Source organism: Urocitellus parryii, chromosome 1 (assembly GCF_045843805.1).
Source record: "Urocitellus parryii isolate mUroPar1 chromosome 1, mUroPar1.hap1, whole genome shotgun sequence".
In the NCBI taxonomy this organism is placed as follows: domain Eukaryota; kingdom Metazoa; phylum Chordata; class Mammalia; order Rodentia; family Sciuridae; genus Urocitellus; species Urocitellus parryii.
The window spans coordinates 92,314,026-92,562,905 of NC_135531.1; the positions used below are offsets into that span (position 1 = coordinate 92,314,026).

Below are 248,880 nucleotides of genomic sequence, written 5' to 3' on the forward strand. Positions count from 1 at the left end.
ACAAACAGTTCTTAGTATTTATGATGAATTGTAAAAAGATGAGTAAGTATTCTATTATAATTATGAGAGGTGTAACAAACAGTTCCTTCTCTAGGAAATCTTCCCTGGTTTAGATATACCTCATCTGTCCCTGCAAAGTATTTTATTCCTTCCACTTCTTGGCCTCTTTGGGAAGCACTTGTTCACTTCAGGAGCTAGAACTATGTCTTTTTATATTGGTATATGTAGTGCTCAGCATTGCACCTAATACGTAATAATAATAAAATATTCCACAAATATGTTAAGTGATTGAATTAATTAATGAATTATTGATTTCTTGCCTCCTATTGCTCCTCCTTCTAACTTGGTACTATAGTATCCTTCCTATTTGAACAGGTATCTTGTATCTTCCCTACCCAAACACCACAGACATTTCTTCCTGGTTAACAAAAGTCAGCCTCTTCAATTAGGAATCTAAGATCCTCAGCAAACTGACCCTTACTCTTTGCACAACCAGTTCTACTGGCTGTTTGTGTGAGTTTCTCCTATGCTTTCCAAGCCCTAGTTATTGATTTCAACCAGAATACTCAACCTGGGGTTACCTAGCTTTGTTCCCCCTTCTATCTCACTATCAATATCCAATCAATGATGCCAAGCCTCAGCTCAAATCCCATCTCCTCTATAAAGATATTCCCAGACTTACCTTCTGCTTTAGTGATAATTAATTTCTCCATCCTCTACTTTCATAGAATTTTGATGTGATAGTTTTCATTATTGTTTGTTTTACATTAGGTGTGTGTGTGTGTAGTTGTGTGCTTGTATGAGTATGTGAATGTGTATTAGAGAGAGGTCCCCTCTAGAATGAGAGTTCCTAGATGATAAGGCTCCCAGAGCACATATAACATTGCAGTTCATCTTTAATAAATGCACTAAACCGAAAATCTTTTGTTAGACAAAGCTCCAAGTTCCAGCCTGGCTTCTATTCCAGGCTTGGCTGTTTATAACCTTGAGCAGGTCCCTTAACTTCTGTCAGCCTCCATTGCCTCATCTCTAAAATAAGATAATTATATTAGGGATGCTTGAAAATAAATTATTTATCATTTTGAAAGCGCCTCAAGATCTTTAGAGATTGGCATTTCTATTTTTGTGGCATATTTCTTGCTAGAGCTTGCAGATTTTTTTAAAGAAACTTGCAAAGGAAAGGCATGGTCTGTTCAAAGAACAGTTTTTCTCAGAACCTGAAATAATTACATCCTGTATTTCAGACAAGGTCATCTTTTACCCTTTATAGCACATAGTGGAGTCTTGAAGAAATCTGCTTTGCCTACCCATGACATTAAAGTGATTACAGTATTTATGTTGAATTATAAAAAGATGAGTAAGTATTCTATCACACAGAAAGCAGGGATTTCCCTGAAGGGAGAAAAAAATGAAGAAAATGTTTGAAGCATACCTAAATGTAAATGACCTTTACAGAAACAAGTCTGCTTCTATGTCCTGGTCAAGGTCAATGGTTCATTTCAAGATGCTCAAGCACATTCAAAGTCAAGAATAAAGACAGCAAAGTCGCTAACAATAAAAAAAATCCTGTTTTATGTACGTTAACTCACTCAGTCCTCCCTGTTCTCCCAGGAGATACTCAGGGCAGGTATTACTAAATCTGTTTTATGGTTGAGGAAATTGCAACCCAGTGTGGTTATGCAACTTGTCAGAGGCCACTATGTAAGTGGTAGAGTCAGGACTCAAACTGATCATCTGATGCAAATCCAGGGCTCCTCCCACTCACCTCACCACTTCTCTTAGCCCTAGTGCCCTGAGCATTGTTAATGGAATATGAAGGTTGCCTGAGAAACATAAGACAGTAGGGCAAAGAGGTCAGGGACCTCAGAGAACTATCTTATACAGCTTCAAGTTCTTCCTCCCAATGAGGCCTCTGAGTCCCTCTACTTAAGAGGTCCTTGATCCCCCTCTCCCAGGGCCTAAGTGAGCTCTATTTACCTGCCCCCTTTCCCTTAGTGAGGGTTCTCCTCTCTTCCAAGACTTTCATCAAGTGGCTGCTGCATGGCAGGAACGTGAAAGGGAGAAGGGAGAGTGTTAATGGGGTCAGAACCAACACACCAGCACATGTAGGGGATGCCATCTGAGGGGATCTGGAGTTTGCATTCACAGCAGCATCCCCTGTGATGCTCCAAAAAGAAGGCTCAGCAACAAGAGATTGCAGCTCCTACTGTCAGAGGGGAGGATCTTAAAACACCGTTGATGGTCAAAGGCACAGACCTCCTGCTTTTACATCTTCTCTCTCTCCAAGCACCGCCAACACCCCACTCCTGTGCACCCACAACACCTTTAGGTGTCTTACATCATTTGTCACCTTGGTCCTTGGGTTATATTCTCTGTGGACATTTCAGATGTCTCCTGTCTCTTCTACTGGATCATAAGCTTACTGAGAGCATGTTTGTTACTGTGATCACAATAAAAGGAAGCACTATGTATTGAATACTTATTGAGTGTAAGGTAGGGTGCTAGGTATTCACACCTGACAGTGTAATAATCTTCACAACAGCCTTAAGAGACAGATATCTTTATATTCATCATGATTTATAGATGAGGGAATGGAGAAGTAGAAACATTATTTGCTCAGGATGTCACATCTAATAAACATCAAAGCCAGGACAAGAGTGAGATCTGCCATTAACCCTCTCTATAACCCTGCATAACCAAGCAGGGACAGCATATGATCATGAATTACAGTAAGACCTAGAAGTACACTTATTGGGATGTCATGAACATTTATTTGATTTAAGTAAACTGTTGGATAGTCTCATTTGGAAGGCATATAATAATAATGATATGCAATTTTTACTGCTAGGTCCTATACTAAATGTATTGTCTACTCAGTCTCTTTCTTACTCTCTCCCCTACTCCTCCAGGGCAAAACATCCTTATTTTCCTTCAGTTTATTCACTGAAGAAACTGGGACACTCATTTTGTAGTTTCCTCTACTCTGGATTTTGTAGGCTGTATAATCCTCATAGCAATCAGATGCTTAATCTCATGATCCCATTTTGCAAGTCAGAAAAACATGACTCCAAATGGTGAAAATTTTGCTTAAGGTGACATCAGAAGTAGTAAATGAGGACACAAACCCAGCTTTTGCTGACTTCAAGGCCCGTGGTCCCGACTGAGCAGACAGCCTACCATACAGACACACCCAACAGACATCTGCTAAATGGACATCAATTATTTTGCCATAATTCATTTTACTGTTTGCCACAGAGACACAAAAATTGAAGTAAAATAGCACTTAGATGTTTTATGTTCATTTGCAAGATTTATGAGGATCATTACTAATATTCAATGTTGGACTAAAAACAATCTAGTATATACAATTCTCTAAAAAGAAAAGCTTAGACATTCGTCTCTAATTTCTCATAGGTAGTCAATTTACAATGCTTTTAAACTTATAGTTTAAAAGATAAAATATTTTCAAAAAGTATTTATATAAAGTAATAAAAGGATTCCAATGGTGTTTATTATAAATATCCATCTTCTCGAATTCTAAATAAAAGTACTAAATTTTTGTTATTGAACATTTGGGGAAAAGTATAGAGCAAAAAGAATAAAAGTTACCTATTATGGTCTTACCCTCAATCCCTCATCTTTTGAGGTTGACATATTAGAAGCTGTCAGTCTCTTCCACCAAATGTGACTTCAGGGACGGAGTTTGTCCTACCAATAGTAAATGTCTGACTGAGTATAAAATCTCTAGAGAATTTTTGAAAAAAGATAGAGAGTATGCCCACAGACACGGGAGTGGGAAGAATTTTAGGTAAGAAGTAGAATATCTAATGGGGATGGAGTGAGGGTCACAAGACCCAAAGTTGAGAAAGGCACAAACAAAAAACACAGATACTCGTAAGAAAGAAATGAAAAAATGAATAGTGAATGATAAAGAGAAATGTAGATTTATGTTTCAGGCACGTTCTAGAAGTTTTAACACTAAAATCACTTAAAGAAATCACCTGCATTTTTAAGACTTTACAAATTACTCAGTCTCTGATATTCTGTATTGGTTAAAAAAAAAAAAAAGACAGAGACGCCCATGTTGTATGAGGTCAGGTCATAGGACGAAATGGGACATTTTGAGGGCTGGGGTTATGGCTCAGTGGTAGAGTGCTTGCCTAACACATGTTAGGCACTGGGTCTGATCCTCAGCACCACATAAAAATAAATAAATAAAATTAAGGTATGGTGTCCATCTACAACTAAAAATGTTTTTAAAAAAGAAATGGAACATTTTGAAAAACACATTTCCCTAAGATGCCAACCCAGGGATTGATAATGCCACAGAAAAACTGCACAAGAATCCCTGAGTTTGCCATTGTATACTACACAGGTCTTTACTCTTGTCTCCTTATTCATTATAATGAATGCAGGTTCCTGAATGCACCCCCTGGCCTCCTACAAGGTCACCTCCACCAAAACACTAGAGTCCTTTCTGTAAAGATCTGCCTTGGCCTTATGTGTACCTCCACTCCTCTCTCTGCTTGCCAAGAGTGGGGGAAAGAATACATAAGAACAGGCATAAGTGATCCCTGTTCAACCAGCCACAGGGCAGATAGAAACAGTTTGACATGGCAATGCAACTTGCCCTTCTCCAAGTGCAATTCCTTCTGGAGATGCCATGTTTTTAAAGTTAACCACAGCACATCTGTAATGTAACCTGTGGTGCTTATTATGTTATTTAATGAACAGGGAATAACAGATCATAATTAGTTTTATGGAGAGACGTAAATCGCAGGCCTACTTAGTTTTCAAGTTGTAGGACTGCTCCACAGTCTTCTTTGCTGTCCTCCCTTAGATAATCTCCATACTCAGAAAGCTGCAAACATAGGAGACTGAGGAAGGTGGTCTTTTCTCAAGAACTCAAGGAGAGTTCTTGACACACCACCTTGTTGGTCTGCTTTTAAAATTAGAACTTCCGGCACTTCTGTTTTTGGAAATTTATTATCATTACTTTTGCTCAGGCAAAATAAGCTACCATAAACTAATTTTCTACAAGAGAGAAGAAAAGCAGAGTACAATAAAATGGGGACCAGCAGGAAAGGAAAAGAAACCTAAGAAAACTTCTCAGCCAATACAAGCAAACTCTTAGCTCAGAAGCCTCACTTCAGCCAGAAGAACATTTTTTTCTCTCTCCCTAATAACCCCAGCCCAATCTACTTTAAAAAATTCTGCCGCTTGATATGTTTACAGAAATCCACTCAGGCATAGGTAGCTATGTTTCTTTCTTCCAGAAAGGTTTTGAATTTATGGTTTCAAAAGTGTATCTGTGATATCTAGGCCTAAATGAAATAACTATTTGCATTCTTTAGTTCTCCACATATTCTTAACATAGAGTATGTGAGATTCTTGTTCTACAGTTTTAAAATTAAGAACTTTTATTTATGTATTTATTTATTTATTTTTGCAGCATCGAGGATGAAGCTCACTCCCAGCAAACCCCTCGCCCCGCCTTTTTTGTGCCAGGTCTTGCTAAGTTGCCCAAGTTGACCTTGAACTTGTGAGCCTCCTACCTCCTAAGTCTCTGGAATTATAGGTGTGCATCAACACTACCCAACTGTGTTCTACGATTTAAACTTGTTTCTGCTGGAGACTTTTTTCTCCAAGTCATCAAGTATGGATGGAAATCCTGTTCTCTAATGCTTACATTTCAAAATAGAAGATTTTTACTTTACAGTGGTTTTAGTTACTATAAAAACTGAGTTGTAAGAGTTGCTATAAGTAGAATGTCTGCTTTAATCTAATTTCTAGGTTATAGACTCTAACTTCATGAGGTCATAATCTACTCAGCCATTTGATTCTTCCCTTTGTTCTATTTTATTCATGCAATATTTCTAAAGATGAAATGCCGATGAACTTTATAGAAGAAAAGCATTACTTAAGGGATTTCAAAAAGAGAATATTGAAATTATGAACCTATGAAAGTGTGAATATCTGGTGATATGGAGGCACAACCACTTCTGATCCATATCAACCAGGGGAGAACTGAGGTGGTGATGGTGACTGAGGGCATTGACAAGCCCGAGAATTCCAGAGGATTTTTAGAAGTAGGTGGGACAAAACTATGTAAGATAAAGAGGTTCTTGAGGGGAGCACTAAAGCCTTTTTTGGCCTAGACTATGTTAAAGTATCTCTACTAATTAAAAATATTCACCACCCCATAGTATTCTCTTTATAGTAAAATGTAAGGGGGAAGAACATACTGAGGTTGTTCTAGAAATAAAATGACAAAAAATGCCATAAGTCCCCAATGGCTGTGTATATCAACAGAAAGGAGTGAAAAGCAAAGGTTGACCAATTATACCATGTTCAAGAGTTAATATCAAATTTCTTGTTTAATTTGGTGAGTTAAACTACAAATTTTTACAAACTGAAATCAAATATAGCTTAAAAACTGGCCTCAAATTTACTAAAAAGAGCAAAGCTAGAAAATGGAACAAGTTATGCAATTTTTAATCCTACTGGAGTTTAACAAATTCCCCCAGATTCGTAACTTAAAAGAACGAACATGGGCTGGGATGTAGCTCAGTGGTAGAGCATTTACCCAGCATTCTTGAGGCCCTGGGTTTGATCCCCAGTGCCACATGAAAAAAACATCTATTTTCACAGCTTTTATGAGGCAAGAATCTGAGCAAAGCTTATCTGGGTTGTTCTAGCTCAATGTTTTTCATTTAAAGACCTAACAGGTGCTTCAGGGTATTTTTCCAAACTCACCCATGTGGCCCTTGTCTGGAGGTTGTAACTGTTTTGGGACAGCTCACAAACTCTCATGGATCTCTCCGCGGACCAGTGAGTGTCCTCACAATAGGGTAGATGGCTTCCCTCACAGTGATCCAACAGCAAGAGAGCTGGGGGAGTCAAGATACCTTTTATGACCTGATCACATCTCTTCACCTCCACCATCTTAAAGCCAGTAGAAGACAACCACCAAGTCCAGTCCACACTGAAGAGGAGGGAATCAGCCTCTGCCCTTTAGAAGGAAGATGCCAAAGAATTTGTGGACACATTTTTAAACCACCATACAATAAACTTTAAAAACTTTAAAGGGCATGGCATAGAGGGGAAATGGGGGGCACCAGCTTCTAGAACAGAGCAGAGGGTTTCAATGTACAAGAACGTTAAGCTCCTAATATCACTACCACCCCAGAAACTGTGCAAGACAGTAGACAAAATCCTGAGGATTCTCACCAATACCTCCAAATATATTGCATACTAGGTATAACTTCTTCATCTTCTGACTCAGGAATAATGGAAATGGAACCTGGAGAGAACAGAAAAGAGGAACAAGCCATGGCATTGACTCTTCTCAAAGTGTGTTATGCTCCAGGGTTCCAGGATGGCTGCAGAAACAATTCAAAGCCCAAGGGTAATACCAACATTTTGGGAGCTCTCCCATACTCCTCAGCATCCACAATTCCTTCATATGCTTCTTGAGCTTCCAGTTGCCACCATCTACAATTTGTTGAGGGTTCTTTTGACCCTAGGAGAGACCAAGTAGGTTCTTTTGACCAGCAGAACCCATTTCGTCTCTCCTAGGGCAAGTAGGAAGAACTGGAGAGTTAAAGCCTCCTTCCAGCAAGCTTCGCCCACAACTGGGTTGACTACTCAATTCCTCCACCCTCAAGCATGGTAAACTCTGGTGTGTCTTCTATACTGCCTACCCCCACCCCACCCCCAAGTTCTCTGATGGGATTGAGCTCTTATTGCCCACAAAAATAACCTAGTCCTGAAAACGTGGTGTGTGTGTGTATATATATATATAAATTTTATTCAGCCATAAAGAAAGATGAAATTATGTCATTTGCAGGAAAATGGATGGAACTTGAGACCATCATGTTAAGCAAAATAAGTCAAATTCAGAAGGTCAAGGGTCATATGTTTTATTTCATATTTGGAAGCTGTAAGGAAAAAGAAGCTATGGGGGTGGGTCTCCTAAAAATAAAAGGGAGATCAGCAGAGGACAGGGACCAAGGGGTTGGGGTAAAGAGGGAGAGGTAATGCTTGGGAGTGATATTAGCCAAATTATATTTTTATATATTGTGTGCGTGTATAAATATGTAACAACAAAACCCATCAATATATACAACTATAATCACCAATACAAAATATGAAAAAATAAAAAGAATAATGTAGTTTGTAGCACAACCTAACAATCAATGAAAAGAATGTAACACACACCTAAAAAAAGATGCTGAATCCTGGGATAGAACAGTTAACAAAATTCCAAAATAAAGAGGAGATTCCAGACAGGGTCCAAGATAGCAAACCCATCATTATCTATGGTACAGTTGCATTTTTCTCGAAGTATTCCTCTCTTATTCTCCAACCAGTCTATCCATCCATCTCTCATTCATCAATAGACAAGTATAGAAAGATGTCTAAAGTCACTCCCAATGTTAGGCCTAATTATGTCTACATCTTACAATCTGGGGGCATTTTTAGCCTTCATATTTGTCCTTATCTACTATATATTCTTTATAACAAGTATGTGCCACTTTAAAAAAAAAACAGTAGTGAACCAAGTACATGCTTGTAATCTCAACTACTAGGGAGGCTGAAGCAGAAGGGTAGAAAATTTGAGGCAAGCCTCAGCAACTGAGACTTTATCTCAAAAAAAAAAAAAAAGATCTGGGGATGTCCCTCTGTGGTAAAGCATATATCAAATCATCACATTGTATACCTTGAATATTTAAAATATTTATCAATTATATCTTAATGAAGCAGGTAAAAATAAACAGTAAACAAACAAAAATTAAAGATAAAGATGAGGAACAACTATGTCAAGAAGTGAACAAGAGAACTTTGTTCTAGATGATGAGAATATAGGTGAATATGATTTTCTATTATAACTTTTTGCATTTTAATGAAAAACTTTTTTTCTTATTCCTATTAAATCAGTAATAATTTTTAAAGTTAATAATATATAGTGTTGATGAAAGACAGCAAAATAGGCAGTTTTACATAATTCAAGGTGGAGAGGAGAACACTTTAAAAGAGAAACTTGGCAAAATCTTTCAGGAGGGTAAATTAATGATATAAATCAGAGGCCTTCAGAATCTCTATATGTTTGATCCAGTAATTCTGCTTCTATATATTTAGCCTAAGGCATGTTTCCCAGAGCTTGGTCCCAGCATCAGAATCACCTAGGCCCTCCAAAGACATCTCTGAATCAATATCAATATCTGGGAAGTGTGCATTAACAAGTTCTCCTGACAATCCTTACATGCACCAAAAGTTAAGCCCTACTGGCCCTACTGGGAAATGAGAGATACGTTCATTAATGTTTATTCCCTACCAAGAGTCAGGCTCTGTTCCCTGAACTAGGGATACATCCATAAAAAATAGAAAAAGTCTTTGTGCTTGTGTAGCCTTTTTTTAAAACTTGAACATTTTATATAAATAAGTTTGTTACTGCATTATTTGTGATAAAATTTAAAAGTAATGGAAAATTGCGATGATCTTTCAAAGCATGACATGGGAAGCTGCTCACCATGTGTTGTCAGATGAAAATAGCTATTATTCCTCTTTTTAAAATATACATATGCTTTGATAAAAAAGACTAAAGGGAAACACAGTCACAAAAATATTAAATTAGTTTATCTCTGGAAAGCATAATCATAGATTATTTCTATTTTCTTCTTTGTTCTTTTTGGTATTTTCTAAATTCCTAGAAAAATATAAATTACTGACATAAGTCAGGAAAAAAAAAACATACTGTTTGAAAAGGTTGATTTAAACACCAGGGAAATGAGATTTCCAATGCTATGTCTATCTTTTAAAATATGTTTTGATTTAATATTAGCATGTGATTACTTTTATTTCTGAAATAAACCTTAGAGCTCTAATCCATTTTGGTAACTATTCATGTGTCATTTCAGTCTCAAGTAGGTAAGCTTTCAAATTCTCTATGAAAGGAAAGCTCGAGAGTCTTAGTATTTTTCCCTCAGATTTTTATTTTTTATTGCTTTTGTGGATTTCAAATATAAAACATAATTGTCATGTACAAATATTAGAGAAACATAGAATATAGAAAGTAAAAAGTAGTCATAAGTCTAGCTTTTCCTCCTTCCTAAGAAAACAACTTTAAAGGGTTTGGTTATGGTCTTCCAGATGATTTTTTCTTTACAAATAATAAATAAATAAATTTTATATCATACATATGTACTATACATCTGATTTTTTATATATATGCATATACATATAATTTTATTTATTTTAATACTTTACATTACTGTTTTGGACCTTGCTATTTCTTCTTAACAATATCTTAGTTACCTTTCCATGTCATTTTACAGAGATTCACCTCATCTTTATAATGACATTAGATTGAAATACCTCTATTTATTTAAAGAATTCTCATTTACATAGCATATTTTATAACTGATTATTCTTATTTGTAAGAAACTTATTGATTTTGGCATGTTTATAATTATTCCTGACTTCCTTATTGATATCTCTCATTTGACCTCATTGTTCTTAGCTTTGTCTTAAATTTTCAAGGGACAATCACATCATTTAGATACCATGACTTTTTTACTCTTTCTTCACTGTATTTTCCATCCTGATTCCTTGTGCTGACTTCAGTCTTAGCTAAGACCTCCATAAAAGAGTAATATACATTACTTTTCATGGCCATCTGTATAATTTAGATAAAAGTTGATTTGGGGAGTTCCAGAATGATTGAGAGAAGTGTTATCTAATTAGCTTGTGCAGACCTAGCCTGAGTGCTTGTTTTCAAACGCCACCTCCTCTTTACTTAACAATACAATACACACCACAGATAGGGTTTTCAGGGTGCACATATTTAATTGCAGACAGTAAAGTCAGAATGAAAAGGTTGTAGCTGTACTGTTATAAAATCTACTAATTTGCAGTTTCTCATCTCAGTCATAATCCTGTTCTGTCTCTAATTTCCTGTTTCTGGCACTTTCTATCACAGGAAAAGAAAAATAATTAAGCACCCTCAGATTCTGCTATTTTCATACCTCATACATCCCCAGACAAACTTCAGAAAGTCGAGGTGATTCATCAGCTTAGTTGGATAGCCAGTATCTCACCATGTCTTGGTGGCAGAGATAACTAAACATAGAGACTTTGATAGAATTACTGATAGTATTAAGCCAACCTAGGAAGTTGCTTTGAATTGAGTGAGGGGAAGGCTAACTTAAAAAATTATTTCTGCTTGATCTAAAAATCAGGAAGAAAACTGGAATTATTATGGCTTTGCGGGTAGGAGTAGCCTGTTTGAGGTCAGCACAACACTGTCAATACCCAAGCTGAAAAAGTTGAAGAGTTAGGCTGTTTTTACTTAGCCTCATCTTGTTCTCCGTAATTGCTTCCTTTCAACCATAAAGTTGTTTAGTGTAGGAGAGATATTCCAAGGCTTCTCTTTATATTCACTGCTGCAAGATCCCATTTTAGCATAATTACAGTCTTAGAGTTGAAGAGACAGGCTCACTCTATCTAGCTCTGCAGCTGGCTTTCTCAAATGACAATAGGATGCTCACCAGCTTAACAACATCCAAGGCTGTGAGCCAGGGGGAGGCCCTCATGCTGAAATTTTGCCCTTGCTTTGTCTGTATTTCCTCCATGAAAAATGGGGAAATAGCTTAGAAATTTTACAGAAGGAAGTCTTTTATTCTCTTAGGGCTTTTAAAGGGACATGCTGTGTTCCAAATGCAGATTTCAGAATCTCAAATCAGAGATTATTCATTTTTAGATCTCAAATGGATGTTAGTTACTGAGTGAGCAAAAAAAAAAATGTGCATGCTTTTCTCTTCTTATATTCTTTTTCCTTTTCGTGAGAAGACTAAAGAAAATCTAAATTTTGTTACTTCCTTTACCTACAAGTGATTCCATGTTCAACTTGACTACTTGCTATACAACCTTTTCATAATTTGGAAAAAAAATAAATGTTGAGAAGGTTTATTTCTGAGTACTCTATTCTATACCATTGGTTTATATGTAGGTACTTATGCCAGTATCACATTGATATTTTTTACTGTTTTTTTTTTTTTGTAGTAAGTTTTGAAAACAAGAAGTGAGAGATCTCCAACTTTTTCTTGTTCAAGGTTGGCTTGGCTATTTGGACTCCTTTGAGATTCTACATGAATTATTAGATGAATATTTCTGCTCCTAAAAAAAAAAAGTTAGAAGTTAATCAAATAGAGATTTGATTGCATCTATGGAACACATTGGATAATACTGACAACAATTAACTCTTCCAATTTGTGAAAACTGGATATTTTCCTATTCATTTTGCCTTCTTTCATTTCTTTCAGCAAAATTTTATGATTTCACAGTAAAAAACCTCCCAAAGATTTTTTTTTTTTTTTCCCGGCACTGGGGATTGAAGGCCAGGGGTACTTTACCACCTAGCTATGTTCCCAGCTCCCCAACTCTTTTTTTTTTCTTTTATTTTCTTTTTTCTCATTTTGAGATAGGATCTTGCTAAATTGACCACGCTGGCCTCAAACTAGTGCTCCTTCTGCTACAGCCCCCCTAGTCTCTGGGATTACAGATGTTCACCACAGGTCCTAGCTCCACTAGATTCTTTTTTAAAAGAATCTTATTTATTGCAAACAATATAGTAACAATAATATTGGAAATTATGAAATAAAAAATTATTCATCTCAAATCTTTTTTCAATAACTTATTTGACCTCATTTTCTATATGTCTCTCTCCTTTGAGTCTTATCTACATGTCTATTTCCATCCTAGAGAAAAGAATCCAAACCTTTCTTTCTGTCCGATGAAACTTGGTACCCAAATATGAAGTTAATCTTTCAAGTGCTTTGTTTTTGCACCACCAAAGATTCTGAAATAAAGAGGAAACTCTGGATGTGTGGAATCTCATATATAATTTTAACATAATTGTGTAACAATTTTATGAACCCAATTTTGAACCTGGGCTTCTTTACTACTACTTCTTATTCTTCTTATTATTATTCTTATTCTTCTTCTTATTATTATTATTATATCCTACTGATTTTTATTCATGTTGTCACATAGTCACATTAACAGATTTTTAGTCCAATAGTGGGACATCCCAGGAGGGGAAAAGATAGCCCTGGTCTAGGCTTATGGATGGGGGCATAGCAGGGGAATAAAGATGGAAATCAATCTCTCTCTCTCTCCCTCTCCATTTCTCTCTCTCTCTCTCTCTCTCTCTCTCTCTCTCTCTCTCTCTCTCTCTCCCTCTCTCTCCTAAGTAGTGGAAATAAATACTTTCTAAGCAAAAATGAAAACAAGAGACTTAAAGATTGGGAAGCCTGTTTTGGCACTTGGATGAGAACAGACACTATTCAAGTATATTATACATACTTACTGGTTTGACCTCTGCCACTTTGGAATCTTCTCTAACCCTAACTCTAAAATGTATCATTTAACATTTGAAATCCATCTTGAAAGACAAGAGTCCCAAGGTATCCAGAACATTTATCTGCTTTGCTTTTCACAGTGAATGACTGGTATATTTCTATCTATCTGTAACTTTCAGTTGCTCAGCATTTTCAATTGCTGGTCAGAAATGCTATGAAACTTGATTAAATGTAAATAGTTTATATATGAAGAACCATCTTAGAAATATTTTTATCACCTATCCCAAAATGAAAAGCTAAGCTGACAGTGTTAGGTGTTGAACTGGGAGGATGGGTTGGTATAGACAGGTTTGGGAAGATGTGCCACCCCAAGATTTAGAGCCACACTAGTGCACATGCCCCGTATAGTGACAGCAGTCTGTCTCTTAGGATTCTCTTTCTCTAATAGTTACAAGGAACTTACACATACTTAACCCACAGCTTCACCCTTCCTTTACAAGAGCTTGTCATTCCTTGTATGAATTTATAGAGAGATGAAATGTAAGCACCAGTCTTAGATTCCTTCTCTGGCTACCCTCCCTGCTTTTTCTTAACTTGGAGACCAGGTTTTTCTGCAGAAATTTTTAAGATATTATAGACAAAAAAATTCCCACAAGTCTCCTTCTTCTTCTTTGTGGTCGTCGTCATCATCATCATCATCTTCATCATCATCATCATCCTATGATATTATTCTAATTTTAAAGTATTTATACAACTGTCTCAATAAGCCATATTTTCCTACTGTCATCACTTTCTTAGGATTCAGGAATTGAAATATGGGTAAAGTATTCACAATATTCCTTTTAATTAACTTCCGTTTGTTTCCCACTCAGTTTAAACTGTTTTTAAATGGAATATATTTGACAGGCTTGATAAAAACTTTTCTTAACTTCCTGAGTCCAGCCCTAAAAGATCTGAGACCTTACTCAGCTATCAAAGGTTAAAATAACACAAACACCCTGCTAAACAGCTACTGGAGAACTTGTTAGTTTAGCTTTTCAGGCTGGGTGCCCATGGTGGTGGCTTTCATCTGTGGGACACACACACACCTTATTGTAAAGTGCAGAATGTACACATTTTAGCCAGTCATATTCTACATACTCCAGGAAAGTAGATAGCACCATTAGGCAGTGTCAGAGAAGATAAATGTGCCCAAATTACTTGCCAAAAATGCTTAGTGAGCATCAGAGAAATGCATTCTGCTTTCCAAATTATTAAGCAGACTATTCAGAAATACTGAAACATTCATTTTGTCATTGCAGATTGTTGACTAGAAGCCAGGGACAGCTGTTTTCCTCTGATGCCCCATGGTGACGCCCATAGGAACTTTCTCCCTCCAGGGTTCAACATACTAAAATGTGTGAAAGGATAGGCATCATTGCAGTCCTGGCATCCAGTATTTGACTGAAGGATTTTATGCACAGAAAACAGAATACCAGGGATCCTGGAAAGTCCATCATCTGCCTTTAGGAGCAATCTTCTCAGTAATATCAACTTGTCTGGCTCTCCTGCAATAAATAATAAAACTCTGAAATAAAATATCACAGGCTTTTGTCTATGTACATATAAATGTACCAGAGTTGGTATGTGCACATCTTTTGGAGAGGCAAGACCTGAGTCTAAGCAATGGTGCATTTTAAAACAAGTCATTTTGCTTAATGTGTTCAAATGATACAGTGAAGAATTTATCTCTAAGGAACCATTTTTGAAAGTGAGGTCTGCAAGCAGGGCCTGGGAACCTCTCTTTTAGCAAATACTCCAGGAGGTGGCCCCTTTTTTAGACATCTTTTGTCTAAAAAGTACACACTCATCTCACTCCAGTCAGAATGGCAGCTATTACGAAGACAAACAATAAGTGTTAGGGAGGATGTGGGGGAAAAGGTACACTCATACATTGCTGGCAGGACTGCAAATTGGTGCAGCCAATATGGAAAGCAGTATAGAGATTCTTTGGAAATCTGGGAATGGAACCCCCATTTGACCCAGCTATTCATCTCCTTGGACTATACCCAAAGGACTTAAAAACAGCATATTACAGGGACACAGCCACATAAATGTTTATAGCAGCACAATTCACAATAGCTAAACTGTGGAACCAACCTAGATGCCCTTCAGTAGATGAATGGATAAAGAAAATGTGGTATATAGACACAATGGAATATTACTCAGCAATAAAAGAGAATAAAATCATGGCATTTGCAGGTAAATGGGTGCAGTTGGAGAAGATAATGCTAAGTGAAGTTAGCCAATCCCCAAAAAACAAATGTCCAATGTTTTTTCTGATATAAGGAGGCTGACTCATAGTGGGGTAGGGAGGGAGAGCATGGGAGGATTCGATAAATTCTAGATAGGGAAGAGGGGTGGGAGGGAAAGGGAAGGGGCAGGGGATTAGCAAGGATGGTGGAATGTGATGGACATTATTATACAAAGTACATGTATGAAGACGAATTGGGTGTCAACATACTTTATATACAAACAGAGATATGAAAATTGTGGTATATATATTAAGAAAAAACAAGTACATGTATAAGGGCATGAATTTTTGTGAACACACTTTATATACAGAGATATGGAAAATTGTGCTCTATATGTGTAATAAGAATTGTAGGGCTAGGGTTGTGGCTCAGTGGTAGAGTGTGCACCCTGGGTTCAATCCTCAGCACCACATAAAAACAAAGGTATTGGGTCCAACTACAACTAAAAAATAAAATATTTTTAAAAAAAGAATTCTAATGCATTCCACTGCTGTTGTATATTTAAAAAAATAAAATCAATAAAAGACAAAAAAAATTAAAAGTACACACTCAAAGTCCTCCTCAGGACAGTTCTCTTCTCCTTGGTGGGAAAAAAGGAAATGAACACATATCCTGCTAATTTATTTTAGGCAGAGCTACTCACAAAAAGTAACTAAAAACAATTAAGAGCATTATTTTGACTGTCAACTTAGTCATCTTCTTGTCTCATTCTGGTTTTTCTTCCATTTTTCTCCACAATGAAATGAATGCTTGTTCTCCAGCTATGAGTTCTCAGTTATTTTCATGAATTTTTAATCTAGCTCACTAGCGACCAGAGACTACCCACCATGGCCACTCTATTTAGGGAATGATTCATTTATCATATGATTATTCCTTTGTTAGTATCTAGTAGTGAATGACTAGAATTCTATCTAGATTTTTCCTTCTGACTAGTGGCTACTTAGACTGCTTTAACAAAATGCCACAGAGTAGGTGGCTTAAACAACAGTAATTTATTTCCTCACAGTTCTGGAACGCAGAAGTCCAAAATTAGAGTGCTAACCAGTTCAATAACTCTCTTCCTGACTTACAGACAACCACTTTCTCACAGCGTGCTCATATAAATTTTCCTCAGTGTGTACCTGGAAAAAGAAAACTCAACCCCATCAGATTAGGGTCCCACTCTTATAACCTCATTTAACATTCATTACCTTCTTCTGGCTTTATGCAAAAACAATTATATTGTGTTTAGGTTTTCATCATATGAACTTAGAGGGACACAATTCAGTCCATAGCAGTCCCTCAGCTATAAAATGGATAAACAAACTCTGGTACACCCCTACTGTGTGGCACACAGCTCAGCAGTAAAAAGAAACAAGCTGTTGATACACAAAACAACATAAATGAATCTCAAAGGTATTATATCAAGTGACAAAATGCCAGATTAAAAGGGCTACCATATGAACCTATTTACATGGCATTGCCTGGAAAAGGAACAAAACACAGATCAGTGATTGCTGGGGCTTGGGAAAAGAAGGGTTTGACCAATAAAGATATGGATACTATCTGACATTATCTTGATATGATGCAGAAAAAATTTTAATGCATTGAAACCTCACCATGTCTTGGCTGTAGTGATATTCACATGACTACAATGTGTTTAACAACATTTGAAAAAGTATACACTAAGGGAGGTAAAATTTAGTATACCCAAGTTATATTTAATTTTAAAAATTAAAAAATCTATTCTGTAGCCTATGCTATTATCAGATAGTCATCATATTAAAAGGTAATAATATCTGGCAATAATACCTCTACCAAGGGTTTTTTTTTCATTTTTTTGCTTTTTAAAGTTAACAGAACCCACCAGGAAAAGATAATGACTTAATGAAGAAGCAGTGAATCACATTGAAAAGTTTAAAGAAAGATTTTTTTTCCCTTCAGTTGGGATGTCCTTTGTGTAATCCCACAAACCAAAAATCACTGACTAAGCCTCTAAACCCACAAACTAATAATATTACTAGCAAGGGTAAAGTAGAAACCTTAGGAAACACAGCCCTGAGCTTCCTTCCTTCAAGTAGCTTTTTAAAAGAATGGACAAAGGCATCAAAGGGACCCAGAGAACATGAACCCTACCTGCTGTGGTCTACAGTAACACACCTGCTCAGGGGAGGAGAGCTAAGTTTCCTCTCTTCAGCTGACATTCCCCTCCACCTCTCCTCCCCTCTCTCCATTTTCCTGTCATTTTCTCAGTCCCTGCTCTCATTTTCCTGTTATCTGCCCAGTGTCCACCCAGCAATCTATTATCATTTCTATCATATTTTACCATTGACCAAAAGAAAAATAAACTGGTGAGCAAAGCCCTTTGTTATAGCAACACACACACACACAAAAAAAATTGTTAACTCCATCAAGCAGGCTATGACAGATGAAAGCCATAATCTCTAATGGAGCCTCTCTCAGAGGAAACAACGAACATGCCATTGATAGGCTATCAGGTAGATAGTGTGGCAAATGTGCAGGCAAATTTTCCAACATATTATTCCCTGCAGAGTTTCTCTATTTGTTTGATAAGCAGTGAACTCTTCTTAAAATATTTTCAGGGAATCATCATACTAAAAAGTTCCATAGAAGTCAAACTTGTCCAGGATGAAAACAAAAACAGCTCTGCTCCAAATTAGAATCACCTGCCCCTCCCTCATCATTTAGATTTCTATTTGCACACTGTGACATGATGGGTGGGAGTCTTAGGCACTTAGACTGAAAAGTAGGAGGGAAGTGGGAGCAGAAATGTGCACATGGGCACATTTGCTGGAGATACTGGGGACCTATATTCTGTCCATTAGGAACCTAGGCTTGAGCCTTTACTGTGAATCTGGAGGGCTGTTATCTTGAGGCTGGCCTGCACTGAAAAAAAAATGCTAGGCTGTTGTTAAGAATAACTCTGCAAGATGGTTGGGATTCAGACTTGGCTGCCCAAGCTTGTTTCGGCTCTGCAGCTGTGAAAGCAGCTCTGCACTGCCTTTGTCAGGTTTGGGCTACCTAATAAAAACCACGGAACCATCCACTCCTCTCGCCCCTCGTCCCTCTCAGTCATTCATTCATACCCTATTTTTAGGATTCCTTAGCAACGCAGCAACCAGTTATTCTGTAACTAATATTTTGCATTCCTGATTCCATTACTATACTCACCACCCCACCCCACCCTCAAATGTATGCCACATCGTCCGTCATCTGTAAGTTCTCCAGGGACAGGAAATGCACATCCATCAAGACCTGCTTTGTGCTCCATAACTCCTAGATGCAGGAAATCCTTTCTGTGTCCATCCTGACTTCTGACAAAGATGAATACCATTCCTAGCTCTCCATCTTCACTAGACATGGGAAAAAACTAAAGCAACATTCTTTTTACAATAGCTTTTATTTTGCATTATTAGAAATAAGAATGTGACTGGACTGGGGCTGGGACTGGAGCTCAGTGGTAGAGCACTCACCCAGCATGCTGGGGCACTCGGTTCAATCCTCAGCACTGCATAAAAATAAAATAAAGATATTGTATCCACCTAAAACCAATAAATAAGTATTTTTAAAAAAGGAAATAAGAATATGACAATTTAAAAAATCAATTGTCTGCTTTTGAAAAAGCTACAAGGCAAGAGAGCTGTATCTGCCTTACAATGGCCCTAGTACAGGATGTGGGAAGAGAATTTATACTTTATGTCCCCATGTGTAAGGAATCTTCCATTTTTGTTGTAAATTACAGAAGCTTTTGTGCTACTGTTGTAAAACGTTGTAGCATATGGGTGCGGGGGTGTGTGGATCTCTGCTTTTTTCAACTTGGGATCATTTTTAATCATTCAGTCTTGGAAGGTCTACTTCTCACCCATCTCTCCTTTTACTAACAGTTTGTTCCTATTCTTAGCTTGGTGGGAATGTTTGACTATGTGACATATTTTGGGAAAATCAGCTACAGTCATTGAATGTACTAATGAAGAGGCTTGTTTTATAGACATATAAATTAATTTAATATAATGCTATACTTTTTAATATTTATTTTTTAGTTTTCGGTTTTAAAGTCTATTTTCCACATGTCATATTTATTGTGAACATTTTTTTCTGACAAAAAAAAATTAAACTGTGAAAACTTGATCATAGCCAGTTCTACAATGAGGTTTTCTTTCTTTCTTTCTTTCTTTCTTTCTTTCTTTCTTTCTTTCTTTCTTTCTTTCTTCCTTCCTTCCTTCCTTCCTTCCTTCCTTCCTTCCTTCCTTCCTTTCTTTCTTTCAAGGCAATGACTGCATCTTTTTTCTTTTACCTTTATTTATTTATTTATTTATTTTTATGTGGTGCTTAGGATTGAATCCAGTGCCTCATACACACTATCCAAGCACTCTACCACTGAGCCACAACTCCAGCCCTACTGTGAGGTTTTCAACAAATACCCGTGCATAGAAGTACAGGTTCTAGGCTCACTCACATAGACTCTTTGCTTCTGCTTTCCTATGGCAACTGATAAACTCCACTGAAGAGTTTGTCCTTGGTGGAGCCAGAAGCACAGCATCCTTTGGTCAGGCCCTTCATTTTCTTGCCAGTTATCTGGAAGCTTTGACTGCCCCAGTGCAAAAGCTAGTACTTCATGGAATAAGAGAAGAATGTGGGTAACTTTCATTAGCATAAGCTCTAAACCCCTCAGTTTATACTCTTTTGAAATAAGTTGGATTATAATATATATCTAATATCTAATATTTAAGTTGCCCCTCAATAACTGTGAAAAATTTGTTCCAGGAGCCCCTGCAAGATACCAAAATTTGCAGATACTCAAGTCCCTTATATAAAATGGCATTTGCATAAAGTCTACACACATCCTCTCCGTATATTTTAAATCATCTCTAGATTTCTTATAATATCTATGTAAATAGTTGTTACACTGTACTGTTCAGGGAATGATAATAAGGAAGAAGAGACTGCATAGTCAGTATAGACATAATCTTTTTTTTCCATAATATTTTTAACCTCCAACTGGTTGAATCACAAATGCAGAGGGAGGACTATATCTTATTTCAACATTAATTTCAGCCCAATAAACCAAGAAAGAAAATTAAAGAAAGATATTGTGGGATTCTGAGAAAGTTAGACATCTGATTGGTAATAAGAGGCTCCTTTTATCCAGAATACTGTGTTTCTCCTAACAACCCCAAGAAGTAGATTCCTAATATAACTATTACCCCTGAAGTTAAGGTGTATGTAGTTTTCACACTTGATTCTATAATTTTTTCATAAGAATTTTTAGTCAGGCCTGGTGACACACACCTGTAATCCCAGCAACTCCAGAGGCTAAGGTAGGAAGATCACGAATTCAAATACAGCCTCAGCAGTTTAGCAAGAACCTAAGCAACTTAGTGAGACCTTAACTCTAAATAAAATATAAATAGGGCTGGGGACGTCACTCAGTGGTTAAGTGCCTCTGAGTTCAATCCCTGGTACCACAAACAAAATGAAACAAAAAATAATTTTTTTAAACATTATTATCTGTCCCTAGTAAATGCTGTGGGAGAATGTATTCCAATAGTTTCATCTACATTAATATACTTTTTCATATATATACCCACATGTATATAAATATATGCATATAGACTGTCATCTATATTTACAAAAATGATGTAAATAACTTTTATTGTTATCCAAAAAGACTAAAAATCCAAAAGACAATTTTTGCATCAGCTATAGGTGTATTTGAACAAAAGCTCACTTTGCTAGAATTACTTAGACCTTTTACTTCAATATTCATAATCAGTTTGATCTAGTTAAGGCTCTGTTGTAGCCAAATGCTGCTCTGGGTGGCGAGCTATGTGGGTCCCTATCTAAATGCTTAAGGTTCCCAGAGGTTTTTAGTCCTATAAGTCCAAAAGAAAAGTACTCAGCTGAGGAGCTAAAGGAAGAACTGAGCTACTCAACACTCAGTATCTTTCTGCTACCCTTTCATTCTACAAGCTTTTCACTCCAGAACCAGTATCCTTCCAAGATCTAGCTTTTTGTGTTTGTTTCAGAAAGCTCAGAGAGTGAGAAACTCTGTACTCAGTGTGGTTGCATCTCCTAAATTCCCATTATCAAGATTTGCTGTTTATTCTTCCCCTTCCCTGGTCTTTTCTGTTCCCTGTCAGCATGATTGCTAGGCATCACATATCTCTAAACACAACCACAAACAGATTAAATTCTGGTTCCAAAGGGATCATTTTGTCCTCTCACTAAAGACAAATGCAGGGTCATCTTTGTTTAGCACCTAAAAAGCAGGTACCTGTTGGGATTCTTGAGCAATGCACCTAGAAACAATGTATCAGACACATCCTTATGGTGAGATGTTGCCAAAACCTTCTGCTTTATTCTATGTAACTTCTGTGAACTAATTTTTGAAATAAAAATTTGTCCCTAAGCACATTTCTTAGAAGTAAGCAATTGGATAAATATTATACAAGTTACTTTGAAACTATCACTCTGTAGTCCTTTCAATCTCTATTTTAATAACTGTTTTTAAAATACCATGTTTAAAGAAAGCTTTGTTTTTCTTATCTCTGTCTCCCATCTGCTACATTTTGTAACAAAACCATAGTCTTGATGTTTATGATACAAGTTACTATGGAAATTAATTTAATGCTATGGTATCAATGTTTTACTAACATAGTATGGGTCAGTAAAGGGATTTGAAACACCAGTAGTAAGTCACAATAAACTTTTATTATTATTATTTTAGGTGTAGATAAACAAAATGCCTTTATTTTATTTATTTATTTATTTTTTAGGTGGTGCCGAGGATCTAACCCAGTGCCTCACACACGCTAGGCAAGCACTCTACCACTGAGCCACAACCCCAGCCCTACAATAAACATTTTTTTTAACAGTACCAGGGATTGAATCCATGGCTTCCCCCATGCTAGGAAAGCACTCTACCACTGAACTGTATCTCCAGGCCACAATGAGGATTTTTTAAAGTAAAACATCTAAGAAATAGATTTTAAAAAGTAAATGGAATCAATTTCAGAATTAGTACACACTTAACTTTGTATCTACCTATTGCTCAGCTGCAGGTGCATATTAAAATATGAGGCCAAATTCTATTTGAAAACATCTATTACTTGGAAATGAAATGATGTACAAATGAAGAGAACATACTTTCATATTTTAAAGTAACCTCCATTGCATGTTCCAGCATAAAGAATTCTTATGAAGATAAATGACATCTTTCCCTCCTTGGAATACTAGATTGGTAACATAATGTCTCTCTCTCTCTCTCTCTCTCTCTCTCTCTCTCTCTCTCTCTCTCTGTGTGTGTGTGTGTGTGTGTGTGTTTTGGGAGTGGGGAATTAATATGGAAGGAAAGAAAGTTTCCTGTAATAGAACACTCTTCTACCTAAAATAATAATTTTCTTAAAACCTATCTTCCTGCCAGTAGAGTAAATAAGGTCTTTCTCCCTGACTTCCAGATCCATCAAGTAGCAGCTCACAACTCCCTCTTCTTCTGGATAGATACTAACACCACCACCTCCTTATGCCAGAGAACAACCCTCTCCCACAATAACACCAGGGCTTTTGCCCCATTGCACTTCCCCACAAGTCAAATGAGAAGGTTTCAGAGGAGACTTCCCATTGGCAATAATGTGAAACTTCACTAAGGGTAAAAGAAGAAACTGGATGGAGAAGGGAAGTCTCCAACAACAAGCTTCCCTCAGACAGTAAGCTAATGTTTGCACAACTTCTGTTCTATCATCCTGATCTCATTCTGCTTTGATACCATCAACTCTACTCATTTCCTTGCTCTTGCCCCAACCTTCCATACCGCCTCTTTGCTACCCTTTGTCATTTGGCCCTCTCAGTCATCAAAGGTGCGGGGGAGAAAGAATCTATTATTTGAGAGATTTGGCCTAAATTATTTGGCAAATGCTTTTATCAGAATGCATTTGTCAGTTTCTTATCTCGTTTCCCTCAGTGAGCTCCTGGAAATAAGGTCTTATTTTCCAATCCAACATGTTATTTACAGGATAGCACTTAGCATATCATAAGCACTAAATAATTTTTTTTTGCATGTGTGTGTGTGTGTGTGTGTGTCATATGAAGATAATTAATGGAATGCATGATGTGTCCTGGTCTCTGAAAAGGCTGTGTCATCACTGGGCTGTTGTCAGCCATTGAAGTTAGAAAGTACCACTGGTGAAGAAATCCACCTGTGGGGGGGGCACAAATTGTGGGCTCCAGAACCCCACAGTCACTGCCCATACTGTACTGTTGAACTTACTCCCGCCCAAGTTGCACTGCTATGCACACCACTCAAATGATTTAAGACTTCAATGGGAGAATAGGATAGTGTAATGAAGTTTAAATTCACAATCTACAACTCAAGTGGAAAGAAATGTGTTTTAGTTTATTTCTCTATAATGGAATCCAACTTAACTCTAAAATCTCTATTTTCAATGACAGGAGGAAACTCAAGTCTTGTCATTCACAAGGTAACCATACCATTGCAGTTTCAAACTTCTCTTAAATAGTCAGTCAAATTAGGGATTTAAATTCAGCCCACTTGGAGCTCCAATTCAATACAAGAGCTGTCCTTTACTCTTGAGAATTCTCCTCTTCTCTTCCCCGCCTCAAGATATTTTGGATGCAAGGGAAAAACATAAGGAGCATGTCTGGCAGTGCCCCAAGGGCCTCTGTTGTTGCTTTAACTAAAGTTAATACAGATGAATAACTTACAGACTCCTGCCTTAATGTGATAAAGACCCACCACCTCCAACCCCCTTTACCCCCATCCTGGGTCAAGTGAAACTTGAAGATTCAACCTCCCACTGACCCTTTGTGCTGCTCACGCTAGAGCCTGGGCTATAGCCACTATGCCCCAATCTGAGATGGTTCCTGTCTTGCCAGCTGCTGGACCTACTGGAAAGCACAGTGTCCTTCCTTCATGTTCAGGTTGTGAGCATGTCTCCAGCCTTCTCTCTACTTAATTTTCCATTTCTACTCAGTGTTGGCAAGGAGCACTCTGATGGGTGCTTTCCTCCCAGAGCTCCAGAGAAGAGGGTCAGAAGTCCCCTTGCCTCTGGGAGTCTCAATCTGCTACAGAGAAAAGGGTGAGGTGTTTTTAAATTGCATTGAGAGGTGGACCCAGAAGTAATACAAATATTCTCAGCTAAATTTTTGCTTTCTTCATTCTCTTGCAAAGTCCTTTTTCCTGACTTTCACCTCTTATCTAGGATTTGGAAAGATACTAAAAAGTAGCTTTGTACTCTTTATTTCAAAACCAAGCAGCAGAGCCTAGGGATGTAGATCTGTGGTAGAACACATCATGCTTAGCATTCCTGAGGTTCTGGCTTCAAACCTCAGCACCAGAAAACAACAACAAAAACCAAGTAACTTTTTAAAGACTCCTTCAAACACTGGCAACAAATAGATTTTAGAGGATTCTTACAAAGAAAACAAAGACCTAGTGTGGTCAGTGCTTTATTTTAAAGTACTATTATTCTTCCTCATAATAATAACTTAATTTTAAATTTTAACATTATCCCTAGAAAAATTTAGTATTTTCTTATAGATTACTTTAAGCCTTCAAATTCTATCGCTTTTTTGTTTGTTGTTGTTGTTGTTTTCCTAGGATTTTATGATACATGTCCTTTATTCTTGCTGCTCTCATTTCCTCGCTATGCAACATACACCTCTCTGATACTGATAATTTCACCACTCTAACCTATCAGTCTGAAGCAAATGGGAGGTATCCCTCAAGAAGAAAATCAATATTGGAAACTAGGCCAGGATGTTTTCAACATGGAGTTGCTGGGGTTGAGGACAGGGGATATTGAGGCCAAGAAGATCCCCTTTCCTCAACAGTGAATAAATTGCTTATACTGGAGGAATACAGCCCTTGGTCTGGAAGAACCTCAGGTGTCACCAGGAACTGTGTTTCTTGCAAGTGATGACCTGGGGCAACCAGCTTTAGTCACCTTGGACTTCTGTGGAGACTCAATGAAGTATCTCTGTTCTCCACAGTCAGAGACACCATTCGCTGTGAGTGCCCCTTCTTTTGAGTGCCCACCCTCCTATTCAGTGCTGTGTGATGTTATGCAGATAACTGGCCATAGCACTGACAGCCTGATTTACCACTCACATGCTACTAGGATTTCACTATCATATTTGTGGCATTTGGCAACATAGAACAGGCCTTAGAGAGATTAGTACTGCAAGGACAGTTAGAGGCTGTTAAATGTACCCTGAATAACTCTCACTGAGCAGCTCAGGGATGAAATCATCAACATCCATCTGGCTGAATGGGTTCATTACACACAAAGAAGAGCTGGAGGATGGTCTCCTACCTCTACCCAGATACAAGAATCTTTGGTCTCATATGGCAATGGGATCCACGCCAGTATCTAACCTCCACCCAGAACCTGAACAGCATCTAGTGAAGCTACTGCTGCTTTCTCTTTTAGCAGGGGGACTTTTGTTATCCCTAGCCCCATGCCACAGTTCTCTTTTGGCTTGGAGTATGGATTCCCCTCCCCCATGTGTACTGAAAAAAAAAATCTCCATCTCCATGCATATTGACCTCAGATGTGAATGAGAAGGAAGCTTGAACATTTCAGTCAGGAAATGCTGTGCCAGTTATCAATTCATCACCTCTCAGCTCTAAATTCACCTTTCATTGTCTACTCTGTGATAATGGACTTAGACTTAGTATTTCTCCTCTGCCAGCTAGCATGATGCCAAGTTTGTCAGTAGAGGAGGATGCTAGAGGAGATCTGGGGGGAGAAGGGACTTCTTCTCTTGTACTGGTATGCTCCTCTTATCAGGCTACTGTAGAGTGTGTCACTGGGTTCTCCAACACTGGGCTCCTGTGGAGTGTGGCTCCCTTGGCACCTGGCTCCAGCAGAGGAAAGAGGATAGCAGCGTTCAGTATCCAGAAGTAAAGGGCACCACTCCACGGACAAATATTTCCCATCACCTCTTTGGCTGAATTGCAATAACTGCTTCCCCACCCAGTTAGCCATGTCTGCACCCTCTCCAACAAGGTGTAGATCTGGATCTTAGCCCAGAGCAAAGGGGTCTCTCCCTTGAGTGCCCTGTCTCAGCCCTTGAATAACATCTGTTCTTTATATGAACTCTATTCTTGAGTTACTTTTACCTTTGAGTAGCCAATCTTCTGTTATTGCAACCTCTTATTATAGTTAATGATTCTTTATTTCAACTTTTGCTCTGCAAATTATCATGTGGTATCTGTCTCCTGATTGGATTCTAATTCATATGTCCAAATGCAAACATTCACACCAGCTCCGTATCCATCTCAATACACACACACACACACACACACACACACACACACACACACACTTTGTACAAAACACAGGCAGTGGAATAGGGCAGAGAGACTCAGAGGAGCCCATAACAATTGAGCTATCCGCAAAAGGAAATCTTCCAAACAAAAGTAAAAAGGACCTCAGAAAGCAAAGTGTAATTTAGTCTACAAAGAAGACTTCCTGACCAGGAATATTAAGAGAGGTAATAACTTGCCTTTCATACAGACATAAGAAAGAGGAAACACTCACTACTTTGAATGTCAAAAAATTATTAGAAGGTCTCCAGAAGGCAGGAATAAAGCCAGAGATTTACAGATGATCAAGTAAAATATTGTATAGACCCAATTCAAGGGGAAACAGGAATATTGGTGAAATATCTAATTCAACTCTATCTCATTAAGAAAAAAAATTCTGGGGGTTTTGGGGACTAGGATCTCAGACTGTGGTAACCAGGTAGCCAATCATGATTTAGTCATCCTCCAGGGCTCACTATCCTGTCCTAAGAAGGCATTCCTGGGAGTAGACTCTATCCCATTTTTCAATCCTTATTTTTCTTTTATTTTTACTCCTTAATTTTTAAAATTTGTTCTAATTAGTTATACATGACAGTAGAATGCATTTTGACATATCATACATAAATGGAGTATAACTTCTAATTCTTCTGGTTGTACATGTTGTAGAATCACACTGATCGTGCAATCATATGCATACATAGGCTAATAATGTCTGATTCATTCTACTATTCTTCCTCTCCCCATACCCCCCCCTTTATTCCTCTCTGCCTAATCCAAACTACTTCTATCAATCCTTATCTTTCAATTCCCTTTTGCACAATCTCCTGCACTTTGAGGCTTAGGGTTTTTTCTTTTAATACTTTTTAGTTGTAGATGGACACAATACCTTTATTTTATTTATTTTTATATGGTACTGAGGATCGAACCCAGTGCCTCACACATGCTAGGTGAACACTCTACTGCTTGAGCCACAACCCCAGCCCCAAGTCTTAGGATTTTTATAGCCTTACGTTCCTCTCTTTTCTCCTCCCATCCCCCTTGATGGAGCGATTGAAAGAGGCACAGAATAATTCCAAAGTATGTTTGATTTTAAAACAACAGCAACAACATTGTAAATAATTATGATGTAGAAGTCACAAATGCATGGGTTCACAATGAATAAAAATGCCAACTACTTTAATATGTGAAATAGGTACTTGTGGGTTGTGATAAAATTGCTGAAGATAGCTTCATTCAAATATTTCAAATAACATGCATTGGACGCAGCAAAGCTGATGTGTTCTGAAAAAACTGGGATAAATGATACAGAAGTGGTCCTAGTGCTAGCAAAGATTCTACTGTCAAAGATGCATGTGAGGAATTTGCATCAGGATATGCATAAAAAAACCAACTCTGCAACATTCTTAAATATATGTATCATTTTATATAATGAGGTTTTTGATAAATAATTACCAATCATAACAAAAAATTTAAAAAGAGACAATTTGACTGTTATCTGTATCTTTTGATGTGTACATTATGTTCAAAATGGCCTTAAAACTTTTTTCAAATCAGTTTATTGAAGAAAAAAATGAAGGGTGTCCTTATATTCAATATTGTCTTGTTTTCAGGCATATGAGGATTAGAATGAGCAGAGTAGCTAGTGATCAGACAAGAGTTTGTCTCCTCCAGTTCAAAGTAGAATAAGCCTAATCTTAAGCATTCCTCCAGGGTTCTTGTGTGAGAATTTACTCATCCCTGGGAACTAGGGAGTTAGGTATCTGTGGCCCCTGGGATACCCTTTACCTCCCCAGAGAAGTATAGTTGGGAGCCCCTGGCATAGAAAGTCTCATTTTAAAATTCAAACACAACCCATATACATCCATATGGTCCACTGATTTTCAGCAAAGGTGCAAAGGCAAGTCAATGGAGAAAGATAAGTCTTTTCAAAATGATCATGGGCTATCTATATGCAAAGAAAAGGAAATTCGACCCTTGTACTATACACAAAATTAATTTAAATGTAGATGACAGGCATAAATGTATACCCTGTAATTGTAAAAATTATCAAAGAAATCATAGAAGAAAATTTTGTGACCTTGAGTTAGGCAAAGAACCTTATATAGGACACCAAAAACATGAACCGTTAAAAAAAAAAGGCATTGTTAAAATAAAAATACAAAGTATAGACTAGGAGAAAAGATTTTTAAAATGCATATCCATTGAAAGACATATCCAGAATACATAAAGAGATCTCTAAACTCAAAATTCCATTTAAAAACAGGCAAAATAATTTGAACAGAAATCTCAACAAAAAAATACATTAGTGGCGAAGAAGCACATGAAAAGATGCTCAGCATTATTTTATTAATTTGTATTAATAATAATTTATTATAAAATCAAACATATACTTACCATTAACCCCATAAGCTCACTCTTGGAAGTTTTTACTCAAAAGAAACAAAATCCTATACACAAATGTTTATAGTGGATTTATTTATTATTACCTCACACTGAAAATAATCCGAATGTTTTTCAATCAGTGAAAGGCTAACAAACTGTGGTATATTCATATAATGCAGTAAAAAGAACCAAACTATCAATGCAGGCAATAGTGTGTGGGCAGTTCTAATGCCTTATGATATGTCAAAGAAACTAGATTCAAAAGACTACCTACTACATAATTCATTTTATATGACATTCTGGGGTAAAAAAAAATAAGTGGTTGTCAGCAGCTGGAGATGGGGAGGGGAATTAAACCCCAGGCACATGTGAACCTTTGGGGATGGTGCAATTGTTTTTTTTATCTTGACTGTGGTGATAGTTACATAACTAGATACATCTGTCAAAGCTCATAGAACTATACTATAACATGGCAAATTTTACTGTATGTAAGTTATATCTTAATTTTTTAATGTTCAATACAAAAAACAAATACTCCCCCTCCCCCCCCAAAAAAAAACCTGACCAAAAGTCAGCATGGTCATTGTTGGTGGAGAGTCCTGGCTTCTAATACCAGCTAATCTCTGATACATTTGTGACCCCTGCTCCTAGTCCTAAAATGTTGGGCAATGATCTTCTGCCTCAGAGGTTAAATGTTTATTGATAGTAAAAGATGGTAAGTTGATGATAAAAAAAATGATAAAAGACAGAAGGGAAATAGGATACACAAGATGGGCCTGGACAACTTTCTTTTCCTTTTCCTTTCCTTCTATATTCTTTTGCCTTTCCCCCAAATTTCTTGTTTTTCTATCAGTTCTTTTCCTTATTTATTCATCTGCAGATGCTTAGCTGAAAAGGATTAGCTAGGAGCTATGGCAAGTGGGGCAAAAAGAAGCATTTGCTCCTAATCAATAGTGTACTGACAAATGATTAACAGCCAGCTCTTTGAAATGTGTGCGCGCGCGCGCGCACACACACACACACACACACACACACACATACACACACAGTTTCTTTCAAATTTTACAGCTACCATCAGTGGAAAAGCATGAGATTAGTGTGTGTTAGCCCCTGAGTTCAATCTGTGGCACACACACCAAAAAAAAAAAAAAAAAAAGAAAAGAAAAGAAAAAAATCTATAGTACATAGTTTATAAATAGTAAAATATACAATATTCTTTCGTGTGGATTTCATATAGTCAATTGATTCTCTTAGAATGTTTCATTGATTTTTGCTAAGCTTTCATAACTATGACCAACCTATCATTGTAAATCCCAAGTATAGTTTCAACAAGAATCTTGTATGATATTTTCACTGACATTAATGAGTAAAATAAAAATGAAACAACAAAGATATGTACTGGAACTTCACTCATTTGTCAATGATGGGAGTGATTTGAATGAATTTGATAATGTTTGAATACCAGAAGAATATTGCCTCAATCTTTGTATTATTCATAGCGTAACAGTTACAGATATGACACACTTTTAAGTTTAATCTATAGTATTAACATTTTATCCATAACTAGATAATTAAGAAAATAATAAGTCAAGCCCAAATTTGGAGCATTTGTTGATTTCTCTGGTGTAAATAATTTCACCCTGGCCAGTTTCAAACTCTCATATCACTGAACCAAGTTATGAAAAGATGAGCCCCAACACACTTCACAATATTTCTACCATACAGATACAATAGATGGAGAAACATCAGGAGCATGGGAAATAGCAAAATGCAATAAAAATTTTTAAAATGATAGGTTTTGAGTAATTATTATCATTTTTATATCCCATTGGATTAATTTTATATCACTTGATTTTTAGTAATGGTTTAATAGTCAACTCATAAAATTTCTGATATTTCACAATAGACTCTCACTTCTTTGAGATGGCTTCAGCCCACTAAAGATCCTAGTACAATTGCCAGGAGGGACTGCAAATTGGTGCAACCAATTTGGGAAGCAGTATGGAGATTCCTTAGAAAACTGGAATGGACATTCTACAAGGCCAACATCACCCTGATTCCTAAACCAGACAAAGACACTTCAAAGAAAGAAAACTACAGACCAATATCTCTAATGAACCTAGATGCAAAAATCCTCAATAAAATTCTGGTGAATCGGATACAAAAACATATCAAAAAAATTGTGCACCATGATCAAGTAGGATTCATCCCTGGGATGCAAGGCTGGTTCAATATACGGAAATCAATAAATGTTATTCACCACATCAATAGACTGAAAAATAAGAACCATATGATCATCTCGATAGATGCAGAAAAAGCATTGGACAAAGTACAGCATCCCTTTATGTTCAAAACTCTAGAAAAACTAGGGATAACAGGAACATACCTCAATATTGTAAAAGCAATCTATGTTAAGCCTCAGGCTAGCATCATTCTGAATGGAGAAAAATTGAAGGCATTCCCTCTAAAATCTGGAACAAGACAGGGATGCCCTCTCTCACCACTTCTGTTCAACATAGTTCTCGAAACACTGGCCAGAGCAATTAGACAGACGAAAGAAATCAAAGGCATAAAAATAGGAAAAGAAGAACTTAAATTATCACTATTTGCAGATGACATGATTCTATACCTAGCAGACCCAAAAGAGTCTACAAAGAAACTATTAGAGCTAATAAATGAATTCCGCAAAGTGGCAGGTTATAAAATCAACACGCATAAATCAAAGGCATTCCTGTATATCAGCGACAAATCCTCTGAAATGGAAATGAGGACAACCACTCCATTCACAATATCCTCAAAAAAAATAAAATACTTGGGAATCAACCTAACAAAAGAGGTGAAAGTCTTATACAATGAAAACTACAGAAACCTAAAGAGAGAAATAGAAGAAGATCTTAGAAGATGGAAAAATATACCCTGTTCATGGATAGGCAGAACTAACATCATCAAAATGGCGATATTACCAAAAGTTCTCTATAGGTTTAATGCAATGCCAATCAAAATCCCATCGGCATTTCTTGTAGAAATAGATAAAGCAATTATGAAATTCATATGGAAAAATAAAAGACCCAGAATAGCAAAAACAACTCTAAGCAGGAAGTGTGAATCAGGCGGTATAGCGATACCAGACCTCAAACTATACTACAGAGCAATAGTAACAAAAACAGCATGGTACTGGTACCAAAACAGGCGGGTGGACCAATGGTACAGAATAGAGGACACAGAAACCAATCCACAAAACTACAACTATCTTATATTTGATAAAGGGGCTAAAAGCATGAAATAGAGGAAGGATAGCATCTTCAACAAATGGTGCTGGGAAAACTGGAAATCCATATGCAACAAAATGAAACTGAATCCCTTTCTCTCGCCATGCACAAAAGTTAACTCAAAATGGATCAAGGAGCTTGATATCAAATCAGAGACTCTGCGTCTGATACAAGAAAAAGTTGGCTACAATCTACATACTGTGGGGTCGGCTCCAAATTCCTCAATAGGACACCCATAGCACAAGAGTTAATAACTAGAATCAACAAATGGGACTTACCCAAACTAAAAAGTTTTTTCTCAGCAAAAGAAACAATAAGAGAGGTAAATAGGGAGCCTACATCCTGGGAACAAATCTTTACTCCTCACACTTCAGATAGAGCCCTAATATCCAGAGTATACAAAGAATTCAAAAAATTAGACAATAAGAAAACGAATAACCCAATCAACAAATGGGCCAAGGACCTGAACAGACACTTCTCAGAGGAGGACATACAATCAATCAATAAGTACATGAAAAAATGCTCACCATCTCTAGCAGTCAGAGAAATGCAAATCAAAATCACTCTAAGATACCATCTCACTCCAGTAAGATTGGCAGCCACTATGAAGTCAAACAACAACAAGTGCTGGTGAGGATGTGGGGAAAAGGGTACACTTGTACATTGCTGGTGGGACTGCAAATTGGTGCGGCCAATTTGGAAAGCAGTATGGAGATTTCTTGGAAAGCTGGGAATGGAACCACCATTTGACCCAGCTATTCTCCTTCTTAGTCTATTCCCTAAAGACCTAAAAAGAGCATGCTACAGGGACACAGCTACATCGATGTTCATAGCAGCACAATTCACAATAGCAAGACTGTGGAACCAACCTAGATGCCCTTCAATAGATGAATGGATAAAAAAAATGTGGCAGTTATACACATGGAGTATTACTCTGTATTAAAAAATGACAAAATCATAGAATTTGCAGGGAAATGGATGGCATTAGAACAGATTATGCTAAGTGAAGCTAGCCAATCCCTAAAAAACAAATGCCAAATGTTTTCATTGATATAAGGAGAGTAACTAAGAACAGAGTTGGGAGGAAGAGCATGAGAAGAAGATTAACATTAAACAGGGGTGAGAGGTGGGAGGGAAAAGGAAAGAGAAGGGAAATTGCATGGAAATGGAAGGAGACCCTCATGGTTATACAAAATGACATACAAGAGGAAGTGAGGGGAAAGGGGGGAAAAACAAGGGGGAGAAATGAATTACAGTAGATGGGGTAGAGAGAGACGATGGGAGGGGAGGGGATGGGGGATAGTAGAGGATAGGAAAGGCAGCAGAATACAAAGACACTAGTATAGCAATATGTAAAACAGTGGATGTGTAACCGATGTGATGCTGCAATCTGTATACAGGGTAAAAATGGGAGTTCATAACCCACTTGAATCAAAGTGTGAAATATGATTTGTCAAGAACTATGTAATGTTTTGAATAACCAACAATAAAAATTAAAAAAAAAAAGAAAACTGGAATGGAACCACCATTTGACCCAGCTATTCCACTCCTTTGTCTATACCCAAAGATCTTAAAAACAGCATACTACAGTGACGCAACCACTTTCGTATTTATAGCAGCACGATTCACAATTATTAACTGTGGAACCAACCTAGATGCCCTTCAGTAGATGAATGGATAAAGAAACTGGTACATATATACAATGTAATATTACTCAGCATTAAAAGAGAATAAAATCATGGCATTTGCACGTAAATGGATGGAATTGGAGATCATCATGCTAAGCGAAATAAGCTAATCCCCAATAAACAGGGACCTAATGTTTTTTCTGATAAGTGGATGCTAATCCATAAGCGGGGGAGGGCATGAGATGAGTGGAGGAATTTTGGATGGAGCAAAGGGGAGGGGGGCGGATAAGGGGGTAGGAAAGATGGTGGAATGAGATGAACATCTTTACATGTATGATTCCATGAATGGTGTGATTCATGCACAACCAGTGAAGTGAAAAATTCTGTTCCATTTGTGTACAATAAATCAAAAAGCTTTCTACTGTCATGTATAACTGATTAGAACTAATAATAATAAAAAAGATCCTGGTACAAATCTATGAATCACTCCTTTACCACAAATTCTAGGGCAGCACGGCAGCATAAAGGGAGAGGGGGTGCAAACATATGCTGTTTCCCTTGAACCTCATTATTCTCAACATGCTGCTGGGACGTTTTGGTCTTGTGGGGTGTTCCTCTGAGTTATTCAGACTGGTTGTTAGGGCTTAATTGTTGATGTTATCAGCCAAACCATAAACTGTACAAGGAAATACAAGTAAATTTTAATAAAAGTTTGATTTTCTTCATTAAATTTCATTCATTAAGATTCTATTTTAAAAAATATATTTATTGTAAAATTACTTTAATGTAAATCTGGAATGGCATTAATCAAAATGTTAACAGTTATCTTAAATGGTGAGGGATTTTTTTGTTTTTAATATTTTTTTAGTTGTTGATAGACCTTTATTTTATTTATGTATTTATATGTGGTGCTGAGAATCGAACCCAGTGCCTCACACATGCCAGGCAAGTGCACTACCGTTTAGCCCCAGCCCTAGGCCCTGGTGAGTTATTTTCTTCTTGGTATTTTCTGGAATTTCTAAATTTGTTACTAAATATACACCACACTTTGGTAATAGAAAATAAAATTGAAACAAACCTTCAGTAACTTAATATTCAAATTGTATTGGTGTCATCCTTTTAATACTAGAAGGATAAATAGCATTTTCAGTAAAAGAAAGTCAAGGAAAATAAATATCACTATGCTCAATTTCACTTAAAGCCAGATATCCAGGAATTGGATGTGGCTAATTATCAAATTCTATACAGATGGAGTTTTGTCTTGTTCTCTCTCTCTCTCTCTCTCTCTCTCTCTCTCTCTCTCTCTCTCTCTCTCTCTTTTCTATCATTAAATAGAAAAGCACAGCATCTCTGGCTGCTTACTTTATTATATTCAGTTGCTTTAGTTGTAAAACTTTAAGAAATAGGTAGTTTTTAAAAGGACAATTTGCCATGTGCAGTGGTACATGTCTATAATTCCAGTGACTCAGGAGGCTGAGGCAGGAGGATTGGAAGTTCAAACCCAGCCTCAGCAACTTAGTGAAGCCATAGGTAACTTAGCAAGACCCTGTCTCAAAATAAAACATAAAAAGTGCTGGAGGTGTAGCTCATTGGTTAAGCATCCCTGGGTTCAGTCCCCAGTACCAAAAAATAATCAAACAAATAAAAGCAATTCATTGTATTATGAATGAAAAGCTGATATGGGATGGGGGGGTGGCTCAGTGATACAGCACATGCTTGACATGCATGAAGTCCTGGGTTTTATCTCCAACACACACACACACACACACACACACACACACACACACACACACACACACAGTTGATACAGGCTAAAGAGAAAAAAGAAAAGGAATAAAAATGTATAACGGACTTCATGATAGAAGATCTTCAAGCCTTTTCTATGACCAGAAATGGAATTGATTAGAAATGGAATTCATACCTCCTCGTAACTGCCTTCGAATATTAATTTATTTCTCTAAAATTATGCCAAAATGTAGCTGCCTAAAGTTCTGACACGAAACAGAGATATGATAAATTATGGTATAAAGGTGTATTAAGAATTGTAATGCAAAAAAAGAGCTCATGTATAATGACATAATTTGGTGTGAACATACTTTATATACAAAGTCATGAAAAATTGTGCTGTGAATGGATAATTATGAATGTAATGCATTCCACTATTGTCATGTAAGAAATAAAAAAATTTTAAAAATACAGAAATGCCGGGGTCCGGCTGCAGCAAAATAACCGGGGGGTGACGAATAACTTGTGCACGTTGATACAGCAGGAATGGGAGCCGTTTATTGTAGGGCAACAGAGCTATTTATACATTTTGCACAGCTTATCTTAATTAGCATAAACTAGATACATCAATCAACCAATAAGGAATCTCCACACTTAATGGCTCACTTTTGTTACTTCTCAAACCACTCCCTCTGACATTTTGCCAGGCACCATCCAGACTTGTTTACCAACTCTAACATTTCTCTGGCAAAATACCAGGTGTTATTTTTGACTTATTTACAGACCTTAACACAGAAACACAATTTTAAGAAATAAAATTGTAAATGTAAAACAAAATAAATAAATAAAGTTCTGACATGAAGTTGCTGGCTGAGACTGTGATATCATCTGAAGGCTTGACAGGGGAAATCCACTTCTCAGTTCTCTCATGACATTATTGGCAGGATTCAGATCCTGATAATAGCTGGCGTCCCACAGAGTAAAAGAGTGAGAGAAACTCAATATATTTGTACCTGTCTTTGTCACTATTCTTCATTGCCAGTTGTCCACTTCTTCAAAAACATTGTTTGACATATTTTGTCAAGTTTTTTTTTTAATTGTTTAAAGCATTAGGGTGTATCTGGTATTTATCTACTCCATGTTGTCAGGAAATGGAACTATCTGAAAGTCTTTTAACAATAGTTGTACCATATTTCTGTAAAAACAAATCAAATTTATTTTATTTTTGTGAAAATAAGGCAATAAGTATTAGACATTACTCTTATTTATCAAATTAATACAAAATTATGTTTCTCTTTTAGAAACAAATTAAAACTATCTAGCAGGGTTGTGGTGAGAATTAAGTATCTAGCACGGGGCTGGGTTGTGGCTCAGCAGTAGAGCACTCACCTAGCACATGCAAGTCCCTGGGTTCGATCCTCAGCACCACATAAAAATCAATAAATAAAATAAAAGTATAAAAAATTTTTTAAAAGTATCTAGCACAGTACATAGCACATGTGATGGATGTATCCATTAATTTAAAGCTTTCTTTCTCCCATACCTACAAACATATGCAATATAATCTCTGCCCACTGCCTTACCCACCCTTCTCTATCCCATTCTTTTTCTCTTTCATGTTTCTATTTAAAATGTAATTGAGAAGACATATGAATAGAAAGTGACTTACATTTAATTTTAAAAAAACAAGACGAACCAACGTAGCACACCTCTACTTAGATATTGACAAACTTTAAAAAATGTTTGTTAAATTTTTTATTCTAATTTGTTATATTTGATAGCAGAATGCATTACAATTCTTATTTCATATAGAGAGCACAATTTTTCATATCTCTGCTTGTATACAATGTACATTCACACCATTCATGTCTTCATCATACATGTACTTAGGGTAGTGATGCCCATCTCATTCCACCATCTTGTTTTTACCCCCTTACTGCCTCCCCACCTCCCTCTCCTTTGCCCTATCTAGAGTTTGTCTAATCTTCCCATGTGACTCTTCCCAACCCCACTATCAATTAGCCTCCTTAAATCAGAGAAAACATTCAGCATTTGGTTTTTGGGGATTGGCTAACTTCACTTAGCATTATCTTCTCCAACTCTATCCATTTACCTGCAAATGCCATGATTTTATTCTCTTTTACTGCTGAATAATATTCCATTGTGTATTTTCTTTATCCATTCATCTACTGAAGGGCATCTAGGTAGGTTGGTTCCACAGTTTACCTGTTGTGAATTGTGCTGCTATAAACATTGATGTGACTGTGTCCCTATAGTATGCTGTTTTTAAGTTCTTTGGGTACAGGCCAAGGAGTGGGATAGCTGGGTCAAAAGATACTGACAAACTTTTACATTCATTAATTCAACAGACATTTACTAACTGACCCAATGCCAGGCATGGTGCTAGGCATTGGGTATTCACTGGTAAACAAAGCATCTTCCCCTCTTAATGAGTTAACTGTTTAGTGGATAGACAGTAAAGAAACAAAAAGTACATAATTTTAAAACATCCTGAGTGCCATGGAAGAAATAAGGTATAATGAAAGAGAATAACAGGGAAGGTAGGAGGGATATTTACTTAGGAATGCTGGTGTTTCTGAAGTGACATTGAAACAGTACTCTAGAAGATAACACATTTAACATAAAAATAACAACAAGAAAAAATTGTCTTCTAAAAAGTCAAATCAACGTGTACAAAGCAGAGGAAGTTAGGAACTAGAAATGATTGAAAAGGAGTAGCAGGTTGCAGCAGCAACAAGTTAGAGGGCACACTTGTAATTAATCCCAACTTCTTACCAGGCCTCAAGCCCCTGCTTGATTTGGTCCCCACTTCCTCCTGACCATACCTCCTAGCAATGTCCACAAGGTCTACCTTTTTTGTCTCTTACCTACTAGACTCATTCCCAATTGCCTGTTTTGTTGTTCCCTCTGTCTTAAAGACTCTGCCCTAGTATATCCCCAATACTTATGGGTCCCATTCATTTATATTCCTTATTGCTGTAAACCTAGAGCCTGGAACAGATATTTAGTATGTAACAGAAACCCTAGTGACATTGTTAATGCCGAATGAAATTAAGCTGGAAGGGTAAAGCAAGGTAGAACACTGATCAAACAGAGACAAGCTGGGAGGACTTCCTGAAGAGGTATGTTTTGAAACAGAACTAGGGAGGGAGTTAGGGGGGGCAGTTACAAAACAAGAACTTGTTCATCTCAGTCTTCTCCACTAGAATAGGTGCTCCTTTGGCACGCTAGAGCCATGCTTTACCAATCTATCATCAGGGGCTAACCAGGGCTTGGTATATGGTGGGAGGTCTGTAGATGACTGCAGAATAACTGAGTGCAGTGTGCGCAGAATATTCTATTCATTTGGTTGCAATACACTTCAGGAAAGGTGAACAGGTCTGTCAACTCATGAGTCCGCTCTCCCAGCAGCCAAAGAGCACAAGCCAACTACGAGAAACTGGACGTCGCAGAAGGAACGCAGTGGCCCACACGGCTGCGCACTAAGGCTCCTGGGCCCGGGGACAGCGGGACGCCCGCCAGCATTCGCGCGTGCGCATTGCATTCTTCCCGCCTCTAACAAGATGGCGGAAGCCAAGTAGCGAGGGGGCGGAGTGTGGCCGCCGGAAACCCCGCCGCTGTTTGGGGGAAGCTTCGGGCGAAGGCCCGGGAGCAGCGGACTGAGGCTGGCGCGATGCTGTTCCCGGGAAGCGCTGTTGGCTGCCGGTGAGGAAGGTGAAGCACGGAGTTGCCTTCCCGGGCCCCCAGCTCCCCCTATGTACGTCTCCCTGGGCTTCGGTCCCGTAGCCGCTTTGCCTGCTTCTGTACCATCCTCGACTCTCGGTCCTGGAGCTCCGGCGGCGGCAGGGACTGTGACCGGCAGAAGAGCCCAGGCTTCTGGCCGCCGGGCGAACGTCTGGCAGGTGAGTGAGGCTGTGAGCTTTGGCGTCTCCCGCCCTGGCAAAGCTCCCTCTACTTTGCCCCGCAGCGATACGGACCCTGTGGGGCTCGGCGGGCTCTGCGGCTCCCTTGTCTCCACGTCCCACCCCCTTCCCTCCCGCGCCCCCTTTTAGGCCTCCTCTTGGCCTCTGGCTTCACAGGTTCTTCATTCTCATACGGTGGGCCACGGTTGTGACGCCCTCTGCCCTCCTCACCTTTCCTGACTGCTGAGCAAGCTTCGTCCCTGAGAACTGTGCCCGGTTCGCGTTAGGTGGATGGGTCGCCCTCCCCTCCAGTTTCAGTCGCTTCCCGATCTTCCTCGTTTCGACCTTATCGCTTCTTTTCAAAGTTTTTAGCTCCCTATCTAGGAAGATTATTGGAAAGCCCGGCATTTGGAGTCACAAAGAAAAAAGCTTGTATTCCAGAGGCCGGCGAATTCTGTTCACCGTAGGGAAATCAAGTCTACCGGAGACTGGGATGGTTTAGGAAAGACTGACTCCTAGAACTCATGCAGAGTAGGGAAATGGAGCTGTGGTTGTTCATCTAAATAATTAATCTTTTTCGGCGTAGTAAATTTTGGGGTCTCTGGACTTTTGAGGCTGGGTTTTGTAGATCCAGTGAAAGAATTGGTACTTGTTATGTTCCCTTTAAAAAAGAAGACCTTATAAATGTAAGATATCACATAACGACCCGAGAAAAGATATGTGATTCATTCTTTTATTCACTGTTGGCTTAGATGGCACACTGAAGCTTTAGAATCCTGTTTTGTACAGACCCTTTGTTACATTTAGAAGGACTAAAATAGAAAAAAAAACTTTTTTTAAGCTCAAAACTACTCAAATTGCTTGTATTCTCAATTGTTGCTACTGCTTGACAATTCCTATAATGCTTAATATTTTCTGTAAAATTTAGGTTTGTGCCAGTCTCTTCTCTCCCTTCTTTATTACTATGGCAAGGCTCATCGCAATTTATTGATATAAGAAACTGTCCTAAATAAATTATGTGGTACCTTGCCAGGGTTTATAAGTACAAACTGTAGAATCAAAGTGATAGTAGATGAAGTTGCTGTGACTGATTATTTCATCTTTTCCTGTAATTGGGTTAGGTATTGAGCCCGGAAAACATAGACATAGACGGGTGCTTAAAAATATAAATAATGCTGGGTACCGTGGTGCATACCTGTAATACCAGTGGCTTGGGAGGCTGAAGCAGGAGGATCAGGAGTTCAAAGCCAGTCTCAGCAAAAGCAAAGCACTAAGCAACTCAGTGAGACTCTATCTCTAATGAAATACAAAATAGGGCTGGGAATGTGGCTCAGTGGTTAAGTGCCCTTGAGTTCAAACCCTGGTACCAAAAAAACCAACATATATATATGTATAATATGTACATATATATGAGATATAGTATGCCCTTTAAGATTGCAAATGTGTGGGCTTTTATAATTTTAGAGATAGAATTGTTCCATTTCTAATATGAAATATTTTTGTTTGATTCTTGTAGTTCATTTGTTTATTGGCAACCTTCACTTTTCCACATCCAAAGACTGCATTTTAGACCTTGTTTTGTTCTTTCATTTGAAGGGACAATAGGGAAGTTGAAACTGCTGTGCTCCAATCAATGGCTGGCTGCTTCTGGAAAAATGATTTGAAGCTCCGTGTCAAAACTTCTCTGACCACAAATTTTCATTAAAACTTCTCACTATTCCACTCTTAAAGAAGCTGTTTTCCCTTTCATTCTCTTTATGAAACCTCTTTATCTGTTCATCCAATCCATTTGCCTACTGATGATGCCATTTGCTTCCCTATATAACCAGGATAATCAGTTTTTACCAAGTTTTTATTGATGGCGTGGAATTCTTCACTTTCTGTAGTTTTAACCTTTCTAGTCCCCAGTCCTGAATAAGTCTCATCATCTTTATCAGTTTGATCCCTGAAATCCTGAGGGTTTCCAAAAAGCAGTTACATAAAGAATACTGATTAGTTTTCATACCAACTTGGGTACTCTGCTGGGTCTTTAGTCTTGTGTTCCATTTTGTCTCATTTATAGCAAATAACTTGATCTCTTCCTGCATTAAGAAAAAACCATCTTCTACTACCCAGTTTTCTTCTTAATATTATCCCCTTGTTTATTCATGTCTTAGAAGAGGAAATGTCTTTTCTTCTTTTCAACAGCAACCCCCTTCAGATGTATTCATGATCATCCCTTCCCATCTCTCTAGAACTGCCTTTATATCACTTCTTATCCACCTTCAGTTTCTCCCTCTCTAAACTACATACATGCTTATGCCTTTTCCAGGGCTACCAGATGCAAGTGCTGTATGCTTCTCAACTCTAGCAGATCATTATGAATTTTGAATCTGCTATGCCACTAAATTTTTATTTTTTTCCCTAACGACTCATTTTTTTTCATTCCAGAAGCCTGATATAGTGGGACGAAGATTGACTTTGAGCCAGATAAATCTTTTAATCTTGTGTTTGAAGTCTGTTAAAACCACTTAGTAGTTTGTGGCTGTCGTCATATTGCTACTCAAACTATTCTGTGTTTATAAAGTACCTAAGTTCACCCAGTGAGTATGGAAGAAGTTAATACCTGTTAAATGTCCAACCAATTATTTAGTACATTGTGGAGTTCTTAATAAATTCATCCTTCCTTTTCATCATGACTTCCATTACTCTTGAAATTGGTGTATTTAAAAGTCACCTGTGGCCTTCTAATTACCAAATCCAACAGCTTTTCTTCCGTTATCTTTGATTTCTTTAGACCATTTGTGAAATACATTCTATGGTAGTAAGATGATTTAATTTCTTGGTTCTTCTACATTGTACAATTTTTTTTGGTGGGGACTACTGGGGTTTGAACTCGACCACTGAGCCATATCCCCAGCCCTGTTTTGTATTTTATTTAAGACAGGGTGTCACTGAGTTGCTTAGGGCTTCACTGTTGCTGAGGCTGGCTTTGAATTCACGATCCTCCTGCTTCAGCCTCCCAAGCCACTTGTATTACAGGCATGTACCACCACACCTGGCTACATTGTACTTCTTGATTCCCTATTTCTCTGAAAGCTTCTTCACATTTCCTACACTCTCTTGACTTTGTTCTTACCCCTAAACACAGCTGTTCCCTCTATCAATTAGGCTGCAAACAGGATTTAAGAGCAGAAGTAATATATTGGCTCATGTAATTGTAAGTACGTAGATAGAAATGACTTGAAGTGTTGTTTGTTCAGAGATCATGTCATTGGAGCTAAAGTCCCATGTCTTGTCTACTCTCTCAATTTTGTTCTCTCATTTTGGCTTTATGCTCACATTGGCTTCAAAAAGATGGCCACCAGCAATGTTCACGTTATAGCTTTTTCCATTTACTTTCAAAGGGAGAGAGGCTGCTTCTCTCCTAACCTTTCCTCAAAATCCTTAGCTCTACTCTGAACAAACAGAAGATCATGCCGCCAAGCCTGTAACAATATCTTTGTTAAGAGGGACGGAATTCTAACTGGCCTTGCCAATGGAATGAATCCTTTCTAAAAATAAGGAGTGCAGCATAGTGCAGAGAGGTGGAATGGATCCTACAAAGGTAATAAGTGTCTTCAAGAATCTGTATACTTTTCACTGTATTTTCTTGGTGATCATATCCTTTTTGTCTTTATGATTATAAATTATGTCTGTGTGGTTGTTTTTCGCTTCTGTAACTCTACTTCCCATTTTTACTATTTGGCATGTGTCTCTTAAGATTACTGCCATAAGTCTAACTCGGCCAAACTGGATCAGTTTTATCTATATCCTACACTTACCCTCACTTCCTGTGTTTATACGTGTGTGTGTGTGTGTGTGTGTGTGTGTATTCCTCCTCTTCCTGTCTTCTCTTTTGTAACCACCTGTCTCTCAGCCACCTTGTTTAAAAACCTTGTAGTCATCTTAGTGGTTCTTCCATTGTCAATCAGTGGTCAGATCTTGCATATGTCTTATATTATGCCACAAGTTATAGAATACTCAGTTAACTATGATTTAAACAGTGTCTCACATAAAAAGAAGTTTAGAGTTGAAGGAGTCCGTGGTTAGTCAACTGAACAGTGATGTTATCAAGGATCCAGATGTTTTCCATCTTTAAATTTGACTATCCTTATAGTGTGCTGACCTTTGTACTTGTCCCATCATAGTTGCCGATGGCTCTTTCTACTCAGGCATCATAGTTGTCAGACAGCTAACAAAGACAAATGGGAGTTTGCCCTCTCATCTCTTGATTAGGCAAGAAAACCTACAACAGAAAGTCTGTATCTGACGTCCATCCTGGCATGTCTATCACCTGGTTGCAGAGAAGCTAGGAAAATCAATATGTGGCATTTCAGTCTAGGAAAAAGGCAAATGACTGAAGAGAAGGTAACAGTATCAGTGACATACTTTTTATAGTATTGTATTGAGAAGTAAGTTTTAATAAGAATTTTCAGACAGCAATAGTAAACTTTTGCCCAAGAGTTGATGTAAGCTAAACAACGAATTTTGAACGAATATTCATATAATCATAACTGACTGTTTAAAATGGATTAATATGTAAAATTATAATAAATTTGAATGATACATTAGAATATCTGGGTTCTTTAAAGATCGATGTTAAGTACATTAAGCATACCCAGTAAAGCCACTATGAGAAACAGTGATATGTAACAACTATTATTTGTGGTTCCCTTTAGGAATGAGAGACATGTAGGGAACATTTTTGGTTGTCATAGTAACCGTCAGGTCCACTGACAATTAGTGAGTGAAAGCCAAACACAGTAAGTGTCCTGTGATATTTGGAATGGTCCATAAAAAAACAAAGAATTGTCCCTTCAAAAATGCCACCACACACTGAAATAGTGTGCCTTTTGAAAGAATTCACTGGGATTCATCTGTATTATATTCTTAGTTGCAGAAAACCAAATTCAAACTGGCTTAAACAAAAAAGGAAGTGTTACTTCCTTGTAGTTAAACTTTAGCTAAGATATAATCCAGTGGCTCACGTGAAATGAAGGACTTGGCCCAATTTCTCTAATTGGTCTGCTCTGTCATTTCCCTTGTTTTGGTTTTATTCTCAGGCCACCCTGTCTCATGATAGCAAATTACTGTAGTACTTTCAGACAGCACCCTTATTTCACATACAAAGTAAAATTAAAAATATATTTTTCCCCCCAAGTCCTGGGAATTAAACCCATGCTCTCAAGCATTCTAGGAAAGTACTTTACCCCTAAGCTATATCCCTAGCTCTTTTTTATTTGATTTTGTGATAGGTCCTGCAAAGTTGCCCAGACTGGCCTTGCATTTGCTGTCTTCTTGCCCAGCCTCCCAAGTTAGCTGGGATTATGGGTATATGCCACCACACCCAGAAAAATGAAGAATTTTTTTGTATTTGATTTTTCAAGTATTTGTTCAATATCACCACTCTTGAAATCATTTCTAAACACCTATTTTCCTCTATTATGCCATATTTTATATTCTATGTCTCTATTATATATAACAGACTGTATTGTTCCTTATCTCATGCATTAATTCACCTTGTCTTAATTATCTTTATGTTCTTAAAGTCTAAATGTGTAGAATACTCTGACTTATGGTACAATCATATATAGAAAGAATTATGAATGATTTTGTGCCTAATACAACAGTTGTTGTTGAACCCTGAATTATGTACAATAGGTACCCCTACCACCAAAGCCTATATGTAATGTTCTGATAATTAATAGAGTATGAATTCATTTGAAAGCCTTTCTGAATTTTAGGAGTGTTTTTGCCATTAGAGTCATCCCTTGGCACCCTCAGGAGATTGGTTCCAGGGTCCACTGTGAATGCTCAAATCTCTTGTATAATGTGGCATAGTATTTGCATATAACCTATCATATTCTCCCATATACTTTAAATCACCTCTAGATTGCTTATAATTCAGGTTCAGCATCACTAATGCAAACATTTAAAATCTGAAATGCTCCAAAGTCCAAAGCTTTTTGAGCACTGACAAGACACTGCAAGTGGAATTTTTACATCTGACCTCATGTGATAGATTGTACTAAAGAGGTGCACTAAAAATATTGCATAAAATTACCTTTAGACTGTGTTTAAGGTGTATATAAGACATAAGTTATTTCATTTTTAGACTTAGGTCTCATCCTTGTGCACATGCAAATATTAAAAAATTCAAAATCCCAAACATTTCTGGTCCCAAGCATTTTGGATAAGGGATACTCAGCATGTACCAAATACAATGTAAATGCTATGTAAATAGTAAACTATATTGTTTAGGGAATAATGACAAGAGGGGGAATAAGACTGCAAGTTAAATTTAGACACATTTTTCCCCAAATATTTATTATATACTGTTGGTTGAACTCAAGAGCCCATGGATATGGAGGATTGTCTGTTTTTCTCAGTAATAAAGCTGAACACAGGTGTCATTTATTTAACAAAGATTTTTAGAGGCTGGTGTTACAGTTCAGTGGTAGAGTGCTTGCCTAGTATATGCAAGACCCTGGATAGTATAAAACTAACTGAGCAAACAAACAAATCCCAGATTTTTTGAGTCTGCTATGTGCAGGTAGTGTGGCAAGAATAGTGAACAAAACAGAGTCTGTACTCTCTTTGAGCTTAAATCTCAGTGGGAAGCATATAGTCAAAAAACATTATACATGGACCCCCCCCCCGACACACATACATACGCACAAATAATATCAGGTAGTATGTAAGCTTTGAAATTAATAGGCTCAGGGGAGAAAGTCTAATGGGATGCTAGTTTAGATGGGCTGGTAAGCAAAGGGCTTTTTGAGAAGCTTTTGAGCTAAGAGATCTGAATGAATGAAGTAATGGGCTAAGTCATGAAATGATGTACATGTGAAAGAGCCTACATTATCCTTGTCAGGATTTGAAATCAACATTGTGCTAGCCTTAAAAAATGAAATGATACTCATTTTTGTTGTGGAAGAATTTATGTATGATTGGAATTATTTCTTTATAAATATTTGTTAATAATTCAGCAGAGAAACCATCTGGAATGGGAGTTTTCTTAGTGGAAAGTTTTTATAATTTGATACCCCCTTCTTTTATTCTTTTATTTTTATTTTTTGCAATACTAGAGATTGAACCCAGTGCTTCACATGTGCTAAGCAATCTGTCTACCGCTGAGCTATATCCCCAGCCCACAGTTTCTCATTTTTTAAAATTTGTTCTATTTATACACAACAGAAGAATGCATTTTGACATATCATACATAAATGGAGTATAACTTCTCATTTGTCTTGTTGTACATGACATAGAATTACACAGTTCATGTAATCATATATGCACATAGGGTAATAATGTATGATTCATTCTACTATCATTCTGACCCACATGCCTCCTCCCTTCCCTTCACTACCCTCTGTCCAGTTCAAAATACTTCTATTCTTCCCCTCCCCACTTATTATGAATTAGTATCCATATATCAGAGAGAACATTTGGCCTTTGGTTCTTTGGGATTGGCTTATTTCGCTTAGCATAATATTCTCTAGCTCCATCCATTTACTTGCAAATGCCATAATTTCATTCTCCTTTAAGACACATTCTCCTTTAACATGCACAACCTCTGTATACATTAAATCATCTATAGATTACTTAGAATACATAATACAATGTAATTTTTATGTCAATAGTTATACTGAATTGTTTAGGGAATAATGACAAGGGAAATAATTCTGTACATGTTCAGTACAGTTGTTTATATATATTTTTGATTGATGGGATGCAGACTCCATGGATAACAAAAGGCCAATTATTTATTGTCTTTTCTTCTCTGTAGTTAGTGTGTGTAGTGTTGTTTTTTCAGTAAGTCATGTTTGTTAACCCTGTATTTCAGCTCTTAATATTATTAGTGATCTTTTGTTTGCTCCTATTAATTACAGAAGAGTATGTGAAAATATTTCATTAAGATTTGATTTTCCCTTGTAGTTTCTGTCAACTTATACAGTTGAGGCTGTGCTAGTGGTTGCATGGAAATGCATAATAATGATGTCTTCTCGGTGAATTTATATTATGAAGCATTCCTCTTTTATTTAAGTAGTACTTTTTGCATTAGAATCTAGTTTGGGATTAGTGTATAACTCCAGCTTTCTCTTTATTACTGTTTGCAGGAGCATGTCTTTTTCCATTCTTTTACCTCCAGACTTCCTATATTCTTTTGTTTTAGATGTCTTTTATGTGACATATTTGGATTTAAATCATATTATATACTTTACATTTGTGATATCTGCTAATTCTTTCTTTTTTTAAATTTTTAAATTTATTTGTTCTAATCAGTTATATATGACAGCAAAATGCTCTTTGGGGTATTGTACGCAAATGGAGCACAATTTTTCACTTCTGGTTGTACACAAAGTAGGGTCACAGCATTCATGTAATCGAACATGTACCTAGGGTAATGATGTCTGTCTCACACCACCATCTTTCCTATCCCCATGCCCCCACCCCTCCCTAATTCTTTCATATATATATATATATAGTTATTTAGATTAACTGGCCATTTCATCATTCAGATTTTTCCCGTCATTATTTGGAGGTTATGACCTTTTTTTTCCTCTTCTCTTACTAGTGACTCTAGAAATCACAATATATACTTCTTATAAAGTCTAATTTTTTTTAAAGAGAGAGAGAGAGAGAATTTTTTAATATTTTTCAGTTTTCAGTGGACACAACATCTTTATTTTTTATTATTTTTATGTGGTGCTGAGGATTGAACCCAGAGCCCCCTGCATGCCAGGCAAGCGCGTTAGCGGTTGAGCCACATCCCCAGCCCCATAAAGTTTAATATTAACCAATAACTTTATTTTCTTCCAAGATGATGCAAGTGAATTCTATTTACTTGCAACACTGCTCATATAATATTGTTGTTGTGCATTTTAGTTCATTCCTATTTTCCTTTTCCCTCACTATTCTTTTACACTATCAGTATTCTGTGTCAGTTAACTCATGTATTACCATATTTTACATTTCCTGTACTCTTCCACTTAGAATCATTTTCATTTAAAATTTTATTTAGTCTGCCTGAAAATGTCTATTTTACCTCCTTTGATTTTGTTCACTTGTTTGTTTTTGCCTCCTGCTTGCTTGGCAAACACTTCTTCCGTTGAGCTACCCACACTTTTTTTTTTTTTTTTTAAGACAAGGTCTCACTAAAATGCTCAAGTTGAATTTGTCATCCTGCCTGAGCCTTTCAAGTAGCTGGGATTACAGGTGTGTGCCACTGAGCCCAGCTATTTTATCTCATTCTTGAAGGATTTTTTTTCTAGATATAGATTTCTAGGATAACAGTTTATATTCTTTCAGCACATTCTAGGTTGATGCTTACTTCATTCTATCCCATTCCCTAATTATTAGCTCTTTGTGTTTCTCCATTTAAATTATATTTCCCCTTTTAAAGTACCTATCATTTTGGTTTCAAGATTTTTAACTTTATCTTTCTTTTCTGTTGTTTTCACCATGCTGTACATACACATTTAATCTTTGGACTTCAGGAATGTGTGAATTGGTGTCTTATCAGTCCTGGAAATTCTTTAGCCATAGTTTCTTCAGATAGTACCTTTACCTCCTGGGCTCAGTGGTGCATGCCTGTAATTCCAGCAACTGCAGAGGCTGAGGCAGGAGAGTTCCAAATTTGAGACTAGCTTTGGCAACTTAGCAAGACAAGACACTGTCTCAAAATAAAAAATAAAATGATCTGGCAATGTAGCTCAGTAAAGCAACCCTGGGTTCAATCTCCAATGCTACAAAATAAATAAATAAAAAGAAAAAAGATATTACCTTTGCCTCATTTTCTCTCTCATACTTTTGGGATTCCAAGTTATATGTTAAGACCATCTTATCTGTCTTTAACCCTCTTTTATGATTTTTTTTCCCTTTGTTTTTTCCTCGAGGCTTTATTTTGAATTTTTTTATTTTCAAAGTTCATTTTTCACCTGTTTTACCTATTGCTTATTCATCTAGTAAGTACTTGATTTAGGTTATTTTATTTTACAGTACTAGAATTTTTATTTTTTATCTATATTATAGTTTTATATGTATGTTTTATAGTTTTCAGTCCAAGCAATAGTAAAAAATAAAAATTTAAGAAAGTTTGACTTTTATCTTCTTGAGTATAATAACATAGTTATTTTGCTGTTTCTTAATGCCAGTGTTTCCCAGTCTCTGTGAATCTGATTACTTGTCTGTTGTAGAACTAATCTGATATATGATAAAGTTAATGTTTCTCTAAAGAAGATATTTACTTGCTATTGTCAAGTGCCTGAGGGTATAAAACCATCTTAATCAAATTTCATATCTTAACTTTACTGGGCCACCTAGAAACTTAAATATGACCTAACTGCATAGTTTTTGTTATGGTTAGAATAGGGTAGCCTCCTCAGAGGTCCATGTGTTAAGCACTTAGTCCCAGCGTTGTGCTGTGGGAGGTAGTAGAACCTTTAGAAGGTGCGTCCTGGTGGGAGATCGTTAGCATTGTTAGTGTCCCATAGAAGTTAATTTTGGGGTCCAAGTTTTCTCCTTTTTTGCTTTACCTCCTGGTTTCTGAGGTGAAAGTTTGCTCTGCCATGCATTGCTGCTGTTATGTGCTACCTTGCCAGAGATCCAAAGCAATGAAGCCTCTAGATTATGGATTAGAAACTTTTTACAACTGCAAGCCAAAACAAAACTTTTCTCTTTGTAGGTTGATTATCGCATGTGTTTTATTATACTAGTGGAAAACACTGTTTAGTCTCTTGGTTCCTTTTTATTCTAGGAGTGTAGCCCTTGAGAATCTCAGCCTACAGCCAACAGTGTTTTCACCCTTCATCTCCCCTGTTCTGTATTGCAGGCAACAAACATCAAAGCTTAAATGCTTGTTTGCAAACTCAAAAGACTAAAGCTGAGATCACCTTTCTGGGTTCCTGACTTCTAATGGATTTGAGCTGGTTAGTCATTTCTCACTACATTAGTAGTTATTTGTTGCTTTTAAGAAGATTGATATCTTATCAATCTTTAAATTGCTTTTGAAGGGATAGTAGGTCCAAATTGCCTGATATGCTGTTTCTACAAGAGGAATAAATGAAGTATTCCTTTTGTTAATGCCCTTTTATAGTATAAATAGGAATACCTGGGAAAGCTGTGGTTTAACTTTTTTTTTTTTTTTTTTTTTAGATCAGACTAGTTCTTATTATTTGCAAAACTCCCAAGGGAAAGAGGCAGAAGATATTTTATTTCATTAGAGAAATCAAAATATTTGATATTGTGAATAGCACATTGGGGCAGGAATTGTCCTTTTTGTAAGCAAACAGAACATAATATAAACATTTTGGAGTAGGATTATGTGGGGTTAGAGGGAGAATACACTGAGCTGAGAAGGAACTATAAACAAGTTTGTCCTGTAGTATTTTTTTTTGGAAGTTGGAGTTTATTTTATTTTTTATTTTTTAATATTTATTTTTTAGTTTTTGGCGGACACAACATCTTTGTTTGTGTTTGTATGTGGTGCTGAGGATCGAACCTAGGCCACACGCATGCTAGGCGAGTGCGCTACTGCTTGAGCCACATCCCCAGCCCCTGGAGTTTATTTTTCATAATTAAGATTAGCATTCTTTTTGTGCTATGTGGATGTCCTGATTTTTATTTTGTATTCTTTCACATTTCAGGGACAAAATATGATTTTTTTACTCTTACCCATATATCTTTAAAATATTACCTGTGTAATTTAAATTTAAATTTAGAATTAAATCCGTTAAATATGGATGTCAAATATATATATTAGAAATTCTAGGCAAACTAAGCTATAGTAGTCTTTACATTAATGTAAATTGAATGCTATTGAAACACTAAAAATGATATCAGAAGAAATGAAAAGAATGACAAGAAAGAGATGGGTAGAATGCCATAGACTCAATTAAATAAAGAACTATTAAAATATTACATATGTAATTTAAATTTTAATTCAGCGTTAAATCCATTAAAAATGGAAGTCAGTTAAAAACAGCATACTACAGGGACACAGCCACATCAATGTTTATAGCAGCACAATTCACAATAGGTAAATTGTAGAACCAACCTAGATGCCCTTCAATAGATGAATGGATAAAAAAATGTGGCATATATAACACAATGGAATATTACTCAGCAATAAAAAAGAATAAAATCATAGCATTTGCAGGTAAATGGATGGAGTTAGAGAAGATAATGCTAAGTGAAGTTAGCCAATCCCAAAAAACAAAATGCCAAATGTTTTCTTTGATATAAGGAAGCTGATTCTCAGTGGAATAGGGAGAGGGAGCATGGGAGGAATAGATGAACTCTAGATAGGGCAGAAGGGTTAGAGGGGAAGTGAGGAGGTATGGAGTAATTAATGATGATTGAATATGATGATCATTATTATCCAAGATACATGTATGAAGACACGAATTGGTGTGAATATACTATGTATACAGAGATATGAAAAATTGTGCTCTATATATGTAATAAGAATTGTAATGCATTCTGCTATTATATATAAATAAAAAAATAAAAATGGAAGTCAAACATAGAGATTAGAAATTCTAGGCAAACTAAACTATAGTGGTCTTTACATTAATGGGCATTCATTTGAGGGCAGTTCTTGAGTGGGACGATGGTGATGAAAATTTAATAACGATTTGACTTATTATAAGTCATAGCTATTAGTATGAAATACCATCTCTCTTTGCGTTTAAATTGATACATCAACAAAATGCAAAACACCTCTTATAAGGAAGCCTAGAACTTCTGAATTTGTTTACTTGTTTGTTTTTTCTCTGCTAAAAGAAGACACTAAGTTGATGATTCGTGTTAATTATAGTTTCTTTACTTCCCTGCTTTGTTAGATTGAAATAACTCTTTGTTTTAGATTTGCTCACTTGGCTTTAGAAAACTGAGGGATGAAATGAGGAGGAGAGAGAATTTTAGAATTAAAACTAACTCTAGATTTGGTAAAATCTCTCTTGTGCCTTCCAATCCCACTCATCTTGTCTTAGGAATGTGAAATCAGAAACCTGAGGGAGGTGGGTAACTTGCTTAAGTTATAGTAGACTAAAAATTCAGACTTTCCCCTTATTAGTAATTCCTTAAAGTTTTTTCAGCTGTATCATTCTACTAGGTATAGCTGATGATTTATCAATAACAATATACTGAGATTTATTAATGCTGATTAATTAATTTATTAATATACTGAGATTTATTAATGCATCTTGATTAATCATATATTCATTACAAACAATTAAGTTTAGACTTCCTAAGTTAAATTCATTAGTCTAGTATTTTAATTTCTTTAAGTTTGCTATCTGTGACTAAATTCAGATGTAAAACTGTTTTGGCCTTCAGTCTCAGCATTTATTAATGTCTGTGCTATTCCTGAGTAGACTGTCATATGGGTTGAGTATCCTTTACCAAAAAATACTTGAGACTAAAAGTATTTAGGATTTTGAATTTTTTAAAATTTGGAATATATATGTGTGCATGTCTTGGGTAATCTTATATAGTTTTTTAAAATTCTTTTTATGGTGCTAGGGATCAAACTCTGGGATTTGCATATGTTAAGCACACACTTTACCACTGACTACATATTCTGCTTCTATGTGGTATTTTTAGTGTGTCTGCATTTTGACTGTGAGCTGTCATATGAGGTCAAGTGTGGAATTTGCCATTTATAACATCATGTCAACACTCCAAAAGTTTTGAATTTTGGAGTATTTGGGATTTTTCAGATTAGGACTACACAACTCGTATGCATTTTCTGAAGATTTTTACTTCAATAATACCCTCTGTAAAGCAGTAATTATTCTAGAGTAAGTACCTCAGACAGTGTATGAATGATACTGTGCTGCTGCTATAATAGCATTTTACATATTTAGCCAATGTTCTTATTATCTCGTTTCCAAAATTTTGTCATTGTTGCCTTACTACTATAACACACCATTTTCCCTGTTGTGTTCTTTGGTTTTTATTAGATCTTGATAATTGGTATCTTTAATTAGGTTTTATGATATTCTACCCATGTTTTCTAAGTCATCTTTTATCTTGTCTTTGCCATAGTTTAATTTCAGAGACTGATATAATTTAAAGTATTTCAATAGCACTTCTTCAAGAGTTTCTTAGTTTTAACACAAGAGTTTTTCCTTTGCCTTCTCTAACATACATCAGTTTATATATCAACAGCACTTGAAGATGTGTCAGCCATAAGTAAACTTACAGATTGGAAAAGTGTCACTATGGACAAAATCTACAAATTTATTTTAATTATTGTACTAATTTGGTTGAATATTCACTGAGAACACATGAATTCTAACTAACTATTAAGTTCGGTCTCAGTTGAAACTAGTAGGAATTTTCACAGAAATGTAATACTTACTCAAAAAACCAAGTGATATGGTAGAAAAATCAGGTGTGTTTTATCAATATAACATATCATGGTAGCTTCAAAATTCAGTTATTCCTTCACTGTCGTACTTTCTGGAATTATATATTGTTAAAAAAATTTCCCACAACTTAATAATATTTGATGATAAGTTATTAAGTGTTTTGTTTTCCTATTAGTTTATATTGGACTGATGAGATTCTTGACTTAGCATAGAATTAGATCTTTGACAGAAAATTTACATCTCAATTCAGGTGACAGCCTGTTAATTAAATATTATTATTCTTAAGACCTTAAGAACTAGACTTAAACCATGAAAATTCTCTTGACAAAATGTTAGATGTAAGGAATTGATAAGAATAGCTAGATGGGAAAAGGGTCCCTTTCATCTATGTTTGATATATATTACTTATATATGCCTGGTAAATAGATTGTGTGTGTGTGTGTGTGTGTGTGTGTGTGTGTGTGTGTGTGTGTGTGTGTTTTATTTGTACCAGGGATTTAACCCAGGGGTGCTTTACTACTGAGCTACATCTCTAGCCCTTTTTTATTTTTTATTTTTATTTGTCTCACTAAGTTGTTTAAGGCCTCACTAAATTACTGTTATCCTTCTGTCTCAGCTTCCTGAATCACTGAGATTATAGGTGTGCCCGACTATAATGGTTTTTTGTTTTTTTAAAAATTTATTTCAGTTTTACTGAGTTGCAGATTAAAATCTTTTACTTGGCTTTTTAATCTATTTTTAATGAAGTTGTTGAAGGCCCTATGTAAACCTAGTAGTTGTGGCTTCTCCTTCATTATTTATGTTATCCATAATCATCATTTACTTTAATTAAGGCATGCAAATTTTTTCATACTTAATACATTTATACTCATTTGTTATTTGTCCAGAGTAGACTATTTTTATTGAAATTAAGGACCAATCACTGCTATCATGGTTGATATCTTTCTGTTAATGGTAAATATATTCAGATTTGTATGTAGGAATTAGTTGATTGGCCCTGAATCAAGGCCAGAAGTTTGTTGAAGCTGTTGGTTTCAAGCAGGAGCCTAAAGTAATGTCTTTTTATGGTCTGTTGCTACTTCAGAACTTTAGAAGTGTAATAGTCAATTCAATAGAAAGAAACATCTGAAGGGGGGAAAAAAAGAATTGTTGACCATGGATCAATAGAAAAAGAAAACTGGATTCAAGTTTTTGGCTCTGTCTTTAAATTAGGACAAATCATTTAATCTTCTTGTGATTTAGTTTTTATGTTTACAGAATGAAAACAAACTGTTTTAACAATGTATTTTTAAAATATATTTTCTGAAGTGATACAGGGAGCTTCTATCAGGTAACTTTTCTAAAACTCACCTGTACACAAAATTTAGAAAACCATATTCTACTTTTATGTTACCAAAGCCAGTTTGTTTCTTGTCATGTCATCTTGGTTGTTACTAGAGTTGTAACACTTAATTTGCTTCTTGGCCTTAAATTTAAGAGTAGGTATTAATAAAATATCAGGATAGCGTCTTATTTGGTAGGCTAAAAAATGTAATAAGGTAAAGATACAGCTCAGTGGTAGAGCACTTACTAATAGACATGGGTTCAGTTCCCAGCACTGGGGATTGACCTCAAGTTTGAGTCCAGTCTGGGCAACTTAGTGAGATCTCATCTCAAAATAAAAAATAAAAAGGATTGGGGATGTTGCTCAGTGGTAGAGCACCCCTGGGTTAAATCCCCAATACTATACCCCGCCCCCATCAAAGAGAAAGCTAGTATTAGTATCTTTACGTAATATGTTTTCTCATCAGAGAGTAAACATAGTTTTAAAAATTACTGCAAAAAGCTTGATAATCAAACAAGCATTTTCCTAAGTAGGGCATAAATAATAAAAAGGTTGTATAGCATTGTAAAAGCCATAGACCTTTTTGTACAAACTCACCTTGAGATTACCAGGACACTAAAAACAAGAATGCTGCTTTAATCCTTACTTAAATGGGGGAGTTCTGTTTTTTCATGGCTTTCCTAGTTCTCGCCTATGTTGAATAGAGCCTATGTGGGTGACCAGTAAGATATTACAGGACAGTAATAGAATACTACTTATAAGGATAGATCATAAAAGACATAGTAGCTTCTACCTTGGTCTCTATATATTGCTCACTCTCGAACCAGCTAGTACATTGTCATGAGAATACTTAAATTACCCTGTGGAGAGACCAACTTGGGGTCTGAACCACTGCCAGCTTGCCAGCCAGCCATGTGAGTGAGCAAGTGAACGTGAAAGTGAATCCTCTAGCCCCAGTAAAGTCAATAAAAGTTGCTTATGTAAACAGAGAATTAGTAAAATATCTAGATTCTCTCACCTTACGCTGGTAATCCATAATGGAAATTCCATACAACCCATCTGCTTATATGGCTGTAATCTGACACACCTAACCTGCTCGTTCCTAATTACCTCTTACTATAGGCTCACTTCTGTTAGATTTCCACACTGAAGTATTATTATATGATCAGATTTAAATAGAAGGCTGTTTATCCTCATCTAGTATCCGCTTTATAATAAAGTTTTGAAATTAGAAATATAGCTTAAATATCATTCAAAATTCCTAAGTATGTCATGTTCTATAATACTAATATTTAATGAAAGCACAAATTAGATTCTACTATAATAATATACATTTTTTGTCCAGACTGTCTATAGCATTGTTTTTAAAATTTGGGGTTTCTGAGGACTAGAGTTTGAAAAGACAGAAAAGAAACTGGTAATAGTGACTACCTCTGCCTCTATAGATGGTTGAGGAACAGGTATAGATTTACTTTAGTTTCATACATGTTTATTTGTACTTTTAAAAATGTGTACCATATTCATGTAATATCTGCTGCAAGATATGGTATTTTAAAAGTCTGTTTTCCTGACAAAGCTGAATTTTATGTTTAAAATGGATGTGACCTAAAACAACTTAAGTATTTGAATGTTAGTCTTGCTTCCTTCCTTCCTTCTTTCCTTCCTTCCTTTTCTTTTTCTGGAATTGAGCCCCCATCCCTTATTTTATTTTGAGACAGTGTCTTCCTAAGCCTCAAACTTTTAATTCCTCCTGCCTCAGCCCCTGGAATTGCTGGGATTACAGTCATGCACCACCACACCCAGCTTCTCTTAGATACTGCAATACACATTTTCTAGCTTTAACCCTTTATTAGACTGTTCTTCAGAGAAACAGAACCCATAGGAAGGAGGGGGGAATGCATGAGAGGCATTTAGAGAAGAGATTATTGTGAGAATGAGTTTATGGGGTTATGGAAGCCCAGAAGTCCCTCATAAGTGCTGTCTGGCAAGGCACAGTGGCTCATGCCTATAATATCAGGGGCTCAGGAGACTGAAACAGAAAAATCACAAGTTCAAGGCTAGCCTCAGCAATTTAGAAAGACCCTAAGCAAAGGGCTGTGGATGAAGCTTAGACAAATTGCTCCTAGGTTAAATCCCCAGTAACTCCCCCTTACCCCCACAAAAAGTACTATCTGTAAGCTGAAGACCCAGGAAAATGCAGGTGTAATTCATGAGTCTGAAAGCCTGAGAATGAAGTGGGGAGTAATGAGAGGGCTGATGAATGTCCTGGAATTGGAAGCCCTGAGAACCAGTTCTTACTGTCCTAGAGTAGAAGATAGATGTCCCCGCCCAAGGGAAAAAATAGAATTCACCCTTCCTCTTCCTTTTTTCTTTGGGTCTGCACTTTCAGTAGGTTGGATAATGCATGCCCACATTGCTTAGGACAAGTCTTGTTTAACTCATTCTTCTAATTCATATGCTAATCTTTTCTGGAAACACCCTCATAGATACATCCAGAAATAATGCTTACCAACTATTTGGATATCCTTTAACCCAGTCAGGTTGATTCAGAAAATTAGCCATCACAAATACACAAAAATCTTAGTTCCCTCTACTGTAGATATTATTACTTCAGTCTAGCCATTGGATCCAAGTGTCATCCACTATATCTTAGTGGATATAGGGTATCTTTCATTCACAAAGTTGTGAATTCTGATTATAAGTTTAAGAATAGAATATTTGTGTTGCTAGAATAGTGTGAATGGTAAGATGGAACTGAGAAAAAAATTAACCATTTGTTACGTATGATGGTAATCTTCAGAGGAGTAAGAATTTGAAAAATTTAATTCTTTTTTTTTGTTTTTTTTGGGTTTTTTTTGTTTTTTTTTTTCTTTTTTTTATTGGTTGTTCAAAACATTACAAAGCTCTTGACATATCATATTTCATACATTAGATTCAAGTGGGTTATGAACTCCCATTTTTACCCCAAATACAGATTGCAGAATCACATCGGTTACACATCCACATTTTTACATAATGCCCTATTAGTAACTTTTGTATTCTGCTACCTTTCCTATCCTCTACTATCCTCCCTCCCCTCCCCTCCCACCATCTTCTCTCTCTACCCTATCTACTGTAATTCATTTCTCTCCTTGTTTATTTTCCCATTCCCCTCACAACCTCTTATATGTAATTTTGTATAACAATGAGGGTCTCCCTCCATTTCCATGCAATTTCCCTTTTCTCTCCCTTTCTCTCCCACCTCATGTCTCTGTTTAATGTTAATCTTTTCTTCCTGCTCTTCCTCCCTGCTCTGTTCTTAGTTGCTCTCATTATATCAAAGAAGACATTTGGTGTTTGTTTTTTAGGGATTGGCTAGCTTCACTAAGCATAATCTGCTCTAGTGCCATCCATTTCTCTGCAAAAGAATTTGAAAAATTTAGTTCTATAAGGTGTTTGTGTGAAGTGATACGGGAGCATGGAGATGTGTGGATTGAATGTATGTTTAGATTAAAGGTCTCATTTAGACTTCAACATAAAATATCAGAGAGATAGTTGCATATCCAGATGAGAGTATGAGAAAGAAGATATAAATTTGAGATTTAGCACCATCTAGTTGACATTTAAATCCATGAGATTAGGTGAGAAAACAATGAAGAGAGAAGGCAATCCTAGAACAAGTTCTGGGGTACTCCCATCTATTAGACTAGTGAAGAAACAGAGCCATTAAATGAAAATGGAGGAAGGAGGAAAACCAGGAGAATGTGTAATGGAAGCCAAAATAAAAAATATATTTAAGGAAGAAGAGAATAATTAGGTTTATCAAATTTTACTAAGAATATTAAGATAATGGAATTTGGTCATGTTGGTGATTATTGGTGTCCCTCACAGTTGCACATAAGGAAATTGTTTAGGCTTAGGATAACTAAAGAGAGAAAATGAAAGCCACTAAATGAAGAAATATTGGTGTGATATTGAAGCAAAAAAAAAAATGGGATCCTATCTAGTGAAGAGTTTAAGGTCAAGGAAGAATTTGTAAAGATGAGTAATACTAGATCATGTTTGTGTGTTCATAAGAATAATACAGTAAAAAGAAGAAAATTATTATATAGCAGAGAGAGGGACTTAATAAAAGTTGATTTCTTAAAGAAGACAAGAGTAGTTGAAATCCACAAATGGAGGTATTAACCATTGATGGGAGCAGGGAACTTAAACAGTAAAGAAGTACATATACGTATACAGTAAGGAAGTAAGTATATAGGAGAAATGTAAGGGAATTTCTCTTCAATGCTTTTGTATTCTCAGTGTAGTAGTCCTTTAACTTAGAAAGGAATAGGTAGTAAAATAGGTCTGTTACAGGTTTGAGGAGACAAAGAAGACATGAAGAATTTATTTAGAGTGTGGGAAAGAAAACTTTCTTGGAACTAGAGTACTCCTCTAAGCAGTGTTGACTGTCCTTTCTAGTTTATAACTCTGAAACAGCCAGCCCTGTTATCCCTCTTGCTGTGTAATAAGTTGCTGTAGTGAAGACATGCAAAAGTGAATTAGCTCAGTTCAACCAAAGTTGTGATTTTACCAGGTAAATATAATAAAGTGAAAGAGGAATAAGAGATTAGGAAGTTTGAAAGGAGTGGTTATTGTTGACTTTAAAGAGGAAAGTAAAGATGGAGGTAATGAATAGTGGAAAATTATAAGAACATATTTTATTGGATTGGAGAACTCAATAAGGTAAAAGAATGTAGAATTTGGAAATAGTAGAATGAACTAGATAGAGGGCAAGAAAAGGATATTTCAAAGATGGGAGATTTAGTTATTGAGATTTTGTTTAAGATTTTGGAGTTGATGCCATTATTGATGATGACAGGAGTCTTTGAGTGGATCAACGCAGTAAGTATTGGGAAGTAATTAATGAACTGTGAATCCAGAGAAGTAGATACAGACTTTGAAATTACTGAGATTGATAATGCAGATAAGAATGGAGAATACAGCCTGTGGCGCACACCTGTAATCCCAGAGCTCAGGAGGCTGAAGTAGGAGGATCACAAGTTCACAGCCTCAGAAATTTAGTGAGGGCCTAAATGACTTAGTGAGACCCTAAATGACTTAGTGAGACCTGTCTCAAAATAAAATATAAAAAGGCCTGGGAATGTGGCTCTGTGGTTAAGAGTCCTTGGGTTCAATCCCTCGTACCAAGGGGGAAAAAAGGAGAATTCTTGTTACAATAGAGGATACAGACTTGAGTAATATAGTAGAAGATCTTGGGTGTTTAATAAAGTAAAAGAAATGGTTTGGAGGTGGTAACTGGACTCAGGAAGCACATCTTTTGCTTTCTTGGACCTTTTCAGTATCTTACTCTTCCTGCCTCCTGACTTAAAGTGTAGGAGATGTAAGTGAAAAAAAAAATCTCCCCTTGAGAAAGCTGAAAAGAAAGTGATGTCATCAGGTTTTAATCAAATTGAAGAGCTTGAAGTTACAGAAAAGTTGATTATTTTATTGGTACATTAATCTTGCGTTTTTAATATGTAGTACTAAAGTATACAGTTCGATTTTGTGAGTTACATAAATTTGTGTTATTTTAGTAAATATATTAAGCACCATGTCAAGCCTGTTGTGAAATTTGGGTTTTCTTTTGTGGGAGCGGGAAAACATGGAGGAGAAGGAATTGGAGTTCAAAACTCCAAACATCTGGCATGGTCCCATAAGAATAACATCGTTGATCATGATGATTATATCCCAAGCTCTTCCCATAAAAGGCTATTTAATTCATGTGCGGTATTAACTGCCATAAGAGCCCCATATAAGATTGGATAACACTATTTCTAGAGGAAAATTCTTTCACCTTTTGAATTTGGGATCTCAAAAACATTTCATCTCTCCTTATTGTTCTAGAGTAGGTTTTCCTTCTTACCATTACAGCCCCTCCTCTATTTTGCCAGGCAATTAAAGTAGTACCTCCCTGTTTTTAAGGTACTGGCAATTTTGTGGGAACCAAGAGCTTAATGGTTAGAAATAAGTATCAAATGCAGATGAGAATAAACAGCATTTCAGGAATTGAGGTGATAAGGACCTGTCTCGGGAGTATTTGATTGACTGATTGACCAATTTATTGATGTATGGTGTGGGTACTAGGGTTTGAACCCAGAGGTGCTTTAAGTGCTGAGACACATGCTCAGCACATTTTATTTTGGACAGAGTCTCATTAAATTGCTTAGAGCCTCACTAAATTGCTGAGGCTGGCCTTAAACTCATGATCCTTCCTGCCTCAGCCTCCCAAGTTGCAGTATTTGATCTTTTAATGGCTCCCTCCCTATCCCTAATCCTAAAGCATGTACAAAATGTTTCTAGAGTTTTATGGTCCCATTATTAGTAAATATGGAAAAATAAAAAAGAAACTAGCAGTTTGTCCTATGCTTGTTCTTTTTTTACCTGTATTTTTTAAGGTGTGCTCTTTATTCATTCAACAAATATTTAATTTCTACTAGGTTCCTGGGACAATGCTGTTACAAGTTGTGAAGATGAACACAGAGCTCCTTGTTCAGAATTTCACAGTCTAATGGGGGAAATAGGTATAAGTTGGGTCCATCACTGATTTCAGAGAATAAAAGGAGAAGTACTGGACTGCTTGGGATAGAGACAGCTTCACAGGTTTGGGTCTCAAAGTAGGAGAGAGGTAGTTCATTGGAAATTTATAAGTATTTGAGGATCTACTCTGGACCAGGCAGAATACTAAAATACTATTGAGAATATAATGATTACTTACAAGACAAAAAGAGTCTTGACCTTAAACAGGCTACTGAGAAAGACCAATAAGTAGATAATCCTAAGTGTGAGGTAAGTGGTAAACTGTCTGGAAGCATATTGGGGCTTATAGGAGAAGATCTAAACTCAGGCAGGAGGTGTTAGGGAAGGCTTTGGGGCGATGACATCTACACTGGATCTTAAAAACTGGGTCAGCATTAGCCTGGTGAAGAGCAGGAAAAATATCTTCCAGTAGATGAAATACTGAGTAAATTGTTGATAAATGCATAGGAGTCCAAATGGTTGAAATATAGCTGGAGTAGTAAGGAAGAAGAGGTATGAAGGGCCAGATCAGAAAGGACCTTACATGCAGTGCTAATGAGTTTGGATTTCTATTTTGTCAGCATTTGAATACTGCAAAAGAGAGAAAATACTAATTTTTTAACTGCTTTTTTTGTTTGTTTGTTTTTATGTGGTAATGAAGAACAAACCCAATGCCTCACATGTGCTAGGCAAACGTTCTACCACTTAGCTACAACCACAGTCCAGAGAATACTAATTTTTGAGGGGTCTTTCTAGTAGTAGATAATTATGTATTATTTTTGTGTAAGGGTAGTTTATATTTTTGTTGTTGTTATTGTTGATCATGGTGACACCCTAAAAATAGTGCTGTCTATGCAACAGTTAAAGATTTAAACAGTAAAAGAAAATGCCACTCATTTCTATTTCTCAGTGGAAATCAGGTTTCCTGAGTATTAAAAAAAAAAAAATTTTTTAACAACATATGTTGTTCTTAATGCCAGAAAAGTGTTGGGAAAAAAATATTTCAAGAGGAGGAGGAACCCTTCTAGCTTTTAGGCAAGTAAGATTTTATATAGACTGTTTCTGTAAAATAGTTAGCAAATCCTACCGAATTGTCTTATCAATGCGTAGGAGACCTTTAAAAAAAGAAGAACTTTGATCACTATTGTAAGAGAACATGTATCCAACCTTTTCTGTGAGAGTCCCAAGTGTTTTATTGAGCAGATCTATTGGTTTAAATTAAATAACAGATCTTTGAAAAAAAAGAGAAAAAGCTTTTTATTCTAATTTTATGAACTGTAGAATAGTATAAGATAAAGACGTTTATTCATGGTTGGTGTCAATTGAGAAAGGTATTTGTGAAATGAAATTTAGTCCAATTCTTTAATCTTTTTGCATCTATAAAAGCTATGTGACCCATCGGATAATTCTACCCTTACCTTGGAGTACTTGGCAAAAAAAAAGCTTAAAAAGACTTATAAAAGTAAATATGAAGTTTGGGTTTTAAAAATGTTAATCTGGGCTGGGGGTGTGACTCAGTGGCACAACATATAGTTAGCATTTGAAGGGCCCTGGGTTAAATCAACAGCACCAAAAAAGAAGGGAAAAAAAGATAATCTATATCTAAAAAGGAAATTGTATTTATTAGGGTTGCCTATTCACGGCAAGAATTTGGGGATATTGGTATGAAAATAACCCAAGGATTTGGTTTAATAAATAATACTATTGTTTAGTTTTAATAAATAAACACTCTTATTAGGCCCTATGGTTTTTTTTTAACATTTATTTTTTAGTTGTAGGTGAACACAATACCTTTATTTTATTTTTATGTGGTACTGAGGATCAAACCCAGTGCTTCACGCATGCCAGGCAAGGGCTCTACCACTGAGCCACAACCCCAGTCCTATGTTTGTTTTAACATCAGTTAAAATTGGGGTTTCCCTTATCAGTTCTGATTGATTTATCTATTTATTGAATGAATAATAAGGAGATAATTTATGTGTTATAAACTGATATGTGGTTCCTCAAATAATATAGGCATTTTATATATTAAATGTTAAAGTAATTTTAATACTGTTTTCCCAGAAGGAAAGTTTTCTTAAAAAAAGCACTTATTCTCTCAAATTCATAGTATACCATAACCTCCCATTTAAGGTTGATTTGGTGACCTTAAGTCACTGGTATCTTTGAATGCATTTTATAGGTTTATATTGTAAACTTGTAGTTCTGGGAATAATTTTGTAACTGTTTTAAGTTTAAAGTTTGAAAATATTATACAAGATATACCTTTTAATAAAAACCAGCAAAGTCTTTTTTAAACTTTTAATTTAAAAAACTTAATGAGGATTTGCATGCCATGAAACTGGAGCTTTATCAGATTAGGATATGTTAAGAATTTAGAGAAAAATTTTCCTTGCTTATTCACAAATATTTGAGTATTTTATTTATTGGGTAAATGGTTTCTAAAGGTGGCCTTTTATGGTTTTATTAACAATATAGAATTAATAAATAACTCAAAATTTCTAGAATGACATGAAGTAAAATTCCTTATAAACTATGCATCTGTTGGTTTTTCCCCCGCAAACATATTTTCCAGTTATAAACACTTTTACCACTAAATTTAGCTGTAAATTACTAATAATAGGCATTTAATTTCTAATCATTTCTTCTTTGAGGAACTAGATACTAGTACTGTTAATTTTTATAGATCTTGCTCTAATCATGTATCCTTTTTTGAAACATTTTTCTGTTGCCTATAGGATGAAGTTTGAGGTTTTAAACCTAAGATTCAATTTCTGACCTGAAAATTCCTAAATGTCATTCTAAGTATTTTCTTGATTACCTAGCTAGAAATGATCTAGTCTCTCATCCTTTAGCAGTATATTACCTTGTATTGAAACTTTTGTTGTACATATCTTACTTCCCTATTTATAAATTGAATTGTATTATTATATCATCTACATTTATATATTGATCAAAATGAACTAAATGCTAGAATCAAGAAAGACAATAGTGCAGGTGAATCTAGGTTACTGTCCTCCTGGAATTTATATTGCAGTTGTTAAACAGTGATGACAGAGAAAGAAAAATGAATACATAGGCAGACAGAACTTTTCAGATTTCAAGTGTTTTGAATACACATTTGTATTTGGGATGATATCAGCCTTGATAAAGTGATCATGAAAGGTTTCTTTGAAAATGTAACAGTTATGCCAAAACCTGAAGGATATGAAGGAGTAGTCATACGATTTGGGAGCAGAGTTTATGAGTTGAAGGAAAGTGCTGAGGCATAAGAAAGAGGCATAAATCCAGAAAAGGAGATAAGACAAATAGAAACAAAGACACCCTCTCACACAGTGTATACACATTCTTGTCTTCTACTAAATCTGACTGCCTTTGACCATAGGTTGGGAAATAAACATTAATCTCTTTCTCTCCTTCAAATGTTATGACTTGGATTTGTATCCAACCTAGAAATATTTAGGATTTGAAAAAAAATAGAGAAATTATGTGTGTTAGGTTGTGGGAATTTTATAAAATTCAGAAAAAAAAACTAAAATTCTTGTAATCAAGCACCAGGGAAGAACACTTGATATTTTGTTTATCTCTTTCTGGTGTTCTCTGTGTACATGTATAATTTGTTTAAAAATCAACAACAAAAGCAGAAGATTAGGGTGTATTTCTGTGGTAGAGTACTAGGAGCCCTAGTTTCAATTCCCAGGACTCTTTCCCCCAAAGTTACTTGGTATCATGTATAAAACAAAATATTCTACATTTACACCTTATATCATGAATTATATAATTATGTCACATATTTGTGAATGTACCAAAAGTATAGTTAATCAAGTAGTTGTTAGCAATTATTGAGGTTCTTTGTTTGTTCTTTTAATTAATTAATTATTTAATTAGGTATATATGACAGTAGAATTCATATTGATTCTTTGTATACAACTGCAGCACAACTTTTCATTTCTCTGGTTGTACACAATGTAGCATCGCACCTATGTGCAGTCACACATGTACTTAGGGTAATGATATCCATCTCATTCCACCATCTTTCCTGCCCCCATGCCCCCTCCCCATCCCTCCTTCCCTTTTGTCCCATCAAAGTTCCTCCATTTTCTCCATCCCCATCTGCACCCCCATTATAGATCAGTATCCACTTATCATAGAAAACATTTGGCCTTTGTTTTTTTTAGGATTGGCTTACCTCACTTAGCATAATCTTCTCCAACTCCATCCATTTGCAGTTTTACTTGCAAATGCCATAGTTTTATTCTCTTTTAATGCTGAGTAATATTCCATTGTGTATATGTATCAGTTTCTTTATCCATGCATCTATTGAAGGGTGTCTAGATTGCTTCCACAGTTTAGCTATTGTGAATTGAGCCACTATAAATATTGATGTGGCTGTGTTACTATAGTATGCTGATTTTAAGTCCTTTGGGTATAGATAGACCAAGGAGTGGGATAGCTGGGTCAAATGTTCCATTCCAAGTTTTCTAAGGACTCTCCATACTGCTTTCCAGATTGGTTGCATCAATTTGCAGTCCCACCAGCAAAGTACGAGTGTGCTTTTTCCCCCACATCCTCACCAACATTTATTGTTGTCTGTATTCTTGATAACTGCCATTTTAACTGGCATGAGATAAAACTTAGAGTAGTTTTGTTTTGCATTTCTCTAATTATTAGAGTTGTTGAACATTTTTTTCATTTATTTGTTGATTGAATATATATCTTCTGAGAAGTATCTGTTCAGCTCCTTAGCCCATGTATTGATTAGGTTGTTTGTTTTGTTTTGGGGTATTAAGAATGTTGGTTCTTTATATATCCTGGAGATTAGTACTCTGTCTGATGTGCGTGTGGCAAAAATTTGCTTCCAAAATGTGGGCTCTCTCTTCACCTCATTGTTTCTTTTGCTGAGAAGAAGCTTTGAGTTCATCCCATGTATTAATTCTTGATTTTATTTCTTACACTTTCTTCTTTAGGAAGTCAGGGCCCAATCCAACGTGATAAAGATTTAGGCCTACTTTTTCCTCTATTAGGCATAGGGTCTCTGGTCTAAATCCTAGGTCCTTGATCCACATTAAGTTGAGTTTTGTGCATGGTGAGAGATAGGGGTTTATTTTCATTTTGCTGCATATGGATTTCCAGTGTCTGGGACGTTATAAAGGCAGTGCTAAGAGGAAAGCTTATTGCATTAAGTTCATTGATTAAAAGAAGAAAAAGTCAACAAATAAATGACCTAACATTACACGTCAAAGCCCTAGAAAAAGAAAAACAAACCAACACCAAAAGTAGTAGAAGACAGTAAATAATTAAAATCAGGATGGAAATCAGTGAAACAAAAGAAACAATTCAAAAAATTGACAAAACAGAAAGCTGGTTCTTTGAAAAAAAATGAATAAATTTGACAAACCTTAGCTACCCTAATGAAAAGAAGGAGGGAGAAAACTCAAATTACTATAATTTGTGATAAAAAAGGAAATATCACGACAGACACTAGTGAAACACAGAAGACAATTAGAAACTATTTTGAAAATTTATACTCCAGTAAAATAGAAAACCTCAAAAACACCAACAAATTTCTAGAGGCATATGATCAACCCAAACTGAGTCAAGAAGACATACACAATTTAAACAGATCAATTTCAAGCAAGCAAATAGAAGACGCCATCAAAAGCCTACTAACCAAGAAAAGCCTGGGACCAAATGGATTCACAGCTGAGTTCTACAAGACCTACAAAGAAGAATTAATACCAACACTCCTCAAATTATTCCATGAAACAGAAAAGGAAGTAACCCTTCCAAACTCATTCTATGAAGCTAATATCATCCTGATACCAAAACCAGGAAGAGACACATCAAGGAAAGAAAATTTCACACCAATATCCCTGATGAACATTGATGCAAAAATTCTCAATAAAATTCTGGCAAATCACATACAAAAGCATATTAAAAATATACCATGATCAAATGGGGTTCATTCCAGGGATGCCAGGTTGGTTCAGAAATCAATGAATATAATTCATCACATCAATAGACTTAAAAATAAAAATCATATGATTATATCAATTGAGGCAGACAAAATACAGAACCCTTTCATGTTCAAAACACTAGGAAAAACTCGGGATAGTAAGAACATGCCTCAACATTGTAAAAGCAATCTATGCTAAGCCTCAGGCCAACATCATTCTAAATGACGAAAAATTAGAAGCATTCCCTCTAAAAACTGGAACAAGACAGGGATGCCCTCTTTTACCACTTCTATTCAACACAGTCCTTGACACTATAGCTACAGCAATTAGACAAAAGAAATTAAAGGGATACAAATAGGAAAAGAAGAACTCAAACTATCATTATTTGCTGACAACATGATTTTGGGGGGTTTTTTTGATATGTGGTCTCAGTATTTATTGTCCAGGCTGTCCTGGAACTTCTGATTCTTCTGCCTCAGCCTCCCAAATAACTGGGATTGGAGGTATGTGCTACTCATTGAGGTTCTTTCAAACATTTCATAGTATAAATAATGCTGACTGTCTTTGTGCATGTATCGAATTGTACATAGGATCATTTCTTTTAACTGATCTTGTTTGGGTATAAGCATTTTAAGAAAACTTTTGAAAGATAGATACTGCTTATTTTCATGTATTCTCCCTGATCATATAATATTATTTTAAAATATTATTGCCCATTTAATAGATGAAAATGGTACTTTTTATTGCTATTTCTTTGATTTCTTAATGTGATAAAAGCATTTTTAATGTCTATTTCTCTGCATGTTTTTGTCATGTTAATTGCCAGTATATTTACAAGGTGCCTAGAAAGCTTTGTTACAGGAAGAAGTCCCTGTCCCCTTCCCGTCCCCACCCCTCGTCCCCCCCCCACGTTTCCCATCCCCCCCACGTTTCCCATCCCCCCCACACACACATCTAAGCAAGGCCTGTGTAGTGCTCTAAATTTCCAGATGGTCTCCCTCTATATTGGGGTGAGGAGCTTTGACAGCACAATCTAGAGAGTACTTATGCTTTTCACCCCTGGCAGCACATACCACTGCCTCCACCTTAAGTTCAGAGATAGTGACCTACTGGTTTTTCAAATCTCTTCACAAGGAGGTAGAAGGAGGGAAGTGAGGGGAGAATTTCTGGGAAGGGATATTGACCAAATAATATTGTTACATTACATGCACATACTAATATGTAACAACAAATCCCACCATTATGTACAACTGAAATCACAGTTTGGGGGAAACTAGATTCTTTGCTTCTGGTAGGTGGGGTCTGCATAAGCTATAGAAGCTCATAAGTTGAGAAAGCCCATTGTAGTGTTAGCTGTTAATCACAGGAGAGGATGCGTGCCAGCTCAGGGGATCACAGCCATCAAAGCTTTGTTCTTTTCCACTACTATCAAGTGGCTGTTGCAGCTCTTAATGGTAGACTCTAGGAGGTCATCACCAATTTCTTTCTGGGTCCTAGTCTAATAAATTCAAAGAAGAAATCCATAGATGAGGAAGAGTGAGCATAAAAGAATAGGATTTATTTAAGTGAGAAGAAAAGATAGAACTCCCATAAGGCAAGAGGGGACCTCATAGCAGTTACCTTTTAAATGTACTAGTCTAGGGGCTTATGGCTTCTGGGTAGGCAGGATCAAAATCCATGCTAAGCAAGCATTGGAAAAATGCCAAGACTATTGGTCAAATGTATGTTAAACAAGTATTGGGAAAGTGTTAAGAGCTATTGATTAGGACTAGGGTTATGGCTTAGTGGTAGAGCACTCACCTCCCATGTGCAAGGCCCTGGGTTCGATCCTCAGCACCACATAAATAAATAAGTAAAATAAAATTATTATGTCCAATTACAACTACAAAAGATAAAGATTTTAAAATTTTTTTTAAAAATAAAAATAAAATAAAGATATTGTGTCCAACTACAACTTAAATAAATAAATAAATAGCTATTGATTAGTTCTTAGTGTGTAGCTTTTATTCAGGTCTGTCCTGCCTCCCTATTTTCATGACCCTGGAGCAAAGGCGTTGGTTGAACTGTAATGCACAAATTTTAAAATGTGGAGAAAAAAATAAAAATATTTTTTAAAAAAATCTCACACTACTACAGAGATTCTGTAGTGCAGCTCCCTGAGCTCATAAACTTAGTTGCATGGCTGTGTCACAACAAATATTTTTCACCTACAAGGGCCAGAGTTTTAACCTAAATTATTTCATTTTCTCTGTAGAAAGTTGTATTTTGATTCATAACCCACTTGAATCTAATGTATGAAATATGATATGTCAAGAGCTTTGTAATGTTTTGAACAACCAATAAAAAAAAAGAAAAAGAAAAAGAAAGTTGTATTTTGTGGTAATATTATTTATCAGTTGCTCTAATGTTATTATGAAGGCATCTTCATTAGATGTCCTTTAGATATTAATTTTAAACCAGTATTTAATAAATACCTACTATGCACAAAATATTGTGATATTTTGGGTTTTTTCCTTGAGTTCATTTTTGTTTTGGTACCAGTGGTTGAGCCCAGGTGCATTTAACTGCAGAGCCACATCTCTAGCCTTTTTGTATTTTATTTTGAGACAGGATCTCGCTAAGTTGCTTAAGGTCTCACTAAATTGCTGAGGCTGACTTTGAGTTTGTGATTCTCCTGCCTCAGCCTCCCGAGCCACTGGGATTGCAGGCGTGCACCACTATGCCCAGCTTTTCCCTTGAGATTTTTAGTCAGGAATAGGATAATATTGTACACATAGGATAAGATTATAAAAAAGTGTATGTGCCATAAAAAAAGGTACAAACATTCGAGGTTTTGAAAAGGAGGGTAAATTGATTCTGGCCAGGATTGTAGATCATTTCATGCAAATATGTTTGAGGTGAACCTTGATTTGCACCAGCAGAGCAATTAAGAATCCTTTATTTTAAGAAAGCATTTCACAGTTTATAAAGCTTGCTCACAATAGCATATTTGATCCTAATAACAGTTCTGCAAAATAAGTCAAACAGATATTTATTCCCATTTTACAGATGAAGTAATGAAATCTTAGAAAAATTAAGTGACTTTTAGCGTTATAGAACTACAAAATGAAAGATTCAGACTGTGAACCTAATCTTCAGTCTCCACATGGAACCTTCTGATGTATCAATAAGAGAAGCAAATATCTGTAAGAAGCTATAAATTTTAGAAATGGCTAATTGTTTAGATAACTTAATTATTATAAGGATGCAAGTCCTGAAATAGAAATAAAGTTGTAATGAGGTCAGCAGAATAATGGCTTCTCAAAGATGTCCACTTTCTTTCTAATTCCCAGACTCTAAATTTACTAGATTATGTAGCATAGGGGAATTAAGGTGATCTGAAAACTGGTAGATTTTTGTGGATTACTGAGGAAGACTCAACACAAGGTCCTTAAAAGTGTTTCCTTAAGGGTTGAATAAAACTATAAGGTTTTAAATTTATATTGTTTTAAACCACTAAATTTGTGGTAATTTGTTGTGGCAGCCATAGGAAACCTGATGCACGTTGGAAGCATTTAGTGTGGGAAGACTAATTAACATCCCTTCAGGCACTCCATGACTAAACTTCTTAAATCCATTGTCAGCAGTGGAAAGCCTAGGGAGCTGGAGTATAAACTATTTTGATGTCTGCTGATAAGAAGAAAAACTGAAGAATCTATTATTGGGGCTAGGAATACTTCTTTTGAGACTTTTATCCTTCAAAAACAAATAAGTAAATCTAGCTCATTAAAAGACTGTGACTGGGCTGGGATTGTAGCTTAATGGTTGAGTGCTTGCCTAGCACCTGTGAGGCACTGGTTTTGATCCTCAGCACCACATAAAAATAAATTAAAAAAAAAAAAGATATTGTGTCCATCCACAACTTTAAAAAATATTTTAATTTTTTTAAATACGACTATGACTGTATTTCCCACATATCTTATACATCACTAAAAATCTCATTGACATTACATTTCACTTCCCTCCTATATCCCATGAAAAATATTGAAAGGATTTCCCAACCATTTTGACCCTAAAAATCTATTTTCTGATGTTTTCCCATCAAACCACAGTTATAAATCCAAAGACTGAAGAGTTTCTAAATGAACCGGAGTTTTAGTTATAGAAGTTATATTTACACTACAATGACTTTTTAAATTTTAAAAAAATTATCTTTTTATAGGCAGAAATCTATTCTGTCTGAGGCCTCCAATAAACAGAAAGACTTGAGTTTATTAATAAAAGCACAGGAGTCAACTAAGGCATCAGAAAGGAGCACTATTTTTAACTTATTTTACACTAGTTAATATTGTTACCAATACTATTCTTGTCAGTTTTTTAAACCACAGTATTTAAATTAGGCCAAATGTGTATGTAAAAATAGAATACAAAATTTAAGACATTAAGACTCTGGTTAATCTTGTTGCAGTGGCACAGTTTCACAGACTGTAATCCAAGCTACTCAGGAGGCTGAGGCAGGAGAAACACAAACTTGAGCCAGCCCCGGCAATTTAGTGAGACCCGGCCCCAAAACAAAAAAAAAAAAAAAATGAATAAAAGGGTTGGGGCTGTAGCTCAGTGGTACAGCACTTCTGTGTTTAATCACCCACCAATACTGCCAAAAAAAAAAAGTGAATTACGTGTTCATATTTATAACCTTTACTTATGAAACCTTTTACTAAAAACAATGATTGGTCATTTTTTAAAATTACTATGTTTGACCAAAGGTCCAATATTCTCTGATATGCGAATGCTAACACATAATAGGGTGGGGCATGGGGAGGAAAGAATAGAAGTGCATTGGATTAGAAAAAGGGGAAAGAAGGGAAGGGATGGGGAATGGGAATAGGAGAGACAGAAAGAATTGCCCATAACTTTCCTGTGTTCATATACACGATCAGTGTAACTCCAAATTATGTACAACCACAAGAATGGGAAGTTATACTCCATGTATTTATATGTCAAAATACATTCTATTGTTGTGTATAACTAAAACGAACAAATAAAGAATACGTTTAAAAGTATAGAAAACAGTCTTAACGTAAAATTTATTTCTGTTTTACATTTTGATCAGAAGTTATTTTAACATAGCATATGGGTAATATAACTAATTCAATTAAGTAGTGATGGCAGGAGCTTTATTCCTACATATAACCTGGTAAATAATTAGTGCTTCATTGATCTCCTTTGGCCTAATATATTTTGATTGTCTATGTAAAAATTATAGTTTCAAAAATAGTAGAATATATTTTTAAAATGAAATTTAATTCAGTTTTAGAATCCCTGGGGAAACTATTTTGAAAAGTCTTTTACTAAATAATTATTTGGCAACATTGCAAAATGTGAAATTTTTGGACGGGCTTGTTTTTTTTAAAGCATAGTATATAATGAACATGTAATGGTCACAACTTTGTTTAAAACTATCATTTGATGGGATTTGAGGTGTAACTCAGTGATAGAGTGCTTGCTTAGAATGAATATGCAAGGCCCTGGGTTCAGTCTCCAGCACTCCAAAAACTATTTAAAGTAAAAGTAATAAAACTTTTGTCATTTGTCATTTCTACAATACTTGTGGTAAAAATTTAGACAAATTTTGGCTACAAACTGGTTTACTAAGTAAAAGCTTGAATTATTCTTGACTCATAGTCTGAATCAAAAGTAAGAGACTTAAAATTGTTTCCTAAGGTACTAAGAAGTTATTTTGGGGAGCTTTTGAAGTATGTTCTTTATTTCAAAAGATACTTTTTCTTTCTGGAAGTTCTAGTAGGCCTCATGAAAAATTCCGAATTTGTCACAAATGATGACTATGGAAGTCCTGGGCAATTAATCATGCACTTTCAGTAATAGCATCTTGAAAGCCTTTTGTAAAATGAAGTCATTTTCATAAAAGAGATATTTAGGCTAGAATCAAATTGATTTACATATTTCCTTTATTTCAAATATGAAGGGAAACTTTTTCTGAATATATTTAAACTTTTAATATGTAATCCTAATTAGAGTAATAATGTGGTAGTGTAGAAGTCATTGATTTATTTGTTCAACATATACATAGGGCATTTTAGATATATATCAGACATTATAATAGAATGAAGAAATTCAGAAGCACAAAGGAAACATAAAAATCACCCTATAATTTCTGTCTTCTAAAGGATATTCTCTCAGTCTATATGTATGTATGTTTATATGTAGTGTGTATATGTGTGTAACAGAGAGTGTCCCTTTAAATTGGTGGAGGCTGGCCTCAAACTTTGAATCTTCCTGCCTCACTTCCCCAATATTTGGGATTACATCGTGAGTGTGCCCCCCTTTTGATATATATAACTGTGTTAATAAAATGGTGTACTCTTCATATATTTTAAAAGCTAAAAAAATACTATAGTAAAAATACTTCACTTAGAAACCTGAAGTATAGAATCCTGTTAAATTTAAATAGACAATGGAACACATACACCCTTCCACGCTTCAAATCAGAACTTAAATCGAACTTTAAATTCTTGGCAGTTTTTGAACCTGCCTTTCTCACTAATAAAGTTAGTGATTTAAGCTCCACGTGGTTAGATTTAAATGGAATGTAGAATTTGCATTAAAATATTACATATGCACCTCAGTAGTAGCTAAGCACTTACCCTGTTTCAGGGACTGCTATAAATACTACTCTGTATTTATTAACTTCTCTATATTTCTATTTTCGTTTTGTAGAGGAAAAAAAAAATTGAAGCACTGAGATTAAGGGACTAAAATTACAGAGGTAGAATGACAAGGGCAAAAAGATAAAACCCGGGCACTGTGACTCTTAGGTTCTGGTCTCAACCACTGTGCTGTGCTGCATCATAGCTTTTCTGTTAATTGTTTTAAATTCAAATGTAATGGAGTGATTTACCTAACAAGTCCTTGATTTGTAATATAAAATTATTTGTGGTGATACATTTAATAGAATTAGTTATGTCTTTGCTGTAAGCATGTGAATCATAGCCAATGAGATGTAATTTATTACTCCCCCACCCATCTCTAGCATCTCACGCTAATCTCTGCCCTGTGGACCTTCCCACCTCACCCTGTTCCGCATGTCAGCCACCATCAGCTTCCCTGGATTGCCTGGGTAGGGGCAGTGAGGGCATACCCTGGAGGCTCACAAGGCTCAGTGCAGGCTAGGGCCCATACTGGCTGTGCTGCGGGGCGGGTCCCTGTGTGCTGCTGCAGAGTGCGGGATCGGAAGCCGAGCGTGAAGCAGCTGTGTAATCCACTGGATGCGGACCAGGGCGCTCCCCTGCTCAGTCCGGTACCCGCGGATTGGCTGGGCCTGGGGACACGTGACCGACATGTGGCTGTATTGGCGCAGCCCGCTGGGGTGTCACTGGAGACGGAATGGAGGTGCTGCCGGGCTCGGAAATGGGGTAGGTGCTGGAGCCCCGATGGCCAGGCTGCCTGCGGGGGAAGGGAGGACGCGATTTTTCCCTTTGAGGGTCTTAACCCTGTGGCCTTTCCTTGGCACCGGGTCCGCTGCCATATGCCAAAAGAGGAGGCAGGGGCGTCGGCCCCCTTCTCTCCCCCACCCCCCACTGCAGCACCAGAGATGGATTTCCTGTGCTTTTGATCCAGGGTTTTTGACAGAAGAGGAAGAAGGGGGAGGGGTAGAAGTGTTAAGGGGAGTCTGGTGAGAGAGCTGTTTTTGAAGCTAGAAGGGGGTTTTGTTTTTATAATGCCTGTTGACAGAGTGGAGTGGAATAACAGTATCTAAGGAAACGGGTAGAGGACAACAAAGAATGGAGCATATTCATGGCGAGGAGCAAAAGCTCTAACCCATTGAAAGGCTTTTTCCTCCTTGGCCACAAGGACACAGGCAGCGGTAGCCAAAAGAGGGAATACAGAACTGGCTGATGTGGAATCTAGTATAGAGGGGTAACGGGAATGGGAGGAAGAGGAAGAGGCAGGTAATGCAGAGATTTAGTGATGTTTTTGGTTGACTGGTGAAATATTGAGCAATAGTAAAATGCCTGCTTTTATATAGCTTCTAACTTAACTCTCTGTGAATAGAGTGGTAAAAAGATACCAGTGTCTTTGTTAGTTACAAAATGCAGTGGTAGAGGCTTTTTGTGGATGACTGCAGCACTGCTTTTCTCTCTGTTAGGCTGAAAGGACAACTGCAGAGGAATAAGAAACCTTGCAGCAAATGCCAGGGGTAGAATCCATTTATTAGAAACCAACTGTGGTTTCTTATAAATGGAGCCTAAATAGGAGAAAAAAATATTGTTCGTTAAAGTAAGAAAAATATTAGGTTATTAATGTTTTGACATTTATCAGATACTTAGATCCTACATCACAAAAGAGATGCTCAAATTCTTTGATTTAACAGAAATCCTGCAGGAAATCTTAATAAATTATGTATGAAACAGTGGATCTTTTGTTAGTGTAGCTTTTATGTCATTAATTAGGTCATTCAAGAGCAAGTTACTTTTTAATGTAAATTGTGATAATTTTTTCATAGGCCTAAATTTAAGATCTGTATTTATTAAGTAATCTCATATTTCTCTTTGGTCACTTTTAGATATCATTGAATAAAGTCTACAGGCAAATATTTAAAGTTAAAGCACCATGGCTTTTTTTAAAGATATATTTAGTGAATATTCATAATATACTCTTGATACAAAGTGTTTTTAGTTGTTTTTATTTTTTCCATTACTTTAATGTCTAAAATTATGTTTTCAGATTGAATAATTTTAAATGCCTTATCTTTATGCATATTTAAGGTAACCTGCCTGCCACACCTCCTCACTCCCTGGACAAGAATGGCAGCGGCTTTGTAATGCCCTCCAGATCAGTAACTGTGGCTCTTAGATAGGTTTATGTAATAGAAAGTCTTAACAGAACTTATAATTTGATTTATAATTTTTTCTAAGATAATAAGAAATTAGACTTAAAAAATTATATGCTTTTCATCAATAAATTAAAACTATTCTTTAAAAATCATTTTTTGCTTTAAAAAGTACTTGATCAGGCCAGTACTAAGGGAATCTTTAAATTTGATGGAAAGTGACTAGAATTTAAAATGTCACATTGAAATTGCAAATGAAATGTAATAGCTAATATTATTCAATTCTTTGAATCTCAATTTATGTATTCCTTGAAAGTTTATAACATTTTTACATGAATTTTCTCATTTTATTGTTTGATTGACTCAGTGTAGTATTATTTTCACTTAAAATGTTAGAGTACTCTTAATCAAGGTATGTTGTGACTTTAACCAAGGTCATGAATTGTATGAGGACTTAAAGAACTTGAATCTTCTCTTTTATCAAGTTCTATAAAACTATTTAATAGTGTACGTTAATATATAACACAAAATAATACATAACAGAAATTATTTGAAAAGCATATATCACTGACAAATCATTGATCAGTGAAAAGGAATCCCACATGATTGTGGGGTTTTAACCACAATATAAGAATACCTTATAAAATACTTAGTAGGTCTTTGAAATTATTCATTGTTAATATAAGAATTGTGCTATTAAGAAATAGCACAATTAATTAGGCAAATATTTAAAGTAAATATTCATGTTTTATGAACTGAAAACTATCATTTTTATTTGCACTAATTATCATATAGATTTTTATTTTACCATTTTTATATTTTATACTGTTATGTCACATAATTTAACCAATCTTTTTTGAAAGGGTTGGGGATACCAGTGATTGAACTTGGGCACTCAAGTACTGAGCAACATCCCCAATCCTTTTTTGTATTTTTTATTTAGAGACAGGGTCTCACTGCGTTGTTTAGCTCCTCAGCCTCCTGAACTGCTGGGATCACAGGCATGTGCCACCCTGCCCACCAATTTAACCAGTCTTTTATAGTTTTATATGTTTAAATGTTTTCTTCAGTTTTTTTTTTAATAATTTCATTGATTTTTTTATACACTTATTTATTTGTATGTGGTGCTGAGGATCGAACTCGGGGCCTTGCACATGCAAAGTGAGCGCTCTACCACTGAGCCACAACCTCAGCCCCCTGTTTTCTTCAATTTTGATCTCACCTTCCTTTTTTTGAATTAGAGTCCAAACACATAGGATGGAGTAGAGCTTGTAAAAAGATGAGTAACACTTGGGTAAATATATTCACTACATATTTATTAAGTGTACCTACTAAATGCCAAACCTATGAAAGATGTTGAAGAATGATACAAGGCATGAGAACTAACCTGTAAGGAACTCATAACAGAAGTATGTGAAATTTTATTGTCATTCCTAGGATCTTTTTTAATTCTAATTTGTTATATATGACAGCGGAATGCATTACAATTCATATTACACAAATTGAGCACAATTTTTCATATCTCTGGTTGTATACAAAGTATATTCACACCATTTGTGTCTTCATACATGTACTTAGGGTAATGATGTCCATCTCATTCACCACCTTTTCTACCCCCATGCCACTTCCCTTCCCCTCCCATCCCTTTGCCCTATCTAGAGATATTCCTAGGATCTTTAAAGGTTCATATAATCCGAAATATCTTCTAATTTAAAGGAAAGGGTAGGATCACTCATTGAAACACTCCATTTTTGTAAAATCTGCTTGGAATCCTAGATAATTTTGAAAATTAAATTATTTTTGAAGTACTAAGTATCTTGGATATCCAATGAGAAGGTTAGATGAAGGAATTTCTTGATCTTTTAGTACTAACTATCATAATATATGTGATTTTTGATCTCTGTAGTGTTAATGAGGAAAGGAATACCAATGCTCATTTTGGCACAGATGACATTTCAATGTTATATAATAGGTATGTTCCCAAAATTGCCTTTGTAAAAATCAGACCATGGCACTATCAATATTTACAAGGTCAGCCTCTCCCCTTTATTCATACCTATTCATACCGGTATCCCACTCCTCTTATAGGCACTCATTCAAATGTGTTCTTGTTCGTTTTGTTTTGTTCCAGGGCTTTGGGCAGGCTAAGCAGGTGCACTAGCACTGTGCTATACCCCCCAACAAAACAACACAAAATTTACTATCCTAATTTTTCTTTTTATTTTTTATTTTTTGAGACAGTGGTCTTACTCAGTTGTTCTGTCTGGCCTCAAATTTGCAGTCTTTCTGCTTCAGCCTTCTGAGTAGCTGTGGTTTCAGGCATGCACCATGGCACTTAGCCATCTTAGCCATTTTTAAGTGTATAGTTCTGTGACATTAAGTACATTTATATTGTAGTATAGCCATAATCAACATAGATGTCCAGAACTTTTTCATCTTCTCCAGTTGAAACTCTGAGAACCCCAACTCCCAGTTTTCCCCTCCTTTCAAACCTTGGCAATCACCATTCCACTTTATGTCTCTGAATTTGACTAGTACAGGAACTTCATATAAGTAGAATCATAATATTTGTCCTTTTGGGACTAGTTTATTTTACTTAGCATAATGTCTTCAAAGTTCATTTATGCTGTAGCATGAATTAGAATTCCTTCTTTTTGTTTGGTACTGAGGATTGAACCCAGGGGTGCTTAACCTCTGAACCACCTCCCCAACCCTTTCTAGTTTGAAACAGAGTCTTGGTAAATTGCTAAGGCTGGCTTTAAACTCGCTCTGAATCCTCCTACCTCAGCCTTCCAAGTTGCTGGTATTACACGTGTGTGCTTCTGTGCCTGGCCAGAATTCCCTCATTTGTAAAACCGGATAATTTTTTTTTATATATGTATACCACATTTTGTTCATTGATTTGTCAGTGTACACTTGGGTTGCTTTCATCTTTTGTCTATTAAGAATGATGCTGCTATGGTATACAAATTATTGTTTGAGTCCCTGCTTTCAATTCTCTTGTACATATGCCGATTAATGTTTTTAATTTATATAATTTTTGAATTTTTTTTTTAAAGAGAGAGAGATAATCTTCTTTCTTTTTTTCTTTCTTTTTTTTTTTTGGTAGATGGACACAACACAATGCCTTTATTTTCATATGGTGCTGAGAATCGAACTTGGGTCCACCCGTGCTAGGCGAGCGCTCAACCGCTGAACCACAATCCCAGCTCTTGAATAGTTTTTAACTCAATACCATTTTTAATATCTACTCATTTTACTTTATGTCAAGCAAGCATGTGGTGCCAACTCTGCTGCAGAGAATCCATAATATTTGTTTTTACCTCTAGTGAAAGCTCTAGATTTTTTCCAAAATTTCTTTTATTATTATTATTATTAAAGTTTTCTAATTCTTTTTTTTAATTATTATTAGAACTTTGTGATTATACCTAGTAGTTAGATTCATCCTGACAAACTTACACATGCATGGAAATCTATTTCAGTTTGTAATCCCCTGCTTTTCCCTCCTGTCCTCTCTTCCACCTCTCCTTCCGCTATTCTATTAGACTTTTCAAATTTCCTTACACAGACAATGCTATGGTATATGCCCTTATAAATGAGTCTTTATGAACTATGTTAGTTACATATCATTACATAACATATCAGAGAAACTTAGTGGCTTAAACAACATAGTGTCTTAAATAATAAGCATTTTTTATTTCAGAGTTTCTGTGAGGCAGGAATTTAGGAATGTCTTATTTGGGTGGTCTGACACATGGTCAAGACATCAGCCAAGGCCACAGTCATTTGAGAGTTGACTAAACTAGAGAATCTAATTCCAAGATGGCTCACTCATGTAGTCTGTTTCTCTTAGGCTATTTATTAGCAAGAGGCCTCAGTTTCTTCAGTTGGGCTTCTCAAGAGTCTGTCTTGTCTTTATGACATGGCAACTGGCATCCCCAAAGAAACACAGCAAGAAAGAGCAAGAAGAAAGCCATTCGTGACCAACATGTTCTCAGAAGCTGCATAACCATCATTTCTACCATATTATTTTTATTAGTAGTCAGTAAGTCTAGCCCATACAAGAGACCCTACCCCTTCAAAGAATAGAGTCAAAGAATTTGTTGATATATTTGAAGATCATATGGATTTCACTGGAATTTAGCCCTAAGAGAAGGATCACTGTATTTAGAACATTATTTCCTATTGCTATTGTAAGAGATTACTGCAAATGTAGTGGTTTAAAATAACACAAATTTATTATCTCACACAGTACTGAAAGTAAGGAGTCTAAAATGGTTTTCACTGAACTATAATCAAGGTATCAGTAACACTTTGCTTTCTCCAGAGTATCTAAAGAAGAAGCATTTCCGTGCTTTTTTTTTTTTTTTTTTCCTTCTCCCCACTTTCTAGAAGCTGCTTGTTTTCCCCAGGTTAGGGTCAGTTTCTCCATCTTCAGTACCAGCAGTGTACTAAATCTCTTTCTGAATCTGAACCTCTGCCTTTGTTGTTACACATTCTTCCCCGACTGACCCTTCGGCCTCCTTCTTATAAAAACCTTGTGATAACATTGGGTCCACCCACATAATCCAGGGGAATCTGCCTAAAGGTTTAATCATATCTGCAAAGCCCCTTTAGCCATGTAAGGTAATACATTCATAGGTTAGAGAGATTAGGATGTGGGCACCTTTGTGGGACCATTATTCTGTCTACCACAGGATATGTACATAGTTCTTTATTTTATTTTAAAAAATTACTTTTTAAACAAGCTTTTTTAAAAAAATATTTTTCATTATAGATGGACACAATATCTTTATTTTGTTTACTTAGTTTTTTTATGTGGTGCTGGGGATTGAACCTAGTGCCTCTCACGGGCTGGGCAAGTGCTCTACCACTGAACCACAACCCCAGCCCTTAAAACTATTTTCTAAAATTATATTTCACGGGGTTGGGGTTGTGGCTCAGAGGTAGAACACTCTCCTAGCATGGGCAAGGCCCTGGGTTCAATCCTCAGCACCACATAAAAAAGGTAAATTAATTAATTAAAGATATTATATCCGGGCTGGAGTTGTGGCTCAGTGGTAGAGTGCTTGCCTAACATGTGTGAGGCCCTGGGTTTGATTCTCGGCACCACATACAAATAAATGAATAAAATAAAGGTCCATCAACATCTAAAAAAATTTTTTTAAAAATATTGTATCCAACTACAACTAAAAAATAAATATTAAAAAATATATTTCAGTGAGTGAGTGTTACTGGGGAGAGGAGGGAAAGTTCAGGTTTTCATTTACCAGATTTGTTTAAAGAATATAACAACCACTAATATGGTAAGCAGATAATAGTCAGTGAACAGTGTTAAAATATATTTTCTAGTATAACTTTTTAGATTCTTGCTTTTATCATCACTTATGTCAATGTATTAACTATTTTTGACAGAAAACTGAGACATGTTAAAGCAACATGTCCCTGCTAAGTGTCCCTTTGTATATTTTAAGCTTGTTACAATACCATTTCTCTAGGTACTCTATGCAAACCCCAAACCGCTTACACTTTCTAGTCACTTAGCCGCAGTGTTGTTCCAGTTCACATTTATGCCTTCACCTCCCTAATCCTGCCACAGTAAACTTCAAGTAAATTAGATGATCCTCTGTTCTCTTACATATATGTCATTTTTCCAGTCTCTGAGCTTTGATCATGCTATTCCTTTTCCTGGAATACTACCCTCTCACATTTATTTCATTAAAATTGTGTCATCTCTCAAGTCTCTTATAAAATTGCTTTTACGTCCTGAATATTTCCTTCACTTTTTGTTGTTGTTGTTGTTGTTGTTGAAGGTTATGACTCCTATAGCACTATAATTTGATGCTTTTGAACTGAAATCTGTCTTCAGATTGTAAGTAATTTCTGTCTTAGACTGAGTCCCTGGTCAACCAGACCTTGAGACAGGCCCTAGTGTGGATACTTTACATCAGAAAGTGATCCAAGGAATAGAAATATAGGTCTTGAAAGAATGAAACAGGAAAAGGACAGCTAGTTCTTAAGTTGATCATTACTTTGGACCACAGTGGCTTGATCTGCCAGGACTTTCTGGAGAACCATATAGAATATACCTCAGAATTATCTACAGAAGGGAAAGAACTACATACTATATCCTTTTCCCCTTTGCTCAGTGATTGTTCCATTAAACATTCACTTTTTTAAGGTTATATATTCATGAGTGTTGGGACCCCACACTGGGCGTGTTATCAAAGGTGCCCTAGGACAGAAAACAAAGATACCTTGTGCTTCTGATGTACCGGTACATCAGCTTACATCTGATCACAAGCTACTTGATAACAAGGAACATATCATCTTATCTTTTACCTGTTTATTATTTTCCCAGGGCTTTTATAACAAAGTACTACAAACTGTTGGATTAAATGAGAAATTTATTCTCTTACAATCCTGGAGGGTAAAAGTCCTTCTGGAAACTCTAGGAAAAATCCATTCCTTGCTTCTTTTCCTAGTTGTTTTTGTTTTTGTTTTTCTTCTCCTTGTTTTGATAGCTTGCAGTTGCATTTTTCCAGTCTCTGCTTCAGTTGTTACATGGCATTCCCATTGTGTCTCTGTGTCTGTATATTCCCATTGTATTCTTATAGGGGGTATCAGTCATGGAATTTAGGGTCCAGTCCAATCAAATTCATAAAAATAAGAGCATATATAAGAGTATTTAAACAATATTATGCTACAGTCAAACAAATATGGAAGTTTGGGGGTTTGTATACCTTTTCTTTTTTAAAAAGCTCAGTTGGATGTTTATGAAAATTTGTCATGTTCTTGACTACAAGACAAAGCTTAAATTTTTTTAAAATCCAAATAGTTGCAATTTTATAAACAACAATCTCTTATCTATCAATCCATATCTAACAATAAAAAGATTACTTAAAAAGCCTTATACACTTAGCAGTTGGGAAAGGCTCATTTTTCAATTATCACCAAGATAAAGGAGGAAATCAAAAGATAAATTATGGGTTGTGATTGTGACTCAGTTGTAGATTGCTTGCCTAGCATTTGTGAGGCACTGAGTTCAATCCTCAGCACCACGTAAAAGTAAATAAAGGTATTGTGTCTACAACTAAAATATATATACATTTTTTTAAAAAAGATAAATTATGAGTTATCCAAAAATTAGAGGAGAAAACTACACACTGAAACCTATGGAACATCTGTAAGACTAGATGCAAAAGAAAAATTTATATTCTTAACATTTATTTATTTGTTTTTTAAAGAGAGAGAACTTTTTTTAATATTTTTTAATTTTCGGTGGACACAACATCTTTATTTTTTTTATGTGGTGCTGAAGATCGAACCCAGCGCCCCGCGCATGCCAGGTGAGTGTGCTACTCTTGAGCCACATCCCAGCCCCAACTTTTATTTATTAAGGAAGAAAATAAATGAATGTTAGTAAAGTAAGTGAATAAATGAATTAAATCCACTTTAACAAAAAAAGAACAAAATCAATAGAAAATAAGAGGTTATAATTAATAAAGAAATGAATAAAATAGAAAATAATATACTGGAAAAAATAAATAACACCGAAAGTTGATTTTTTTCCCCAAACATCTACAAAGTAGATAAAACCCTATAAAGTTTAAAGGAACACAAGATAAAAAGAACATGAACGAGAAAAGAGATATCATCATATGAAGAATTTTTAAATGAAAAGGTATATACAACACTAAGACACACTTGTAAAGCTAGAGGAAATTAATAATTTACTGGTGAACTATTAATCAATAAGAGTGATACAAGATGAAGTAAACATGAAAATACTTAGCCACAGAAGACATTTTAAAATACATTAAAGAATCTTCTAAAAAGGTACCTTCTTATTTGAATAGCTTTCAAAAAATAGATATTCAGAATATTCCAGACCATATAAAAAGATGAGACACCTACCAACTCATTTTGTGAACTTAGCATAAGCTTATTTTAAAACTTTATTTTTAAATGTTATAAAAATTAAAAATTGTATACTAGGTTTTTTAAATAAAAATTCTCTGTGAAATACTGAAATTTGGTAGATTATGTTAAAGATTAAAATATGAGCATGAAGGTTTATTTCAGGAATAGACGGTGGACCAACATTAGAAAAACTTATAATGGAATGCATCAACAAATTAAAAGAAATAAACTATCTGATTATACCAAAAAAAGTGCTGTAAAAATATTCAGAAGCCACTCTATTAAAGATGAAAAAAATGCCTAAATATGTTTTAAAACTGTTTACTGAAATCTTAGAGCAAGAATATTAAATGGTGGGCAGGCTCGGTGGCCCATGCCTGTAATCCCAGTGGCTGAGAAGGCTGAGGCAGGAGGATTGTGAGTTCAAAGACAGCCTCAGCAAAAGCAAGGAAGGCACTAAGCAACTCAGTGAGACCCTATCTCTAAATAAAATACAAAATAGGGCTGGGGATGTGGCTCAGTGATTGATTACCTCTGAGTTCAATCCCTTGTACTCCCCCCACACACACACACAAAAAGAATATTAAGTGGTGAGATATTGGATCATTCCTATTAAAATAAAGAATAAGATAGATAGTTTTTTCAGCATTATATTGAATTTCAAGCTAATAATAAGAAAAAGAAATGAGGTATAAATATTGGAAAAGTAGAGGCAAAGTATCTATACTTGTAGATTATAAGATTCTTAGAGTTCATATAATATTTTTAAGTGGCCAAGTAAGGGATTTGTATTAACTAAAATCAGTAGTTTTTTTTTTCTGTACTACCAGGATTCAATCTTGTATGGTGGTGTTTATTTGTGGAGATTCAAACAAAAAAATAAAACCCAAACGTCCAGGGATAAATTTGATCTTAAAAGCATAGAACTTTTTCTTGCCATGGCAGGAGAGGGACTAGAAAATCTTATTGAAGAACCTGAATTATTCATTCCTGATACAGGGTAAGAATTTCATAGAAATGGGAATCTCTCTCAAATTAATAAAAAGGAATTGTAGTTACAGTTCTAAATATATAGGAGAATTAAGCATATGATAGATAACACATTTCTGTTTAGTGGAAAAGAAATGTTTTAATAAGACAAACATCGTTGGTTATCCATATGGAAGATAGTACAATTAGACCACTATACTCATGTCATACATAAAAATAAAAATTCAGTGAGTTAAAGGTTTTAATATAAAACCTGCCTCAAGCGGAAACACACTCGCCTGGCATGCGCGGGGCGCTGGGTTCGATCCTCAGCACCACATAAAAATAAAATAAAGATGTTGTGTCCACCAAAAACTAAAAAATAAATAGTAAAAAAAAAAAAAAAATCTCTCCTTTAAAATGATTCTTGAGAGGAGGCCAGATTGGAAAAGAAGTTATCATGACTGTAACACAGAAAGAACTATAATGGAAATGCTGTTCAGCTATCCTAAGATATCAGTTGGTTTATACGTCTCCCTCCAGTCTTCCCCAGGCCTATGCCATATGAAATTACTTAGTTTCCTAATTCCAGCATCAACTATCGTTTTGCTTGATGCTTTTTCTGCTTGTAAGTTCTTTATTCCTCTGAGTGCCTGTCAAACTCCTACTTATTTTTCAAGTCTCAGTTCAATTATGTTCTTTGCCATGAAACTATCCCTGACACCTTATAAAACTTTTTTATTCCACTAATTGAACTGTCAAAATTATTTGTTTATGTGCCTTCTCTTCTAGACTGTTCAAAACAGACAAAGACTGTCATAGTCCTCTTGGTACCTAATTCATAGTAAGAGTTAAGTACATTCTTGTTAAACAAATAAATGAATGTTGAATATTATGATTTGAGAAAAACATATGACTGTTTCTCATGATATAATTGTGAACAAAATAATGAACTCCAGTGTTAACAAAGTATTTATTAGTGGATTTATGATTAGCTATCTGTCTTTTTTTTTAATATTTATTTATTTATTTTTTATATTTATTTTTTAGGTGTAGATGGACACAACACAATGCTTTTATTTATTTATTTATTTTATGTGGTGCTGAGAATCGAACCTGGGTCCTGCCTGTGCTAGGCAAGCACACTACCACTGAGCCACAATCCCAGCCCCTTAATATTTATTTTTTAGTTTTCGGCGGACACAACATCTTTGTTGGTATGTGGTGCTGAGGATCGAACCCGGGCCGCACGCATGCCAGGCGAGCGCGCTACCGCTTGAGCTACATCCCCAGCCCCAGCTATCTGTCTTTACTCGTCTAGAAAGTCAATATGAGTCTAGGGGAATATCCAGTGACAACTTTAAGATTTTGTATTAAACTGAATCTGACAATGCATAATCAGTGACTTCAAAAAATAAATAAAAGAAGATTTTTAAAAATTCTCTCAAAAAAAAAAAAAAAAAAACCTGCTTCAAGCTAGTAAATCAATGAATCACATTTCCTACCTCTTTCTCCTAACACCCTATTAAAGTAATGGTAAAAAAAAAAAGAAAAATTGAAGTGTGAGCTTACCATGACAAAAAAATAAAAAGCAGACAAATTGAAATTTTAACAGACTTCTAGAAGATGAGGAAATAGAAAAAAATGATTATTGAAAAAAGGACCTTAAGACTTTAAGACTCTGGTTCTCTTTCCAACATAGTAGACTACCTCTTATTATTTAAAAGTAAAACACTAATTTTAGGAATTTCTCAATAACCTTTGAAATTATTTGGGTTGCCTTTGGATATTTAAAGACCAGAATTAGGAATTTATACACTAGGCCAGGGTTTGGCAAACTGCTACCTATTTTTATACGTTAAGATTTATTGGCACACAGACATGCCCATCCATTTATGTATCTTCTGGGCTGCTTTTGTATGTTAGCTACAAAGTCAAGTCATTGTGACACAGCCATATGGCCCACAAAACCTTATAATGTTTATTCTCCACACTTACAAAAAATGTTTGCCAACCCCTGCTCCTGATAATTGTGATGGCTGTCTTGGAGCCTGCCTATATTTGGTATGGTCTTCAGTGGGTCCAACCAATATATGTAGTCATTTACAGAATGTAAGGAGAAGTAAAAGAAGAATGTAGCAGACAGGAGGCTAGTCAAATATGGGGTCTTAGTAGAAAGAGAATGGAGGATAAAAACTTGCATTGTGTCAAGTGAAAAGAATTAAAGTGAATGTGGTGTATTCTGCTTAGAATTTAAAAAAACATCTATTAATATTGATTTTTAATCTAACAAAGTTGTTAGACTTTCATATTTCTCAAAATTTGTTCCCTTTTTTCCTTTTCTAACATTTAGTTTTTCAAAATTTATTGTGCTTTAGGGGACTTCAAGGATTATGATGAACAAAACTGGTAATAGACACGTTTTTCCTGATTTTTAACGAGAATACCTCTAACTTAATTTCAGTATTAAGAAAGGTGTTTATTGCAGGTTTGGCAGCTTCCCCTCCTGTTTCTAGTTTATTAAGAGTATTTTATAATGAATAGATTCTGGGGTTTTTTTTTCTTGTCTGGTGTGATGATTATGTAGGTTTTGAAAAATTAATTAATGTATTTAGCAGTTCTGCATATTGAACCCACTGCCTCACACATGCTAGACAAGCACTCTACCATTTAACTAAATCCCAAGCTGTTTTAATTTTTTTTTTCTCTCTCTCTTAGGGACGGGTGGTAACTGGGGACTGAGCCCAAGGTTACTCTTATCACTGAACTGCATCCTCAGCCCCATTTATGTTTTGAGACAGGGTCTCACTAAATTGCCCAGGCTGCCCTTGTGATCCTCTATTCTTAGCTTACTGAGTTGCTGGTATTGCAGGTATATGCCACCACACCCAGCTTTATTTTCTAGACAGTATCTCCCTAAATTGCCTGAACCTTGAATTTGTTTGTGTTCCTCCTGCCTCAGCCTCCTGGGTCACTGGGATTATAGACCTATAATACCACTACACCTTTTTTCTTTAATATTTTATTGCAGATAATGATACCAATGTTATCCTATAATTCTATTCTTGAAATAAACTCAACTTGATTCTGTTGTAGATTCTTTACTATGCACTGTGTAGCTTTTCTGATAATATTGTTTAGAACCAAAATATTATTTTGAATCGGTGTTCATAAATTTTTATAATTTTTTTCACATAATCTTTGAATTTTATATTATGGTTATATTGACTTATGAAATGCATTGAAGAATTGTTGCTATTCTTCTATTCCTGAAAGAGTTTGGGATAGGAATGACTTCTTTCTTAAAAGTTTGGTGAAAGTGTCTAGAAGCCTGGATCTCATATTTTTGAGGTTGGGAGAAAGAAGGGAGAAAATGTTTAATCACTAAACTATTAAAATTTTCTGTTTCTTCTTGAATCAGTTTCTCCTCCTTAGAATTTTGTTTGTTTTCTGTATGGGAGCTCCTTTCTCTTTCTAATCATATTTAAAGAACCACCTTTTTTGCTCTTCATACTCTATAAAAGGGTATACACAATGAAAAGGAAGACTTCTTCTCACAGTATCTTAGACATTCCTTCTAGGGGCAGCACTGAATTTTAGTGTATTCTTTCAGTGTTTTTTTTTTTTTTTTTTTTCTTGTGCAGTTCTTTCCTTTTTATTAGAGCAGGATAGATGCCATGTAAGACATTAGTGGTTGCACCCTATGCCCTTTTCTTTTTTGGCCATGTTGGGGAGCAAACCCAGGGCCCTTGTGCGTGCTACACAAGTATTCTATCATTGAGCTACATCTCCAGCCCTCACCTCATATTTTTAATGCCAATGTATACTCTACTGTATAGATCGATATCCTATTTAAAAGTAGTTGTGCTTTTATACAAAATATAAACTTTCTCATATGAAGTACCCTAAAAGCCAAGTCTACTACTTCTGATCTGATAACAGACATCCTCACTTCAGAGATCTTGAGTCTCTAAGGATTTTACATCCAGTTAACAAATTAATTAAAATAATGTCCCTCACCACCATTACTGTGTCCTTAGAAAAGAGTATATGCCATTTAAATGTCTTTAGTTTAAAAAAAAAATACTATTTTCATAATTTAAGTATAGTGAAATGTTTCAGAATGTTTAAATCTGGGGGCTGGAGCTCAGTGGTGGAGCATTTGCCTGACATGGGTGAGGCACTGGGTTCAATCCTCAGCACCAGATAAAAATAAATAAATAAAATAAAGTTATAAAAATGTATATATTTTAAAAATATTTAAATCGGTTCCTGGGGCTAAGGCTGTAGCTCAGTGGTAGTATGTAAATTCGGTCCTACTAAGTTTTAGATATGAGGTGCCCCCCCCCCCAGAAGCCCATGTGTGAGTCAATGCCAAAGGTATTTGACATCAGATCAATATTGGCATCAGATTCGCCATTTTAGGTCGGGAGCCATTTTATATAGCGGCTCCAAAGTTTGGATTCTGAGGCAATGCTGCTTAACTTCCCATAAGAATATTTGCATGCTAAACCATCTACCCCACCCCAGCTTATGATGCAGTTCCTAAGCAGCTTACAAAATTCCTCTTGCAGGCTATAAAGCTGCTCTGTGAGTGCCAACCCGCTGCTGCTCTTAGAGGGACAGCCTTGTGTTGGTTTATCTCGTCCTATTGACAATAAATCTCTTGTGCGAGATTCCTGTATGTGGCATGGTCTTTGGACTTTGCGTGGACTCTGTGAGTGTCCTTTCAAAGGAGTTTAGAGGTAAAATGATTGGGTAATGAGAGCCTTGACCTAATCTGTTGGTAGGGATTAATTATAAGGTAACCATAAGCAGATAGAGTGTAGCTGGAGGAGGTGGGTGATTGGATGCATGTTGTTGGGGTTTATATTTTGTCCTTGTTGAACAGAGCTTTCTCTGCTTTCTGATTATCATGATCTTAGCTGCTTTCTTTCACCATTCACTTCTGCCATGATGTTCTGCCTCATCTCAAGGCCCCAAGGAATAGAGTTGGCTATCTGTGGACTAAGACCTCTGAAGTTGTGAGCCTCCAAATGAACTTTTTCTCCTCCAGTTGTTCTTGTCAAGTCTTTTGGTCACAGCAACAAAAAAGCTGACTAAAACATATCACTAGCATCAAAGAAACAAACAAAAAACTGTTCTATTTGCAACTTATCCCAGTGGGCAGTATGAGGAAGAGATGCATTTTTGCTTTTTCCTCATGACTCCTATTTTTTGGTATCTATTATTTTAAAAGTCAGGATCTTTTCACAAGTATTTGAGACATCACCTTTATCATGTACCAAATTTGCATATTTACTTCTAGATTTTTAAATAGGTGTTCTAGTGGTTAATCTATTCATTTTGCATTTTACTTCTTCTTTAAAACTTTATTTTTAGGGCTGGGTGTGTGGCTCAGTGATAGAGTACTTACTCGCCTAGCATGTGCAAGGCCCCAGGTTCAATCCTTAGCATGGCAAACAAACAAACAAACAAAAAAGAACCCTTTACTTTTAAATAACTTTGGACTTACAGAAGAGGTAGAAAAATAGCACAGAGTTTGTTCCTATATGCCCTTCACTTAGCTTTTTCTGATATTAACATCTTACATATTCTTACTGTAATTTTCAAAACTGAGAAATTAACCCATTTGTACAATAAAGTTAGCTATATATACTACTTTAATTATAAAGGGTTTGTGCAGTATTTTAGTATATGGTAGGTTTATTCTGTTCTTTTTTTCATATTTCCCTATTTTTGCTAGTTTTATGAATGGAGTATTAAATTTATAAAATGTCTTTTTATCATCTTTAGTGTAATCATATAATTACAGTCTTTTTCCTTTCTTTTCCCCCACCCACACTTACAGGATGAGGGATCTCATTAGTGGACAACTTAACTGCAGAGAAATAAATTGAGATGTTTGCATGCTCTCAATAAAGTTAAAGATTAAGAGATTTTCCCTGTTTCACAGGACATGGCCGCTATAATGTGTTGGCACAAGTTTTTTGTTTTGTTTGTTTGTTTGTTTGTTTTTTGAGGTACTCCCTAGTACCTCAGACCCACAGCCTCCCTCATGCTAGGTCAAATACTCCACCACTGGGTCACTACCCTCATCCCCTAAATTTAAAAAAAAAAATGTTGCCAAATTATTTGTAGCTAAGATATATTTGGCACAAATTCTTACAACTGCATAAAAAGCATTCCAAAGTAAATTTATAATTTCACAAATTTTGTGTAAAGCAGTTTGGGGTTAGGGTGAGATAGCTGCTACATTCTTGAAGGGACTATAACGTAGGATATTCTCCCATGAAGTATCTATGTTTTCTGTAAAATTAGATGAAGCATCCTGCCTTCTGGAACAGAAAGAACTTTTAACGACTGAGATTCTGGAGATGATCAAAATTTTAATTGTCCTTTTGAAGAGCTGAATTTTTTTCTCTAATAAAGAGCACTTTTAGTAATTTCTGCTTATCTTGCCTTTTTGCTCTTATTGTGATTGTGTAAAGTTATGACCTGCCTCAACCTACCTGTGTGTACTTGTTTTTTCCCTTATTATTTTAATGTAAAATTGTCTGTAATATTGTTTGAAATAAACAATGTTAATGTTTACATTGTTAAAGTGTCAGATCTTTACCTCTGCCACAGTTTTTAATGTGCTGTATATTTCCAGACCTATTTATTAATAGTATAATGTTAAACAGAAAAATGAATGCACTTATGAATTTCTTCTTCATTTTTGAGATGTCTTCTCTGTCTTTAAGAAGCTGAATTACTTTTTTTTATCTCTTGTTTCTCAGTAGGGCAAGGGAGTTTTTTGTTTGTTTTTAACTGTAGATCAACATTAGGTCTTATAAGAAAATTAAATGTGTGTTTTCATATTATAACTTATATATTAACTTAGCACTTTTATTTTTCACCCTGCCATTTGTTACTTAATCCTAACAATGTCCCTATAAATTACATTAAAGCAGGTGGTAAATATCTATTTACAAATCAAAATGAATTTAAATAAAAGGTCAAAGGCTTTTCATTGACCTTGCCTGAAATTGAGACCCAAGTCTTCAGATACAAGTCTAGTGCTCATTTTTTGAAAACCATAAAGACTTTTGCAGATGATTCCTACCCACCAGGAGTCCCCTTCCTCCTCACGTGCCATCAGGTTGTTACCAGGGTTATCAGTGACTCTGACCATTGTAGAACTCTCTAGATCCAAGTGTTTTGACTTGTTATAGAACTCCAGTATTGTTGTGACTAACCAATGCCATAACCTGTCTGCCTTATCCTAAATAATGAATTTTCTTTTTCAGAATCATTTTTTATGTCAAGATCTTTAAACCTTGTAAAGATCTTTTAACTATCAGATAATTAAGACAGCAAGAATTTATTCCAAAATGAGTTTGACATTAAACTCTTGAGGAGCAGGTGGTACTGTGAATTAAATCTAGGGGCTACAGCCTCAGTCCCCTCCCCTTTTTAAGACAGTGTCTCACTAAATGCCCAGGCTATCCTCAATCTTGGAATCCTCCTGCCTTAGCCTCCTTAGTAGTGGGATTATAGGCACATGCCACCAAGCTGAGTGACATTAAACCTTTTTAAACGAGGAACTGGTGTCCTAAATCTTACTTGGTTAATCCTAACATAATTCCTAGCATTCTATAACTCTTCACTATTACCTGGCTATCTTTTCTATCTTCCTAGTCTCCGTCTTCTTTCACAGTCATATACTAACAGTCATACTGTGCCTCACTTCTCTTGGGCAGTCTATTACTAAGATCATCCATTTTCTTTGTCTTTTTGCCTCAGTTTGAGTACAGTGGGCCCCAAGACCACATATGCCGTAGGATAGCCTATTACCTTCATTCTTTTGAGTAAATTTAATATAAATTTATATTAGAAATTCTTATGTATCATCTTCCTATCAAAAAGATTTAAAGTCTCAATCTAATGCTTTCTTTTATAATTATTTTATAAATGACTGTGTTTAATGAGATCTTAAGAGAACCTCAGAACTACTTCACGAAGGGTGATGTTTATGACTAGCCTTTTTTTGAATGAAAGTGATAGAATGGAGTATATGATCTCATTAATTCATTCTGGCTCTAAAAATCTGTTACAAACAAAATCCAAAAATTAGCACTACTAATATAAATAAATCTCTTATCAGTGATTACGAACATTATTAAAAGTTCTTTCTTCTATTTTAATCCCATTTGTCTTCAGTTAAGACCCAGTGTTTCATCCTCCTAGAAAGATGCTACTGCTTGAACTACATTGTTTTGAGATCAAACCAGAACATTAACAATTCTTCTTTTACATGTCTCGAGAGTTTTATTTCTTTTATCCCTTTCTTTAAAAACACGCAGCCACTATATTTTTAGTAGTGAATTTCAAAATCCTTTTTAACCTTATAGGTCCAAGGGTAGCCAAGGATGGCTGCAGCTTCATATGATCAGTTGTTAAAGCAAGTTGAGGCACTGAAGATGGAGAACTCAAATCTTCGACAAGAGCTAGAAGATAATTCCAATCATCTTACAAAACTGGAAACTGAGGCATCTAATATGAAGGTATCAAGACTGTGACTTTTAATTTTAGTTTATCCCTTTTTATTCAATATTCTCTCTTGTAGGCTTGATGATAGGTAAGATACTTACCCCAAAAATGTATTTTAAGGTAAGCAATAATATGTAAACTCCTGTAAAATCTGACACTTACACTTTTAAATAAGATATACTGAATTCTTGGAATGAATCATATAATGTAGCTAAAAGAGACTAGTTAGTTCTTAGTTTTTTTTTTTTTTTTTTAATATTTATTTTATTTTTTTTAGTTCTCGGCGGACACAACATCTTTGTTGGTATGTGGTGCTGAGGATCGAACCCGGGTCGCACGCATGCCAGGCGAGCGTGCTATCGCTTGAGCCACATCCCCAGCCCCAGTTCTTAGTTATTTTTAAACTTAAAAATAAGAGACCAACTTCATCATCATTACAGTGAAGCAAGGTTTTCTGTGTAGTTCATAAAAACTAGCCTCAGGATTTTAGAATTTATCTCAAATATGAAAAATATTCTTCCTTCTCTACTTCCTCAGATCTTGTCAGCTCTTAAGTGCTGCAGTGATAGATGATCAGGATGCCCTAGTGGAAGGAGCCATTAACTGAAAGTCAGTACCTGTTCCTATTCCTGACTTTGCCACAAACTGAGCTATATAACCTCTGGTTACCCTTAAGGACTTAAATTGTCTTATTTGGAAAGTACAGGCATCATACAAGCATAGGTGATTTCCATGGCACCTTCAAGCATTGAAAAACTGAGAACCTCCAGAAAATGTTATATAAAGTATGCAGACTGTAATGAGGAAAACATTTTAATTTTAAAATAATCAAGGTTAAAACATTTTAATTTCCAGTTACTCAGGTAGAATCTCTTCTTACTGAATTTAATAACTTTATAGAATTGGAGATTATTAATAATTTTTTTTAAAAAATTAAATTCTTTAATTTTTTTTTAATTCTTCCTTCTTTGTATTGTTTCTGCTGCTTGGCTATTTTAACATCTGAATTCCTGACTATTCTTCCTGTCTGCTCACTACTTTTATTCCTTACTCATTTCTTAGTCTATCCAGTGCTTTTTCTACATACTTCAAAGTCTCCTTTGTTCTGTAGGCTTTTGTGTATCACTGAAGTAACTACTCTTGCTCCTCTTTTACCTTTTGTATTCAGTATCATAACAGTTCAATCTGTTGCTTTTGCATACTGTTCTTCCTGTCTACCTATCTTTCTATTGATTTTCTTCTATTCTAATTGCTTATTTATATGGTAATACTTCCCAACAATGACAGATCTCTAAAATATCTACTTTGCTTCTGTCCTTTTGGAAATGGATAGACTATAAACAAACATTTTTTTTTCCTTACCACAAATTATGTATCAGTCACTTTAAAAACACCGGAGTCAGTTACCTAATAGGATAAAAGAGCTATTTGGTATCTTAATCCTGATCAACACAGTGCAGAGTTTTAAAGATACAGAATTTCATCTACCTCAGTGTGGTGTATTTTGCAGAGAACTCCAAACCGACCTAGATGGATGGTAAATAATCTGTTTTTTAAAGTTTTTAACTACTTCAGCAAACAGAATTTATTTTTGGCCCTAGATTAAATATCCAAAACTGCCAAAAAGAAAGTAGGGAAGGGGGAATGGAGGGAAACATTTTAACCTACCCTTAGATCTATCTCCATGCTAAAATGGAAAGTCTCAGAGAGTGGCAATACAAGTCACACTCTTAAATTTCTATGGTGAAATATCATGTTGACCAGTTATCCCTGTGGTGTAGCTATCAAGCACTCGAAACAATGTCTGAATGCAGCCATGAGTTGATTCAAGCCTCTGCAGACATTCTTGCAAATCTATCCATATGTTTCATTAGGATTAGACATCTGGTATCAACAATTACCACTTTTACAGTGAAATTATTTATGCAATAAATAGGACCTATTTATTTGTCTTAGAGATATTGATACACACAGGGCTTTGCCTGTGCTAGGCAAGTACTTTACCACTGAGCCACATCCCAATTTGTAAAAAGATACTTTTGTAGTTGTGTTAAATTTAGTGAAACACAATGGTTATTTCCCTCCTCCACAAAAAAAATGCTTATTATACTTTGTAATACATTATATAACATTGAATCATGTTTTCTGATCATTATTAGCCTATTTACTACAAACCAAGGCAGAGTATGTCTCTTCCAAGCACGTGACCTGAGTCTAAAATTTATGCAGTAGTACCATCTGGTGGCAAAAGAGGTTATTGCCTTGCTGCTGATTACAAAACATTTATACAAACTATAAATGTTTTCATTGAGTGTGTGTGTGTGTCATCCAGGGGAATATTTGGGGAAATTAGAGCACTGACTATATATTTGAAGATATTAACAAGTGGTTGTTTTTTAGGCATAATGTTGGCATCATGACTTGCTAGGAAAGATCCCCATTTAAATATACATTGAAATATTTACAAATATTTCAAGTATGATGTCTAAGATTTGTTTTCAAAATAAATCTGGGGTGGAGAGGTAGAAATGGAAAAGGTTTGGTGTGGGAATAGATGAAACAAGATTGACCATGAATCAGTGATTATTGGAATGAGTTGTTACATAGGGGTTTGTTATAATATTTTATATACTTATGAATGTGCTTAAAATTCTCTGTAATAGAAACATAATAAATCACACAAATTGCATGGGATTTCAATGGCCTGGAATCAGCTACATGCAAATTTTTAATTACATTTTTTTAAAAGAAAAATTATTTGCTATATTCTTCTTTTGGGGGTGAGGGTTACCAGGGATTGAGCTCAGGGGCACTCGACCACTGAGCCACATCCCCAGCCCTATTTTGTATTTTATTTAGAGTACAGAGTGTCACTGAGTGGCTAAGCACCTCACTGTTGCTCAGACTGGCTTTGAACTCGTGATCCTCCTGCCTCAGCCTCCTGAGCCTCTGGGATTACAGGCATTCACTACCACACCGGGTCTATATTCTTCTTTTGAGTTGAGATCTTGTTATGATGCCCAGACTGGGCTCAAGTGATCCTCCTGCCTCAGCTTCCAAAAAAGCTGGGGCTACAGACATGAATCTCTGCATCCTGTATACTTCAGGACTAGAACTCAATTTGATTGATTTAAAAAATTTTAAGCATAACAACAGGGTAATTATGGTCATGTAGAGATGTGAAGCATTTAAACTGAGAGATGGCACAATATTAGAATTGTCTAATTGTAAGCAAATTATTAATGAAGTATTTGCATCTTTGTTGTGTTTTCACAAAACAATATATTTGTAAATTGCTGTATAAAGTGTAAAACAGTATACATATGAAGTATCTTTTCAGAGATAAAAGAATATGAAGTGTACTTTCAGAAAAAAACCTATAGCTATGATATACTGGGAAACAGAAATGGATCAAGTAGCATCTTCCCTGAAATGATATAGTTGCTCATTGATAAATGGTATTACTAATCAGACCACAGCATATTTTGTTTGAAATGATTAATTCTGCAACATTTCTAAAAGCTTAAAATACTTTAAAAATGAGTATATAATCTTATTAACTAATTTTTAAACTATTTTTCAGAATTTATAAATTCAAATAACTATATCCTTCTTCAAAATTACATGTATTTTATTTTTTTTTCAAAGGACGTTTATTTTATTCGTTTCTAATTTCTTCACGGTGGATTGATCACTTTGATACCCAAAAATGTTATATCAACTTAGTTACCCCGGTAGTGTATGATGTTACTCTATTTTAATTTTTGTGGGTCTCTTCACATATACAGCATTTTAAAAGCTACCATTTCTCAAATCTTTTTCAAACATTGTGTTTGGAATTGCTATATAGTTGCCACATTTCTTCTTTTTTTTTTAATCTATATATTTACTTTTTATTGAATTTGTTAATGTTACATAGTGTTTGCACTGCCCAACCATACCCTATGTTTTCTTCTAAAAATTCTTGGAAATTGAGTACCTCTTCAAGATTGTATGCAGTATGCAACCTCAGACAATCTTACTAGAAAACTCTGGATGAAATATAAAAACCATGCTTGAGCCTGATCAAGATGAGCTGAGATTATTGGTGATTGTCTTCTGCAGAGATGTTGATTCTGGGTACAGAGGGATGTTTATCATTGGCACAAGCAGAAAGTCTCGGCTAGGGGTAAAATATAAAAACTGTTGGAGATCTTGGTAAACATGACGGCAAGATATCAGTGTTGGCACTCAGGAGCTGCAAACACATGGTTGATTCTTACTGTGGGACGTTGGCTGAGTCTACTTGTAATGAAGAAGGCTGGGGATAGACTAGGAAGGAGGAATGCTAGGAGGCAAAGTCTTGCTGAAAGGAAAGACATTACTTTACACAACGGGTCTCCGCAAGACATTTGACAGATTTTGAACTTTGTGGAATAGGAGATTAAAGACCAAACATCTAAAATAATAGAAGCAAACCCAGAGATGAACCATATGTTCACATTAATAGTCAAGATTTTTAACATAAGTATTATGTCTTTGTCAGGGGAGGAGAAAGAAAGAAAAATGGACAAAATGGCTAAAAATGGAAAACTCTGTTGTGGGTTGGTTTTTTGTTTGTTTTGTACCAGGGATTGAACTTGGGGCACTTTTCCACTGAGTACATCCCAAGACTTTTTTTTTTTTTTTTTTTTTTTAATAGATTTAGAGACAAGGTCTCACTGAGTTGGTTAGGGCCTCGCTGAATTGCTAAAGCTGGCTTTGAACTCAAAACCCTCCTGCCTCAGCCTCCAGAGCTGCTGAGATTTCAGGCATGCATCACCCCAACCAGCCAATGAAACTTTGACAGAGAATTGGAATCTAATAAAGATCAAATAGATTTCTAAAACTGAAAAATATGTTTGATATTAACTTATTAAATTGGCTTGACGGCATGATGAACACAATGAGAAGACAGCATTAGTGAACTTAAAGATCAATAGAAAACATCCAACTGAACACGAAGCAAAAAAAAAAAAATGATGGGGTTAGAGTTGTAGCTCAGTTGTTGAGTGCTTGCCTAGCACCACATATAAATAAATAAAGTTCCATTAATAACTAAAACAAATTTAAAAAAATTTTTAAATTGTATTATGAGGCACATAAGCAAGTAGACAAATTATAGTTAGAGACTTCAAATGTAATTGAAGTCTCAGGAGAAAGAATGGAACAAAAGCAATATTTGAAGAGATAGTTGCTGAGAATTAATTGATGTAGGGTTATTAAGACAATGTGGTAAATGTAGGAGACTAAAAGACTAACAGGAATAGAGTTCATAAAAATATCTATACATATGGTAATCTGATTTATGACCAAGCATCCTTTATAAATCAGTGAGAAAAGCGTCCTTTTTGTTATGTGGTGCAGGAGTAATTGAATTATCTGTATGGGGAAAAAGGAAAAAAAAAACAACACAGAACCTGATCTCATCCTGTACTAAAAATCAGTCAAGACAGATTATATACCTATATGTTACAGTCAAAACAGTGGCTTTTAGAAGAGAATATAGGGAATAGCTTCATGTCTAGGAAGGAGGCAAAGATTTCTCAAACAGGATTATCAAAGCCTTAACAATAAAAGGGAAAAGATGATATCATCTGTAGACTCTTGTTATGCTTCTAATAGAAAACATAGAATAATAACTTGGAAGAGACAAGATTTCTTAGGACATGTAGCAGAGTAAACGTAAAAGAAAAAATTTAAAATTTGACTTCATCAAAATTAAAAATCTGTTTTCCAAAAGATTTCATTAAGAAATTGAAGAGGCAGGGCTGGGACGTAGCTCAGTATTAGACCACTTGCCTAGTGAGTATAAGTCCCTGGGTTCTATTCCCAGCACTACCAAAAGGAAGGAAGAGAAAGAAAGGAAGAAAATGAAAGGGTAAACCATAAGAGAAAATATTTGTTACACATTTATCAAATATTTACTGACATACATGACAGAAGGGCTTGGTTCAGAATATATTAAGAATTCTTATAAACAGTATCAAAAAAAAAAAAAGGAAACATGGTTTTTAAAATATGGTCCAAAAATTTGAAAAGACAATTCAGAAAGGATGATAAGTAGCCATTAAGCACATGAAAAGTGGTTCAACATCATCTGTCATCAGGAAATAAAAAGATTGTTTCACTCCTACTCAGATGACTTAAGACCAGTCACCCCAAATGTGGAGCATTGGAATGTTGAGACATTGCCATCAATGGTGTAAAAAACCACTTCAGCATATTCTTTTATAGTTAAGCCTTGTGACTCAACATTTGAACTCCTAGAAATGTCCACTAAAAGATAAGTGCAATAACATTTATAATAGCCTCCAAACTGATAACCACATATATGTCACATCAAGAGGAAAAATAATAAATAAACTGGAGGATATTCATATAGTAGACTACTATGCAGCATTTAAAAAATTATGAGCCAGCACTGTGGCACATGCTTGTAATCCCAGCAGCTGAGGAGACTAAGGCAAGAGGCCAAGTTCAAAGCCAGCCTCAAGAACTTAGGCCCTAAACAATTCAATGAGACCCTGTCTCTAAATAAAATATGAAAAGGGGCTAGGGATGTGGCTCAGTGGTAAAGTGCTCCTGGGCTCACTCAATCCCTGTCATCAAAAAAAAAAAAAAAAAAAAAAACTGATAATGCAACTGTATGGATGTATCTCACAGGTAACTATGTTAAGCAAAAAACAGAAGGCACAAAAGACCATATACTGTATGGTTCCATTTGAAATAATATTCTGAAGTCATAGTAGTTATTTCTGGAAATGAAGACGGATGGTAAGGCATTGAGGGAATCCTCTGGAGTGTTGAAAATGTTCTGTGTTTTCACATAGATGGTGATTATAGATGTGAAAATTCTTTGGGTACTTAAAATGAGTGTGTATTTTTACCTACATATGATATACCTCAATAAAAGCGGAAAAAGATCTTGAGGTTTCTTTTCTTTATCAGATCATACTGATGGTATCACATTAAAGGCAAAGTAACTGAACTATAAGTTTATGAGTTCAGCTTTTGTTGGTAAGGTTCATATGAAACTCAAAGCACTTAACAAAAATAATTTAAGGTACACATCATTGGGGTAAATTAGTAACTTTCCAAGATGGCTACCATGAAACTCTTTTTTTTTATTATTTTTTAATTTTAAATTTCAGTGATCTTATTTGCTTTTGCTTTTATTCATAATACCTTATCTTAGTAGATTTCTAATAATACAGAAAATTTTTAAAAATAACTTTATTTACAAGTTGTGCAGATTCACTATTTTTAAAACTTAGGAAATTGTTCAAGCAGAAGTATCAACGTCACCCATTTTTATGTGCTTTTTTTTTTTTTTTTTTTTTCTTTTGTGGTACTTGGGATCAAACCCAGGGCCTTACTTACACATGCTAGGCAAGCACTGTACCACTGAGCTACACAAGCACCATCTCCCCTTGCCTCCTTCCTTTTTTTCCCCCTCTTAATTCATAATCCCATCTCCAGAAACGGAGGTGACCTTTTTCTTTATTTTTGTACATTCTCTACAAACATATTTGATGGTATCTTTATTTTACATCATACTTTTTTTCTTACATTATAGATTATCATAATCTTGTCATTAAAGAGTTTGTGTTTTTTATAGTTGCATAGTTTTCCATCATGTAGCTAATGTTGTGGTTTCTTTGATCCTTATTATATTTTTTAATTTTTTAGATCTTCATACTTTTTCTAATATATAATGTTTAAGAATTGGGGAAAAAACAAGCAAAAAAAATTCACTTGCAGTCCTAACCTTCATAGAATAACATTGGCAATGTCTTGATGTTCTCTATTTAGCATCACCAGTAGTTGAGAACTTGTTCAAAATGCAGATTCTCAACCTCCATCCCAAATTATTGAATCAGCAATCTATGTTTTAATAAGATCTTTAGGTGATTCTGATCCATGTTGAGGATTGAGAACCACCTCTAGGCTTTGGAAAAGAATCTTGTAAAGAGAGGTCTGATCAGAGCTGTGCTTTAAGGGTTTATTCTAAGAGTGGATTTACCTAAGAAAGAAAATAATGGCATCAAAAGTCAGGAGGCAGAGCATTAGTCATTTGAATATCTACTAAGTGTAAATCAGTATTTTAGCAGATTGTACTTAAATGTGGCATATAAAAGCTTAAATATTAAATTGTTAAATAACAGATAATAACATTAATTTGGGTGGTGTTTTTTGTGGTCATGTTGATACAGGTTTAAGAGACATGGATTCTAAACAACTTTTTTTTAATCAGCTTCAAGTCTTATTTGGTCTATCTAAAAAATGATATTGTTTATTGTTTAAAAGTTAAGAGATAATGCCTTTTAATTGTCCGTACAGTATCTTCCACAGGGACTCCTCATAATCACCACTATCACAAATTATCACTTATTGTTATTGAGATATAATATATTAATGATAATGAATAATAAGTAATATACACAGAGTGATCCAAGATGACATTTTTCCCCTTGGCATACCTGAATGCCATGAAACACTTCATGTCTTTAAGAAGTTTTTAGAATTTCATCGTGTTAGGGCTGGAAATGTGGAAGAGTGCTGGGTTCAATCCCCAAAACCATAAGCAAAAACAATTTATCATGTTAATATTGTGTGTTCTTTTTTCACAGGAAGTCCTTAAACAACTACAAGGAAGTATTGAAGATGAAGCTATGGCTTCTTCTGGACAGATTGATTTTTTAGAGCGTCTTAAAGGTAGATTTTTTAAAAGATGTTTTAAAGTAATTTTTTTAAGCCCAAGTTGATAACATTTGGTATGTAAATACAAGTACACTTTCTTTTGACTTGGGTAGCGATATCAGTTTTCTTGGTTTATCAGACTTACCCATTACAATGTAATATTTAAAGTACAAAGTATTTGCTTGTCTTTCTTTAAACGTTTAACTGACTTTTAAAATAAACTATTTAAAATCTCTTCTTTGATACTTTCCAGCTCTTTTTAAAGCTCATTGCTATTATGCCAGTCACAAAATAGGATTTTAGTATGCTGTGTGCCACAGACTAAGTGGTAAATATATCTGAAGAAGTATTGTCTTTCTCTGTTCCATCCAGGATAGTGCTTTGTTTTCCTAATATGTAAGCTAATTCAATGCCATTTTTAGCAAAATTTGTTTTAAAAATGCTTTTTTATTTTGTTGCTGGAAAATTCCAGTGACAAAATAGGGAAAGGACTTAGTATTAATTGAAACTGGTCAGAGAAATTACTTTTAGATTTTGAATTATTATCTAAAGAGAATCTAAGGAGGGGCCCGGGTTGTAGCTCAGGGGTAAAGCACTTGCCTGGCACCAGTGAGGCCCTAGGCTTAAGCTTCAGCACCACATTAAAGAAATAAATAAAATAAAAATCTTTAAGGACATTTTGTCTGAAAATTCCAGTGACAAAATAGGGAAAGTGCTTAGTAATAACTGAAACTAGTTACAGAAATTACTTTTGGGTTTTGAAATATTATCTGAAGAGAACATAAGGAAGAACATTTTGTCTGATTTCCTTTTTAATTCTACCTGTTTTTCTCCGAAACTCAAGCTGATTTTTCAGGGAAAGTCGAGCCATTCTGAATCTAAATAATTGTTTATTCAGCCATGTATATTTGTAGCTAAAATATGAATGTAAGATTTTACTTTTAAAACAATATTAGGGCTGGGATTGTGGCTCAGTGGTAGAGCACTCGCCTAGCACTGGTGGGACCCGAGTTTGATTCTCAGCACCACATAAAAATAAAGGCATTGTGTTGTGTCCATCTACACCTAAAAAATAAATATTAAAAAAAATCAAATCCATGATAACATTAAAAAAAATCCTCTCTCAGCTATTGTTGGTTTAAAAAAAACAATATTAGGAATATTTTGCATGATATAAAGCAGTTGTTATGTAAAAACTTGTCTCTGTTTTATTTAGAACTTACCTTAGATAGCAGCAATTTTCCTGGAGTAAAACTACGGTCAAAAATGTCCCTCCGTTCTTATGGAAGCCGGGAAGGATCTGTATCAAGTCGTTCAGGAGAGTGCAGTCCAGTTCCTATGGGGTCATTTCCAAGAAGAGGGTTTGTAAATGGAAGCAGAGAAAGTACTGGATATTTAGAAGAACTTGAAAAAGAGAGGTAACTTTTATTCATTACACAGTACATATTAACTTATACAATCCAAGTTTATTATTGGTATTTTGTAATATAGAATATACATTATGGATTTATGGTGGGTGAAGAGCATTTACTTTTTTTTTTAGGTTTTTGGTTTTTTTTTAAGTTGTTGATGGACCTTTATTTTTATTTATCTATATATGGTACTGAGAATCGAACCCAGTGCCTCACACATGCAAGGCAAGTGCTCTACCATGGAGCTACAAGCCCTGCATTTACATTTTTTAACACAAAAATAACATTTTTCTGATTGCACTTACAGTAAGTCTAAAAATGTAAAGAATGCAGTTTCTTGGGATTCTAAAGACTTCTATTTTATCAATTAAATACTTTGAATATTCTGTACATTGAGTAATACACATCACAATATTTATAGCTGGATTATTTATTTATTTATTTATTTTGACATTTTGGTTATCTTTTAAACTAAATTCAATGACTGATAGATCCAGGGAATGATGTCTCTTTCCATTATAGAAGGCCTATTACACCTGATCACAAATAAAACTTTTCTTAATTTATCACTTTCCCCATCTAAAATACATTGCTTGTCATATAGAATGAGTACTGGTTTCTCACAGCTATCATATTAATTCTTTTCCTGAAGTTAAAATTATCTCACTATAGATATCAGAATATAGATCATTACCAAAAAATTTTTTCAAGTGTTTTATGTCACCTAAAATATTCTTTAATGTACAGATGGTACCATATTATCTTCGAATTCCTAAAAGTTTTGTTAGACATTCAAAATGGTAAAATATATATTACATGTTAGCTTTGTGACCTTGGTCAGGTGACTAAATTTTGGGGTCAAATTCTTCTGTAAAACAGGGAATGGTTCAATATTGTGAAGTTGTGAATATTAAGTATTCTTATACCATATATAGAAAATGTCCAGCATATCTCATCAAGGCAAAAGATCTTTCATTACTTTCTGATTTTAGGTATGCCTATCTATAAAAACAATGATAATCATCTGGACCAGAAGTGATGTTAAGCTTGGTTTCATCTTTAATTTTACATGGTGTTTTAGTCAGCTTTTTGACTACTGTGACTAAAAGGAACCAATCAGAACAATTGTAGGGGAGGAAAAGTTTATATTAGAGGGCTCACAGTTTCAGAAATGTGAGTCCATAGAAGGCCGGCCCCATTCCTTGGGGCTTGAGGTGAGGCAGAAGAGTGTGGTAGAGGGAATCAGCTCACATGATGATCAGAAAGCAGAGAGAAGTCTTCAATTGTCAGATACAAATATATACCCCAAAGCCACGCCTCCAATTCTCACCTCCTTCCGCCACACCCTACCACTTCAGTTAGCATCATTAATCCCTATCAGGAGATTAATTCACTGATTGGGTTTAAACTCTTCAGAACCCAATCATTTCTTCTTCAAACCTTCTTACACTATTTCACATGAGCTTTTGGAGGACACCTCACATCCAAACCATAACACATGGGTCTTTTTTTCGTACCCTGAACTTAAACTATCAAAACACTATTCTAAAAAATAAGCAGGAAAAGAGGGTTCATGGTCTTCCTTTTATTTGTGCCCTTTGAATCTGTTAAGGAGAAAGGATGTATGAATATGTATGAGTTTATTTTGCTTCATGTAGGTAATGTCTCAGTTTCATCAGCAGAAAGAATTTTGGAAAAAGATTAATTTTTAAAATAGATGTATACTGTGAATACTAGTACCTAACAAATGGAGCCATAAGTAGTGAGGAATACTGGTAATAAAAATGTTCCTTTGTCTCAACCTCTCTGATATGTTTTTTAAAAGTTCTTATTTTCTACCTTGCCATTATTTATTTCTTTCCAGTCTTCCAACATTCTTTAAATTTAAATCCATAAAAACTTTATTTCTCTGTTTAAAATCTTAAATTCAATGATTTGGTATCTTTTATTCTTATATAATACCACACTAAATAACTTCAAGCTAGTATTCTGACTTTTTTTTTTTTTTTTTTTTTTTTTTTTTTTTTTGGTGCTGGGGGTTGAACCGAGGGGCCTTGTGCTTGAGAGACAAGCACTCTACCAACTGAGCTATACCCCCAGCCCTGTATTCTGACTTTTTAAGTTCAAGTGAAGAATATATTTCTTGTTAAAATATTAGCCCTTTCTAATGTTACTATAGAAAAGACATCCTCTCACCAGCTTCTGATCCAGGCATTATTACACATTATATTATAAAGAGTTATTTTATCTGAGAAGAAAGAATTATTAGATGCTTTTGCTCAAAGGTTCTCAACCCAGACCAACTGATCATTAGCATCACTAAGTGTGCTTTAAAAAGCATCATCATTAAAAAAAAATTCATATTCCACTTCACCCTTTCCTAACCCCAGTCTTGCTTCCCATGAAAGAGTTACTTTTCATAATTCTAAATAATATATTTATATTACTAGTTCTTTATTTATTTTATTTTATTTATTTGGTACCAGTGATTGAACCCATGGAATGCTTTTCCACTGAAATACATTGCTAGTCTTTTTTACTATATATTTTCAGACACAGTCTTGCTAAGTTGCTACCACTGGCCTTGAACCTGCCATACTCCTACCCCAGCTTCCCCAGTTGCTGGGACTACAGGCATGTGCCACAGCACCTGGCATACTTATTACTTTATTAATTCTTATATTTTAAATTTAACATTCTTTTTTATTTTTTTTAGTTATCAATGGACCATTAATTAATTAATTAATTAGTAATATTCCATGATGAGAATCTAACTCAGTGCCTCACACATGCTAGGTGAGTGCTCTACCACTGAGCCACAACCCAGCCCTTAAGTAACATTCTTATTAATTTTTGTTCTATCTTGTGACTGTATGTTTTAAGCTACACTATATATGTCAACTGTATGTTTACTTTCATTTTGTTGACACTAGTAACAATTTGTTCTGTGTATTTGATTTTTTTTAAGTTAATTATAGATGTTGAAATCAAGTGTCTCATTATGGCTCTATAGTTTTTGGTCACTATGGAGTTAGTATGCCTGAATTAATTTTTTTCTCTCTATTAATAGAATATCATACACTCTCTGCTATTTGCAGAAGATGCTCCTATTTAGAGTGTGTCTTTCTCTATAATTTTGTTTTCTAGAATTTCAGATTGTCTTATGTTGTTAGAAGCAGAAATTTGTCTTTTACCATACTACTAGGATCTTCTGGTTTTGTTTTCTTCTTAAGAAAATTTTTATTGGTGCCCATTAACTTTTCTGTTCTGATTTGGACCGTTTGTTTTCTAAATGTGCCACAAAACTCTAATGGTAGAATTTCTTGTCATTACACTTCCCATGTAATCTTGATATAATTTATGTCTTCTTGATTATTTCTATGTTGGAAAGAAATAGATTGAGTTCTTGCTCATGGAACAAATCTTTATTTTGCTTTCATACTTGACTTGTAGTTTGGATAGATACAGGCTCAAACTCAGTTTTCTTCATTATCAAAGTAGCTGATGAGATGTTTGATAGCAATCAGATGATATGAATTGGGTTCTCATTCCTTTGTAGTAGCTATTTTTCCTCTTGAAGCTTTCAAATGCATTGGTATGCATGTTTTCTTCATCGTGCCGAATATTTATTGGACCCTTTTAATCTGACAATTTGTTTTTCTTCAGGTTTAAAAATTGTTATTTCTTTGATGATTTTCTTCCCCCCCCTTCCTTCCTTCCTTCCTTCCTTCCTTCCTTCCTTCCTTCCTTCCTTCCTTGTGATATACAGATGTGGAAGGAGTTTAGGCTTTTACACTGCCCCTGTTCTTGTTGTCAGAAATGTGAGAGCAGCTTCTCATTGGTCTGTGCTCCCCCAAGATTGCTATATCATAAACAGGGCTTCCTTCCTGTGTATTCTGTCACTATTAAAGTTGCTAATTTTTAAAATTGCTTCCCAATAAAGGAAAGGAAATTTTAGCAAGAACAGAACTTTCCTTACACTTACACTTATACTCACTACCAAGATTCATTTATTCCCATATTTCCTGAGAAAATATCAAACAAGACTTTTTTTAAATAACAGTAATATTGGAGTGAAGAACATTTCTGTGTATGACCAAATTCCAGAAATCATAGTAAAAAGTATCTACAAATAGGAATTCATGAAAATCAAAATTTCCCAAAATTTAGAGATTATAAATAAAGTTTGAAGACAAGTGTTATACTGATAAATATATATGCAGTCCAGTAACTGACAAAGTACTATCATTCTTAATATAGAAGAGGCCCTATAAATGATGAAGAAAAAGTCATAGAAAAGGACCCAGGTAGTTTTTAAACTTGAAAAAAAAAGCCTCATTCACATTAAGAGACATCAAATTAAAACCATAATGATACACTGTTTTTTTAAATTAGATATGCAAAAAATTAAAATGTTGGATTACACACATTGGTGAAAAATGGTAGGAGTTTAAATTGGTATACATCTAACAAGAACAGTAAGTTCTTAGTACTGTATGCTAGGAATTTATCTTGTATGAAATGAGGTATATATGAAGTCACTCAATGTAACAATATTTGTAATAACAAAAGATTTTGGAAAGGCCATAAGTGCCCACCAACCAAGAAGTGGTTATAGTATATCTTTTCATGTATGCATGAATATTGTGGGATATATTGGGTATTACACGGCTAGCAAAAAATATATAATACTTCTTTATGTTCTCTTGGAAACAATCTCCAAAATAAGATTTTTAAGTGAAAAATATTTATAGAACAACATGTATTATAATATGCTGCTATTTAAAATGTACATGTCATGCATACATACCTTTGTATCATTATAGTATATCTGTGGAAATATGCACATTATAGTATATCTGTGGAAATATGTGGGAAAGAACCACATAAAAAGAGATAGACCATGTACTTTTTGTACCTATTGAGTGTTAGCCCAGTAACATTCTTATTGGGCATTTATGTTTATAATGATCCAAGTATGCAGTATCTCAATGTAGATTACTATTGAAGACACCATTGATTGGGTTATTCAGGAATTGCATAAATTCATCTTCAAATTTCAAACCAAGACGTTTCTCTACCTCCAAATAATTTCTTCTATTACACAGAGACAATATATTTCTTATTATTTTGGCTGCTAAGAAGCTGAAACTACATTGTGTCCAAGGTAGTAGCTTCCTATATTCTAGCAAATTTGTTTTCTAGCAAAATTGCTACTTTTCTAAACTTTTTTAATGTACTTTTTATTCTTGTATTAATTTTGAATTTTGTTATCTGTACTTTTTACTCTCATCATATCCTTAGACTGTAAATAAATCAGAAGAAAGCCTTTGGAATGTAAGTATATTAGTAAAGATGAGTACCAACTTACTTAGGGGGAAAGTAGCAAACATTTTAGTATTCAAATTTTAATGATTACAATACTCTTTAAGACTGCCTTCAAGAATCCAAATAAGTAATTTTTTCATTGTTAATATTTTAATTAGAGAACTTTACAATAACAGCTGTTAAAGATTACTCTTTGCAGTCTGTATTAGCATTATGTAAACTTACCTTTCTTTAAAAAATAGATCATTACTCCTTGCTGATCTTGACAAAGAAGAAAAAGAAAAAGACTGGTATTATGCTCAACTTCAGAATCTCACTAAAAGAATAGATAGCCTTCCTTTAACTGAAAATGTAAGTAACATGGCAGTACAACTTATTTTAGACTTTAATAACTTGATCTTTAGAAGTACCTAGGTAATCTATTACAAATTCAGGATAACTGAAATTATAATAACTTGTAGAATGTAGTATGTTTTATCAACTTTAAACCTGAATATGTTGGAAGTAATAAATTTTTATTTATAAAGATAATTAAATTTAATCATGTTCCAACAAGTATTTATTTCAAGCCCTGAGTTGAGAAAATCTTTAACTCCTGAAGGACTCAGGATTCCACTTGACAACTGTTTTTTTAATTCTGTATATTGAATTTCCAAACATACTCTCTAGAAATGTTTGTTAACACCTGCCAATTTTTTGGTACCATATTGTAGAAATCATGCCAGATAGTTTTTAGAACAAAAATAGCTTTGAAGATTTTTTCTATTATTAATTTTTTATTTCTATATTACATTTGAAGATTATTTGAATCCTATTACAGGTATAAATGACAATAGCTATAGGCATAGATCTTAATATTTTTGCAAGTTCTACAGTTTATTTTGCAAATATAGCTATGTTTAAAAAAATCCTGTTAGCTGCCTATTCATCCTACCTCTCTGTTAACTGTTTTTATTCATGGAATGGCACATATTTTTAAGAAATCTTCTGAAGTACATTACTAATCTCAAAAGACTGTGTTTTAACTGTTGTCCATAAATACTTTATATAATTTTTAAAAGAAAAAAATAGACTAATTAAAATATAACTGGCTTTCATAGCTTAGCTTTTTCATTTTACAATAGCATTTTTAAGAACATGATAGGCAAAAAAGTAAAAGTAGAAATATGGAAAAACTTTTTTAGGATGTGTAGTTATTAGCAAGACTTCCTGAGTGGAGGTTGAGGGGCAGGAGCTAAAACTAGAGGCTTAAATGTTCACTTTCTTAGAAAAGTCATTCAGGGATCCCTCTTTCTGATAAATGCCCTTAAAATCTTCCTGGGAATCAAGTACACAAGTAGCAAAAGACAGTTACTGGAGAATTGTTACCAGATAAGGATTAGGAATTAGAAGGGTTTCTTGGGATTTTTTTTTAATGGACAAAAAAAAAAAAAAAAAAAAAACATAGTTTTGCTATTATCTTTGGTAATAAGAATACAAAACCCAGTGTATTTGAGACATGCAGTCAGATTCAGGAAAGGACTTAGATATATATATGAAACTCAAGAGCAACTGGTTACTATCTGAAATAAAGATCACCTGTCTAATTATTCCCTATTTATTAAATAATCATCTTTAATAGAATATCTAAGACATTATTATGGACCACTGACAACATAACACATTTAAACTTGCTTGTGTTTTATAACTATTTTTTTTAATTACCCAAGGTTTTTTTTTTTTTCATATTGGGGTACGAAACTAATAAATTTTCATGTGAAAATACTTACGTACTTTTCAAAGTATTAGACATTTCTTAAAACAACTTCAAACACATTGCAACATATTGTGTCATGTTCTGTATATATTTATTTGCATGAGGTGGTTAAAAGTGAAAGACAAATGAATGAAATGACAACTGGCTCAGTGGGAATAAGAAATAACATACAGGCTATTTCATCTATATTGTAGCCATAATTTGTGTCTGCCTATAGAACTACATTCTGCATGTAAATGTGTTGTATATGTTGCAAGGGAAGAGGGTGAGAACTTCTCTTAAAATGCAATTTGGAGTTCTTAGGCAGGAATGCTATTTTGAATCAGACATGGCATGTGCAGTTTTCTATAAGCACATAGAACATGAAAAATCCATAGCATTTCTTCATTCCCTTTGGTGGCCCATTATAACTATTACCTGTTATTTTATCTAATCATATTCTACCTTTTTCTTTGCATCTCTTTATATGCCTGGCAATTATCATAGTGTCTGGAATTTTAATTAGAGGGTTAGTAGATTTTTGAATGAGTTAATACCCACTCTGATAATTTTTCAACTTTGCTTCACTTTTAGATACTTACCAAAGTTTGTGTTGACTTTGTCTCATTTATTTATGACCATCTATGTTTTATTACATGTAGGGTTTTTATTACCTCATTTTCTTCATTTTACAAAAGGAAAAGTTCTATTTTGTCTATGTGTATAGTGGTAATCCTTACCTTAAATTGAGATCCAAACTTAAGAGGAATGAACCTGTTTCTTGATTTTTTTTTCATGTTAATATGCTAGTTTACAGTAATTAAAAGTAGTGCCTTTTCAGAGGAGAGAATCATAGGGGAACTAAAGTTAGGCTCACCCAACTGAACCAGTTACATATTTTAAATGAAACAATACAAATTAATTGTATTATACTCAAAGCCATTTGTGAATTCAAGGCAGTGCTTTAACTACATATCACCTCAGGGACCCAGATTGAGTGTAGTACCTATCATCAAGTTTTAGGACTCCTTGGAATAAAAAATAATTTTCCATGTACAAGGATTTACATTTATTTTATTGGTACTTATATGCTTTTGATTTATAAGTTGAAAATGCTAGATATTGATATTTTTATATTATTTGTGGTTTTAGTTTTCCTTACAAACAGATATGACCAGAAGGCAATTGGAATATGAAGCAAGGCAAATCAGAGTTGCAATGGAAGAACAACTGGGTACTTGCCAGGATATGGAAAAACGAGCACAGGTAACTTGTTTTTAAACTACTACAATTCTGTTAATATTGATTAAATTTTGTTTTTAGAGATATTTATGGGGCCAGGCATATATAGTTCATTGACAGTTCCCTTACCTAGCATATGGAAAGCCTTGGATCTGATCCCCAGCATCATAAAAAAAAAAAAAAAAGAGGGGGAAGAGAAATAAATTTATAAGTCTTATCTTTTTTTTTTGGCACTATTTTAAGAAAACAATATATCATGGCTGCTGGTTAATTTAAATACTATTCACATAATTCTGTCTACCATATTTTATTTTCCCCAGTATCATTCTGTTCTGCTTTATAAGGAAGAGCAAAAGATTCTGATTAGTATCTGATAGCTACCTTCAGCTCTCATATGAGATTTTTTCTTCTTATTATCTAAGTATGACATCCAGAATGTGTCATTGCTCTTCCAAGTTTTGCACTTAAAAATAAAGAAAATGCTCATTCAAGGATGGTAAGAAGGAAATATAAAGAAAACATTATAGGAGATGAGATGAGTTGGATAGAGAACATTCCCATATTTCTACCCTTAACTGATGTCAAGAAAGCATATTAAGCATTTTCACATACTATTCAGTATAGCTTTCTGTATTCATACAAACACAACTGACTAATGTTTTTAAACTCTATAGAGAGGTTTTCTTGACTGCCTTTTCTGTTCCATAATAAGCTTGGGAATATTTTTATTAGGACATTTTGTATTTCCCAAAACATAGGGTTTATCTTATGTGGTAACTTCCTAAACATAAAGTGTATTCTATTTTTGTTAGATGTAATTATAAACTAATATAGACTTCAGATTATCCTTAACACTAGTACTATCATGCATTTTGTAGTCCATGCCTGTTAGTTTCACAACTAGTTGGGGGTATAAATTGTGTGTGTGTGCGCGCGCGCATGCTGACACATGCATATATATGTGTTATAATGTTAGTTTTTTTCTTACCCCCTTTTTTGCTTCTTTCATTCAGATAGATTAAACTTTTTAGTTAAAAATATACATAATTATGTTTCTGAAACTGAGTAGGAATGAATTTCTTTTCTTTTTAACTTTTTTGTTTTAGTTATAGACGGACATAATATCTTTTTTAATTAAATTATTTATTCTAATATGTAATTACATGATGGCAGAATACAATTCATTTTATATTACACATATAGAGCACAGTTTTTCAAGTCACTAATTGTACACAAAGTATTTTCACACCATTGTGTCTTCATAGATGTACTTAGGGTAGTAATGTCTAACTCATTCCACCTTCTTTTCTACCCCATTACCCCCTCCCTTCCCCTCCCTCCCCTTTGCTCTATCTAGAGTTCCTCCATTCTTCCCATGCTCCCCCCCACCATCACCATTATGAGTCATCATCCTCATATCAAAGAAAACATTTGGCCTTTGGTATGGAGGATTAGCTTACTTCACTTAGCATTATATTCTCCAGCTCCATCCATTTACCTGCAAACGCCATGATTTTATTCTCTTTTATTACTGAGAAATATTCCATTGTGTATATGTACCAGTTTCTTTATCCACTCATCTACTGAAGGGCATCTAGGTAGGTTGGTTCCACAGTTTACCTGTTGTGAATTGTGCTGCTATAAACATTGATGTGGCTGTGTCCCTGTAGTATGCTGATTTTAAGTCCTTTGAGTATAACCCAAGGAGTGGGATAACTGGGTCAAATGGTGGTTCCATTCCAAATTTTCCAAGGAATCTCCATACTGCTTTCCATCTTGGTTGTACCAATTTGCAGTCCCACCAGCAATGTATGAGTGTGCCTTTCCCCCGACATCCTTGCTAACACTTATTGTTGTTTGTTTTCTTAATAGCTGCCATTCTGACTGGAATGAGATGAAATCTTAGTGTAGTTTTGATTTGCATTTCTCTATTTCTTAGAAATGTTGAACATTTTTTCATATGTTAGTTGATTGATTTTATATCTTCTTCTGAAAAGTGTCATTAGTTGCTTGGCCCATTTATTGATTGGGTTATTTGTGGGGTTTTTTGGTGTTAAGATTTTTTAGTTCTTTCTATACCCTAGAGATTAATGCTTTATCTGATATGCAGGTAGTAAAAATTTGTTCTCAATTAGTAGGCTCTCTATTCACCTCACTGATTGTTTCTTTTGCTGAGAAGAAACTTTTTAGTTTGAATCCATCCCTTTTATTGATTCTTGGTTTTAATTCTTGCACTATAGGAATCTTTTTTTTTTTTTTTTTTTTACAGGGCTGAGGACCGAACCCAGGGCCTTACGCATGCTAGGCAAGCGCTCTGCCACTGGGCTAAATCCCCAACCCCCAGGAATCTTATTAAGGAAGTTGGGGCCTACTCCGACGTGATGGAGATTTGGGCCTACTTTTTCTTCCATTAGGCACAGGGTCTCTGGTTTAATTCCTAGATCCTTGATCCATTTTGAATTGAATTTTGTGCATGGTGTGAGAGAGAGGTTTAATTTCATTTTATTACATGTGGATTTCCAGTTTTCCCAGCACCATATGATGAAGAGGCTGTCTTTTCTCCAATATACGGTTTTGGTGCCTTTGTCTAATATAAGATAACTGTAGTTATATGGGTTAGTCTTTGTGTCCTCTATTCTGTACTATTGGTCTCCAGGTCTATTTTGATGCCAATTTAACTTAATTTTTTTTTTTTAATGTGGTGCCTCACACATGCTAGGCAAATGTTTCTTAAATAAGATATGAAACTCATTATAAAAATAAAAGACTGATAAAGTTTACTATATTAAAATTAAGACACAACATAAAATAAACAAATAAATAAAGGTATTGTGTCCATCTACAACTAAAAAAATATTAAAAAGAAAATGCAATCATGTCATTTTACAAAAAAATGGGTGAATTGGATATCATGTTAAGTGAAATAAGACAGACTCAGAAAGTCAAGTATTGCATGTTTTCTCTCATGTGGAATCCAGGGGAAAAACAAAACATAATATGAAAGTAGAAAGATTGTAGAGGGCTGGGGATGTTGCTCAGTGATAGAGTACTTGCCTAGCATGTACAAATAATAATAATTATTTTTTTTTTGTCCTTTCTAGTCCTTGAGGCTTTTTATTTTTTCCATTTGTTGTGCAAGGTCCAGAGTTCAAATTTTAGCACTACACAAAAAAAGAAAAGAAAAGAAAGATTTTGGAGAAGAGGGAAGTGGGTGGGGGAGGGGGGAAAGGTTGACTGAGGGTGAGGGAGTAGGTTATAATTTTAAGTATGTTATGTGCATGTACAATTATGCCACAATAACATTCATTATTCTATATAATTAAAATGTACTAGTAAATATGGTATTAGAGAGGAATTTAGATATAATTTCCTGTTTTCATCCTTTATTAAAATTTTTGATCTAGGACTTTATTGATGGAGAAGAGCTGATTACTTATAGAAAGGAGAGAAACAATCAAATTTAGAATAGTTTGGTAGTTTCTAAAAACAGAAGATATTCACTATCTGGTTTTAGAAGTATTCACTTATCCGTACAGTACCTTTAGAATGCTTACCAAAAGTACAAGCATTTCTTCTTCAGTCTGTTTTCATGGTATGCATTAGTCATGATAAAATTTGTTAATTAGAGGATGTTATTTAATAAGTTTACTACTTGCAGAATCATGACAGAGAATCAGCAGTTATATTAAAAAGGAAGGAAGGAAGGAAAATAGATGGTTGTTTGAAGCAGGGGATTGGGTAACTAGCATAGCTACTTGGAGTTTTTCTGTTCTTTGTATATCATAACATTGGATAATTGCTGCAATACGCATTTTTAAATTTATCTATTAGAGATATATGCTCAGAAATGTTTCATTGATGGGGCAAGTAACCAAAAAGTATAGAAACTATTTAGCTTCTAATATTGTTTTTCCTTATTGAAACAATTACTTTTAGCCAGGCATGGTGGTGCATGTCTATAATCCCGGCTCCCCAGGAGGCTGAGTCAGGAGGATTTCAAATTCAAGGCCCAACCTGATAACTTAGCATGACCTGTCTCAAAATAAAGGGGCTGGGGATGTTGCTCATTGTTTGCCTGGTATGTGTGAGGCCCTGGGTTCCATCTCCAGAATCCTACCAAAAAAGAAAAAGGTTACTTTTATAACACAGATTTTAATACTTCAGTATTAAGATGTTAGCTATCATATTATTACAGAAAATGAATGGTACAAAATTATCAGTATTTATTTTTAAAACCTATGTATTGTCTCTATTGTAATGTAGATTTTTAAAAATAACTTGAATTTGCAAGGTCATTATATTTAAGTAATTTGGTTTTTCTCACTTCTACTAGTACTCATAAAAATTAAAAGAAGCTGAGTACAGTGGTACACATCAGTAAATCCAACTACTCAGGAGGCCAAGATAGGAAGATTATAAGTTTGAGAGCGACCTAGCACCTTAGCACCTTTTCAGAATAAAAAAAATGAAAAGAGATGAAGCTCAGTAGTAGAGTACCACTGGATTAAATCCCCAGTACCCCAGATACATAAATGAATGAATGGATGAATAAAACAAAACCAAGGGGGAGAGGGTATAGCTCAGTGGTAGAACACTTTCCTATCATGATTGAGGCCTAGGTTTGATCCCCAGCACTGAAGAAAATAATAATAAAACAAAATAACTACAGTTCCATGTAGTTCAATATGTAGTTACTGCTTTGTGGTCACTGGGTAGTCTCATCATGGTAGGTAGCAAAGCTATGCCATCTTTGTGGTCCTTTTATTATTTATTTTTTTAACAACACCTTTGTTTTATTTATTTATTTTTATGTGGTGCTGAGGATTGAACCCAGGGCCTTGCACACACTAGGCGAGCACTCTACTCCTGAGCCACAACCCCAACCCTATGTGGTCCTTTTATTGGAAATAAAAATAATGTTTAGCTGTGGTAGGTATTTTGGAAGTCTGAAAAATACTATTGACATGGAACAGGGGTAACTTTAGGAGAGTTAGTTCTATTGTTTTACCCCAATGTTTATGAAAATAAATCAGATATTATTTTCCTTTATAGATATACTATGCTTTATATACATCCATTACATAATATTAATGCCTAGATTAATATAAATTATTAAATCCAGGTGTAATTTTCTTTCTTGAAATTTTTTGAAAATAACTTTTTGGGGGGAGAATGGTGTTTGAAATTAAATAAGAAGAGCCTTGAATAAGCTTAGCATGTTTTCTACCTCTAAGCTCCACTCCCATTCAACACCAAGTTGCACAATACATAAACCATGCAATTTGATATGTGATTTGTATTTATACAGTTTTACTAAACAAATCTGTAGATCTGTTGCATAAATTTCAGTGTATTAAAAAAACTGAATTAACCGAATTTGTCATTAATGTGAAAATATATACATTTCTAACTGCTTGTATAAAAATGGTTTGACATAATCCTGATCTGTTCATTGATAGCCACAGTAATACTGTTTGCACTAATGTTTTTTAATAAAATCATGTTTAATTTGGTCTCATTTTAGCGAAGAATAGCTAGAATTCAGCAAATAGAAAAGGACATACTGCGTATACGACAGCTTTTACAGTCCCAAGCAACAGAAGCAGAGGTTAGTAAATTGTCTTTTTTGTTTGCATATTAAAAAATAGGTAGGTTTTCTAAGAAAATATGTGTAATTAATGTAGTATCATTGAAATATGGATATTCTTCTAAAGAATTGACTTTTTTTTCATGAAATTGAATTTTCAAAAACCTTTGACTATTTTGATTTCTTTATAACTTTTAGGCACTTAAGATTTATAGAAACATCAATATAGATATTTTACATCAGCTGTCCATTTACATATAATCAGATAATTAACTTAGCTATTATCCTGTAAGTAAACTTTTTCCTTATTTGTAATCCATAGTATAAACTGATTTTATACATTTTCCTATGTCTACTCCACAAACCCCATTAAACTGATGGTCAAAGGATAAAATGAAAGACACGAAGACCAGGGGAGTTGATGACAATAAACTTTGGGGAGCTGGAAAACAAATAAACAAATTGTAACCATGTTGTGGAGAAGTGACCCCCTAAGTAAGTGTTAAGAAAAGCCATGAAGCAACCCAGTGTATACTGTGAAGTCTAATAGGTTCTAAAACTGGCTACACTAGTTATCCCTTGGATGTAAGGGTTTTAAAAAGGGCAAAAAGCAGGAGGATTGAAAATCTTTTAGGAAGTAATTGTAGCCTCCAGTACTTTACAGCTCTACAGAGCTGAGTGACTGCTCTTTTCCATGAGTGATCCCCCGCCCCAAAGAATGACAATCTTTGGGTGAGGATAAGCTTAGAGTAACTGAAATTGGGGATACCATATTAAAAAAATTGAGTTGAGTGAAAATTTACTTACTTAATGCTGGAATTCCCACTTATATCCAGGTTTGTCATCTCTAGACAAGTTTCTGGAAAGAACTTCTTTAAAAAACATCACTAACTCAAGAAAAGAGAGCTAAAGTTACCTAATGTTGGAAAATTCACTAAAGAAAATAGTTCAGCTTAACAGCATTATAAGGTCACTCTACTTTATAGACTCTATCCTGTAGGCATAGAGCTTCATTTAACTTTTTTATAACTCACTCTTAAACATGGGTGGACACTAATGACCACAAGACATTTTAAGAAAGTTTCTAATAACAAAGATTATGAAAATAGATAATTTCAGGCTGGAATTGTGGCTAGCAGTAGAGCGCTTGCCTGGCACGGGCGGGACCCGGGTTCAATCCTCAGCACCACATAAAAATAAAGGCATTGTGTTGTGTCCATCTATAATAAATATTAAAAAAAAAGAAAAAGAAAATAGATAATTTCTTCTTATAGGAAGAAGAAAACTTAAAAAATAAAACTAACATTAAAGGCTGGGGTTGTGGCTCAGTGGTAGAGTGCTTGCCTAGCATGTGTGAGGCACTGGATTTGATTCTCAGCACTGCATATAAATAAATAAAGTAAAGGTCCATTGACAACTAAAAGAAAAAGAAAATTTTTTTAAAAACTAACATTAGTATTAAAAAAAAATAAAGCAAGAAAAGGACATTTAGCAAGAACAAAACATTTAGAGAATAAAAAAGAAGTTTGTGGGAGTTAAAATTTTGATAGCAAAGATGGGCACAGTGGCACATCTCTGTAATCCCAGCAAATCAGAAGACTAAGTCAGGAGAATCACAAGTTTAAGGCCAGACTCAGTAATTCAATGAGAACCTCAGCAACTTAGTGAGACCCTGTCTCAAAATATAAAATAAAATAAAAAGGGCTCAGTAAGGATGTAGCTCATTGCTAACGCACCCCTGGTATGTGTGTGTGTGTATATATGATAGCAGATACAAAAAATTTAATAGCAAGTTTAAAAGATAACTTTGTCTCTGGACACAGTGGTGTATGCCTGTAATCCCAGTGACTCAGGAGGCTGAGGCAGGAGAACAACAAGTTTGAGACTAGCCTTAGCTGCTTAACAAGGCCCTAAGCAAATTAGCCAGACCCTGTCTAAAACACAAACAACAACAACAACAAAAAAAAAATTTAGAAAGTAGAACAAAAAGACAATGAGGTAGAAAACAGAAAAAATAAAAGAAAATCATTCTAAGAGGATTCAATATCTAAATAAGAGGAGTTCCACAAAGAACTGGAGAAAACTAGAAAGATCTGAGAAAATAAATTAAAATTTCCTAAAATCAAGGGCCATAGTTTTTCAAATGAAACAGTCTCTCCAAAATCTGACAACCAAAGATGAAAATAATCTTATACTAATACACATTGTGATGAAATTTCAGATAATGGGATAAAAGAAATTTCAGATAATAGGAAAGCTTTTTCCTAAAACTTAGATGAATGGAAAACAGATTTCTCATAAAAGAATGAGAATATAAATGCCTTTGATTTATAGTCAGCTAACACTGGGAAAGAGGGTAGCAGTTTTTTAAAACTTGAAAGAACATTATTTTCAGCAATTTTGATACCAGTTCTTTTAATATCACTATGTCCTACAATTGAATTTGATGCAAATTTACCTAGGATTAAAATTAGTAAAAATGGCAGAAATATCTTATTAGAATAATAGAATAGAAATGTTCTAAAATAGGATTATGGTGATGCTTAATAAATTTTACTGATAATCATGTAGTTGTATTATGTGAGTGTGTACTTTTTGCTTTGTAAATAACCTCAACAAAAATTGTTTCAAAGATTGTTTTTCACCCCTTTAACCTAGGGCAGAAAACCTTAGGAAAGTTTTACAACTATGAAAATGAGGAGTTTTATTCTTTCATGAGAATCAGCAACAGCCTCTTTTGTCTCCTTGAGGTTAACTTTGTGTATTTCTACTCTTGTAATTTTGATGAAATTTATAGAGTGATTTTTCAGATAGTACTGTTTTTCTCCTGTCTGTTGCTTACATATAACTAATACTAGTTCATCAATGGAAATGTTACTTATAAATTATTTTCTAAGTCACATTTTTAAATGATCTAGGAAAGCTTAAGGTTAAAAACTCCTGTGGAAGCCATTTTATAATATCCACTATTGTGTCAGATTTTTAAAGAATAATTTTTATTTTAGAGTATCATTTTCCCAGAGCAAGCACTAGGCACTTCTCTAGAAGATGATGGGAAATTGTTTTTTTCTTTGACTCTGCAGTGGTGTTTTTATAAAGTGACTGCTTTATACTAGATATAATCTTTTTTGAAATGACTGCTCTTACTGGATATAATCTGTCATTTTTATTTCATGTAACAGATGGTGGTTGCATTAGCAAGGTTTTCTGTTTTATTCATTCATTATCAAAATCTAAGAACTTGTCAGTTTCATATAACTTTGCCAGAAAATATGTATAAATATGCCTACACAAAAAGTATTTGTAAGAAAATATGTATAAATATGCCTACACAAAAAGTATTTGTAAGAAAATATGTATAAATAGGCCTGCATAAAAGGTGATAGTTTAATTGTTGTATTTATAGCTCTGTAAAATGCCAGAATCATGTGACCTTGCAGAAAAGACAGTTATTTTCTAGTTGGGTTATATTCCTGATAGTGATGTGAGCACAGCTGGTGGAGGATGGTGTTTCTGTGAATCTCAGAAAATCCTTTGTCTTGTGCAGTTCTAATGCTCAAGGGACACATTTCACTTTCCTTCTACCGAGGTAGCCGACTGCTAGCCATGCTGGAGGTTATGAAGTGTAATGTGCAGTATCCATGCCTTTGTCAAGCTATATAATTAATGCATTCAGAACTTCAAAACAAAAAAGAAGCTGTGGACTGAGAAAGCATACACCATTTTTGTATGTAATGATGTTAACTCCATGTTAACAGAGATCATCTCAGAACAAGCATGAAGCTGGCTCACATGAAGCTGAGCGGCAGAATGAAGGTCAAGGAGTGGCAGAAATCAACATGGCAACTTCTGGTGGTGGTCAGGTAAATAAATTATTCTATTATATTTTTAAATGAAACATTTGAATATTCAAAAAGAAGTATAAACTGGGATGGTTTTCAAAATGATCTATAAATCTTATCTAGTTCCTTAGAAAGGATATCTCTAGAAGCATTTAGTATCAAAATGCTGTCATTTTCCTTATTACATTTAACAAGAATGCTATCAATTTCTAAGTATACTTCTATAGCTCTAGGTCATGTTTCATTGTTAGTCTTAAATGATTGGTGTGAGTAGAGTTTTTTTGAAAGACTTTGTTTATATATGTGATTTAACCTCATTATTTTTTTTTTTTTTATTGGTCGTTCATAACATTACATAGTTCTTAATACATCATATTACACGGTTTGATTCAAGTGGATTATGAACTCCCGCTTTTACCCCGTATACAAATTGCTATATCACATCAGTTACCCTTCCATTGATTGACATATTGCCTTTCTAGTGTCTGATGTATTCTGCTGTCTGTCCTATTGTCTACTATCGCCCCTCCCCTCCCCTCCCCTCCCCTCCCCTTTTCTCTCTCTACCCCTTCTACTGTAAATCATGTCTTCCATTTGTATTCTCTTGACTTACCCCTCCTTACCTCTTATATGACATTTTGTATAACCCTGAGGATCGCCTTCCATTTCCATGCAATTTCCCTTCTCACTCCCTTTCCCTCCCACCTCTCATCCCTGTTTACTGTAAATCTTCTTCTCAAGCTCTTCGTCCCTACCCTGTCCTTGTTTACACCCCTTATATCAAAGGAGTCATTTGGTATTTGTTTTTTAAAGATTGTTATTGCTTGTATTGGATAGATTTTTTTCCTTCTTGGGGGCATTCTGTGCAAAGACATTTTAATGTGGGTTTTTTAAATTATCCTAAGAACTTTGTTAGAGTTCTTATTTTCTGTTATACTTCAAGATTACATTAATGTAGAAATTCAAATCTTATTGAAAAAAAAGATTTTGATACTCAGAAAGCTAAAGATAGCCATATCATGTTTAACTATCACCATAGTATTTTTAGCATCAATAGAAATTGCCATGAATTTCTATTTGAATTTTATTGAAATGCAGTCTAATATTAGCAAAATGTTTCATTGGGATATTCTGTATTCCCCAAATTTTCTTCAGTGAATACATTTACAATGTAAACAAGTGATTTAAAAAAAAAAATAGGACTTTAATTTTATTAAGTTGGCCTTAAGGTAGTTTTCCTGTCAATATTAAAAATTACTTTAATTTTTCTAGGTTACTTATTTTTAATATTTTTAGTTGTAGATGGACACAGTACCTTTATTTTGTTTATTTAGTTTTTTGTTTGTTTGTTTAATGTAGTTCTGGGGATCAAACCCAGTGTGTCACGTGTGCTAGACAAACGCTCTACCATTGAGCCACAACCCCAGCCCTTTAGGTTACTTTTAATAGTACTGTTCATGAAAAAAAAGAAAATTCTTCTTTTAGTTCATTAAAATTTAAAGCCTGAAATACCTCATAATTAAGTTTTTTAATTTATTGAGTCAAAACAGAGATATCCATTCATTGTTCCTAGTTAGCAGTATACAGGAAAATTTTTAAGTAGTAAATTATGACAAAAAGCAAATTTTTTTTGTTTTAACTTAAAGACAGGGTCTCATTAAATTGTTTGGGGCCTCACTAAGTTGCTGAGGCTGGTTTTGAACTCACAGTCCTCCTGCCTCAGCCTCCAGAGCCACTGGGATTACAGGCATGTGCCACCGCACCCAGTTAAAAGCAAATTCATATATATATTAGTTGTAGATGTTGTAGATGCACACTATACCTTTATTGTATTTATTTATTTTTATGTGGTGCTGAGAGGATCGAATCCAGTGCCTCACATGTGGTAGGCTAGCGCTCTACCACTGAGCTACCACCCCAGCTCAAAAGCAATTATTTTTAAATAGCACATTTGCATTATTTCTCTATTATTTAGGTAACTATTGGAAAGTTTATGTTTCTACACATAGATAAAAGGAAGAAAAGTTCAGTCTTACCAACAGGAAAAAAAGTGATTTGCTTAGAATTAGACCTACTCTTAGTCTTAGATCATATTCCAATTTTTGTATATTTTGAAAACCTTTATATATCCAGCAGAGTGTATTATGAGATCTATATGACACTACATCAAAATCATTCTAAGATTAGAATTAATGTCATGGATTAAAACTATTAAAATTTGTAAAAGGTTAATGAAAATGTGGGTAGAATTTTCATAATCATGAGGTGGTTAGTAAAACCGTACTGGAAGGAACAATAGGTTTTATGTAAAATGTGACACTTCAGGATGCAGAAAATCATAACAAAATTGTAAGGCAACAAAAGCCAAGATCACATTATTTGCAAACATTTATGACAAGCAAAAACTTAAAATTCAAAATACATAGAGTATTTACCAGTCATCTATTTAAAAATGAGTCTTTAAAAATGGGCAAAGAGGGCTGCAGTTGTGGCTTTACATGTATGAAGCACTGGGTTCGATTCTTAGCACTGCATATAAATAAATGAATAAAATAAAGGTCCATCAACAACAAAAAAAAATGGGCAAAGAACATGAACAGTAAATAAGCAGGGAAAATTAAAATGATAAACATGTGTAAAGATTATCAGCTTTTACTAATAATTATACATAAGTATAAATTACAACTAAAATGAGTTTTTGTAGGCAAGTCATTGAGTTATCACAAATCAGTGGCACTCAGTATTGATACACTAGGAAGTAAACAGGCATTTTCATGTATTGGTATTAATTTCATGAAATAACCTTTCTGGGGAGCAATTTTATAAATTGATTGAAGTTTATAATGCCCTGCTGTATAGCTTATTATAGCAGTATCCAAGTGCTGATGTGGTAATCAATCAAGAGTGGTTGGACATATTTGAAGAAATTCATCTTTATGCTATGTATAGTAGCAAGAAAATTTAGAAATAACCTAAATGTACATTAAGCAATTAATAATTGGCTAATTTATCAGTTAGCCAGCTATGGTTAAATGGCTTTGGAGTTGGCAAATGTGGGAAATTTCACTCCTTCACTAACTAGCATAGATCTTATAACTAACTCTCTGAGCTTTTTTTTCCTCTGTAAAATAATTGTGAGAATTAAATGCAATATATGCTTAACACAGTTCCTGACATATAGTTAGTATTCAGTGAAAGATAAGTTATGGTTTTGGGGCTGGGGCTGTAGCTCAGTGGCAAAGCGCTTGCCTTGCATGTGTGAGGCACTGGGTTTGAACCTCAGCACCACACAAAAATTAACAAATAAAATAAAGGCACTCTGTTCATCTACAACTACAAAAAAAAAAAAGTTGTGGTTCTTATTAACAACTATTGATAATTACTTTTTATCGTTTTTTAGTTTTCGGGGAAGGTACCCAGGATTGAATCCAGGAGTGCTTAATTACTGAACTACATCCTTTTATTTGTTGTTGTTGTTTTGTTGTTGATAGACCTTTATTTATTTATTTATATGCGGTGCTGAGAATTGAACCCAGTGCCTCATGCATGGCAGGCAAGTATGCTACCGCTGAGCCACAACCTCAGTCTCCTTTTTTTTTTTTTTTTCCCAGAGTCTCACTAAGTTATTGGGACTGGCTTTGATCTTAAAATTCTCCTGCCTTAGCTCACAGGTTGCTGGGATTACAGGTGTGCACCACTGCACCCAGCTTGATGATTATTTTTAAATTAACAAATATTTATTATGTACCAAATAATGAAATGTGTTGAAAAAGACAGACTGTAGCTTCATGGAACCTATTTAGTACTCTGCAAATATTAAAAATGATAAATTACATCTGTTTATGGAGATATCTAACTTTTGTTTCAGTCTTCAGCCTTTTGTAGTGTATCCCCCACATTATAATCAAGAATGATCCTTCTAAATACAAATCTGATTGTATCACTTACTACTTAGAACCTTTTAGTGACTACTCACTGCCCATAGAATAGAATCCAGATTCTTTTTATTACTTACTCTTCCAGCAATATCTTCCATTGTTTGCCCCCATTTCTCATTTGCCTCCAGTAAAACTTCTTTGGTTCCTTGAGTATGAATGGGTATTATGGTTTGAGATCTAAAAATGTCCCCCAAAGAGCTCCTGTATTAGTCAGTGGAGCAATGTTCAGAGGTGAAAAGATTGGATTATTAGAGTTAAGCCGTCATTAGTGGATTAGTTTGTTTTATGGATTAATAATTTGAATGACTGACTACTGGCTGATACCTATAGACAGATGGGGTATGACTAGAATTAGTAGATCACTGAGTGTGTGGCCTTGTACTTTATTTTGTCCCTGGTTCCTCACTCTATATCTCTGCTTTCTGGTTGCCATGAGCTGAGAAGCTTTCCTCTACCACAGCCTTTCTCCATGATGTTATGCCTCATCTCAGGTCCAAAGCAATGGATTGGCTGGCCCACCTTGAACTGAACCATAGACAACTTTTCCTCCTCTAATCTATTCTTGTCAAGTATTTTGGTCACAGTGACACACACTAGGCATTCCAAGTAATATGTCCTTTGCCTAGAAAATCTCTTCTGCTTCAGTTCTTTATGCTTTACTCATCCTTCCCCTAAGTTTAAATGTAACTTCTTTTTTTTTTTTTTTAAGAGAGAGAGAGAGAGAATTTTTATTTTATTTTTTGGCAGATACAACATCTTTGTATGTGGTACTGAGGATCAAACCTGGGCCGCACGCATGCCAGGTGATCGCGCTACCGCTTGAGCCACATCCCCAGCCCCTAAATGTAACTTCTTCCTGAATATTTTCCTTGTCTTCATCTCCCTAAAATAAAGTGCTCTCAGCTATCCTATTTCTGTTCTCATAACACTTGGTACTATTTTTGTTATTTTAATTGTTTGCCTTCCTTTTTAAAGTTCTTAAAGTCATACTACACTGGTCTGCCTTACCATTGTACTCCAGATAGACAACCTGATAGCTTGACAGAATAAGCAGTTAGTACATGCATATTAGATATTAATAAATACTGACTTAGGAAATTAATTGTAACTTTTAACTTTTAAAAATTCAGTATACATACTTATACATATGCAAAATGTCTGGGGAAATGTTGCAAATAGTTATTGCTAAATGTTGGGATTTTTGTTTTACTTTCTTGTTTATATTTTTATGTATTGTTTAAATTGTTTTTTAATGAACATGAAAAGTTTTTATAATTCATAACAACTCTAAAACCATTTTTATTTTGGAAAAATAGAAGAAAGTACTGCCTTTGTTTCCATTGCTTGATCACTAGGTTCCTTTTATGAAACATGTTTTTATTTTAGTGTAAGAATGGCAGAGGTGAGGATCTATGGGAAACAATAAATTAGGGCCCAGTATTCAATCCTTTTTCAAAGGATGAATTCTGATAGTGCCATTGACTTAGTTGGAATTTACAAGCACATTTGTTTGGCAATGTCCATTATAGACTTGCCTACTAAATCAGTGGTTTGTATGCCACTAAGTCTACTAATACTATGTATTGGGTTACTTTTTAATCACTGTTTCAAAACAGCACAATAGCCACTCTCAAATCCTAATGTAAATGAGCAATCTATATTTGGATCTGCAATTTTTTATGCCAAGAGTCCTTTCACCCTAGTCCCAGCTACTTTGGAGGCTGAGGCTGAGGCAGGAGAATTGCTTGAGCCCACAAGTTCAAGACCAGCCAGGACAACACAGTGAAACCTCATCTCAAAAAAAAAAAAAAAAATTCCTTTAACCTGTCTTAATAGAATCTATACACAAGACATTTTGAGGTTTATTCTTTTGTTCTATTGTTTGCCCCAGAGTTAATAAACATTGACACTCAACTGAAAATGGAAATCAGTCTTTGAATTTTTCCAGATCAAGGTAGGATGCTCCACCGAAGCACCTGTCCTGGTACATTTATGTCTCTCAACATGTGAAAGTTCATTCTGCCCCCTCTTTTACCATGCTTCCTGCCCACATTTACTTTGCAAGAATGATCCTTACAAAGTCTACTCTTTGTAAAATCCTTTGTTGGCTTCACTTGGTTCTTAGAATAAAGATAACCTTTTATTATGACTTCTATAATTTCTATCTTGTCAGCTTTTTAAAAAATCTCCCCACTAGCTCAAATAGCCTTTTTGGTGTACTGCAGCCTGTGCACCTCTGTTCCTTTTCCATATAGTGTTCTTCTCATCCCCTTTTGCTCAGTTAACTCCAGTTCATGGGTATCTAATCTTAAGCATCAGTTTCTCAGACAGCCTTGAATAGATCAAATCTCACTGTGATAGGTTTTCATAGCATCTTTTTCTTCTTTGAAGACTATCACAATTGCAGCTTTATATTTATTTGTTTAATTATTTAATATTTGTGTTCCCACACTAGACTACAGGATCCAGAAGGGAAAAGTCTAATTTTGTTCCTTTTCATGTCCCACAGTCCCTGATAAATAGTAAAAAATTGGTGGTTGTGGGGGTTGAGATTGTGGCTCACTGGTAGAGTGCTTGCCTCACATGTGTGAGGCACTGGATTCATTTGTCAGCACTACATATAAATAAATGAATAAAATAAAGGTGCATCAATAACTAAAAAAAATATCTTTAAAAAAAATTGGTGGTTGGGGCTGGGGATGTGGCTCAAGTGGTACTGCGCTCGCCTGGCGTGCGTGCGGCCCGGGTTCGATCCTCAGCACCACATACAAACAAAGATGTTGTGTCTGCCGAAAACTAAAAAATAAATATTAAAAAAATTTTCTCTCTCTCTAAAAAAAAAAAAAAAAAATGGTGGTTGGAAGGAAGGACTGATACTCTTGCTAGTAATAGAATCTCTTGATCAGTTGTTAATCTCCTTAAGAAATTGAATGGAAGGAAAAGCTAGAAGTAAATTATACAGGCCAAATCCTTACTTGTTTAGTGTATAGCTATGTATCTAAATCATTTAGAGTCAGATCTCTGATAATAGCTAGTAGATAGTGATAAAATTCAAAACAAAAATGGGGAAAAGATCAAGTGAATCAGCACATTCTGCTTCTAGTTTAAAAACATTTTATGATTCACTTTGACTTCCTATAATATTTTTTAAGAACATCCAAGCAGCATCATTTATTCCCATAAATATTTCACTGTATATTTCCAAAAGATAAGAACACTTTTCAGAATACATACCTAGTATCATTATCATATCCCCATAGAAGCTAATAGTAATTCCTTAATAGCATCAGACATTCTGTCAATATTCAAATTCATAATTTTTTCATAAATGTCTTTTTCCTAGGTTTTTTTTGGGGGGGGGTTGTTTGGGGTTTTTTTGTTGTTGTTGTTTGTTTGTTTGTTTGTTTGTTTGTTTTACTTTGGGCCCAGATAAGGTCCATGAGTTTGGATTTATTATTGAATCTCTGAATCTAATTTATAGGTGACATCTCTTTTGTCTCTTTGAAGAACTGAAGTTGTTTTTCTTACAGTTTTCCATACTATAAACTTTATTGATAACATTCACATGATATAGTTTAACATATTCTTTTATCTTCTGTATTTCCTATGAATTGGTAGTTGGATCCAGAAATTTGATCACATTTGGGTTCAGTCTTTTTAGGGGTACTACATTTATAGAGGTAACATGATGGTCTTCTATCAGGGAGCACATAATAGTCTGATGGAAGACCATATTACCATATTAACAGTCATTAATAACACCTACCTCCATTAATTCATTAGGAATTAATTACAGAATTAATTGAAATACTTGTGTTAAGAGAAACTGCATCTCCTACTTGATTACTTTTCGATGCAGTTTGTACCCAGAAAATCAAAGAAAATGTTTGTATCTTTCTGCTCATCTGCCTGGTTTCACAAGTTGGAAGCCAAAATTATGTTTGAAGTAGAACCTTTTTGAGTTACTTTCTAAAGTGAGCAAACAGAAGCCAGATATGGTGCCTCACACTTATGGTCCCAGCTACTTGGGAGGCTGACACTAGAGGATAACTTAAGCTCAGGAGTTTTGAGGTGAGCCTAGGCAAAAAGAACAAACATTTAAAAAAAAAAAAAAAAGTTAAACTCGGCACAGCGGTTCATGCCTATAATCCCAGCAACTCAGGGGGCTAAGGCAGGAGGATTGCAAGTTCAAGGCCAGGCTTAGCAAAAGTGAGGTGCTAAGCAACTCAATGAGATCCTATCTCTAAATAAAGTACAAAACAGGGCTGAAGATGTTGCTCAGTGGCTTGTGCCCATGAGTTCAAACCCCAGTACCAAAATAAAAGAAAGAAAACTAAAATTAAACCTAATTTTAAGGTAAAGTTGTTCCTGGAGAAAGATATAAATTAACTTTATATGATACCTGAAAGATCATAAGGCAAAGTAGACATAATCTTGGTGAAAGATGATGGTGATCTGAGAGTTTCTTCTGTGACCCTCAAATTTGAGAGTCATTTCGTCAACAGATAATCTGAATATCTCAAAATATTTAGGAAATAGCCTCTTTCAGAGGTTGGGTTTGAGGACTAAGAGAAGGAGAAGTCAAGAATGACTTCCAGATTTCTGTTGTAGGCAGCTGGAAGGATAGTGGTGCAATTTAGTGATAACACAAGATGAAGAGGTAAAATAATGTTTAGTTCTGAAAATGTTAAGTTTGCAGGTCTTAAGTTGGAATTAAGAAAAGTGAACAATGTGATCATTAAAGGTGTGGAAGATCTTTGCATCCCTAATGAATATATGTGGGAATATGAAAACTTAGAATGAAATCCCAAAGCAATAGAATAGTGTTCCATAAAAGGAAATAGTTAATAATATCCACCATTTCCAGATAGGTGGAATGGAATAACTATAGCGTTAAGCTATTAAAAACTAGCAAGAGAATTATGGAAGTGATGAACCACAAGAAATCTAAGCTGGAGTATATAGAAAGATCCAGACACTGGATGTTCTAGTCATTTCTTTTTTTTTTTGTTCTCATTTTTTTTTATTATTAGTTGCTCAAAACATTACAAAGCTCTTGACATATCATATTTCATACATTTGATTCAAGTGGATTATTGTTCTAGTCATTTCAAAGAAGCAATATCTTATCGAAAGTTGAATGCCAGAAAGTAAGAAGAATAAGATAATCTTCTCTGCTGTCTGTCTACTCTGGAGAGTGCTAACAACTTTTACAAATTGGGAAGTATTTCTACAAGTCTAACCAACATAAATAATACAGACACATGAAGGGAGTTAAGTCTAGAAAGGAGAGTCACTCTGGACTCTAGTGTTCTTAATCCAACCTGAGATTTCCCTTCATGGGTATAAGTAGATTTTTATTTGGAGGGATATTTTAAAAACCTCTCACTGGAATTTTTTAAAATTAACTTTATTGAGGAAAGATTACCATAAAATAAAATACATTAATTTTAAGTGTATAGTTGAATGAATTTTAACAAATGTCAAATATATATTCATTTTGAGACTTACACTGGTCATACTTTTAATGAAATATTTAGTTGTTTACTCTATATATGGCTCGTTTGGAGTACCTTCATATAAAGTTATCCATATTTATAATATAAATTTTACTGTTCTATAATTTGCTTACTTTCTAGGGTTTAACTACACGAATGGACCATGAAACAGCCAGTGTTTTGAGTTCTGGTAGCACACACTCTGCTCCTCGAAGACTGACAAGTCATTTGGGAACCAAGGTAACAGAAGATTACAAACTCTGGTTCCTAATGCTATTAATACTTTGTTAAGACATTGTTCACATATATTTTCTAGAAGAGAATTCTTACTAGGTCTCTGTAACATCAATTTTTTTTTTTCTTTCTTGTGCGACTGAGGATTGAACCCAAGGCCCTATGCATGCTAGGCAAGCACTCTACCATTGAACTACATTCCCAGCTTTCTGCCTTGTTTTTATACAAAAAAAAAAGCATAAACAAAGGAGAAAAGGATTATTAAAAAACTGGCAAATTATGTAATTGTTCATTCTTTTTCAGCTTCATCTTGTACTTGTCTGCAGGTATCCGAAACTCCAGTCAGACTAGCTTACTTCCTGAATTGCCTGTAATTTTCTGCCTCCATACCTTGTCTGCTATGGCATACGCCACTTTCTACCCCACCACAAATGGTTGTAACAATACTAGCCAGCCTCCAAAATTCTTCTTAGGCTTTGTTTTTCTAATTCTCAGGGTCCCCTTAAGCTCCCCAAGTGATCCACTTACCTGATTTGTATCACTAACAATTGGAATGAAGCTCTCTCTTGGAAAACAGGGACTATTTTTTATGTATCTTTTTCAGCATCTAGCACAGTATCTGTACATAATGAGTGTTTAATATTTATTGAGATGCATGGAAAAATTATTGAGGTTGAATGTTACCCAGGGCTGATAAGTGAGCTTTCTTAGGGTAGCTCAGATGTTAGTAAATCTTTTAGGATTGTGGGAAAATGTTAGAAAGAAAATATTTGTTTTAAAGGCAAAGCTCTGATGGGTACAGTGAAACATGCCTATAACCCCAGCAACTTGGTAGGCTAAGGCAGGAGGATTGCAAGTTTATTATCAGCCTGGGAAACTTATAGAGATCCTGCCTCAAAATAAAAAATTAAAAGAGTTGAGGATGTAGTTCTATGATAGAGTATCCCTAGGTTCAATCCCAGTATTACAAAATAAAGCCAGAAACTTTAATAGAATATTAACTGAGAAGAAATTTAATGTTACCAAATAATACATTTTCAATAAAAACTAAATATTCCATTTTTTTCTAAATAATATAACAACTCTTAAGAAACACATTGAAATAACTAATGTTGACTTAAGGAATGCATTTTAGGGTAATCAATGATATGATCAATATGAAGCTTAATCCTTTTTATAATTCACAATAGTTAACTACTTGAGATCTCTTATGTGCCAAGGTATTGTATGTACATTATTGCTAATCCTCTCAAATGCCCTGCGAGATATTCTTATCCCTCTAATGAGAAAACTGAAGTAAAAAAAATGATAATGTTAAGACTTTACTATGTATTCTGAATGCCAGCCACTGTCCCATATGTATTATTTTATTTGTTCTTCACAAATTACTCTGTTTGGAACTTAGGAAACTAAATCTCAGAGAAATTAAATAAATTAACTAGCATCAACCAGCTTGTTTGTAAGTGGTGGAGCCAAAATTTGAACCTAAATCTGATTTATTCATAGTCCTATATTATCTTCCTAAAATTTCATATCTAAAAGTAGGTATGTTTACACATTCAGAGCAGCGTTTCTCAACCTCAGAACTATTGGCTAGATAATTCTTTGTTGCATTATGGGATTTTTACAGCATCCTTAGTCTCTACCAACTGGATTCCCTTACTTCTGCCTCCCAATTGTTATAACCAAAATAGTCTCCAAGATATAGCTAAATGTGTCCTGATGGGGGCAAAATTGGCCCTGATTGAGAACAACTGAGTTAAAGAGATAACACTCTATACTTTTATGTAATAGCCTCTAGCTTTGAAATGAAGCTGATGACAGTCCAGGATAATTAGGTACTATTTTCCTGTTTCTAATCTATTTCTAAATAAATTTTTAGAATGTATTGTCAAAGTAATTAATGCTTACCAGATGGCTTTAAAAAAAGAAAATGACTATATGTCCTGGCTTTATCACTCCTTATGTGATCATGGCATTTTCATTTTTATGACAAATATTTTGCATTTATAAGAGAGAAATTATTGGGCTGGGGCTGTGGCTCAGCGGTAGAGTGCTTGCCTCACACGTATGAGACCCTGGGTTCGATCTTCAGCTCCACATAAAAATAAATGAATAAAATAAAGGTATTGTGTCCAACTACAACTAAAAAAATAAATATTTTTTAAAAAGAGAGAAATTATTAATTTTAAAATATCATAATCTGATCAGAATTAGTGATTATCTTGAATTAGTATTTAGTAAATAACAATTATTACAAAAATGTTTTCTCATGATTGTAGTTGTAGGTTAAAAAATAAAATTTTTAATTACATAATGGATTTAGATAAACCACATTCCTTGTTGTGTGTGTGCATGATATAGACATCAGTTGATTTTCACTCATAGTTAGTAGATTACCCCACCCCTAATCCAGACAAATAGCATTTAAGTATGATAGAACCTACTTTCTTATTTCACACTGTATAATACCACTGCTACTATTTATTCACATAAACAAATTATTGATTATTGTCTAGATTTTGATAAAATACCATTACTTCATCCTAAAGATTTTGTTTTGTTTTGTTTTTTTACTAAGTTACAATAGATATCCCATTCATCACTTCATTAGTCTTGGCTTTTAGATATTAAAGTCATAATTTTATTTCTAAACTCATTTGGCCCACAGGTGGAAATGGTGTATTCATTGTTGTCAATGCTTGGTACTCATGATAAGGATGATATGTCACGAACTTTGCTAGCCATGTCTAGCTCCCAAGACAGCTGTATATCCATGCGACAGTCTGGATGTCTTCCTCTCCTCATCCAGCTTTTACATGGCAATGACAAAGACTCTGTATTGTTGGGAAATTCCCGGGGCAGTAAAGAGGCTCGGGCCAGGGCCAGTGCAGCACTCCACAACATCATTCACTCACAGCCTGATGACAAGAGAGGCAGGCGTGAAATCCGAGTCCTTCATCTTTTGGAACAGATACGAGCTTACTGTGAAACCTGTTGGGAGTGGCAGGAAGCCCATGAACAAGGCATGGACCAGGACAAAAATCCAAGTATGTGCTTTATAATGTACGTCATAGTGCATGTTTGAAAGCAAATGTAAAAGTTTTAGATTAGAAAACTTTGTAGTTAATATGTTGTCTCTATGAATGAAGGAGTTAATTCATATTAGCTGTCTATGCCATTAACATACATAGCTTAAGTCTGTATTTTCCTTAAAAAAATTAACAAAGGAATATGTTATGTACACTACTCAGTAATCAAAAAAGAACAGCAAATCAAAAGAAATTTATATAGTCAAAGCTTAGTAGAACTAGAAAGAACTTGAACAATTGTTGGTTGCCCTTCTCTTTTATTCCATAGGGGAAGCTCAGAAAAGCAACTTTACATTAGTTCCTCCAGCTACTAGTGACCAAGCTGTACTCTTTCATATATTCGTATCAATCTGTTCAGTGGACACTGTATTTCTGTTAATGTTATGTGATCCTCCAACAAAAAGGGAAAGGGAAAGCATCATCATCTCCATTTTACAGATGTAGAAACTGAGACTCAGAGAGGCTAAAAGACTTGTTATGGCCTACAGCTAGTAAGTAACAGAGCCAGAAACACAAACAGGCTGAATGTGCTGTTAGCTCTTTACTCTTCCTACTGTACCACCTTGCTCCAGGCAATGGGCCCCAGTTTCTGGTAATAATCAGCCCCCCAGCTCTTTGCTCAGGAAGAGACCCTTGTTCACTAGCCCTTCTCCCTCAGGAGCAGGGAACATAGAAGTTGGGTCCCTTGGGGACGTAACTTCATTCCTGTAGCCAAGAACCAACAGCAGTAAGTATATAAGGTAAGACCTTCCTTCACCCAGTAAGAATTAACGCATGTGTGCACATGCATGCACACACACACACAGGATAAGGAGATGATTTTTTTCATATCAACCTATTGATTTGGGGAGCAGTAAAAGGAATTGTGGTAAAAATATGATTTAGGAAACCATAGCAGATTTTTTTCCAAGCTTAAATATAAACATTATTTTAAACCTAAAATTTTTTAAGATAAGAAAAAAGTAGAGCTGATTCTTTATATCTGCTATCCTAGGAATGAGGAGAGCTAATAAGATATATTATTGAGAGAATATTGCCTTTCTGAATTGATTCTTGGCTAACCACAATAATGAAATGGTCCAGATTTTTTTTTTTGGCGGGGGTGGGGTGGGGGGGCTCATGGTACTAGAGATTGAACCAGGGCCTCAAGTATTCCAGGCAAGTGCTCTACCACTAAGCCACATCCCCAGCACCACATTATTACTTCCAAACAAATACTTATGTCAAGTAATAAGTTTTGAAACCTTGTACATAAGCCAGGTATGGTGGCACACACCTGTAATCCCAGTGATCCAGGAGACTTAAAATAGGAGAATCTCAAGTTCAAGGCTACTCTCAGTCCCAGTGACACCATCTCAAAGGACTGGGAATGTAGCTTAGTGAGACATCTTTTTCTTTAAATTTTTTACTATCTATTATATGTATGTATCAGTCTAGTAAATTTTATCCACTAGGTATTATATTGGTACATACACATTTTCCTTTTTCTTTCTTTCTTTCTTTTTTTTTTTTTTTTAATGTTTCTGTTGTTTGTGATAGTGAGACTCAAACCCAGGGGTGCTCTACCACTGAGCTACTTCACCAGACCCTTTTATTTATTTTTTTGAAATGATGGTCTCACTGACTTGCCTAGGCTGACCTTGAACTTTCATTCTACTGCCTCAGCCTCCTGAGTTGCTGGGATTATAAGCCTTTGCCACCATGTTGAGCCTCAGCCATGGTCTTTTAACCCACATTTATGAAAATAGCTAAAGTTATAAACAAAATTAAACATTTTATTCCAAAATGTTTTTATTCTTTCATATAGTGAACATAATTAGAGGGAGAGGAGGTACTTGGGAATTAACCCAGGGGCGCTTAACGAGTGAGCTAGTGCGCTATATCCTTACCACTTTTATTTTTTATTTTGAGATAGAATCTCAATAAGTTGCTTAGGGCCTTGCTAAATTGCTGAGGCTGCCCTCAAACTTGGAATCCTCCTGCCTCAGCCTCCCAATTCACTTGGATTATAGATATATCCCACCATGTGAAGATAATTTTAAATTATTAGATATGTTAATTATACCATAAACATTCAGGGAACTTAAATTAAATTCCTTGAATTAGATTAAGTTACCTGGATATTAGATTAATAGAATTGGTAAAGGATAGATGAGTGGTAAACATTTTTATGGAACCAAGAAAAGCTTTTATTCATTTTCTGTTCCACATTTGTAGTCTTTATTCTCATCCACTCAGCAAATATTTGTCAATCCATTAAATTTATATGCATTACGGATATGCTAATGATCCTTACGTATTTTTAAAGTATAATCATTGTTTTTCAGGTAACAAAACATTATGGTTTACATCAATTGTATTTTCCAGTGCCAGCTCCTGTTGAACATCAGATCTGTCCTGCTGTTTGTGTTCTAATGAAACTTTCATTTGATGAAGAGCATAGACATGCAATGAATGAACTTGGTAAGACAGAAATGTTTCCTAATGCCATAGATAAATACTTGTGGATTTTTTTAAATCATGGTAGAAATTTAATACACTACATGAAGATATTCAATCATTGATAAGTTGAAATATAAGGATGCTAACTTCTATTACCAGGTACTTCCTTCTTGTAGCAAAATACTGTACCCTGGTTTCCCTGGTTTTCCTGAGTCAACAGAAACTGCTACCCTGTTATAAACTAACTTAGATTTTCAGAATCTTAGCCAATGATTAAAAAAATTATTGAACAGACCCCTCCTGTTCCTGTACCAGGGTTAACCTGTGTAACAGTTTATTTAAGAGTAATCTGAATTATTTTGAAATATATAGATTTCATTTTCCTTGAGATCTGTTAGTCACTTCTGATAAACACCAAGAAGAAATATTATTAAGCATTTCATTTATCTTCACAGTTTTCAGTATTTTACTCAATTTTCATCATAAGCGGCATGGTGTCTTTGAAACTGATTAATATAGAAAAATAATATGCTAGAGACATTTCATTAATTTTGTAACAATTAGTCCTTTGGGTATGTGTTATCACACGCTCTAAACCTTATATAACCTGCATTTGTGCACCCCATTTTTCATGAAATGGTTTTTGATTTCTAGGTTCATTTTGCATATGTGATATTTATATATTGCATGATGCTGAGCCATCTCATGTGAGCTGTAGTTTTTCATGCCACAGCAAGAACCATACACTGAGTTTCCATCTTAGTGTAGCTGTGCCCTTGCTTTTTGTGCTGTTTATGTTACATTACATTCCAGCCTCCACTTTGTATTCCTGTCACCCTCATCATTGTCATTCATTGTTTATCTTATAAGTGATTAAAGTCATGAGACTCTTAAACGCAGAGAACTCGTACAGCCAAAAATGAGTGTTGTCTCCTTCAGAGTCATCACTTTGGGAGGCTCTGTACTTTTGAAATTTCAGGCCTACCCTCAGCCATGCTTTCTTCCCCACAGTCCCACCTGATTCTCTTTTCTCCCCTAGTATCCTGTGGAATCTCAGTTTATCTTGAGTTCTTCCCTCATTATTTTAAGTTTTTTTAATGCTAATAATAACAGGAAAGGAATAATAATAATAAACAGAAAATCCAGTTTTAAGATATTTTTCTATTATAAATGTTCCTATGTTCCAATGGACTGTAGACTAGGACTGACACATTAATCATCTGAATTTCAAAATAAAACTTAGACTCAGTATTTGTTCCTCTTCCTTCTTCAGGTAGGAAGGCTACCCGGGGCATTTCATCACAGGAGCTAGGGCAGGGGCTTTCAGGTGAGGAGCAGGATGGGGCCTCTGGGGGTGTGACTGCTGGGGACATAGCCACAGGGATTACCTTCCTCTCACTCCTAGTCTCCAAATTTACACTGGGGCAAAAGGAGAATTAAGGTTTGTAAATTGGGGGGAGATAGTATAAGATAGTACAGGCATCTGGCAGTAAGGAATTAGGGAAGAAACAAATCCCAATTAGATGAAGGGAAATCCTGAAGCTCAGTCCATTGGGACTGTCATATGTGCATATATGAAGATCATGGTCATTTAACCTATTAGCATTAGAATATTTAGACTATATATTATATATATACACATACATACATATATATGATATTAATCTGTCCCAGAAACTGTGCTAGGCACTAGAAATTTTTAATAAGACATGGCCCTGTCTTCCAAAGAACTTTATTTGCCTTAGTGTTTTACAAAGTTTCTAGATCATAACATCACCAGAGATGCTTGTCAAAACATATAGATACTCTAGCCCTGTAGCAAACAGACTCTCCAGGGAGGAGACTAAGAATCATATTTAACAAGCAACTCAGATGATGCTTATGATCAGGAAACTTTGTGGAACATTGATCTCTATAGAATATTGATGCTGAGCTCCTGATACTTATTTTAGAATGGAGCATTTCATGCTAATGGTGGCTATCTAAACTAAGTAAAACAAAAATAACATACTTTTAAAAATTAAACATCATCTCTCGGTTCTTTTTTTTTTTTTTTAAAGAAACTGAATTAAGGATTCTATTTAATGTCACCTGAGGCAGTTGGTCCTCCATTATTTGTAAGGTTATAAGATACCATATTGGACAATAATTACATCCATCCACACCACTATTTTCTAACTTAGACATCAAATAAAATGTATAAGGATGTGCTTATTACCTTGAAACATCCTAACTTTTTTTAGGGCAGCCAATTTTTATTCTATCGACCAAAAATTTGCATATTTTACTGAATCCATTTATAGTTTTAGCCTATGAATTATATTCTTTGCCTCAAAATTCACTGAAATCTTTTCTTCTTATTTGCCTGGCATTGTAAATGATTTTGTCTTGTATCTAATGTGCCAGATTTTTATTGAATGTTCCTTTTTTTCATTAGCCATGTTGTTCATGGTTTTGTTGACACCCATCATATCTTTCTTTAATCTTTTTTCTCAGAATCAAATCCTAAAATGTTTAGTTTTTCCATACAAGAGGTTTCAAGTCTTTGACAATTTAATGCCTTCTTGGGACCTTCTTTTGATGTACTTTTATCTTTTTTAAGAAAGCATTCCAGATATTGCTATATATACCAGGCAGGATTTTATGAAAAAACAAGACATAGTTTATCTAACTTCACTGTTGATATTCTGCTTCATAATACTCGACATTTGGGGGATCTCATTAATATCCTGAGCCACAGACTTCAGGTCTGCAGTGACTCTGATAATATCCTGGGTTAGAATTCTGTTATTATACTTCTCCTTTATCCAACTGCAGTATCATCTACTCCCAAGGCTTCAGTTACCACGTTAGTGTTAGTGTTCAGTGTTTTTCAAATTTACATCTTAGTTCAAGTTCTCTCTCCTGAGTTTTAAACATACATCATACTTCCTAATTGACATCTTCCTTTAGGTGATATTTCAAAGATTCTAACTGAACTATCACAAACTGAAATTCTTAATTCCCCCACCCTTAAATCTCTGTTTCTTTCAGGATTTCTCTTGGCAAAATCAATCCATTGCTTAAGCCAAAATTTTTTAAAGTCATACATGGTTTCGTTTTTATTCCCTTCATCTAGTAACTGAGTACTTTAATTCCACTTCTTAACTGTATTTCAAATCAATATTTTTTTCTTCCCCAGTTCAAGCCACCATTGTCTCTCTTGTTCTATAATACTTTGTCTTATGCCACTCCCTGTTCCAGTCATAATCCATTCCACACATTGCAGATATTCAGTCTATTTAGAATGCCCATCTCATTATACTTTCCTCTGCCTAAAATCCTTAATGTGGCACAGAAAGTCTTACATGATCTTACTCATTTTTGTAGCCTCATCTTGTGTCCCTTTCCTTGTTGATTCATATTTCAAACTCAAGGGCCTCTACACATGCTGTTTCCTCTTCCAGAATGCGTCTTTCTCATACTTTCTCCACCATTGTTAAGTACTCATTCTTCCTTAAAGATTTGCCTTAAACATTATTTTCTTAGCCTTTTTCTCGGGACCTCCCCCCAACCCTGGGTCTAGGTTAAATCCACTTATTAACCCTGGGCTTGAAATGTCTGTCTTTGCTCTAGTTTGTAAGCTTCTGAAAGACAGTGACTAGTTTTGGTTCACTGATTATATATTTTTCTACTATCACAGGTAAATTCAAGAAAAATCTTTCTAAATACAGTTAGATTTTCTTTGAACAAATTAATTTTTATTTACCTATAGTCAAAGTTGTCTGTCATTTCTGCTAGTCATAAAGATTTTCGTGAATCTTTCTACAGTTAAATCCCTTGGCCTGGAATTCTTGCCCAAGATAGAACTTTGATCATTTATAAAACCATAATATACTGGCCTTCTTTCAGATTAATGACCTATTTAGGCTTACATTATCCCAGAATTGCTTGTCTATATTCGTCTTTTTTTCCTTTTTTTCTGTGTTAGCCACTTCTCTGTAACAAAACAATATTCCAAGTCCCATGATTATTAATGTTTGATGATGAATAATATTTTTCATAGCTCCACATGCATTTTTATCTTTCTTTTGTTCATTTCCTCACCATTTTGCTTCACTTTTTTTTTTAAGCCCTTTTTTTGTTGTCTTTTCCTTTCACTTTGTTTTCCTCCTTGCCCTCCTACTGTTGGCCACTGTGGGCATTGTTGAGCATACCCAGTAGTAAGAATTAGGGGGAAAGAAAATACAAAATCCTAGTATAGATGGTATTCAATACTATTAAAGAAAAGTAAAGAGTTTTTTTAAGCACAAATAGTTTTATAGAACTTAGAAGTTGATCAGACATTCTTTTTGATGAAAAAATAATCATTGCTTAATGCACAGTTTCTTTTAAAAGTTTCATTATTCCTAAGGGTAATTATTTTGACAAATAAAAAATATTAAAGTAATTAGGCAATAATGTGCGACGATGAGGAGTGTTTTTTTAAGCCCTAATAGTAAAAATAAGTTGCCTTTTTCTATTGATGTTTTGAAAGACCTAGTAATAGAAAACGGTCATCTTCATGGTTGGCAGCATGTAGTATATGTGCAGTAAGTAGAAAATACACTCATTCAGTAAAGCAAGGGGCTGGAGGGTGGAGTAACTTGCAGAAAATGGAATAGCTGTCAGTTGTACTTTATAAATATGTTACACTAAAGTCCTTTATAATAGCTTTTGTGGCTTATAAATCTAAAGGCAAATTTAAACCATATATACTTATTCTTTGAGGTTTCTTTTTCCTAATATTTAATTATCAATTTGATGATAATTTGTTTTATTTTAGATTATTATCTTTTTCCTCTTGCCCTTTTTAAATTAGGGGGACTACAGGCCATTGCAGAATTATTGCAAGTGGACTGTGAAATGTATGGGCTTACTAATGACCACTACAGTATTACTTTAAGACGATATGCTGGAATGGCTTTGACAAACTTGACTTTTGGAGATGTAGCCAACAAGGTATGTTTTCTTAAGATCTGTTTCTTAAAGATGACTCAGGTGCATAAGTTAGGTCAGGTTAGTTTACTTTCACATACACAAACTACTTTTCACTTACTTTATTTGTCTCCCTTCTAATTAAACAATGACTAATAAAAACCTGTACTTCAAGTCCACTGCATATCCTTACTCATTTCATTGGGCTTTGCCTAAATAAAGGCAAAAGTACATATACAGGTGAAACACCATAGTGAATTTATACAGTTACATTACAAAAATTGTTATTAGGAATCTGAAAATCCTGATGACCAAGGCAAGTGTGAGGCACATACTAATTCCATCCAGGTAAAAGATCTTACTTTAAAATCCTTTGCTTATATTTCTTATCTATTCACTTTATTTTTTTCAGTTTTACAAGGATAGCAGAGAATTGGGAGGGCATCTGTCTTTCTTCTAGATAATCTTGTTCTACATCTTTTACAGGTGAAATATCTGTTATGAACAGTGAAAACTAGGTTTGACATTTAGTAAGCACAGCTTCAAGCTACCTTTTGATGACACTCTGTTTAATATCTAATTTTACAGGCTACACTATGCTCTATGAAAGGCTGCATGAGAGCACTTGTGGCCCAACTAAAATCTGAAAGTGAAGACTTACAGCAGGTACCACTTAGAATCTCAAATGTTTCTTGGATATTAGCAGGTTAATATTCTGACTTAAGTCATAGCTCAGTATTTAGTACCTCATGTTTTAGAGTAAAGTTTCAGTAACATTAGAGTAAAGGAAAATAATTATAGGAATTTCTTTGCTACAGGTAGAGCATTCCTAATCCAAAATCTGAAATAATCCAAAATCTGAAACTTTTTGAGTGTTGAACATGACAGCACAAGTAGAAAATTACACACCATGAAACTTCATGCACAAAATTATTAAAATGCTATATTAAAGTTACTTTCAGGTTATATATATGTGTGTATGAAACATGAATTTTATATTTAGACTTGGGTGCTATGTCCAGGTTATTGCATACTGTATATATGCACATTCCAAAAGCAAACAAAACCTGAAACCCAAAACACTTTTGGTCCCAAGCATTTTGGATAAGGTTTTCTCAATCTGAATAGATTTTACTCTTAACCTCTAGCATTAGAAATAAAAGGAAGCTAGTATTAAGCATTTTTATACAAATTTTTCTAAAATTGATTCATTTGCAGGTTATTGCAAGTGTTTTGAGGAATCTGTCTTGGCGAGCAGATGTAAATAGTAAAAAGACATTGCGGGAAGTTGGAAGTGTAAAAGCATTGATGGAATGTGCTTTGGAAGTTAAAAAGGTACCCTTGAAAATAGTACTGTAATATGGATTCATGTTAGCTACCTTTTTTTTGCCACCTTCTCCATACTTCTCCCTTCACCTTGCCAGGAGATTTCCTAATTTCTGACCTATTTATCTTCATTGTTTTAGTTCAATCTCTAGGAGTATTAAAGGGGAAAGAATTTGTAAATGGTAGTTTAGTCAGGGTTTCTCAGCTCTGACATTGTAAACATTTTTGACCCAGATAATTATTTGTTTTAGGGGGCTGACCTATGCATTGTAGGATATTTTGCAGCATCCATAGCCTTTGCCCACTAGCTGACAGCACACCATCCCCTTGCCCCCGACAGGTGTGATAATCCAAAAGATTTCCAAATATTGCCAAATGTCGCTCAAGAAAAAGGTACAAAGTCACTCTTGAGAATCTCTGTTGTATTACTTGTGAGCTCTCCAAATTTCAGTTCCCCAAAGTCCTAAAAATTTAATGATCAATAGGAAACTCCAAGTAATAATTTCTTTCTAGGACATATCTTCAGGTAGGGTATCTAGTTCAAAAACTAAGCTAGTTTAAAAAAAAAAAAAATAGTAAACTTGAAATCAGGGAGCAACCAAGCAAGTTATCTTAGCCAAACTGGGCTTCCTTGACCCAACTGGCCGAGACCTGTAGCCTAAATTTTCTTTTTAAAAACTTTTATTTTCAGAGAGAGTGAAGAGTTTTTGTTTTTCACTGTTTATTTAGTTGTGTATTTTTAGTGAAGTCTATTTTTTATACCTGGAAGACACTTGAAAATTTATTAGGAGAAAAGTATTCAACTAAATTACTAGTTATAAAGATAATATTCAAATATGCTTGGGGTATGCATAAAGATACCTTTAAAGCTACTGAATGGAGCTGGTCATAGTGGTGCATGCCTCTAATTCCAGCAACTTGAGAGGCTGAAGCAGGACAATCACAGTTCAAGGCCAGCCTGGGCAACTTAATGAGAAGCTGTCTCAAAATAAAAAGGACTAGGGATGTACCTTAGTGGTAGAGTGCCCCCTGTGTTCAATTCCCTGTACTGCAGAAAAGTAAAATAAAATTGAGCGGAAAACTAACACTTCAGAAAAGAAGTTATATTAATGACCATTAAGCACTAGAAAAGATAAATGACATCCTTAGTTCTAAGGGAAATGCAAATCAAAAATACAGTGAGATACCATTACACAGATCATATTACTTAAAGTTTAAAAATTGGTCAAGTGTTGAGCAGTAGAGATCCTATACACTTCTGGTGAGAATGTGAAATGGTGTAACCACTTTAAAACATTTGGCAGGGACTGGGGTTGTGGCTCAGTGGTAGAGCACTTGCCTAGCATATTCAGGGCACTGGGTTTGATTCTCAACACCACATAAAAATAAATAAATAAAATAAAGGTATTGTGTCCAACTACAACTAAAAAAAAAAACACTTTACAATGTTTTTAAGTTAAACATACACCTGCCATATGACCCAGCCATTGCATTTCTAAGTATTTTACTCAAGAGGAACAAAAACTGATGTTCACACACAGAATTACACATGAATGTTCGTAGTAATTTTGTTTGTGATAACATAAATTAGAAATGACTCTGATGTCTGTCAGCAGGTAAATGGTAAACAAATTGTGGGATATCTGTACAATAAAATTCAACTCAGCTATAAAAAAGAATTAACTAGGCAGGCATGGTAGCACATGCATATAGTCTAAGCCACTAGGGAGGCTGAAGTGGGAGGATCACTTGAGTCCAGATGTTCAAGACCAGCCTGGACAATACAGACCTAAAGATCTACATACAGATTTAATTGATACAGACTTAAAAAGCTAGATTAAAAGATACATCCTACTGAAAAACACAGAAGACCATAATAAATGGAAAGACTTGTCCTTTGCTTGGAAAAGGCCATTTTACCCTAAATTTATCTGTATTTTTTTTTTTTAAGTTATGTTGTGTTACGCAGGCTGATGACCTTAAGTAATGCTCTTGCCTCAGCTTCCCAAGTAGCTGGGACTTAAAGAATGTGCAAAACCATGTCCAGTTTCATCTATAAATTTTTAATGTAAGGCCAATCTTGGAAAAACTAGCCGATCAGAAATTGCTATTATACAATTCTGATTTGGGCTTCCTGGTTAACAATATTAAGAGTTTGTTGGTTTCCTCTTTGTCTATATTCAGTGCAGTAGTCATTGTGAACATGCTTTTTCTCTAATTAGTCATTGATTGCCTTTCAGCTTTATTTACTACTACTCATGATCAAGAATCAGGACTTCTTCCTATTTCCCCTGCATGTATGGCAGCACTTTAACTCTGTTCAGCTAGCTTACACCTTCCACACAATAGAGCCTTGTCTTTAATGTGTTCTGTGCCCCAGTTTTTACTGTTTACTTAAAAATGTGAGTACTTTACTCTTGTCCTCTACATCTTCTCTAATGGATCCTTCTTTTCTTATGTTTCAACTGCATAAGAAACCCAGTCTTTTGAAAATGAAAATAAAAATGCTCTGTGGCTTCTAACTACTACAGTGTTTTTCTTTTCCTGTAACATCCAAAGCCTTGAACAAGTTACCTGCTTCATTTAATTAGTCATACCATCTTCAGTCTCTCCTGATTTTGCTTCTTTTTTTATTATTTTTTTTATATATTTTTTTTTATATTTTATTGTTGGTCGTTCAAAACATTACATAGTTCCTCATACATCATATTTCACAGTTTGATTCAAATGAGTTATGAACTCCCAATTTTATCCCGTATACAGATTGCTGTATCACATCAGTTACCCTTCCATTGATTGACATATTGCCTTTCTAGTGTCTGATGTATTCTGCTGTCTGTATTATTCTCTACTATCCCCCCTCCCCTCCCCTCCCCTTTTCTCTCTCTACCCCTTCTACTGTAAATCACTTCTTCCATTTGAATTATCTTGTCTTACCCCTCCTTTCCTCTTATATGTCATTTTGTATAACCCTGAGGATCGCCTTCCATTTCCATGCGATTCCCCTTCTCGTTTCCTTTCCCTCCCACCTCTCAACCCTGTTAATGAAAATCTTCGTCTCAAGCTCTTCATCCCTACCCTGTCCTTGTTTCCTCCCCTTATATCAGAGGAGTCATTTGGTATTTGTTTTTTAAAGATTGACTAGCTTCACTTAGCATAATCTGCTCTAATGCCATCCATTTCCCTCCAAATTCTATGATTTTGTCATTTTTAAATGCAGAGTAATACTCCATTGTGTATAAATGCCACATTTTTTTAATCCATTCATCTATTGAAGGGCATCTAGGCTGATTCCACAATCTTGCTATCGTGAATTGTGCTGCTATGAACATCGATGTAGCAGTGTCCCTGTAGCATGCTCTTATTAGGTCTTTAGGGAATAGACCGAGAAGGGGAATAGCTGGGTCAAATGGTGGTTCCATTCCCAGCTTTCCAAGAAATCTCCATACTGCTTTCCAAATTGGCTGCACCAATTTGCAGTCCCACCAGCAATGAACAAGAGTGCCCTTTTCCCCACATCCTCTCCAGCACTTATTGTTGTTTGACTTCCTAATGGCTGCCAATCTTACTGGAGTGAGATGGTATCTTAGGGTAGTTTTGATTTGCATTTCTCTGACTGCTAGCGATGGTGAGCATTTTTTCATGTACTTATTGATTGATTGTATGTCCTCTTCTGAGAAGTGTCTGTTCAGGTCCTTTGCCCATTTATTGATTGGGTTACTTGTTGTCTTATTGTCTAATTTTTTGAGTTCTTTATATATTCTGGTTATTAGGGCTCTATCTGAAGTGTGTGGAGTAAAGATTTGTTCCCAGGATGTAGGCTCCCTGTTTATCTCTCTTATTGTTTCTTTTGCTGAGAAAAAACTTTTTAGTTTGAGTAAGTCCCATTTGTTGATTCTATTTGTTAACTCTAGCGCTATGGGTGTCCTATTGAGGAATTTGGAGCCTGCTCCCACAGTATGTAGATCATAACCAACTTTTTCTTCTATCAGATGCCGTGTCTCTGATTTAATATCAAGCTCCTTGATCCATTTTGAGTTAACTTTTGTGCAAGGCGAGAGATAGGGATTCAGATTCATTTTGATGCAAATGGATTTCCAGTTTTCCCAGCACCATTTGTTGAAGATGCTATCCTTCCTCCATTGCATGCTTTTAGCCCCTTTATCAAATATAAGATAGTTGTAGTTTTGTGGATTGGTTACTGTGTCCTCTATTCTGTACCATTGGTCCACCCACCTGTTTTGGTACCAGTACCATGCTGTTTTCGTTACTATTGCTCTGTAGTATAGTTTGAAGTCTGGTATCGCTATACCACCTGATTCACACTTCCTGCTTAGTATTGTTTTTGCTATTCTGGGTCTTTTATTATTCCATATGAATTTCATGATTCTTTTATCTATTTCTACAAGAAATGCAGCTGGGATTTTGATTGGCATTGCATTGAACTTATAGAGAACTTTTGGTAATATCGCCATTTTGATGATGTTGGATCTGCCTATCCATGAGCAGGGTATATTTTTCCATCTTCTAAGGTCTTCTTCTATGTCTTTCTTTAGGGTTTTGTAATTTTCATTGTATAAATCTTTCACCTCTTTTGTTAGGTTGATTCCCAAGTATTTTATTTTTTTGGGGGATATTGTGAATGGAGTAGTTGTCCTCATTTCCGTTTCAGAGGATTTGTCTGATTTTGCTTCTGATACAGCTCTTTTCCAGGTTGCAAAATCTGGATTTATAGATTCACTTTGGTTTTTCTTTTCTACCTTCACCTGTATTTTATACTTTATGATCACGCAACTTACTAAAACTCCTCCCTTTGCTTTCACCTGTATTTCCAACTTTTTTTATATATATATATATTTTTTTTAAGTTGTTGATAGACATTTGTTTGTTTGTTTGTTTATATGTGGTGCTGAGAATCGAACCAAATGCCTCACACATGCCAGGCAAGTGCGCTACTGCTTAGCCGCAGCCCTGTATTTCCACCTGCTAATCATTTTGTCCTTGTCATTTTGTGTGTGAGCGTACATGTATATGCATGCACACATACACACTGAGGATGGAGCCTAGGGCCTAGTATATACTAAGCATGCATTCTACCACTACACCACATCCCTAACTCCTAATCATTTCTTTTCTCCTCTGTTTTGAACTGTAAAACTTTATTGAATCAAAACTCTTGGCCTTTGACATATAGTAACACAGAGAGCAACTTTTGTTTTTCTAACTTTAGCTCTTCTGGGCAAATTGCAGTTTGACTCACTGCTCTAAAGACTTGCCATCTTTTTATTCTCAGAAGCTTAAAATGCTCTGCCTTTACTTCAATCACATTGCAATTAAAATTGAGCTTTTCTCACATCTTGATTGTGGAAGCATTTCCTTCCTGCCTCTTTCTAGCTCTCTGATAAGCAGTGTCTAAACCTACTCCAATACTGTTTCATTTAATTAATTTCTTGATAAAGAGAATGGGTAGTTAACTACTTTTTTATTTAGGCCCATAATGTTTCCTGTGGCATTCAAAGCCTATATTTTAACTCTCTGAACTTACGTTCTACTGTTCCCAGCATGGGTCTTGGTCTCCTTTGTGTCTTTCTATTCTACAGTCCTTCCTTCCTGATTTGTTTTTGGTTTTGGTACTGGTATTAAACCCAGAGTTACAGTTGTATGCCACTGCACCTAGCCCTTCTTCCTGATTTCTGCTTCCATACTTTATTTGTTTGTTTGTTTGTTTGTTTGTTTGGTTTTTGTACTGAGGATTGAACTGAGGATTTTGTGCTGAATCATTGTGATACATCCCCGGCTCTTTTTGTATTTAACTTAGATTCAGGGGCTCACTGAGTTGCTTAGGGCCTCGATGAGTTGCTGGACTGGCTTTGAACTCACAATCCTCTTGCCTTAGTCTCCTGAGCCACTGGGATTACAGGTGTGCACCACTGCACCTGGCTACTTCCATACCTTTTTTTGGGGGGTGGGGGGGCAGGGGTAGTAACCAAGATTGAACTCAGGGGCACTCAACCACTGAGCCATAAAGCCAGCCCTATATTGTATCTAGAGACAGGGTCTCACTGAGTTGCTTAGTGCCTCTCTTTTTGTTGAGGCTATCTTTGAGCTCACGGTCCTCCTGCCTCCACAAGCCACTGGGATTACATACCTTTTATCATTCTGCTTCCCCTGCGAGGAGCTACTGTCTTCTCTTCTCTATGAAGGTACAGGTCTTATCCTCCTACAGAACAGTCTTCTCTGGAATATTTTATTAAAATTCAGGCTGCAATAATCTTTTAGACTACCTTGTTTTGTTTTGTTTTGTTAATTGTTTGAAGTGCCTGTATGATAGGCACATAATAGATTTTTTTAATATTTATTTTTTAGTTTTATGTGGACATAATATCTTTATTTTATTTTCATGTGATACTGAGGATCTAACCCAGTGCCTCATGCATGCTAGGCAAGCACTCTACCACTGAGCCACAACCCCAGCCCCAACAGATAGTAAATTTCTAATGAATATTTTTTGTGAGATAAGTACAAAGACTGACACCAGGATCATGGGAGATTGTGACCAATTGCATATCAAAATGTTTCTATGGCAAGTGCAGTTTGACATTTTACTATGATATTGTATATTAGGGAGTTTTGGCTTTTTGTAATTAGTTTGCATCTTTGAGACATTTTTCCAATATCCTTTCTTCTTTCCATAAGTTACATTGTTACTTTTGGATCAACCACATATAGACATTTATGTATGTTTTTAATACAAATGTAATACTGTATATACTGCTTTGCAAATTGCTCTTGTCATTTAACAGTACTTCTAAGATATCTTTCCCTATTTCCCCAACAACTCAGGAAGCTGAAGCAGGAGGATGGCAAGTTCCAACCTGGGAAACTTAGTGAGACCCTATCTACAAATTAAAAGGGCTGGGGATGTAACTCAGTGGTAAAATGCCCTGGGTTCAATTCCTACTACTACAGTGCAGGGAAGGCGAGGAGGGAGGGGGATGATTTTCCTTATCCATGTATAGTAATAGAGGCTTTTTTAAATTTAGTTTCCATTGATTTGAAAATGTTATCTTTTCATAATGTACATGAATTATGTGTGTGTGTAAGTTTTGTAAGATATGTATATCATTTAAACAGGGAAGACCATTAATTTCATATTGTGTTATGCTTAATTTGGGACATTGCTTAAATTTTATTTGATATTTTATGAAAGTTTTTCTAAATGAAAATTTCTTAATAGTTTACCAGTGAATGACTTGGGAGGATCAAGGTTTAAAGCCAGCCTCAGCAACTTAGCAAGACCCTGTCTCAAAATAAAAAAATAAAAAGGGCTGGGATGTGGCTCAGTGGTAGAGTACCCGTGGTTCAATCTCTGGTGCCAAAAAATTTAAAAATTTTACTAGTCAGAGTTGGAAAACTGGGGAAATCAAAAAACAAACTTTGTTCAGTAGAAGTCAACATAAAAGTTATGAAAAACAAATTCCAGTTCTAATTAGATGACACATATTCTGTTTTTTAATAGGAATCAACCCTCAAAAGCGTACTGAGTGCCTTATGGAATTTGTCAGCACATTGCACTGAGAATAAAGCTGATATATGTGCTGTAGATGGTGCGCTTGCGTTTTTGGTTGGCACTCTCACTTACCGGAGCCAGACAAATACTTTAGCCATTATTGAAAGTGGAGGTGGGATATTACGGAATGTATCCAGCTTGATAGCTACAAATGAGGACCACAGGTATATACAGAGTTCTATATTACTTTCTACATGAATTCATTTCTTTGAAAAGACCTAATCGTGAGCAGTGTTTTGTATAATTATTAATAAGTTCAAAACCAAAATACACTTAGTACAGTGAAAAGATAAATGTTAATCCCAGTTTTACTCATTAGTGTATTTATTCTAATAAAGTTTATAGTACCATAAAGGAGATTAGACAAACAAATGTTAAGAGATATAACCCATGTGTGGAGAAATAAATAAAAGTCATAAATATTAGAACAAAATTCTTTCTTGCTTATTACTATGGCATAAAGGAATATGAAGCTTATTTTAAAAACAGCAAAATGATGAGCATGATTCTGAAAGTATAAAGGCTCTCATTTTTCCAGTGGTGTCTTAACATCACTTATCATATTACTTAAGTACCAGCCAATCCTGCTAGGTTTCTAAAATCTGAAAGATCAGAGTCAGAGCACACATTTTTAAAACTTGGGATCTATAATATGTCAACAAAAATATGAGTATTTTCAGATCTTATTCATTTTTTTAAATGTATCCAGTGTTATTCCTGTTGTTTTCAAAAAGAGCATCAGGTTCTTTTAATAGAGAATATAAACATCTTTTTATTTAAGTTTTTGATGTAAAACTTCAAGCTTTTTATATTCCTTCCTGCTACGCAAAAAGTATTTTGTAAACTCAGTAAGTACTCAGTTGACTACTGGACTATTGAGAAAAGACCACCACATTAAAGTTTATTGTGCACCCTTGCCAGTCTATTTTAAGGCTTATTAAAGCTGAATATGCTGTCAATGAACTTCAGTTTTCCATGCATTAAACTAGCTATTGCTCTTTCAGGTCTCAGAGTTCATTATGCTGATTCTTAGCCCTTGTATCTACATGCTTTAAATATTTTGAAAACCTTTACTTCACATTATTTTTCAAAATAATGACAACACACACAATCTGCCAAAGAGTACTTGTAAGAAAGATAACATGTCAGAAAATTAAACTGGAGACATAGAGATTACTCTAGAAAGTAGGTTTGCTGATATGTACATAAAGTATGCTCCCTGACTACATAAAAAATGTATCAGTTCTGTTTACCTCTTCCAAGATATTAGTAGTCAACATTGTGGCTTGTATGTGTAGGCTAAATTACCACAAAGTTCCTGTTCAGTTTAAGATTTCATGATATATTTATGACACTTAAATTGTAAAACTGTTACCATGTGAAAAGAATAAATGTATTTGGTACCTACCCCCCCGCCAAGAGTATTTTAAGCTATTGGATCAGAATAGGAAATGTAGAATAGATAGAAAATCACATTTTCACTTCTTTTAATCTGACAGATGAGTAATTTTAATCAATAAACATTGAATGAACTAAGAACAAAAGATGTGAATGCTTGAAATTTATAGAATAATTGGTATAATTTTAACATGTCTATTATTAACTTTTAGTAAAATTATCTTTAGATTTACTTGTTTTCTATCTTATTACAGATTTTTTTTTTTTCACTCTGTGATTTCTTGTTTCTATTCCAGGCAAATCCTAAGAGAGAACAACTGCCTACAAACTTTGTTACAACACTTGAAATCTCACAGTTTGACAATAGTCAGTAATGCATGTGGAACTTTGTGGAATCTCTCGGCAAGAAATCCTAAAGACCAGGAAGCATTATGGGATATGGGGGCTGTTAGCATGCTCAAGAATCTCATTCATTCAAAGCACAAAATGATTGCTATGGGAAGTGCTGCAGCTTTAAGGAATCTCATGGCAAATCGACCTGCAAAATATAAGGACGCCAATATTATGTCTCCTGGTTCAAGCTTGCCATCTCTTCATGTTAGGAAACAGAAAGCCCTAGAAGCAGAATTAGATGCTCAGCATTTATCTGAAACTTTTGACAATATTGACAATTTAAGTCCTAAGGCATCTCATCGTAGTAAGCAAAGACACAAGCAAAATCTTTATGGTGACTACGTTTTTGACACCAATCGACATGATGATAATAGATCAGACAATTTTAATACTGGAAATATGACTGTTCTTTCACCATATTTGAATACTACAGTATTGCCCAGCTCCTCTTCATCAAGGGGAAGTTTAGATAGTTCTCGTTCTGAAAAAGATAGAAGTTTGGAGAGGGAGCGAGGAATTGGCCTAAGCAGCTACCACCCAACTACAGAAAATCCAGGAACCTCTTCAAAGCGAGGTTTGCCAATCTCAACCACTGCAGCCCAAATTGCCAAAGTCATGGAAGAAGTATCAGCCATTCATACCTCCCAGGAAGACAGAAATTCTGGTTCTACCACCGAATTACATTGTGTGACAGATGAAAGGAATGCAATAAGAAGAAGTTCCACTGCCCACACACATTCAAACACATATAATTTTACTAAGTCAGAAAATTCAAATAGGACATGCTCTATGCCTTATGGTAAATTGGAATATAAAAGATCTTCAAATGATAGTTTAAATAGCGTCAGTAGTAGTGATGGTTATGGTAAAAGAGGTCAAATGAAACCTTCAGTTGAATCCTATTCTGAAGATGATGAAAGTAAATTTTGCAGTTACGGTCAGTATCCAGCTGACCTCGCCCATAAAATACATAGTGCAAATCATATGGATGATAATGATGGAGAACTGGATACACCAATAAATTATAGTCTTAAATATTCAGATGAGCAATTGAACTCTGGAAGGCAAAGTCCTTCACAGAATGAAAGATGGGCAAGACCAAAACACATAATAGAAGATGAAATAAAACAAAATGAGCAGAGACAATCAAGGAGTCAAAATACCACTTACCCTGTATATACTGAGAGTACTGATGATAAACACCTTAAGTTCCAGCCACATTTTGGACAGCAAGAATGTGTTTCCCCATATAGGTCAAGGGGAACCAATGGTTCAGAAACAAATCGAGTGGGTTCTGGTCATGGAATTAATCAAAATGTAAACCAGTCTTTGTGTCAGGAAGATGACTATGAAGATGATAAGCCAACCAACTATAGTGAACGCTATTCTGAAGAAGAACAGCATGAGGAAGAGGAGAGACCAACAAATTATAGCATAAAATATAATGAAGAAAAGCATCATGTGGATCAGCCTATTGATTATAGTTTAAAATATGCCACTGACATTTCTTCCTCACAGAAACCATCATTTCCATTTTCAAAGAGTTCATCTGCACAAAACACTAAAACTGAACACATCTCTTCAAATAGTGAGAAGGCATCCACACCTTCATCCAATGCAAAGAGGCAAACTCAGTTACATCCAAGTTCAGCACAGAATAGAAACGGTCAGACTCAAAAAACTACCACTTGCAAAGTTCCCTCTATCAACCAAGAAACAATTCAGACTTACTGTGTAGAAGACACCCCAATATGTTTTTCAAGGTGCAGTTCATTATCATCTTTGTCATCAGCTGAAGATGAAATAGGATGTGATCAGACAACACAGGAAGCAGATTCTTCTAATACTCTGCAAATAGCAGAAATAAAAGAGAACAATGTAACTAGATCAACTGAAGATCCTGTAAGTGAAGTTCCAACAGTATCACAGCATGGTAGAACCAAACCCAGTCGACTCCAAGCTTCCAGTCTATCTTCAGAATCAACCAGACACAAAGCTGTTGAATTTTCTTCAGGGGCCAAGTCTCCCTCCAAAAGTGGTGCTCAAACACCCAAAAGTCCACCAGAGCACTATGTTCAGGAGACTCCACTCATGTTTAGCAGATGTACTTCTGTCAGTTCACTTGATAGTTTTGAGAGTCGTTCCATTGCCAGCTCTGTTCAGAGTGAACCATGCAGTGGAATGGTAAGTGGCATTATAAGCCCCAGTGACCTTCCAGATAGCCCTGGACAAACCATGCCACCAAGCAGAAGTAAAACCCCTCCACCACCTCCTCAGACAGTTCAAACCAAGCGAGAGGTACCTAAAAATAAAGTACCTACTACTGAAAAAAGAGAGAGTGGACCTAAGCAAGCTGCTGTAAATGCTGCTGTTCAGAGGGTCCAGGTTCTTCCAGATGCTGATACTTTGTTACATTTTGCCACAGAGAGTACTCCAGATGGATTTTCTTGTTCATCTAGCCTGAGTGCCCTAAGCCTCGATGAACCATTTATACAGAAAGATGTAGAGCTAAGAATAATGCCTCCAGTTCATGAAAATGACAATGGGAATGAAACAGAACCAGAGCAGCCTGAAGAATCAAATGAAAACCAGGACAAAGAGGCAGAAAAACCTGTTGATTCTGAAAAAGATCTACTGGATGATTCAGATGATGATGATATTGAAATATTAGAAGAATGTATTATTTCTGCGATGCCAACAAAGTCATCACGCAAAGCCAAAAAGCTAGCCCAGACTGCTTCAAAATTACCTCCACCTGTGGCAAGGAAACCAAGTCAACTACCTGTGTACAAACTTCTTCCATCACAAAACAGGTTACAGGCACAAAAGCATGTTAGTTTTACACCAGGAGATGACATGCCACGGGTGTATTGTGTAGAAGGGACACCTATAAACTTTTCCACAGCTACATCTCTAAGTGATCTTACAATAGAATCCCCTCCAAATGAGTTAGCTGCTGGAGAAGGGATTAGAGCAGGGGCACAGTCAGGTGAATTTGAAAAAAGAGATACCATTCCTACAGAAGGCAGAAGTACAGATGAGGCTCAAAGAGGAAAAACCTCATCTGTAACTATGCCTGAATTGGATGACAGTAAAACAGAAGAAGGCGATATTCTTGCAGAATGCATTAATTCTGCTATGCCCAAAGGGAAAAGTCACAAGCCTTTCCGTGTGAAAAAGATAATGGACCAGGTCCAGCAAGCATCTGTGTCTTCATCTGGAACTAACAAAAATCAAATAGATAGTAAGAAAAAGAAACCTACTTCACCAGTAAAACCTATGCCACAAAATACTGAGTATAGGACACGTGTGAAAAAGAACACAGACTCAAAGAATAACTTAAATACTGAACCAGCTTTCTCAGACAACAAAGATTCAAAGAAACAAAACTTGAAGACTAATTCCAAGGACTTCAATGATAAGCTACCAAATAATGAAGATAGAGTTAGAGGAAGTTTTACTTTTGATTCACCTCATCATTACACCCCTATTGAAGGAACACCTTATTGTTTTTCACGAAATGATTCTTTAAGTTCTTTAGACTTTGATGATGATGATGTTGACCTTTCCAGGGAAAAGGCAGAATTAAGAAAGGGGAAAGACAGTAAGGATTCAGAAGCTAAAGTTACCAGCCACACAGAACTAACATCAAGCCAACAATCATCTAATAAGTCACAAGCTGTTACAAAACATCCAATAAGTCGAGGCCAGTCTAAACCCATACTACAGAAGCAACCCACTTTTCCTCAGTCATCCAAAGACATACCAGATAGAGGGGCAGCAACTGATGAAAAATTACAGAATTTTGCTATTGAAAATACACCAGTTTGCTTTTCTCGTAATTCTTCTCTGAGTTCTCTTAGTGACATTGACCAAGAAAACAACAATAACAAAGAAAATGAACCTATTAAAGAGACTGCGCCACCTGCTTCACAAGGAGAACCAAGTAAACCCCAGGCATCAGGTTATGCTCCTAAATCATTTCATGTTGAGGATACTCCTGTTTGTTTCTCAAGAAACAGTTCTCTCAGTTCTCTCAGTATTGATTCTGAAGATGACCTGTTGCAGGAATGTATAAGTTCTGCAATGCCAAAAAAGAAAAGGCCTTCAAGACTCAAGGGTGATAATGAAAAACATAGTCCCAGAAATATGGGTGGCATATTAGCTGAAGATTTGACACTTGATTTGAAAGATATACAGAAACCAGATTCAGAGCATGGTTTATCCCCTGACTCAGAAAATTTTGATTGGAAAGCTATTCAAGAAGGTGCAAATTCCATAGTGAGTAGTTTGCATCAAGCTGCTGCTGCTGCATGTTTATCTAGACAAGCTTCATCTGATTCAGATTCCATTCTTTCTCTGAAATCAGGAATCTCTCTGGGATCACCTTTTCATCTTACACCTGATCAAGAGGAAAAACCCTTCACAGGTAATAAAGGACCACGAATTCTCAAGCCTGGGGAGAAAAGTACATTGGAAACTAAAAAAATGGAATCTGAAAATAAAGGAATCAAAGGAGGAAAAAAAGTTTATAAAAGCTTGATTACTGGAAAAGTTCGATCTAATTCAGAAATTTCCAGCCAAATGAAACAGCCCCTTCAAACAAACATGCCTTTAATCTCTCGAGGTAGGACAATGATTCATATTCCGGGAGTTCGAAATAGCTCCTCAAGTACAAGCCCTGTTTCTAAAAAAGGCCCACCTCTTAAGACTCCAGCCTCCAAAAGCCCTAGTGAAGGTCAAGCAGCCACCACTTCCCCTAGAGGAACCAAGCCTTCAGTGAAATCAGAATTAAGCCCTGTTACCAGGCAGACTTCACAAATAGGTGGGTCAAATAAAGGGCCTTCTAGGTCAGGATCTAGAGATTCTACTCCTTCAAGACCTGCCCAGCAACCATTAACTAGACCTATGCAGTCTCCAGGGCGAAACTCAATTTCACCTGGTAGAAATGGAATAAGTCCTCCTAACAAATTATCTCAACTGCCCAGAACATCATCCCCTAGTACTGCTTCAACTAAGTCTTCAGGCTCTGGGAAAATGTCATATACATCTCCAGGCAGACAGATGAGCCAACAAAACCTTACCAAACAAACAGGCTTATCCAAGAATACCAGTAGTATCCCAAGAAGTGAGTCTGCCTCCAAAGGACTAAATCAGATGAATAATAGCAATGGGTCCAGTAAAAAGGTAGAACTTTCTAGAATGTCTTCAACTAAATCAAGTGGAAGTGAATCTGATCGATCAGAGAGACCTGTATTAGTACGTCAGTCTACTTTCATCAAAGAAGCTCCAAGCCCAACCCTAAGGAGAAAATTGGAGGAATCTGCTTCATTTGAATCTCTTTCTCCATCTTCTAGACCAGATTCTCCCACTAGGTCTCAGGCACAAACACCAGTTTTAAGCCCTTCCCTTCCTGATATGTCTCTGTCCACACATTCATCTGTTCAGGCTGGTGGATGGCGAAAACTTCCACCCAATCTCAGTCCCACTATAGAATATAATGATGGAAGACCAGTAAAGCGTCATGATATAGCACGCTCCCATTCTGAAAGTCCTTCCAGACTTCCAATCAACAGATCAGGAACCTGGAAGCGTGAGCATAGCAAACATTCATCATCCCTTCCTCGAGTAAGCACTTGGAGAAGAACTGGAAGCTCGTCTTCAATTCTTTCTGCCTCATCAGAGTCCAGTGAAAAAGCAAAAAGTGAGGATGAAAAACATGTAAACTCTGTTTCAGGAACCAAACAAACTAAAGAAAACCAAGTATCCACAAAAGGAACATGGAGAAAAATAAAAGAAAGTGAAATTTCTCCCACAAATATTACTTCTCAGAACACTTCTTCGGGTGCTACAAATGGTGCTGAATCAAAAACTCTAATTTATCAAATGGCACCTGCTGTTTCTAAAACAGAGGATGTTTGGGTGAGAATTGAGGACTGTCCCATTAACAACCCTAGATCTGGAAGATCTCCCACAGGTAATACTCCCCCAGTGATTGACAGTGTTTCAGAAAAGGGAAATCCAAATGTGAAAGATTTAAAGGATAATCAGGGAAAACAAAATGGGGGTAATGGCAGTGTCCCCGTGCACACCATGGGTTTGGAAAACCGCCTGAACTCCTTTATTCAGGTAGATGCCCCAGACCAAAAAGGAACTGAGACAAAACAGGGACAGAGTAATCCTGTTCCTGCAGCAGAGACTAGTGAAAGCTCTATAGCAGAGCGTACCCCTTTCAGTTCAAGCAGCTCAAGCAAACACAGTTCACCTAGTGGAACTGTTGCTGCCAGAGTGACTCCTTTTAATTACAACCCAAGTCCTAGGAAAAGCAGCGCAGATAGCACTTCAGCTCGCCCATCTCAGATCCCAACACCAGTGAATAACACCAAGAAACGAGACTCAAAAACTGACAGCACAGAATCCAGTGGAACTCAAAGTCCTAAGCGCCATTCTGGGTCTTACCTTGTGACATCTGTTTAAAAGAGCTGGAAGGACAAAACTAAGAAAATTAGGTGTTAATTACAACTGCTATATAGAAATTTTGTTCTAAATGAAAGTTTAAAAGATTGAAAGTTTTTGTAAATAGGTTTGATTCTTGTTAGAGGGTTTTTGTTCAGGAAGCCATATTTGATAGAGTATACTTTGTCTTCACTGGTCATATTTTGGGAGGCACTCTTAATAGGGAAAAAAGTGGTAAAGCCAAGTATATTTGTACAGTATGTTTTTACATATATTTAAGTAGCATCCATCCCATCATACTTCAGTTTTCGCTCATCGTAAAATAATGAACACTACAGATAGAAAATATGATATATTGCTGTTATCAATCATTTCTAGATTATAAACTAATTAAACTTACATCAGGGAGAAATTGGTATTTATGCAAAAAAATTGTTTTAGTCCTGTGAGTCCATCTAACTTCATAATTAATCATGTGGCTGTGAAATTCACAGTAATATGGTTCCCAATGAATAAGTTTACCCAGCCTGCTTTGCTTTACTGCATGAATGAAATGACGGTTCAATTTCAGAAGTTATGATTAACAGTTCTGTGGTCATATGATGTGCATAGAGATAGCTACAGTGTAACAATTTACACTATTTTGTGCTCAAAAAAAATCTGTGTAACTGTAAAACATTGAATGAAATTATTTTACCTGAACTAGATTTTATCTGAAAGTAGGTAGAATTTTTGCTATGCTGTAACTGTTGTACATTCTGGTATTTGAGGTGAGATGGCTGCTCTTTTATTAATGAGACATGAATTGTGTCTCAACAGAAACTAAATGAACATTTCAGAATAAATTATTGCTGTATGTAAACTATTACTGAAATTGGTATTTGTTTGAAGGGTCTTATTTCACATTTGTATTAATAATTGTCAAAAGGGCCTCTTTAAAAGCTTATATAAATTTTTTTCTTCAAATTCTATGCATTAAGAGTAAAATTTCTCCTACTGTAATAAAAACAATTGAAGAAGACTGCTGGCACTTAACCATTCCTAAATTTTAATTTTTCTTTATGTGATTAGCACTTCTTCACTTTTCAATATTTTTCCACCCTTTTCCCCCATTACTCCACTGGAACTCAGTTAAAACAGAGGCATATATATCAGTGTCTGCCTAGCACAGGTCTAGGCATTGAAATAACAGGACCACATAAGTATTCACTTTTTCTTAAAAGAATTCTATACTTGAAATTTTGATTATTCTTAGTACAAGTAGTTTCTTCCATGTTCTATAATGTAACTGTCTTTCCTCCTCATCTTTTCCCTGTTGCTGCTGGGTCTAACATGCAACACCTTATATCACCCTACCTGTTAAGGCATATTTTCTACAGCCAAATATAATCAGTACTCTGTCATATTCAGAAAATACAAATCACATGAAACTTTAAAAGTAGATACAATGCCATTAAGATATTCAAAAGAGGCCCTGGCATTGGGAAAAAGAAAAAATTCAGAGGAGTATTTAAATATCCTTACCTGTTAAGAAAAACTTTATTTTTGATGTGTACAGTTGGTTAGGGGGTTGGGGTGAAGTACCCACTTCCTTATACTAACCTCAGGGGGAGCCCTCTTTCATGAAGGAAAATACACTGATAATAGCAAAGATAATTTACTTAATATATCTTCCCTGAGTTTGTTCTAAAAGATCAAAAGTGACTATGATGATAAATGCTCATATATTTGTTGAATAAATGAAAGGTTTATTTTTAATGATAAAATTCATGTAGTCTGCATTTGGAGAAGATAAAGGATTTTTAGGCATGGTGGGGCACTGGGAAGAGGAGGTGACAGGGAGTATGCATACCTACCTGGTGCCCTTGAAATCACATCATTTAGTTAATTATCTAACTTGTGTTTTTACTTGTGTTTATAACTTGCAGGTAATGAGGCTGTTTTTTTAAAAGCTAAAGTGCCAGAAAATTAAGTACCACGATTTGAACTAAAGCATATTACTCCAAAGCCCGTACTCTTTCCACTGCTCCACTTTATAAACACCTCAATTTATTTATCTTTGGAATCTATTTAAATTTTTTTCAAAACTTCTCTGAAATTGTTTATGAATAATATTCTATATTGTTCTCCAAGGCTGCCATAAACAATAGGGATACAATGTTATCTAGGTCATATCTGTTTTTGTCTGAATTTTTGCATGCCAGTTTTTATAAACTACTTCCAAGTATTTTTGTGGGAAGAGATAAAAGTGTTAGTTAATTAGAATAAAGTTGCCTTTTAATTCAAGTTTTTTTTTTTAAAAAAAAGTTATTATTGTGTTGGAAATGAAAGAAGAGTCCCTTCTACTTACAAAAAGACTGGAATTCCTGTGGGCAACATTACTGGGAGAAGAACCAGTGTATGTTGTCCCTTGAGGAAAAGGTCACTGGATGAGAACCTTTAGTTAGAGATAATGGCTCTGAATGAGTAAAGTCTACTTTGAGACATTGGCAAGATGTTACCAAAATTGATAACAAGCCAAATACTCCAAGTTGATGCTTGTTAAAAATGGCATACTAAGCCCAGTGTTGGGTTTAAGATAAGTCAGTAATTGTGATGGCTATTTAAAGGAAGGGATAAGGGATTGACTGTGCCCTATTTAGCTGTGGACTGCAACAGAGAAATCCTAAGGCAGTGGTTTTTGAAACAAGGGTGCATTTGAATCTTAGTGCTTATGACACAGCCAGGTCACACCCTGGTAATTGGACTGAGTAGGTTTAGAGTGGGCCCCAAGAATTTGCATTTTAACAAGTTCAAACATACTGCTGGTCCTGAGGACCACACTTTGGGAATTACTGCCCTCAATTACCACAATGAAGCTCTTTGAGTGATTGCCTTGGGCTCCAGATGAATTCAACAACTGAACTTTTAATCTACCAACAGATTCTCCTTTCTGTAGACCTAAGACTTGAATATTGAGCTGTTCAATCTGTTATAATCCATCTCAACTCCCGATAAGAAACAAACTTACCAGACATGAATGAACAAGTAATTTTTACATTATTATGTCTGAAGGATCAGCTAATATTCCCTTTGAAACAATTATTGTAAAAGCCAAAGTATCTTAATTTGAAATGGCAATAAGATTAGAAGAGACTGGAAATGGGAACTTGGAGGTGAGGGAAGATTGGTTTCAGATGAAAGGAAAATGTATCCAATTTATTAATATTTAATGAATGTGGTCAAATCAGTCTGATAATTGAGGATAAACTTTATAAATTATCAGGGCACTCAAAGTTAATGAGGGAAATAATGAAAGATAAATGCTGTAAAGAGCAAACAGTACATATTTTTCTTGATTATGTATAATATGGATCATGTTACACAAAATTAATTAAGTAAAATGATGAGTCCATTGCTGATGGGAGCCAGTTGCACTATATCTGAATTCATATAATCAGGTGAGGTTTCTTTTCATCTAAGAGAAAGAATGGAGTGCCAGCAATGCAAAAGTAAATTGCCCAGAGCTGAAGAGTAGTCAGATGGGTAAAATTTACCAAACAAAAATGATTTTTCAAAAGTCACTGTGGCTGAAATAGTACAATTTTTTTTTCATTTCCACTAACCATATTTCCCTAATATTATGCTGAGTTTAAAATACTACTTTGTAATGTTGAAGCCTATGTGGCTTCTGTATACCCCAGGTTATTTTCCTTCTGTTCTCAATTCTGTGGTCTGTAAGTATATTCTGCTTTTTGTTAGGCCATTGATGCTTCTTTTAACCTGTATGTTCTATATGTATAATACTGTTCTTGGTGCTAAATATACTTTCTTTCCTCTGATATTCAGGGTAATTTTTTTTTCTACATTTATGACTGTTCACTTACTCTTAAAGTTATCTGTTACTTTTTTATTGAAAATGTTCAATGTATAGTAGCAAAAGTGATCACTGAATATAAAACAACACTAGTGAGAAATGGCTATTGAAAGAAATGCCAGACATTACGTGCCCTACTTACACTACCTATTAGGATCCAAAGACTTGTTTGGTCTAGCTTTAAAAAAAAAAAAAAAGACTTGGCTAATCAATTTGAAATAAGTTGTCACAAAGAAAATTTCTGGCTGGTGGGAACTGAAAGGTCCCATAGGCTGATTACTACAATTGACATCATGGAGCCTAATAGAAGAGGAAGCAGACAGTAGAAAAAGAGGAAATGGGAACAGATTGGTGGGAGCGGGGAGGCATATAAAGCAAGTAAGAGGCAAGTCAGGAGCCACCACAGTCCCTACAGGTTTTTTGCTTTGTTTTTGTTTTTGTTTTTCCTGGGGGGGGGGGAGCGGGGGAAGGGGGAGTCCAGCCCTTTTTTTAAATTTTGAGACAGGGTCTCCCAAGTTGCTTAATGCCTCACTGGTTCTGAGGCTGGCTTTGAACTTGGCGATCCTGTTTCAGCCTTCCAAGTCACTGGGATTACATGCATGCACCACCATGCCTGGCAGTCCCTGCCATTTCTGAGACCTAGTTCTGCTTTCCCCCAAATGGGGGCACTTGTGAATAAAACTCAATTTGTTCCTGGAGTAACCTGAAACTAACAGAAACCCTCATTAGGTGTGTCTTTAGTTTTTAAATTTCAAGATAGAAGATAACTTTGTGTTTTTTTGTTTTGTTTACTTTTGGTGGTGATTTTGTTTGGAAGTAAGGATTGACCTCAAGGACCACTGAGCTACATCCTAGGCACCTTTTGCCCTTTTTGTTTTCTTATTGGGGGAGGGGGGGCAAGAGAGGGTCTCATTAAGTAGTTTAGTGCCTTGTAAAAGTTGCTGAGGCTGGCCTCAAAACTTGCAGTCCTCCTGCCTCAGCTTCCCAAGTCACTGGGATTACAGATATGTGTCACCATGCCCAGAAAGAGGAAAATGTTCTAAAAACATTAGTGAGGAGAGAAATAGTTGCCTAAAAAAAGATTAGCATCAGATTTCTACAACACCAAATGGCAAAGAAGAAAAACACCACAGAACAACAGGCAGCATTCAGAAGCCCCCGAGTTCAATCCCTGGTACCCTATCCCTGCCAAAAAAAGAAGTAGTATAAATAATTGTGGTTACTCTGACAATGAATCTCAGTGTAAGTGTCCAGATAAACAAAAAATTAAATGCTTAATAATTTTAATGATTTTAAATTCAAGATTATTCCAACACAAATAGGGAAACAAGAGTTAGAAGGTAGGGAAGAGGTAAAAACATGCTAAATAAGTAATGTCAACAGATACTATGTTATTTTTAACTTGGAAGAACATGATTTTAATTTTTTTAATTTAGTGGAAACCCCAATGTTAAAAAAGAAGTTGGGCTGGGGTTGTGGCTCAGTGGTAGAATGCTTGCCTAGCACATGTGAGGAACTGAGTTCAACCCTCAGAACCCCATAAAAATAAAGACGTTGTGTCCATCTACAACGGAAAAAAAAAATTTAAGTCAGTTTTTCCAGGTTTTAGCTAGTAAATCATTAAAATAACTAAAGATACTTGACTAAAATGCTAAAGAACAAAGGGGAATTGAGGAAGGGTTAATCAAAACAAAGCATAAAGTAGAGGAACAGTACCAAATAAATGTACTGATCACATATAATAAAATAAACACTATCGGGCTATGGTTGTAGCTCAGCTTGCCTCGCACATGTGACGAGCTGGACTCAATCCTCAATACCACATGAAAATAAATAAAAATATTGTGTCCATCTACAACTAAAGAAAAATGAAATACTGCATTACCAAACGATTTTTAAATGATCCCAAATGAATAAAACCAAACGTATAACCACACTTATACAGGCAAATGCAAAGAAGCCAGTATGGCAGATATATGCCAAAACATAATTCTGAAGAAAAGGCATTAAATACGATGAAGAAAACAAGATAAACATCAGTCATGAAATAATCTTTAAGTGCCAAATAATATATCACCAAATGAAGGGGAAAATTTAGACATACAAAGAGAAAATGAAGATTATCATGGGAACAGTGAGACTGTCAATGTTGGAAACGGGAATTAATCTGTACAAAAGAACAGTTACCTGAAACTGTAGCATCCTCTTGTAAGAATGAATCCTGTTAAAGAAAAGTTCTCAGAAGGTACTTTCCTTTAGCTGAGGACCTTGATTTGGGGATCTATAAAGATAAACCTGGAATTTGGATAGGGGGATTTTAGTAAGTTTGCTTAAGAAAGGCAAGAATTTGAAATTCTTGGGGTGGTCCAGGAATTGGGGGCTGAGGAGAAGAGATGGAGAGAACAAAAGGAAAGAAACATAGCAACATTGTTTGAGTCCAAGGTCCCAGCTGGGGTAGCATGGCCAGTGAAGACCCTGGCGGTGCAGTGACTACGATGATTTTAGAAAGAGATGTTTGCTATTTCAGTTGGCACCCTCATTCTTTTGTCCTTCCTAGTATTTATTAACTTGTTTTAAATTTTCAGACTAATCATTAAAATTAACTTCACTATTATTATCAGTAATTAAGGGGCTGGGGATGTGGCTCAAGCGGTAACGTGCTCGCCTGGCATGCATGCGGCCCGGGTTCGATCCTCAGCACCACATACAAACAAAGATGTTGTGTCCGCCGAGAACTAAAAAATAAATATTAAAAATTCTAAAAAAAAAAAAATTATCAGTATTTAAATCTAAGTATCAGTTTTCAGTATTCATCAATGTTTATATTTCATGTCTTTGATTTTCTTTAGTTCTTTACATTAATTTAACTTGGCTGAAATATTTCCTGTTTTTTTTTTCAGAAAAGCTAAATTAGGGATATGCTTTCTAATTCTACTCTTAGTTTAAAATTGCTTTTTTTTTTGCCTTCACACAAAGTATAATTTTGGTCACAATTCTTTTTCCACAGAACTCTTAGCTTCTGATGTTTACTACTGCTGAAATGTTTCAACACTGGTCTGAGTTTTTAAATTATATATAAACTTTTGTTTCCTATTTGTATGTTTATATGGTTTTAATATTTTTTATTTTTGTAGTTGTAAATGGATAAAATGCCTTTGCTCATTTTTATGTGGTGCTAAGGATCAAACCCAGTGCTTCACATGCTAGGCAAGCACTCTGCCACTGAGCTAAAGCCCCACCCCTGTTTATAGGGTTTTGTTTTTATCTTTGTAAAAAAGAAATTTTACTGTCTTTTTTTTTTTATCCACAACCTTGTCTTTTATTATTGAATACTTTTAATCTTAAGCCTTCAACAGATGTTTTATCTCTTATTATGGCTGCTCCTCCATCACTTTCTTTCTCTCACTTTGCAATATCACAAATCAAGCCTCTCTCCTTGAACAGTATTTCAGAAATAGTGTAGAGTTAAATACGACAGTGGCATAGAAATGGCACTAAATAGGGCTGGGGATGTGGCTCAAGCGGTAACGTGCTCGCCTGGGATGCCCAGGGTGCTGGGTTTGATCCTCAACACCACGTAAAATAAAAATCACGATGTGTGTCCACTGAAAACTGAAAAAAATTTTAAAAAAGAAAAAGAAATGGCACTAAGTAATATTAGCTCCATCATCTGTGTCATTAATTCCCTTAATGTGTATAAGCCAGAAAAAGTAACCACCAATACTGCCCTTTTGTCCCCAATTACTTAAATGGCTCTAAAAAAACAACTCCATGGTAACCAGGTTACTGCATTAAACTTCAGACCATCTCCTTAATTTCTAGTGTGTGTGTGTGTGTGTGTGTGTGTGTGTGTGTGTGTGTGCGCGCGCGCGCGCGCGCAAAGAGAAAAACGAGAGCTCTATATATCTATATCACCAGATACAGAGATATACAGAGAGGGAGAGAGACTGATGCCCTGAGCTCAGCCATTATTACTGCAAATGGGCAGATTATCCAAACTCACTGAGACTCAGCTTTTGGAGAGATTTTTGTTTAGTTGGTTCTTTAGTCTTTTTTTTTTTTAATCTATAAATAAAGTAAATGTCTTACCTGTTTCTTTGAAAAGTTCCATTGTAAATATGGAATAAACAGCCACTGCTAATATAGGAATGAAGGTATGTTTAGTTGAACAGAAATGCTGTGAAGTAATGCTTTGCAATTGAAGAGGTTAAAATATGCTATTCAATGACATATTAAGTAAACCAGACACTTGAAAAACAGCAGGTTCAAAACGATCACTTCCATATTTCTGCCATTTTTAAAAAAAATGAAATTCCCCTGTGAAAGACACTGTCCTTATTCTCGAGGATTCCGTACAGATTTTGATAATAACTCATCTTTTACGCCTACCCAAATGATTTAGTTGCTTCTTCACACTATTATTTGTATAATGCAGTATATAAGTAACTGGCCCTGCTTCTTTGGATCTTTATTTTTTTGTTAAATCTACAGTACGACATTAAATTTGCACTATCCGTTTCTCCTTTTAATCCACCTTATGTCACTTTAATTCTAGGAGCCAGCTGAAACTCTTAAGATGGAGGTGGAGTGTTCCTCTCCCTACACATCAACAAAGCATACAAAATCATGATTAATTTTAGTCTATAAGATGTCCTTAAGATGTTTTAAAAGGTGAATAGTAAAGTTTCTAACATATAGTACGTTGAAACGCAACTACCAAAAATTTTGCTAATTCCTTCACTTTAAAAAGTTCAATCTTGGACTGGGGGTATAGCTCAGTTGGTAGAGTGCTTGCCTGGCATGCACAAGGCCGTGGGTTCAATACCTAGCACAAAAAAAAAAAAAAAAAAAAAAAAAGGTTCAATCTGCGGGAAGTAGGAGTGGAAACAAAATTAAACATAAAAAACATTTTCTTGCCTGCTCTAACTTGTATTTTCGCCTCATACTACACAGACTCCCATCAGCTTACAGCCTTCACCCACGGGCGAGCGTAAATAGTGTCACCCAACTTTGGTGTGAAGCGGGGAACGAGGAAACGTTTAATTAATTAATAAAAAATAAATGATAATCCACGCCCCTAAAGCACTCCAATGGAAGAAAAGTGGAAAGGAATCGTTCTCAGTCTTCTCGCGAGAAGAAAGGTTAACAAGCCACGTCAATCCAGACGTCACGGCTCCGAGCGACAGGTGCTGGAACAAACCGGCGTTGAAAAGCAGCGAACGCAGGGCCACTTTGGTGGGTCGGAGTTCCGCCGGAAGAGCGGGTGGTTTCGTAACTTCCGGCTGATTTTCTGTGGGCGGAGTCTGTGCTGTCTGTGGACATGGCTTGCGCTGCCTCACGGTCCCCGGCGGACCAAGACAGGTGAGTCCTGAGCTGGGGACCAAAAAAAGGGGTAGGGGGCCTTGCTGCGATGCCGCAGATGCTGGGCCACAATTCCCCACCCCCGGGTCTTGAGAAGGGCTTGGCCCCCTGCGCTCGACGTGAGCCTCAGACTCCACGTCGTCTTTTCCCCGGCCGGGAAGCCTGCAGTACCAAGCTTTTCGCAGGGTCGCTAAATTCCCGAGCCTAGGTATCTCAGTCTTTGTATCAGAAAAAGAGGATTTGAGGTGCTACGAGGTCATGAGTTAGAATAACAAAGTTTTTAATACTCCCTACGCTGTGCTTTCGTGCAGAAAGGTGGACTCCACCCTCGGGAACTTTTGACGGGCAGCTTTGCTTAACGTTAACAGTTACCGTATCGGTTTTTGTTTTCGTTGTTGTTTTTAACCTTCTCTAACAGTAGTGTTCTATTTTTCCATAAGGTAATGAATAGTTTTCTTTTTAAGTGAATTAAGTAAAAGGCAATTTAAAGAAAAACTATTAATTAAGCAATTAATAGTGTAGATGCCCCTGCCACGAAGATGGTGACTGGAACACTGCTCTCGTTATAACAGCTGTGCTTTTTCTGTGTCAGGTTTATTTGTATCTATCCTGCTTATTTAAATAATAAGAAGACCATCGCGGAGGGAAGGAGGATCCCCATAAGTAAGGTGAGTGGTGACTGGTATCTAGGACAGGGAGGTTGTCCTAACAGGCCACAAAGGTTTCTTTTACTTCACTGCATTTCTTTAAGGCCTGAGGAGAACAGCAGCCAAGATTAGAGTGCTTTCCTTAATGTTGATGAAACCGGAAAGACGCTGTTGCATAGGTTGAAGGGATTTTTGAAACAGTTCTTAATGAACCTTTGTTTGTAAAGAATAAAATGGGGTGGGGGAGTGTCTGTTTTAACCATAATTATGACAGTCTTCACCAAGAATTGAACCCAGGGGTGCTTAACCACTGAGCCACATCCCCAGCCCTCTATTTATTTTTTGAGACAGGTCTAAGTTGTTTATGGCCTCCCTCAGTTGCTGAGGTTGCAGTCCTCCTGCTTCAGGCTCCCTAGTGGCTGGGATTACAGGCTTGTGCCACCCAGCTCTGCAGTTTAAAGAGGTAAATTTACTTTAGTGCTTTTTAAAAGGGAAGAATCAGGTCCGGGGTATGTAGCTCAGTGGTAGAGTGCTTGCAACAGGAAAAAGGGGGATTTTGGATAGGAAAACTCAAGTTTTCAGGTGGTCTGTTGGCTTCAGTTTGGAAACTGCCCAATGCAAAATTAAAGACATTCTTACTTGTTTTGTTTTGTTGTTTGTAATGTGGATTGAACCCAGGGGTGCTTTGCCACTAGTAAAAATTATTTTTTTAAGAAATTATTTTTAATTTTTGAGGCAGGGTGTTGCTTAGTTGCTAAGGCTGGCCTCAAACTTGGGATCCTCCTGCTTCAACCTCTCCAATCACTGAAATTACAGGCCTGCACCACCATGCCCAGTGTGTCATAGTATATTTTTATTTTTATTTTTATTTTGGGGGTGGGTACCAGGGATTGAACTCAAGGGCACTTGGCCACTGAGTTGCTTAGTGCCTCACTTTTGCTGAGGCTGGCTTTGAACTCGTGATCCCCCTCCTGCCTCAGCCTCCCGAGCTGCTGGGGTTACATGCCACTACCAGCCATATTCTACATTTAAAGAGTCATTTACATTGTATAATCTAATGACAAGTTTAAGGCAAATTGGTCTGAAGCAATGAATTAAATATTTTTGTATTATTTAATGTCTCTTATTTTGCTGCTTTTTCAATGTGTACAGTCTACTTTGCTGCCTCAGGTGAAAAGAGATATCAAAGCACTTGTTCTGGAATAATGCCCTGTCAAGCCACTGTGACAGATTCTGTCAGAAGAATGGCTGAATTTTTTTAAACTTTATATATAACATATATAAATTTAATAATTCAAGCAATTTTCACAATGGGAGTACATCTGGGTAACCAGCCCACAAATTTTAAAACATTATCAGCTATAGGAAGATTTCTTATGTCTTTTCCCAGTCAGTGTCCCCTCCACATATGTTCTCTTATATAAGGATAAACAGTATCCTGATTTCCAGCACCGTACATTATACTTGCTTGTTCTTAAATTTTATAAAAATAGGATTATTTGCTGTATACTTTTATGTCTTCTTTTCACTGAACTTTAAGCTTATAAGATTGGTCCACATTTTTGAGTGTAGGTTTTTGTTTATTTTTTATGTTTTTTTGCTGGTGATTGAACCCAGTGCCTTGTGCATGCTTAAGTATGTGCTGTCCCCCTGAGCTAACCCCTAAACCCTTTGAGTGTAGTTTAATTCCCATTGCTCTGTAGCAGTTTCCCAACAACAACATCATTGACATTTTGAGCCAGATAATTCTTTATATAGTGGTATGTCCTGTGCATTTTATAATGTTTAGCAACATCCCTGGCCTCTGCCAACTAGATGATAAATATCCATCTTTTCTAGTTATCACTAAGCATTGCCAAATGTCTGAAAAGTGGGGAGGAAAGTAAAATTCCCTTGCTGGAAACCACTACCAGCAGAATACTACATTCCTTTGTTCTCTTGATAGATTAATTAGGTCGTTTCTAATTTGGGGGCTATTACAAATAATGCTGTGAGCACTCTTGAGCTTGTGTTTGATGAATATATTTTTTTTTTATTTCCATTGGGGGGGAAAATATATATATACACACACACACACATAGGATGAAATTTCAAGGCCATAGGGAAACATAAATTAAACTTTATTAGATACTGCTTCTTAAGTGGTTATGTGTGTTCAACCAGTCAATATTCATTAAGCACCTACTATAGTCAAAGTACCAATCTAGATGTTAGAGAAAATACTGGTGAATAAAACAAAGTCATTGCCCTCATTAAATTTATGTTCTGGTTGGAAGAAAGACACACAAGTATGAATCAGTGTAATTCCCAGGAATTTTTTTTTTTTTTTTTTTTTTAAAGAGAGAGAGAGAGAGAGAATTTTTTAATATCCATTTTTTTTTTTCAGTTCTCGGCGGACACAACACCTTTGCTGGTATGTGGTGCTGAGGATCGAACCCGGGCCGCACGCATGCCAGGCGAGCGCGCCACCGCTTGAGCCACATCCCCAGCCCCTCCCAGGAATTTTTAAAATTAAAATTGAAAACACTGTACCTAGTAAGAAAAGATAGGGTTTAGGTAAATCTTTGTTTTGTTTTGTTGTAGATGGCCAGAGTGCCATTATTTTATTTGTTTATTTTTATGTGGTGATGCGGATTGAACCCAGTGCCTCATACATGCTAGGCAAGTGCTCTGCCACTGAGCTACAGCCCCAGCCCCTAGGTACATGTTTTGATCATAGTATTTAAAGTGATTTATACAACTGTATAACAGTATTCTCTTAAAGCTAAGCTATTTAATGTTTTTGTTTTTAACTGTTCAGGCTGTTGAAAATCCTACAGCTACAGAGATTCAAGATGTATGCTCAGCAGTTGGACTTAATGTGTTTGTTGAGGTATGATGTGATTCTTCCTTCACTATTTTCTGTACTCATTGATATGATGACTTTCTTAAAAGCCTGTTTTTGTTTTGTTTTATTTACATTAGAAAAATAAAATGTACTCTAGAGAATGGAATCGTGATGTTCAATACAGAGGCAGAGTCCGGGTCCAGCTCAGACAGGAAGATGGCAGCCTCTGTCTTGTACAGTTCCCATCACGTAAGCTTTTTTTAATGAATAAATAAACTTTAGGAATATTTTTTTCTTCTGTGACACAACAGAGGTTCTAAAACTGACCTTTTGAAAGGTATAAATGAATTTACATTCTACATATTAATTTAGAGAAAAGACTACTGCTTATGGAAAGAGGTAAACAGTAGTTTTAATTTCTTTTAGGTTAAGAATCTCTGAGAATGTGATGAAACTTACTAATTGTGTGATGAGCATTTTATAAACTTCTAGAAGACTGTCATTGTTCCCAGATTAAAAGTATAAAGTTAGCCAGGTGTGGTAGCGCATGCCTATAATCCCAGTAGCTCAGGAGGCTGAGGCTTGAGGAAAATGATGAGTTTAAAGCCAGCCTCAGCAAAAGCGGAGGTGCTAAGCAACTCAGTGAGACCCTGTCTCTAAATAAAATGCAAAATAGGGCTGAGGATGTGGCTCAGTGGTTGAGTGCCCCTGAGTTCAATCCCTGGTAAACACCCCACCCCCCGCAAAAAAAAGTATAAAGTTAATAAATCAGTGAACGTTAGTTGCTCAAATATTGCTATTTATTGAAGATGAATAGGTATATTATTTGTAGAAATGTTTTTGGGTTTTTTTTTGTAATTTTTTTTAAAGCAGTGGGGTGGGGGTGGGGAGTGGAGAGTTTAGGGAACTCTTAGCATCATCTCTAATACTTTATTGGGGAGGGGGGACAAAAAAAATCAAAACAAAGCTAGACACCAGTATAACAAACTATTAGTTCTGAGTATTGGTAAGGTAAGTGTTTATATGTTATTTATTTTTCTGAAATTTTGTTTTATTTTTAATTTTAAGAAATGAAGCTATATAATTTTTTCCTTCAATTTAATTAAACTCTTCTGTTTAATTCAACTAAAAACAATATGACAGGAAGTTTGACGATGTGATTGTTTTTAGTCAAATTCAGATTGATTGGTTCTTATATACCAAATTCTATCCGGATTGGTAGGTATTGTTATATATTAAGATTCTGACTCAAATGTGACAGATAATACATTCCAATGTATTTTTTTCTTCTCTTTGACATTTCCTTTTACTCTCTCAAAAGATCAAAAACAAGCAAAAAGAGCTTTTGATTTGAAAATGGAAGTAAGGGCTGGGGATGTGGCTCAAGCGATAGTGTGCTTGCCTGGAATGTGCGGGGCGCTGGGTTCGATCCTCAGCACCACATAAAAATAAAAAATAAAGATGTTGTGTCTACCGAAAACTAAAAAATAAATATTAAAAAGAAAAAGAAAATAGAAGTAAAAATTGTGTTTGAAAAAAAGGTTGCTTCTTGTTTCTAATTAGATAGTAGTCACTAAAAAAGAGCAAAGCTGAGGAGCTTCATTTATTGGAGTACGGAAAGTAACTGGTTGGGGTGGGCATAGCAGGAGTGCATGTATGTATAGATTGTCTGGGCATATGAATAAGATCTGTTTAGCTTAATGACTTTTTTGTTGTTAAAAGGCTGAGAGACCCTGTGTTTCAGAAGCTTAAGTTATAATGATAGTCTGACTCTTGTTTTTAGTTTGTTGTATTTAGATATATTCTTCATTGATCTTTCAGCCAATTACTAGAACCAAGACCATAATTTTTTTGTTTTTTGTTTTGTTGGTTATGGGGATTGAACCTAGGGGCACTTTACTACTGAGCTACATCTCCAGCCCTTTTAATTTTTTATTTTTATATTGGAACAGGGTCTCACTAAGTTTCTGAGGCTGGTCTCAAACTGGTAATCCTCTTGCCTCAGTCCCTCAGGTTGCGGGAACTACAGATATGCATTATCACACCCAACAAAACAGAATTTTTGTTTCAAACTTAATGTTTTGTATTTTCACTTTGTACACGTAAATATTTTTTTCTTGTTCTCAGTATTTTCTCCAGCAAAAGCACTGATTTGAGCAAGTTACTGTCTTTATGATCATTTGATTATTTAAAATGTCTTCCCATTTTCTTGATGTGGCAGTTTCTTAGACTTTACGATATTCAAGTTAATGATCTTTTATGTCTTAGATTATACACTAAACCTAACTTCTGGTTCCTAGGTAAATCAGTAATGTTGTATGCAGCAGAAATGATACCTAAGCTAAAAACAAGGACACAAAAAACAGGAGGTGGTGACCCAAGTCTTCAGCAAGGAGAGGGAAGTAAAAAAGGGAAAGGAAAGAAGAAGAAGTGATCTGGTATGAGCATCAAGTATGTGATCCTGCTGTAAGAGAAATGAATGAAGAAGACTTCTTTGTATCTGAGGGAAACAGCTTTTTGTTTTCATCATTTGACTGAACTGGGAACATTTATACCTCCCATCTTCATCATCAGAGTTGACAATGAAATAAATAAATCAGAAGTTTGCATCTAACATTTGTACAGTATAAAAGACAAGATATTTGTTGCTTTGGAGGTTTTATTTTGTCTTTCAATTAAGAGGTTTTGTGGATAAAAGAATATTTTTAAATGGCAGTAGACTGTCTCATAAGTTACTTGAAATCCTGTTTGTCCTCTATGTATGTCAGATAAATGCTTAATAAGATTTTAAATACACATTTTGTTCATCTTTTAAGTTGATGAAATAAAATTTTCAAACTGCCTATGACTTTTGCTTATGAAGCAATTAATGCCAGTAGAGGAGGCATTAAGAGAGTAAATAGGTAGTGTAAACTTGGACAATGCGACCCTACAAGAGAAGAAAATGGTAACTTCTTATAGGGGGAGATCAATGAACAGTCTGTAAATCATTCTTTTAATACTTTACAGTAATCGTTCAGTTTCTGGGGGTTTTGTTTGTTTGTTTTTTCTGTAATATAGAAAGTCCTTACGCTTTAGATTTGCTGATTTTATATTATCTTAAGGGCTGGGGTTATAGCTCAGTGGTAGAGCACCTGTCTTGCATTTGTGAGGCACTGGGTTTGATCCTCAGCACCACATAAAAATAAGTAAATAAAGATATTGTGTCCATCTACAACTAAAAAGTATTTTTAAAAAATAAATAAAAATTATCTTGAACTGAATTGGAAAAGACCTTTAGAATTTCAGAGTTCTTTCTAAAAGTGGTGATTTTAAGTTATGCGAGTTCCTATTCTTCCTAAGGACTGATTTAGCTCTTCCTTGAATTCTATGAGCTACTTCATATACTCCAGAAAATCCCATTTTCTGTAATTTTTATTACTTGTGATCAAACAATCCTGATTCCAAACAAGCAAACCCCAAAATTCTAGCTACTCAGAAACCTGAGGTGGGAAGATCACTTGAATCTGGGCTATTATATAAAGAGATTCTGTCTAAAAAACAAGAATATGGGGGCTAGGAGTGTGGCTCAGCGGAAGAGCACTTGCCTAGCACATTCGAGGCCCTGGGTTCGATCCTCAGCTCCACACAAAAATAAATAAAGATATTGTGTCCAACTACAACTAAAAAATAAACATTTTTTAAAAAAGAATATTTCCATTTGTTTAATATTTTGCTCCTTAAAAATTTTTTGGTGATAAAAAAAATTTTTTTGGTGAAGATAATATAGCAAATTATATAAACATAAGTACTGGAGTTGGGGAAGTATGTGTAAAACATGATTCAGGACTTGACTTTTTGGAAAAGTAGATCTCTTAGGAATATGGTTGGCTGTGAAATAGAAAACAATGAGTAATACAGGCAGGACCTTTTTTTTTTTTTTTTTTGGCTGGGGGGGAGGCATAATCACTGAGGTACATCCCCAGCCCTCTTTATTACTATTATTATTATTATTAAAGTATTTACTTGTAGATGAACACACAATATCTTTATTTTTGTGTGGTGCTGAGGATCAAACCCAGTGCCTCACACATTTGAGGCAAGTGCTTTACCACTGAGCTACAGCCCCAGCCCCCCTTTTTATTATTTTGAGACAGAATCTCGCTAAAGTTGCTGAGGCTGGCCTCAAACTTGCTATCCTGCCTCAGCCTCTCAGGGTGCCAGGATTACAGGCATGTAGCACCACACCCATCTATGACTTTATTTTTTTTTTAATAACATGAAACCCAAAGGAGATTATTCTAGTTGTTGGTTCAGCTCTTAGTGATGCCCTTTGTGTCTTTCTACTTTACTGTCCATGGCATGTTCCTAAGATTATTATATTTATTATAAGAAAGAGCTGACATGGCACCAAACTTATTACATAAGAGTGCAAGGCAGGAAAAAAAGATTGGTATGCTAGCTACAAAGCAAGCCAGAAACAATGGTCCACACCTGTAATTCCAGCGATGTGGGAGACTGAGGCAGGAGAATAGCAAATTCAAGGCCAGTCTCAGCAAGTTAGCAAGACCCTGTCTCAAAAAATAAAAAGAGCTGGAGATGTAGGTAAGGCTCTCCTGGTTTCAGTCCCCAGTACCATAAATAAATGAAGCCAGGTGCCATGGCACATATTTATAATCCTAGCAACTCGGGAAGATGAGTCAAAAGGATGGCAAGTTCAAGGCCAGCCTCATCAACAGCGAGACCCTATCTCAAAGGAAAAAAAAAAAATGGTGGGCTGCAGACATAGCTCAGTGGTGAAGTGCACCTGTAATCAACCCCAGTACCAAATAAATAAAAAGCAAAAAAATTCTTAAAATCCTTCCCAGAAGACTTAAGTCTCAGTAAGAGTTGTGGCACACATCTACCTAGCTTCAAGAGAGGCTGGGAAAGTGAATATGTAACTTTTTCAACACTTAGCAGTAGAGGCATCAAAGGAAGAAAGTAGTTAAGAATGAATACTGAGACAACAAACTTGAAAATTTTGTCACAGAAAGATGACTGGAATCTAAACTTGTGGAGCAATAAGGATTACCAAGGTTTTAAAACTACTGTAGCAATATATTGCTGTTTCTAAAGCAATTGGCACAGAGAGGAATTTTTCTCATTTGCCAATAGTTAATTGAAAAATTGGAATCTTTTTTCCAGTGAGCAAGGCTGAACATTTGTTCATATGTGAGATGCTATTTATATTTATTTCATGGAACTGTGTTCATATCCTTGGCCCACCCTCTTTTTAAGGATTTTATTATGAAAATTATACAGAATTTGGTAAGCCAGCTAGTTTTCAGTTTTAGGTATTGAGTTCCATCTGTGCAGAGAGGGGATTTAGTTTTCCTTTCTTCTCTCTAATCACACATGTGTTTCCCATCTTACCTATATATTTCATAATTTTAATTACTATTCATAGTTTATTATACATTTCTTTAATAGCAGAGCCATGTGGTACCTTTGCTACTCAAAGGTATGTTAAGGGCTGGGGATGTAGCTCAGTGAGCCATAGAGCACTAGCCTAGCATTCATAAAGCCCTAGGTTTGATCCCCAACACCACCAAAAAAAAAAAAGATGGTCATGGGTCCAGCAGGACTGGGCTCCCTTGGGTACTTGCAAAAAATGCAATATCTCTGGGCCAGTCCACAATTCAGATATATGTAGTGGGACTGCAGATGATTCTTAGGCACATTAAAGTTAGAAGAGGGGCTGGAACTGTGGCTCAATGGTAGAGTGCTCACCTAATGTGTGAGGCACTGGGTTCGAGTCTCAGCACCACATAAAAAAATAAACAAAATAAAGGTATTGTGTCCATATACAACTGAAAAAAATTTAAAAAAAATAAAGTTAGACGAGGTCTGGGGTTGTGGCTCAGTAGTTGAGCACTTGCCTAGCACATGGGAGGCTCTACAACCAAAAAATAAATATTAAAAAAAAATTAGAAGTATGGTAGGTTTGTTTCCTGGACTTTTCTTTTGAACTAGTTATTGTTTTGTTCTTTCATTTGATTAGTTTTTAAAATATTTGTCACTAATTCTATTACAAATTTTCAGTTATAAAAATGTCTTTCCAAAAAGTTTGTTCGCATCAGTTTATTTCATCTTTGGAAAGAAAACTTCAGGACCCTGTGCCTGGCTCTGGTCCCTTCCGACCTAGTGCACAGCTGCACTCAGGTTTCACTCTCAGCCATCTTCTGGAATACGACTCATGTCACTGCTGTTGTGGAGCTCAGTATATCCCATGGATTCTGCTTACATTACTGTGTGTGTTGCTTATCTTCTTGATCTTCCTGAGGTGGAAAAAATGCAAGGGAGATAAATATTCCTAGACCTTGCATGTCTAAAAATGGCATCCTTCTGCCTTTACACTGGCTAGGTATAGGATTACACTTGAAAATCATTTTATTTCAGAAAGTCAAGGGAATTTCTTTATGGTCTTCTGACCTCTGTTGTAGCTAAAGGGAAGTTCAAGCCATTCTAATTCATGACCTTTTGTGACCCACAAAACTCACATCTGGGTCTCAGTATTCTAAAATATCCCAACAATGTGCTTTGGGTTATTTTTTGACCATTATTCTGAGTGAGTTGGCCCTTTGAATTTGGAAACTTGGGCTCTTCAGTTCTGGGAAATCTTGAAAATTTCACTGATGATTTTTCTCTGATATTTGACCTTTTTTGAAACTTATTTGAAACATTAGGCCTGCTGGACTAGTCCTCAAATTTTTTCTTTTTTTCCCCCTCTTCCCATTTCTTTGCTTTTTTATTTTTTAATATTTTTTTAGTGGTCAATGGACTTTTATTTTATTTATTGATATGTGGTGCTAAGAATCGAACCCAGTGCTTCACACATGCTAGGCAAGTGCTCTGGCACTGAGCCACAACTCCAGCCCCTTTTCTTTGCTTTTAAGTTCTAGTATCTAGATTTTCTCAGCCATCTTTCAACCTTTCTATCAAATTTTTCATTTATCTTTTCAATTTCTTTAAGCTTTTTTGGCATCTGCAAGTTTCCTTTTTCAAGCATTTTATTCTTATGTATGTAATTTCTTATTTCTCAGAGGGTAAAATTTAAAGCCTTATCAAATTCCTTTTTGTTGTTGTTGTTATTTTTATGTTGATCCCTTTTACATTAAGTGATTTTCCTTGGATTGCTGGGGTAATTTTAAGAGTGGGAAAGACCATTTGGAAGATTGAAGCAGGAGGATTGCAGGTTTGAGGCCAGCCTGGACAACTTAGTGAGAGCATGTCTCAAAAAGGTCTGGGGATGGAACTCAGTGGTAGAGCACTTGTCTAGAATTTGTGAAGCTCTGGGTTCTATCCCCAGTAAGGGGAGGGGAGTGGGGTGGAGGAAGTGGCCAGAAGAAAAAGGAAGTTCTGAGCACATACACAGGGTTTGCAGTCTATAAGTTTCACTAAAGGGAATATCTTGTTCCTTGGTGGTTGGAAGAATTTCCAATATCAGAATCATAATCAACTTCCTCAAAGAGGAGTCTTAAAATATTCCAGTAAGATTAAAGTTCTGCTTGGAGCCTAGTGAATGAAAGTTGGATAGGGAAAGTCAGTCTCAGCTTTTAACCATTGGTTTAATACAATAGCCCTCCCTCAGCTCTGCCTGTGTCTCCCGTTTTTACTATCTCCAGAGGATAAACCTCCATTCTTTTACCTGGAGAGGAAAGAGTAGATTTTCACCAATCCTCCTTATTTTAGCTCCCTCCTACCATTAATATTGCTTTGTGCAGTTATTTTTATTAAGTACATGAAATTTCCATGTTATTAGAGAATTTTATATCACACTAGTTCAAATGACTTTTTCTACAATAGATCTTTGGGGATTTTTTGAGTCATCCCTAACATGTAGCTTTATCATTGACCTTGAAGCTATAAGTAAAATTCCAAATGGGTAAACTTTTAAATGAATGGAATAAGAAAGAGTCCACAGATAATTAGGGGTGGTAATCTCCATCAAGTCAGAATCTTAAAAAAAAAAAAAAAAAGGCAGAACAAAAATACAAAGAAGCGTATGCAGCTCAACCCAGCCATAGTCCTAACCCCAAAAGATGCAAGGTAAAGCAACTTTCCTGCAAGCTAAATGAGTCTCCAGTGTTTGCATCTGTTGAGCTTTCAGAGATAGATACCTAAGACCTACCATTATTAATGTTTACCATCTTAGCTGTGGTTGCATTAATTAGGCTTGAAGAGTTTTAACACCCACTTCAAGTGAAAGGTAAAAGACTGCTTACATCTGTATGGTTATCTGCAAGAGCAATACATTTACAAGAATGTAAAAGCAAAGACTAGCTGTACTAACTAGTGCAGCCTTGTGGAAAGTTCTCCCAGAGTCAAGTAGAACAGTCCTGCTAAAAAGATGAGTGCAACCAGGTGTGACAGCGCATGCCTATAGTCCTAGCGACTCCAGAGGCTGAGGCAGGAGGATTGCAAATTAATGGCTGGGGTTGTAGCTCAGTGGTAAAGTGCCCCTGAGTTAAATCCCTGAAAGAAAAAAAAAAAAAGAATCCAAACAGTTAACGTAGAAAGGGGCAGAAATATTCTTCCCCATTTACTAATGGCCACCCTGCTTAAAAAGGTAGACAGAATTGAAAATGTGTTGTCCCAGCTGTCTGTAGTGTCATATTAGGAATCTCATCAGTGAGTGGATTGGAATAACCCAACTCTTTTCTAATCAGTTTCTGTGTTGAGGCTTCATGGGAAGCAGAGGGCCACACCAGGAACTCCTGCCGTGCTGTGTCGAAGGAGTGGGGTGGGTCTTTGGCCCTCTGGCTCTGATCTGCCACAGGCCATCTGTGTGCAGATGGGGACATGTGCGTCCTCCACAGAGATGAGGTGAGGCTGCAGCGTGGTGTGCAGTCAGCTAACTGACCTTCCTGTACTCTCCTCTGGCCCGGCTGCGCTCCCTTTGAAGTGGCACCCCCTTTCTCCACAGAAGTCTTAACTGGGCTTCTCCAGATATCTTCACCATGGCTGATTTTAGGACTGTCAGCAAAAGAGTCTCTGCAAAAGAGTTCAATGTAGATAATCTTCCCATTTTCGAGTTTCCCTGTTTTACTTGGCCACTGGCCAAGAAGATACCAGCACTCCAGGTGCTGGGCACTCCCTTACTAGTTTTTCACAAACGTATCCAGTATAGTAGTTTGTAGAAATGTGTAAACAAGGCCTCTGGCCTTCAGCTGGGCTTCACAGAGATGTCTACATTTCTAAGATAAGAGAAGTTACCAATTGGGCTCCATGGCAACAGCTAGCAGGGGGAGAAAAGAAAGGGGAGAAGCAGCTCTCCCCTTCTCAGGGGTTGTCCTTGAAGGGTTAACTTGCCCAGAACAGTGAAAGTAAAGCCTTCTTTTATGTGAACTTCTGCAGACTATGAACTTCTGAGCCCCTCCCCTTACATGCTGGGTATAAAACTCTGAAACTACCTGAAAGTTCAGAGGCTTGACTGATTACAGAAAAAGCTGGGCCCTCTGAACCTGGCTGCAGCCAAATAAAATGGTTTCCTGCTATCTTTGGTGTCTTGCCTCATTTGTCCCTTCAACACCTTCTCTCAACCTCCGGCCAGCACACTCGCCTCCTTAACCTGGTAATTGTTAGGAGTAGTTATTTTCTGATATTGAGGGTGACCTTGTATGTCCTGAGACGAGATATGGTAGACAAACTAATGCCTCTCTCCAAACATATTAACATCCTAATCACCAAAACCTGTAAATAGGCTGGTGTACTTGGCAAAACGGGCTTTGCAAATATGATTTAAATTAAGAATCTTGAAGAGACTAAACCGTGGTATTCAGGTGGACCTGAAGTTATAAGGGTGCTTATAAGAGGGAGGCAGGATCGTCAGTTAAGAAGCAGCAGTGAAACCGAGTGCATGCCTGTAGTTCTAGTGACTGGAGGCTGGGGCTGGGGCTGGGGCTGGGGCTGGGGCTGGGGCTGGGGCGGCAGGAGGATTGCAATTTCGAAGCCAGCTTCAGGAGTTTAGACACTGTTTCAAAAAAATATTTTTTTAAAAGGGCGTGGAGGGGGACTGGAGATGTAGCTCAGTGGTAGAACTCCCGTGGGTTAACTCTCCAGTACCCCGGCCCCGCAAAAAAAGGGGCAGTGATGTCAGAAGTCACAGTAACAGGGATTCACGAGCCAAGGAATTCAAGCAATATCTAGGATCTGGAAAAAGGAAATGCATTCTCCTCTGCTGTCTCTGGAAGCAATGCAGCCCAGGCAGCCCACTTGGGACCTCCAGAACTCTAAGGTAACAAATTTGTATTGTCTTAAGCCATTAAATGTGTGGTATTTAGTGGCAGCAATAGGAAACTGATAAACCAGGTGAACTAACTAGCTGGGACGAAGTCTTCCTTGGGATTCTTGGCCTTTACAGTGATTTTTCTTTTCTTTTTTTTTTATTATCTTTTTTTAGTTATTTTTCATTTTTGTGTCTTCAATTTCTTTTATCTGTTTCATAATTTTCATCGTAAGGGTCTTTCACTTCCTTGGTTAAGTTTATTTCTAGGGTTGTTTTGTCTTGATTTTTGATTGTAGCTATTCAGAATGACCTCATATTGCTTTCATGATTTCTTCCTCAGCAAATTGGTGTATAGAAAGCTGCTGGGTTTTTTGTTTTTGCCACAGAGCTTGGTAAAGCCGGTGGCTTTTTTGTTTTTGTTTTTATACAGAGGATTAAACACAGGGGTGCTTTACCACTGAGTCACATCCCCAGGCCTTTTAATTTTGAGACAGGGTCTCACTAAGTTACCTAGGGTCTCCTTAAACTTCTGAGGCTGGCTTTGAACTCACCTGTCACAGCCTCCCAAATCCTTGGGATTACAGGCCTGTGCCACTATGCCCAGTCAAGGCTGGTGGTTTTTATATGCTGATTTTGTATGCTGCTACTTTTCTAAATTTGTTTATTAGTTCTAATAGTCTTTCCATGGAGTTTCAGGTTTTCCTACATAGAGTTCTATTTTCTGCAAACAGATAATAAAATAAAAGGCATTGATTTTCTTCCTCCTGTTTGTATGCCTTTTATTTTCCTTCTCTTGCCTAATTACTCTGGATAAAACTTATATTACTACATTGATTAACAGCAGTGCAAGGGACACCCTTGTCTTATTCCTGATATTAGAGGAAACCTGTCAGCTTTTCCCCATTCTATGGGTTGGCAGTGGGCTTGTCTCACATAGGCTTTCTTAATTTGAAGTATGATCTTTCCATACCTAATTGGTTCAAGGATTTGTATCATGAAGGGATGTTGAATTTTATCAAATGTTCTTTATCTATTGAGGTTTTTTTATTTTTATCCTTCATTCCACTGATACGATGTATTGTGTTTATTGACTTGCACATGTTGGACCCTCCTTGAGTCCCCGGGATGAAACCAACTTGATCATGATGAATGACCTTTTGAATGTGTTGTTGAAATCAATTTACTTGTATTTTGTTGAATTTTTTCTGTTCATGTTCATTGGGGACATTAATATATGCTTTCTTTTTTGGTTGGGTCATTGTCTGATTTTGTTATTAAGGTAATGCTGGCCTCCTAGGATAAGTTTGAAAGGTATCCCTCCTTTTCATTACTTTGGAATAGTTTGAGAATTGGCACTAGTTCTTTAAGAATTTGATAAAATTTGGGCTAGGGTTGTAGCTCAGTGGCAGAGAGCACTTGCCTAGCACGTGTAAAGCACTGGGTTTGATCCTCAGCATCACATAAAAATAAATAAATAAAATAAAGGTATTATGCTCATCTACGACTTAAAAAAAAACTTTTTTTTTTAATTTGATAAAATTTATCAGTAAACCCATCTACACCCAGGCTTTTCTTTACTGGGAGAATTTTATTACTAATTCAACTTCATTACTTATCATTGGTATTTAGGTTTTTTATGTCCTCACAGTTTCCATTTTATTAGGTCATTGTTTTAGTACGCTTTTTCACTGCTGACCACTGTGACTAAAGGACCTGGCCAGTACATTGCAGAGGAGGAAAGGTTTATTTAAGGGCTCACAGTTTCAGAGGTTGTAGTTCATGGAAGGCTGGCTCCATTTCTCAGGGCTTGAGGTGAGGCTGAACATCATGGCAGGAGAGAATGGCAGAAGGAAGCAGCTCACATCATGGTGATCAGAAAGCAGAGAGAGACTCCACTCCCCAGATAAAGATATATACCCAGGGCTGGGGATACAGCTCAAGTGGTAGCAGGCTCGCCTGGCATGTGTGCAGCCCGGGTTTGATCCTCAGCACCACATACAAAGGTGTGTCCGCCGAAAACTAAAAAAATAAATATTAAAAAAAAAAACGATATAGGGCTGGGGATGTGGCTCAAGCGGTAGCGCGCTCGCCTGGCATGCGTGCAACCCGGGTTCGATCCTCAGCACCACATACCAACAAAGATGTTGTGTCGGCCGAGAACTACAAAATAAATATTAAAAAAAATTCTCTCTCTCTCTCTCTCTCTCTCTCTCCTCTCTCACTCTCTCTTTAAAAAAAAAAAAAAAAAAAAAGGATATATACCCAAAGCGACACCCCAATTCCCACCTCTTCCAGCCACACCCTACCATTCAGTTACCTCTCAGTTAATCCTTATCAGGGCATTAATTCACTGATTGGGTTAAGACTCTCACAACCCAATCATCTCTCCTCTGAACCTTCTTGTATTATCTCACACTGGGGGACACCTCACATCCAAACCATATGACTGATGACTGTTAAGTCATATGGGTCCAGAAATTTGTCCCTTTCTTCTTGTTATCATATAATTTTTCATCATAATCTTTAATGATCCTCTGTATTTCTGGTGGTATCCTTTCATCATTTTTTTTTTTTTTTTTTTAAGGATTGAACCCAAGGCCTGGCGTGTGCTAGGCGAGCACTCAACACTGAGAAACACTTCCAGCCCTTTTATCTCTAATTTTATTAGTTGGTTTTCTCTCTCTCTTTCTCTCTCTCTCTGTCTAGATTTGTTAATTTTATTTATTTTTTTTTAAACTTGGTTTCATTGATCTTTTTTTACTTTTGTTTTATCTTGGTCTCAATTTCATTTACTTCTGCTCTGATCTTCGTTATTTCCTTTTTGGGTTTGGTTTCTTCTTGCTTTAAGTCCCTGAGGTATATTCTTAGCTTATTTGAAATCTGACTTGTTTTTTTTCTTTTCAGTACTGTGGATTGAACCGAAGGGTGCTCTACCACTGAGCTTACATCCCTAGTCCTTTTTTGTTTTGGAGTTGATTGGTTTGTTTGATACAGGGTCTCACTAAGTTGCCGAGGCTAGCCTTTTGTATTTGCAATCTTCCTGCCTCAACCTCCCGAATTGTTGGGATTAAAGTCATGTGCCAACATGCCTAGTCAGTGTATATTTTATATTTTTGTGCTAGGGGTTGGGCCCAGGGCTTCGTGTATGCTAATCACATGCTCTACCACTGAGCTGTATCCCCAGCCCTTTTAATTTTTTAAAATTTATTTATATATTTTTTTGAGACAGGGTCTTGCTAAATTGCTGAGGCCAGTCTTAAACTTGTGATCCTCCTGCCTCAGCTGCCAGAGGGTAAGAGGCATGTGCCACCACACTTAACCTATCTTATACTTTTTTTTTTTTTTTTTGGTACCAGGGATTAAACTCGGGGGTACTCGACCACTGAGTTACTTCCCAGCCCTTTTCTTGTATTTTATTTAGAAATAGGGTCTTACTGAGTTGCTTAGCACCTTGCTTTTTGCTGAGGCTGGCTTTGAACTCATGATCCTTCTTCCTCAGCCTCCTCGTTGGGATTACAGGCATGCACCACTGCACCCAGCTATCTTGTACTTTTTGACAGTTGTGGTGAAGATCTTTTCTGGTCAGTTTTACTTGAGATTAGATAAGCCTTCTATACATTGCATATCCATATCTTTCCCAAGATTAGGGAAGTTTTCTGCTATTCTGTCATTGAAGAGGTTTTCTGTGCCCTTAACAATTTTTTCCTGGTATCCCAAAGGTCTTGAATGCTCTCTTCTCTTTCTGTCCTTTCCATCTATTCCTTCCTCTCCCCACTTGTTTCATTCTGGGATATTTCAAAAGACCTGTCTTCAAGTTCAGATAGTCTATCTTTGCTTGATCTATTGTGTGGGTTCTCTCTTGTCCAGCGAGGAGGTCCACGGAACTGGGTAGAGGAGAGGGTGGCTGCGGAGTCGCTATTCAAGACCTCCAGAGACCAAGCAGGAAGCAGGTCTGATTTTTATTGCACAGTTACCATATATGTATACTCAGGCAGTAGCTAAGCACATTACAGGCAGCCACCAATGCAATTTCTGCTAACTGTCCTTGCAGTGACCAATCGAGGAGTGGGCTGTGGAGCAAGCACAGCACTAAGTGGCCTCACACCCAGGGCTGTGCCTATAGAGTCAGCGGTTTGCCACTCACTCCCCTAGCACAAGGGGAGTGGTTTGCCACTCAGAGGCCCTTAACATATGTCATGTATGCAGTACTCCGTGTCCCCACAGTCCATTCTTTTTGTTTAGGCTGTCATCTGTATTTTGGTGGTGTTTAAGGTACTTGGGATCAAACCCTAGGTCTTACATATCATAGGCAAGTGCTCTACCACTGAGCTATAACCCTGGTCCTTTATATTTTTTGACTTGAGCCTTTCACTTCCAAGATTTTTCATTCTTTTTCCAAGTCCCTAGGTCCTTGCTGAATTTCCCACACATATCCTGTATTATCTTCCTAATTTCATTTAACTGTTTATCTGTATTATCTTGGATTTCATTGAGTGGTGTTTTTTTTTTTATTTATAATCATTCTTTTAAATTCTTTTATTTTTTTAAGACAGGATCTCACTATGTTGCCCAGACTGACTTTGAACTCACTATCCTCCTGCCTCAGCCTCCAGAGTAGCTGGGATTATAGGTGTGTGCCACTGCACCCAGCTTCATTCTTTTAAATTCTGTGTCAGACTTTTCATCCATTTTCATTCCTTTGCATCTGTTGCTATAGAGTTACTATGTCTTTTTCAAGTGACACGTAACCTTAATTTTTTCATATTCCTTGTGCTCCTATATAGAGATTTACAATGTGGTGGATCAGATATCTCTACCACTCTTATGGGGTGGCTTTCTTAGAAGGCAGCTTTCTCCTGAAGATGAGCTTGGAATGTTGGTTTGTCACACATGTTGGCTTTGATGCTAGCTGGACACTGTAGTGGCTTATATAGTCTGCCTGTAGCCTCTTTGGCTTTAATGACTTTGGGCACAGGACAAACTGTGGGCCACACAAGAGTGAGGAAACTAGAAGTTCAGGCAGGTGTGGTGTAGATGACAGTATGTGTGTGACTACTTCCACAGTGGGAATGGCTGTCCCAACTGGAAGATACAGGTTTCCTCAGACACTGTTAATATTACCTCAGCAAGTTCTAGCACTGACAAACCCAGAAGTGCTAAAGCATTCGTCCTTTGACCAGTGGTATTGTGGCAGAGACAGGACACAGACTTTTTAGCAGGAAGCAGCGTTTATTAGTGCCCCCACTGACTCAGCGGATTTACATCCAAAGGCTGAGCCCTGAGCGCAGCTGGGGCATTGCCTCATATACCCTTTGTTAGTTTCTTTTACATGTTAGCCCCTTTGTCTCTCATATATGGTGACAGAGTTTATTTTATTTATTTTTTTTAAGAAAGAGAATTTTAATATTTATTTTTTAGTTTTTGGCAGACACAACATCTTTGTTTTTATGTGGTGCTGAGGATGAAACCTGGGCCGCACGCATGCCAGGCGAGCACGCTGCCGCTTGAGCCACATCCCCAGCCCGGTGACATACAGTTTAATCAGGTATCCTAGGCTACAGAGTTGCAACAAGTTGTGACAGAGTTCACATGCACACATAGATACTGACCGTGGTTGCCTTGTGCTTTATTTTAGGAGAGCCCCTAAGTCTGGGACATTCCCCCCTCGATGCTGGGATCCTCTCTGGATCAAAGAGCATCATCCTGATTCAGTGGCTTATAGTTCCATAACATCATGACATTTGTGGCCATCCTCTTTTAAACTATAACCTCCATGAGACTGGAGATCTTACAACCAAGGGTAACGGGCAAGGTAAACAGCCCCTAGCATTAAAACCACAACACCGAGGGTTGTAGCTCAGTGGTAAAGCTCTTGCTTAGCACATGTGAGGTACTGGGCTTGATCCTCAGCACCAAATAAAATAAATAAAGGTATTGTATACATCTACAACTTTAAAAAAAATTAAAAACAAAAACTCACAACACCTAAGAGTTTTGAATTCTCCATAAGTTGAAAACCATCCTCCAAATAATTCCCCAGTGTTCCAATATTCAGGTCTGGTCCCAGACATGGGTGACCTTTTTATCCAATCTGTAGGTTCCTGAGACTACTCCCTGGTAGGAGAAATGGGTGTGATAAAGTAGGGTTGTGGGGATACCTTGGCCTGATTGAATCCTGTGGAGAGATGGGCCACAGGTGAGGGGCTGAAGTCCACAGAAGCCAGATCAAAAACACAGCCAAAAGTAATGAAGCATCCTGCCAAGAAGGAGGGAAAGACTGCTAATAGAAGCTTTTTAACCTAGTGCCAGTCAGCTGAAGTAGTTTTTGTTAATCCTATGGCAAAAATCCAGGTGAAGACCATGACAATAGAGAGCGGTGAGGAGCAACAGTACCAAGGCATTACAGTAAAGAGCTGGTCAGGAAACAGTAAATCCATTTATCTTGGCAGGTGGTCGATTCCTCAAGCTTCTGCCATGGGTAGATTAGTCCACTTTCAGAATGACTGAAGCAGGGCTGTTGTCCTCGGTCTCTTAGGGTAGAGCTCGCTTGTTTGTTTTGAATGGCCTGCTTGCATGGTGTGACTGGATGGGGAACACAGCCACAAGAAGCTAGTTTTGCTCTGCTGTGGTGAATCCAGGGGACCACCTCGGCCACCTTCACCGCAGTAGGGGTAAATAAAATGATAGTGAGTGGAGCCCCCCAAAGAGGCTTTAGAGGGTTGGACATTTTACTTTTTTACCCAAATAGCATTTCCTGGTTGAAAGGGGTGGGCATCTGTGTTCGGGGTCACAGGTAGCCATTCCCTAACCCAACAGTGTGTAGTGGTCAGGGTCATACCAAGAGCCTGCATCTGTTGTCCCAGAGTAATATTTCCCAATTCTTTTAGATCTTCTCATATACCCCTTATAATGGGAGGAGGGCATTCATGAAGAATCTCATAAGGGCAGAAGCCTGTGTGTTTAGTAAGACTAGACCTAATTCTTAAGAAAGCAATTGGCAATACTTGGTCCCAGTGTAGGTGGATTTCCTGACAGTTTACTTGGTGTAACTTCCAGGTGATCTTCAACCCCTTTGTCATCAATTGCACCACCTCGGCCATGAACACTGGCCCACGTATGGCTGGGCTTTTGTTACAACTCTCCTGCCAGGTGTTTAAGATCAAGTTGGTCAGAATTGACCTGGTTCCTATCTACTGTTAAATGTCAGCTGAGATTCCTCAGGGGTTACTCCTGGGGACTAGTGAGATGCCCCTTAGCTCCTCTAGCCTCTTCTATCAGTTGTGCCATCTGTCAGGATGGGGCAGAGTCTTGCTGACCACGTGTGGCTTCCCTTGGAAGCATTAGGGACACTTCCCTCTCAGTGACCCTCCTCTTTGCAGCATGCGCAATAGTTGGCTTCCGGTTCTCTAGGGTCCTCTCCCCGAGCAGGAGTTCAAAGTGACTCATCAGAGGTGCAAGGCCCAAAGAGGGGGCCCAATATTCCCTGGGTTCTGGCTGACCTTAAAGGGCAAGTGTCAAAATATTGGCTGTTTTTTTTTCCTTGGCTCTTTTACTTCTTTAACTTTAGTCTCCACGATTGGGTTGTAAACATCCAGCAGGTCAGTTTCACCAGTCTTGGAGCAGAAGTACTGGGTTTTAACTTTAATGTCTATATTTTACAGTTACTTAACCCTTCCATTTCATTGGGGTTAGTATGAGTCCTGGAAGTCAGCCTTATATCTTTTGTTTCTGAACCCAAGGGGACTTAACCACTGAGCCACATCCCAGCCCTGAGCCACATCCCAGCCCTTTTATTTATTTTATTTAGAGATAGAGCCTTGCTGAGTGGCTTACAGCCTTGATAAGTTGCTGAGGCTGGCTTTGAATATCCTGTCTATCTTATAGGTAAAGGCTTATTATCTCAAATTAACTCAGGTTGTTATATTAGAAGTTTTACTTCTGCAAACCACTAACAGCAGTTATAAAGTTTAAAAGGAAAATACAAACTGGAATTAACAAGAGCAAAAACATATTCAGTTTGTATAATAGCTATAAACCAAGAAACAAAATTTTTATAAGCCCAAAAACTTTATTTGGTTGTATAGTATATCCCCTATTTTGAGATCACCGTAATTTTTACAACAAAAATCTACCTTTTGAAATGTAAACGAATTTAAGTCTAGCCTACTTGGAGTTGGTCCCTCATGGAATAAGGTGAGGGGCAGTCTTGACTCAGGTGAGGTGGCCTCTTGACACATCTTAAGTAAAGTGTTTTATTTTTGAAACTGATCTTTGCCTTTTTTTTTAATGGACATAATACCTTTATTTTATTTAATTTGTATGGTTCTGAGGATGGCACACAGTGCCTCCCAGGTGCAAGCCACGTGCTCCACCACTGAGCCCCAGCCCTGATCTTTGCCTCTTGAATACTATTTTACAAAGTTCTCATATATTATTTCCTGAGTCTATATGAATATCAACACAATACACCATTTCACTGGGAACAGGAATCAAATGAAAGCAAGAGAGCTCCCAACTTTCTTTTTGTGGAAAAATGTTTTTATGTTCCACATTGTCTTCTTTTAAACAAACCAGGTTTTCCTTATTACTTTACCAAAATACATTTAAATTCCTATCCCAGTGTAAAGAGTAACACAAAATTTTATATACAAGTTATTGTGCTGGGATTGTGGCTCAGTGGTAGAACACTTGCTTAGCATGTGTGAGGCACTAGATTTGATTCTCAATAACACATATAAATGAATAAAAAAGAATCCATCGACATTTAAAAAATTTTATATGTTATTGATGACAGATTTATCAAATTACAAAATATTAAATGTAACAAATTTAGTTAGGGATTTATTTATCTCTACATAAGTCTTAAAGAGACTATTGTTAACTTTAGAGAAACACCAGTTTGGTAAGTGCTTTAAAAATATTTGTATACTTGGAAGACATGAATACATCTAATATAAAAGAGGCCAGTAACAGAACCACTATTACACTGATGTCCGTCTATTAACCAAGTTTAACTTTTAAAGAAAAATTTAGAATTCATAGTGTAGTGGAATAGCCTAAAATTTAGTTGTTTAACCAGAGTTGGACAAACTCTAATTTCTTTAAGATAGGTTTTATTATTTACCAGAACCACACAGACATAAGAAATTATCTTGATAGAAGATCAATGTTTTAAGAAACCCTTATTACTTTAGCACATAGATAATTAAATTCTAATTTATATCAGTACATTAATATTTGACCTTATTGGGGGGGGAACCCTTAAATAACCTTTACTGATTGTGCTAATTATAGCTAACTTACACACAAATTTTTTGAGATTTACCCTCCAAAAATCTTGTGAAACTTACTCTACAACTTGTTTACTTTACCATATAAAATACTTCTCTTCCAGAGACATTGATTTTTAATTTTTATGCTAAAATATATTTCTAAACCTATAATCTTTTATATCTCTTTTCTAGTTGACTTTTTGAAATTTATATTTTTGAAATAATCTTGATAAAATTTCTGAACTTAGACAAATTACTCCATTTTAATAAGATGAAATACTTTATGCTTTTTGCAATACTTTAAACACAGCTAAAACCTTTTGTATTCTTTGCATATAAAATTACACTTATTAGAACCTTAATTTTTAGTACTCTTGCTTTAAATGAAGACCTAGAAACAAAGCAATCTTAAAGTCCTTTTTTTCCCCCCATTTAATAGTTTCTAAAAACACATTCAATACTCAAATATATATTACCTTATGGAATTCAAGAAGTCAAGAGTACTTGAATTTATATTTAGCAGTTGATGTTTTTATATTTTAACTTTGTAAATTAATCATATTTCCTTTAAAAACATTTATTAAAACTAATCGCATTTATGTTTAATCTATTTTTTAAATTTATTTTTTAGCTGTAGTTGGACACAGTAACTTTATTTATTTATATGTGGTGATGAGGATCGAACCCAGGGCCTCGTATGGGCTAGGCAAGTGCTCTACCACTGAGCCATAACCCCAGCCCTAATTTATTCATTCTTAACTGTTAACTTTAGGTTACCTATAAAAAAAAATCAAGATATGAGACAAGTTTTAGTTAAAAGAAGCGATGATGATACACTTTAAATATTGTATACATTCTTTTGATTGACTCACTACCTAGAAAAAAGTGTTAGTAATGTTAAAGACATCTTTATTCTTATCTGTTTAACCAATTTAAATAAACTTTTTCTTAGATGTTTAAGTCAAGCGAACTAAAAAGTATTTGAATCCATTTATTAAATTTATGAGCACCCATTTATCTATAAACCAGTTTTGATACCATGCACATGATAGACACAAGCACGTATAAGACACATGACATACATTATACAGGTGTGCATACATACATAAAACAGGAAAAAAAATATCTTGTAGCTTTTTTGTAGGTACTAGACCTCCACAGGTAGGAGACAAGAGCTATAGATGTTTATTAAAAATCTATTAGATTTAACCCTTTAGAAATTAAAAATAGACTATCACAGATTTTTACAGTATGACCCAGAAAGGAAAGGGGCGTGTGCAGTTAGGAACATTAGGAATAGAGTCTGCCAGCCATAGCAAACCCTGAAGTCAAAGGTTCCAGTCATTCTTCATGGGGCAGATTTACTCCCTCCATCACTGTTGATTTTTTGCTGCTTAGGACTCCTCAAAAGAGAAGATCTTTCTTTTTCTGGTGTATTTGAGAGTTAACCCTGAACAACTGGCCTGTGAATAAAAATAGCAGAAAGAGAAACTGAGGGCAATAAACTTCAGTTAGACAAAGCAAGACTAATTGGTATGGAAGTCAAAGTGAATTTATCATAAAAAAATTTGAGCTCAGAAAGATTGTAAAAAATGATATGGTCTTAATTATTCTACAAAAGGAGTACACAGAAAAACCTTAGCAGACCAGAGTGTACTCTTGGATCAGATTAGAGTCAGCCCAGATATTTAAAGAATGTGGGAACCTGTGAAGTCCTCAGAAAAAAAAAATTTTAAAGAAAACTTGAACTTATGGAATCTTTCCATTTTCCTCCCTTATGCCCAACTGGAGAAAAGAGTAAAATTGTAAGAAGTGGGGTGTCCCCTGGTATTGCCAGGTCCCTCACTCTTTTATCAGGCATTTGCAGAAAATTGCAGAGCTGACCCCTACAGCTTGGGGCAAAGCCTGTATTGTCCCAAGGCACAGTGCATACCTCTTAAGCATCTTTAAAAGGTCCAGGACCCAGTCTAGCTGGCCTTTCCAGATCCCCTCTATCTACGTCTCCTGTTTTCTAGCATTCGGGAGGCACTTAGCAGAATCCCAGAGTACAACAGATAAAAATAACCATTTGTGCCCCATAGCAGTTTAGATTTAAAAGTGACACTTTTCTTCTCTGGTCTCAAATTAATTGGGCACCTGCTCATGTAGTTCTTTGCCTAGTGACCCCTTGGAGGGCCAACTTACTCTGAATGAAGGCAGTCTGGGGTTTTTCAGGAGTCAACTCCATAGTCTCTAGCATATCCCATTAAAAGAAATCTTTTTTTTAATCATACAATCTTGGGGGAGGAGTAAGTTTACTCTGTTTGCCACCCATTTCCATGATAATCACATGCAGAAGAAGGAAAAAGGGAAGGGGTAAGTAATCCCTTTGGATGTCTCTAGCCGCTTTCCTCATGGAGAGATTTCAGGCACCTCAACATTGCAGGTTGGTATAGACCCCCCAACCTGGACCAGGTTCAGAGACCTAAAGGAAAGACTTGTGCTGCCCTAAGCCATAGGAGGATCACCATGGACTTACGGATCAGGACTCTGCCTTCACTTTGGGCTCAGCCAGTCTTAGTCACCATTCACTCACATTCAAACTGCGTCTCCAGCCCACCCAGTACCTTTAGAGTTGTGGCTTCATCTTGTGCTATCGAGACTACTTAGGGCAACTCTAGGAAGTGATCAGGCTCCCCTTCTGCCACTTAGGGGTAGGTCTACCTCTTGAACCTGGGTTTCTACCTGTCCAAAGGGCAGTAGGTGCTCCCTGCACTGGTTCCAGAACCCCATGGTGTTCCTTTGTATTCTGGGGTCCTTGCCCTGGCATGCCAAGAGGGCTAGTCTCCTATGGATCCATTAGTCTGCTGGTGCCAGATGAGGTCACTTCTCCTGGCATCCCAGGGCCTGCACTCTGGTGACAAGGGAGGTGAAGTCACGCTCTGAATCCCAAAACGCAAACCCTCAAGAAATGTTGCAGGATTCTTGCACAGAGAAACAGGACACAGGCTTTTAGCAGGAAGCAGTGTTTATTAGGGCTGGCACTGGCTCAGCAGATTTGCATCCAAAGGCTGAGCCCCAAGCACAGCTGGGGCATTGCCTTATATACCCTTTGTTAGTTTCTTTGACTTGTAACCCCTCCTTAGTCTCCCACATAGGTAACACAGTTTGATTAGGTATCCTAGGCTATAGAGTTGCAAAGTTGCAACGGTTACACATGTGCACAGATATTAACTGTGTCATGTTGCCTTGTCCTTTATCTTAGGAGAGCCCTTTATTCTGGGAGGGCTATTACCACTGTATGGGCCCGGATGTTGCAAAGGGAGAGGCAGTGTTGGTTACTTCAGCACCCCTTCAGTGACAGTGATACCCAGTCTGCAGCAGTGTATGGTCAGACAAAATGCATAGGTAGGACTGTGATGGGAACCACATATATAGGGTGGCAGCAGTGCTTATCTCTGCTGCTTGCATGGCAGTGCTTGACCTGGAACAAGACCTCAACCAGAACTAATCAAAGTTCCCTTGGAGCCCCCTGTGTGCACCTGTGGGCAGGGAGACAGCAGAAGGTACAGTTGCTCAGGGGCCTCTCCTCGCCCTTGGGCAGTAATGGGAGTCAGTGTTTCCTTCCTTCCCTTTTAGTAATAGGCTCCTGAGCTGGGAGCCAAAAGGCAGGAGGAACTTATGGATCTTTGCCCTAAGTCCTGGCACTGGGATGAGTTTACATAGGGCTGGCCACACCCTTTGTCTCGAAGGGCAAGTTCCCTGGTCTCATGATTTTTAATATTTTTTTTTTTACTTGTCAATGGATCTTTTATTTATTCATATGTGGTGCTGAGGATCAACACAGGGCCTTATACATGCCAGGCAAGCGCTGTACCACTGAGCGGCAACCCCAGTCCTGGTCTTCTGATTCTTAAGGGCCATGTCCTCTGTTTTCCTCTTACAACAACCTGTCTCCGATCCTGCAGAGCACCCAGTGGCCTTGGGTCGCTGTCACTCTGCTGGACCAAATTGGATTCAAGAGGCAGCTTCCTCCTGGCTCCTAGGGCGGTTTAAATTTAGATACTATTTCCCTTTTTAATATGGTTCTTGGCTCCAGCACCCTGGGTGGTTTGCTAGATGTGAAGTCCTTTTCCAAAGCCACAATACTGTGCAGATTGCAGGTTACTTATCTAAGTGGGCTGCAAGTCTGTGAAGATTGTAAAACTTTCCAATACGTAGGATTGCTATCATCAGTTTTTTGCCCTTATCTACCTCCCCTCTCCCCAACTGCGGAGCCAAGGTGGAACATGCTATGGTATTTCTTTCTTTGCTGCTGTTCCTGTCTTTCTCTTGCTGATTCCCAGTATTCTCCCATGGTCACTCATCTCAAAATGCAGCTATATATCTGTTAATTTGGCTTTTCTTTGTGGAGGAGGCAAGTGCTGAACCCCTCTACTTAGTCATCTTGTTCTCTGCTCTTTGTGAGTTGTGTGCTATAAAGGATGTTGAATTCATATTATAGTCAGGAGCCAGAAAAAAACTTAAATATTCAAATATATTTATTTTCCTGTGATACTATATAGAACTATAAAATTTGACGGCTAAGGATCTGAATTATACTTCTGTTATCCTAAATACCATGATTATAATATAGTAAAAAATTACCAATTAAAAACAGATGTGATGTAGGAGACCACTGATTCAAGCACAGCCTCCAGAAGTAGGTTGTTTGGGATGCTAGGAATTAAGCCCAGGGTCTCACACATGCTACAGCTACACCCCCAGCCCAGCAGTAGGTGTTTTTAATAAAATTTTAAGCCCCTCCCCAACTTTTTTTTTTGGGGGGGGAGTATACCAAGGATTGAACTCGGGGCACTTGACTACGGAGCCACATCCCCAGTGAGGCTGGCTTTGAACTTGTGATTCTCCTGTCTCAGCCTCCCAAGCTGCTGGAATTACAGGTGTGTACAGCTCCCAGCCCTAACTTGGTATCTTTATCCTAAGACAGAATGATTTGGAGGCACATATTATTAAGTGCTATATGCAGGAAGAAAGCAGTAGCTTGAGTATTCTTTAGATCTAGTGCTAATTATAGGTATAAACTTTTTTGGCTGGCATGATTTCTTTGGAGAAAGTATTCCTCTGATCAGTAATCACCAGTGGACAATTGCAAGCTAGGTGAGGAATGAGGTTAATAAAATTCAGTTCTCATTTAACTATTATAATTCAATTTATTTTGTGGGGCTTTTCAACTCTAACCCCACTTGAGCAAAAATTTCACATACACAAATGAACATTATGTACAGCAGTCCCCCCTTACCCATGGTTTCCTTAGTTTGTTATTCAAGATCAACCAATCTAAAGACACAGTACAGCAAAATATTTTAAGACACCACATTCACATAACTTTTATTATGGTATAATTGTCCTATTTTGTTATTTACCTAATTTATAAACTTTTATCATAGGTATGTATATATAGGATTCAGTACTATTTGAGGTTTCAGACACCACTTGGGGTCTTGGAACATATCCCCCTTGGATAAGAGGAGGGGAATATTGTACACCCACTTACTTCTGTGTGTCACACGTTCAGGATAGGTGATGACTTATTTAAAGGATTTTGTTATTGTTGTTTACTTATTTATTTTTTGGTACCAAGGATTGGACCCAGGGGCACTCGCCACTGAGTAGATTCCAAGCCCTTATTTATTTTGAGACAGGGTCTTGCTAAATTGTCCAGGCTGACCTTGAACTTATGATCTTCCTGCTGCAGCCTCCCGAGTTGTTGTGATTACAGGTGTGTGCTTCCATATCCAGCAGGCTATGTTCCTTGTCTGTAGTTGTGGGTTGACGATTCTCCCAGGAGAGCAGTTATTTTGTTAATCTAAATGCTTGAAGCTTTCCAGTAAGGGAGGAATTACTGAATGAATTTTCTTCATCTTGAAGAATTTCAAATGTTTACTAGGAATTCTGTTACTTTCTATATCCCTGAAATACCATTCATGTACAAACAAATGCTTTGTCTTCTAGCCAGACACAGGCTTAAGTAGTTTTTCAAACATGGCAATATTTTATTGGTGAAATTGAGAGACAGAATGGCTTGACTCATAACTTCTGCCATTAAAACACATCAACTGCCCAAAACAAATTTCTTGCAGGGTACACCACAGGAGACAGATGTAGTATCAAGACAACAAAAAAATTGCATTTAGAATATACTTTAATAGCATTTACATTGATATTTTTACATAATCTGTAATTATGAGCAATATTTTATGCTTCCCCATCTTGTCTGATAATATATTTTATATACTAACAATCCAATCATATATTCTATATACTAGAAGTTGCTAGTTTTCATTCCTCTGTCACCAGGGAAAGTGTTATTTATGGGAAATGGATTTAAATGCTTTGAAATTTCTTTTTAATGTAGGCTTGATTTTTTCTTACAATAACAATTTTGCTTGTTTTCTAAAAACTTCATTTTTTTCCTTTAAGTAATAAGATGCCTAATAATCAGTTTTCCCAGGAAAAATAAATGCTCTGATGTATATTAGGGTAATTTTTTTTACATCATGATATATCATCTTATGAAAGCTATTCATATCTTTTTTTCTTTAAAAGTATTTACTGAGCCAGGAGCACTGGTACACACCTATAATCTGGTGACTAGGGAGGCTGAGGCAGGAAAATTGCGTGGTCAAGGCCAGCCTCAGCAACTTAGTAAGACTGTCTCAAAATAATAAGGGCTGAGAATGTAGCTCAGTTGTAAAATGCCCCTAGGTTCTATCCCCAGCTCAATTTTTTAAAAAAAGTATTTTACTGGATGGATTTTTTTTAAGCATTTAAAAAAAATGTTTATCTTTTAGTTGTAGTCAGACACAGAACCTTTGTTTTACTTATTCAGTTTTATGTGGTGCTGAGGATCAAACCAAGGGCCTCCCACACGCTACGCAAGTGCTCTACCACTGAGCGACAACCCCAGCCCAACTGGCTGGATATTTAATGTTATTTTGTTATACATGTATTTTGGTCTAGTTTAGTCTAATTCAAAAGGATCCTAACAGAATGATGTGAAGTTCAGATTGTCTACCCCAGAGCTCTATAAGCTGTTTAGCCATTCAAGCTAGAGGCATTCATTTAAACTTTTTTATTCTATACTTCAACTATGTAGTCATAAGTCATTTATCATGAAGGCATTTAAATGGACAACAAATAATTCTGCTTGTCAACTGAAGAGAACTCTGTGAGTTTAACTTTTTCTCTGGCCTTAAAGGTCAAAGGCAGATTACAAGCTGCATGCTCCCTTTCCATTCCACAGAGCTGCTCCTAGAGCTGTGCGTCATGGCAGGCACATTGCTCCTCATGATATTAACAAGCACATGACAACTGGGAGGAAGGAAAAGACCAAACCAACATGCTGCTCACCTTTAAAAGTAAAAACAGGAATGGTTTTCACTTCAGCATCTTAGAAACAGACAAACATAAAGCTAGTAGGCAGATAAGACAGTAATACTATTTCTACAGAAAATTGGGAGTTATAGGTTACTATGTGTGTGTAGATTTCCCCAATTGTTGCCAAAGTGACTGACTACTCTAAAAAGTTGTCCTGGCATTCAGGGCTACCATGTTAGGAAAATAACCAAGCTGACTTCCATTCAACCTCATTTCTTACTTTTTTTAAAAAAAAAATATGACTGATGTGTGTTCATTTTTTGAAGTATGTTTAGCAAATCCTACCAGCTTGAGGCAGGAGGTCTTATTGTACAGAAATTTTAAATGGCATATACAATCTTCTCCTGGCCTCTTCCCCATAAGCACTATGCATGTCATAGTAACACTTCTGTCTATGTATACACACAAATCCACTAAAAATATTTATATGAATAAGAACCATGAAGATTTCCTAAATGTTTAGAGAAAATGCATGCAGAGTGAGCCCAGTAAAGTACAGAGCCTGTGGGATATACAAATTTTATTTTTAGTTTACATTTCCTTCAGGATAGTAACATACATGTATTTTCCTACCTAGAGGCAAAATATATTTTCAAAAATTTAGATACTGCCACTGCATTAAATTTAAATTAAAATGCTCCCTATGTAATGTACAGACAGTAAAAGCAAAAAAAAAAGACCCTTACAACACATTCCATTTTTTAATATATCAAAAAATGTTTCCAAGGCAACATTAAAATGATTATACCACAGTCCCTAAAATAACGTCAAGCTCTAAGAGGAAGGTGCAGGGGGCTGGGCGGGAAGGCTCCCTCGGTTCAAGGGTTTAGGTACTCTTCTTCTCTTCACCCAGTAAATTCACCGTAGCTTTCTTGGCTGTTAAGAAAGAGGGTAAGAAAATTTTATCAAAACTTTTGGCAATATAAGCTGTGTGGCTAAGGTAACTACTAGATAACGGAGCTCGGGTGACTCATGTGCAGATGACAGCACACATGGGTTTGTGGTCAGGGCTGTGAGGGTTTCCGTGAAATAGACCCGGCACCTCTTCTGAGCACAAATCCTGAAGACATGAGTGAAATACTTGAAGTTCATCTAGCCTTGCTTCTTTGTGTAATAGTGTCTCCCAAACTATCTGTCCTCCTTTCTGCATCAAAAGAGGCAGAGATTCCTAGTAGCGTTCTTTGTACATTCAAATTCTCATTTGCTACTCTCCTATGAGATTTCACTACTCAACCTGATGAGAACTAAGTTGTGTTGTCCCATGGTGACAAAAACTAAAAAGTCCTAGTGCCAGTACTACAAATATTTATACTAACTGGGCTACCCCTCCTATGACAGGAAGTGGCCTGGAATGTGTCATAAGAACCAGTGTGGTGTGTGAGATGGTGGTGGGGGAAGCTTGTCTAGAAGCCTCCAGTCAGGTTGTAAACTGCAGCTGTTTTTTTTTTTTTAAATATTAAGTTTTTAGATGGACACAATATCTTTATTTTATATTTATGTGGTGCTGAGAATCAAACCCAGTGCCTCCTGCATGCTAGGTGAGCACTCTACCACTGAACCACAACCCCTGCAGCTGTTCTTGATGGAGCCCGGAGTCCCTCTTCGTCAACTGCCTGGCAGCAGCTCTCATTTACTCAAGTTGCTAAATAATGTTAAAGAAACTGCAGCCTCTTTCTCAATAGCCCTATGTAAAAAGCACTAGTAAACCCAGAACAAGACATCTAAAAGGTGTCAAACAATTAGAAATTTTTATGTCCCTGATTTGGAATGTCGTATCAAATTAAATTGAATTTGAGTATTGATATACTGTATGAAAACCAAGAGGCAATAAAATGTGGGTGAACTAGACAGAAATGATATTACCATGGGTTGCCAGTTAGGCTTGGGCAAGGAAGGACAGAAAAGAAAGCTCTTAAAAAACTGGCACCAATTGCCATAAAGCATGCCTGTAATCCCGGCTACTTAGGTGGCTGAAGCAGGAGGCTCATGAGTTTGAGGCTAGCCTTAGCACCTTAACAGACTGTCTCAAAATTTTAAAAAATAGAAGTAAAAAGGGCTGAGGGTCAGCTGGGGCTGCAGCTCAGTGGTAGAGCACTTGTCTAGTACGTGTTCGATCCTCAGTACTGCATTTAAAAAAAAGGGGGCAGTCTGTCCATTTACAACTAACAAAAAATTTTAACAAAGGGCCTAGGGTATATAGCTCAGTGGTAGAGCTCCCCAGGGTTCAATCCACAAGTGAGAGAACACGAAGGCTGCAAGTCAGAACAAACTTACCTCTGTAGTTCACTCCCTCACTCAGAGGCGTCGTCCTGTTATTTCCCTCTTCACGAGCTTAACTGTCACCAACATCAGCCACAGTCCTACTCTGACCTCGCAACTCTTAACATCACCCCTCTTGGGGCTGGAGTAGTAGCTTAGTGATAAGAGCATTTGCTTAGCATGTGGAAGGCACTGGGTTCAATCCTTAGCACCCATGTAGAAATAAGTAAAGGTATTGTGTACATCTATAAAAATTTTTTAAAACCACAGCTCTCCACCTACTCTGCAGGTGAGTGTGGCTGTAGAAAAGCAAACCCAAGTCTCGGGTGAGCCTTTCACACTGCCTGGAATCACATGACAGTGTCTCAGTCCATTTACTCTGGCACTGTCCTAGAGAGGCCATGAGACTACAGCCACACTCCTTTAATTGCTTTTTTGGGCTGCTGTCACAGCATAATGGCAGAGTTGAGCATCACAACAGAGACCGGATGGCCCACAAAACCTGAAATGTGTATCATCTGGCCCTTTAGGAACAGTCTGTTAACCCTGTCCTAGACAACTGCTCACACCCGTCCCCTTCCCATCACTTCTCAGTTGGCCTTCTTTCTTTACTGAGGAAGTTGAAGTAATCAGAAAATATCTTCTAAGTTTTCCTACTTAAAACCTCTACCAACAAAAACCTTGATTTCTGTTATAAAATGTTGCGGCTCCTCTGCCCAATGCCTCTCTGTATTTTCAATCCTATTTCTGGTCTACTCAAGGGCTCAGCAATTGCTCTCTACTGAAGCATTCTCATTAATTTTCAGACATGTATTATTTCTCCTACCTTAAAGACTTTTAAATTTCCCAGGACCTGCGATCCATATTCCAGTTACAGCCCATTCTTCTACTCCCCTTCACAGGGACTGTCTCAAAACAGCTGTCCATAATCCTCATGCCTTTCCCCATCTCTTCCAATCAGTGTTTCGTTCCCAGCATTCTACAAAAATCTGTTTTCTCAAGATCACTAGTGCCTTCCCCATGGCTAAGTCCAGTGGTTCCTCTTCACCTAGTTTAACTTGTCTACAGCACGTGACAATGGATCACACTTCCTCCTCTGAAACATCTTTTTGCTTGGCCCAAGGACCCCACCTTGCCTTCCTTTTCCCTACTGGTCTATTTAGCTGATTGTTTCTCATCTCCCTTCTACCCACAATCCACACTTGTTTTCTGAACTCTCAACATCTGCATCCAACTGGCTGAGAAGGACTTTTCTTCTGGAGTTATCTTATTTCTCCCCACCTAAATCTGTACTATCCAGTCTTTCCCAGCTCAGTGGCAATTCTCTCCTTCCACCTGATCAGGTTGAAAAGTTTGGCCTTGACTTCTGTCTTCATGCCTGATTTTAAGCAGATCCTATTGGCTCTACTTCAGAAGTAGGTTACTTCTTACCCACTACTGCTGCTAGTACAAACCAAGATACTACCATCATCTCAAACAGATCACTGCAATAACCTTTTAGCTAGTCTCAGTTTCCTTCCCTTTCTCCCTCCAATTCATTTTTTTTTTTTTAGTTATAGGTGGACACAATACCTTCATTTTATCCTTTTTATTTTTATGTGGAACAGGGGATTGAACCTAGTGCTTCACGCATGCTAGGCAAGCGCTCTACCACTGAGACACAACCCTGGCCCCCATCTAATCCATTCTTAATGCAATAGCCACAGTCATCTTAATACACAGACCAGATCATGTTGATCCTGTGCTCAAAATTTTCTAATAGCACCTTATCTTTCTTACACAGACTAAAAACCAAAGCCTTCCCACTGGCCTATAAAGCTATTCTGTGATTTGTCATCCTGTCTCCATGCAGACCTTTCTGACGGTGTCCCCTCCTGCTATCCCTTACCCCTCTAGGTCACCTCCTTTACCGTTCCTACTTTAGGGCTTTTGCACATGCAGCTCCTTCTGGAGCACTATTCCCATGGTTCCCTCTTTTACTATGTCCAAGTCTGACTCAATATAGCCCTCTTGGTAAGGGTCTCCTGATTTTCCTACTTAAAACTGTAAACATCCCTCCTGTGCCTGGTACTCCCTATCTTTCTAGCTGCTTAATTTTCTTCCGCATTATCATACAACCTTTTAATTTTATTGTCTCTTTCAACTAAACTAAGATTCAAGGATTATAGTCTCTTGGGTTCACTGGTTCATTACTAGTCTAGGGACACATGCAACATCTCAACAAAAAAGCATCTGAATAACTCCATCAGGGGAGCTGAGAAAAGGCATTCTCTGGGACCAAGAACAAAAACAGTCTGAACAGCACACTAAACAGGTCAGGAACTGAGTGCAAGAGGCTACATGTAGATGAATCTCTAAAATCTCTGCCTATGGAAGGCTACTGAATGCTGCATTGAATGAGTCACAAAGGATCTTGGGAAAAGTAAAGGGCAAGCCAGGCACAGTGGTGTGTCTATAATCCCAGCAACTCATGAGGCTGAGGCAGAAAGATTGCAAATTGGAGGCCAGTCTCAACAACTTTGGGAAAATCTGTTTCAAAAAGGGTTTGGAATGTGGCTCTGGCTAAGCATCCCTGGTCCCCGCCTCCACCAAAAAAAAAGGTAAAGGGCAAACTTGTCCTAAAGAAATCCATTTAGTGGTCTTTGCATTTAACTAAGGAAAGCTGAGAGGACAAGAAGGCCATGAAGCCCATTGTATCACATCTCCTCCATGTGTTGAACCAAGTTGTCCCCGACTCTTACCTTCTTTAGTGATGGCATCTGCAGTCTCTTTGGCTTTGTCCTTCAGGTCCTTCACCATACTGTCCACCTGAGACTGGTGCTTCAGGAAGAAAGGACGAATGATGCGCTTGTAGAGAAATTCAGCCCCATTAGAAGGACTCGGGGCCATGCACCACAACAGGAAGCCACACTGCACAAAATGAGAAGCAGCATGGTAAGAGGAGGGCATTCTGAGGACACCCCCCCACCTCCACCACTCCCAAGGTGTGTACTGCCTCTGTCCGACATTTTCTCCAATGGTATTCCCAGTATTTTCTGCAAACTAATGGGAGGATCTTCTTGGAAAAACATGACCACTAATGGGTAGTAAGGAAAGAGAAAGATAAGACTGAAAAAGAAGGGTAAAACACACCAGATTCAGGATTTTAGTTTACAGCAGCTGTAAGAGACTTTATTATACAACTCTTAAACATTACATTTTCTTATACTGATTTTTATCTACATGTGTCAAGCCCTGTACAGATAAGCCTAGTGAGAACAAGCTTATCTTGCTAAGTTAGCTATAATTTGTTCTACCACAGAAAAAATATTCTGCCTAACCTCAGATTCTTCTCTTAGTTTCAGTTGTTGATAGACCTTTATTTTATGTATTTATATGCAGTCAAACGCAAGGCCTCGTCTCGAACATGCTAGGCAAGCACTCCACCACTGAGCCCCAACCCCTATTCCTTTAGACTGAGATAAAAGAAGACTTATACCCTAATTACTTAAAGTGCACAGTTGGTATTTATTTAAATGGTAATTTTTTTAAGTCATCTAAGCAATTTATCCCTCTAAGAGGAAATATTCAGAGATTTGCTAATTTCCCTAGAAAGTTTAATAAACACCATACTGAGTTATTTTTGTTTAAAAGATACTGGCCAAATTATATTCCACACAGTCCAGATGACTCATCATAAAACAGAAATCACTTCCGGGGATAGCAGAATCTGTATTTTTATCAGTTTCTTAAAGTAAATATCTCTCAACTTCTTATGTCTTAAATCAAAACTCTATGGGATTAGTCATCATTATTCCAAACCAATGAATGCATTCAAATGATTGAGAAGTTACAATGCCTTTCTAAAATAGTGTTTTAAGTTTGCTCTAGAGATGCAGAACTGGCAGCTCACACTGAGGTCTTGCTATGTTGCCCAGGCTGGCCTCAAGTGATGCTCCTGACTCAGTTTCCTGAGAAGCTAGGACTATAGGCACACACCACTGCATCCAGCTACAAACTGGGATCCTAAGGGTTGTGTAGTATATAGTGGATAAGAGGACAGGCTCAGACAAAGTGAGTTCTAATCCTGGTTGTACCACTTACTCACCTGGCAAACCCTGAGCAAGTTACTTAACTGCTTAACTCAGTTTTTTCCTGTATGAAGCAAGTATTGAGATTTTTAAAAAATCTACCTCTTATAAGAAAATAAAAAGCATTTGGGGTGTGTGTTAGCATATTAAGAGCTTTGTCTCTGTTGCAAGAATACCTGTGTTTTAATTTGTTAGCCTTAAATGGAATAAAAGCAAATCCTAGAACCAATAATCTTTAAACAAATGTTCTGTAAGTACCTGAAATGAAGTTCAAAGTAATGCTAGATGTATACACATAATTAAAATAAAAGATATCTAATAAAAATATTTCAAAAATGCAAATATACAAGCAAAATTATGACAATGCCATAAGTAGAATTAGCTTCCTCCATATATTCCCAAAAGGTTGAAATTTCTGGACTAAAGGAACTACACTGCCTACCTTATCAGAGCACTCAACAAAAGCAATTTACTACCATTCTCTCCAAGTCAGGATTTTAAGTCAGTTCTCCCTTCCTCTTCCCCATCAGATTCCAAAGCTCATTTATTGAGCACAGATAATGGAAACTAGAATGTTCTCAGTTAAGAGAGCAAAGGAAGGTGTGGCCATAGGTGAGCTAAGGGTAAAGATTCTCTACCCGTGCATAATAATACTATATATGTGACCAGGCAAGCCCACAAAAACGCCAATCCAGACAGGTTCAAGGTAGTGGATTAGAGGAAAGCTGCATCTTCTAGGTGTTCCATGACTCAAGCAGCAGGAGTACTGCTTCTCAGTGAGACACCACCCAACAAAGTCCCTATGATGAGAGCTAAACCCCAGCTGCTAGAATTTTCCAGTTAGAACCATGTATCAGCCCCATCCGGGAATGCACTGATGTCATCTGTACAGACGAAACTCCAATCCACAGTGCTTCCCATTCCATCTACTTTATATTGATGAGAAGGAAAGCTGAGAACTATTTCAACCAGCTTCAGTTCCAGGCCACTCCGTGTTGGGACTTTACTGTGACACTAAGTATATAGCTACACAGCATCAGGCCAAGAGACAGTGTGCCTTGCTCCACATCCAAACTAATGATGCTCAAACAATACTTCAGTACAAATAACAGATAAAAACCCCAAAACAACCAGGCACCAAGGTCCCACTCATGTCTCTATTTTTGCGGAAGGAGTCAGTGTCTATAACACACCAATGAGGGGTCTCTTTTGGGCCTGTTGCCATACCCCTTCAGAATATTGAGTTTTTAAGTCTACAAGAGCAATCACAGAGGGAGTACCACACATCCTCTGCTACATACAAAATTAACTGATCTACGAGAATGACCCCACTCTTGTAAGACCTATAGGAAAAGTGAGATCCTCAAGCTCTGACACAATATATGCAGTATTGAAATACGCCACTCTTCAAAGAACTAGCAGGGAAACAATACTGAAAAAAGTCACAACAACCTGATATCCCAGAACAATTTGCCAAGAGAAGACTGTGCCCTAAAATGGTCCACACGTAAGAGTGGAAGAGAAATCCACAGGAATACAGAAAATACGGAGGAAATAAGGTTATAACATCTCCTGAAGCTCAAGATTCACCAACAACTGACTACATAGATACTCAACTGAATGAAATACCCGATAAAGAATTCAAAATAATGATTACATAAGTTATCAATGAATTCCAAGAGAACACAGAAAAACAACTGAATGAAGTTTGTATATGATACGAAATTCAATAAGGCGATGGAGATATTGAAAAGGAACCAAACAAATCTTGGATAGAAAAGCCATAATAAATCAAAAAGTTCAAATAAAAGTCTCTAATAGAGTAGACCATGCAGAAGGAATCTTGGAGCTGGAAGACAAAGTGAGCTTGGCAGGGTGATACATGCCTGTAATCCCAGCAGCTCAGGAGGCTGAGACATGAGGATCAGCAATAGCAAGGTACTAAGCAACTCGGTGAGACACTGTCTCTAAAAAATAGGGCTGGGGATGTGGCTCAGTGTACCTGAGTTCAATCCCCAGTAGCAAAAAAAAAAAAAAAAAAAAAAAATCATGACCAAGTTGGTTTCATTCTAGGGATGCACAATGATTTAACATAACATATGCAAATCAATAAGTGTAATTCACCACATAAACAGAATTGAGGACAAAAATTATAGTTATCTCAATAGTTGCAGAAAAAGCCTTCAACAAAATTCAGCACCCATTCATGATAAAAATACTGAAGAAACTAGGGACAGATGAAACTTACCTCAACATCATAAAGGGTATATATGACAATGACCATACTACCAACAGCACTATACAGATTTAATGCAATTCTGATCAAAATCCCAATGACATTCCTCATAGAAATAGAAAAAGCAGTCATGAAATTCATCTGGAAAAATAAGAGACCCAGAAGAGCTAAAGCAATCCTTAGCAGGAAGAGTGAAGCAGGTGGCATCACTATACAAGACCTTAAACTATACTACAGAGCAATAGTAATAAAAACACCATGGTATTGGCACCAAAACGGATTGGTAGACCAATGGTACTAAATAGAGGACACACAGAAATACAGTTTTCTCATATTAGACAAAGGTGCCAGGGCTGGGGTTGTGGCTCAATGGTAGACTGCTGCCCTAGCATGTGTGAGGCACTGGGTTCGAATCTCAGTACAGCATATAAATAAATGAATAAAATAAAGGTCCATCAACATCTAATAAAAACATTTTTTTAAAAAAGGTGCCAAAAACATTTTGGAGAAAAGATAGCCTCTTCAACAAATGGTACTGGGAGGACTGGAAATCCATGTGTAGCAAAATGAAATTAAACACCTATCTCTCACCATGCACAAAACTCAATTCAAAGTGGATCAAAGACTTAGGAATTAGACCAGAGACGCTGTGCCCAATAGAAGAAAAAGTAGGCCCTTACTTCCTTAATAAGACCCCTAAAGTGCAAGAAATAAAATAAAGAATCAAATGGGATAGTTTCAAACTAAAAAGCTTCTTCTCTGCAAAAGAAACAATCAGTGAGGTGAATAGAAAGCCTACAGAATGGGAACAAATTTTTACCACATGCGCATCAGAACGCTAATCTCTAGGATATATATAGAACGCAAAAAGATAAAAAATAATAAAATAACCCAATCAATAAATGGGTCAATGAACTGAACAGACTTCTCAGAAGATATATGATCAATCAACAAGTATATGAAAAAATTTTCAGTATCTCTAGTAATTAAAGAAATGCAAATCAAAACTACACTGATTTCATCTCACTCCAGTCAGAAGGGCAGTTATTAAGAATATAAGCCACAACAAGTGTTGTCGAGGATGTAGGGGGAAAGGTACACTCTTACATTGCTGGTGGGACTGCAAATTGGTGCAACCAAGCTGGAAAGCAGTATGGAGATTCCTTAGAAAACTTAGAATGGAACCACCATTAGACTCAGCTATCCCACTCCTCGATTTTAAACCCCAAAGGGCTTAAAAACAGCATACTACAGGGACACAGCCACATCAATGATTATAGCAGCACAATTCACAATAGCCAAAATGTAGAACCAACCTACCTAGATGCCCTTCAGTAGATGAATGGAGAAAGAAACTGGTACATATACACAATGGAATATTACTCAGCAATAAAAGAGAATAAACTCATGGCATTTGCAGGTACATGGATGAAGTTGGAGGATATAATGCTAAGTGAAGTAAGCCAATCTCAAAAAACCAAAGGTCAAATGTTTTATCTGATAAGTGGATAGTGATTCATAATGGGGGTGGAGGAGGAACTTTGAATACGGTAAAGGGGAGAAGGGATGAGGGTAGGAAAGATGATGGAATGAGATGGACATTATTATCCTAAGTACATGTATGAAGATATGAATGGTGTGACTCGACTCTGTGTACAACCAGAGAAATGAAAAATTATGCTCCATTTGTATACTATGAACTGAAATGCACTCTGCTGTTATGTATAACAAATTAGAACAAATGAATATATGAATTTTTTAAAAAAAGGCTATATATGACAAACCTAAAGCCAACATCATAGTGAAGGGGAAAGACTGAAAATATTTCCTTTAAAATCTGGAACAAGACAAGGATGTCCACTCTTACCAGCTTTATTTATTATAGTCCTAGAAATTCTGGCCAGAACAATTAGGCAAGAGAAGGAAGGTAAAAGGGATAAAAATAGGAAAGAAAGAAGTCAAATTATTACTTTTTACAGATGATATGATCCTATACTGGAAGATCCAAAAAGTTCCACTCAAGACTGCTAGAGCTAATGAATTGAACAAAGTAGCAAGATACAAAATCAACATATAAAAATAAAGAGCAGATTCATTACTGGTGTACAGGAAAGCTAAGGAAAGAAATCAGGAAAACAATCCCTGTTTGAAAGGAAGAGAATGAAAGAAAGAAATAATAGATAAAAGGAAAGGAAGAAAGGGAAAGGAGAGGGGGGGAAAGGACATAGAGCTGACTGACAGGGCAACCGAGTCACAGGGATTTATTAAAAAAAAAAAAAACTAGTGGTGTCAGATTAGGTGGTTTTCAGGCCTGTAATCCCAGCAACTTGGAAGGCTGAGGCAGGAAGATTCTAAGTTTGAGGCCAGGCTCAGCAACTTAACAAGATCCTAAATTACTTAGCAAGACCCTGTCTCAAAATAAAAAATAAAGGGCTGGGGATGTGGATCAATTGTAAGCACCCCTGGATTTAATACCTGGTACCAAAACAAACAAATAAAAACCTGGTGAAGTCAAGATATAAAATTAACATACAAAAATCAATGGTTTTTCTATAAACCAATAACATATTTACTGAAAAAGAAATCAGGAAAATAATTTCATTCACAATAGCCCCCAACCAAAATAAAATACCTAGGAATAAATCCTTCCAAGGAGGTGAAAGACCTCTACAATGAAAATTACAGAACACTGAGGAAAGAAATTGAAGAAGATACTAGAAGATGGAAAGGCTTCCCATGTTCATGAATAGGTAAAAGTTAATATTTGAATGACTATATTATTGAAAGCAGTATACAGATTCAATGCAATCCCCATCAAAATACCAATGATATTCTTCATAAAACTAGAAAACAGTCCTAAAATCCATTGGGGAAAATAAAATACCCAGAATACCCAAAACAATTCCAAGCCAAAAACTAATGCTGGAGTTATTACAATACCTCACTTCAAATTATACTACAGAGCTATATGACACAAACTGCATGATACTGGCATAAAAACATACATAGACCAACCATACAAAATAGGAGACAGAGACAAACCACACAGACACAGTCATCTGATCCTTGACAAACGTGCCAAAAATACATATTGGAAAAAAAGACAACCTTTTAAACAAATGGTTCTAAGAAAATTGTACATCCACATGTAGAAGAATGAAACTAGATTCCTATCACTCTCTCTTCACAAATGTCAACTCAAAATGGATCAAAGACCTAAGAAAATGTAGAGCCAACACTCCAACATATAGGCACAAGTAATGACTTCCTCAATAGGACCACTAACCCTCAGGAAATAACACTAAGAATTAATAAATGAGATGTCATCAAATTAGAAAACTTCTGCACAGCAAAAGGAGTATGAAGAGAGAACCTACAGAATGGGAAAAAAAATCCTTGCTAGCTACTCTTCTGACAGAGGATTAATATCCACAACATATAAAGAACTCTCAAAACACCACCAAAAAAAAAAAAAATGACCCAATCAATAAATGGGCAAATGAACTAAACATACAATTCTCAAAAAGAAAAAAAAATAGAACCAGGCATAGTGGCACACGCCTATAATCCCAGAGACTCAGGAGGCTGAGGCAGGAGGATCATAGGTTCAAGGCCAGCCTCAGCAACTTAGAGAGGTCTTGTCTCAAAACAAAAAATAATAATAATAATAAAAGAATAGGCTGGGGATGTGGCTCAGTGGTTAAGCACCCGTGAGTTCAATCCCGGGTGCCAAAAAAAAAAAAAAAAAAAGAAGAAAATAGATATAGCCAACAAATATATGACAAACTTCTACACCTTTAGCAATTAGGGAAATGCACCATAACTGCACTGAGAGCCAGGTGCAGTGGCATCCCTGCAGCTCAGAGTCTGAGACAAGAGGAACTAGAGTTCAAAACCAGCCTCAGCAATGGAGAGAGGCACTAAGCAACTCAGTGAGACTCTGTCTCTAAATAAAATACAAAACAGGACTAGGAATGTGGCTCAGTGGTTGAGTGACCCTGAGTTCAATCCCCAGTACCAAAAGAAAACCCAAAAACCCAAAACTGCATTGAGCTTTTTATCTCACTCCTCTAAGAACAGCCATCAGCAATACAAATAACAATAAATAATGGCAAGGATGGGGGGGAAATAGAAACACTTTTACATTGTTGGTGGGATTGTAAATTACTACAGCCATTATGGAAATCAATATGAAGGTTCCTCAAGAGACTAGGAATGGAACCACCATATAACCCAGCTATATTACTCCTTGGTAATTATCCAAATACTTAATTATTCTAATTAATTAAAGGCAGCATACTATACCATGTTTATGGCAACACAATTCACAATAGCCAAAACTTCAACATATCTGGATAAAGAAATGGATCTGGAGACTATCATGATAAGTGAAATAAGCCAATCCCAAAAAAACCAATGGGCGAATGTTTTCTCTGATATGTGGATGTTAACACACAACAAGTGTGAGTGGGAGGAATGGAAATTCACTGGATTAGACAAAGGAGAATGAAGGGAAGGGAAATGGGATAGGAAAAGGAAAGAGTGGAATGAATCAGACAAAACTTTCCTATGTACGTTTGTGAATAAACCACAATGAATCTCCACATCCTGTACAACCACAAGACTGGGATCCTAAATAGAATAAGATATACTCCACGTTTGTATAAATATACTCTGTCATGTATATCTAAAAAGAACAAAAAATAAAATTAAGAAGTAAATGTCATTTTTATAAATATTGGAGCTTTATTCAGCCATAAAGAAGAATAAAATGTCATTTTCTGATAAATAGATGGAACTAGAGGACACTATAAGTAAAATAAGCCAAACTCAGAAAGTCAAGGTTGCATGTTTTTTTCTTATATGTGGAAGCTAGAGAGGAAAAAGTGGGGAAAAAGTGTGAAAATAGAAGGGAGACCAGTAGAATCGGGGAAAGGAACCAGGGGGTGGGAAGAGCAAAGAGAAAGGGGAAATATTTGGGAATGTTATGGACTGAATTATATTATTATATTGTGTGCATGTACTAATGATCCCATTCAGCATAATTATAAAGCACCAATAAAAAATATGAGGAAAAAATGTCAATTCGCCCTCATATTCAATGGCAAAATAGGACTTTCTTTTTAAAATTTTTTTAGTTGTTGATAGACCTTTATTTTATTCATTTACTTATATGTGGTGCTGAGAATTGAACCCAGTGCCTCATACGTATCAGGCAAGCGCTCCACCACTGAGCCACAATTCCAGCCCCCAAACTAGGACTTTCTTTTGTTAAAGGTCCAACCACTCCAATGAAGCCATGGGTAGTTTCTTCACTGTTTTTTCTAGCAACTCTGCTCCAGTATCCCTAGGCTTGGCCAGCAGCAGATCTCAGTGAATTTTAAGAATTCTGCCAGAGAAAACTATTTTTCTGAAGTACACATTTACATTAATCCAAAATGGAGAACTAAGTGACTACTTCCCCGCCACCCCCATCCCTCCCAGCCTCACATATGCTAGGCAAGCACTCTACCACTGGGTTACACCCCCAGCATTTTTTTTTTTTTTTTTTTTGAGACAGGGTCTTACTGGCCTTGAACCTGCAATCCTTCTGCCTCAGTCTCCTGAATACCTGGAATTACAGGCATGTGCTATCACTCCAGGCAAGTGACTGCATTTTTCACTGGCTATATATAGCTTTGTTTCCTCTGCTTAGTGCTGGGTTAATTACAGCAGATCCTGCAGACCATCTCTCCAGTTAACATTTCCCTGTGGAAGCCTTTAAATTTTTAATGTCCAAGCTTCATATAATGTTTTCCTGTGTGCTTATACAGCAAACTCTGGTACATACATAAGCAAAACTCAATACAATAAACAAAATGGTGTGCAATGAAAGTCCTGAGTTGTATTTTTGACAGAATGTTAGAATTTCTTGTGAACATGAAAAAGAGCTTGCAGCTGGGCGCACTGGCGTATGCCTATAGTCACAGTAGCTTTGGAGGCTGAGGCAAGAGGATCACAAATTCAAAGCCAACCTCAGCAAAAGCAGAGCACCAAGCAACTCAGTGAGACTCTGTCTCTAAATAAAATACAAAATAGGGCTGGTGATAGGGCTTAGTGGTTGAGTGCCCCCGAGTTCAGTCCCTTGTAAACCCCTCTCCCCCCAAAGAAGTGCATGCAGAGTGCCAAAGGGGATATGCTACACGATATTATACACCAAGCAATCATTTCTTACGAACTATATTTATTATTTGAAAAATAGGAATTGTTTTTAGCATCTAATATTGTAATGTAGTATTTGCTACTTGTAGGTAGATATTTTGCTGTGTTGTATTAATATGCTGGAAACTGGCTGAGTGTTTTAGATGACATGTAATATATTTAAATTTTTCTCAATTAAAATAATGGAGTCAGGTAGAGTGATGTGAGCCTGTGGTTCCAGCTACTCCAGAGGTTAAGGCAAGAGGATTGCTTGAGCCTAGGAGTTTAAGACCAGCATAGGCAAAATAGCAAGAAGACACATCAAAAATAGAAAAGAGGCTCCTGGATGATATTCCTACACAGAATGTCAGATTTTCAGGAATGAATTACGCCCACATCAGAACCACAGCTTCAAGGTGAAGTGAAAATGACTCCCTGGTTTAAGGATCAGGAGAGGCAGGGTATTTTTCTTTTGAGTCAAATTTCTCTTCAATAGGGTTTCAGGGAAGTCACAAATTGATGAAAGCATATTAGAGAGGAGGAGTAATACCAAGTCTTAAAGTTCTTAACTATGGTTGAATATCTCTGAAACATTATCAACCTCTGTAGAAGAGGCCAACCCTTTGGCAATCCAGCGAGGCTGATTATCTTTTCTGAGTGAAGTAAAGCAAGATCACCAGAGTCAAGAATCTGTATTTTTGTACCTCTCCTTTGTGATTACTTTGTAGGCCACACTAGAGACAGTAAAATAATTACTGCTCTCTACCTACCTCCTTAACATTTTCCAGTTCTCAAATGAAATCATATTAAAAATGAAGTTAATTACTACAAAACTCTCAAAGTGATATTCAGAGGCCAGCTTTTATGACTCCCTCTTCTTAATCTATACAACTCTTCTACAGCCCAGGAACATCCTGAGTTTATTAGAATCACCCACGCAGATCTGGCTGTTCTTTTCACCAAGCTTCCCCAGAATGCCAGCCTGCAATTCTCCCAAGGACAACCACATGCCCACTCTTGCCTGCAGCTCAGACAAAGAGCAAATGTGATTTTAACTGGATCCTTTTGACTACCAGCACTGCACAATGAACTCAAAGTACAATACACCAGACAATTATGTCTGTGATTCCAATGCTAGCACCATCCAGTTTTCCTCCAGAAGAGATATATCCAAGATAGAGATATACTTATCACATGCAGGGACTATCCTGGTCAGAACAGAGTTCATGTCACAAAAAAATATATATATTACAACACTTATTTCCTAATATTTTGCAATGACTTGATCAGAAACCTAAGTCTTAGAAAGCCTTTGCAATGTTGTCACAAGACTAGCAACAGGCTAAATTTAAAAGTAATTGCTCAAGATGAGTGAGGTGCTGCATGTCTGTAATCCTAGCTACTCGGAAGGCTAAGGCAAGAAAACCAATTGAGCTCAAGTGTTCCAGGCCAGGGGTGGAGTTATAGCTCAGTGGAACAGTGCTTGCATAGCAAGTATGGGGTACTGGGTTCGACTCTCAGCACCACATATAAATAAAATAAAGGTCCACTTGACCACTAAAAAAATATTGGGGGGAAAAAAAAAAGATTCCAGATCAGCATGGGCAACATAGCAAGATACTATCTCAAGGGGGAAAAATTGCTCAGCTGCACAAAAACTAAAAAAGAAAATGTTAAGGGGAAGTTTTCCCTGTATGGCCTCTCACAAAGAATAAATGAGAAAAGTTATACTGTCAGTGGGAGGAATAGCACGGGTGACTATCTGGATTAGGACTTAAATCTTCCTGAGTTTGGGCTGGGGTTGTGGCTCAGCCACATAGCGCTTGCCTAGCACATGTGAGGTCCTTATAGCGCTCGCCTAGCACATGTGAGGTCCTGGGTTCAATCCTCAGCACTACATAAAAATAAATAAATAAAGGTATTGTGTCCAACTACAACTAAAAAATAAATATTAAAAAAAAATCTTCCCGAGTTCACTTGGATATGAGGTATCCCCTAAAACTCCTGTGTTAATGCAGCAATGTTCAGAGGTAAAGTGATTGAACTATGAGAGCTGTAGCTTAATTCATCCATCCTAATTTGAATAGACTGGTGACTGTGGGCAGATGGGGTGTGGATGGAAGAGACAGGTCATTGCCGATATGTCCTAGAAGGGTTATTCTTCCCCCTGGCACTTCCCCTGCCTCTCTCAGCTTCCTGACCCTGACATGAGCTGAACAGTTTTCCCCACTGGACATTTCCACCATGATGTGCTGCCTTACCTTGGGCCCACAGCAATGGAATCAACCATCTATGGACCCAGACCTCTGAAACTGTAAGCCCCAAATAAAATTCTCCTCCTCTAAGTTGTTCTTGTTGTGTATTTTGGTCATAGCACACAGAGCTGACTAACATGTTATCCAATCTTGTTTCTAGAAATAAATCTAGAAATGGGTAAATTGAGGTAATGGGTAAATATGAGGCACAAGGATATTTATTGCAACATTATTTATAATAGCAAGACAAATGACTCTCATTAAGGAAATGGGTAAATTAGCTATAATAGATTACAGAGCTATATCAAAGAATACTGAATAACATGAAAAAACTCTTTAATATTGTGTCAATTGAAAATGAGAGATACAAAATCACATATGTGGTCTCAATCTCATGTAAGTGGTTAAGACAAATATATATGTTCTGAGTATAAACTTACATACCCATACCAATACACTTGTACACTTAAAAAAAAAAAAAAGGACTATCCCTAGATATTAACAGTGATAGGATTACATGTTATTTTCTTCCCTAAAACATGCCCTGCCTTAATGAAATAATATGGAAGCAAGGACTTTGTTTTAGTCACCAAGTGTCCCCTAGACTTAGAACAGAATCTGGCACATATGGGTTCTAAATAAATATCTGCTGAATAAAGGAATAAACATGAATTTCCTAATCAGAGAAAAGAGGTCTTTAAATTTATTTTTCACTGGGCATGGTGGGACACCCTTGTAATCCCAGTAACTTGGGAGGATGAGGCAGGAAGATTGCAAGTTTAAGACCCTGTCTCAAAATAAAAAATAAAAAGAGCTGAAGATATAGCTTAGTGGAAGAGTGGCCTTGGATTCAATCCCCAGCACCATCCACGTATGTGGTGGTGGTGGTGAGATTTTCAACACCCCTCCTCAAAGACAAATATCACAGCAAAGCTTGGGACATGCATGATCCAGTTTTTAGCTAGTTTCTTCAAACAAGCTTTTATGCCTAGCCACTGGTTCCTCTGATTTTCACCCAATCTTATAAAGGCTGCTTTATAAATTAAAAAAAAAAAAAACCACATTAATTTTGCAAAAGATAAAATATTAAACATCCTCACTTGAAGATCTCTTTTTCACCTGGTAATTGTTGTATGGCATAGATAAGGTATATGCTAGTTCTTAAAATGTGAAATTGTCCAAAAACGACTATAGACTTTATAATTCAGGCTTTTTCTCAATCTGTTCACTGAAGCCACTCAGAATATGCCATTACCTCAGGAAGAAAGCATTTTGATTGCCAGCATCAATTTTTAATCATCTCAACTATATTATCTATTTGGAACATACAGTAAATTCACTCTCATCGACATCATAATGCCATGCAGCTGGAGACTAATGGATGCACATTCATTTTACTATTAAGGAAGAAAATTTGCTACAAAGCAACTTTTTAAATGTACTTCCAAATTAGATATAGATGATTCAGTGATTGTCTCTCTTTTGGGGAGTGGGGGGTGCTAAGGATTGGACCCAGGGCCTTGTGAATGCTAGGAAGGCACTCTGCTACTGAGCTACTCCATAGGCCTCTAGTGACTATCTCTTATTCTGGACTTTGTCCCTGTCTCTGTGGTTTCCATTAGTAAAGGTGATCAGGAGCAGACCAGAAGTAATGCTTGCTCATATTTGGAAGCTTGAGGTCAGATACTGCTGCTGGAAGTGGTTTTGCAGACAGGATCCTAGATGCTGCAGAAAGCAGAAAGGTTGTTGGAAAAAAGTTTCTTTCCATTAGATAATTGTACTGTGAGGTTAATGCCATGAGATGGATCTTATTGAAGGCTTCAAAATTATCTTAAATTTAAAATATGCCACATGTAAATTAAAGATTATAAATACATATACATATATATTTTTTGGTATCAGGGATTAAACTCGAACTCAGAGGCACCTACCTACTGAGCCACATCTCCAGCCCTTCTTCTTCATTTTTTGAGACAGTTGCTTACAGCCTCACTAAGTTGCTGACGCTGGCTTTGAACTTGAGATTCTCCTGCCTCAGCCTCCAAAAGCTGCTGAGATTACAGGCATGTGCCATCACACTCAGTTTATAAAAATATTTTTACAAATGCTAAATATCTTTGAATAACAAAAACACACAAAAATCCAGCAATCTTTGAAATCTTAAATCTTTCCACAGACCAATTTTCTTCTGTTTCTTTTGAGAGGAAATTCTTATCAAGTGTTCTATGATAATGTCATTAAAAATGAACACAATCTATACAGATCATGTTTTCATTTAATCTTTTAAACTTTATTTACCTTATCTCTTTAAAACAGTGTTGTACTATATGTAATGTTTTAATTTTTCATAATGAATGAATTATGTAGAAATTTATTTATACACATGGATCTATTTCAGTCCACAGTATTCCACTTAACGATACAGATATTCTATTAATTATTTACCTATTGATAGACTTACCAGTTCATAATTTTGTTATAACAAGTTTCTGCAATTAATATCTCTGCATAACCATTATGCACTGTGAATATTTCCTTAGAATTGAATTAAGTATCATTTTAAAAAACTGTCAAGTGGTTCCATAAAAAGGCCATTTTAAGCCAGGTGTGGTACCTCGTGCTTATAATGCCAGCATCTTGGGAGGCTGAGGAAGGAGGATCGCAAGCGACTTAGCAAGACCCTCAGCAACTAAGTGAGACCCTGTCTCAAAATTTTTTAAAAAGTGCTGGAGCTCAATGATAAAGTACACTGGGTTCAATACCAAAAACAAACAAACAAAAAACTATTCTAATTTATACCACTACCTATTAACCAGAACCACTATTACTGAAGCTGCACTCTGAGCTAAAGTGTTTTTTTCCTCTCTTCCTTCTTTTCAAATTGTAAGCGTGGCTGTCCCCCCCGCCCCCCATCCTGCTCCACATCTTAACGACTAGCCGACTAGACTAGCAGTTGATACAGTTAAAAGAGTTACCCTTTCATACACACTCCCTCTTCCCAGGTTACAGTAATGATTCCAATAAAAAGGTAGTCGTACAAGAGACTGGCTGTGACGGAGAGCAGGTATACGGACCTTCAAGTGGCAAACCTTGAAACAACCTTATTGTCTTGGATTCACAGATCCAGGATGACACTGTGACCTCAGAACCACATCACTCACTCACAACCCACATTCTAGAGCTGCCTCATTCCTCAGAACTAATGAACTACTCTGGTGTCCGCCTGCCTGAGACTGAGATAACATCCCCACAAAAGAATCTACATAAACTTTGTCTTGGTATTCAACAAGAACAACCCAGGAGCTAGCTGGTTGTCTTCCAACATGCCAGCTTGTTGCTAAAAACTTCTCCCACCACTGTCTCTCGAGTTATTGGCTCTCTCAGGCAGCAGCAGAAAATCGGGCTTTCACAATAACACAACCATATCCATTTCCCTACATATTCATCAATACCAAGTATTTTCAATCTTTAAAATATATGCCAATTGGGGCTGGGGATATGGCTCAAGTGGTAGCGCGCTCGCCTGGCATGCGTGTGGCCCAGGTTCGATCCTCAGCACCACATACAAACAAAGATATTGTGTCCGCCGAAAACTAAAAAATAAATATTAAAAATTCAAAAAAAAAAGTGCCAATTTGATATAGTTCAGTTGGTAGAGTTTTTACCTCACATGCACAAGGCCTTGGGTTCAAACCCCAGCACCAAAAAAAAAAAAAAAAAAAAATCTGCCAATTTAATAAACAAAATATGGGATTTCCCTATTTTAAATCACATCACTTCCCAGATCACTAGTTACTTGTTCCCTTGGCAAATCATATTTTTTCTTTATATAAATATCTATATAGAACCTTCATTCGTTCTTTTTAATTTGCAAATTTTTTTTTAGTGGTGCTGGGGATTGAACCCAGGGCCTTGTGCATATGAGGCAAGCACTCTTTCAACTGAGCTATATTCCAGCCCCTTAACTTGCGGAAATTTTTATATACTCTGGGTATTAGTTCCTTACTTGGTGTAAATGTTGTAAATACATCCTCCTAACGTATCATTATTTTAATTTTATTTATGCTGCTCATTTCATAAAGAAACTTAATTTTTTAAAATTTTGGTCAAATTTATCAAATATTTCTCTTTGTGATTTTTTGCATTGTCTGGTTTCCATACCTTGAAATTTAAAAAATTACACACACACATACACACACACACACACACCTCCTATACTCTTTTCTAATTCTGAGGTATTCAGGAATAGATGACCTGTGAGGTGTTAAGGAAAACAGGAAGAGACTAACAAACCGCTTCTTTGCCACCCCTCCTACTCCAGCTTCTGGACCTATGAATTACAATTCAGGACCATCTCTAATGCTGCTTCAGGATGGCAGCAGGGAGGGTAAAGCCTAGGCTTGAGGAGCTGCCTTGTGGGTAAAGAGTCAGTAACTGGTTCCTCTGCTGCCTAACCTCAGATCTCACCCACCCCTTACCCAGAGCTAAGACCAGCATCGACTGGGTGAGGCCTTCCTCCAGTGCCTGACAGCATCTGAAACCCCTGGAGGAAAATGAGTTTGCAGTCCAAGATAATATGGTATTTTAATGAGTACAACCATTTCAAAAGAAAAACAATATAATCAACTACAGATTCTGTTAGAAGCAAAAAACAACTAACCAATAATTTAAATAGATTTTTAACTACACTAAATGAAACAAAAGAAAATATTAACAACATAAAATAAGAACAAGAAAACCCTAAAAAGAACCAAGCAAAAATAATTAGGTTTGAAAAATATAGTTGCTGAAACCAAAATCGGAATATATGGAATCAATTACGGAATGGTTATAGTATATCCATGGAATAAATGTGAAAACTGGAAGGTCAGATTGAGAAATCTCCCAGAAAGAAGGAAAGCACAAATAGATTTAAAACAGACGTACACACACACCCCTACTGAGAATTAAAAATCAAGATAATGTCAATATAATGGTGAGGGAGACTATAAAATGAGACTAAAAGTTGGGTGTGGTGGTGCACGCCTATAATCTCAATAACTCAGGAGGCTGAGGCAGGAGTCCCAAGTTTCAGGCCAGCCTCTAACATGGTAAGACTTTGTCTCAAAATTAAAAAATAAAAAGGGATGGGGATGTAGCTTAGTGGTAAAGCATCCCTGAGTTGAATTCCCAGTACCCTCACCCCAAACAGCTAATGTATAAAACAGTAAAAGGTAACTAAACCAAGCATATTCTTTAGAGACATACAGGTAAGTGACAAATTGCCACAAATGAAATGATAGTGATTGGAAGTGCAAAAATGGTGTTTTTCTTCAAAATCTTATAGAACTATTTGAACCTTTAAACTACGTCATGTGTAGCTTTTATTAAAATGAACACTAATAAAAAGAAGACAACCCAGAAATCCTAAGGGCTAGACATGCCACCACTCCTGCTTATTCGGTTTGTGACTGTGGCTCTGAGGACCAGAAGCACTGTTCATATCACATCTACTAACTGGAAGCAGAGCCTCTTCTTGTGGAAGACACCTGAAGATTCACTGAAGACAGACTGTCCCTTTTAGTGAAAAAAGGACTACTCTGCTTATTAAAAGTGTGAACTTTTTCACTTTCACTCATCTCTAGTGCAAGTCAGGAGTTCACAGAAGTCTCACAGGAATAAGTTTCGACTTCATGTCCCTATTCCCCAACTGCTGGTAACTAAGGTTAGTCCTATGTCTCACACAAGGTTTGGCAGGGCCAACCCCTGACTATTGCTCTTGCCCACCTCATTAAAATGACTTTCTCAAACAGCCATCTGCACATCTTCTTTCTCCAAACCTATATAAAAAATAAGCATTTTTCCTTCCATAAATAAATGACTCCTGCTTGCCAATATAAATAATTGATGACCTGCTAAAAACTACAATGCTTCCACACTGAACATAGACAATACTGCGTGAAGTCAGGATCTTAGCAAATCAACAGCAATACTTGTGCTAGGTTATAGTATTTCCATCCTTTGTAATTACTGCTCTGGCTGTTTCCAAGACAGTATCCAAAGAAAGTCAGACATTGAATTTTATCTTCTTATTTACAATCTAAGACATAACCACAGATATCCAACATTAAAGCATCTGTTCCTATACCTCGTCTACAGGTCCTAGGCTGAAGCTTTAGGGAAGAAAACAGATCTAGACGTTAACATACCTTAAGCATATAGTAGAAGGGGAACCATGACAGGAAGAGATCAGAGAAGAATTCAGCAATGCTGAACACACCATACACTACCCAGTAGGTCAGCCACTGGGTATCATCATCCTTGTTAGGACTCTCTATGGCTTTCATTCTGAAAGGTAATACAAGAGAAAACAACATTTAGTAAGATCTCAGAGAAGCATTTACAAATATACTTTCACAGCTTGTTCTCCAGCACCGCTGAGAAACTCAGGCAAATGTATGTATGCACTGCAGCACCAACTGCAAGAGTACAATATAAAGACAATGTGAAGTCAGGAGAATTGTTATCACCACTTGTTCCCAGTCTTTTGGTTACCAGAGAAATCAGCACTAGCTATTGCTGCCCACACATATCCAGCCTGCTAGAGCTGCCACCATGCCCTAAGATGTACTACTAGTGATAGGCTACTAAAGCAACCCCATTCCCAGGTTGGCTCCTGCCACCAAGGATATATCGGGAAGAATTCTCTCATGGTAATTAAGTTCTTTTGCACTTTTTTAAAAAAAATATTTATTTTAGTTTTAGATGGACACAATACCTTTATTTTACTTATTTATTTTTATTTTTTAAATTAGTATTTCATAAGCCATTTTATTTTTTTTAGTTGATTTTTTAAATACATGACAGTGGAATGCATTACAATTCTTACTTAATTTATTTTTACATGGTGCTGAGGATTGAACCCAGTGACTCACATATGCGAGATAAGCACCCCACCACTGAGCTACAACCCCAGCCCCCTTATGCACTTTTAATAGCTGACGTACATCATGGGGGCGTAGGAGTTTCTCATAAATAAACTCATGGAACACAGGTTAGGCACTGTTCAAAGTCCACAGCACACTGCATAATAAATAGGTGAAAACCACCCTCACAGTGTCCATTTAGTTCAGACTTCCTTGGGTCCTCAGGCTGTGGACTCTCAGGCTGTGGACTCTCCTCCCCTTGTCAATTAATAACATTTCCACTTAGACAAAATTAATTCAGTGAATGGATGGGAAAATTTAAAAAATAATAATTTTCTTTTACTTTTGAATCACAGGAATTTCCTTCAGTTCTAGGAATATCCATATTCTAAACCTGAAGCTCCAAAACATCTTATACTATCCTAACAGATATCTATACATTTATCATAACTAAGCTGGACTAAAACCATAAATTGAAAGAAATCTGAACTCTGTTTAGCCTTTAAGAGAGATTAACTACTAAAAAAAAAACATATGGTTACTCTGCAAAAATCAGCTCCCCAAAGACAGGCTGCTGAATCATGATGAATCATCCACTAAGAAAGAGCTTGTGAAGTTAATTAGGAGCAGCTGTGTGTGCGCATGTGCCTCTGTGCATGTGACCGTGTACATGGTTGTGTTTTTAAAAAGTAACCTAAGGGGGAAAGATTACAGCTGAATGAGATGATTGCTAATGGTACGTGGAATGGATGAAGAGGCAGAAATGATGAAGTAAGTGCTGTTTTGAACTTAGAGATTGTGCAAAAGCAGACATGGTGGTGCATGCCTATAATCCCAGCAATTTGGGAGGCTGAGGCAGGTTCAAGGCCAGCCTCAACAATTTAGCAAGATCCTAAGCAACTTACCAAGACTCCTCCTCAAGATATTTTAAAAAATAAATGTGCCTTGGTTAACCAAGACAATTCCAATGCTGCTTATTCTCACTCCGAAGTATAAGGGACTTTTCACATTCTTACTGTACATGAAGAGTACAGTAAGAATCTGAGATCCCATAAGAAAGTTTTCACAAGGGTTTATCCATAATTTCCTCTTTAGTTTGCTCAGATGAGAAGCAGGAAACCTTCCAGACATCCTGAACCTGTGAACTTTTTGTGGTTTGTTCATCAACATACACAAAAGTCAATACAGCAATTCACAAATCTCTTCCCATTGCATTGTAGCATGGTCTTAAATTATTTCTGTATCTATAGGTTGCCCATCCCCAGCCTACTCTGGAATATGATCCTAATTGTATTCCTTAGAAAATATGTCTGATTAGCCCAGCAGTGTTTGAAGACCTCTATTCTGTATCTTGTTATAATTTATATAGTTATGTGTCTGGTTTCCAAAATGAGCTTCCCAAGCCATCCTAACTGATGTCCTCCAAATGTTGTCCCCTGCTGAGAAACAAACCGGTTTTTGCCTCTCACCCAAACTCAGCTCACATCTTCTCCAAAGAAATTATTAGGACATTCCATTAGCTAACAATGGTACCAGCTAATTAATGTACTCCAATATCTAGCATCTGTTTTACAAGAAAAATAATCTACATTGTATTTACTGCAAATCCTCACCAACGTGACAAAGACAAATACCAACATAATTATTTTTCAGCTGTTATTCAACAATTAAAGTGATTTTCAAATATGAACACTACAATTACGAGAAGGAAGGGCATAGTTCTGCTTTAAAACTGCCTGGAAATAGAACTCTTATACTACACTAATGATTTAGGATTGAGGTAGAAAAATAGACTCTCTCACTAATAGAGTAAGTGGGGCAGAAATAAACCTTCCAGTGATTTGGTGGTGGGAGGGGCCACACTTTAAAAAAGGGGCAATGGAATTGTATTTCTGAAATAAATGATCTGAAAATCTTAAAAAAATTAAATGTGGCTCAGTGGTTAAGCACCCTTGGGTTCAATCCCTGGTACCAAAAAAAAAAAAAACCCAACTTTTCACTTTATTCGCTTTAAGCAGAAAAATCACATTAAATGAACTTAAGAAAGCTGATTATAGCATGGTTTGTAGCTTGTAACATGTGAACCAAATCAATATAACAGAAGGCCAAAGGAAAAGCACAGGCAAGTGGGTTAACCAAAGAATGAACATGTGTGAGATTATTTTTCCTTTGTGCTTTATTTGGTTTTGTATGGCTTATCCATTTATACTTAGTTGGAGTTTTAAGTCATGACTATAACAAAAATGTGTTTTTTACATATTCACCCTGGGCAGAGCGGATACATAATTATATTTCACTTAAGGTCTTAAGCTATTCCATGATTAAACTATCAACAATATGAATTCAAAAGTTTCTGTGTGAGTACATTGGAACCCTATATAGGAATACCATAATGGAAGTAAAATAACTCAAAACTGAACACACACATTGATCATAATTTTGTTGAAATCCAAGGAACATGAAAGGAGAAAGGGGAAAAAAAAGTCTTACTAAGCTAAAAAAATTTTCACAGAACTTCATAATGTTAAAGCATTTAATTATTGTTTTAAACAAAACAGTTGTTTTAAAAATGCATCTCCAGTATCCTAACATCATAAGCCAATAGAAGAAAGACACTAAGAGATAGTCTAGCCACTCGGGAACCTGAGATGCAGCAAGGGGAGGTGCTAGGCTGGGGTGGGGGAACTTGCCTACCTGTGTGAATCCTGGATTCAATAATCATATCACATCACCTTACCTTACCACACACACAATAGGATAAAGTTCTCTAACACAGTCATGGTAAAAGAAATAAAGAGCTTAAAAATGGAGTTACCCAAATGCTATTTATTTATCTAGATTCTGAACAGACTTCCTTGTCCAAGTGAAGGGACAGAGGTGATTCTCCAACAATACATTCTACTACCTGGTACATATACTGAATCATATTTTTACTAAGTTTCCTAGGTGGATGTAAATGATCTAAGTTCTCCAACAGGCTTGTGCTCTTAGAAAGTTTTGCAGGTGATCAGAACAAACAATGCAGAACAAAACTTGAGAACCATCAGCTCAAATTTCAATCTTAACAGCACCAACCCTACTCATTTCTAGGAAAGAAAATCTAAATGACCCATATGGATGAATGGGCTGCAGTCTGGAGGCAGGCTACCCCTTTTCAACAATGAGTGAGAGGTAGAGAGAGAAAAGCTATGTGTACAAAGCAAACTGAATAATGTCTCTACTACAATTAGAATAAGTCAATATGACCTAGAACATTCACCTGAACATTCTCAAATGTGTGAAAGAATTCAAGATAAAAACATTTATTTAAACAAAGGGGCTGAGGTTGTGGCTCAGTGGCAGAGCACTCACCTGGCATGTGTGAGGCACTGAGCTCGATCCTCAGCACCAGGTATAAATAAATAAAAAATAAAGGTATATCAACAACTAAAAAATATTTTTTAAAAAAACATGTTGTTTACAAAAACTGTACCTAAAAGCCCTATACTTGCATTGCTGGAACATCGACCTCTCCAGGGCTTTCAGTCCCTAGCTAAACCTCAGAGGAGTTCTGGAGCTGCCAGCTGGCAGACTGCAGCCATGCTCTCCTCAGGCCTGGACTACTGTCATTATATGGGTCCCCTCTCTCTAGGGCCATATCATCCTCAAGTGGCAGGCACTGATCCTTAGCTCTGAACTCCAGGGCTACACATCACATACTGCTTCTCTGGACAAACACCATGGTTTACAAGTCCATTTTTCTCTGCAGACCCTTACTGTTATATTCTCACCACTGACCCAAAGCCTGACCACCTAGGCTCAATGCTGCGGCTTCCTTTTTCTCTTTCCTAAGCCACCTACCAGGGCTTTGCTTCTCTATGAAATGGTTAGCAGGTCTAAAATTTCATGGAGCAGAATCAGGAATCATAGAATACTGAGTTGGAGATATCTCAGGAATGAACAAGTTCAAAGAAAGAGTGGTATCAAATTCTAATTCATCAAACTAAGAGATTATAGAGGCCATATATTTATACATTTTATGGGCAATGTACTATTTAAATATTCTGAAGCCTTTAAAAAAGATAACGGGGAAAGATGATCAAGATATAGTGTTGAGTGCAAAAGTAGATCCTTATACACAATGGAGTTCTTTATTTAAAAAAAATTTTTAATATTTATTTTTTAGTTTTTGGTGGACACAACATTTTTTTTTTAATTTTATTTTTATGTGGTGCTGAGGATTGAACCCAGTGCCTTGTGTATGCCAGGCGAGCGCGCTACCACTCGAGCCACATCCCCAGCCCCCACAATGGAGTTCTATTCAGCCATAAAGAATGAAATTATGATAAATGGATAGAACTGGGGATGTGAAATAAGCCAGATCCAAAAAGTCAGACTCAAATATTTTCTTTCATATGCTTACGATAGAAAAAAGGAATAAAAAAAGAGAATCTTGGGGCTGGGGTGTGGCTCAGCAATAGAGTGCTCAACTAGTGTGTGCAAGGCCCTGGGTCTTATCCTCAGCACCACATAAAATAAATAAAATATTGTGTCCAACTACAACTAAAAAATAAATATTAAAAAAAGGGGGAACTGGGGTTGTGGCTCAGCGGTAGAGCGTTCACCTAGCATGTGCAAGGCCCTGGGTTCGATCCTCAGCACCACATAAAAATAAAGATGTTGTGTCCACCGAAAACTAAAAAAAAAAAAAAAAAAAAAAATTAAAAAATTCTCTCTAAAAATAATAAATAAATAAATAAAATGAAAGTATTGTGTCCATCTACAACTAAAAAAAAAATTTTTAAGGGAATCTTATGAAAATAGAAGGAAGATCAGACCAGCAGAAACAGTGCACTGTACCAAGGGGAAAGGAGGAGGGGAGGGAATGGGGAAAAAACTAAGAAATAAAGTTGACCAAATCATACTAGGTGTATGTATGCGTTCCAATTTTATATATAACCATAATGCATCAATTAAAAAGTAAATAAATAAAGACCAAGACAGTAGAAGGGGATCAGGGGTAAAAGGGAGAAAGAGGAGAGGGAAGTGGATAGTACTAGGCATGGAAATGGAGAAAACTACATTATATGCATTTATGAATGCCAAAATGAACCCTACTATTATGTATAACTATAATGCATTAAAATTTTTAAAAGAAAGGTAGATTCTAGGGATTGTGGCTCAGCAATAGAGCCCTTGCCTAGCACATGCAAGGCTCTGGGTTTGATCCTCAGCACCACATGAAAATAAATAAATAAAATAAAGATATTGTGTCCAACTACAACTAAAAAATAAAAATTAAAAAAAAAGTAGATTCGGGCTGGGGATGTGGCTCAAGCGGTAGCGCGCTCGCCTGGCGTGCGTGCGGCCCGGGTTCGATCCTCAGCACCACATACCAACAAAGATGTTGTGTCCGCCGAGAACTAAAAAATAAATATCAAAAATTCTCTACTCTCTCCCCTCTCACTCTCTCTTTAAAAAAAAAAAAAAAAAAAGTAGATTCTAATTTTGTGTGAAAGCAGATGTGTTTATGTTGAAAGATCAAAAGATTAAGAATGGGGGCTGGGGTTGTAACTCAGTGGTAGAGCGCTTGCTGAGCATGTGAGAGACACTGGGTTCGATTCTTAGCACCACATATAAATAAATAAAATAAAGGTACATTGACAACTAAAACATTTTTTTTAAAAAATCTATTTTTTTAAAAAGATCAAGGAAAAAAAGATAGAATACTGAGTTGGAGATATCTCAGGGATATATCAGGTATTCAGAAAGATATACTTCAAAGTTAATCCTGGGTGGTAGGATGATAGAATTTTTCTTTTTTTTTTTTTTTAAAGGTCTGAGCAATGAGTTTGTACTATTTTTCAATAATGAAAGAGCAAGGGAGATTTATATTTAGGAAGAAAAAAAGGCACTAAACTTTCTATAACTACTTCCTCCTATGAGACTAGATCTCTTTAGGGCTTTGTTAAACACTAAGTGAACATCAAACAATTTCATTTAATTTCTCTCTTGAGGAAACAACTAGTGATTTTCTTACAAACAAACTTCTCTAACAACAGTCAGACAGAATCTCTTGTGTTTCAAAGTTTTAAAGGTCTTCAAAGGCTGGGCACTGTGACAGATACCTGCAATCCCAGTGAGAGGCTGAGGCAAGAAGATCCAAGTTCAAGGCCAGCCTCAGTAACTTAGCAAGACCTGTCTCAAAAAAATAAAAAAGGGGCTGGAGATGTAACTTGGTGGTAAAGCAAGCACCACTAGGTTCAATAACCAGTACAAAAAAAAGAAGAAAAAAAAAGGTCTTCAAGGGCTGGGGATGTGGCTCAATGGTAGAACACTTGCCTAGCATATTTGAAGCCCTAGGTTCATTCCAAGTACTGAGGGGGCACGAGTGGTGTGTGGGTCGGTGGGTGGAAGCCTTCAAGAGCCAGGTGCAGTGGCATGCACCTATAGACCTCAGATGTTCAGGAGCCTGAGACATGAGAATTGCAAGTTTGAGGCCAGACTGGGCATTTAGCCAAACCCTGCCACAAAATAAAAATTAAAAGGGGTTGGGGGGTTGAGGGGGTAGCTCAGTGGTAGAGCGCCCCTGGGTTAAATTCCCAGAACCACACAAAAAAGAGTAAATAATTTAAAAAATTTTTTTAATTTATTTATTTATTTTTTAATTTTTATTTATTTTTTTTTTTTAGTTCTCGGCAGACACAACATCTTTGTTGGTATGTGGTGCTGAGGATCGAACCCGGGCCGCTCGCATGCCAGGCGAGCGCGCTACCGCTTGAGCCACATCCCCAGCCCCAAATTTTTTTAATTTAAAAAAAGAAAAAGAAATAACTAACCTTGGGCAAGCTGTTCAATCTCTCTAAGCCTTAGCTTGCTCATCTGTCAAGTAGGATTATAAACCTCATTGTGCTGATAATGAAGATTAAAGTAGTTAATACATGAAAAGCACTTAGAAACACTGAATGGCATAAGTAAGCACTCGGTAACTATTCTATTAATAGGTAATAATTTAAATAAATCTCTGTTCTTCATAAAAATTAGGCAATAATTATAGCATGGTAATAATTTATTATTATCACAGGAAGGTAAGAGATTAAAAACAAGAAGACTCTAGTCCCTCTAGCTAAGCATAGCTGGTAGAAGGTTCATTATCAGTTAATAAGGCTAAAAGGGGATTAGAGCATTAGCCATGGATTTTAATTATACTCCAAATCTCAGATGTTTCAAATCCCAAATGATATAACAGTAAGAGCTGGGGAAAAAAATCCTGTTTGAAAAAAATTCAGATGCTGGTGAAAACATTTTTTCAGGCCTACCCTAAAAGATGTACTTGCAGAGGCTGAGTTGTGGCTCAGTGGCAGAGCGCTTGCCTTGCACATGTGAGGCACTGGATTTGATCCTCAGCACCACATAAAGTAAATAAGTAAGTAAAACAAAGGTACTGTGTCCATGTTCAACTAAAAAATTTAAAAATTAAAAAAAACAAAAAGATGTACTGGCAAAAAGTCTTTTCTTTGGTACTGAATTGTTACTGACATACCCATGACTCATTGGCCAACCCTCTTCCAGCCACTGGGCCCCAGTAATTGGTACCAGCTGATTCTATTTTTGTTGACCATCTGCTTGTTCACATCTTGGCTGCTATTTTCTGACAGGGGCAAGAATCAAGGATAGCCCAAGGATAGCATTAAACATATGTGAAGAAAACACAAGTTGAGTTGAGATGTCCTGGGCTACCAATATTCACCTAAGGACTTTAGTAATATGCAAATTCATCAACTGAGCAAACATCTGGTAGGGATGGTGATAGTAGGAGAGGCCATGCAAAAGGGGGCAAGGGGCATGAGAAACCTTGTACCTTCTGCTCAATTTTTCTGTGAATCTAAAATTGCTTTAAACAATAATCTACTTTAAAAAATACTTACCAATTAGGCATCTTATAAGACCAGGTTTTTAATACTTTTTTAAAATTGTTTTTTTTTTTAGTAGTTGATGGGCCTTTATTTTATTCATTTATTTATATGCGGTACTGAGAATCGAACCCAGTGTCTTACACATGTGAGGCAAGCGCTCTACCACTGAGCCACAACCCCAGCCCCAGATTTTTTATTCTTATATTACCATTATGCCCAGCTGTTTTGATAGAAACGGAGTTTATGTCTTCCCATTAACCTAGACACTACATATATACTAATAACTTCCAAATTTGTATCTGCAGCTCAAATCTCTCCTTAGCACACAAATGCTCAGTTAAGTATTCACTGCTAAATGACAATCCCCATCGTCATTTGATTTTTGCAGTAACACTGCTGCTTCAGGAATCCTTTAATAAAGCAGTGAATCGCTATCATTGCCCAATGAAGGCTCACTTCATATGTGTATCGGACATTGTTCACTACCAGCCATTTCTTCCTCCTCTTACTCACTCTCAGGGCTCCGTTTTTGTGTGTGTGTACTGCCACAGGCAATGAATTAGGTTAGTCTAAACCTGTTTTGGTAATCCTAATGTCTTTGCCTACTACTAACTGACTGTGTAGCTCTTTTTTTTTTTTTTCCTCTGCTGTTAGGAATGTCAATGTGACAAAGTTCTCCAATGAAACAGAGATGGAAATAGGCAGGAAGACTTTGGTATATATTTTTCCTCTGTTGATAATATTAAAAAGGCTTATAAGTAAAATATTTTGTAAATGTTTTTCCTTTTTCTGTTGTTGTTTTGTTCTTGATCTTGAGGCTTCCTGCTTGCCAAAGACATGGAGGGGTGGGCATGGTAGTGCACACCTGTAATCCTAGCAGCTAGGAGGCTGAAGCAGGATTGTGAGTTCAAAGTCAACCTCAGCAACTTAGCGAGACTCTGTCTCAAAATAAAAAATAAAACCCAGATGCCCTTCAATAGATGAATGTATAAAGAAACTGTAGTACATATACACAACTGAATATTACTCAGCATAAAAAGAGAATAAAATCATGGAATTTGTAGGTAAATGGATGGAATTGGAGAATATCATGCTAAGCCTTAGCCAATCCCCCAAAACCAAAGGCCAAATGTTTTCTTTGATAAGTGGATGCTGATCCATAATGGGGGGTGGGGTATAGAGAGAACAGAGGAATGTTGATTGGCAAAGGAGAGGAAAGGAAGGGAAGGGGAGGGGGCATGGAGGTAGAAAAGATGGTAGAATGAGACTAATGTCATTTTCCTAGGTACATGTATTACTGCACATGTGGTGCGACTGTACATCATGTACAACCAGATAAAAGAAAAGTTGTGCTCCATTTGTGTACAATGAATTGAAAAACTTTCTGCTGTCAGATATAACTGGTTAAAACTAATAAAAAATAAATTTAAAATAAATAAAAAATAAAAAGGGCTGGGTATGTGGTTCAGTGGTTAAGCACCCCTGGGTTCAATCTCTAGTACCAAAAAAAAAAAAAAGAGCTACACCATTATGGACCATGTTGGGCACTGAGGCAATAGCCCAAGAAAAGCAAGAATTCCACTGCTGCTGGAAAAGAACCTGGATCTCTGCTGCATCAGCCCTAAAATACCAACCTCCAGACTTCCTACACTAGACAATTCAAGGTCATTATTACTTAGGCCACTCTTAATGACTCCTGGTATAAATGGTGTGCTGTGTCACCAAAAGCTGCTGCTTCTTGCTACAGCTTGTTCTCAGAATAGCTCTTCTCTTCCTAAGGCTTCACCTACCAGTTAAGATATCCAGATGTTTACAACTACTACTCACGTGAAGAACCGGAAAGAGACAAGAATGCTTCATATTTCAAAGATTAGATAGAACAGATCCATCTGAGAAATGGTCCATTTCTACATACTCTTAATTCAGATCTCTTTTGTTCTTGGTAAGCAAAAGAGATAAAAATGTTTTTCATATATGTATCATACAACCTATTTAAAATTTCTGTGCTCAGTTTTTGTCTTTTTTAGGACAGAGTCTCTGTTTCTGAAGTGTAACAGCAGCATTCAAAAGAAAAGCAGAGGCTGAAGATGTAGGGTAGAGCTCAATTGCCCAGCATGCACAAAGCCCTGGGTTCTATCTCCAGTTCCACAAAAAGAAAAAAAAAAAAAGTTGTTTAAGTAATTTACAAAGTATGATAAATACTATGCTAAAAAATACACTACCCAACTTTTATATTGATTATGGTAAGTATTCTATTATTATAGCATTGAAAAATGAAAACCAGCAAATAGGAAAAGCAGTAGGAGAAAATAACTTTTTTTTTTGTACTAAGACTTGAACTCCAGGGCACTTAATCACTGTACCAAACCACATCTCCAGCCCTTTTTTATATATTTTATTTAGAGACAGGGTCTTGCTAAGTTGCTTAGGACTCACTAAGCTGCAGAGGCTGGCTTTGAACTCACCATCCTCCTGCCTCAGCATCCCAAGCCACTGGGATTACAGATATGCACCTCTGTGCCTGGCAAACTTAACTGTCTTTAAGATATTTCTGTCTAGTTTCAACTGAGATTTTCTTCTTCCAACAATGATAATTCAACTAAGCTGTATTTTGAGGACAGACATTATGTTGTCTTACTTAAATACAGCTATAAATTAAGCATTTCTGATGCTGCATTAACTCCGACCAAAAGGTTATTTCTGCTTAGTAGATATTTCAACACTTTCAATCAGATCATTAAATTAGAAAATGTCAATTTCCTACATTAGAATGGAGTAGTTATGTGTATGTGTAAATATATGCATATATATGTATATAATATGTATATGTTGTATACAATGAAAAGGTGACCGTAATACAGAAGGTACATCAAAAAAATTCACTTCAGAAGTTTTGTAAATATTAATTCCTACATCCTTGATACACTTGAAAGGTAGTTCCTAACAGGTTCTTTCCCAGAGAGAAACAGGAACTTGGGGTAACTCACCACAGAACATCAGTGCTGGTACATACCCAGAATTTTCAACACCCTTGACACTGTACTTAACCCGTGGGTCCAAGGACCTAAATGACACTCAAGGACCTAAAATCAAGTAAAACAATAGTTCTACTCCTAAATCACCAGCACCTGTGTGCTTGAGGAGGGAGTCCTACAAAGAAGAGTTAACAGAGACATGGAAAACTAGAACCTTGATGGAAACAAATCTAAGTAAAAAATTTTAAAAAGAATTAAATATTTTAAAAAATCATTAGTCTAAATTATACCCATTGCTTAGGAACATATACTCTGTTGTACCAAAACAAGAAAACCACATACTTACAACTCTGAAGAATAAAACTTTGTTGTTTTATTGTTCTTTGAATAATAATGCCTTAAACTACTGATTTAAATACAGAAAAAACCAATAGGACAAGGAACAACAACAACCAAAAAAAAAAAAAATGAGGGGAAAATAAATGAAAGAAAATACTATTTGGGGAAATTTTTCCTTATGTTCTTAAGAGTTCAATGACATAAAGTTAGACAATCATGACTATGATTAACTTCATTTTTTTGTCCTTGATACATTAATAAAAGTAACCACATTTAATTAAACACTTACAGAACACCTGATTCTGTGCAGTTTAACATGCAATCCTCCTTGCTTCAACATATGAGAAATGGAGTCTTATAAAAGCTAAGTTCAAGGGTTGCTACAACTAGTAATTATCAGCTCCATAAAAATATGCTCCCGAACACTCACACCCAAGACACTTTGTGTACTGGATATGGTTCATCAACAGCTCAGTTCCTGTAATTCACATAAAACTAAGTAATATGTCTTTCAAAGCACTGACTTTACTATTAAAACTAACTGTACCCATCAGTATTTTAATTTTAATTATAAATATAATTTATATTTATATAAAATATATTTAATATATATTGTATATATTATAATATATACTATGTATCTATTATAAAATATAAATAAGTCAATTATATTGCCAGAGACTGACAGTGTATCCAAAAAAGCAGTTCAAACAAAAAAAGAAGAAAAAGAAAGGTATGTACGATTGGTAAAGAACAAAGAAATCTACTTCTGGTCCATCTGCTTTTTTATTTTTAATGTGATAAGTAATGTTTAAATAACAAATATTCCAGAGTTCAAGATAGAGTCTTTGAAGTATATGGATCATAACATTTATTATCCTTTCGTTACAGCAGATGTGTAACACAACCACTGTGATATCCACCATGTACAGGACTGTTTTTGCCTAAATTTACCAGATATAGGGATTTTTGATAATTAAAAATGGTTTTCCTATTATCAGTGCTTCACATAAGAGGGAGAATCACACATTTTAAAACATAAAAACTAGTTTGCTTCTATGCCAATAAATTTCTTCTTCGTAGAAAAAAAGGTAGAAAACTCTGGGTAATCTGAAAGTTACGTGTATTTCTTCACCTTCTTCACTGTAGAGTATGTGTGCTTTCAAAGCAAGGGAGAAGACCAAAAGAGCGAGAGAGATAAAGGAAAGAATACGGATCATAAAATACTGAAACAATGCTTATTTACTGTTTATACCATGGGCTCCCACACCAAACAAAAACAAACCCATGAGACAGCTAGAGGTCAATATGATTTTTCAATATCTAGAAAATAATGGCCAGGCACAGTGACACACACCTGTAATTCCAGAGACTTGGGAAGCTGAGGTAAGAAGATCACAAGTTTGAAGCCAAGCCTCCCCAATTTAGCAAGACCCCGTCTCAAAATTTTAAAAATTAAAAAAAAAAAAAAGACTGGGGTTATAGTTCAGTGGTTAAGTACTCCTGGGTTTAATTCTCAATACAGAAAAATAAAAAGATAAATAAAAAATATCTTCTAAGATGATTATGTAAACACAAGGAGCGCATACCATCCTCCTTTTTTAAAAAATATATTTTTGTAGTTGTAGATGGATACAATATCTTTGTTTTTATTTATTTATCTTTATGTGGTGCTGAGGATTGAATGCAGGGCCTCACAGATGCTAAGCAAGCACTCTACCACTGAGCTACAACCCAGCCCCACTCCTTTACTTTTTTTTTTTTTTTTTTAAATATTTATTTATTTAGTTAGTTAGTTCTCGGCGGACACAACATCTTTGTTGGTATGTGGTGCTGAGGATCGAACCCGGGCCGCACGCATGCCAGGCGAGCTCGCTACCGCTTGAGCCACATCCCCAGCCCCTCCTTTACTTTTTAATATAGTATTTTCCCATAATATCCAATGACCAACAAAATAATAAGCATACTATACAGTAAGTTAAATTCACAAATTCTAAGACAACCTAGTTAGTAGAATTCTACTAGGACAACCTTGTGTCAATAAAGTTAATTGCTCTATAAATATATTATCTATGTTAAGTATGGTATTATAAAATTTAACTTAAGTATCTCACAACTTAAGTGGGAAACAATTTACTCTTACCTTTTCCTAGGTAAGAGGGCCACATCAAGAGGCAGTCTAGAGTTACTTCTGACATGTAAGTGATCCCTTAACTCGATCACCCAGCCTAACTATCAGAAGCTGCAGGATATATATATATGCCATGTGACTAAGAGGGACTGATAATAAGCTCTACACCCAGGAATCAGAAGAATGAGCTAGTAACAGAATGAACTCAGGGCAGGTTTCTATTTTTTAACTGCTACAAAAATTAATTTCATTAGCAATTTTGAAATTGTTCTTAAATTTCTGTTACAGTAATTCCTTATTTCTCAAAATTAATTCATTGCTAATGTTGTCAATAGTCTTTAAATACCTTAAGATCATATTTGTACTTGTTTCAAATGCTTATGATGAGATTAAGTTGAAAAGTGAAATCTCATGCAAATTCAGCCCTGAGAAATATAACTTCAGGACAGAGGGGAAATGAGAAGATGGAAGGAAGGACAAATGAACCAAATTTCCATAAGTTGATAGTGGGGCTGGGGCTCAGTGGTAGAACGCTTGCCTAGCATGTGTGAGGCACTGAGTTCAATTCTCAGCACCACATATAAATAAAATTTAAAAATAAACTAAAAAAGGTTCATAGGGAACATTCTAGAACAGAGTATGAAAAATGGGATTCTTTCCATAGCTTCTTGAGAACCCAGAAACTCAGATCATGAATAAATAATTTAAATCATTTTATTTGCTTCTCAACACTTTCTTTTCTTTATGACACAGGCCAGGAAGAAAAAAAGTCCCAAATTATTGACTACAATTAATCTTTTTTTAAAAAAGGCCACAAATTATTTATTATAAGAACATCTTATTTTTAGTTTTCTCCACAACACCTTTATCTTAAAATAATTCAGCAATAATTAGCAGTAATACCAAGTGAAAATACAGCCAGGAGGAAAATGACAAAAGTGAAATGTTTAGGATTTCAGTATTGCTTAAGGGTACAATTTGCAGAATGCCAAAACATATTTTTAATCAAAGTACACAGTAAGCCAGAAGGCCACGTTTGCTTGTGTTTCGTAATGTGCTTTGTCATCTCTAAGGCAAAACATGGACATGCTTTGCTCTGCTCTTAAGCACTTTAGCAAAGAACATACAGAGAGAAAAGTTAGTGTAAAAGGAACATAGCAACTTAAGTAGAAAACGTATCTGTTCCCAAGTTCTCATGCGTGAAAAGAAGAAAACATAAGTTCATTACAGGTTCTCAGAAAACACACACAAAAAAACAAATACACCCCTTACTAATGACTCCAAGAAAAAGCTACAAATGCACATCCTTCAGTACCAGGAAGAAGCTTAGTTCTGCTTCAGACGACTGGCTGCAAACAGAAAGTGTCTGATTCACAAGTGTCAGTCACACCACCGTGCTGCCATCTCTGGGTAATGAACCTATTGAGGACTCTGTCATTGCAAACAATAAACAAGTAGATGGCCACTCTGTTTAACATATGTTCCCTAAAATGTATTCTCACTTTAACTGCTATGCATCACTAGCTAAAAAGGTGATGTAACTTTTATTTACGGTTACTATATTACAACTCTTTTTTAAAAAATTTTTTGCATTACAACTCTTATAAATATTCTGACAGTGTTTTTTTTTTTTAAATTACCCCCTCAAATCCCCTTTCTGATCTGACCAAATAGCTCCCATTGACATATGTTACCTCTTGACACAAAACTAAAGGCAAGGCTGCATCCTTTTAAGAAATCCAACTCCATGTGCCATTTTCATTTCAGATAGACTTGAACTAGTAAATCAGAGGAAGTCTCTGCAAATAACTATACAGATTGCTGCCATCATAAATCAGAGCTACATAACATCCAACAACAGAAGTAAATTATTAGTAACATTGCTAATGTTCACAAAACACTGCATATGTTTTTGTAGGCACATATGGGATTTGGAAGGGCAACACCTCATTTGAGAGGAAAATATGGTGCAGGAAGGTAATGTGTTGACACCGTCATTTGACAAAAGAAAAACTTAACATCAACAGTTCAATTTTCTCCTCTATGAAAGGTCATGGCATGTATCTGCAAGACAAAGAGCCACGTGGGAAATAGCATAACTTAAAAATTAAAAATACTGACTTTGGAACCGGCATGCTGGTATACCCCTATCACCCCAGTGACTTGGGAAATTAGGCAGGAGGATACAGGTTTGAGGCCAGACTCAGCAATTTAGTGACACCTGGTCTCAAAATAAAATAAAGGGGGCTGGGGACATAGCTCATTTGTAGGGTGCCCTGGGTTCAATCACCAATACAAAAAAAAACAAAACAAACTTAGGAGCCAGTCTTCTTGGGTTCAAATACAAGTTCCACCATCAACTAACTGTGAGATCTTGATCAAGTTACTTGTTTCCTTGCCTATATAAGTGGGAATAATCATAGCACTTACAATAGGATTGATACGAACACTAAATGAGCTATAGTTGTAAATATATGTGTCTTTTAAATAATATGCTGGCACACGTGTCCAGCAGCCATGTAAAAAGTTAAAAGCAATAAAATCCTTTGTACTGGTGGCTGGGTTTAAAATGGGCTGGTGAGGAGCTGAGGTGTGGCTCAGCGGTAGAGCGCTCACCTAGCACATGTAGGCCCCTGGGTTCTAGCTCAGCACCACATAAAAATAAACAAAATAAAGGTACAAAAAATAATAAAAATAAAATGGGCTGGTGAAAGGCACACACAAAATAACTCATCACTGAAGTGGGTATGAGATTTCAAATGTTTCCAAACATTAAATTAAATGTAGATTCTACAGTGTTGGACTCTAAACAAATTTGATTTTTCCAAGATTTTCAATAAAATATGCCGAAATATGCTTCTACATTCCTGTGTAGTTACTGTGGACTCCAAACCAAGTCTGGCCTATGAGTGACCTTGGGAAACACACTTCACCTTTCTGTCCCAGTTATTGTCATTCAAAACTAAAAGGGGGCTGGGGATGTAGCTCAGTGGTAGAGCACTTGCCTGGCATGTGCAAGTCCCTGGGTTAAATCTCCATCATAGCAAAAAAACAAAACAAAAGGAATCAAAATACACATCTGACCTCTAAGGCCCAGGAAGGCAGCAATCTGATTCATAAGAAAAATATGAGATAAAAAAATGAAGAGCGATAGATGATTTTGCAGAATTTTAAACAAGGTTGCTAGGTAATACAGAAAGCAAATCTCCCTTTCCTCTCATTGCAGGGCAAAAATAAAAATAGAAAATCAAATCATTAGTGGACACTGCCTCACAATTTTACTTGAATAAAGAAGCAGGGACAGAACTCATGTTCCCTGGTTGATCCGGCACTCACACTCAAGGACTATCCTGGGGTGGGGGGTATTACAGTTTGGATCTGGAATGTCCCCCAAAGGCTATATGTTGAAGTTTTGATTCCCAGCTGTGGCACAACTGGGAGATTTACCCAAGCAGATTATTCAAGGTGGAAACTTCAGGAGATAGGGCCTAGGTGGAGGAAGCAGGTACCTGGGCATATGTCCTTGAAGGCTGTATCTTGTCCTGGACCCTTTTTCTTTTCTCTTTTCTCTCTCTCTGCTTCCTGGCCACCATCAAGTGAGTAGCTGTGTTCTACCAAGGGACCACAGACTGAAACCTCTGAAACTCTTGAGCAAAATAAATCCTTTCACTTTTAAGTTAGTTTTCTCAGGCATTTTGTCACTGTGACAAAAAGATGACTAACATTGGGTTATCTCTGTCTTAGGCAAAAGACTTTGAAGACATAGGTACACCACAGCAACACATTCCCTAGAGATCTCAGAGAAAAGACACTTATTTGAGCAATGCCATTCAAAAGAGGGCTGCACCTCTTTTGAAAGGCCACAAAGTATGTGATTCCATTTATGTGAAATGTCGAACGAAAATAGGCAGATCCATACAAGCAGGAAGTAAACTAGAGGTTTCCAGGACCTGGGATAAGAGAAATGGTAAAAATTGTTGATGGTTTCCTTTTAAGGTGATGAAAATGTTTTAGAATTAAATAGTGGTGATGTTTACACAACTCTGTAAACATAATGGCCAATGAACTGTATACTTTAAAAGGATGGTATGTAAATTATAGCTCAGTAATAGGGAAAGGGCAGGTCTATCTTTACAACAGAGGGAACCTATTGTTATCCAGTAGTGTGCCTTCTCTTATCAGTAAGTAAGTAAAAGTAATTTCTGTCAACAATTCTTGATAATGACAAGGCTGGAATTAGATTTCCAATTGCCTATACAGGATGATCAAGAAGTCTGGAAACACAGCAGTTGGGGAGTAAAGGCCCTATACTTAAGGAGCTCAAAGGGAAATTATATACATGGAAAATAGGAATAACCAGTAGGAAGGACGTGAACAATAAGGCCCTGGTTGGCCAACTGCAGTGGCATATGCCTGTAATCCCTGCAACTCAGGAGGCTGAGGCAGAAAAATTGCAAGTTTGAACCAGCCTCAGCAATTTATTGAGACCCTTAGCAACTTAGTGGGACCCTGTCTCAGAATAAAAAATAAAAAGGACTGAGGATGTAGCCCAGTGGTAAAGTGCTCCTGGGTTCAATCCCCAGTAAGCAAGTAAATAAATAAATAAGGCACTTGTTGTCCCCAGTGATCACTGAACAAGTCTTTAACTGTCTACCTGCTCCAATATTGAGTGAGGACTGCCCTAGAGCCGGGTACACCTGAGTCTCACCCATGCATTTCCCATGAGGGTGAGTGATGAGAAGTTAGGAAGTCAAATCAACTTTTCTGAATTTCATTTCTGCAGGCTCTGGGCCCAGTATCAACCATTGTACACAATCTGTGTACTGCTCCCTATGATGGTCGAAAGAGAAGAAACAGCAAGAATAAAAGATGAAAGGTAAGGAAAGAAAAGGAAATACACTTCTGGCAAGAATTTAACAGGATAGGGCTGGGGGAGTAGCTCAGTGATACGCCCCCAACATGCCTAACATGCATGAAGCTCTGGGTTCAATCCCTTGAACTTAAAAAAAAAAAAAAAAAAAATTAGTTTGACAGGATTACCAACTCCTTCCAGAAATTATAGCAGTCACTTACATTTTACCTTACCTAAAATGTAAATCATGTCACATTACCTCCTATTTAATACCCATCTGAGGCAATTAAGAAAAATGCAAACTCCGTACAACCATCTGGAATGAAATGTGCTACACCTGGTTCTCTGTCCCAGCCCTCCCTACTGATACACCTATATCTCCGTGGCACCTCCCTCCCCACTCTTCCTAGTCATAGACCTGCTGCCTCAGGGCCTGGCCCACTTCACTTCCTCTGCCTGGCTCTCCCCTTAGCTGGCCCCTTTACAACTCAAACAGTACCTCACATAAATATCCAAAGAGAGTCTTCCTGTCATCCTCTACCACAAAACTCCCTATTCATTTTCTTTGAGGGGCTTACCACATTGTCACTATTTATCCAAGCAGATTATTCAAGACAGAGGCTGGGAACCTGTAGCTCAGTAGTAGAGCACTTGCCTCGCATGTACAAAAATTTGAGTTCAATCCCCACCACCACCAAAAAAAAAAAAAAAGAGAGAGAGAGAGAGAGAGAGAGAGAGAGAGAGAGAGAGAGAAAGCATACTCCCTGCCACATCTGAAGTGCTATTACTACGGTGCTGGCATTTGATATTTGTTAAATAAATAAACTGTATTTTTTAAAATAACTGGGTACAGTGGCACATGCCTGTAATCCCAGCAACTCAGGAGGCTCAGGCAGGAGGATCACAAGTTCAAGGACAGCCTCAGCAATTTAGTGAGACCCTCAGCAACTTAGTAAGACCCCGTCTCAAAAAAATAAAAAGGACTGGGGATGTAGCTAGTGGTAAAGCACTCCCGGATTCAATTCCTAGCATCAAAAAATTAAAATGAAAAAAGAACAAAAATAACTGGCTGGGCAGCATAATAGGAATTATGAAAAGCACGGAGAATATAATTAAAGATAACTGCTAAGGTCTGAATGTTGTTTTCTCTCTCAATTCATATGTTGGAATCCAACACCCAATGTGTTCATATGAAGAAATGGGCCTGTTAGGAGGTGATTAGGTCATGAGGGCCATTATAAAAGGAACTATTTGCCACTTCTGCCATGTGAGGATGCAGCAAGAAAGTGTCATCTTTGAAACAGGAAACAAGCCCTCAACAGATACCAAATCAGCTGGAGCATGGGTCTTGACTTCCCAGCCTACGGAATAGTGAGCAAATAATTTCGGTTGTTTAAAAATTACCCAGATTGGGGCTGGGGTGTAACTCAGAGGTAGAGCATTTGCCTAGTACATGTGAAGCACTGGATTTGATCCTCAGCACCACATAAAAATAAATAAATAAATAAAATAAAAGTATTGTACCCATCTATAACTAAAAAAAAAAAATTTTTTTTTAAAGTCACCCAAACTAAGGTATTTTGTTAGAGTAACCCAACTAGACTAAGAAAGTGATTACAGGTCATGTTTTAAGCATCAATGATTTGAGTGCTACTAGAAACCACCATTTTCAAGGACTTTCTTTCTTCTGGACAATTATACAATCACACTGATTAAGCAACAAGCAACGAATAGAGCTACTTATAATGATTCTAACAGCCTGAAATTTTACTAACTAGGAGTACTCTTATTGTGTATACACTCCCAGTTTTCTTTGAGTTTCCTGCACAAAAGAATCCCAGGTAGGCTTCTGGATTATTCACAGGGTCAGTAAGCCATTCCTCTTCACATGCAAAAAGCACAGGTTATTACCACCATTGTATACCAGGGGCTCTCAACATTGACTGAATATTAGAATGCTTTAAAAATTATAAAAGCTTGAGGAACTTTTAAAACCCCCAAAATTTAGGACATACCTCAAACCAATGATACAAGAATCTATAGGGGTTATGATTTAGGCATTCATGAATAACAATCAAAAAATACTCATTAAATATAATTTCCTGGGCTGGGGATGTGGCTCAAGTGGTAATGCACTCACCTGGCATGCGCGGGGCGCTGGATTCGATCCTCAGCACCACATAAAAATAAAAAAATAAAGATGTTGTGTCCACCGAAAACTAAAAAAATAAATATTTTTTAAAAAATTCTCTTAAAAAATATATTTTTTTTCCTGGATTTGCTTAAATTACTAAGTTCCATTTACTACGTTCCCCCCCCCCCATACTGAGTACTGAACCCAGGGACACTGTCATTGAGCCACAACCCCAGCATTTTTTAAATTTTGAGACAGGGTCTCACTAAGTTGCTGAGGCTGGCTTAGAACTTGTGATCTTCCTCCCACAGCCTCCCAAGTCCTTGGGATTATGAGCCTGCGCCACTGCACTCAGATTTTTAATATTTCTCCAATTCCTATTAAGATGTAATAGAAACATAATTTTGTCTCAGAATACTCAAATTGAAAAGAAAATAAAGTGCATATACTAGGTCAGTAGAATTCTAAAATATGTAAAATTTACCTTCCTGCATTACTCAGAAATATGAGTAGCTCTACTATTTCACAAATTTCTAGCAAAAGACAAAAACATTTAGCTTCTTCTAAGTAAAAAGAGCCAACAATATGGAATGGATTCTGTAGAAAATTAATGTAGAAATTATGAAGCAGAAATTGGCTGACTTAAAAACACTTTGAAATATGCCTGAAAATAGCCCCTGCTAGAATTAATTCACTTCCACAGAAAAACATATTCAAGTTCTGTCCACATTTTCAGTCACATCAACTTCCACACATCCACAAATATACATGTCCCATATAGAAAGAGATTTTTTATTTTTCTACAGCTCACACAGATAAACTAATCACACCAAAAGAGAAACTAATGTTTCTCACATAATTAGGTACCAAATGGCACTGATATAGGGAAAAAAATTATTATGTTATTTAGTATTTTTAAAAGTTCACATTCTTTGCTCGTTGAATATCAAACAAAAAGGCAGTTACTAAACTGCCACTCAAGATTTGTTCCACATGTGATCCATAATATCTAAAGCACACACCTGACAATGCTTCAAAATCTTTTTTAAAAGAACTGCAAGTAGAAGCAGGCTTGATGGCTGAAGCCTGTAATTCCAGCAACTCAGGAGGCTGAGGCAAGAGGATAAAATTCGAGGACAGCCTCAGCAATTTAGCAAGGTTCTAAGCAACTTAGTGAGACCCTGTCTCAAAATAAAAAGGGCTGGGGATGTAACTCAGTGGTAGAGTGCTACTGAGTTCAATCCCCAGTACCAAAAAATAAAACCAGAAGAACTACAAGTAGCACAAACAAAAAGAAGGTGGTAAAGGAGTACACTACAGGATTATTTTGTCTGTTACACAGTCATAGCAACGTGCAAGCCATTTTGAATCAGTTGCCTACACACTTTCAATACACCATCTAACAGGAGATTAACTTTTAAGGAAAATTGTTGTTATTGTATCTTTTACCTAATTGAAAGCAAAACCAGTTTTCCTTATCTGATTTCAGGAACTCTTAGTATATGTGGAAAACCTGGTTTGTGCATTAGTAGATAATGCTGGAGGGGATAAAAGCTCTTCTCAATTTAAAAATTAAGGATCTCTAGTTTTACCAGCAAGCAGTGTCCTGAAAGTAAGAGTTTCTATTATATGACTAATTGTCTATACCAGTCTAATACACTAACAACTACTTATGCAACTGCAGTTTATTAGTTCAAATCAGACCTATTTCTAAAATGTTTCCTCCCTTCTAGTCATATATTAAATTCTAGCCTGACCATCAATAGACACAATGTATAATAATGTGTTATCTGTCTCAGCTTCTCAGCTGAAAATTTTCTCTCTTTACTTTTATCCCTACAGATAGGGAAAAGTTCCAGAAATCAGCTGAATGAAGATAAAAGCCAACCAGCTTTCTTACAGAATAAAACAAAATGCATTTGTGGAGAGGAATAATTCCTATTTGAATAAGTGGCGATAATGAAATGTAGAGCATTTTCAAAATAAACACATTATAAAATAAAAACCTCATTAGTTCCCAACCTTATAAGATTAATTTTTAATTTAGTTTAATTACAAAAATGAGTCATTTATACAATCAAGGAGTTACATTATGGATGCATTTTATAAGGTTTGTTAGATTAAGCATTTCCCAAGTTTACTGGTAATACTGGCCTTTTATAAAATCAAAAAGTTAAAATTCTCCCTCTTGTCTGAATTAATAATTCTCTATGAAGAAAGTCCTAATTGATGGGTTTTGCAGTCTATTTACATAGACATGTGGTGAAATGTCCATGAAAATGATTGTTGGGGAAAAGCAATCAGCTCCCTATACCTGTTTCGATCTCCCCATTAGAAAAAGCAGGATGTCTGAGATCTATCTAACACACCCATTTGTACATGCATGAGAGTGTATACTCCCTCCCAATATAACCTGATGAAAAAATACCTTTCCTATAGTCGCCTGATCAAGAACCAAGTTAAGGCTCCAAAATGTGTAACCTTAAGCAGTAGGTACTACCTCTGGCACTTTTTTACTGCTCTCTTGGAAAATGGGGATAGACAGACAGACAGAGATACATAGGTATTCTGCTACAGCAGTCTTAAATGGAGAGAGGGAAGTGGACAGGAAGGGATGTTTGCAAGGGTGAGCCACTTACGAGACATAAGCTGGGTAGCCAAATCCTATCAGGTTGCAGAGGAGAGAGGCTCCATAACCAAACACCAGGTACAAGGCCACTAGCCCGATGACACCTTGAGGGAGACATACGATAAGAAAAATGGGTCGGATGGCAAGAGGCGCATTCAAGCGGGGCAGCCCCTGTCCAAACGACAGGACTTGGCCTATTCTAGGCGTTTGGCTCCACACTCGATTAAATGAGAAAAACAAACCACACGAAGGTTGGGCCTGCGCCTCCGTGGGGCGCTGCCTCGGTTCTAGGGATCCCGGGCAACCCCCACCTCCGTGCCTTTCCTCCCTCCCTCGGGGTGTTCCTGCCTCTCCGCGTACCCACCCCGGGGGCCCAAGAGGGCCAGGGGAAGCACCCCGCCGGCCGTCCTGCTGGAGCTCCGCCGCGCTGCGCAGCAGCGAGAAGCTCGCTCTGCAGAGGGTCGAGAGACTGGGATTCCCTCACCTGCTCGCGGTCCCGCCCTCCCAAACCGGAGACTGCCCCTACCGCGGAGCTCTGGTTAAGGTCTGGACACTACCATTTACTTCCGATAACGAGCCAGCTCGCAGGGCCCCGGCGCTCGGCGCGAAACCCGCGCAGGTCCACCGAGACACTCGCCCAGCCGCGGGGACAGACACGTCAGCGCTGGCCCTTTCCCGCTCCCCGGGAACAGACGCCACCCTTCCTGCCCCGCTACCTGGTCCGCAGGCAAAGGCCCACGACCCCGCAGCCCGAGCTGCCCAGTGCTTTCTAGACCAGCTCGGTCCCCAAGGATGCTGCTCGCCCCGTCTGCCTTTGAGGAGCACTCGCCCCGCGTCTTTTCCCAGCAGCTGGTGCAGGGCGAGTTCAGTGCCAGGCCAGAAGCAGCGACCCTCGGAGGGCCCAACCACCCACCGAGCGCTATGAAGCTCCGGTTCACGCCGGTCTTGGCCTCCAACTTGGCTAGGAGGTCGGTCATGCAATTCTTCTCATGCAAGAACCGGTCGAACCTCTCCCTCATGGCTGCAGACATGGCGGGGACTGTCGCGCAGCCACCGGGGTTGCTCCGAGTGCCGGGTGGACGCAGAACGAAGCAGACTGGGGCGGGGGCGGCGGCGGGCGGGGAACCGCTGCGCGTAAACGCGTCTCCGGGCGCGTGCCCTGCTCGCCCCGCCCGGCCGGTACGGCCCCTCTCCCTCCCCCGCCCGGCTCTCGACCGCAAGCGCCACGCCCTGGACACGCCAGGCCAGCATCTCTCCCGGTGGAACCCAGCTGTTACAGCCTTAAACCAACTGGGCATAAAACGAGTGAGGGAAAGGAGGCGTATTTTGTGTCTTTTGTGGGTTCATTTCTGAAATCCGGTTAGTACAAAAAGACCTAAAGGAGGCAGAGTTCCTTGTTGAGCCTGCCTGTGATTTAGTGGGACTGGTTTGGTGTACCTACACCGCCCTGCTAAACCTGCTAAGGTTTAAAGATGGAAATGTAAGACCATCCTGAAAGAACTCTGGATGCAGGCCTGTTCTCTCCCTGTGCCAGGATTCGGGACAGTTTTCTCACCTACAATTGCTAGTCTGCTTGAAAAGACCTTTGGTGAAAGCTAACACACTCTCCTCTAAGGCATCCCTTTCCCAAGTACTACACTTCTGAAACCTCTTGGTGGGCTTGCTTTGGCTTGATATCGGATATCCTGGAAATGATTACAAACCCTCTCAGTGGAAACAAAAGTCTGCACCTCTTACAAACACAATTACCCTGAAGAATAAAAAGATTGTAAGGTCTAAACCTTAGGACCTCCTTTGCTTCCTTCATGGTGTGGTGCCATATTCTTATTCTACCCACATCTCAGCTCTTGGGGTCTCTCACCCATATTATTTAGGATATACCTTTTGAAATTATTCTGACTTCTATTCTGCACACTGATGCTGAGTTTCCCATTGCACAAGCTCAAAGACTCCCTGTTACTGACAGACTAGAGCTCCAATTTCTCAGTATTCAAGGCTCTGTGCACAAACTGCACCCAACATATTCCCTCTTTGTCCTTTGCTATCAAATTGGCTTAATTGCCATTTTTTCCCCAGGGCATCTTAGTTAAGCTTTCTTAGCTGCCCCCATCGACAACCAGGAAAATCAATGAAAAAATTAAACTATATAGAAAATCAATGGCATTATTTTGATAATCTCTCAATCCTGCTGTCCATTTCTGTCTTTTAACCTATAGTTAATTCTCAATCAGGCAGGCAGAGGGATTTTTTTTTAATACAGGTCACATTGTGATTTTGTTTATAACCCCCAGTGGTTTCCCATTTGTCTAAAGAGTGGTCTCCAGGTCACAGGTGATGTGCTTCATCCCTCCCCTTTCTGATTCCCTCCCCCCCTACTGCCTGCCTCCTTGCTTTGCCTCTAACAAGCTCCAGTCTCTGGGCTTTAACTTTTCTTCTCTCTTACTGGTTCTCAACTAGGAGTAATTTGATTTGCCCTCTATGTGGTGATGTCCAGAGACATTTTGTGATCAGACTGCCACAGCTGGGGGACGCAGAGAGGAAGACTGCTAACATCTAGTGTAAAGAGACCAAAAATACTGTTAAACAGCCTACAATGCACAAGGCAGCCCCACAACAAAGAATTATCCAGGCCCAAACATCAAGAGTGTTGAGGTGGGCTGGGGTTGTGGCTCAGTGGTAGAGCACTTGCCTAGCACAAATGAGGCGCTGGGTTTGATCCTCAGCACCACATTTAAAAAACAAATAAACAAATAAAAAAGTATTATGTCCATCTATAACTAGAAATATAACTAGAAATATAAAAGAGTGTTGAGGTGCAGAAACCCTCCTCTATC

General features: G+C 36.4%; 3 protein-coding genes and 1 non-coding gene across 10 annotated transcripts; 3 read left to right on the forward strand and 1 right to left on the reverse strand.

The window, feature by feature from the left end:
• The first annotated feature begins 39,579 nt into the window (after positions 1–39,579).
• On the forward strand, positions 39,580–161,849 carry Apc (APC regulator of Wnt signaling pathway). Of its 7 annotated transcripts, none has more exons than XM_026401246.2 (17): positions 39,825–39,908; positions 94,247–94,399; positions 103,037–103,121; positions 104,323–104,524; positions 110,089–110,197; positions 112,734–112,847; positions 118,348–118,431; positions 122,169–122,273; positions 131,830–131,928; positions 134,594–134,972; positions 137,382–137,477; positions 138,730–138,783; positions 142,297–142,436; positions 143,001–143,078; positions 143,631–143,747; positions 151,258–151,472; positions 153,003–161,849. In XM_026401246.2, the coding sequence occupies exons 2-17, from the start codon at positions 94,265–94,267 to the stop codon at positions 159,574–159,576; spliced, it is 8,586 nt and encodes a 2,861-aa protein (XP_026257031.2). In that variant the 5' UTR covers positions 39,825–39,908; positions 94,247–94,264; the 3' UTR covers positions 159,577–161,849. The 7 variants fall into 7 exon arrangements, with proteins under 7 accessions (XP_026257028.2, XP_026257032.2, XP_026257037.2 ...); XM_026401245.2 differs by lacking the exon at positions 39,825–39,908 and adding an exon at positions 75,510–75,540; XM_026401243.2 differs by lacking the exon at positions 94,247–94,399 and having other exon boundaries at positions 39,580–39,908.
• Positions 55,299–55,434, forward strand: LOC113191520 (small nucleolar RNA SNORA2/SNORA34 family). The gene has a single exon (XR_003301895.1). It is a non-coding gene; the product is annotated as a small nucleolar RNA SNORA2/SNORA34 family (small nucleolar RNA).
• Positions 161,850–168,677: 6,828 nt separating the features above from the next.
• On the forward strand, positions 168,678–175,831 carry Srp19 (signal recognition particle 19). Its single transcript, XM_026401234.2, has 5 exons — positions 168,678–168,772; positions 169,365–169,440; positions 172,220–172,291; positions 172,384–172,495; positions 174,547–175,831. Exons 1-5 carry the CDS (start codon positions 168,732–168,734, stop codon positions 174,678–174,680), a joined length of 435 nt encoding a protein of 144 aa, XP_026257019.1. The 5' UTR covers positions 168,678–168,731; the 3' UTR covers positions 174,681–175,831.
• Positions 175,832–198,231: 22,400 nt separating this feature from the next.
• Positions 198,232–247,204, reverse strand: Reep5 (receptor accessory protein 5). The gene is made up of 5 exons (XM_026401215.2): positions 246,960–247,204; positions 246,057–246,150; positions 222,375–222,513; positions 204,187–204,355; positions 198,232–200,062 (listed from the first exon to the last, which is right to left on the reverse strand). The coding sequence occupies exons 1-5, from the start codon at positions 247,075–247,077 to the stop codon at positions 200,013–200,015; spliced, it is 570 nt and encodes a 189-aa protein (XP_026257000.1). The 5' UTR covers positions 247,078–247,204; the 3' UTR covers positions 198,232–200,012.
• Between the last annotated feature and the right edge of the window lie 1,676 nt (positions 247,205–248,880).

Excerpts from the sequence above, each read along its gene's own strand:
- Apc (XM_026401243.2), top strand. The coding sequence starts at position 39,762 with ATGTACGTCTCCCTGGGCTTCGGTCCCGTAGCCGCTTTGCCTGCTTCT. Across the intron at positions 112,848-118,347 it reads ATATGGAAAAACGAGCACAG|CGAAGAATAGCTAGAATTCA; the intron begins GTAACTTGTTTT and ends GTCTCATTTTAG. Across the intron at positions 131,929-134,593 it reads CAAGTCATTTGGGAACCAAG|GTGGAAATGGTGTATTCATT; the intron begins GTAACAGAAGAT and ends TTTGGCCCACAG.
- Srp19 (XM_026401234.2), top strand. The coding sequence starts at position 168,732 with ATGGCTTGCGCTGCCTCACGGTCCCCGGCGGACCAAGACAG. Across the intron at positions 168,773-169,364 it reads TCCCCGGCGGACCAAGACAG|GTTTATTTGTATCTATCCTG; the intron begins GTGAGTCCTGAG and ends TTTCTGTGTCAG. Across the intron at positions 172,496-174,546 it reads TCTTGTACAGTTCCCATCAC|GTAAATCAGTAATGTTGTAT; the intron begins GTAAGCTTTTTT and ends TCTGGTTCCTAG.
- Reep5 (XM_026401215.2), bottom strand. The coding sequence starts at position 247,077 with ATGTCTGCAGCCATGAGGGAGAGGTTCGACCGGTTCTTGCATGAGAAG. Across the intron at positions 204,356-222,374 it reads CCTTCTACTATATGCTTAAG|TGTGGCTTCCTGTTGTGGTG; the intron begins GTATGTTAACGT and ends CATTTTGTGCAG. Across the intron at positions 200,063-204,186 it reads AGATGCCATCACTAAAGAAG|CCAAGAAAGCTACGGTGAAT; the intron begins GTAAGAGTCGGG and ends CTTTCTTAACAG.